Source organism: Etheostoma spectabile, chromosome 4 (assembly GCF_008692095.1).
Source record: "Etheostoma spectabile isolate EspeVRDwgs_2016 chromosome 4, UIUC_Espe_1.0, whole genome shotgun sequence".
NCBI lineage: Eukaryota > Metazoa > Chordata > Actinopteri > Perciformes > Percidae > Etheostoma > Etheostoma spectabile.
In genome coordinates this window covers 16,597,574-16,885,931 of record NC_045736.1, presented here as the reverse complement: position 1 = coordinate 16,885,931, position 288,358 = coordinate 16,597,574, and the positions used below count along the sequence as shown (strand labels likewise).

General features: G+C 38.6%; 8 protein-coding genes and 1 long non-coding RNA gene across 13 annotated transcripts in view; 4 read left to right on the top strand and 5 right to left on the bottom strand.

Moving 5' to 3' along the window:
* Positions 1–5,756, bottom strand: part of srsf3a (serine and arginine rich splicing factor 3a) — a 6,087-nt gene extending 331 nt beyond the window's left edge. Inside the window, exons 1-7 of the mRNA XM_032513802.1 lie at positions 5,495–5,756; positions 4,683–4,736; positions 3,114–3,318; positions 2,890–3,027; positions 787–810; positions 602–682; positions 1–234 (exon numbers count right to left, since the gene is read on the bottom strand). The exon at positions 1–234 is cut by the window's left edge and continues 331 nt beyond it. Coding sequence (XP_032369693.1) covers positions 207–234; positions 602–682; positions 787–810; positions 2,890–3,027; positions 3,114–3,318; positions 4,683–4,686 — 480 coding nt within the window. The 5' untranslated portion in view covers positions 4,687–4,736; positions 5,495–5,756 and the 3' untranslated portion in view covers positions 1–206. The remainder of the gene's footprint in view (positions 235–601; positions 683–786; positions 811–2,889; positions 3,028–3,113; positions 3,319–4,682; positions 4,737–5,494) is intronic.
* A 488-nt stretch (positions 5,757–6,244) lies between these two features.
* LOC116688018 (THAP domain-containing protein 6) lies at positions 6,245–24,674 on the top strand. 2 transcript variants are annotated; one of them, XM_032513791.1, is made up of 8 exons: positions 6,245–6,495; positions 7,338–7,521; positions 7,678–7,785; positions 7,900–8,104; positions 8,989–9,117; positions 9,225–9,299; positions 23,247–23,249; positions 24,659–24,674. In XM_032513791.1, the coding sequence occupies exons 1-5, from the start codon at positions 6,416–6,418 to the stop codon at positions 9,000–9,002; spliced, it is 591 nt and encodes a 196-aa protein (XP_032369682.1). In that variant the 5' UTR covers positions 6,245–6,415; the 3' UTR covers positions 9,003–9,117; positions 9,225–9,299; positions 23,247–23,249; positions 24,659–24,674. The 2 variants fall into 2 exon arrangements, with proteins under 2 accessions (XP_032369682.1, XP_032369681.1); XM_032513790.1 differs by lacking the exons at positions 23,247–23,249; positions 24,659–24,674 and having other exon boundaries at positions 9,225–10,225.
* On the bottom strand, positions 15,084–18,839 carry LOC116688019 (uncharacterized). Its single transcript, XR_004331683.1, has 2 exons — positions 18,393–18,839; positions 15,084–16,007 (listed from the first exon to the last, which is right to left on the bottom strand). It is a non-coding gene; the product is annotated as an uncharacterized LOC116688019 (long non-coding RNA).
* On the top strand, positions 18,870–32,311 carry fkbp5 (FKBP prolyl isomerase 5). 2 transcript variants are annotated; one of them, XM_032513786.1, is made up of 11 exons: positions 18,870–19,161; positions 23,728–23,860; positions 24,010–24,154; positions 25,041–25,183; positions 26,111–26,225; positions 26,347–26,503; positions 28,222–28,312; positions 28,524–28,607; positions 28,697–28,882; positions 29,041–29,280; positions 30,251–32,311. In XM_032513786.1, the coding sequence occupies exons 2-11, from the start codon at positions 23,756–23,758 to the stop codon at positions 30,350–30,352; spliced, it is 1,368 nt and encodes a 455-aa protein (XP_032369677.1). In that variant the 5' UTR covers positions 18,870–19,161; positions 23,728–23,755; the 3' UTR covers positions 30,353–32,311. The 2 variants fall into 2 exon arrangements, with proteins under 2 accessions (XP_032369677.1, XP_032369678.1); XM_032513787.1 differs by lacking the exon at positions 18,870–19,161 and having other exon boundaries at positions 23,741–23,860; positions 23,981–24,154.
* Positions 32,312–44,305: 11,994 nt separating this feature from the next.
* Positions 44,306–66,033, bottom strand: LOC116688014 (sodium- and chloride-dependent GABA transporter 2). Of its 3 annotated transcripts, none has more exons than XM_032513784.1 (15): positions 65,862–66,031; positions 56,639–56,829; positions 55,536–55,670; positions 54,102–54,242; positions 53,302–53,389; positions 53,080–53,212; positions 49,377–49,511; positions 48,864–48,967; positions 48,311–48,435; positions 48,056–48,168; positions 47,268–47,405; positions 47,065–47,167; positions 46,881–46,981; positions 45,833–46,003; positions 44,306–45,570 (listed from the first exon to the last, which is right to left on the bottom strand). In XM_032513784.1, the coding sequence occupies exons 1-15, from the start codon at positions 65,924–65,926 to the stop codon at positions 45,457–45,459; spliced, it is 1,857 nt and encodes a 618-aa protein (XP_032369675.1). In that variant the 5' UTR covers positions 65,927–66,031; the 3' UTR covers positions 44,306–45,456. The 3 variants fall into 3 exon arrangements, 2 of the variants coding, with proteins under 2 accessions (XP_032369675.1, XP_032369676.1); XM_032513785.1 differs by lacking the exon at positions 65,862–66,031 and adding an exon at positions 62,297–62,557; XR_004331682.1 differs by lacking the exons at positions 44,306–45,570; positions 45,833–46,003 and adding an exon at positions 46,639–46,757 and having other exon boundaries at positions 46,799–46,981; positions 65,862–66,033.
* A 5,968-nt stretch (positions 66,034–72,001) lies between these two features.
* Positions 72,002–82,225, top strand: LOC116688013 (sodium- and chloride-dependent GABA transporter 2). Its single transcript, XM_032513783.1, has 15 exons — positions 72,002–72,119; positions 73,350–73,551; positions 73,860–73,994; positions 74,688–74,828; positions 74,937–75,021; positions 75,103–75,235; positions 75,331–75,465; positions 77,016–77,119; positions 77,233–77,357; positions 77,447–77,559; positions 78,166–78,303; positions 78,838–78,940; positions 79,450–79,550; positions 80,263–80,433; positions 80,997–82,225. Exons 1-15 carry the CDS (start codon positions 72,018–72,020, stop codon positions 81,159–81,161), a joined length of 1,953 nt encoding a protein of 650 aa, XP_032369674.1. The 5' UTR covers positions 72,002–72,017; the 3' UTR covers positions 81,162–82,225.
* A 4,792-nt stretch (positions 82,226–87,017) lies between these two features.
* On the bottom strand, positions 87,018–94,702 carry synprb (synaptoporin b). The gene is made up of 5 exons (XM_032513789.1): positions 94,589–94,702; positions 93,929–94,053; positions 91,666–91,864; positions 91,321–91,512; positions 87,018–91,235 (listed from the first exon to the last, which is right to left on the bottom strand). Exons 1-5 carry the CDS (start codon positions 94,610–94,612, stop codon positions 90,879–90,881), a joined length of 897 nt encoding a protein of 298 aa, XP_032369680.1. The 5' UTR covers positions 94,613–94,702; the 3' UTR covers positions 87,018–90,878.
* Positions 94,703–102,753: 8,051 nt separating this feature from the next.
* On the top strand, positions 102,754–161,773 carry cadpsb (Ca2+-dependent activator protein for secretion b). The gene is made up of 30 exons (XM_032513023.1): positions 102,754–103,330; positions 117,127–117,240; positions 119,146–119,478; positions 126,774–126,854; positions 127,159–127,392; positions 129,227–129,349; positions 134,401–134,540; positions 134,884–134,950; positions 135,252–135,360; positions 135,458–135,670; positions 141,528–141,664; positions 141,778–141,965; positions 142,758–142,859; positions 142,968–143,031; positions 143,136–143,259; positions 144,575–144,643; positions 148,162–148,268; positions 149,691–149,720; positions 150,247–150,255; positions 151,514–151,670; positions 151,775–151,916; positions 152,642–152,803; positions 154,036–154,191; positions 154,332–154,479; positions 154,612–154,686; positions 155,343–155,426; positions 155,862–155,894; positions 156,084–156,191; positions 160,307–160,411; positions 160,499–161,773. Exons 1-30 carry the CDS (start codon positions 102,998–103,000, stop codon positions 160,673–160,675), a joined length of 3,924 nt encoding a protein of 1,307 aa, XP_032368914.1. The 5' UTR covers positions 102,754–102,997; the 3' UTR covers positions 160,676–161,773.
* Positions 161,774–164,998: 3,225 nt separating this feature from the next.
* ca16b (carbonic anhydrase XVI b) lies at positions 164,999–276,689 on the bottom strand. Its single transcript, XM_032514637.1, is given in 33 exon segments — positions 164,999–165,440; positions 166,357–166,492; positions 167,450–167,592; positions 168,509–168,655; positions 168,887–169,015; positions 169,211–169,287; positions 169,751–169,844; positions 170,299–170,445; positions 171,418–171,553; positions 173,856–174,028; positions 174,631–174,765; positions 174,870–175,004; positions 175,327–175,409; positions 175,526–175,622; positions 180,641–180,732; positions 181,918–182,009; positions 184,476–184,614; positions 185,508–185,736; positions 185,739–186,251; positions 186,332–186,381; positions 186,501–186,609; positions 189,858–190,042; positions 194,984–195,178; positions 196,290–196,404; positions 196,457–196,474; positions 197,703–197,719; positions 198,995–199,061; positions 201,031–201,126; positions 209,095–209,243; positions 218,759–218,938; positions 254,364–254,399; positions 254,402–254,470; positions 275,923–276,689. Coding segments are annotated over 33 exon segments (4,215 nt in total). The 5' UTR covers positions 276,008–276,689; the 3' UTR covers positions 164,999–165,293.
* Between the last annotated feature and the right edge of the window lie 11,669 nt (positions 276,690–288,358).

The following is a 288,358-nucleotide window of genomic DNA, read 5'->3' as shown; positions in this document are numbered from 1 at the left end:
AAAACTAAAACCAGTATTCCATTTCAAAACATGCAGGGTAAGATAGAATTTGCTCCTTTGTTGTTAATTTAACAGACTGCTATTACACAATATGTAACTTGGCCAACCCTAGAGAAAAGAAAAACTTGACTTTTAAAAAAAAGAAAAAAAAAGTTGTATTTCCCCCAACCAGCATGATCCTGCAGGTGAACCATCGTTTGAGGTCCTCATTTTCTGTCGTTAGACCGGGAACGACTGTAAAATAAACAAACTAGTGAATAAGCGCAAAGTGACTGATAAAATACTCTAGCAATAAGGTACAGTACGATAATCATAATGACACAACTTTGAGGAACACTTGATTCTGATGGTCAATTAAGGCATTCTACAATGTTATTTTTGAATAGCAGAGCCCTGCAATGGCTAACAGACCGTTGTCATAGACAGAGTTCTGATCATAGACCATTTTTTAAACCAATAAAATCTTTTTGCATCAATATTGTGTGTCAATTTATTTATTTATTAAGTGGGAGGGTGATTTAAGACTCTTCTGCATCACCCTGTCCGAGATCACAATGACCCGCTTGCTCTACATTATCCATTACATAATAAGTAAACTTGCCTCCTTGACCGTGAGATGGATCTTGGGCACTTCTTGTCTCTGGAAAGAGAACGTTGTCTGCCTCTGTCTCTTGAAAGAGACCTGGTGAACCAAACCCCAAAAAATAATTAACATAGTAATAATTTTATCAGTAATCATCTACAAAAAAGGCATTGATTAAATGAATTCAGTTGTTAGAACTTTACCTGCTGCGACTGCGGCTCCTCCTCCTATAGTGCATGTGAAGTAAAAAAAAAAAAACATGAAGCAAACAAAAATTAGAAAAGACAATTTAACCTTCCCATCACTAATGACACCTCTGGTATTCTTGATCCCTAGAGACATGGATTACACGTAAAAGTGTGGTTACACGTAGTTCCTTGTCTGTTAATAGAAGGATCATCTGCATCCATGAACTGCATCAAGATCAACTGGTTAAAAGGAAACTTTGTCCAATTAGCACCAATCATGGAGCCAGATTTCAGAATATGCCACAAAATCAAGGCTCGACATTAAGGCTTGCCTGGGACATACAACTAAAATATTTTCCAACATAAAATATGACAAATGTGAAAAACATGTTCTTAGATTGTCTGCCTGCTGTGGGGCCGTTATAAAACTGCCTTTAAAACTCTGTAGGCACACAGCTTGTGCACAATGATCTACACTAATTCCATGATAAAAGTAAATTAGTGTAGTAAAGTGGACCTGAGAAACAGATTGACCATCTTCGTCTTGTGACTGTAGCATCAAAACCATAAGTAACCTACATGTGTTGGCTCTAATGGTGGCTCAAAAAGAAAAATACAAATTATTGAATTAAGAAAGTGGGGCACTCGAGGTGAAATGATATTTTCATGGAAAAGGAGGACAGCAGTAAAACTAGAACAATTTCAATGGATACTACTTAAGATGGCTTAATGTCGAGCCATGAAAATGCAATCTGCAAACATCCGAAAAATGTTAATTTTTGCAAATAAAAATTAAAGACTGACGGCAAAAGTTCCTTGACCACAACTTTTGATCAGTAGATTTTTGCAGCTCTGCACTTCGCTTAATTACATAACTGCTGAGGGAAAACTGTCAAGCATAAAACTACAAAGAGCAGGATAAAAGCAACTTACTATTTTGGGGGATTTGGACAAGATAGAAATGACGCAAGGAAGCCAGACTGATGGTGAGGGAAGTCGAATTGCAGAGAGGATTTGCCACATGATGCAAATGTTGGAGATATGAAGTTGCTTGGTGGCTGGTTGGAAGGGGTAGTTGTAGATTTTCCCTGCCTTTTTTGGGGGGGAAGGATGGGAAGGGATGTAAGCCAAGGGCTGTTCCCGTTGATACAGTAGTTGTGTGAAGAATAGAGTAAAGACGGTGATTGGTTGATAATATGAAGTGGGCCGCTGTCGATTGGATTAAGGTTGGAGGAAGAAGAGGAGGATGCTGGGAACTGCATGCTCAGGAACCAAAAGGTTGGTGGAACCTGACGACTGGCGGTGCGCCTTGGTCATGTGACAACACCAGCCAAGCTGATTGGGGCTCCCTGGTCAGCAGTCACATGATGCTGAAAGAAGACTAGTTGACTGACTCAGATGGTGAGAAGCGTGGTGGTGACTCTGCAACGGGGTTCAGTTTTATTAATAGATGGCAACTGAACTCAGAAAGAAAACAAAATTTACACCTGCAGAAGGTAATTATAGAAAAGTACCTATAAAATGTTTGATGAAGTGCAAACTGTGGCTCTGAAGATGTCCCAGTAAAGCAATATAACTGGTAGAGTTTGGTCTCTCTCCCTTTTTTTATTATAAGAGTTCATGAATAGTCAAGTGCTGACAAAATTAGCAAAGATAAAAAAAATACCTGTGAAACAAAACACTGAAGAAAGTTCCACTTTTTGAAGAGAGTGAAATCAATATACAAAATCCCTAAGCAGCTAGATCCACAGATTTTCTATTGATGAACTCATTTTGTATGTGTGCTACTAATTTTATTTCCCTAACATGATTTACAGCACTAAGAGTGCCAACCATAAAATTTAGGCTATAGTGACGACCAATCAGAAACTTCCTCGTACTTGGTTTTGGCTTAAAGGCTGAATAAGCTGTAATAGGTTTGAAATCTAAAGAGAAATTTTGTCAGTGTGGGAGCTTGCCACACTTGTTAAAAACAACCTTGCCATACTGTTTTGATGGACTAAAATAATTATTACAGTGTATGGGGAATGTAAATATGCTTTGTCATTTGTGCTCATAAAACACTGCAAATGAGACTGTAAAAAAAACGTGAAATTAATCGTCAAGTAAGAAACATACCTGCGTCTGACTGGAGGACTACGCCGCCTAAAATCATCGCGAGGGCGTCTACCACCCCATGACGGAGGATGGCCACGGCTCCTTGAGCGCTTCTCCCCATTGGATAACTCAACACGCACTCGACAGCCGCACATGGTTCTAAACAGAAGTCATCACATGAGTATGAAAGTGCAAAATAACACGTCCTGCAAAAAGAAGAACTACTTAAAATGTGTTTAAGTTACCTTCCATCCAGTTCTTTCACAGCATCAGATGCATCTCTGGGATCTTCAAACTCTACAAAAGCAAAGCCTGGAGGATTCCTGGCAACCCAAACGCTTCTTAAAGGACCATAGTACCCAAAAGCACTTTCCAACTCTGTCTTGTTTCCATTGTTTCCTAGATTCCCAACATAAACCTTGCAGTCAAGGGGAAATTGGTCAGTTTGGCCTGAAAGAGAGACACAAACATGGAGAGCTATGATAAATGTTGCTTACACAGTGTGATAACTTATTCTGCATCACCAGAATAAGACTTACCAGAATAAGAGTGTCCCTCAACATTTTGGGTTAAGAAATTCCAAACCACAATATTCTACATGACCAACATTTACATTATTTACATGGTTTAGTTTGTGGTATAAGTACATGTTTCATATGAATTAGTTTTTTTTTTGCCTAAGTTTGTCTAAGGAATTTCCGGTTGCTCTACGACAACAAATTACAGGATTTTACCATAATTGTAATGAGGTTTCTTGCCATAAATACCCCAAAACAGAAATTTCCTTATTGTTATTTAATCTATTGTAGCTAAAAAATATCCGGTTTATTTTATCATTAAATCAGTTTATCAATTGCATTTCAGGGATACTTTCCATATTATATATAATAAATAAATAGTATAATACTATGCAGTATCACAACAACTTTTGTCACAGAAGATTGTAATTTTAATACCCACCCCTATTTAGGATACTACTATATTTATATTACAAGCTACTAATACTAAAGTACTCCTTAAAGACCACAGTAGTAATGTAGCCAACAGTAATCACTCTGTGAAAATAACAATGCATTAAGGATCTATGACAAGGCACAGCATTTATTGAAGTAGTGTTGTAGTTTCTCCGATCATGGTAATGATGCCCTAGAATCCACTATTGTTTGCATACCCATCTCAAGTGAAAACATTGTTGTAATAAAATGTTATATAAGCACTACTTTCCAGTAAATGCCAACTATTAAGTTAACAAACTGACAGAAGACAAAAACAAAGTTCTATCATTTTAAACTCTCAAACACTTGGAAGATATTAGTTCTGAATTTGTTGCATAATGTGTGTAAAAACTGCAACATTGTACAGTGATTATCATCCCAACTATTTACTTCTCATGTTAATTCAAATGGGTCACTACCTGCTGTGATTATATTAATAAATCAAATATGGTTGAATCTATCAGTAGTGCAGGGTTTCCCAGCGTTTTATTGTATACAGCAAATACCCTCCATTTAATCAATGTGACTTCTGTGTGTAGTTCATTCTCTTGTAACTAAACTGATAATGAAACTGGGTGTGTCAGGATCTAAGTGGCCTTTCACCTCAGCAAAAGAATTGTCTGGGGGAAACACCCTTTAGCGTTTTGAGCTGAGCAAAAATACTCATGAATTCAATTTAAACCAGGCAGCGGTTGATTCATTTTTAATAGGTTTATTGTAAGAACCAAATGCACCGAGGCAAATTCCTTGAAAGTAAAAACTTACTTTGGTAATAAATATAGTTCTGATCCAGTGAATTAACAAATTTTCATAACTTACTCATTTCACCAGATTTGAATATCTTCTTGTTTAAAGTCCTACAATCAGATGAGCCTGAAAGAAACAGAAATTGTTAAAAAGGCACATTCCTGACCTCTGTGTGACAATTGTATTTCACAATGTAATGTCCATATAGAAAAATCTGGTTAAACATAACGTTATAATTATTTTATAATGTGTACGCTTTATTGATCCCCAATGGGTAAATTACAATGAAATACTGACGTTATAGCTACATCCCTATCTTCTGGTTTCTCTAGTAAAGAAAATGATTGTTTTTCATAAATACCGTTAATGGTCTAACATTAAATTAACAACATATTAAACATTAAGAATTTACCAACTGTGTAATGACCACAATAGGTTGGACTCCATTATTGGCCTTAGCTACTAGCTACTTAAATGCTAACGTTGACTGCACATTACCAAGCTAACGCTAGCTAGCAAGCAAAGTTATTTGTTAGCTTCTACGTACAACGACCGGGTATATACCTTCTTTTCGTGCTCTTTGATAGTTAGATATGCATTATTTACATAATCACCCCTACAGAAACTTGATATGTTCGTGTCTAACTAAGCTACCAAATATTTATGTTGTCAGGATTTCCAATCGCCCAAACAGCCATGCACACAGTAACGCAAGGTAGCTCTGTTAGCTAGCTAGAACAGAATGTAGCAACGTTAGCTAGCAAATTTGGCATTAACCACGACGAAACGGTTTAAAAGAAAATCAATTTCTGAGCCCACCAGCATACTACACGACGACAAGTTGAAGAAATCAAGCAGATCAACATATAAGACATGTAGCTCACCTTTTTCTATATGTAGTTTTAAAAATGTAAGCAGCAGACAACACGCCGTCCGTTTAAGCTGCTAACATTAGCTGAATTTATTCAGAACACCCAAACGTAGCTAGATATTTATTTTCTTAGGATGGCGAAGGCATGTCCCGCCCTACTTTGCCTCTGATTGGCTTTCCCTGTAATTTAACCTAACCAATCTCACGCTTAAACATCATTAATTAAAGGTTGAAGCCATAGACCGGAATATATATTTATAAATATACAGTCTATGGTTGAAGCAAAGGTTCTAAACCACCTGTGTTGGAATGAACACAAAATGATTTGATAAAAATGGAGGCGATGAAATTACATGAGAATTGAATAATAAAGTGATACATTATAAAGTGATTTAATAAACGTTTGTTTGAAACAGTGACGGGCTAGAGATTTCACAATACCCAACTGGCAGTTATCGTTGTCACTTCCGCCAAAAATGTCAATCAAAACCCACACCCACTAAACACAGCCAGGAGAAGAGGCTCCAGTTGGGCTGTAGCATATATATGTATATATATATATATATATATATATATATATATATATATATATATATATATATATATATATATCTTCTTCCTTGCTGGAAGCCGGATGCGGTATCTACATACAATCATGAATATATTTGTTTAAATGATGTGGAAATTGCGGTATTACGATTCTAAACCTTAACAATCTCTGACCTAACCAACCTATGCATTTAACCAACGAAGGCAACGAGTCCTAGCCAATCGGGGACAGAGTAGGTCGGGCCATGCCTTTGCCATCCTAGGAAAACCATGAGAAAACTAGCAAATTTGCAACCACGTCGACGCTACATCCGGTTTGTGAGGTCAGTCTCTGTGCTGCCGCCATATTGCAGCGGGGACAGTTCAAATAAAAGAGTAGTAGAAAATGCCAGACTTTTGTGCTGTGGTTGGATGTTCTAATGGAAGAAATGCCAAAACCAAGCAGCAGGGAATAACATTTCACAGGTGAACAGTCATCCTACTATAATTGTACTGTTACGTGTTGAATTTGATCTATCTATTGACCTATCACAATAAGTAATTCTTAGCTAAGTGACTGTCCTGATACGAAGTTAAGCTAACTAATGTCAAGAAAAAAAAGTAGTTACGTTAATATATCAGTCAGACTCAGAAACTTATGTTTATCAATCAGCTGTGTCGCTAACCCAGTTATTAACGTTTTTATTAACGTTATTAAGTTATGTGACGTTAGTCCTAAATTATCTAAATAAAGGGTCTTCAACGTTTTCAGCCAAGGGCCCCTTAACTGAGAGAAAGATAGAGCAAGGACCCCCTACTTTATATATTGTGTAAAATTGAGATGCATAATTAACTGGGCCTACAGTAACGTGTAGGGCGGCCTAAAGCCTTTATACATACAATACATTGTTTTGCATATAATATTATTATAATAAAATAGGCTAATAATTGATGTGGTTTTATAATTCATGTTTTAATATTATTAAACACACATGTGGCACAGTAAATCCTTAGGATAAACTATATCTGTGGATGGCCTTAGTGACTACAGTAGCCTACCTTACCTATAGGCCAGTAAGCCAATCATCCGATGAGTTATATTTGCTAATAATATGTTAGATTCATGTTAAGACTTCTTTAAAAACAAATTTAAACTTAACAACACAACACAAAAAATAACAATCATTTGAAGCCCCCCCCCCTCTGAGGACCCCTCAGGGAGGATCCCTGAGCTAAAGTGTTTGTTTCAACGTTCATGGCACTAGTCCATACGTGATTAATTACACAGAAGATGCAGAATACATAGTTGATTGATGAATTATGGTTAGGTTCCCAAAAGATAAGGTTAAAAGACAGGCATGGACAGTAGCACTGAGGAGAACGGACTTTGAGCCACATTACCGCTCAGTTGTCTGTAGCTGTCATTTCAAGCCTGAAGACTTAGACATGACTGGACAGACAACTCGTTTAAGGGAAGGAGCAATCCCGTCATGTCCTGGCCATCTTAGCAAAGTGAGTACCATCGGCAAATTGATCTATATAAATAATGACAATTCATATAATCTTAATCTTCCAATAACAAGTTTGCCCACTAAACCTAACAATACAAAGAAACAGTTAGAAATTGTACATATTGACTGAAATAGTTTTTTACTTTATCTTTATCAGGTGCCCAGTAGGTCTACACCCAGGTTAAGCAGGACCTCGCAAAAAGCTGCTGCAGAATGTCCTGATGTTCCCGTTCAGCTGTCAGAGGATCTTCAGAGGACAAACCCTGTGAGCGAAACAGTTATTGTTTTAAACATCTTTGAAGAATGCTGGGCTTATATTACAGTGACAATTATAAAATGAGGAGAATAATTTTAAGTTACGATGATAATATTTTTTCAGGATCATCAGTATGCCCTTGACCCGGTTAAAGTAAAAAAAAAGTTAACTGCGGCTCAGGAGAAAGTGGAGGAATTGCAACGGGACTTAAGAAATGCCAAGGATCGGGAAAGAAGGAATAAGAAGACAGTGAAATCACTGCAAGAGGATTTAAAACACAAAAATATGCTTACCAAGGAACTGCAGCAGAAAGTTGACTTCCATTGTGGTTCGTTAAACTGCCCAGTCAAAGATATAAAACACATTCTTCCATTTACCGATTAATCATGTGTAACTAGGTCTAGGAGATAGAGAGAAAATCAAATATCACATTATTCTTGACCAAATACCGCAATGTCGATATTGCGACAATATTGTATGGTTGACTATTGGTGCTTTAAAATTTTTTATTTACACAATGATATTTTTGAAAAATGTTTTTTAGAAATGATTTAATGACTTAGTGGGTAAAGGTAAATAATAGAACAGTCTGGTAAGTTCAGAAAAGTACAACACTTTACTTCAATGCAGCCTTTAAAACCAGGTAAAGACAGCACTTATTACGATATTACAATATATTCAAAATCTAAGACGCTATCTAGTCTCTTATCGCGATATTGATACAACATTGATAGATTGCCCAGCCCTATGTGTAATATTTATAATTTCGCAGGGGTTTAAATAAATGTCTCATCATCACACAATTTTAGATTTCAGTATCATCACAGTTATTCATTTTATTCTGAAATATATATATAAAAAAATGAATCCAATGCAATTGAGCGTCCATCTACATAATTTCATTAAATGCTCTCTAATTAAAGTATCCAACATTTACTTTTTTTAAATGTCATTTTCTGTAACAACACTGTCATACCAAAAATGTAAAAAACACATGCATATTCCTATTATTCATTGTATGATATCATCCATTGCATGCATGCGCATACTACGAAAATAGTTCCCTGCAGGGTTGTAATTTCTTTACCGTAGCTCTGTTCTAGTTCAAAGCATACAAAAATATTCACTTTAACATTATTTAATATCATAAGACTGAGTTGATGGTTTTATACAGAAAGTATTTGCATACTGATATTTTTCTATATTTCAAAGGTATCTGTCTGTGACTGGTTTTATTATCAACATTGACACATAACCCTGATGATAGCAGAGCTGCTGTGTGCACCGTCTGCTTCAGCCAGGACCACTTGGAGTTCCTCTTTTACCTCATCAGGGCCTTAGGTAGGAGCTGGTGTTTTAGTGCACAATACTATTAATAGAGATAGCTCACATTTCAAAATTTGGATTAAAAAAACACCTGACTGACTTATCTTTTGTTTAAATTCTAGGTGGATGGAACAACAACCTGAGTGTGGTTAACTTCCAGAGTGTATTCCACCATCTCATGGTCTGATGCAGCATTTGTAAACACAGGATGGCAAAGTGGGTACGTTCCTGGTCCTTAAATTGCATCCACATTTCTTTCACTTGCTTCCTTTCCTTGCGTCTTAGTCCATCCCTCTACCAAGGAAGCAGGAGATACACAAGGAAATCATGCGAGGAGAGAGGAAACAAGGAAATGTGTTTTTAGAGAAATTAAACATTCTTCTCATCATCATTCTCTGACGTTTAAATTTGTCAGCAGTATGGGTGTAGTTAGTAACGGCGTTAATCTGCACGGCTTCCAGGAAGGCTATTCTTGTGTAGGGTTAGGGTTCATAGCTCCTCCTCGGTCCTCTGTCCTTGCTTCTCAGGGCAGAAGTAAGAGCTTTGAGATGGCCTTCAAGAACATGGACCAGAAAAACTTCCGGTTTAAGCTAGGAGCGAGGAAATACCAAATAAGAGATTTGGGATCCACCCAGTGTCTGTCAACTGTGGCCATGTTTTCTGTAGTAGTGCCATCTGAGGACTCTGACACTGCATTGATCCTCTTCAATTGAGAATGTCACTAGTGTGTGTTGGACCACAGCTACCTGCCCACTAGCTTTGGGTGCCTAACCAAGAATGCTCTGGTTGATATTGCAAGTTATGAAGCAGTTTTCATCTGTTGTATGCTGTAACAGTTTCATTAACACATCTGTTACAGTAACAGCAGCTGTTTGTGATAGCTACCACCTGCTAACCTTGGAAAACAATAAAGGGTCTGACGATTCCACGTATAGTGTTGCATCTGACAGACCGCAAACATTGTTGAGGAAGTTGAGGAAACAGCATGTAGCAAAAATTCACACTCTGCAGTTTCAGAGTGGCAGTTTAAGAACACAACTATGTAAAGTAGTATTGTTGAGCTGTTGGATAGGAATGTCTCTGTCGTGACTTTGTGAGTAAAAGCGTGCATACTAAGGTGAAACGTTTTTTTTTTTTTTAGATTAAGGCTTAAGTTGTATTGCTCACCTCTCTTGTAGAAACAAAAGTTATTTCCCTCGTACTATTATTTTCAGTTGCACCAAACTGTATTGGTTTACCAGAATTTGTAACCGTTAGACTGCAGCACTGCAGAGCCCAGCTGATACACGATACACAGTTTTTGTAAAAAATGTGTGACTTAAAATAGACGTAAATGAGTAACATATGAATACTACACTACAGAAATGTACTTCATCTTTCAACTTTAAAGTGTTCTAAAGTTATATCATGGCAGCAATTTTACAATGCAGTAAAAAAGAAAAGAATATACTTAGAAACTAATTACGTAGGGTAAGATCATCTTAAATAGCAATATTACTGTCACTATCTACGTAAGATAAAATATAGGTATTAAATCATGCATTTATTATTCATCCAAGTATTATGAATACATGTCTGCCATTTGTAACAAACCAAACTGCTGGAAAATCGGTTGAGAATTCAGCAAGTTATGCTTTTAATTATGGTAATCCTCCTGCCTTGTCAGATGTCTATGACACGAGTTCTATGTTTATTGGTGGATTGCAAACAATGATACATTTACATACCGCTATGTACTGTACTGGAGTGGACATACACAGTTATTTAACCAGGTAAAATTCTCATTGAGATTCAAATCTCACTTTCAAAATTTACCTGGCCAGTAGGGTGGTATAAACGCATTTACAACAATAAACACACAGACACATATAACAGCCCAACACTACAAATACATGTAGGGTTTCATTCCTAAAACATCACATTTTAACCAGAAATCCTTTGAGAAAAAGTTTCACAGATTGCTTTTTTTTCAAAACAAGTGTGTTTTCTTTAGTTTATTCTTAAAAATGGGTGCACAACACTGCTTCCTGATAGAGCATCTGGAACAACTCCTCTATCAATCTCTTTAAATGATACTCAGCCTTTTTTACAAATCCTACCGAAGGTCTTTGTAGTCTACTACTGCATGGACTGTAATAATCATTCAGCCAACACCAACTCTTTCGCCCTCAAAGTGAGCCACTTTAACTTTCAAAGCACATTTTCTCCCATCGTCACCATCCACTACACTCTGTGTATAGATAGAGTACTTAATTAAACACATTTTCCATGTTACAGCAGCTAGGTCACATTATCATAGTGTGTGTGTGTGTGTGTGTGTGTGTGTGTGTGTGTGTGTGTGCGTGTGCGTGTGTGTGTGTGTGTGTCATATATACAGTGTAAGTGTATATATATATATATATACTGTATCATTTTAGACATGTATTTTACATAGAGCTGTCATGTAGTATGTTAAGGTTGAAGTGGGACAGGTTAGGTGAAGTTTTACAGCCCATAGGAATGTGTGAGTTTATGCCTAGTTGAAAAAAGAAAAAAGAGGAGAAGGGAGGAAGGTGAGGGGCAGGACGTGAAGTTAACTTTTTTGACCACCTGCCACTTTTTACCAGGTTTTGCTGTGTCTCTATGATCCAATTCTGTCCTATTCATGGTAGCCTACTCGTCATCACGTGCTGTAGTTGGGGGGGGCCCGCCTTGATTATCCAGCATAAAGGCATACTTTCCTATCCTGGGCTTGGACACACATTCATACGGTTTGATAAAGTATTTATTGGACTTCAACTTATCATTGCACCTACAATAATGTAGCTGTCCTCAGTTTAGGTCATCCTGTACATCTCATCTGCAGTTTTACCTGCATCCACCATATGTGATTGTGTGTGTTTATGTGTGCGTGTGTGTGTGTGTGTGCATGTGTCTTTTGCGGGTGGAACTGCCCACTGCTGTGAGCCGAAAGATTGAAACAGCAGCAACTTTCAGCAATTATATAGTGAAAAAACGTTACAGCTTACGTTGATGTTAAAGTGTGATTGATGATTAAATTTGCAATTGACGGGTATCACTATCAACCTACCTGCTAATGTGGCAAGTAGGTTGACGGTGTTACCCGTCAATTGCAAAATTAAAGATTTGGCAGGTGGTCGGGTGTTAATATCAGGCCCTGGTGAACGGTTTCTGTCAACATTTGGAGGATGAACAGACTCCTTGCCATCCTGGGGTGGAGATTTAGCGTCCTCCACATGCTGAGGACACAGAGAGGGACAACCCAGAGAGAACAAAAGGATTTTATTGTGAGACATAGCGCATAACTGGGAAGCACAAGGAGGTGTCAGTTGTGGCCTGCATGTAGGCCTGCATGAGTTTGTAAATACTTAAAATACTGTTCAATAAAAGTGTCAACGTTATTCTATCGTCTCAGGAATGTATTTCAGTCCACTGGTTAAAAGATGATTCAAAGAATACGCTAAAGAGGATAGTTAATTGTTTAAAGCAATTGGAATCATAATTTGAGGTGAGGGCCTGATGTTCCAGAAGAAGATTTATCCTCTTCAATATACACACATAAAATATATTATTTATTATTGTATTAATGCAAGTTTATATATATGTATGTGTGTGTGTGTGTGTTTGTTTGTGTATATGTGTATATATATATATACATACATACATACATACACACACTCACACACACACACACACACACACACACACACACACACCACACACACACACATGTGCCATAGTCTACCTTTTGAATGTTTTCTCTGTCCTCTCATTGATGACTTTCAAATCTTGCTTGTGCTCGGTTGTGAAGATTTTCTTAATTTATCCTGCCTTACTCTATTGTATTTCAATGTGAAATATTGTACTTTCTACTTTATTTGGCAGATAGTTGCAGATTACAGTTTTACACAAAAAACATCACTTCATAAAACACAATGAATTGTTAAAGATGAAACCAGTTAGCTTGTAACCCTTTCCAATAAAAGCAGTGTCTAGTCGGGGTCACTTGGTATGTTTCAGATGTTTATAACATGTTAGCAATTCCACAAAAAAGAGATTCTCCATATAAACTTCTCACATTGTTTCATGGAAATACCAGTTTGAGGCCCAAAGAGGTGAAACTCTCCAATACTTCACAGAAAAGCTAAAATTAGACAAAAGTCTGAAAAATGAATTCAAGTCTATGAAGCAGAACTGTTTTTTCTTCTTCGCTACCACATTAATCATCTCATGACCCCGTAGATTTATCTTGTGACGGCCCCTAGTTTGGTAATCACTGGATTAAAGTATTACTGTAGGACATAAATAAAGTATTTAAAACTAGTTTGACCCTCAGAATAATGTTATTTGTCATATCAGTCACAAATGGGCAGATTATTGGCAAACAGTTATTACTTTAATGCCTTAGATGTGTCTGTCTGATTTTAATTGTAGGACTTTTACCAGTAATGGAGCATTTTTACATTTTGGTATTAGTACTTTTACTCAAGAGGTTTTAATCGCATTACATTACATCAAATGCAGCACTAGTACAGAAGCAGACTGTTAGCTGTTGTGTTGTATTTTGACAGGAAACAAACCTATTCATGTAGTATAGCATGTACTGCCTGCCCTGTAGTGATTGCTGTGCAGGGAACAGAAGTAAACCAACAGGCCAGGACAGTTATTGCTCAACAGAATAAAACTCCATAAACGACCCCTTGTAAGTGTTCAGATGGGTGGTTAGATACTGTATATACACTTCCTGCATCAAGACACATTTTAAAGAAGTAGGGGAAGAGGTGTAAGTCTTTCTACCTCTCTGACCCTAAACCTCTCTCTCCTCTTATTGCAAAATGAAACATAAGACGAGGGAAAATGCTTGTCTAATCTTTCTGTAGCAAGTGGAAATTTGCATACAGCACAGTTGTAGGTGACAGTGAATCGTGGCTTTACTTCTTAATGACCATGTTTTTTTTTACCGTACTAGCTCTAAATAAAGTCTTATTTTGGACCCAGTAATGATGCAGTTGACTTTTTTCTTCACAGTAAATGATCCTCTTTTGTAAACATGTCAAATGTCTTGTTTGTAGTCATTTTTTAAAAGCAATCTCACTTTCTAATATGTTTGGATGGGGCTCTTTGAGCTGTCAAAATAGTTATCAAGCAATTACTCACACTTGTCTCAAGCTTTGTCTTATTAGTCTTGTCTGACATGACGGACATGTTCAGCTTATTAACACCCATTAGTGCGGGTTTGGTAATAGGGCTGTGCCATGAAAGAGGGAGTTGTTTTAATTTTAGCCCTTGTGTTTAGGTGACATTGGCTTTACGTCCACATTGTTTGGGGTCTCAAACACCACTGCTGTATGGGTAAAAATGTAATTCAAAATCCTTTTTATTTCCTTAAATTTTATATATACATATCTGATCTAAATTCAGAAATCCGCATTATGTAGAAAGAAAGTGGGAACAACCCCCCCCCCCCCACAAAACAAACTGTCTACACATTGGATGAAGGTGACAAAATGCGGAAATAACCATAAGGCATTGTTATCACACCAAATAAGGAAATATGTCATGCTTTCTGTGTTATATGGGCTAAACATGAACACATACCCTCAGTTGCCAGTTTATTTAATAGCTCAAACTAATGCAACAACCCTGCAATAAGTCCCACCTAACCTTTGTGAAGGTTATCATATTCAGTTTTTGTTGAAGTTGTTTTAAAAGCTGTTAATTCAACTTTTTGATAATTTTGAAGATGTAGTTTGTGGTTCTGTTGAACTGTATTACATTATACAGATGATAATACTGATTTTGACATATATTACATCTGCAACAGAATGTGTTGTTTTCTTTAGCAGGCTTCTGAAATATGTCATCAGTTAAATATGTTGTTTAGATAAAATTATTATTTATCACTTTAGTGAAGTAGTAAAGTAATATATTGTTTTCTCAGTTGTTAAAGGGGATCTCTTAACAACACAATGGGTCATTTACTTAATAATAATGTTTATTTAGAACCAGAGTATAAACTGACAAAATGACAAAACAAAAGGAGCCAAACATCCGAAAGTCTATTTAACTAGGAAGTCAAATTGAGATTAAAACCCATTTTTCAAGTGATATAGACAAGGTCACATAGCAGCATCCAGCACAACAACAGATCACAGCAGCAAGAAAAAACAAAATACATTACATAATACAGTGCATTAACAAGGTAGCAATATGTGATCAAGTGTTTGCTAGTTAAATGAAGCAGTTACTAGCAGTGACCACTTCTCTTATTCTAAGTTTAAAATCATTAAAAAAAAGATGAGGGTCTGAAGTTTGAGCTTGGCCTGAAGATTGTTCTAGGACTAGAACAGGCATGAGAGTAATCCAGTGTACAGGCTACTAAATAACCAAACTTCCACAATAATGCAGAGGACAAATTAACACAGTTAGATATAAAGGCTACTTATTGTCAATGCTAATGTTTAAAAAAACCTTCACTGCTAACCTTTTGACTTCTCCAAATGAATACTCTAATTTTCTGCCACTTCATGCCTCTACTTTGCTACATCTCAGAGGGAAACAAAACATACAGAGGGATAACTTATCATCTGAATACTTTTTTCACTACTGACAACTTTATCTATTTAGTAAACTCATCATGACTGATTGTCTAAGGAAAGAAAATGAGCACAGAATTTTGAAATTGACAAAACATGGTCCTTTAAAGTTTACGTGTAAATGAACAACAACAACAAAAAAGGTCTGTCCTATTAGTCACGGTACTTTCTTCATCAGCAGCAGAGAGGAATCATTTATTCAGGGTCCATGGCAGACACAGCAGTAAAGAACTCCTGCTTCAGGGGGCAAAAGTTCAGGGATAAAAGGGATCACTCTGGAGATTACTCACATGTACGTAACACGGATGCCTAGAACACAAACAAAGAGCATTATGCTGCCCGGCTTTATTTTAGTCGCGGTGTGCATGTTTGTGTGAGAGCGACTGCTTTTCTAACCGTATCCTCACTACTTGTCTTTTGTCTCACCAAATGAAGAATTAAGCTCCTGATGCAATAGGATTCTCCTTTTAGCTGTTTAAATGAAACATCTTTTTTTTTCATGACTCCACTCAGGACGGTGTTTTTCAATCAGATTAGTACAGCACATTCTGTTCTGTTTCACTTCCTGATGACTGTACAGCCTGTATCCCTGAATGAACTTACCCGTGTGCTTCTGGTTACACCAAAACACTCATTCAGACAGACGCATTCTCGCAACTGCTTGTGAGATTTTAGTACTTAGTGCATGCAGTATTTAGTAAATGTATAAGCCAGTCATCAAGAAGACCTACTGTTTATTCGTTTATTTTAGCAGAACTGTTTTAAACTTTTTAGTTAGTATTGAGCTCTTTTTTTAAAGCAAAAGAGGCCCTCAAGCTCAAAACATGAGTAATAAGTCTATATGAATATGTTTATTATATTTATATGAGACAGCTACAAACTCTTGATATAACCTTAAAGCATCTAATTTCCATGTGTCCTACCGAGTTGCTGCTTTCACCACAATAGAAACAATATGTTCAAGATGTTTCAGAAAGGAAGACATGTCAGGCTGTGTGTCAATATAGAAATCTGTTCATGCATTGCAGTTCAGCTCAGGTCAACTGAGTTAATTTTTTACCTCCACTTACGCATACAAGATGGGAGGAAGTGCCAACAAAGCTACTAGGACGCCGCGATACAGACGAGTGTTTAGGAACACAAGTTTCTCCTGGAGCTGGAGCCTTGATCAGTATTTATGTATTTATTGGCTTCAGGTGGATGGTGGTGCATGGTGAGGGCTGGTTGTGTGGTTAGTTCACAAGGCCGTCATTCTGTTTCTCTACTATTTTCTGTTTTTAATGTAAAAAAAAAAAAAGTTCTAATGCGAGAGTGTGAAACCTTTCTTCCAATGACTCAGAAGATTACTGAGCCGGTTGATAACATCCCTGTAGGTTTGCACAATCAGGTTCCCTTGCATTACGTCACCTTTCTAATTAACGGGATCCTCATGTTCCCTTGGTCAGACAGTCTCCTTACCCCCTCTGACTGCAGGATTCACCCACCAGAAACCTGCAATGACGTTTTAACTATCTGAGCACCTCAGTTCAAGCAATAAAGAAGATATACTCACACCAAGAATCTATGCCACATTTTAAAGCTTCTTTTAATCATTTGAATGCAGCATATTGTTGCTGAACATAAACGGAAAGAGCGGCCACAAAGTATGTATGCTTTATTGCAAACATTCTGGGTATAATAACATAGTATCCTCAGACCGCAGAAGTACAAAGACAAAGCCATACAAATCTTTGATGACTTTTATTGGGAAGTTGCAAACACGTATGACATGTATGTGTTACAAACATGTATATGTGTTGCTTTAGTGAAAACCTGACTTCATCAAAGACATTCTGAAGATGATTTTTCTTTATTTTAAACATCTCATGCTCTTTATTTAAACATAAAAGCAGATGAATAATCATCTCATCCACAGGGAACGTCTTTGACTGTTGTTCATTCACTTTAAATTTGTTTACATTTATTTATGCTACTTGCATTTATATTGTTCTATTATTGCACTGTAGTTGTATCTGTTTTTGTATCTTGCTGTTTGGACCTTACATCCATTTGTTCAAGTTTTTGTTTTTGCACCGCAACCAGGGAAACACATTTTTTTCCTTCATGAACTGTACCGCACTGTATATAAATGGATGACAGTAAGTCTCTCTTATCTGTCTTAACTTGAATTAAAATCTTTGAATGTAATACTGTATATTTCACACTTGTACTGACAGGACTCAGGACAAACAGGATTTCATCAATATGCATCTATACAGTTTTTTTTTTTCTCCCAAACTGTTGAGACAATAACTCCTAAAGATAATTTGCCTGCTGAACTAAATCTGGCTCATTTACAGTTGCTTAGCATTTATTATAATATAATAATAACAATAACAGCAATAACAATAATAATAATTATTATTAATATTATTATTATTATTATATATAATATACAATAATTATTATTATTATTATATATTATAATAATATAGTTTTGAGATAGTAGATCTTGAATATTTCCTTTACATTTTAGATATGCTATACTTTATTGTATTTTTTTCTTTGCAGATTACGGTTTCTTTCAAAACAAGAGCTCATAAAATATGGAGTGTTCCTAACATTACATGTAGTAAAATTAACAAAAATACAGAAAAACCAGACAGGAGGCACAAAAAAAAAACTGCACTTATGCGCATTTGTTGAAATCCCTACCTTCACATAAGTTGTAGAAACGTAACGGCAAATTTACTTAAGCGTCAAAATCCCCGGTAAACAAAAATAAAAAAATCGCGGGGTTTAGAGAAACAGTAATCCGTCTCAGCTCACGGTTTATCGGTCAGTAGGCTATGCTTTTATTTAAGTGCTTACACATCCAGTCTGTGTGGTTAGGGCTCGGCTATTACAGTGTTGATATGTGTTGTAAGCTGAGTGGAGAGGACAGCCTGCTGCGGTACAGACTGTTCTGTTCCCGGCCTGGCTCGGCACGGAACGGGTTACAGGTCAGGGTGTCTATTGGAACACAGTGTTCTCATCAGCAGCGGCACGGCTACAGTAGGCTACAGCCGGAACATTGTGTTACTTTGTGGCTGCTTTCCAAGACCTGCCCCTTAATTTTACACTAAACGCCCTCCCACAACTCCTTCTCTCTCTCTCTCTCTCTCTCTCTCTCTCTCTCTCTCTCTTTCTCTCTCTCTCTTTTATCTCTTGTGTGTCTCTGCCTATCTTCCTCACTAGTGTCATTTTGAAGTCTGTCCATGTGGCTTTATTTCACTGGCACGTTCATCGCCACTAGAGAGGAAAGGGATAAAGGGAAAACAGGACAAAAACAACTCGACATAATAACCACATGGGCAGAACATTTAGTACCCTGGATATGAGATGAGAAGGGCGGGTTTAAACCAGGAGGAATGACCAACTGACCGAAATTTCAGCGGGTCATCGGCCGTTGCGGGAAAGGAACAAAAAAGGAGCGCGAGGAAATGTGAGTCATTTACTCTATTTCATCTATTCTGTTGAGAAAGATTTAATTAATGAATTAATTATTGCACAAGGTTTACCGGCTTTCTAGTGCTTTTTGTTCACGCCTGGCTGAGTTAAATGGACACTTGTTATATAAACATAAACATAAAAACGAGTCTAAAAAAAACGTTAATGACAAAAACAACAAAAAACAACATGTCCCAGTTAAGGTCTGATAATAAGATGTTTTAGCTAACAGTTTTCTCTTTTTTTTTTGGTGGCTGTTGAATTTGTCACACGTGTGGGGGCATTTAAGGTTACAGCTCCGACTGTGCGCTGGAAAATAAAGGCTGATAAGACTGCGCGCGTGTGTGTGTGTGTGTTTGTGTGTGTTTATGTGTGTAGGCTATGTGTCTGTGATTGTGTGTGTGGGGGGGGGGGGTCCCAATGGATGTGGATGAGGACAACAGTTTGCATGCATGATCCCTTAAGGCTTAGGTGTTCTTCATAAAGTACAGGTGGTATTTACTTTTTCTGATAATTGGTAACAGTAACTGTAGTTCATTCTGTGCAGATTGCTGTTCATTGTGGACTGAGTTGTACACTACAGGACATAATGGTAACCTCTGAATAACTTTAAATATAGGCTATGGTATTTTCATAGTCTTTATGTGGATTTAGATTTAGATGAGGTGGTTAGATTGAGCAGAGTTGGCCTGCTAACATAGACACAGGTTTAAACAAAGTCCTATAGATAAATCACACTGCACAAGGGAGGTATTTAATGAATTTGAACAACTTCTTGTCCAAATACACTGACATGTAAAGATTAAAAGTACACACACCACTGTAGCAGCATTTCCAAAAAGCAATGTCCATAAAAGCAGCTTTTCTTGCCATATGTCTTTGTCAGGTTAAACAATAATCTCCAATGCCAGACAATGCTCTGCCTCAGGATGTCATGCCATGAGTCTGTCATGCACAGGGTGTTCTCACATGTTTTCATACTGTATGAATCAGCAGCAGAGTACGGATGTGAGACAGAATGTACAGATACACCGTGTACGTCTGTGGTCTTTGCCTCATTGTGTTCTGTTCCTGCATTCCTCCGCAGGGTATCTGAGTTTAGATATATGTAACCTACATGGCATTTTTTTTTCTGTTTTGTAACTATTTGCGGTGGGTTTACCTGTTCAGTGTTTAATCATTAATTCTTTCATACAGAAAAGCAAAAAGTTAAATAATAAAATTGATGAAATGAATACATTTTAACGATGGTAACTTGTTTTTAACGGTAATTCAATAGTACACTATAACTCCACTTGCTTTATTTAAATTTAAATGTTGTATTAATGTAAATGGTCAATTTGAATAATTAAAATCAGCTTACTTTCATTTAGAAATTGAAGCTGGGTGGTACGTGAGGGGGTCTCAGATTGGTAAACACCATCAGGCTTTGCCAGCGGGGAACTGTGAATAGAAGGAACATTGTGTTCAGACAGCCAGAAACACACACACACACACACACGCACACGCACACGCACAACGTTACATCTAAGATGAAATCCATAAAATTTAAAAGACACAGGACGAGTTGTATGAACAGCAGAGACGGAAAGGTGCTCTGCTTGTGCTAAAGAGTTCAGTAAACGACTCTTGATCTTTGAAAGTGACACACAATTGAAGAAGCAGAATAAATTGAGCAGATATCAGTAAGACTGATGTTTAAGGTTTTACCCTGTGGCTCGAGGAACATGGCTGCACCATGGCTTGAGCTGTTACTGTTGGAAATAGAAAATAAGTTTAAATTGATTTCTTAATCAATATTTAACGCAAGGAGTTTATTGGCAAGTTGATGCATCTCAGGCCAAGCTCTACTTCTTCATTTTCCTACTACAGGCTTTTTAAGAACTTACTCACCATGGCAGAATATCCTAATATTTGTATATGATCATCAACAGCATCTGAAATGTACTGAGTAGAGTAAAGACAAGACAACTGGTGGAAAAATCTAGAAAACTGTTGCAGGGAATAAGAGCTACCTCTTTAACCTTAATAATTGATGATTTACAACACAGCAGAACACTCCTTTAAACACTTGTTTTAACTCTATTACATTTAGAAATAATTCAGGCCCATATTGGCTTTATACCTCTGTACCTGATGAAGAGACAATTTAGGCTTGAGACATTGCACATTTAAATTTAAAATCAGGTGAAAAGCAGCAGTGTTGGAAGTCTTTCAGAATCAGAAACACTTGTAGGTCAGGCGTCCAATGTCCATTTTTATCGTAGTAGATGTTACATTTTCATTTGAAATCGTTATTTCACAACTCTGGCCTAACATTAGTGACATTCCGGCCAGTCCCGGAGCAGCTGTGAGCTGATGCTATTGAGCAAGTGTTAACGTCTCAGCTGTTGCATGTGATAATAACCACCAAATAGTGTTTGACAACATGCATAACGTAGCTAACTAGCATTTTCTTTGTCTTCAAACAATGTCAAGATTATCCTGCCAGGGCAGACTGAAAATGCCTGCAGCCATGTGTATTGAGGCATTGAGTAACTGCATGTAGACGATTGCTCCTGTGATGAGGAAAGCAACGTTTAGCAGCTGTAGCACTATCTATCTATCTATCTATCTATCTATCTATCTATCTATCTATCTATCTATCTATCTATCTATCTATCTATCTATCTGTCTGTCTGTCTGTCTGTCTGTCTGTCTGTCTGTCTGTCTGTCTGTCTGTTAGGAGTGGGTGTCAAACTAAAAAGTATCTTTTTTGTACCGACAGAATGTTTCCATAGCACCGATCATCGAATGTCTGCTCAGATTAGTCATCTTGCTTACTTATTCTTCGACCAGGCAGTGCCTGATTGTAATCAATATTTTGCCAACTTTAAATATTTTAATTTAGAGCGGTTATCAAACATTTTTGGTACCAAAATATTTTCATAGCATCAAGTATTAAATGTCCTGTCAGATTCATAATGTTGTTTACCTATTCTAAAAATGTGGTCTAGAATAGAACAGGTTCAAAGTTTTACATAAAAAACCTCAAGTATCATATTGACACTATTTTGTAATCTTTTAATTTCAGTCAACCCCTCAATCAACCAATCAGTCAATCAATCAATCTGTCTGTCTGTCTGTCTGGCAGGCTGGTTACTGAACCTGAAAAAAGTTGGCATCAAATATCTGGTCTGAGCCATCTATTTATCTCTGTGCAACAGTGTTTACCTTTGTTTTTATTTTGTCAAATGTAATTCTTAATCTTATTTGTTTGATACTATTTCTGTGAGAAACTTTACATATCAATAAGGGGACAGTATATTGTGCAGTATTTGGAATGATAATTGGTTCTATAAAAATCTTTAAAAGGGAGTTAGTTATGTCACTAGTTATGTAGACATGATGGCCATGCTGGGAGAGGTCAAATATGTTACTATAACAGTAACAGCCTAAAAGACCTCAAGGAGATAACATTTGATCTATTTCACATCAACATTACCAGACAGCATTTAGCCTCATATTCTGATACACCTTTTAATTGGAGTCATGATCAAATTCAAGATGTTAACCTGCCTCACGTAAATGGATTGTTTTTATATTGCGCTTTTCTAGTCTTAACGACTACTCAAAGCGCTTTTATATACTACAGGAACATTCACACACATTCACACACTGTGGCTGAGGCTGCCGAGGGGTTCAGTGTCTTGCCCAAGGACACTTCGACATGGGACTGCAGGGTCAGTGATTGAACTTCCGATTGGCAGGCAACCGCTCTACCACTGAGCCACAGCCCCCCCCCACCCATCACAAACAAAGAGAGATTACAAGAGTGTATTTGTGATGGCGCAGCTTTATCAATACAGAGTGTGAGTGTAGTTGAGCCCACACTTTCCCTATGCATACAAGGCTTTCAGAAAAAAGACAAATGTTGAAATACTCATAACAAAAAATGTAGAGTGAAGAAATTGAAATGAGGTTCTGCCGTGCTGCAGGTTTATTTTGCTGTGCATAAAATATGAGGATGTCATTTATAGATTGACAAAGAGAACAAAGGGGCATAAACTAATACTATTGAACATACTTTGGTGAGTGCAGCTCGTGTTACAAAATAAGATGACTGAAGTAAGCAACACGCTGCTGCCTTCGACAATATGTTATGTATTTACTTCATCTGTGGGGGATCAGACAAGGTGCAGTACAGTTAAGGGATATCACAAATGCAGTGCAAAGTAATGTTCCTCATACAGCTGGGATCAATGCCACTGTGGCTTTTGCAATACAACTTTAAATATATCTCCTGTACAGTACATGACTTTAGAACATGTGTCTTTAAATAGCTACAAGTTATATCATGTGGAGGAGAAAGTAATTTCTACTGGACGGATTATTGAGATCTTGTATTGTTATTTCTGTAAAACAGAGACTGTGATTTTCCAGTCCAGCTCCACAAATTAGATTTATTTCATGTGCCATTTTTCTTGTTGAGAGTTTGTCCCAAAGTGAAAACATGAGACATGAAGACATGTTATTTATGGTGCTCAGATTGCTAACACATAGGCTTGTGTGTTCATAACAGTGTTAACGTGTGATGCCCACACGCGGAAATGACCACTGATCAGGATATGACTATCGATGGCCAGCCAGCCACAGCCATGTTTGCTGCAAAGGGCATTGATGTAACACCTAGTAAAGACCAAGGAGTCATCAAGGTATTTATTGTCATTGCTTTAATGTTAACGTTTTATTGTAGGCACAAGAAAGACTCATTGTTCCACCATATGGCATGGTCCTGATTTCTCCTGATCTCTTCTATATTCTCTGTTTAAAAAGTTTCTCAGTTGAACTGTTCTGCCTACAGGTTGTAAACCGCCAGGGGCTCGATGGAGAGCGGCCAATGATTGGAGACAGAGTGGTTGTCCACTACACTGGAAAGTTGGTCACTGGGAAGAAGTTTGACAGCAGTCGAGATCGCAAAGAACCTTTTTTCTTCAATGTGGGCAAAGGTAGGCGACTTTATGCACTACTGTCGTACCTGAGGGGCCCTTTGTGTTGTCTCTTGCAATAATAGTTAGATATTTTAGAAAATACGCTTACTTGCTGAGAGTTAGATGAGATGATTTTAATCATTTAGTTTTAATAGTTTAACTTCAGAAAAACGTTTTTAGTACATCTTCTTCCACTGCCAATATCAACATTCCCAGTTAGAGACATTTTGAAAAGTAAAGCAAAACCAAATGGATAAATCTTCCCCTGAAAACACACTCAAGTCGTGGTCAGAAACACTTAGCGGAGCAGTGTTCATTTTAGAAGCTATTTTACATTTAGTCTTAGTCTTTGAAAGGAAATTTAATTTATTAGTTTTAGTCACACTTAAGTCAATTTTATCCTTCATAGTTTGTCTAGTTTTATTTAACAACGAGTCGAAACGTTTTAGTCCAGCTTTACAGACATGTCAACTAACCACAGACGTGCCTCATTCATGGGCTCACAGCGGTGCAGTGCTGCAGAATGAAACACAGATGTATCAATCGAAGGTGACCAATCATTCCAGCCCACTTTAACCCCTGGTTTAATGAATAAGAATGCAGGTTTGCAGTAATTCCGAATCCTCTCAATGATGCGCGGTTCAGACACACCCACCCAGCTCGTTATGAAAGCCAATCCGCAAAAATATGCAATAATCAACCACTCAAATAGGACCAAGTATAGAGATGGACTCAGCTTGTGCCAATGGGGTCTGAGTGTGTGTCTGTGTTTGATAGAGAAAGACAGAGAGGGGAAGAAAAGGTGGTGAGCAACGAAAATGAAGAGTTTTTATTTTTTTAACCTATATTTTATTCTCAGCGATATCTCTTATAGTTTTTTTTTATTTGCTTCATCCACTCACAGGACAAGTCCTCAAGGCCTGGGATATTGCTGTGTTGTCCATGCAGAGAGGTGAGGTGTGCACGTTCCTGTGTAAGCCAGAGTATGCTTATGGATCTGCTGGAAATCCTAACAAAATTCCTCCTAACTCTTCAGTAGTGTTTGAGGTAGGTACGCCACATTAGTGCTGCCATTTGTGCCGCAATTTACTTCACACTGAGGGACCCTGATAATTTAGGAGTATGTGTCAGTTTCTGCAGATTTCAGTTAAACTGATTTATTGAATTTAGCTGGATACATGCTCAAACATAATTTTTTCCATATCAAATCATAGTTAGATAGCATCACCCACTGAACAAACCAAGTAGGCCTGGCTTGTTGCACGATTCAAATGTTTATCAAAAATTACCATTTTCAGCATATAATGTGTTAAGAGGTTACGGTTAATGTTCCTCGATTTAACCTGAGTTTAAAGTAAACACAAAGAAAGCGGATAGTGAGGGACAAATACGGAGGAACTTCCGGTGGTGCCGGAAATCCAGTAAATGAGCCGTCGTCGATGAAGACTATAGAGAGATATGGGAAGAAAAAGTGAAAGGCAACATAAGTTAAGAGAGTTTTAATTCACTATATAGTACATTTTATTCTCATCAACAACATTGCATGTTGATATTGCAGCAGTCAGTGTTTAATGACGGAGGTGCAGTCTTGTCATTGCAACAAATCAATATTTACAGACATACTGTGTACTGTTAGAGTGGAATAAGATGATTTTTCAAACCTAAAGCTAGGGGGAATATAAAAGAGGTGACTGTATGTTAAGGGGCTTTAGTTAGCTGAGAGGGATGTATTAATCTTAGTTTGTCTTGTTCTTGTAGAGGTGTGTATACATATATGTCTCATTACACAGTCATTATTTCACCTTCTTTTTTTATGATGTGACAACTCCTACTTCTTTTTCGTTATGTATTTGTTTTTCTCCTCCCACATCTCTGTAACACCATACACAGAGTTCTACAGGGCTGAGATTTTGCATTTGCTTCATAGCCATATTTGTGTAGAACAATGATTGAATAAAGTTTACAACAAAACAGATGGAGCTACTAAAGTTTGAAGGAGAGATTCTCACAGACGATTCCGGTATCATAAGAAGAATAAAGGTCAAAGGTGACGGTTATACTAATCCCAATGATGGAGCAAGTGTTGAAGGTAAGGCCACTTTTTTCTTCTTGGATAATTACTGTTATTGTGCCAAATAACATTAAAAATTACATTTAACGGCTACATAAGAGGTTAAATTGTGTCATGATTTGTTTTGTATGACCCACAGTGCACCTAGAGGGAAAGTGTGGTGATCGAATGTTTGACTGCAGGGATGTCAGCTTTAAGGTTGGTGAGGCTGAAGATAAAGGCGTTCCTTTCGGAGTGGACCGAGCCATGGACAAGATGCAAAAAGGAGAGTGCTGTTTACTTTACTTAAAACCAAAGTAAGTTACTGAAAAACCTTAAAAATCTGCTTTTGCTCTCTCAATGCAGTTACAATGAGACAGTCTTTTATGTGGGATTGCTTTTGATAATAATCTCTGCTAGATTTTCATGCTGTGGTCCTCCATTACACTTGTTAAGCCAAAATACAATTATGCCCCCACTTCCCAGAAACCATTTATTTCATTGTACTTGATGTAGGATTTCTGTCAGATGATGATTACATTAATTCAGCTATTTTCAAAATTAAATTCAAAATAAGAAAAATTGCATTAAGACATTTGATGGCCTGTGGAACAAAAGACAACTTGTGTTGTAAACATAAGAGTACACTATTGTCACCTAGAAGGTAGCAGTTAAACTGAGGAGGCAAGGAGGTGCCCCTGGTCACCCACAATGCTGTTTGCCTAAATTTATAAAGGTCCGGTCTTTTAGCAATGCTGTTACTGATTTTAATAATATACAGTATATTTTGTACATTTGTGTGTGAAGTCAGAACATACTCATATATACTAAATATTATTGAACAGTACTGTGTCTGTCTTCTCACATTAATCTCAAATACCAATGAAAGGCTAACATTTGCCTGATATAGTGTGGATATGGTATTGATATTGGTTTAGCAATATTCTGTATTGGTCCGAAACTTACATGTGCAGTACCTTTAATCTCTTATTTGCCAGGGTCAGTTCTAAAAAGCTTAATATCTGTCACTCTTGAAGAGGGAAATGTGTGATTTGGGTCTGAAAGAACATCTCAATAAGAAGTCAGTCATCCATCCTAATATCATATTAGACAGAAATAAAGCATAATTAAGTGAAACTATGAAGTAAATAGAATGCATTGTACTGCCCAATCCACATAATATCATTCCCTTAACCCTACCTACACCAACTTCACCCATTATCTCCTCAAGCAAAGTAAATAAAAAGCACAAGGAAAATTATACAAGAAGAAGATACTGGGAGTTAATATGCTAACAAGTTGTAAACTAACACAGAAACAAATCTGAAATAAAGACAAAAAGAAAGAAAAAGCAGAAAGAAAAACAGAAAATACTTAATACATAATGCTTCCCCAACTTAATTCACACAGATCCACATGAATTACTCTTCATAAGAGTCAGAACTATTCATTTCCACTATGTAACACCTATATCTTTGCTTTCAAGAAACTGTACAATATTATTTAAAATGTATCTTGTTTATTTTGCAATATGTATGACATTTCTTCTAATGCCATACATGACGCCATCTTCCTAATCCACTTACCTATATATGTGTCAGCCTCTCGTTGCTTGCAAAATATACATATTAAGCTCCACACACTGGTTGTAATACTGTCTTCTGTATTAACATAAGTAAGGTAAATAATTCATTCATAATAAAAAGGTTATGAAAGGAACTGTACTGAGACCAACTTCACATCAGCCATTAACACGTACTCTTTTACATTATTGCAGATTGAGCAAGTGTCTGGTATATTACTGTAAATAGTATACATTTTAACCTGTAAGGAAAATTTTCCCCAGTGAGTTGTATTAAATAAATGCAAAGGTGTGCTTTCCCACACCATAGTTTAATTGGCAAGCTGCTTAAGTTGACTGTTAACAATTAATACAATCTTTGTACTCAGTTTGGCTATTTAATATGTAGAGAGTGGGGGTGTCATTTTTGTATCATGACCAGACTTTCATGTTTTATCTTTTCTTTTTTCACAGGTATGGCTTTGGAAACAAAGGTAAACCGGAATACAAAATTGGACCAGACAAAGACATCATATACGAAGTTACCCTAAAAAACTTTCAAAGGGTGAGCTCTGCTTACTACTTTATACTGTAAGTCTAAAGAAATAAACAGTCAGACTCTACATTCAGATTAAAGTTGGTTAATATGGTTGTGTGGTTTTGGTTACATTTTCTTTTGAAGACATACATAGTTATGTAGATAATTTCAGCTGACTGCCTAAACATAAAAACCAATGTTTACTCACTTTCCTTGACGTTAATTGTTTTTACACAAGGCCAAAGAATCATGGGAAATGGACTTGCTTGAAAAGCTAAATTTGGCTGTTGGAGTTAAGCATAAAGGGAATCAATATTTTAAGGTACAGTCCCTATGCTGATCTTTTGTCTTAACATTTTATTTTCTTAATTGTTACCATGTTCATAAAATGGTATTATCTTCCTGTATTAGGCAGGGCTGTACTCCCAGGCAGTCATCCAGTACCAGCGTATCGTTTCCTGGCTAGAGATGGAGTGTGGTTCTGGGCTGGATCAGCATAAAAAGATACAGAATTTTATGTTGACATCACACCTCAACTTAGCGTTGTGTTTCCTGCGTATAAAAGAGTTCTCACAAGTTGTAGAACACTGCAACAAGGTGAGCTGCAAGGCCCTGATGGTATTTATCCATATTTAACATTTTACTTTTAATACATTGTCACTCTGTATCTTAACTAATTACTGTGTGTGTTTGTGTGTGTGTGTGTGTGTGTGTGTGTGTGTGTGTGTGTGTGTGTGTGTGCATGTGTATTTAAGGCAATTGAGCTTGATGATAACAATGAGAAGGCTTTGTATCGTCGAGGGGAAGCCCGTCTCCTTCGTAATGAATTCAGCCTTGCCATGGAAGACTTTCAGCTTGTGCTGCAAGTCAACCCCTCAAATCGAGCGGCCCGTGCTCATATTTCCATCTGCCAGAGCAAGATTAAGGAACATCATGAACAGGACAAGATGATCTACGCCAATATGTTCCAGAAATTTGCAGAACGGGACGCCAAGGTCAGTAAACCCACTGCGCTTGGCTAAATATAGACTAGTGTTTTCTTTTCTAACATAATCTTTAAATTAGAAGAAACCAGTACAACTCTAAAATAAAATAACATACACACACACACACACACACAAAACACACCACACACACACACACACACACACACCACACACACACCACACACACACACACACACACACACACACACACACACACAGTTTTGCAGAGCTTTCCAGAGTTTAATGATCTACTAAAACAGTTCTTGCATTAAAAAAGAACATTTGATTTGTACGTATTTCAGCTCTGGAAATTACATTGTGTGCATCTTACTTCCATAAAATTAGGTAATCTTGTGGGGAATTATTTTTCAACTAATTGTCAGCCATTTTGGGTATCATGGTTAGAATTAATGATACAATGGATAGAGATCCATCCCACCACTACACCAACCAAATGTACTGCAATGTACAACCATTTAAATATAGTTTAATAATATAGCTGATTCTTTTTTCTCAAAGGTTTCAATTACATTTTGATAGTAAAAAGCCCTGCAGTATCCTCGTCCTGTGGATTATTGTGCTTTCTTCACTGTTATGCTGACCTCTAGTGTTCATTAATGAATTTGTTTATTTTCTAACTTATTGATGCTGAGGTTCTTCTCTTTTCAAAAGGAGAAATTATCTCAAGTAAAAAAGTATAACACAAAATGTAAAAAAACGTCTTAATTTTGACAAATCTAAATTTTGTTGGTTTCTACGGTTTTTATTTATGTATTATTTTACTGTACATACATGTACTGTACAAATATAACAGATTTTCACTTTGTTACATAAGGAGGTGCATTCTCACAAAATGCACATTCATAGTGTATGATTAAAGAAATTGCAGAATAAGTGTCATCAGTTTAAAGACTTGCCTTATCAAAAATAGTTTATTTCAGACTGCTGTAGTCATGTGTAATTCATCTCCCCGCAACAGGTTGAGAAGACTAAGAGGAGGCGGGATGAGAGTGCGAGGAGCTGCATGAATGGTGAATTGGGCATCAAGCGGCGGCGAAGGAGTCAGGACTGTCCATCGTAAAAATGACATTTGAAAGGGCAAAAGAGAAAGACATGTCTTCATTTGCTTTCCAAGCCAAGGGAGCAGAGGCATGAACGAAGTCGTATAAAAGCTTCTAATCCAAACCTCTTCATCCCAAAATCCAACGTTACCATTCCTGCATATACTGTAAAGCAGAGTGAAAGCAGAGACGTTTGCAAGCCAAACAGCATTTGCCTTCCCATTCTGACGAATGCTAGGACGTACCTCTCTGTGGAATTAGTCCTGCAGAATTAGTGAGTTAACATTGTTAAATACTTCTGGCCCCCACCTTTTATTTAAAAAATAAATAGTTTATTTTTTGAAAAAGGAATTCCATTGTATTTGTCATTAGGCTACTGTGTAGAGTCCATATGTGCCTCCACAGTGTGTTTCCAATTCCCAAACTGTACGTGCTGGTTTTCAGACCTCTGGCTTGTATTTGGTATTAAGCCTTTTCTTGGGCAGCTGCATGCATGCATCACATGGTGTTCAGGATTCAGACTTGAAAATTTCCTAAATGTGCAATATGTATTCTGGATAAAAGGTGTAACAAGTCCCATTAGCTCAGTGGCATTTGAAACCGTTCTGTTCATTGGTTCACAAAAATAATCATAGCGTAAAAAAGCTTGCATTTATGGAATGTTGGGAAAAACTGAAATATGAAAAAAAGAATTCTCCTGCAAATTTTAATCTGCATTATTGCCTAAATCACTGATAGAAACCTCAAGTTTCCAATGAACAGACACAGAGAGTAGAATCTGAAACAAGCACAAACTTCAGATACTAAGTTATACCAAAACATAAAAGAAATAATAATACTAATAATTTTAACAACAATAATAACTGTAATTCTGGCATTCTGGCTAATTCACTGTATTTTTTTATTGCTAGAAACAACTGAAATAATATTATTTTGTGACCTTAAGCTACTACCTAAAGCCAAATCAGTAAATCTTTTTTTTTACCCTATACTGAACCTAAACTATGTTGTAGAGAGATTATTTCCAAACACACAATTTAAATTTAGCCATTTGTTTTGGATAAAGACAAGGCAGTGTTTTACAATGGATAAGACGTCCGTCATGCACTAAAATAAAATAATTTATTCATGAATACATGCATGATAAGTAATTTGTAGTTTGTTGAAAAGTTGTATTTTATCCATTAAACACATCACACAGTACAAACCATTTTTTATGAGAGGCCAGTCTGGTATTAATAGTAAACAGTGATGATCTACAGGATATGGGAGTGATATCAGATGATAACATCATTTTTATGGACTGATTATATTTTAAGACGGTGGCAGCTGCAAAAACCTTCATGAAATAAACAGTTTGTTATATATATAATTAAAGGTTTACACTCCTCTCCTGAACGTTGGTGGATTTTAGTGATTGATGACTTTCTTCTTATTTTGCTGTATGTTTATCTATCAGCTAATTGCATAAACAAGCATGGCACAATCTCCAACACTCATAAATCCTCATAATTGTGATGAAAACTTCTTACAAAAGGAGGCATTTGATCATAACATCCTCCCCATTTCCACCTTTGTATTTGACAGGGCAGATGCACTAGTATTGGCCCCTTGAGTACAAGTGGAAGAGGGACACCGAAACTGCAATGGAGCTTTAAACAGAACCAGTTTTCTTTTCATGTTTCACAAATTTCATGAACTTTGGTTATGTTATCAACAACATAATTCTGACATCTGTTGTTTTCTTTGCCTCAGTTGTGGAACTAGTGTCTCTTTATTTGACTGCATCTATTTCTTCATTTGTTTAATTTTTAAATGTGTGAATGTTAGTGGATCGTGTACAATGATGCACTTTGGTGGCTGTGTACTCCACAGTGCTGTAGAGAAAGGTCTGGCAATGCCAGACTAGTGACTGTCAAACCAACACTGTTATCTCTTCAGGAAATGTCTGAATAGAGTCATGAGATGTTTTATAAACATTGGTTGGTTCAAAATGAAAACCTTAGCTGTCTTAAATATTTTGTGTAAAAAAACAACAACAGTGTGTTTGTGTGTGTGTGTGTGTGTGTGTTAATATATATATATATATATATATATATATATATATATATATATATATATATATATATATATATATATATATATAATATATTGTATGTTAGCAAGTTTTAAACAGCATATTGCTATATGTGTTCAATTACTGCTGGCTCACTATCAACTGCAAAAACATTCCTGGGCCTCTTAGTGCTACATTCATCATGTTTGATAAGCTGACAATGCAAATGACAAGAATAATTTGGAAATGTTTGACATGAACAAACAGTATAAAATACAGACTGTTGAACTGACAATATGAAATTGTTTTTTATTAGAAACTGTTATACAAAATATATTTAATAGATCTTCAACCTGTAAAGTAAAATGTGATTAATGTTTAAACCGGCATTTATGCAAAAGAAATATTTTCAGACAAAAAACTACGTAAGGTACCTTTGTTTATGTCTTCTTTATATATTTTTATTTTTTTGCACTTTAAAAGCATTAAAAAAATCCGAGAGTTGCATTTAAAGAAATACTTCATTCTTCAAGTCATACTTTTTTACAGTGTAATAAAATCTTTAAAGTTTGCTTTTGATGCAATGGTATTGTAATTAAAATGGTTAAATGAGAAAATTATCATAAAAAAGTAACTGTAGCTGGTTTAACTTCTTGGATTTTGTGTAATACAGTTTTAGCACCATCATTACTAACATCTTTCAATTGCTATTTTAATTTATCTTCTTGTGTATTTGACATATAGACTCAATAGATTGCGATTTCTCTGCTGGCCAGTGGGCAGGCGTCGGACGGTGAGCTGGCGGGAACTGGGGTGTCCTTTCCGTGGACAATAAAATGAATGGACAAAGCGACGCCGTATATTTCTACCGAGAAAATCATGTGATCTAAGCCATATAATAAAAATGTTGTTGTGTTGGTGCATTCAACAACACAACAATTATGAATTATGACTTCTTTAATGGGCTCATAACACTGCACCACCCAGTGGTGGATCAGCAACTGTGTGGCCTTCACAAAACAAACAATTGGAATTATTATCGTTTTCGTAAATAAGGTCCAAAAATGACTGAATAATTTATTTAAAATAACTATAACTTAAGCTTATCAGTACTTAATCAATACCAGATTACAAATACTATTTAAGGAATGTCACATTGTTAAAGAAGATTCAGCCTAAATCATGAAATTAAAGCTACTGTGCGTAGTTTTTGCCGCCCACATGAGGAAGTTTAAGTGATGACAGTAGTAAGATGTTGACACCTTTAATAATTTAATATGATATGAAAAATAATACTGTGATATCATAAATCATAATTCTATAATAATTTAATATGATATGAATAATAATGCTATAATAATATAAATAATAATTCAATAATAATACAATATATATAAATTAAACTATAATAATATAATATAAACAATAATGTGATATAAATAATAATACTGATACTGAGTGTTCAGTTTATGGGCCAAATGTCTTTATAGTGTATTTATTTGTGTTGAAGTGTGTTTACGTGTTGTAGTGTGTTTATGTGTTGTAGTGTGTATTTGTTTTGTAGTGTGTATTTGCGTAGAAGGGTGTGTAGTTGTGTTGTAGAGTGTGTATATGCGTTGTAGTGTGTATTGGTATTGCAGGGTGTGCATTTGTGTTGTGTGTGTATTTGTGTTGTAGAGTGTGTATATGCGTTGTAGTGTGTATTTGTGTTGCAGGGTATGTATTTGTGTTGTAGTGTGTGTAGTTGTGTTGTAGAGTGTGTGTATATGTGTTGTAGTGTGTATTTGTGTTGCAGGGCATGTATTTGTGTTGTAGAGTGTGTGTATTTGTGTTGTAGTGTGTTTTAGCTGTATCAGTCATTTGCCTGGAGCCTAAGGCGTGGTGACGTTGGGTGGTGTGCGTGCATTGATTGCCAATGAATAGCAGCTAACATCAAGCATTAATGTGCATATTTTTGTCAGGAACATATTAAACACCCAAGAAACAAAGTGAAGATGTGTAACCACGGGGATCTGAACCTGGCGTACCAGAAGTGGCACACCTCTGTCTTGTAGTTATGTGAATTCATTGTACCACAACTGTTTCAACCACAGTTGATCTTTCTCAGGTAAAAAGTAGTTAGTCTGTGACTGACCACCACACCATGACAACACCTACCTACATAATGTATACTTACAGAAGTAGGCCTACCAAACTGCATTAAAATAACACAGTCAAACTAGGCAGATACACTTACAGGACATTCCACAAAATATGGTAAATATAAAAACTGTGGTTTGCAACAGTAATTATTAGAGTTTGGGAACACTGAAACCGGTTTGATTGCATACTCCGTCAGAGAATAACTGAAAAAACGTTTATGCCATATTGGGCCTCATTGTACCGTGAATAAACAAAAAATGGGGGTTCTTTAAGTACAAGACCAGATGTATTGCTATTGAGTGATTGTTAAAAGCTAATCAAAGTCATGTAAACTAAATTACTTGATAAATGAATTATCTAAATATACTATTAATGAAGAAGAAAAATAGAAATTAAAAGGCTTAACTTACAACTTGAGGAGTTCTATTTGCATTTAGCCCGAGGGGCCTTTATAAGATCAAGGGCCAAATGGCTAGAAGAGTTTGATAGTAAGATGTTTGTTTTTTTTGCACAAGAGAAAAGAGATGGTCAAAGAAAAGCTTTAACTTCTCTTAATATGAATGGCCCCAAATCTACTGATCTTTTTTAAATTTCAGAATTTGGCACACATTTTTTATAAAAATGTATACCCTTCCAAGTTTAGTCCCAGTAACTGCACCTTGTTTATTGAAGAAGTAAGTAAGTACATCCCGAACATTACTTTGTGAACAACTTTGTGATTCTAATGTAACAGCTGCTGAAATAATGAAAGCTATCCATTCCAGGAAAAAGGAAAGGCTCCTGGTACAGACGGCTTTCTGTAGAATTTGATGGACATTTTTGGGAACATGTTGAGGTTCTGCTGCTTTGTATGTATAAAGATGTGTGGAGCAGAAAGAGATGACCACCACTATGAAACAAGGTATTATTTCACTTATCCCTAAACCGGGTAAGGACACATGGTTTGTTGACAACTTGTGTCCAATTTCACTCTTAACTACTGATAATAAAATAATAGCCTCAGTTTATGCCAATAGCCTTAAAACTGGCCTTGGTGACTTAATCTATGAATCACAGTCTGGCTTTATGGAAAATCATCACATCTTAATCTTTTTCTAGGTTTCTACAAGGCCTTTGATACTATTTGGCATACTTTTCTTTTGAAGACTCTTAAATGATTTGGTTTTGGTGATGCTTTTAATAATGTTATTAAGATGCTTTATAAAGACATAAATAGTTCTGTGATAATTAATCACAATCCAACTAATAGATTTGAGATAAAATGTGGAATTCGACAGGGATGCCGTATTTCCCCCGAAGAGGACAGGACGGCCCTGCTGTCTCTCACCTTCCCCCTCTCTTCCTTTGACTCTAAAGACTTGATCAGGTCAAGTCTGGCATTTAACATATAGAAAGAAGCCTTTTTTCCTCACACCAGTAAGTAACCTTCTGTCTCCAACCCTCAGGTGTCTTAGACTAGGCTAAGTCAAGAGAATGTTGATTAACAGTACTTTTGTTGAATTTCTCATTTATATGATAGAACCCTTTTCTTGATTCACAATTGGACCCTCAGCCTCTCTTTGTCTTCATCAAATCGAGGAACACGTGATAGTAAGATTTTTTCAACATAATCATCAAATGACAAAACAGATTAATAAAAACTTTTTCGACTTCCTCTTAAAAATAAACCTCACAAACTTAAAAAAGGAGGTTCTTTCTGACTGTAAAGCACAAGGTGGTTTAGACTTTTTGGACTTCACAGCCACCGTACACTCATTTAGACTTGGTTGTATGAGGAGATGTATTATATATTCTATATCCTTGTGGTTTTTATTCCTATTCATATATTTAACCGGGTTGGTGGTCTTTCCTCCCTTTTTGACTATGCTCCATCCAAATTACCTATCAAGTTATCTAAATTTCACCAACAGTGTCTTCTGATTTGGAAACTGTTTCCTTCACAACTTTTCGCCTCATAAACCACTTATTTGGAACAATGCAGACATTACAGTTAAAAACAAATCCCTTGATTTCTCTAGATGGTTTGAATGTGGCATCCATAACATTATTTCTTTATTTGATAGTTCTTGCGCTATTTTAACATAACATTTATTTTGTTGCGTCATGGCTTCCAAGCCCCCATTTAGGGAATTTAACACCCTGATTAAAGGTCACCTGTCTTTTGGGTTGAACAGTGTAACACATCATAAGTTAATTTAAAATGGGGTTAGTGTGCTAGATAAGAAATGTGATAATAACCATATTTGTCATATCTTTCAATTTAGAAAAAGAACAACTCCTAGAGGGAAATTCTACTGGGAATCTTTAATTCTTGGTATTAACTGGAAAAGAGCTTAGTTGTTACCTAGTAAATACTGAATTACAAATAGAGTATGTAGGTTCAAATCAAAAATTCTTGATAAAATGTTCCCCGTAAATGTTACAGTAGCCAGAAATGCAAACATAAGCAGTGTTTGTTCCTTCTGTGGTGATACGGATGAAACACTATCACACCTATTTTTGAGTGGGAGAAAACTAAAACATTTCTCAGGGACTTAAATAGTCACCCTTTTGATTCACCTTACTCTCTTAGCATAAAAGATTTACAAAGAACAGAATATACAGTAAATGTTTTGTTTTGCAAACTTTTTTTTGTATAGACAGAAATGGCAGAAGGGAAAACCTTCCTTCCAGGTAATTAAGTTAGAAATTTTTTTTCTCCTTTTTTTTTGCTCCTTAAATCACTTCATTTAATTAAAAACAAGAAAATAAAAAATGATCGGCTTCTGTGTCTCCTCTACATAGTCTGGAAATCCTAAAAGGTTTTCCCCTTTGTGTTTTATGTGATTTAGTCTGATACAGCTAGCCAGCAAGCTAGCTAAAAACGGCATAAAAACTACCAGACATTTCGGCACCTTGAAACGAGAATTTAACAAGAAAAAACGCGTAGTAACATACCGTATGCAACCTAGCTATAAGAATAACTGCAACAAGAAGGAAAAAAAAAAGGTGACTAGTTGAGACTTGTCCCCCGTGGTACTTAAAGTCTGAAAACCACACCCCAGCGCGACACATTAATGCTCGATTTTTGCTGCTTTTCATTGACCATCAATGCACGCACACCACCCAACGTCACCACGCCTTAGGCTCCAGGCAAATGACTGATACAGCTAACACACACTACAACACAAATACACACACTCTACAACACAAATACATACCCTGCAACACAAATAAACACTACAACACATATACACACACTCTACAACACAGCTACACACCCTGCAACACAAATACACACACACTACAACACAAATACACACCCTGCAACACAAATACACACTACAACGCATATACACACTCTACAACACAAATACACACCTTGCAATACCAATACACACTACAAAGCATATACACACTCTACAACACAACTACAAACCTTCCTACGCAAATACACACTACAACACAACACATGTACACAAACACTCTAAAACATAACTACACAGCCTACTACTAGCTGCAAAAGTTGCCAGACGACACAATCTTCTGAACATAGCCACACTGAGAAATACAGAGAGAGTTGTGTGTAGCTGATAGTCTTCAAGGTGTTCCAAGCGATGTCACGCGTGTTTTAGACTAGAACATTTGTTGTCACATACAGCAAACATCTCCACACTTGCTGCCTGTTCCCAGAACACACTGTTAAAAAAACGGTCTCTGTAAGGCAAGGCAGCTTTATTTGTGAAGACACTGTTACAGAAGTCATGTCTACTGAAGATAAAAACATTGACTAGTTTTTCCAAATCCTGCTAAGACATAAGTCTTTTAATCCTTAATACATTCTTAAGGTGGTAATAGACTTACTTTGTAATTGTCTCAATATGGCTGGTCGGAGTCCATGACTACACCAAGATTTCTGGCTTTGTCTGTTGTTTTTAGCATTGTCGTTAGAAGCTGAGCGTTGACTTTCAACTGTTCCTCTTTTGCTCCAAAAACAACCACCTCAGTTTTTCCTTCATTTAATTTAAGAAGTTCTGGCACATCTAGTCATTAATTTGTTCAATGCACTTAGTCAGTTTTTGTATTGAACTATAGTCCCCTTGAGATAAGGTTATGTAAATTTGTGTGTTATCCGCATATCTATGGTAAGTTATTTTGTTGTTCTCCATAATCTGAGCCAGTGGAAGCATGTAGATGTCAAACAGAAGAGGCCTCAGAATGGAGCCTTGGGGAACTCCGCACGTCATATTTGTATGCTCAGATATATAATTACCTATAGACACAAAGTAGTCCCTATTCTTTAAATAGGATTCAAACCAGTTTCAAATGCAGCACTGAGATCAAGTAATACTAACACTGAAATTTTGCCACAATCCGTGTTTAAGTGGATGTAATTAAAGACTTTAACAAAAGCCGTCTCAGTGCTGTGGTGTGGTCAAAAACCAGACTGGAAGGCATCAAAACCATTGTTTAGGGACAAGATAAGGTTCAGTTGTTAAAAAACGCTTTGTCAATAATTTTACTTAAAAATGGATATGGATGTCAGCTTATATTTGCTCATTAATGACATGTCTAGATTTGTTCTTTTTTAATAGCGGCTTGATGACTGCAGTTTTCAGGGCCTGTGGGAAGAGAGAAGAGACGTGTTTACAATATGTAGAAGATCAGAAGCCAAACAATTCAAAACATTTTTGAAAACGCCCGCTGGTTGAATATCGAGGCAACAGGACGAGGTTTTCAGATGTTGTATAATGTCCTCCTGGTTTTTATGGTTGATTGTATGTCATACTGGAAATTGTTTTGCCTGGACACATATCCTGTACTTGATATGGAGGCACTGACTGTTAGTCTAATTTTTAGAATTTTGCCTTTGAAGAAGGAGGCAAAATCACTGCAGGCCTTGGTGGATACAAGTTCAGATGCTGGTGGTACTGGAAGGTTTGTTAACCTATCGCCACCTTTGTTCAGCTTTTTGACATATCCTTAGTTTTTTTTTTTTTTTTTAATTAACACTGTTTCTGCTCTGTTAAGCGACTTTGAGCTTGGGAAAAGCGCTATACAAATTTAATTTATTATTATTATTCTCTTTTTTCAGTTCTAACCAGTATGACATTTCTCCAAAAAGATCTTTTCTTACCAGAGACAACTTTGACCTTAGTGGGAGCAATGGCATCAATAACATTTGTAATTTTCCAGTTGAAATTATCTACAAGCTCAGTGATTTAGACCCCAGAGAGGGCGTGTCAGGAGGAGAAAAGCTGAATGAATGATTCCCTGGTGTTTTCAGTGATATACCATTTTCTGATTACCTTTGTTTGGACACTTTTGTGCATAGAGATAGTGCCGTTAAAGAAAACAAAGGAATGATCAGAGAGAGCAACGTCAGTCACCACAACCTTGGAAATGTTTAGAACCTTGGCGATAATCAAGTCCAGAGTGTGCCCCTTATTGTGTATGGACTCTGTCACATGCTGAGTCAGTCTATAGCTCTCAAAAATACAACACAGTTCTTTGGTCCCTCTGTCCGGGGGGTTGTGAACATGAATGTTTAAAATCACCTGCAATGATTACACAGTCAAAGTTAATACAGATTATAGACAGCTGTTCAGTAAAGTCATCGAAAAAGGTTGCACAGTATTTAGATGGCCTGTGGATATTTAGAAATATAGCTTGAGGGGAGGACCTCAGCTGAAGAGCCACATATTCAAAAGAAGCAATTTTTTCACAAGATATTTGCGTACATTGGAATGAGTCGTTAAACAAAATGGCGACCCCACCTCCTTTCTTATTCACTCTATTCTCACTCATAAAACTGAAGTCAGGGGGAGCTGTCTCAATGAGAATAGCAGCGCTGCTTTTGTGGTCTAACCAGGTTTCAGTAAAAAAACATAAAATCTAGATTGTGCTTAATAATAAAATCATGGATTAAAAATAATTTTCCTGCCAAAGACCTGACGTTTTGTATAGTGTTAGTGTGTTTTCATTTTTTGGGACAAGCCATGGCTGACGAGGAATGGATGCTAAATTTGCTAAGTTTGCAGTTAAGTGCTTATTTGCTGTTCTTTTTCTATTACCTATCACAACATAAATTGAGGAAGAATTTAACACACAGGGCCTGGGCTTTTCTTGGAAAGAGTCATGAGTGCCACTAGGTGTGCAGCCTGGACCAGGCACATATCAATTAATACTTGCTTGATTTCACACTCAAGCATCCTTATCAGTCTGGGGAGAAGGAGTTAGCTGCCATCCTGGTAGAGGTCCCTGGCATTTCAGATTTGGCCAGTGTTGAACAATGGCGGAAGGAAGGGGTGCAAATTTGGTTCCGGTATCAACCAGCTGCTTCATCTGATCAGTGAACTCCAACATGGGGATGGTAGAAAGAGAGGAAAAGGTGAAAGGAGAGAGCGATGGATCCTTAAAGGCTTCGGGGTTGGTAAGGGGATTTGAGGGGTGTTGGACAGATGAAGAAGGGGGTTGAGATTTCTCATCTCTGCTCTGTGGTCTCCCACGGTCAAATCTTTGCTCAGGTGGAGGCTGTGGTGGATCACTGCCGCACTTTGTTATGTCTTCCTCTTGTTTATATTTGTCTTGTCTCGTGTCCTTGGCGGAAGGAGCAGATGGGTAGTGCAGAAAGTAAAGTAGGTTAGAGGTGAACAGCTTTACTTCTTGCTTGTTAAGGAAAAGTCCATCTGCTTTAAAAAGATGTCTGCGGTCCCAGAAAATTTTGAAATTTTCAATGAACTGCAGAGAATGGACGGCACATTCATTTGAAAATCATTTGTTTAGTGCCAACAGTCGGCTGAATCTCTCAGCTCCTCTTCTAACTGGCGGTATAGGGCCACTGATAAATACCTCTGCATTTACAGAGCTGATTGTGTTTAGCAGATTGTTGCTTTAAAATGTCATGTGACCCTATATGCAGTATAATGTTCTTCACAGTTAGGTGTGCTGCCACGATATCACGATAACTTTTTGAACCACCAGCCACAGTGGCAGATAGATTTAAAAATCCACCCTCCACTGTCACTTTTTTGCCTCACAAAGTTGAAAAACAGGAATTGCTGTCTCTCTATGAGCCTACTTGTGGACATTGGGTTAGGGTTAGGGTTAGGCACTAAGGATTCTTTAGCAGTCATCCCCAGAGAAGGGAGGCATATTGCTGCTTATTAGCTTTACCTACAGTCACTGTAGGACAGGCTTGAGCTATTGGTAGGTCACGCAGGAATATTTTGAAATATGGCAATAGCCTATGTCTACAAAAAATGTATAGTCCAGTAATTTATAAGTATCCAAGAGCCGCTGCTCAAAAATATGGAGACAGGAGCAAGCAGCAAAGCGTCTGCACTGCAAGAAGCAGGAAGCAAGAGCCATCCCAGGGTGTACAAACGGTAACAAAAACCAACTGTGCCCACCTGCACCACGAAGCATACACAAACAGCGTTCCAGCCAATAACCGAAAGAAGGATTTGGGGGTGGGGGGTTAGTACGCGGATGCACAGAAGGGAGGGGGTGGGGATTGGAGGAGGGAAGGGCAAGCTAGTGTTGTTTTGTTTGAAAATACTTGGAACGTCAACAAGAAGCAGAGATGAGAAGTAAGAAAGTACAAATACTTTGTTAATGTACTTAAGCAGATTTTTCAGATATTTTTACTTTACTTTACTATTTATTTTGGTGGCGACTTTTTACTTTTACTCCTTACATTTGAACACAAATATCGGTACTTTCTACTCCCTACATTTTTGAAAATTGGCTTGTTACTTTAGTTTTGCACAAATGGTCGTCTATCAGGTGTGATTGTGTGTGCATGTCAGAGAATCAAGGGTGTAAGCCTCTTCTTTCTAAGACACAACAATGTATAAAAGGCTCCATTACTTTGAACCTCATGTTATGGCTTAGTAGCAGACATTTTGTAAAAATAGGCTAACAAATGTGTCATAACCACGCAACTTGCTGTCGCATTGTTGACAAAAAAACGCATTGCCAGGAAAAGCCTCGCAGTCAGTATTGACTTACATCAGCTGTTTAGGTTTAACTACTAACGTTAACTAGTATGTTAGTTAGCAGTAATTAGTCTGTATCTATGTTATCTCCTAACATATACCTTCGTCTCTGCTGATTGGAATGATGGAGATATCTCTTGGCACAACCACCAGAAGACATACAACTTTCAGAAACGTTGCCCACGTCACATCTTAGTCGTCAAACTCAGTTGGAGGCTGCGCAGTAACACCTAGCCGTCACCGGAAAAGTGGAAACGGGATCGGTTGGTCCATTTCTTCAACTGTCTATGCGGAGAATAACGCAGACACGCGTCTCACACCGCGAGTGGGCCCACATGCCACGCAGAGAAAAAATTGAGAGAAAATAAAAAGAGACTAGTTATCCAGAGGATAATCAGTTGAGATTGTGTGTGTGTGTGTGTGTGTGTGTCTGTGTGTGTCCTTGAGAACTCTAAATCGTATAACTTATGTTGTCAGTTCATTTGAGCCTGTTGTTGTAGTCTATAGTTCTTGCAAATTTAAAAGTTAGCTAGTGGTTTGATTTGTTGTTTGTGTTCTTCACTTGTTAGCTAGGTTGCACCGGCTGTTGATTCATAATAGCAATTGTTGAACGCCCTTCTCACGTTTGTATTTTAGGTGCATTATTTACATGCTGAAGTAGTTACACAGCATTAAGATAATGTAATTAATTATGGGTTTATTGTTATTTGCCAGCATATTCCTATGCATTGCGTATGGTCTTTACCATGTTATTTATTTCTTTGCAGAACCACACACACACACACACACATAGCAGAGACACGCCCATGTTTACTGTTGCTTGATTGTAATGAAGCATCAACAGAGAGAAGTTGTCTCCGTTCGTGTTTTAACAGACACAACTGGGGTAAAGTTGGAAACCAGAATCATCTTTAAATATAGTACTAATCTAGTCCTCAATAACAAGTTTCAAATCATTTCACTGGAGTTACCGTTATTATTGTCAATACCAAATTCAATCTAATTGGATGGGAATATACAGTAGCACCACTACGAGACAACTCAACAGATTCCTAATCATCCTTGTCCTTATCTGAGAGAGATGTTTGAGATAGTAGGCATCAAGAATCACTCCTGGCCAATGTGCTGTGTAACTCTAAAAATAGGGGGAACTTCTTAATTAATGTCTGTTTAGTAATTCATATTTTATCCTATTTTCGTTTCCAGAAGCCATATTTGAACACACATATACTGCACATGTAGATTCCTTTAATATATATATATGAATTCTCACAGGATCACAATTTAATTCATTCAGACTCAGTCAGAATATTATTTACCTGGAGTCCCAGTCTCTGTCGCAATGATCATATACAGTACGTATATGTGATGTTTTAGGCCTATGAGCAAACATCCATTTAAAGTGTAGCCAATGGTATAAAGAGCCTTTTTTCCATGTCCACTGAAGTTTCTCAGCTTGCACTCTAACAAATGGTTGTCATTACTTTCATACTTTTACTTAGTAAAGAAGTTAAATCTGTACTTCTACGTTTACCAGAGTATTTTTTAACACAAGTATCTATACTTCTACTTGAGTACTGGAAGGGAGTGCTTTTGCCATCTCTGACAAGAAGTAACATCACCCAACATCGCTTAGAGCACTTTTAATTAGCTTTTCAGCAACCCATTTGGCAACAACTTGAATGTAATGACGCTCATTAATTTAAAAAAGTTACGCACTAAAGTTTTAACATATTGTATACCAGTTACAAGATTAACTGAGTCACAAAAAACATTGTCATGAATAAAACATTAGCTAACTTTTAGCTCAGGATGTATTTACTGTTAACCATAGGTAATATAAAAAGTGACAATACTGTACTCGATGTATGGCTGAATTCACACAATGTGTGTAACAGATATCTTTTGAAACAGACATTTTCATTTAAAAACAGATTGAGTGACGCTTACATGTGAACAATTTCACATCACAGCATTTACATGTTACACAGAGGACTGTTGCCATGGATGAAATTTCCATGATATGACACAAACAAACAATACAAAATGATATGAATATTTACCTGCACCTTCTGTATAAAAACTATATAATTAAATAAGCTTAGAGTTGATAATAATCTAGATAAATTTGTTAAAAATATACTCTTTGTGATTCTGAGTGTTACAGCCATCATTCCAATCCCACCAGCTGGCGTTTTGTTTTATCTAACACCAAACCCAAACTTGTAAATGCTGAATTGATAGTAGCATTACTATGTACAGGTCAGAAACACTTCCGTGTTGAATTCGTGGCACAGGCGGCTAAGTTGCAGCCATTGCTGGACAACCTTTCCCCTTTTATGTCAATGCTTAATTTAGTTATATTGACAATTTGAAATGAAATGTACATGTTATTCACAGTAACTTAAAAGTGACTCATATGTTGAATCTGTATGGCTTATTTGGCAAGTGTTTATCATTTTTAGTCTAAACATAGTTATACAACCTGGTTAAAACAAAAACACTCATATCCTTATTCTTCACATAGGTAACAATTTAAAATATCAGTTTGAATTTGAGCATGGCTGTTCCTAGATGACTGTCAAAATTTAAGGGGCACTTGCTGATAGAGCTGGAACAATTTAATCAATTGATCAACAGATTACTTAATAACCGGTGAAATGTGCGGTTTCACGGTTTATATTATTGTAAATTGAATGTCTTTAGAACATTTGAAGAGATCAACTCATGGCTTAGGGAAACTGTAATATGCATATCTCCATATTCTCTTAAATTTTACAAAACAAATCAAGTAAAAAGCAATAGATCAATTGATAATGAAAGTAATCATTAGTTGCAGCCCAACTCGCTAGCTGTCAGTGCTGAGACAGCTGCATTTGCTAAACAAAGACTATAAAATGTGTCTGACAGCTCAGAAACCGAGGAGAAAGCATGTTTGTTGTTGTGGTCACTCGGACACCATGCTGTCAGGAGATGAGGTCAAGTTGAGCAGTTCAAGTGCCGTTTTCTCTGATTTGTTCAAAGACAGGTCTTCAGCTGGAGTACATAAGATGGAGATCCTCTGACAAAAAGATATAGGTTTTAATCTCACTCACACCACACACACACACACACACACACACACACACACACACACACACACACACCACACCACACACACACACACACACACACACACACACACACACACACACACACACACACACACACCACACACACACACACACACACACCACACACACACACACCACACACACACACACACACACACACACACACACACACACACACACACACACACACACACACACACACACACTTACCTGTTGCAGTGTACCTGGAGTGGTGCTCACTTTGTACATCATAAATAAAGGGACCATGAGTGTAGAGGAGAGAGTGAACCACCAGCCAAGCGCATAACCCCACCATGGATACTCAACTGTGTTATTGAACTTCAGAGGGGTGTATTTGATCAAGGAAAAAACAAACGTACCCTGAAAATAGTTACGGAGAAATAAGTTAGTTTTGGTTGGACAACTTACAAAATGTATACCTAATCATGGCAAGCTACAATAAAAAGATAATTCAACATGTCATTGACGTGACTAACTAGTTAAATGAAACCTACATTAAGTTGATTAATTCAAGTTTTGCCTGTAAATACGTGATCTTCAATTGGGCACTATACCCTACGCTTTAGTAGCAATTTTCCAAGCAGTCAAGCTTTGGCTTTCTCCTCATATTGAATTGGTGTGTGTGTATATATATATATATATATATATATATATATATATATATATATATATATATGTGCATACATTTATTTTGAAAGCAAGAATCTTCCAAGACCAAAAATACAAGAGAAAAACTGCCAGGACATTGTTTATTTGCTTGTTTATTTAAAGTGTAAGTCCTCTTTTACAAGATTTTCCTAGTAAAACAAGTCAGACGGAAACATTAGGAAGTCCACAGGTGTTCTGTCAATATGTGCTCCTTATTGAGATGTGCTACTTAGATGTGCCACATGTGTGGGAGCATTATTTGATATTTGTCTTGAAATACACTACCCCTGAAAATCTTAAAGATATTATAATAGAGGATCAAAATATGCTCCCTGTATTCTTACAGTACACTTATGTCTGTTGGTATTGATAAAAATAAATAAAAATGTCATAATACTGATGGAAATACACAACTGGAGATGAAAACACATAAGGTAGCTATTTTTGACAAGGCGGCACAAATTAAAAACCGGACATGGTGTTTTTAAATTACTTGTTTCTTGCTAATTTTACCTTTAATGCTAATTGGCTAGCTTGCAACAGCTAATTGGCATATAAACTGACTAAGTTAACTTTTACTACAACTCACCATGCATATCACTGGAGTGACATATTTCAAACAATACTTAATCAGGGATAATGGCTTGTATCCAATCATGTCCTCTATGTTATCATAAAAGCGGTCTGCACCTGTAAGAAGATCGAAATGCTGTAGTGAGGGAATTTAACATCACAGTGAATAAATTAAGCACATTTCTCTTGTTCTCACTGACCGTATATCCATCCAACACAACAAGACTGCAGTGTTGCAAAGAGAAGTAGAGTCATCCCACTGCAGGCATAGTAGTCAAATAGCTGGAATATGTACAGTCCACCCTGTATGTGACACATCAGTTAGCTGTTTTGTTATGGTCTTTTAACCTCAGAAAAAAAGGATATTATAAAAGAAGTGGCGTGACATTTTAATAGATCTTACTTCTGTAACCATCACAAGGCCAATGAAGAAGCTAACAACACTGATAGCAAGTAGAAGAAGTTTACGTCTATGGCCAACGTGGAAAAAGGAAGGATTTGTGTCAGCAATCGCTGTTACCATGGCTTCCAGACCTACAAACTGAAACAGAGCTCCGATTACACAACATTGCAGAGATAATGTTATTATAATTTAGTGAGTACTCAGAGAGTGCGTACCTCTGCCAAGGCTGCACAATCCTCTATTCTAGTTATTTTATAATAATTATTAAAATTAGACATTTCTATTATGCATCCGGATCCGGATCTGCATCAAAACACACAAAGTGACAAAAAAAAAAAAAAATCATGGGATACATGAGCAAGATTTTTTCTCATATTATCAAGTGCAGTAGTTTATGATAATGATAAAATGATCTCAATATTATGAAATCCTTTAAAAAAATGCCCTGCATCGGAACTACAAAACTCATTACAATCTGAAGTTGAACACATTGACATGCAAACAGGATCAAAACACGACAATACATAAATTGATCTCTTTTTATCTGTGAAACACCCACAGACCTTGAACCAAGAGCCAAAGATCATAAAGCCAACCTCCCACAAGTTCATAAAGACTGTAATGTAATGTACGCATACAAATTGGAAGAATATCTTTTATCCTCGTGAACAAAAGATCAGCATTTCATAAGGTAATTTCATGATCATTAAATATATGAAAATGTTATTCCAGAGAGAAACAAAACTAAGGTTTCTGATTCTCTCAGTGCTAAAGAGAATTCAGCTTACCTCACTGTCCAGTCCCAGTAGGATGATCATAACGAAAAAGAAAATCGCCCAGACCTGAGGAAAAGGCATCATGGCAACTGCTCGAGGATAGGCAATAAATGCCAAGCCAGGACCTAAATACATAATTTAAAAAAATCTGGTGTTATTTCACTTTTCTGGATTTAAGTGCATTTTGTGCTATTGTAAGTACAATGCTAATTCACTGATTCATTTATTGATTTATTTTCTTATTAATAAAATGTTCTATATTCTCACCCGACTCTGCCACTTTTGATATGTCTGTGTTCTGTTCATATGCCATAAATCCAAGTGCAGAGAAGATGGCAAAGCCAGCTACAAAACTGGTCCCACTGTTCAGAAGGCACAAATATACACAGTCCCTAAAAACAAAAAAGACACAAATACACTTTTTATACTCCATTATTTTGTATTAAATGTACAAAACGTTCACATTCTCTTTCTGTAGTTGTGACTCACATTCTAAACTGACCTAAAAAAGGTTATACTGATGGCACAACTCTTAAATCACTAGAAATTGTTTTGGTGGAAACTATATGACGGTGGGTTTACTTTTGTATAAACTACCCCAAAATGTATTGCCTAAAATGGACATTAAAGATGTTCTGGCAAATAGCTCAAATAGACTTGTAAATCTTCAGTGACTGCTGTGCTTTTCAAATCACTGGGCTTCTGAAGCTGCCACCTGGGCAAGTCACTGTTAAATGTGTTCTTTCTTTTTGTGTTTTGTGTAAATCTACCGTATCAAAACTGAAAAATGCATAAAATTAGATCTACTATATCTACTTACTTGTAACAGTTGTTGTTGTACTTGTTATAACTGCCAAGTGCAGTTAGACACCCAATGCAAATAGCATAGGAATAAAATATTTGTGTGCCAGCGTCCATCCACACCTGCAAGATGTTTAAAAGACAATAAATTACATATGAAAAACATTTACCAAGTTGCAACTCTGCAGTTATCTACTGTACCTGCACATTTGCTAATGTTTTACACTGCTGTTAACCTATTTTGACATCAACAAAGCAATCATCTGCAAATACAGTTACAGTGGAAATTGTGTTGCAATTTCAAACAGTGTAAAGGTAAATGATCCTTCCACCTAAACTCTGACTTCCCCTTCAAAGTGTATTTTAAACTTGTCATATGTATACAAAATATTATGTTTCAAATTTGTTACCACACTTCATTTAAGCTACATTTTGTTTGCTTTGGAAATGTAATGTTATAATATGATGAAACCCAAAAATTCAGGAGAGTGACATATCATTTAAAGAGAGAAGTAGTGAAATGTGCTTATACCTGTGGATCAGTCAGGCGGGATGGATCTGGGTAGAGGTAGAACTTAATCCCATCTAAGGCCCCCGGCAACGTGAGTCCACGAACAAGCAACGCTGCCAGCATCAGGTATGGAAATGTGGCAGTGAAGTAAACTACCTGTGGAAGAGTAAGGGATAATTTGTCAAAAATCTATCTCTCAAAAATTCTACATTACATGTGCTAATTAAGCCGAGTTATTGCGCATGTAACAAAGTAGTTTTTACTCCTAGTGCTCTTAAACCGGGGTACCCTAAATCTGTGACTTGGGTGGAGTGTTACGAAGGTGGTGGTTTGTAGAGTTTAATATAGACCGGGCCTTGCAGAGTACTTGCTGGTCAACGATAGCCATCAAGGGAGGCTATGGGAAACCCAACATCTTGCCGGCCACCTCTACAATATGGCTTAAAGATGAACTGAACTGGAATTTGAGTAATGGTGATATAACAGATGTATTTTATGTCTTCTCATTGGTAGAATTATTAAAATGGGTGGATTTGTTAAAAGGGATAAAATTGTAAGTATAAAGTGTTGTTGTCTTTGTTACCCGGGCGCCGCCATGTTGGAATTCCACAATCTACTACGTCACTGGCACGGTAAGCTACTTTGTGGCTAACTAGCACTAGTAGCGCAGCCACAGCAACAGCATACAAAGAGTCTGAGGCTAGCGGACATGGCTGAGAAAATGGAAACCAAGAAGTTGGCAAGAGGTTCGGGATAGGATGTAGCTTGTCGGTGTAGCAGGTGTGCTAGGCTAACGTCAGTTGATCTGAAAGTATGATTTCCAGTAAAGGACAATGTTGCCGCAGTCATTGTTTAGGTCTCTATAACGTAAATGAATGGTCTCGGAGCCATCCCTGGAACCAGGAGATGATGGAAAGTTGAGATCCACAACGTCTATCACATCTTTGTCTCTGCCACCCCAGGATGCTAGCGTGGCTAGCATGGACACCACTGAGGCAAGCGCAACCACCGCCATTGCTAGTGCCTCTGCCTCTGACTCGCAAGTGGAAGATAGCCCTGTGGATTTATCTTCTGTGGATGAGCCCGCAACTCAACCAGTGCTGAAGTATCCGGTCACAGTTATAGGTGACAAAGCAAGGAGTTTCTCCACAAACTGGAACAGCAGATGCAATTTCCTTAAGTACAGCATTAGGAAGGATACAGTATTCTGTAAGATGTGCAGGCACTTTGGTGAGCGGGGCAGGGGGGAGAAGTTCAGCCAGACTGGATAGCGGGATGGGAAGCACCTCAATCAAGCTTATTTAAAGCACCAAAATAACAAATTGCACAATTTTGCACTGGATAAATTTAACAATTACAGGCTGTCAATGTCTGAGCGTGGCTCTGTCATCCATCAACTCAACAACACAGATGGCAGACAGGGTGAAATTATAGAGAGGAATCGGGAGCACATCCAAGTAATTCTGGACGTTCTCATCACTTGTGCCAAACAGGAAGTACCCCTGCGGGGCAACCGTGAGAATGATGAGGTCAAAAACGCAGGTAATTTCCTGGAATTTTATAGACTTGTCTGCAGGCATGACAAAGCAATTCAAGAGCGACTAGATGCTATCCCTAGCAATGCAAAGATGCTCAGTCATGAAATTCAGAATGACCTGTTGGATGCTGCGTGTACTCTCCTGTTGCAACGGATTAAATGTGAACTGCATGAGGGATCTTTCTATGCTATTTTAGCAGGCGAGTGCAAGGATGCATCTAAAAAGCAGCTGGTGGCTCTTTGCTTACAGTATGTAGACAAGGGGACTGTGCGAGAACGCACTGTTGACCTCGTAGCCACAGACAACATGACTGCTGATGCAATAGCACAGAAAATATTGGAAGTTGTTGCACCTTTTGAACTAGACCCTAGCCTTTGTGTTGGTTTTGGGTTTGATGGTGTATCAGTAATGGCTGGGCATAAGGGGGTGTCCAAGCCATCCTTAAGAGCACTTTTCAAAAACGCTGTCACTTTCACAGATTAAACCTTGTCCTGTCAGCTGTGGCCCGGACATCGCTGGATGCCTGAACCTTTTTTGACACTCTCACCACCTTGCACACCTTCATGTGCGGCAGCGAACGTCATGCCCGTTTCCTTAACGTGCAAAGAGAGATGCGGCCCGATCAGAGGTCATTGGAATTGGAGCAAGAGTGTGACACCAGGTGGGATTCAAGATCTGCAGCAGTGACAAAAGTTTTCATTTTGTATGATGTAATTGTGGAGGTGCTGGCACAATACGCAGAGGATTGGGGGCAGAGTGAGATTGAGGCACAGTTACTCCTTCAGCAGGTCAGAACAAAAAAGTTCATATTCCTCCTTGTACTTTTCAAGCAGCTGTTCAGTAAATCAGACTTCACGTCTTAAAGCCTTCAGTCCATCACCACATCAGTGACAGACAGGGTTGATTTGATCGAAAACCTCGAACAAGAGTTGACAGACATTCGCTCCGGTGAATGTGCGTTCTCAGAGATGTTGGCAACAATAAATAGGATGATGGAGGATCATGATGTCGGGAGCTGGGATGTACCCCCCCCGCTCAAGAAAGCTCCCAGACTGATTTGAGGGATGTATTATCACATCCACGTTGGGGAAATCAACAAGGGTGAGGAGTGACAGTGATCTGCGCAACATTTCCAACGTGCTAATAGACTGCCAGCTTAATGAACTGAACACTAGATTCCACAGTGACACCTATGGCCTCATGGCATCTGCAGCAATCCTTATGTCTCCTAGCCTTTATACAAATGACACCACCTGCTTGGCCACTCTCAATGATGCAGTGAAGTGCTTCAACATAACCATATCAGAGTTGGAGCTTGCAGTGTTTGTGCAACTCATAGAGAGGAAGAAAAAAGGGGGGGGGGGACATCTCAAAAGTCTTGTTGAAGTGATGGACATATGCAATGAGGACGTTTTCCCAAACATCCATGCTTTCTTAAAAGCTCTGATAACACTGCCAATGACATCCATTACAGTTGAACGGGTCTTTTCCAGTGTCAACCGGATTAATACACCAAATAGGAGCACCATGCTTACATCTCGCCTTATGTCTCTGTGTCTGTTGACATTTGAAAGAGAGCTTACAGTAACTGTTGACTTCAATGAAATCATTGACATTTTCAAGAGCAAACCCCGCCAACTACTCCTGTAATTTGTGTCAGTGTGTGTGTGTGACTGCAAGGCGACTTAAAAACACTAGCGATGAATCTGTTATCATAACCAACAAGTTATCAACATTTATTCTTTCAGTTCAGTTAATCTTTAGGTGTTTTTTGTCCCTGATTTTCAGGTTACCATACCAAGCAAATAATCGCAAAAATATGAACAGATTCAATAAAGGACATAATTTTCCTATCTACATGAAAAGTGTTTAACTTCCTAAAGAAGTATAAATGTTACTGTCCCTTCTGACAGACTGCATCACAATTGACATGAAAGTGGCCTCCTCACTCTAGTGTTCTTGCTTTTTTGATTCTTGTGTGCTGGGAAACACTGATAAACAACCATGAACTTAGTGTAAGCACATCCATCATTAAACTAAAGTGATAAAGGAAGCAAAATCTGGCAAAGTGATATGATTGCAGTGTTATTGAAGAGTAGAGAAGAATGTTGTCCTAATGCACTGTCCTTTAAGCATTTGTTTGGTACTTTAACATACAACATTTGAAATGATAGTCTTTGTCCTACCTTCCCAGTGGACTTTACTCCTTTCCAGACACAGAAGTAACAGATGATCCAGGACAACAGAAGACACAGAGCCAGCTCCCATCGTATGCTACCTAACTCATGGATATTTCCTGTGACATTCAAAACTCTTCTCCTACAAATCATATTTATAGTTATAGTTCATAAAAGTCAAGTCACTTACAGAGCTTATTGTCACATTTGTATTTGTTTTTTTATACTCACTCCCAAAACTCTCTCACTGGTGATGTTGCATTTTCAGCTACAGTCCAGTTCAAATCAGCAGGCCTTCGATCAAACTCAACACAGGTCTCTGTTGCAAATACAATGTTTTAAGGCCTTCAAGGACATTTACGCACATTATCAAATTGTTCTTTTGTCAAAGCCTTAATTTTACTTATTTTACTACAGAAATGGAATGGGGTACATTTCCAAATGGCCTTGTATATTAATGACAAAAACAAATGGATTAAAGTGAAAACAATGGAATTGTGCTCAGAGTTTAGCGAAATAACTTATTCTATTTCTATGGCTTGGAGTCGTGTTGTTGATAGGATAAGTTTTCAGAATTGTGCGTTGCATATTTACCACATATATTTGTGTGTATACAATAGAGACATTTTCAGGAAATATCACACCAGACACCCAGTCCATAATGTTGCAAATATATACATATTGCAATACTTTCATAATATGACAATATAAATTGACATTTATTTTAATGAAAATAACACTAAGCCAGGGAGAGCAAACCTGGCACCTCAAGACTTAAAATGTTTCCAGCATCTGGACTTTGCACTCCAGATTCCAAACCAGATGCATAAATTAGGCAAACATCTGATTAATCTGTAAAGCAAACAATAACATGACAACTAATACAACACATCACACATAATCAGGCAGTAACATGATGATTTCTCTAAACTTTCCCTAAACTGATTTTTGAACTGAAGATTCATAATTATCTAGTTATTTGTTTGTTTGCATGCGTTTTTATTTCAGTAAGATCACATAATAGAACATACCTGTGTTCCAGCTGTTTCCGCAACTCGCCCAGGGAAGTTCAGAGTTGAAAGAGCAGAAGAGATACAGGAAAGCCCAGGCCAATATGATTATGTAATAGATGCTGGAGTATAAAACAACCACTTGACTGCCGTAACCCATCCCTGACAAAAACAAACACAGTCTTTAAATCACAAAAATAAATTTGTATGCTTACAAAAAGTAAGCAAAGCTATACTATAGTTTTAGAATTAAGCATGTTAACTGTTTTTGAGCTTTTTGTGCCAAACTATCAACGAGTAGTTTGATTATAATTGGAATGGAAAATCTTAAAACTTGAATGAAAAGGAACATGTTGCAATAATTACATTGATTAAATAAACGTTGACAAGGTTTAGGGTGCTAATTTGCTCTTACTCACATTTAAAAACAATCAATGTCACATAATATATTTTCAATGATGACATTGCCCAAGAACAGGCTGTTATTGCAGAGTAAATACAGTGTAATGAACAATCGTTCTACTATGATTAACCAAATATATGTGTGCTTGACTGCATGCACACATAGTCCAAAGATAGACACACATTTTTGTAACTCATTACACCTCATGTAATAGCTTACAGGAGGCAATATTAAACCAATGTCAAAGAAAAAAAGACTAAATCCCTGTCTTTGTGTTGGGTTTCTTAGAAATTATGGTTTAACACTTGGTGGACAAGTTGTTGTTCTATTACGTCAGAGACAAAGGTTTACATGTAATTGATTCACTTTGACAAGAGTGCAGTTTATGTTAACATCAAGACTTGTCTGGACTCATACAGTATCTTGAAGGTGTGGTTTTTTTCTCTACAAACATCAGTGCCTTTTCTGTTCTACAGGAGTTGAAATCACCTTTTATCAAATATCCCTGCAAGATTTGTGGCACAAGTGTGAGCACACAGAACAACATTTGCAGAAAAGCAGAATATGATAGACAGGTTGTAAGATCCCACCACTGGTAATTACTGACCTTCTTACAATAAAACATAAATCTTTTTTTAAGAAATTGAGCAAAATCCAATCTAGTATTGCTATTCTCATTACATTATTCATAATATCAATTAGCACATTTACAAATGTCGTCTGTATCGTTACATTTTTTGCTGTGTGTGAATGTTTTGTACTACATTTACTGCAGCAACTGTAGAAAATGTAAGTGCATGGATTTTGTAATTTGTGATGTAAAGGATTAGATTTGAGAAATTGCATTAAAAACACAATAGATGCACTTCATATTTATACTTTCCTTCAGGACTTAAAGGCTCACCCATACATTTGACTATGCTGTACACATATACAGGTATATATATATATATATATATATAATATATATATATATATATATATTCACATATGGTTCTTTGTCTATTTGCTTATGATTGCACATACTTTGATAGCAAATTAAACATCTTTACCTTCAAAAAGTGGACAAATTTTCCTCCAGCAGGTAATACTTCCCTGTTTCGTGTACTGGCCAAGAGTCGTCTCCAGGAGAAACAGGGGGATGCCGCAGGTAAAGAGGAAGAGAACATAAGGGATGAAGAAGACCCCTTGGGAAAACAGAGTTACACCACATAGGTAGGTTGAACATCGCAATGTTCGCAAGAATCACATTGAGATGTGTTAAGCATGAGAGTGCTTAAATGTTAGTCAAAGGAATATTTCAAATAAACATTGTGAGCTCCTTTTCCAGCATCAGTTCAACGGTCTGAGAAAGTTCAGCAATTTTAAATTTCCTTTAACTTCTGTGGTGCTGTCTTCAACTTCTCTGTATGCCTGTATTTTTGTATTTGCAGTGTGTTTTATGACATGTGATGTGTTGTGAAATTGTTAAAATTTCTTAACTTGTGTTATGCATATGCTATGAAGCAGACGTTTTCTTAACTTACTGTGCTTTGTCTATTTGCTTGTGGTTTCTTAAGTCAGAGTGGGCTGTGCTCTCTTGGCTACTGTACATCACAGTTGGGTGGGAAGTACAGTGGCCAACTGTGATCTGTTTAACCCTACCACACTGATGTGAATGTATTGGAGCACACTGCACTGCACACAGGAAAATGAAAACAAGATCTTTTCTTGTAATTATGAGATACAAAGGTCATAATTACAAAATATAGCCTCAATTTAGTTTTCTTTGGTGACTGATTTCAGCAAATCAACAAATGGACAGAGAAAGCAGCTTCTTCCAGAGGCCATCACAAGCAGGGGTTTATAATCTGTGTGTGTGTGTTTACTCTTTAGGAGTGGTCTTATAGTTAGGTGGGGAATATTTACATTCCAAATTTAGATTCTGGCTGATAATACAAAGACAAACATTACTGTGATAAAAAAAGATCTTGCTGTCGTAGCTTTCAATCTTAACTCAATATTTGTTTGCTGTTGCCATCATGTGCTTGATTGTGCAACTCAAACACAGTTTGAGTTGTTTTATACACTCTGCACATGTACTTATGAAGAAAGTGGCTGTGTTGTTCCATATGTCTTTGACTATATATGACTATTTGACTATAATGAAACTTACCTCCTCCATTTTTGTAGCACAGGTAGGGAAACCTCCACACATTTCCTAAGCCTATAATTTGTCCTGCAACAGCCAAGAGGAACTCCATTTTGCTCGACCACTCTCCTCTGGCCAAGGTGCTGGGTGCAGGATGGGCTTTGTCCATATCCAGCTTAAACTTCACCTCTTGACCATAAGGCTTGTCCATCGCACTGTAACGAGAGAAGATTTGACACGATGTGTTTAGATAAAAGTTCTATATGATTTCTGACCAAAGTAAATTCTTTTAATTTTTGGCAAATTCTAGGCTTTTAACCCTCATGTTGTCCTTGGGTCAAATTGACCCATTTTCAGTTAATTTTTCAGTTTTTTTGTCACAAAAAACAGGCCATTGAAATTAGCACTGAAAATGTCGACATTAAAAATAACAAAAAACATTAAGAAAAGCACCCACAACATTGAAAAGGTGACAAAAATGTTGGAAAAAGCGATAATAAAAAAAAAAAAAGTAACCAAAATGGGTTTTTTTCATGGTTGACGGGAAGACAACACAAGGGTTAAGCAAAACACTACATATCTGAGAATGTTTCACGAATAAATGACCCAGAATTGTGGAGAATTCAACATGAAAATATGACATTCCAACATTGTAGAAATGACAGACAATACAGACAAACATAATATGTCCACTTTAATCAAGTAGCCTAGCTAATTGGCTCTTGATCTGTTGAAGAAATACACAGAGAAAAAGACTGTTTCTGATTGAAGATTAAAAAAACCATCTGCCTCGGATGTCTTTCAACTTCGGGCGTGCATGCCTTGTTTTTTCATTACATTACATTTCACAGATTGCTATGTGCAGATTTCCCCCACTTTTTTGTGACATTCAAGCAGAGTGACCAAGCTAACACTGACAGTTCAATGCTGTGAATCTTAAACTGTGAACAGCCTAGTCAGAGGAGTGCCTCTTACTGAACATTTTATTTGTAAGCAGCTTTTCCCGATATAAAAACAAATCACGCAAACCTCCAGTTAACAGACAAACGAGGAAAATGTGTAATACAGATTTATAAACTGCCAACAGGTAGTCACACTGTGGTGCTGCCTCAGCTTGGCAAGTTTGCTGGCGGGTTTCGAAGAGTGCCACAGATCGCCTGCCAGCTCTTGGCGACTGCCACAGACTCCTTGATGCTCTGAATATTGATCGACGCCTCTCTGACGACCATCAGGCAGTTGCCACTGAGGTGTCTGAGGATCTCAAGAGTGAAATTAAAATTCTTGTTCAGAATAGTGTCCCACTTCTCTGCCTGAGTCCAAACCAGTCATCCACAACAACTGATGTGTTATGGTAGAGAATGGATACATTTGTTATGTGTGACTAAAGTAGGCTAAAAAAAGAGTTCTGACCAAGAAAAGCTAAAACAAAATGGGAACGTAAACAGAAACGGCCATATGCAGTGAACATTCCACATATTTTATGTAGGCCTATACACATTTAATAAGGGGTACAAGGGTGGTGTCACTACACATTACACCCTTCTGTTTCTTTTCACTAGAAAAATTCCTCCCCTTAGTGTAAGGTTGAAACCTAGCCAAATACAGCATATGGCATAACTGTCATGTTTATCATCTATTCAGTTCATGTCCTATAAATGGTGTCATTGTTGTCCTGGAAGACAACACTCTACTGGAACAGAACAGTTCCACACAAACACAAGAAGAGCATAGTCACTCACAATGGTCCTTATTCAGTTAATCCTACCAGATATAACAAAAATGCAGATGCTAAGTGTCTTACGTCAGTCTATTTTTTTCTGTTTGTTAGAAAATGTATAATTGAATCCTAAATATTTTCCAGCACCACAACAAGAGTTGCATTAGAAAAGAGTTAGTCTAGTCGTTAACTAGATTGACTCCTTTGTGTCTTGTATTCAGCACATCAAGGTGCAGGGTATATGTGCAGCAGGAAGAAGTTGACAAGTTGTTGGACAAATCCCCTCTAACCATCATACCTATTAACTACGAGCTATTGCACACTGGAAAAAGTCCACGGCTGTAGCTGTCTCCAGAAATGTCCCTAGTTATTTAATATATAAATAACAATTTACATTTCAGTAAAGACTGTGAAGCTGAGTTAACTTTAAACGTGTCATGTTGGTTTGGCCAACAAAGGGGGCTGCTTAGTAGTGAATTGATGCCAGACCAGCGTTGTAGCGTGAGCCCCTCTGATTTCCCCATAGACAGTTAAAGAAATGGACCAACAGATCCCATTATTAGAAGCACTTTTCCAGTGAAAGCTGAGCGTTACAGCACAATCTCCGACTGAGCTTGATGACGTAGATGTGACGTGAACAACCTGTCTGAAAGTTGTAAGTCTTCTGGTAGCTGTACCAAGAGAAATGTCAATCGTTCCCAATCTTGTAGAAGAGTGTAGGTATACGTAGTGAGATAACATAGGCACAAGTTAATTATAGCTAACTAAAATGTTAGTTAACATTAGTAATTAAACCTAAACAGCTAATGGAAGTCAAAACTGCCTGCGAGCTTATCCTGTACTGTTCGGTAATTCCTCTGCTGTGCAACAGTAAGTTGCGTGGTTATGATACAATTGTTAGCCTGTTTTTACAAAAACGTCTGCTTCTGAGCCATAACGTGAGATACAAGGTAATGGAGCCTTTTATACATAGTTGTGTTTCTTTAGAAATAAACAATGGACAAACAGAGTCTTTAAATGCTTCAGATGTAAAGTTATTTGCTGTCAAAGTGACGTCAAAATGAATGGCAGTCAGTGAAAGGCTAACGGCAAGTTATGGCTTATTATCATCAAAATGGCTCCATAGGAGCTACGCGTTGCGAAGAGAATCCTCTTGGATTTCCTACTACTGCTAACTTACTTGATCATCAACAAGTGTTACTGAATCCAATGTGTCATAAAAAATGTATTAAACCAGGTAAATTAGGGATTCAATTTCTCCGTCATGATTACAAATTTCAAGCTAGATTTCAAAGAGGTCTAATGCAAGTGAAGATAGATGCAATATTGAAAAACCGGGTTAGGGGGGTTGTTATCCCGGACTTCAAAATCGTGCTGCTAGGTTAGCGTTGTTGGTATAGGCACACACGATTACAATCTACTTGGATGAAATCAATCACATAATGCACAAATATAGCAAGCCTTTCCCATCTGACTGACACCTCTCCCACTCTGGGGCTGTGCACTAGAGCCCTGCTTCATCCAGCTCCAGCTGAATTTTTGACCATTACTGCTTGCATCCGCAGCGTGTGTGTTACACTCCCACCCGCACCCGCAATGTGTATGTCCACTCCCGCTCGCACCTGCAAAACTCTGGGAATTTATGCCCGCCAAATTACTAAAGATGCATTGATTTTGCGTCTTCTCCCGTCCGCATTAATTGCTTTAATTCAAGCTAATGGAATAGGGATTAATAGGAATGTAAGTCTACGTTCAGACTGCAGACCTTAATGTTCAAATCCGATTTTTCCAGGTCAGATTTTTTTTAAATGTTGCTCACATCAGACTCAAGTACGCGGCACGGTCTGAAAGTGACCTGCCCGCATGCGCAAACGAGCAATACGTCACTCGTAGCACCCTGTTTAAATGCTTTTCAAAATAAACCCATAGATATACTAGGAGAACCAAGGGAATTGTTATGTAGTGCTTCTAGCTACTGTCATATGAGCCAGCAGTGCAGGGCGGTTCAACCGGGCCCAGTCCAGTGGGTCTGCTTGCGTTCTTTATCTGCATTCATTAAGCCTAGTTAGATAACTCTGGATTTGGCTATTAGTGCATGTTAAGACTTTTAAAGATTTTTGGCCATTTTCAGCTATGATTTTGATAGGACAGCAGAAGACATGACAGGGGAAAGAATGAAATGCAGCAAAGGGCCGCAGGTCAAAGTCAATCCTGGGCCCGCTGCTTCAGGGAGCAAACCTCTATATATGGGCGCCTGCTCTACCAGCTGAGCTATCCGGGCGCCCATGTTTAAACTTTTAAACATAATGATTTAAGTAAGGACTATTTAAATGTTCAGACTGGGAAGTTAATGTACCTCAAAAACCTTTATTAGCTGATATAGACGTGTCTTTAAACATGTAAAGTGAATGGGAATAGGCTATAGTTGCAATTCCACCGTTAGCTGCTACGTATACCCTTGTTTGCGTCAAAGCCTGGGGCTGTTCCCGGGAATAGCGCAGAATTATTATGATGGTTACTCTAGTCTGGAGTGACCTCAGAGTCGCATGTATTTTTGATCTGACTGTCCAGACTCAAGTTGCATTTAAAATATCCAACCTGTAATAGATTTGAACCCCATAGGAATGTGGCCCAAATCGCAAAAAATAAATAAATCACATTTGAATCACCTTTACAGGTGCAGTGGTGAGCAGGGCAAACGTCCATGGCCAAAAGTCAGTAGGAACTATCTACTGGGAGACATGGAGGTCTGTACAGCATCTCAAGGCAATCCAACAGGTCTTGAGACATTTCAGTCTGGAACAAAGTGGTACACTGCCATTCCTACAGCCACTCCGCTATCCTGGGGGTTTGATCCCTGGCCCTGCAAAGTGTCTTTGGGCAAGACATTGAACCCCAAATTGCTCCCAATGTTGTACCATCAGCGTGAATGTTTATCTGATGAGAAGGTGGAACCTTGTAAGGCAGCATTGGCCACCAGTGTATGAATGTGTGTTAATGGTTCTTGTACTCTGTTGAAGGGCTTTGTGTTTATATAAATACAGTTCATTTCCATGTATTATGTTTTAGCTTTTAAAAAAACAAACCATTGGAAAAATATTTTGTCTGGCTGAGGCTGGAACACTATCTCAAACTAGTTGCCCAGGAATGTAATTCCAGGGAGACAGGGTGACCAAAGGAGAAAAACATTATTTGCAGCAGACTGCCTATCAGCTATCACCTTAACCCACTGACTAAAGATCACAAAACCTTCAGGAGCCTGGTGGAAAGTCACAAGCTGAACATGCATAATCAATACTGATGAGTGTGTAAATACATGAGAAGGGGGCAAAAAATTCACCCAGATACCCAAAAAATATCTCAAATAGCATTTTTTTGCTCTAAATGTGAACAGAGTAGAATGTAAGGAATATAGTGTTTCTGTTCCAGTCCACCACCAACAGGGAAGTGTGGATTCAGTGGTGAATCATTTTCTGTTTGTGTTTTGATTATCTTTTTGGGATGGCCAGATAATCAAAACACATACAAAACAGAAACACCTCCATTCTTTTGTTCTGCAACTTAAAAGCTGTTTTTCTTGTATGATGCTGAAAATGTAAAACACTTTTATACAGCTTGTCTTTTCTACAAACAATCATGTCTAAAGTACATTTTAAAAGAGTTTGTTATTAGGCATTTTGTCTGAAACAATGAGCATAAATCAGCAGCAATGATCACAGAGCCTACGGTGTCACACTAACAAGGGAAATAGCTTCTCTCACTGCAGCATAGTCAGTAACCTTTGGCCTACATACGGCTAGAGAAGCGCAACCACAAAAGCGGTCTCTGAACTACAAGGATACCATTTGTGTCCTTTTCCAGAAAATAAACCATTGTAGTGTTTAGCTACGCTCACAATTTAAAAAAAGGACAAATAATGACGGCAGGAAAAAAAATGCGAATATAAGAGAAAGGGATTAGAGTACCTGTGAGAGGTCGCTCCACGTCTGTAGCCTGTGGTTCTGAGTTATGCTTCCATTTAGCCCTAGTTGGTATTCATCTGGTGCCTTTTTGGGAAAATAAAAGTCTAGATCCCCCAGTCTCTCCAGGGCAAGTGCTTGTCCCAGCTTTGACCACGCGTGAGCCCATGAGAACTGTTTTTGTACGACAATTAGAGAAAAAACGGGCAAGAGGGACAGCGTAAGAGAGAAGGGGGCGGGGGTGTAATGTATTTCTGAATGAGAACTTAAGGCGGAGACTGTTCATAGAGTACACAAAGAGGAGGGGATTTGCACGATTTTCATATAGCGCATGGTTTTGTGGGGGGTAGGGGTTTTCAAAAGAAAAACTTGAATAACTTTTTTTCTTTTCTTTCAGCGACACCAGGGTTTTATTTGAAGTTTTTTTTTCTTTCCCGTGTAAAAGCCAGAAATCAGATGTAGGATGGGACTCTGTGCCGTCATGCCGACGCATTAACCCAGAAAATGACAGATAAAATTGTCAGGAAAAGTTGATAAAGTAATTATTACTTTTTTCAGCGGTGGAAATAACCATCTAAGGGTATTCGTTCAAAGGAAGGTGTTTAATTGGTATGCCGTTTTAGGGTCCCAATGTAATACTGCAATCATCCATTCATTTTAAAAGGGGAAGTGAACTTTTTTGATATGGCCCCTGGCACTTCAAAAAAAAATAACGAGGCTCCCCCTTTAAAACTGTACCCGGGTTTTTTGTACATGTTCTTTCAGCTCTGTGTTTATGCTCCCGGCTCCCTCGTTTACATTGCCTGACTCTTTGTTTTCACTTTTGACACAAACCTCACGTGTGGGCGGGTCTTTCCAGAGTTGCGTCCCGGTGTTATGTGCCTTCTGGTTTTTCCACCTACTGGTTTCCGAGCCTGTCCTTATTCATAAAAAAATGACTGGCCTTCTTTTACATTTTTCCCGCGGTAGAATGTTGTAGTAATGTAGTGCTCATATATTCAGTTCAGTACCGTTTATTTTGAGGTGCAACATGCAAAGGCCAGTAAAATGTTTTAGAATATGTAGCGAATCTGTCGACGTGGGTAGCCGTTGATTGAGGTTTACACGGCATCTGGACAGGCTCGGAAACCAGTAGGTGGATAAACCAGAAGGCACATAACACGGGCATCTCCCATGGCTAATGAGTTGTGTTTTTTAAGTAGGCCAACCTTAAGACTGAATCTGAGCGTCTGCGATCGAAGAGTCAATTTTGCTTAGAAAGGTTCCTAACAGAGTGTAATGACCTGAAAGTAGTTAAAGGGATATTTCACCACTGGAAAGATGAATATATATATTTAAATTTGGTCATTTATGTAGTAGAAATGTTAAATTTGTTTGGAAATTGGTGCCTTCTAGACTGAGAAAAGACAGAAAATGTATTTTTGGTTCCTGTGGATGAGACAACAACTTCCAGAATGCACTTGCTTCACTTACCTAGAGTCCACTCCCAAGCCACGCCTACCGGTTACAGACATAGACAGTGAGCATAGACAGTGAGGCAGTCAAGTCAACTCAAGTGTGTATTGTTGTCATTTCAACCACGTACACTACCAGTCAAAAGTTTGGGGTCACTTACAAATTTCCATACCACTCCATTATAGACAAAATACCAGCTGATCTGAGTGGGTGGCTGATATTTAATGGTTTGCCAATTATTAGCAACCAATCATTCCAAAGGTACATTCTGTTTACTAATCTGACATCATTTAAAAAAAAAAAACTGAGAAAACATTGGAGAACCCTTTTGCAATTATGGGAGCACATAATGTGATCTGAAAACTTCTGCCCTGGTTAAAAAAAAACAACGCATCTGATCTCAGCTGGTATTCTGTCTACAATGGAGTGTAATGGAAATGTCTAAGTGACCTCATTCTTTTGACCGGTAGTGTACACAAAACAACGTTTCACTGTGGCTCAAGTGGTGTTACACATTTAAAATATGTGAAAACGACATCATATAAAAATGACATACAGAACAGGTTACATTTAGTGCACACACATTATAGGCTCCATAAAGTTCAGCTAAAGCATTGGTCGCATTAACGCTTGGAGTCAGGTCGCTCACGTCACATCTACATCGTCAAGCTCAGTTGGAGGCTGCACAGTAACACTCGGCCATCACCGGAAAAGTGCTTCTAATAGACTTGATTGCTCTCTGTTGCAAGTCTACAGCATGACCATAGACTATGGTCTATGGGCATGGCTTTGTCTATGGATTCTCCTTGCACCACGGTTGTCTTTCTCTAAGTCCTTTTGTATTCTCCTTCACATCTTTGCTTGACCTCATGACGTTTACCATCGGAGTTGAGGAAGGTGGATAAAAAGGACATAAGAGGTCAATTATTTGACTTTTTGACCACAGCCCCAGTATATGTCTGTACAGTAAATGCTGTGATTTGAAATGAGTGGTATCGCTGTTAAGCCATCTGAGGATATAATTAATGACCGTCACTTACTTCGTAAGTCAGTAACAGACTTTTGCATTTATAGGGCTGGCCCAACTTCCAGCCAAAAATTCATAGTGCAAGGATTAATAAATGACCCTATTTGCAGTTTGAAGTTTCCTGTCAGCATTTTTATGTGTCTATTATTGCTTCTTAAGGGAACATGCTTTTTCATTTTTTTCTGATGGTGTGTGAGGTGGTGGTGGTGCAGGGTATAGCTTTTCATTTCTGCCTGGAGCAACATTCTTTTTTACTACTGTAGATTGAGAGTCAGCAAAGACAAATGTTACAATCTTACAAATAGCAGCTTTGATTTAAAACAAATGCCAGCGTTGAGGCTATTTAACCAGAGGCCTGTACTGACTGCCCACAGTTGACAGCTGTGGAACTGAAGATTTGGCCCGGTTAAAGAGCCAGCTGAGAACAGAGAAAGATATTCCCTTATAATGTTTTACTTTGCTTTTTTACTAAATAAGTTTTACTGACACAATAGCACAGCTGGTGACCCAAGATGACCCTTGCTCTCCCTCCCGCTGTCAGTCTCTGTCCCACAGGCACCCTGAGGTCCAACATCCCCAGCCTTCCACCTCGACGTTAGGATACAGTCAACACGCGTTGTGTAAAATACCACAAATGAATGCACTATGTTAAGCACACACAAACTCACATGTGTATGATGTTCTCATGAGTGCATTTAGTTAACATAGGTTTTTGTCTTGCATTTATTCATATGTTGATAGTATCTGTTTCTTTCTATAGAATGATTTGTTGATGAACATTTGTTCCTTGTTTTAGCAAAAACTTGGTCATTTACACATCCAGCAGTTGCATAGCTACTTAATCCAGTTGGAGTAGTTTTTTAAGTCCAATACTCTCTTTTAGCTTTGTTTTTGTCTCCACCAACTCCTGGCCTAAACATTTACTCGTTAGGTTAAATCCTCCACTATGTCACCAGCTAGTGTTGTCTGTCTGCTGTTTAACGTAGGTACAGTGAGTTATTTAAAGGCAGAGGAGAGAGGGGATATTGAAGCAAAACAGTAAAATTACTTACCAATAAAAAGGGGAGTCAGATGTATCTGTATACTCACCATTTGGTATGTGAAGCAGATCGATATCCTTGTGGGTGTCCTGACTTTGTTTCTGGGTTTTCCATCTCAAAATACTTGTCTTCAGTTCAGTGCTAATGTCTCTGTATCTTTGATAGAGGAGCTTGCAACAAGTGTGCAGGGCGTATGAAGTACAAGATGTTGGACAAATCATTGTTCTCATTGTTAATGAATTACCTTTGGCAACCTCTGTTGAAGTGGGATGGAACAGGGGTACTCCAGTTTAAAGAAACACAGCTGCCAGCTAATGTAACAACACACGTCTAACTTCTTCATCAAACTGAGTTACACATACTGTTAATCTTTAAATGTAGGCTCATATGGTGTTATTTGTATTCAAACCTTTTAATAACTATTTCTATTAGAAAGTTGTGGGTTTTTACCAATCAATCATACACTTTATACTATTTAGTTTTATTTCTTTACCATGTCAATATTACTGTCAAATACAAATGTTTAATGTATACTGACATGTGCTGTAACAGCACCTACGTTTAAAAAGTCACCCGTTATATTATTCACTCAATATTTATCCCACAATATTTGCACTACTGTATTACTGATGACAAATAACAGAAACAGTCTGACTCATAGACATGATTTTGTTCATTTTGTTTTATATATATTTATCTTCTCTCATCTACTTGGACTAGTGGAGTGCCCGTTGAAAATGTGCCTGTTTGGAACAGGCCGATTGCTTAGCCTGTGGTATTCCTGCTTGTAGAATTCTTCAAAACCAAATTGTACCCCAAAATTACTTACAGAAGGACCCCAAACCACTTAATATGCAACTACACAGTATAGACCACTACTGACTTAGAGTTTAGGCTTCTTCCACATCAGAGGAAGACATTGTGTGGGGGATTCAGAATGTAGGAAAATTTCACAATGACAATGTGGAGTAATCAGACGTAGTCTCATAGGCTCATGGCAGTGTGCTACCCAACAGTTTGCAGGGGTATTTTGGCAATGGTAATGTTATCAGTGTTAGCAGTTAGCAGTAGACTTAATTAACCCAATCCAGGGTGAGTCTGATGAAAACTGATGTCTGCACAGTTCAACTCTGAGATTTTCTCGCATTGCATAGCGTTCTGAAGGAATAATCTCCGAGATGTGCAGGTTACCTTCCCACCAAACACTCCCCCAAACATGGACACACATATACAGTAGATACGTCTTGCTTTACAAGATAGATAGCCTGCATCACGGTCTGTCTGTGCTTGTTGTCTGTAGCTGGCTGTGCTTTGCATGTGTGTGATTGTTCGGGATGAAACATCCTTAAATTCAGGAATTGTTTTTCAAAGTTAAAGGCAGTCCAAAGTAGTGCAACTTTGCACATTTGTGTGGGTCAGAGGCGTCTGTCACATTTTAGCTACCAAAGCTCCGCTGCTCACTGTCTCCAATTAAGTGCGGCAAAAGCCAATGTGTGCTTCTTTTACGTAGACAGTTAAAGAAATGGACCAACAGATCCCGTTGCTTTGGACAAAGACCAGTGAAGGATATTAGAAGCACTTTTCTGTTGATAGCTGAACGTTACTGCGCATCCTCCAATTGAGCTTGATGACATAGATGTAACGTGAGCAACCTGTCTGAAAGTTATGTCTTCTGTGGTTTCCTTTTGTTTTAGCTGGAATTCTATTTCTGTACAAGTAAATTGAGAGCAACAACGAAAACACAAAATTAGACCTCCTTCTGCAATGTTGCAGAAGGAGGTCTAGTGCAAGATTGGCCTCCTGCTGAATAAAGATATTTGTAGTCTGTGCCAGATTCAGCAGCACAGCTCGGTCTGTTCCCTCTACCTCCGCGTCCATGGGCTTTTGGAGATCAACATATAGGTCAGCTAAAGTCTCAATAGTCACACAGGCCACTGCTGAGCAATGGCTATTCACTTTTATGGTAAAAATTAACATTATTAGTCTAGACTGTAGGCACATGTTGGCAAATATGAACTGCGTGAAACCCAAAGATAGATACAAACATAAACATATGTTCAATACCTCCTCAATGAGAACCAGGCACACATTATGGAGTTTGGTCTTCAGAGTTTCTGAGTGGTGCTTTGCCAGAGCTTGAATTGTTTTCAAGCCGATGATTTTTTTTGTCCTATAAGTTTACACGACAAGAATTATGGTAGCGGCTGCTTTATCTTCTTTTTTTGTGCAGGCAATAAAATTCCCCCAAAGATCCATTTCTAAAGAAAATTCCCACACACACACCTCTGCATTGGTTTATTTGAAACAAAATAAACTTTCCTTAACACACTTCCAGTTTAAACTGCCACTGCAACTTTAATTTAAAGTATAATTATCTGCAATTTAATGCCACATAAAGATGTTGCACCAACTGATAGAAGTTACAGCTTACAACATTTACTGGATCCTAACTAAAGTTCAATAAAATAGCTTTTGGCAGTGTATTAATGTCAAATTGACAAGTTGAATATCAAACTTACTAGTTGCAACGTCAGGCCCTGGACTTAAGCTCAAGTCTTCGCTCTCTAGTTTCTTACCAGTCGTCTGAGGAGTGCAGCTTGAAGCAGACAGACAGGCTCTTCACAGGGTTGGTCAATGGTTGCAGCTCAACCATTTGAACATTTGTAGTCTGAAGATTGCAATCTTGACTGGTAAACAACAACATACTCATTGAAAACATTGTATTGCCACCATAATTCTTTACTAATGACTAATGTATAAAGGTGACAGTTTTTACTACAATTACTCAGGCTGTGTCTAGATTAACTTACTTGCTCCACTGACGGTTTTTGCAGGGTGCAGAAATGACCCCGTTTGAGTTCCCCTTTTCTTGGTGTGAAGGAACTGTTGGAGGGGTTGGGGCCAAAGTTGTCACCACGGGGTCCTCTTCATGGGAGCCACTGGAGGTCGAGGTTAAGGGGCAGAGTGGAGCTTGAAGCACTCCAGTTTTTCCACAAAAGCCTGGAATTTAATTTATAACCGATTGGAGCCGACATCCATCAGCTACTTCCTTGTCTGTTGAGATTAATGACAAAATAGATGATAGATTCCCACAAAAGACAGACATCCCTATTCAACAGTGTGTATTTAGAGGAATTGACCTGCTTCACTGAGTTTGGTGGTAAAGACAGACAGACGAGACACTCTTTTTCTGGACAGCAGAACTGTTAGAGGAGGAGGACTTGGTCTGAATGTATCCTCAATCAGACAAATGCCCCTCAGCTCACTGGGCGTGTGAGTATCTACCTGGCTGAGGCTATCTAGAGAACTGCTGGAAGCAGTTGTGCTCCCGTCTGTCTGCTTTACATGCAAGTGCAGGCTTCTGACTGGCAAGAAGCACCTTGTCCTAGAAGGAGTCCTCCTCCTCCTCCTCATCCAAACTATCATGACTCCTCTGGATTCTGTCGATGTTCCCCACGTTCATACGAGGTACATCTAAAAGGGAGATGATTTTCCTTCCGTGGAGAGAAGATTTTGTGCTTCCTCTGGGAAAAGCTGGTCAAGGTGAAAGCAAGGTGACGTCATGAACAGTTAGTTCAATTCAATTCAATTTTATTTATAGTATTAATTCAAAACAAGAGTTATCTCGAGACACTTTACAGATAGAGTAGGTCTAGACCACGCTCCAGAATTTACAAGGACCCAACAGTTCTAGTATTTTCCTCCAGAGCAGTGCAAAAGAAGTATGAAGTATGAAGAGAGATGGTAGAATTGGTTGCTTGCATCAACATCATCGCCATTCCTCTGTCTACTTCCTAAATTGATGGAAGATTTTTGACAATTCTTGACTCTCCATCTCTTCTAAAAAAACACAACTAAATTCTCCACAAGTAGAAACAACTGAATAATTTCAATATGTGTGCGACTGACAGGTGCTGGGTTCTACAGTTGTGCATGAACATGTCCTATGGACTGTCACAGTAAGTGATGTCACATGGAACCAGAACATGGCTGTTTGTGTGTGTGTGTGTGTGTGTGTGTGTGTGTGTGTCATAATTATTATATTTAGATTATGTATACTATATTTTGTTTAAAAACGTGTTTCAAATTGAAGGACAGGAAAAAACCATGATCCAGTCTCACCTGTTCTTCTCTGCATTGTAAATTCCACTTTTTCACAATAATTTCCACTCTTTTCATCGCCTTCATCTGTAAGTTCTTAAGCATCCCTAATCTTGACTTCAGTGGCTGTGTACTGTTGCCAAATTTAAATTACGTGAATTAAAAATTCATTGCCAGAAAATATTTTTTGGGTGAAAGAGAGAAAATGTATGTATATACTGCAGTTAATAAGGCCTTAACCTGAATCTGGTGATGCATTTTTGTAGATTTTAATGGAAGTTTTTTTTTTTTTTTTTACCCCAAATGGTGTAAAAATAAACACAGGCACACACAATTACCTTCTAGTCTTTAATTGCAACAACACAGAGTTAGCATCCTTGACTAAGAAGCCATGGCACACCCGTGGTAATTTCAATTTCTCTATTAAAATAATGACTGACTCACCGGCAACAGTTCCATCAAATAGCCACAAATACATCAGAGCCGATGTGCAATGGGTAGTTTAAATATTACTTTAACAACACATTAACAATTTGGGTTGTAAAAATAAGATAACTTGCTGATACAGAACATATAACCTGAATGATTTAGTTCTGGGTCTTAGACTGTAGTTTAGTCTGATCCATACGTTTTTGATCTGTTTAAAAAATATTGCATAATGCAATGGGTGTAAGAAGGAGTTTAGCTAATAGATTTCAGCTTTGTCCATGTTTAGGGTTGGAATGGCAAAACAGTGTTAACCAGTACATTAGCATCATCATTACAGTAACTTCTTCATGAAATTCAAACACTACTACAAAGCACCCAGCAGCATCACTATAAAATATCTAAAAATCTGAAATAGCCTTTTTTTTTCACTAGACTCCACAAGAGCACCAGATACCAAATAAAAAGGACGTGTTTATTTTCTGGGAGAGCAAAGCGACTGAGAAGGTGGGAAATCTGATCTTCTGCTTAGTGGCTTTTGTTCCCCTTGTTATGCAAAGTGACATGAATGAAGAGAGGGAAAACCTGCCCAAGCCTTTAACTCAGTTGAAAGTGAAGCTTAGAACAGAATTTTCTAAAAAAAAAATGCAGCTTTGTAGCAACTGAGCCAACAAATATCAGAAATATTACTATTGATTTGTTCCATTAAGTGGGACACTTTATGTATGTATTAATGGTATTGTGTGATAAAGTGATAACAGAACAAAATAAGACAAGTACAGGGACACATCAACAGCCAAAAGAGGTTATGTAAGACAGCGACAACCAACAAAACAAAGGGGACAAAAACGCAAACAAGGTACTGGTGGGTACATAAGGTAATACAAGGTACAATAGGCTAAGACGGAGGTGAAGCAAAACAGCCATTGTGATGATCTTCTATGCTCCAAAATCAACTGTGTGAGTTTAAATTGCTCACATATAATGGTTTACTTAAGTAAACTGTTCAGTTTGATTTTAAGCAGCTTGATAAAAAAGCGAGAGAACAACAAGGGGAGACCACCTGCTGTAGCTCCTCTGATGCTGGTGGTACAATTATTATGCTACAATTCTGAATCTGTTATTCTTCCATTTTTCAGTCATATATGACATTGCCTATGATACTTGTAGATACTTTTGGCATCACTCATGTCTGCTAGATCTATACATAGAATTCTGGTAGCTAACTTTTGCAAAATGTCAACTTTCCAAGACCATAAACCTAACACTATATGCAGTGTTTTAGCATCAATTCTGTCTGCAAGATGTATAGGAATCTGTCTGCTAACTTTTATTACTGTGTTAAATCATTGGTGGAAAAGGTAAGATCCTTTACTTACTTTACAAATACCATGTTCAATGTTGAAACAGTCCATGGAACAACAAGAGGGAAACAAATGTGCTGCATGTAAGCTTGTATTTCCAAGATAAAGCCCCCCCCCTACCCTAAGTTGTTATCTGTTCATCTGGAAAACAGGCAACCAAGATTGATGCTAAGCTATGTGTGTGTGTGTGTGTGTGTGTGTGTGTGTGTGTGTGTGTGTGTGTGTGTGTGCCCTGCTCCATTGGTTTTGTAAAGAAAAGACTGGTTAAGTTAGTCTCAGTGGCCACTCCTCACTGAAACCCATTTTACTCAAGAATGGAAGACGAGCGGGTGTTGTATTTCAGAAAACAACTGTCTTCTGAACTGAGGAAACACTTCAACTGCTCAAGGCAAAGTGCACATCTTTCAGGTTTAAATGTATTTGACTAATTTTATATTGTTAGATTTGATTTTACTATATTACATTTTAGCTTATGTTTTGCTGTTATTTATGGTATTAATGGGAATCTTTGAATCAGTTAAATATAAGACTCTAGCGTCTAGCGTAATATAGCGACTCTTACCATGCTTTTGTATATAATCTTACAACTTGGCTAAAAAGCAATCAGACCTGCCACCAGTTACGGCATGGTTGCCTTTACTTCTCTCGTTTGCTTGGCTTTTTGTCTGTTTGTCAGATTGTGTCTCTTCTTGTCTTCTGTAATGTAATGTCATTTTATGTTGTCATGTTTAAACTGTTTTTGGGATAATATTTCAAATGTTAAAATTACATTGTGCATAGCTGTGCAAGTTTCAGATACGATAAAAAATATATATAACACCTTGCAATCATACATGAAATAACAAGTACAGACATGACAAAAAGACAAAACCAAAAAAAAAACACATTCAACAGCAAAATGTACAAAGGAGATACTAAAACACATTTACAGCTGAATTTTTTATTACAAAACATTTGTATCCAATTATGTGAGAGGTCTTAATTGCTTTCTTATTGTTTACTATCTAGAGTCAAAGCCACATTGTAGTTTAAGTTAGAAAATACCAAAGTTAGGTGGGATCTAAAGCACTCTAGCCTTGTATGGGATATTGGGATATTTCCCGACAAGACATATACCTTTGATAGACATTGTTTTGTATTTACTGCCTGTATTTTACATGTTCTACTTTGCACAATGCTTGCCTTAATCTAAGCTCTTTATCCTGTTCAGCTCTATGTGTTTTGCTTTCGCTGTTTCAAATTTTACAAGTTTACATGCGTTTTTTGTGGTTGTTTTAATTACTAATTTAACAAGGGACAACAGTTGAAATTTGACCTTAGCTAACACTGGGATATTTTATCAATGTGCATTGTCCCTGGAAAAACAAAACAAAAACCAAATATAAATAAAAGAGTTTAAAAATCTAAAATCTAAACCTGGTGAGGTAAGAAACACTTGTTAGAAACGTGGTTTTGATATCACAGTTTGTTTTTATAATAGACATAGCCAATCTTACTTACGTTTGTGATATCCTGGCTTTCCCTCTACAGCCACCAGAGAGTACTGAAAAGGATCCCTGTGTACAGTACTTAAAATGGCCTTACAACAGCTACATATCATCTACTGTATGGCACACTGACATGCACTAATTCAGTTTTTACTAAAGGTTGAAATGGACCAAAGACTAAACTCAACGATAAAATTGAATGTGATGGCCCTTGGGACCAGACCAGGACATACTCAACCCAAACTTCAGGAGAGGGAGCAGTGGGGCAATAAGATTGAGTTCATCCTGGCAGTGGCCGGACACATTGTCGGTCTGGGAAACGTCTGGAGGTTTCCATACCTTTGCTACAAAAATGGAGGAGGTACATCTTTGTTGCTGTGGCCAGGTGTCTATCATGTAAAAAATATTGTGTTGTAGCCTGTCTTGGCAGGTATAAAGAATGTGTTTAGTTAATAATTAGCTGGTAAGACAACATTTTGCAAATGCTGCGATTAAAAAAAGACATGCTAAAACTATGTCAGTATTGTTATAAAGTGACTATGATTGTCCTTTGACACACCTGTTTCTTCTCACAGACTATATAGCTTTTTACAAGTCATTATTGAGTGTGCACGAATTTATGCCATTTTATCAATATTTTAACAAGATATTTCTTTTTTTATTTTAAAGGAGTTTTCTTCATTCCTTACATTTTGTTTTTGTTTACCTGTGGCATCCCACTCTTCTTTCTTGAAACATCTTTGGGCCAGTACACCAGTCAGGGTGGAGTAACATGTTGGAGGAAAATCTGCCCTCTTTTTGAAGGTGAGTCTTCATAGTGCCAGTTTTATTCATAAATAAGAACATTTTGTGTCACAGCTAATAAATGTTGTTGCATATAAGCACACTAATGCACTAATACAAGCACTAATGAACAGACCATCAGGGGATCCCTGTGAGATGACATACTGTGATTCAAGGCTCTAACTAGCTACATAAACTTGAATTAGCTGCAGTAGTGTGCAACGCTTAGCAAAAGGCATATCTACCTGCTGGTCTGCAGCGTTTACATTACCTCTTACACTGCGTTTTCAGCCGCTGGTCCTCGTAGCAGGCTGCTGCCATCCAAACAAAGAAACACCGGGGCTGTGTGAGAAAAAAAAAATTAAAGGGTCCAAAAGTTTGTGCTAGGCTAAAGGCTAACCATAGCAGCCTGTTTTTGCAAAAAATGTCTGCGCCCTGGACAATAAACTGAACTACATTTTGTCATAATTTCACTCCTTTACGTACAGCATAAAGATTGACCACAATAAAGTTTCTTATCTAATAGATTAGCCTTAAATTAGCTGCAGCCCTGAGCCTTTGACTCGGTGCATTGCATCTGCACAAAATAGCCAAAAGGAATGCTGAAATGACTGGCCAAAGTCTCCCGTTATGCCTACCCCAGCTTTAATCACAGTACAAACAACAATATTGTTTTTTATGGTATTACAATTTGACATCTTTATCTCTCTACAGGCTTAGGTTATGGAAGCCAAGTGGTTGTTTTGTACACTGGGGTGTATTACATCATTATACTGGCTTGGACGTTTCTCTACCTGTTTTCATCCTTCAGGTCTGAGCTTCCATGGGCGAGTTGTAACAACAGCTGGAACACAGGTACCAAGACTTTATTTTTCAGCAATGACACATAGGCTACACATAGGCTGTGTGATGTGTTTATTTTGTTAATCTGTTTTTAGAACCTTTTTTATTCTTATATGTAAGATGGCTGTTTTGAGCATGGTCACAATCAAACATCCCCACTGCACCTGTATGGAAATGGCACTTCTTCGGTTATAGAATTTTGGGAGTAAGTAACATTAATAAAACGATAATATGATAGCCGCAATGTTTTTGGGTTCTATATGTTCCTCATTAAACATGTTTACAGGAGGAGAATCTTGGGCCTGTCAGGTGGCATTGAGAAAATTGGCAATGTTCGTTGGGACCTGGCCCTTTGTCTTCTTCTTGCCTGGCTGTTGTGTTACTTCTGTGTCTGGAATGGAGTAAAGTCCACAGGAAAGGTAGAGTGCAATCTTAATGTTAATTTGTATTTCTTGTAAACTGTTCTTAAAATAGTTGACCTCAAAAAGTAACACAGAAGTTACTCCTGTCTTAGGTGGTCTACTTCACTGCCACATTTCCGTATGTTATGCTGGTGGTGCTGCTTGTTCGTGGTCTTACATTACCAGGGGCCAAAGATGGAATCATGTTCTACCTCTACCCAGACCCATCCCGCCTCACTGATCCGGAGGTAAGACATTTCCCTAATCCTAAACCAAGGGCTTTGAGTTAGGGTGACCAGACGTCCCCGGTTTCCGGGGACAGTCCCCGATTTTGGCGACCTGTCCCCGGTTGGATCTGTCCCCGGAAATGTCCCCGGTTTTCACTGTGACTGACAGACCCGAAATTGGAATGAAAGAAAGAAAATACTGACAAAACGGAGCCGATAGTCGCACAACCTACACACGCAGGCTCCAGGCAGCCAGAGCCAGCGCTGCTCAGAGATGTTTTAGAAGCCATGTTTTACGATGCTAAAATCACTGATTATTTACATGGAGTCTGGTGGGTTTAGCGAACGCAATTTTGCAGACTTTTATGTTTAAAAAAGGATCTTAAGCTTTAACAGAAAGGTCGACCTCCTTAGAAATCCTTTCCATAATGGTGTCAGACACTTAGAATATTAATCTGAGTCTGTTAGCAGCAAAACGAGCACTTTTATGAACGTAAATACAAGCTGGACAATTATCCCATGAACTTACATTGTAGCTTGTTTCAGCCGACTGGAGCGATCTCGTTTAATACTGCATCATGTCAAAGGAAAATATGTCCTCAATAGTTTTTACAGCTCTAGGTCTAGTGTCCCCGTTTTAAGTTTTACAAAAGTAAAAACATGACGTGTTTTGGAGGTAAATACGCTTCTGAGCTGAAATGTCCCCGGATTTTGTCTGAGAAATCTGGTCACCTTACTTTGAGGGCTTGAATATAGCCAAAGATAAGATCAAGGTTCTGCAGCAACAGGCTAGTAGTTCTGTGAGGCTGTACATTAGCACAGCGTACTTTGAGCTGAACAGCCTGCTAACATGCTAATAGTGTCAATGCTCACATTCTGATGTTTAGCAAATATGTGTTCCATGTTCAGTGTTTTAGTTTTGAATGTTAGCATGCTGCTAGAGATGAGGAGTTGCGAGTGGATTTTCAAAAATATGTTTTATTAAATAAATAATAACATTGATAATTCATACTGTGTATTGATCCCATACATTACTACACACAGGATTGAAATACACACACATGCTCAGAACCTAATCATGCACAAACGGAGAGATGTCAGGGTGAATGGGCTGCCAATGCTAGACCATCACCCTGAGCGGTTGGCAGTACCCAGGAGGTGAACTGGCATCTTTCCAGCTACCAATCCACACTCCATAATTTGTTCAGTACACAGTCTTGAACCTGCAACCCTACGGTTCCAAACCCAACTCCCTACAGACTGAGCTACTGCCACTCCATTAACACAAAAAGTATTTTTTCAAAATATGCAAAACCCAGTTTTTGGCCCATAAAAGATGTCAACTGAACATAACTTGAATCAGGCTATGCCTATTTACCACAAACTGAGCACAAAGGGGAACATGGCCTGAAGGTGGAGAAGACCATTTTTGAAACAAAGGGCTAACACACAGACAAACACAACTACCTAAACTATAATTAAACATTATGCAAATACTCTCAGTATGACAATTTTGCGACTTTGCATATGTATCGTTACAAACTGAACATAAACTCATTCAAATCCCTCAGGTATGGATGGATGCTGGCAGCCAAATTTTCTACTCCTATGGAGTTTGCACAGGTGTTCTGACATCATTAGGAAGTTACAACAAGTACAGCAACAACTGCTACAGGTTTGTATTTCTTTCATCCGCACAAACTGTACTCAATTCACGATGTAGTTGAGTTCTTACTGTAGTTTAGGTCAGAGCCCAGGTTTACAAATGTTTCTATACATCCCCTGCAGAGACTGTGTTTACCTGTGCTTGTTAAACAGTTTAACAAGCTTTGTAGCCGGCTTCGCCATCTTTTCTGTGCTCGGTTTTATGGCAAAGGAGCAAGGTGTGGATATATCAATGGTGGCTGAATCAGGTATGGAAGGTTTTTAAAGCAGAAATCCAGAGTGATACTGTTTGAATGTTTTAAGGAAAAATGACAATTTCTTTCACGTACATTTTCAGGTCCAGGTTTGGTATTCATTGCTTACCCTCGTGCTGTGGCACTGATGCCACTTCCTCAGCTCTGGGCCATTTTCTTCTTCATTATGGTCCTCTTCTTAGGATTAGATAGTGAGGTATGACTACAAGTTTGTTTGGAAAGTAATAACTAGATTCACACACAATTGCATTAAAGTGCTCATATTATGCTTTTTGGCTTTTCCCCTTTCCTTTATTCTGTTACATAGCTTTTTTGGGCACGTTATAGGTTTACAAAGTGAAAAAGTCCAAAGCCCACCCCAAAGGGACTTACAGAAAAGCACAAAACACTGTTCACAAACTGCTCCAAACAGCTCTATTTTAATCCAGCATTTACATCTGTGACAAACCTGCGTCCCTTTGTAACACACGTCCCAATGCTCCCCTAGCTGCCAGCATGGCACATCCTCATATTCTGCTTCTGATTATCTACTAGACCTTACCTAGGTACTGCGCACGTGCGACTCCCAACAAAGATGGAACAGAAGTGTGATGCCTCACTCTGTAGCTAAAACGGAGAGCTCAACACACAGGGTGAAAAGAGGAGCTGCAACAATGTGCAGTACAACAAAAATGTTTTTATTTTTTTATTAAACCATGTAAACGTATTCTGATACAACCTCTAAATATAATTATGATCCTGAAAATGAGCATGTTATGAGAACTTTAATACAACATTTTATTTTTTATTTTTATCACCATAGTTTGTATGTCAAGAGGCATTGGTCACAACTATCTCGGACATGTATCCCGACTTCTTTCAAAGCAATTGTCGCCGTAAACTCCTTCTTCTTGCCATTTCTGTTGGAAGTTTCTTTGCTGGCCTTATGATGGTCATGGAGGTGAGTTGGATGATGATAATTTATTTAAACCTTGTGTTGTCCTCCCGCCCACAATGCAACTTTTTGTTTTTCTCGGTCCAAATTAAAAACAAGTTTTTCTGCCATTTTCCCGATGTTTTTGTTGTTTTTGTTTTTTTTCCATCATTTTTGTCACTCATTTCAATGTTCTTTTATCATTTTTTTCTTTTTTAAATGCTATAAAATTGAATAAAACTGCCAAATTCAAATAAGTTAGTAAACCCATCATTTATTTTACTTGTAAAAAGCGTCATAGGGAACCATCTACGTTATTTTTTGGACATTTTATTTGATAGAAATCCAAATTTCTAATGTAGAAACTTTTAGAAAATGGGTAAAATTTGACCTGAGGACAACCGGATGGGTTAATCAAATAGGCCTCCATTCACAATATATTTTAATCTCTAGATATTATCTGCTGTATATGGTAAATACTTCTACAATAACATATTGGTCACCCACAAGAGTGTGGATGATGCACTTTTACTAAAGGAGTCAGTTTCTTCTCCTTTGCAGGGAGGCCTTTATATCTTCCAGCTCTTTGACTACTACGCCTGCAGTGGGATGACACTCCTGCTCTTTGCTGTTCTTGAATCTGTCTGTATTGGATGGATCTATGGTAAGGACTACTTGCTACCTGATATAATTTGAAGAAGCCACTGCTGGATCCCTCTTTTTAAACTTATTTTGTACAGACAAATCGTTTTTAACCCTCTGAAGTCTAAGGGCATTTTTACAAATATTTTGCAAATTTTTTTAAGGTATTTGCATATAACTGATCCCCATGTGTTTCATTTCAGAATTTTCAGAACAAATTTAGCTTTCCACATTGGCAGACCCACATTTTTTCTAGAGAAATGTTAAAGAGATGATTTGGCGCTAAAGCTGAAATGTTGATTATGGCTTTTTGAAAGTCCTCAAATTGTTATTTTTTTCAAATTGAAAGTTAAACAAATTGTTTTGGTGCTTAAAAATAGTTTACCAAAGTCTTAGGTTATACGTGATTAAAATAGTAAATAAACGTCTGAAGCGAAATTTTGTAATAATGCTTTTTGAGTAGGAGTTTTTTGATGGGAATATTCTTAGATTTGACCAAAATGCTAATGTGCCACTACTTACTGTCTTCAGGTGCAGATCGTCAGTATGATAATATAAAGGACATGATTGGGTATCGACCCTGGGCTTTTATGAAATACTGTTGGCAGTACTTCACACCAGCTATCTGTACTGTAAGTACTGGAGATGAAGGCATGCCTTGTAACATTGATCATGCTTAACAAGCAAGTGTATTTGGCTTTGGGCTGAAAGGTAGTCAGTACCGTCAATGGGACCAGAACAGTACCAGTGATGGGGTACTGTATTCCAACTCAAAGCTATTCAGTGTTTTTTTTTTTTTTAGAATCTTTCATCAATGGCTTGTTTCTCCTGAAAAAAACTATTTATGATTGCAAGATAACTTACATGAGTGATCTTTTTGGCAAAAAAATCTTAATCTGAAGTTGTCACCATCTTTTGGAAAAAGATGAAACCAAAATTCAGAATTCTTTTGAAGGTTTACCTTGGCAAAAAAACAACAACTAAAACCAGCAGTTGAGGGATGTAACTTCAGTTGATTCTCCATTTTTCTTTTTTTTCTCAATTCAAACATTTTGACCCTTCCTGTATTGCTAAAAACAGATGAATCATGTCATGTAGAACTGTAAACATACATGGCCATTGTATGTTTGCTAGAAAGATGAAGATCTGGTGGTAGATGGAGCTGAAACTGAAAGGTTATAATGGCTGTTGTGTACGCTTGTGTGAAGCTGCCTGAACACTAGAGTCTAATGAAAATACACAATAGCCAATTGTGAATTTTCTTTTCTGTGTGTAATACAAATGAATTATCAGATCATTTTGAGTTTCATGGCTTGTCTTCTCTCTCTGCTTGTGTTTTTTTAGTGCACATTTCTCTTCTCCTTGGTCAAATATACTCCGCTGAAATTCAACAACACTTATGAATACCCCTGGTGGGGCTATGCCATTGGAGGATTTTTCACTCTCTCTTCAACACTTATGGTTCCTTTGTGGATGCTGTACGCTGTAAGTGTCACTCCAGGAACACTGAGACAGGTACAGTCACATGTTGTTACTGTTACAAACTAAAGTAGATCAGAAATTAGAAAACTTTGAAGGTTTGAATTAATTTCTGAATACCACAATTTTGGGTCTGTAACATGATAACTGAGTATGTGTATTGGTGTTGTCAATTTAGTTTTACTGAAATAAAAGAATTTCTGACAGTTTTCAGTTTAAATTCTACCATACTATGATTGCTGGTTGGTGCATATTCCAAAGTATGCAGATGTATATTATGTAAAACATTTATGGTTGGAAAAAAGTCTGAAAAAGCACAAACCTTTGGGGTGTTTGCTGACATCTTTTTGTCTGGATTGGACTCTGTTATGCTGTATTTAGGCATGCTGTGTGCTCTGTAGTTATTTGAAGAAAAAAAACAACTGTACATCAACTGTACTGTAGTATTGTTATTGTTATTGATTTTGAGCCTATGACCTGCCCCTCACTTACAGTTGGTAAGGGGCAAACATGATTATAGTTAAGCAGATTTGTTATTTTACCACAGTTAACAGACTGTAGACATTAATGGCAAACTGTTATCTTGTTTCTCTACACAGAGACTGAAAGTTCTGTCCACTCCAGCAAATGACTTACCTACTGCAATGCAAAAAAAGGCATTAAATACAGAAGCATTTCAGACTTTCACAGGATTATACACACTGTGCACGACAGACAGACCCAATGACAAAGGCAAAAGAGCTCAGAGATCATCCATTGTCTAAAATGCAACAATAAAGTACTGGAATAATAAGACTGAGGAGTGCAGGTTCCAAGCAGTTTTACTTGTCAGCCAAACTGCCAAAAATAGCTATTGTGATCTGATTTTTCAGGCTGTGAATGTAAATATACTGTGTATCTGATTTATGTTATAGATGATTTTAAAAATCACACTGGAATAATTTTGGAAGAGTGCTTATTAGTCCCTGTTAACATCACACAAACACATGCTTTTCTGTTCAATTGTTTTTACCTTCAGTTAGGTATTTGATAACTAAGCCTCTTTAAAACTGAAAAAAATTAACCTTGAGTACTTCATAGCAACAGAGTGGTTCTTAGAATACGCATCTTTCCACAGAATTCCTGTTCCTTGCCACCCCAGGCACTCCCTTTTCAAAAGCGTAATTTGCCTAAAACCTATTATTTTTTCATGTACAAAGGGATTTTTGTAAAGTATATTGTACCTTTTAAATAGATTAGATCTACTTTATGAAATTTATTTTTTTACATTACTTGCTTTTTTACTCTGTAACATTATTACTTTACCTTATGAGTAATACAAGAATCACAGATGTATCTAACACCTGTAATACAGGTCATCACCTATTCCAAGGTTTGGCCTCTGGGAGGCGCTGCAGGTCTCTGTTAAAAAACGTCCTCCTTTGAAACCAATGAATTTCCTGCTGCAATAAGGTCTTCAACCTATGCCCCTTATGGACAATGTGTCACTTTAACATTTTATTCCTACCTGTGAATACTGAGAATATTGTAAAATTTGTTTTATGAGTTTAATCCAACTGCAAAATTATACTGAAAACTAGTCTAACCAGCCCACCTTGTGTGGACTTTAAAGTAAGGGGCTGTAAAGTACTGTATGTGTGATTTGCAATTGAAGTAGTCTTGTGGATGTTGACAGTAGGTAATCTTTTTTTCTGCATTTGGGGTGCAAGTATGCACCTTGCATACTTGAAGCTGTACAAATACATACAAATATCCCATCCAGTACTGTGTAGAATCATCAACGGGTCATTTAACATTGTGGTTTGAACTTTTCTTCTTTTTCTAAATAGGGATAAAACCAATAATAGAACCAGTAAAAATAAACGTGACATGCTTTTGCCAAGGATGCACTGGTTGGTAACTTGCATAGACAGTATAAGAAACGGAAAAAGTGACGCTGTTGTTTCCAACAGAGACCAGTGAAGTCTATTAAAAGCACTTTCCCGGTGATGGTTGAGCGTTACTGCATAGCCTCCAACTAACCTTGAAGATGTATAATATGTGACATTAGCAACCTGTCTGAAAGTTGTAAGTCTTCTGGTAGCTGTACCAAGAGAAATGTCAATCATTCGGAATCTTGCAGAGACGGAGAGTGTAGGTATATGTAAGGAGATAACATAGGCACAGGCTAATTATAGCTATCTAAAATGCTAGTTAACATTAGTAATTAAACCTAAACAACTAATGTAACTGCCTGCGGGTTAATCCTGTACTGTTTGGTATCGCTCTACTATTCGACAGTAGGTCGCGTGGTTATGACACAATTGTCATTTTTACAAAAACGCTTGCCATAACGTGAGCTACAAGGTAATGGAGCCTTTCATACATTGTCATGTTTCTTTATAAATAATCAATGGATAAATAGAGTCTTTAAACACTTCAGATGTAAAGTTATTCGCTGTCAAAGTGGCGCCAAACTGAATAGCAGTCAATGGGATGCTAACAGCATCAAAATGGCTCCATAGGAGGTAAGCTTTGTCAAGCCCGGCTTACCCCCTTGGTAACTTGAATGAACTTGGCAGCACCCATATCCCAACATTCATTTCGGCATTCAACAAGGGTCAGGTGTCCGGTACATAGAAAGACCAACTTTTACAATTTTTGCCATCTAATTAATCACTATGTTAATTTCTGAGAAAGTTTTAGATTAGAAATGAGCCGTGTAGCTTTCAAACATATTGTAAGTGAAAATATTTTTTGGTTTTAACTTGTAGTCAATTCATCTCATTACATGAAAACTAGCCAAGAAAAACTCAAATCTCCCATTAAAAATATTTCTATGAAATCAAATCACTAAAATCTACAGTAATATGAAGAGGTCTATGCTAGATGTGTCCAGTGTACAATCAATTTGGAGTCACTGGGTTACCAAAAAAATACCATTACTTCTTATATATTTATATTATTAATATTATAATATTTAATGACTACGTAGAAACAGGCTGTAACCTGACACCACGGTGGAGCCAGGAGAGCAGAGCAGCTCAAAAGTTCAAGAGCCCACTGTTGTTTGTTACCTATGAACATGCACAATAGCTCTTGTATTCTTGAAGTGCAGCTGTCCTGGCTCCAGTGTGGTGGTAGGTTACAGCCTGTTTCTACATAGTCATTACTGAGGACATAACAACTGCAGATCAAACAAAAGTCAACCCTGGAGGGGCAAAGGAGGAACAAGAGTCAAACAGGGCTGAGTACAGTGGGAACTTGGGACAGCGGGGCTCTGGGATCGAAAAGCTGCTGCCTGCTAGGCATGGGGTCCACAACTGCAGACAGCAGTTAAGGTGGAACCCCTCTGGTGGCCAAGCAAGACAGCGAAAACCGGACCCTTCTGGAGAATGAGCAGGTTGGCGAACACGGAATCCCTCAGGCAGCCAAAAAAAAAGGCAGAATCCCTCAGACGGCGAGTGCAAAACCTCTCAGATGGCCGAACAGGTGGGCGAAGGTAGAGCCCCTCAGGCGGCCGAGCAGGAGGGGGAAGGCAATACCCCCCCTCAGGCGGCCAAGCATGAAGGTGGAATCCCTCTGGTGACCAGCAACAAATTGTAAACACGTCTCTTCTTTCAGGTATCTTCCCACAGGCCCTGAAAACTGCAGTCATCAAAGAACAATCTAGACCAGGGGTCTTCAACGTTTTCCAGGCCAAGGACCCCCAAACTGATGGCGAGATGGAGCGGGGACCCCCTAATTATATATATTGTATAAAATTGTGTTATATCAAACTGGTCCTATAGTGCCATGTGTAAATGTACCTTGTTATTGTGCATTCAATACTAAGATACTCAAATAATACACAGGTTCATATATTCATTGTGAATGAAACGCTGCCCAGCTTGAAAGAGCTCCTGTGTGCTGTGAATGTGTGCATTGATGACTGAAAGACATCTTCTGCCTCCATTTATCTGTTTACTACAGTGTGTTGAATTCATGTTAATGTGTATTTAAAGACATTTCAATAAGTGGAAAAAATTGCAGGGGGGGAGGGAATATAAAAAAAAAGTCTAATCAACCAAAACTTTCGCGACCCCCATGCAGTACCTCCGCGGACCCCCTAGGGGTCGCGGAACCCCTGTTGAAGACCCCTGATCTAGACACTTCACTAATGAGCAACTATAGCCAGATATCAAACCTTTCATTTTTATGTAAAATCATTGAAAAAAACGTTTAAATAAAACCCTCAACCTTTTCTTGTCACTAAACAACAGTGTTAATGCCTTCCAGTCGGGTTTTTGAACACAGCACAGCACTAAGATGGCTCTTGTTAATGTCTTTAATGACATCCACTTAAACACAGATGGAGGCAAAATTTCAGTCCTAGTATTACTTGATCTCAGTGCTGCATTCGACACGGTCGACCACAATATATTACTGATATTGTATATTTGTGTAATCGTACAGGTGTTAACACCTTCTAGTGAATCTACATAGTACAGCAACACTAACTGCATTCACACTGAATTGGAAATGGTGAAATCTTACAAAAATACACTGAATTACTAGGCTATAAAGAATTATGCGCTAATGCTGACTTATATACTGAGGTTTGAATCACATTATTTTACTAAAGTTAGTTGTGAAGTAAAGTGAGCCGGTCTAAGACAGAACACTCCAGGGCTGAAAAAGTGTCCCACTCTGGCCCTGGCGCCAAATCACAATATCCCACTCTAATCCCTTATTACAATCTTTTGTGAATCCTCATAAGTGACCATAAGAACACAACCTGACACGCCAGACGGTTTGCCTCACAAAAAATCTTCAGGTAAGGATTTGTGTGTTATAGGCCATGTGAACCTGTTGGAATCAGTGTCTTTGGATATAGCTCTGATTTTACATTTCTTTCAAAGTTGAGTAGGCCTACATGATCATCTGAGTAAGAAATCCTTGAAAATATGACACATTTAGATGAACAGAACTTAATAAACTAGATGTCCAGTGCAATTTCAGTTAATATTACCAGGAGATGAGCCATGAAATGAGCAAGGACGCAGAACAAGTGCAAAAGGGAGGCTGTTCAGTTGGTGACAATTTAGTTGAAAAAATGTCAGTTGTCCAGGTAGAAAGGCATGGTTAACACTGTTAATCATGTCATATTCGCTGTGTGAACCCTGCAAAGACTTCTACATTTCTGGTGCCATACCACCCCTTTGAGTTCAACGTCAATACATTAACCCTGACATCTGCAGAGCATAGGAACCTGCATGTGATTTCATCATTTAAGCATTAAGTATTTTCCCACATAATGTATGCACTAGAGTGAACTATGGTGTATAGTGAAAAACCAAAGCTTATCCCTTTTTAAAAAAATAAATTGTTTTAAACAAGTTGGATCCTCTCTTGGCTCTTGGAGAGCATTCAGATGATGCAGGCAGTTGATGCCACCTCCAGATGTCTACAAAGAAGTGAAACATGTCTTTAAATCATTACAGTGTGCGATGTGATGAGGCACATTTGTAAACGAAAGCCACTGCTGCTTCATGCTCTGCTGGTGGGAAATACAGACATAACCAAGGATAAATGTTACACACCAGTCTATAAAATGTTACAGCTCACAGGGGGATTAATTACATGTAATTACACCCTTCTTCCCTACCCGATAGGCAATCTATCTCATGATGTAGCCCTTTATTTCCTGCCGATAACCTGACCCTAATTGTTATGCTGTTGGCACATACACTGTAATTTTCTTCAAAGAGCCTGCCCTGGACACCTGCATGTGTTTAGCGTCTCTGTTAAAGGGACCGGCTGAGACAAGCATCGGCTCTGTTTTTATTAATTGCTCAGATAAGATAGGAGGAGCTGCATACAGAGGCCTTAATAACAAATGTAGGATTGCACTGGATATATTTCCAGGCTAATGTTTACTGTGAGGAGGCTTGGAGGAAGATACTAACTCTGCTGGGTGAGGCAAGCAACGGAAACTTCCATGATAACCTTGTTGATAAGATAATTTATGAACTCAATTATATTAACATATTAAAAATAATTATATTGTTATTGTCAAAATCCTTATTTTGGTTGTTGGGGACATTTTATGAAGAATGTCAAATTATGGCTGGAGGGAAATAAGTGTTGGGGTTTCATGGTGTTATCCTTGACATTTATTAGATGTGTGCCATTAGATGTTCTCCTTTATGTAATGACAAATAACTGAACTGGCTGACTATTTAGCAACAATATTTAACAATATACTAGTTCTAGTGCCAGGCATTACATTTCAAGCCTTGATGAAAAATGAACAAAAGCAGAGAAGAATATTAGTCTGATTATTGCAGATTGAGAAAATTATACAACTATCAGCTATCATAGCAGGTAATGTTGAGAATATGTTTTTTTTACATTTAATCTTTTTTTTTTTAACTTTTGTAAAGTAAAAAGTAAGTAAAATATGTAAAGCTCCAAATCATATTTCCTTTGTCAAAGGGCTTTATAATCTGTACATGTTCGGACAGTCGACAAGGACCATCAAAAAAAAGAGAGAAAAAGAACATTACTCCTCATGGTGAGTACCTTAATGTGTTAAATTGGTGGAGTGCCCCTTTAAATTGATGATGAATAGAATGTTTATGACAGATCACCACCATGGGTCATAAACACAGTTTTTATTCAGTGAGAAATGTGTGTAGTTGGAACCTGCTGACTTTTTTCCATAAATAATTTACCTAAATAAAGAAATGATTTGTATCCACTACTCAGTCAAATGATTGACATAAGCTCATTAATTCACATTCTGTGACCTCTTTAATTTAATAGCAGTACTTATACTTTACTGATGAGATTCACTAACCCACAAATTAAAACCCAACTCTTTGTCATCAACACAGTTTAAACTCTACAGGCTGTACCAGAGTGGTAAGAGGTTTTAGGAATTGGTTAGAATTGTGTTTACTGTTTTAACTAATTTAAACTTTAGGGACTATCCCTTCAGTCTTTACAGTTGAGATTATCCTGATACACAGTATGAAACCTGCTTTAATGTCTATAAAGGTGTCTCCATAAAAGTCAATACTCTTTAATTATTCCCTTTGTCGGTTTGCCACATTTCTTTTTCAGCTTTCCTCACTTTCATTCTCATCTGCTCCATTCTCTTTTCCATGGAAATAAAGAGGCTGACAGACACCAAATGAGAAAAACCACGACAGCTCCACAGTTGATATGTTAACTTTGACATCAATTACTGAAACCAGAGTGTCACTGAAAAGGCATGTAGAGCAACAATGTTTTTTAAAAAGTAAAACAACAAACTAAATGTAGTGCCTGACATAAACTTATACGCTTAATATATTCATCAGCACATAACACACAAATTCCAGTTACTGCACACTTTTTGAACTCTGTTATGAAGAAGTTATACATTATTTCTTTTGTGAAATTATTAAACGATCAGTATAGTGCAGAGGACTGTGACAATAAAGGTGCACTTCAACATGTTCCACATACAAATTATGCATTATTGTTTGTTTAATGTGTTACATATTCATTTAGAAGATAATTCTTCAGCTTTAACACAAGTATAATAAAAAAATTTAAATAAACAGAACAATTTAAAAATAATGAAATATTCAAAGGTCGCCTTAAACAGTACTCCATCCATTTGAAATCAATATTCCTAAAAACATCAGAAAAAAACAAAAACACTAGAGTGCCTCATTCAATATAATTTTTTTTTGGAATGCATCAGAAATGTCGAAGGAAATAAATGTTGCTATTAAACATTAAGTATTCATAGATATATAACTGATACTAATACTGCACATGTTTTCCATCAAATGTAACATAGGGCAAAATGTATAATTTTCTTTAGACAAAACAAAAAGAAAAAAAGAAAAGGGTTTTCCATATACAGGTGAAAAATAAATAAAACATGTATCTTAACATGCGTGAAATTAGTTCAACGCCATGCAAATCCTACCGTGATGCTTAATTACTGGGCTTTTTTAAAATTTGGAATTAAAAAGAAATACATATTATGAAAAATGTTAAAAACAATCCACAATTGGGTATAATAAGTATAGAATTCCTACAAAGACACATGGAAATATTTCTAAGCTAAAACAAAAAACAACTATTAGCATGTTAAACCATTAATATCTACCATGTAGTTAATGACAGGACTAATTTACACCACCACAGGTCATTTTGCCCGTGTATACCTGTAGACCAAGTACAAACAGTACTTTTCATCACCTTATTGCAAATGCAATCTACATAAGTTAATATTAAGCTGTTTGAGCTAAAGTTTGCAGTCAGATTGTGGGCTCTTTTTCAGGCTGCCTCCGTTGGCACATCCAAGAAGATGAGTACTCCTCAGCTTTATGTAATTTTTTGCGAATATGTGAATATTATGTTTTCCATTGAGTCAGTGTAATTGTTAAATTTGAATACTGGCGTGTAATGATTTTTGTCCTTTTGTCCTTGTTATGATTCATGTCCTCATTAATGGCTCGAACATAATGTCTGCTGGCAAAGCTGTGGTGGAGTATAATTAACCATATAAGGTTCTCCAAAGGGGAGCCATATATTTTCCATCTCATTATTTTAATAATTTTGTTATTTTTATTATTTACAAAGGCCCACAGCAATGCTTGATTATTGCCAAAAGTCAACAAGGTACAACTTGTGTCATCAGGGAATTTCTCAACTCCAAGTCATTATAATAAAACATTATATCCCATTATGAACGCCATATTTGTCAAATAAATCACTGATCAGTACATCAGTGTTTTCATTTCATTTTAAAGCCCCCCTTTACCAAAAAAAGTGTTTTTCTTGTGTTTAGGTCCCCTTACATTTTTTACCCTGACCGTACTGACATACACTGACTTTGGTTCTGTTTGAAGTTTATTACCAGAGAGGTGTTTTCACATTCATCATCTGAAGGGGAAGATGCATGTGCACTTCCCTAAAATCTGAGATTCAAACGTATGCCGGGCCAGCTTGATTAGGTACGCCTCTGATCCTTGAACCAATCACTGTCGAATGAGCAAAAACGAGCAAAAAACCCCACAGCATTATAGAACCAATCACAATGTTTGTTTACAATAACTTCCGGGAAGAGAACCTGTGTCCTGTATGCACAATTTAACGGTGCTGTGCAAACAGTGGCGAGGAACAACTGGATATACTATAATTTCATTAATTTAAAATGCATGTTTGTACTTTTATTTGTTACTTTCACTAACGTTAGGTTGGAGGCCTAATTTACCTGTTGGGCCAAAAACTAAAGAAACCTAAAGACCTAAAATGTAGCAGTCAGTCAACGGGGGTGAAATGTCACTGTATTAAATGATATCATCAAATGATCAGCTAACCTGGACTTGTAGAACAAAGAAACACAGCTACTAAAGACTAGTCAAGCAGGCAACATTATTTATATTTTTCTCATCCTGCATTAACTGTCAGTGTGAATTGAGTTACTACCGGAGTACATCAAGTCTCACATGCCAGTGTTGTTGAACACAATAGAAGAACTAAGATATAGAAGCATAACTTAACTGTTTTATCCAAAGAAATTAAAGTCTAAGCTATAGCTTCAACTGTGCCATATAAGCTGAGTTCTACTCCCCACTATTACGTGGACACTTTATTTATTTATTTATTAACTATCCCACTTAGTAGAAGCCTTAACAAGTGTAGTGGGACACTACATTGTGTTAGTATTACCAAGTAATGCTACATTCAGGTCAATATGCCCTTCTGTTGTTGCTTGATGGGCTTGAGTTTGCCATATTATGCTTTCAGCATATTTTTGAACACACAGTACCTTTGAGATTTTTCTGGAGAAACAGTTTAGACAGTATTTGTGAATTGTTTTTGGATTGCAATAATAATAAACATTTGCATAAAGCAACCATATTTGTCCACTCCTTTCAAAGTACTTTTAGAGTGTGATACATTTGAGATTAATTGCAAGTTAACTAATCAATCAAGCAGTTAATTGCCATTAAATATTGTAATCTATTGACAGCCCTAATAGATAGTTAATACTTTGTTAATGGTTAACATTTGTTTTGTAAACCATCTATACACATTATTTGGATGACCATTGTAAAGTTGCCAATGATGTTGCTCACAATGATTACTGGTAGGAAGCTTCAAGTAACATTCATTCAATGATAAGGTATTGTAATCTTCTCATGCAACTTTATGATAACAATCCAAATAATGTTTATTAATTAAAGGTTTACAGATCAGTTGGTGATCATTAACACATACTTAATATGTAATCAACAATCAACTTAAAAGAACGTAAATGACAGCATTACTTGTAATTAGTAAACATTATTAATTGTAATTTCATTATTTCTTAACAGTAAAATAATTATTCCTTTAGCTTAATTTACCATTTCTTAGTGATGGTTATTATAAAGCAAATCAACTTGTCTACCCGGAAGGGTTTGTTTTGTTGGCGCAACGTCACGGGGATTCGGTCTATACCAGGATTAACATTACATCTTGTTGACAAATATAATTGGCCCTTGAGAAGACACTTTACTGTCCCTGTCATAAGTTACTGGTTTGCCAAGATATGCGTGCGGTAAGCTTAGGCTTACTTGTGACTGGTTGAAGCTACCTTGTCTGTTGACCTGCTGATTAAAACTGTCTTGTCTGGAAGGTTGAGGACCAAAACCTTCCTCCGGCTGTTCAAAGCTGCTCTCACTGTACAGCCGCTGTCGCATTTCACTGCTGCGTTTTGAAGAAGCAGTCCTGGTTGGATATCTTTGACCTGTCTTGTACCAGCCTGTTTCTTTGAAGACAAACCAAATATTTCCAACCCAGAGGATGACGTTTACAAAACCAAAAACCTGGAGAAAGAAGAAGGGACGAGTGTGAATGGCTTGCTTTATTCAGTTTGGGTTTCAGTGCTTTATTTGTCGAGCGAACACTTACTGCAGATGTATTAAGTTGTGACCAGAGAGGCTCCTGGGTGGCCATACATTTATTCTGCTGAGCTCTGCAAGCTGAGATGAGCAAAAGCACCTGTGTTGGGTTTGTGACCGTCTTGATATCAGAAAGAGTTTTGGCCCAACAGCAACTGCTGACCAGCCACATTAAGGAGAAGATGACCGTAACGACAAAATCCTGCTCAGGACAAAAGAGTAGAATGGAAAAATAGTCAGTTTGGTGTGTTTTATCTCATACAAACACAAACGTTATCACACTGTATTGTAACTAGTTCAGGTGTGGACATTAGAGGCTTGGAGGAATGTTTGTTGAAGGTATAAACTCACTGACCACAAGCGGGCCTCTGTTGTTTTTCAAGTACTTGTTCTGGTAAAAGACATAGACGATGGTTGCCAGCAAAGAGTACAGGAATGCAAAAACACCAACAGTCAGGAAAAACTGAGCAGCTGAGGAAAAGTCGCCGTCCAGGAAAAGGATCTCTTCGGTCTTTGTCTCACACAAGGGAGCCTTAAAATGCACTTCTTTTAGTCTACAAGACAGAAACGGAAATGTAAGGTGATGGTATGGTAAGATGGTTCAACCTCAAAAACCATAGATACACAGAAGAGTGTAAAAAAGCAGTGCTGCAACTTGGCCTTTCTCTGTGACAAAAGGAAGCATATTGTAGCATCTGGAATATGAAACAGTTTCCAAACGAGGATTAATTATGACATTCATTGGCAGGGTTTTACAGTCCATATATTACATTTTTTAAATATTTGTTTTTATATTTGTGGGGAGCTTTTTTGGCATTGTGTATTTATTTATTTATTTTTGCAATATTAACTACTTTGTATTGCAACTGCTGCCAACAATCTCCCTCTGAATAAATACATTTATATTTGATTTTACTTTTTTTTTTTCAATAAATGATAAACTCCTTGGACATATGGTGCTTGGAGTCATGTAAATACTTTCTGTATGACCTAAGTGAGTTCAGTTACTGTGTCAAAGTGAAAATATTGACTTAATCATAGGTATGGGGAGGGTTCAGTCATCACGGCTTTGAATGGGGCACAGTTTTTATCTGCTTTAAATAAATGCACAATAAATAATTGACCACAAAAATTAGTGGTTTGGTGCAGTTTTTCCATTTGCATGCTTAGCATCCAAATAATGAAAGCAAGCAAGCTGCATACAGCTGCAAACAAAGTAATTCCTGTTGAAATGTAAAAAAATTATGTGGCAAAGCCCATTCTTTAGCTGAAAGGTAAGCAATGTTTGACTATGCTGCTTTTATCATTGTTATAAAATGAAGGGACATTGCCAGGCATGTGCAGTATTTAGACGCATCTAAATTTCGTTATCAATCACACACACACACACACACACACACACACACACACACACACACACCACACACACACACACACACACACGCACACGCACACAAACACGCACACGCACACAAACACACATTAACACATTTTGTTATCAATCACACACACACACACACACACACACACACACACACACACACACACCACATAGATATTTGCATCCCAGGTACTCAAAATGTATATAGCATAACATTTCGAAAAAACTCTAAAAATTCTAATTCTGTTGGGATCAGTGTTGTTTACTGGTCCATTTATACACAAGAGTGGATACCACTGAACTAACACTTCAACACCAGTGTGAAGTCAGCTGAGCTGTTAATGAGACGACTAATTAACAGTTCAGCTTGGCCATCACAGACACAGACTCTGACGCACAGGGTTTGAAGTAGTCGACCACATTGCTGCACTGCTGCACCATAAGACGAGTGTTCACATCCACAGACACACCACACCATTCCTCATCCAAATGAAATGTATATGGTGGCCAGTTGCTCTCCAAGAAGTCGTTCAGTTAAACAATGTCTTTATTTTTACTGTTATGAAATTCAACTCATTACCATTTCATTTTCGCTTGACTTTTTGTATGGAGCTGATGAGTATAATCCAACTGTAATTTTATTTAACTCATGGGTGATTAGTTTTTGTTTCTTCCAATGTGCACACTGAAACTCAATGATGATCTATTTTAACTCTGTTTAAAGTCCTTTCACTTAAAATAGCACTACGGATGAAAAATAGAGTCATTCTTTACTTGTCCTTCAAACGTCTCAGTGTTTATTTAGCACAAAGTCCCAGGTGACCCTGAGTCCTGTCAGGTTGGCAGGAATCAAAATGAAACAGGGACAAAGAAAGATACCAGTTTCTGTTGCTCACCAGCTTATCAATGGATCACTAAGCAGCTACATCCAGCTGTGATAAAGTGCCAAGGAGCTGTAACATCACAAAAAGCCCACCTTTAGTTAAGAAGGAAGCCTGGTAATGTCTGCTTAGTCTGAAAGCCTCGTTTTGGGTGTCCAGTAAAATCTTCACTCTTTGTCAATTAGTCTGTTAATTCACATTTTAAAATTATACAAATCAAAACTTGTAAAAATTGTCAAAGATTAAATGATTCAACTGAATGTGATATAATCAAAATTTTGATTTTTGTCTTTATAAGTGAATTACCTAAGGAGATCAAAGGACGTATGCAAAGGAAAGCACAAACAACTACTTACCTGAAAGGATAACCAAAATCAATGTCGATGCTGAGGTTACTCTGCCTCCTGTTGGAACAGTCCACTTTAACCTGGAGATGACCATAGTATCCTCCACATGTTGCAAAAGCACAGATGGCAAAAATCTAGGAAAACAAACAAAAATAGAAAAGGATCAGCATCGGTTGATATTTTATAGATTTCATTGATCCAGTATCAGGTCTGGGAGTGCAGCTTACTGCATACTTCACATTAATAAATTACCCTACTGGTCTGATTATTGAGATTTATAATTGGTTTGAAAACAAAACCTGAATAATTTAAAGGTCGGAAGACAACTAACGGAGATGCCTACTGTGCACTGGAGGGTGCCCACAGCAGTACAGTACAGATTCAATTTAAAGATGTAAGTCTCTTGCTCATGGTATCTTTACAGTTGTTATGCAAAATATTCATATTAAGAATGAGAAATTTACTCTGTGTTCACTACTTTGAATAGATTTCTTAGTATGTGAAAACAGCACTGTTTCTAAACCTGACAGATATTTCATCAATCACCCAATCACAACATCAAAATCACACTTGATGTTGTAGTTCATACAAGGTAATGTGCAGTGAAAGAGACAGAAATCACTGTAACCAAAGAAGAAGAAATTGCAAGACTAGAGAAATGAAACTTACCGGAGCAAATATAACCATACACATTTAAAAACCACAGATCTCAAGTCCAGCTCCACACAGTGTCGACAGCTTTTGTCATCAGGGTCGAAACACCACTGATGTACACAGACAAAAAGAGAGTGGACTCTTCCACTGGAGGGGAGGGCTGACAATAGATATCATCCCCAGGGAGGAGTCTGAGATTTTACTGTACCTCTATTTTTGTTCAGAAACACTGGAACAAACTATGAATACCATCATTGAGGGAATGTCTGCAAAATATGTTGTTTACTTGTTATAGTAAGCCCACAAGACATTGTTTTCAAAAGATAGTTTTTCTAAATAAGGCTTCATCAAAATTACAAAACAAAACAAAATATCTGCTGCAGAATTTTGTCTCTGCAGGGAAAAGTATGTACCTCCACATTTGGTGATTTTGAATTATTCAGAGAAACCGAAAGGATTAGGTGTTTTTTTGGGGAAAAAGGGAGAACATTCTCATCATACAAATTATATAGACAATTTAAAAAGACCTTGGGTTATCTGAAAAACACACTGTTAAAAAGATTACAACAGGCATGTTTATATGAACTCATGAAAAAGGGATGTTTTGGAGATCCATAGTTTTTACAGGACAGCAAAGGTTGTAGCACATTACAAGGAAGGTCTTCCTGGACTAAAACTTCAATAGAGGTTTTAAAGAGTTGATCATAAAACATGCACTTTAAAATAAGTGTAACAATGCCAGGGGCACTTGTCATCCTAATCCCAATAATAAGAACGACCAATTAATATATTTGGCAAGAACGATACATGTTGGCACGTTACATTTAAATAAAAAAACACTGATGCAATGTAAAACTTCTAGACTTGCAGGTCTTGAGGCCTGGTTGTTGGTTGGTTGGTTGGTTGGTTTTCTCTCTGAATTCATGTATGATTTGTGGGGGTTTGATAAGGAGGTAATTTATTGAATGTATTGAATATACATTACACCAAGCTATTTCCTCCCCAAACCCATGTTGACAAGGTAACTGAACTATGTAAAGCAGTTTTTCTATGCTCCTGCCCTAAAAAAGCACGACTTTCTTCAACATTGTATTAACCTTTCCCAGCAATTTTAAGTTTTGTTCATGAAAACTTTGGATTTTGTTGCATGAATTAACATTTGAGACAATGGGATGAAACCCTTAAGAAAATTAGAGTAATACTGTAAAAGTCATGATTATCTGGTTGCTCTAATTCACCTGTGCCTCATGCAGTATTTGCATTAGCTGCATCAGAAAGAACAGACAAAACAACAGGCATTTGTAACCAAGGTCTAATCAATAATCAGACTGATGTGTGTTTTAAGTGTTTCTAACTTTTTACAACTTGTGTTGAGATATTATAGTAGGTAATCAAGGACAGGGTTTTGGCGTCAGGCAAAGAAAATCATAAATATAAAATAATAGTGCTGTGGATTATCATATTGTAATCATAGTGGATACATTTTCTTTTCTAACCATCCAGTGGGGAATGGCGCATTTGCATTGTAGTAATAAATAGGATTCTGCTGACCCCTTTTGGTGACAAATCTGTATTACAAATGTATTTTTAAGCAAGGATGAATTTAGGGCCACGCACGTTGCAGAGTAATATTAATGATGCATTGCACTGCAACTTGGATTTTAGATATAGCATACATCAGGCGTTATCTCATACTGGTCTGATTTGTGTACTGGAGAAAGAATTGCTTGTTCAATGAAAACAAATATTCAGATTGACCTTTTTGGGATAGAGGGGCTTTTAAATGCAACAATGTAATTTCAGGGTGAACTAATTTCTTACTTACAAAACAGTAAACCTGTAGGCATCTCATAACCTAAAAGATATAGACAACAGAACAGAACAGACTCACAGAAGAGAATCAAGGACCTGAGAATGGTTTGCTTGATAACATGTCAGCCTGGAGAAGTTGGACAAAGTGCATTGTGAAAACTAGGTATAGCACATACTCAAAGACTTAATGGAGGGAGTAATGCTGGACAAAAGTAGTCATTAAAAACATGATTTGGAATAGAGGAAGTTAAAAAATAAAAAGATAGAAAGTAAAACAATCAATTAAAAGATTAAAAAAGTTTGTTTGTTTGCTTGTTTGTTATTTATTCTGTAAATCCCAGAGCTGCTAAACTGTGTTTCATGGTTGTGAAACAATGAAGATCTATTCTTCTTTTCTGTTCCAGTTACATATAAAAAAGGTAGGAAAAGAAAAAAAAACTAGAGTTTTGCTGTATAATATAACGACATCCGTTATTATTGCTGTGTGTCACAGGCCTCCATTATCCTGAAGGGCATTATGCTCTCCTGACTGTTAGTCACCCATGTGTATGTTATGAGTAAAAGGTCTGCATTAACAAAACTGAGAAACATTATTTATCCATGTGGCTATGACAGTTTGATTTCAAGCTGTTGTAGATTTGAAATTGAAAAGACTACAAGTTGAACAAAAATCTTAATATACTTTATGAATCATTGGGATATGTATAGCACAAAGAGGAAATGGGCCATGAATCTTAAAAGTAACACAACTACAGGGGTAGAAGCCAATTTAGGATTACAAACATAAATAACTATGACTTCAAAGTTTTCAGAAGTTATCTAAGAAGAGAAAGTGACTTTGATTGACTAATTCCCTCAGGCAGGCTTCAGATGTTGATGGCAAAATGACTGATGACATCTTCAGTCCACGCTGAAAAACAGCCAGAATAACTCAGTGCCAGAGATGCTTTGTGGTTCATATGAGGTGAAAGCATTTAAAAGGCAGCAAGATTCCAGACTTTACATAGGATTTAGTAATCAATTCTGAAAAGTCATTGATACCCGACGTTGGAGACTAAAAGCAGAAGCCATAAGGCGTACTTTGAAACTCATTTCAGAAGCTGGAGGCTGACATCAACATTAAACTGCAGTTGAAGAGAGGTTGATGCCGAGAACAGATGACGACGTGAAAACCCTTCGGTTAAATTTGGTCAAAGATAAAAATAGTTACATTTTTGTGGTTCACAGCTAAAAAAACAGAACTGCATTATCTTAATTTGTACATAAAATCAAACCTTGGTTGGTTTATAAATAGCCGTAGAATTGAATGAGGCTGGTGGAGCTACGGAGCTATGGCGATGCATGCATGTTGACTCACATTCAAATATTCTTGTACTGTTGTGAATAAATCACATCTACAAAAAAGGGCAGTGATTCAATCATTGGGCTTTGACTGTTTATTTCTTTAATATCCTGAAAATTCAGTCAGGTTTTTGATTACCATCAAAAAAGTTTTTTTTCTGTGTAGGTGTAAGAATATTACCTTTCTTGACATTTGACACACATACTTTAAGGGCTTGGTGGTCTGATATGCACCCGGGGACGGCATGTTGTTCTGTGCCTGTGCTTGTGCCTCACATGTTAAGGCAATTTTGTAGCCTACAGCTGTTCTATCACGTAACATCATTATCATTTAAAATTGTAATGCAGTAATGATGTATCTGAGTACATTTTACACAAGTACATTTACTTGAGTAACATTACTTTAAACGTAGTAACATTTTAGTAACTTGAGTTGAGCTTAGAGAGGAATGATGCTGTAGCCTTGCTACCTCCTTCTGGTGATGTAATGTGTTCTTTGGTTTTTGTCAATATGATCACATATTCAGACACATCATAATTAAAAAGTAATAATTTGAATAAGTCCTTTAGACTAATCAAAAACCTCTTTAAATAAGAGTAAGTTTATAAGTAAGGTTTATCTAAAAAACACACCTTTGAACACAAGAAAACAGATATGAATTTAACTGCTCTTTGGTTTTTCAACCAACAGAGGGCAGGACTTAGCTACGCTAATTGGGAGGAAAATCTCTGAAGCCATGGTGATGAACTCTTCTTAATTTCTCACTGCATTTGATCTTTCTCTTCTTGCCAAAATCTAGTTGACAGACGTGTCTCCTGTATGTACAATAAACTAAATACATCTCAACTCTTTGACTGCTTTGTGCACTGATTGGAAAAATCCTATTCCACTTGATGAGAAGATTGTACTGGTCCAACAGCAATAGGGTTTTTTCTTCATGTTAGAGTGGTGAGGCTCCATCCTCTCACTGCATTATTAATGAATCTTTTTCAGGCATCATCTCTCCTATCTTCTCTGGAAACTGGGGGAGGAAGAGACAAGAAATAAAGCTGGATGTTGTCATGAGGCCTCCGCCTGAAAATGTGCTTTCCAACGAGTTGACATAGAGATTTGTTGTTGTCCACTTTTGCAGAGAACCACCTTTGTACTGTAGCTTATGTAGAACTTTTAAAGATTCAAACCCACTTCCAATCCTAATTTTGAAAATGGCATTCCAGTGTAGCCTGAAATTATCCATAAAAGTGAGTACATAGAGTTCATTGTATCAACTTTCTGTATTTGAATTTTTTTTTGCCGTAAAATAAAGAAAAGGAAAATATTGTTACATAAAGAAAAAGTGCAAAGCAATGTATTTCTACATAAAAGCATGCCACCTCAAATCCCCTGCAAGGTTAATGTCAGACGAAGCATGGAAATACCACAATTCCATTTCCTATTTTTGGGTTAGGAAAAAAAAAGAAAACACGAGAGTGTTACGTAATAGGATTTGTACAGATTGGTAATTTCTTCAAAACTGGTTTCTCCTCACTGCTAAAGCCAATTACCACTCATCTCTGCTTTAAACTGAGCATTTCACTCCTCTGCAATCCATATATCCAGTCAATTTTACAGAAAACATGTTACAACACACACTTTAAGACAGTATTTGCTGGGTGTGAAGCCCTCTGTGAGACGGCTATACAGCTGAAATACTGACATTGACCCTATTCCATCAATCTCCATAAAAAAACACTCCCAGCATTTAAATATTTCAAAGAGCTCCAAAGCCAGCTCCAGAGAAGCTCTAAGCTTTTGTGTGGATGTGTGTGTCTGTGTGTGTGTAGGTGCGTGCATGTGTGTGTATGTGTGTGTGCACATCAACTCCAACAAATCAGTTTAAACTGTTATGCTGTAGTTTACGGTTTAACCCATGCAGAGCTCACGGCTGGCGACTAAACACTAAGCTTAAGTCTAAAAAGAGATTACAGATCTAAATGATACAAGCTCAAATGCAAAAGATAAATCTGTCACTGCAAAAGTAAATCTATCTTTCTCTCTTTCTCTCGGACACTCTTTAAGAATCTGTACTTAATAAAATAAACGTACTCCGTGCATGTACTGTATAGAATGGCAGAATGAGGGAGCGATGTGTCATAATATCATTCAGTTATTGTGTGAAGTTTTCAGCTGTGCTGTGCTGTCTGGTGTGCTTTAAATATGCTGCTGTCTGCGACAACTCTCCAAAGGCACCCCACATGACAATGTGCAAAAGACACATGCAGGGACACATTAAAGTGCAAACCAGGGACTCCAATGTGATTTTATTCGTTCTGTTGTAGAACGAAAAAAATCACATTGGAGTCACTGTAGAATTGTAGTGTTATTTCCATGGTTTCACGTGTTTCTTTTTCTTTTTTTCTTTTTTTAATAGTTTTTTCATTTCTTAGAGAATGCAGAATTAATAAAAAAACAAAGAAATCAAAAGACTGTTAAGATGATACTTACATGTGATGATAAAGTCAGGCTGGCCTCTATGACTTCAATCAATAATTAAATAGCTAGCTCAGAGTCATGAATCATCTCATCTCTGTTGATTATAGTATATATAGCTGATTATCAAGTATATATATATGTATATATATATATGTATATATATATATATATATATATATATATATATATATATATATACATATACATATATATATATATATATATGTTAAAACTATTCAACAGGGAATTCATACCATAGATACTTTATTTACGTAACAATAGCTACTTGTGTGGGAAAAAGGCTATTTGTAGTGACGAACCCACAGATAATTATCACCTGTGGAGAGTTTTAGTGAGGGTTACCAGCTGTTTCCTGGATGTTGTGGTGAGATGGTTTTCTAGACTAGATGAACGTTAGTTTGAAATGGACAATCTACCACAAAACAAAAGCATAATGTCTCTCCTTAAAACACAAACAAAATTCCAACTGCATGATGAAACACATTTTTGCATTTGCATTTTTCAACACTGGCCTTTCTTTTATACTACCCTGAAGAACATAAACATTTTATGTGTGTAGTTGAAGTGGAAGAGCGGGGCACAGAACATCAGTCCATTATTAATGTTTAAACGGTTTGGAGAGTTCCATTGCTGAGGTTAGTGCTAGACCTCTCTGAGGGAGCTGAAGTGTTTGGAGTAGCAGAAAACTAAGGAGTCTCATCCGCCAGGAACTGGCAGTGGCCTGTGAGGGAACAAAGACAGATCTCATGCTGAGAATCCACAAGGTTAAGCTGTGTGAGTAAAAACTCAAAGAGGACTGTTAAATGCCAAGTCAGGGCAACAGGAGATCCACTAGAAAAAACTGGAGGTGAGGAGTCCTTGAAAGCCTGGTTACCTTAAGGGAATCTGCTGGTCAGATGCGTAACGGACATCTGGAGTAGCAGGCAGTCCAGCTGTCAAAAAGATTCAATTTAATCTCAGAGTTAAAGTAGGCAGGCCTGCTCATCCTCTGTGCATGCTGAGTTCGCAGTACTGTATGAAGGCTGTCATGGGTGTGCTGGTACTGTAAGTACCATGATGGTGGGGGAGGTGAACACAATAAAGGATCAGAGGAGTGACATAAGTAATGAGAAAAGATGAGTTTGGAGGGAAAACCCTAATCTCAATCTAAAATCTGAAATGTTTTCCACCAGAATGGCCGTCATTGGTAAAGGACAACATCCTAAAGGTTTGATCTGACCACTGATATGCGCTGTGTCAAAATCTAGTTTAAAGACATTTATTAAAATGGAAGGCGATTGAGTTAAGATTTCAGAATCCAGTCAGCAGCAGGACCAGACAGTCAGACCAGCTCCACAAGCTCACACTTTAAAGAAAATCTCATCAGCAGAGGGAGACATAATCACAAACAGATCAACTCCAGTATGTAGTTCAGTCTCAATCTTTTACACTGTGTCATTAATATGAGCATTGGGTTTTCAAGGTGATACAGTAAATACGAAATTGTTAGACAACTGTGGTTAGATTTTCTATGATGCATCCCTTTGGTCTACAGGTAATTATAAGAATGTGTTCAGCGGATGTCTGTGGTACTGTCTCTCTTAATTTATCTTGGCCAACAGTGTCAGTTTGTCAGTTTAATTAGGTCAATAGGGCCCCCGGTTAGGGGTCAGGGAGTAGATCTACGGTCACAGACGTCCTATTGGGTCATATTATTTTCTTTCTGTGCTGTGACCACATTATTGCTAAGGGAATAGCAAGTCACACTTTTATATTATTAAGTGTTACAACATTGTCATACAATGTCAATAATAATAATATAATACATACATCGTATTTATAATATACCATAATTCAACAAAGTCACAGGCCTTACTTCAAGATTTTATTATATCAAAGATTAACACTGTATGTTGGACATTTGCATGTGGACATAAACTGAATGGAATTAAGTTGAACACCTGAATAATTGTTTTCATCTTGAATAATACATGTACATTTAGGGAAGTAGATGAAACGCTTGCGTGACTGACTGCAGCGTAATGCAAGACATACCAGCACATGCTGCGACAATACATTTCTCAACCAGAAGCCTACAGACAGAGAGTTAGCTGTCCATGGCTACCCCAGCCTTCAACAGCACACACACGGGGCGGCTCAGGAGCCACATCTTACACCAACTAATCTGCATCCCCTGCCCATCAATTAAATAATGTTCCCCATTTCAGTGACAATATCAGAGAGATCCTGTGGCGGCCATCTTAGGTGTACCACTGCAGAGCGTTAGGATGAGATTAAGGACGAGTCGCTCATCCTTCACTCTGTGTTCGTATTCTGTGTTCAGGACCGCGGCCAGCTCCCCGCGCCTGCGTCCCCGCCTGGCGGAGAGAGGCCATCGCCCGCTTTCACCGAGAGAAAAAAAAGCCGCTTTCCTTCCCCTCATCTGTACACTACACTCCCCCTCCCTCCGCAAGGATCCGTTCTCACCTCCCCCTCTCACATCCGCAGCAGTGACTGGCCAATAAAATACAGAAAATACGTAAGCACCGACGAGTGCTCGGCGCAGGCGGAGAAAGCTCAGTGTGAAGCAGACTCAACCTCTTCCAGCTCCACTCGTACTGCTGACATCCCTCAGCGAGCCAGTACAATCAGGGCCTATCCCTGTCTTGTTTTCGGGCATATTTTCCATGAAATCTAGAAACTGATAAGACAACGACACAGCCATCATCTAGGGGTTGTAAAAAAAACTAATTTAGTAGTTTAGGATATATTTAGGGACGCTTCGCCTTTAGAGCAAGATGTTAGATCCGTCGTCCAGTGAGGAGGAATCTGATGGGATAGTGGAGGAGGAAAGCAAAGAGGCGATGGCACCTCAGGCCGGATCCCGCATCTCACCAAGCAGGACCACCGAGAGCTCGGGTGGACTAGCGCCCAGCAGCAGCCGCAGCAGTGCCCGTCCGACCAGCCCGAGCCCGTCAGCCGCCAGCGAGGAGAAAGAGGATGTGGAGAAGCTGCAGCGGGAGGAGGAAGACCGTAAAAAGAAGCTGCAGTTATATGTTTTTGTGATGCGATGCGTCGCGTACCCATTCAATGCAAAACAGCCCACAGATATGGCAAGGCGACAGCAGAAGGTAAGGGCCCTCGGTGCAAAGGCATAATTAATAACCACATGCTGACGAAATGCCTGCCTTCATATCTCAGATGTTGTCACTGATGACCTACATAAGGTAGAGAACAGAGGGGGTATGGCTACTAGGCCTACCCTACAGCGTACGGTACCAAACAGTCCCAGTAAAACCACTGTTTGTTTTTTGACGCAAAATGTTCAAATCCATGGAGCATGACAGGAGAACATAAAAGCCCTCCGAGCTCCAGATAGTGAAAGGACACATGGTACTGCAGAGCTGCAGACTCAGTGCAGTTCAAAATTCCTCCATACACAAGCTCATAAGTGAGATCAATCTCAGAGCCAATTAATTGAAAGGGCGTTCAAGAGATGGTGGGTGACTATTTAAAACGTCATTGTCCTCGTTGGCCTACAGCTCACCGAAGTCCTGCTTTCATTAAGCTATTTAGCTGCATGTGTCTTTATGTCCTGCCTTTCTGGCAGATACCCATTTCCAACCCGTTTGCGCCATCACTTATCCCTCAATTTGGCCTCCCAAGGTGACTTTTAGGCACAGACCTCTGGAGGAGGGTTGTTTAATAGCGTGTCTCTTCTGCAGATGAACTTGGCTCCTCTCCATGGGTTACAGTTAATTAATTGCATTCGATTTTAATTAATAATTATTGCATCAATTTTGTATACTATTTTCTACAGGAGGTCCAGTTGATGAGATTAATATGAGTCACTGTAAGGGACAAGGCCCACATCCTGGTTTTACATTGCTGATGTGAGGCTCCATGGATGTTGAAGCCAGTTTTGGGTCGTGATGTCCTTACTTTAAAAGTCACTATGCATACAGTAGTCCCTAATGTACTAAAAGGGTGGTTGAATTGATTGTTAGTCAGGACAATGTCCCCCGTGTATTGTCCTGTACTTGTGCATGTGTCTGTCACACCAGAAATAGACCATCTGCTGTTTGTACTCCAAGGCTGTAATGTAAAGGTACAAATGCATTATTAAATGCAAGTGATCAACATGTATTGTGTCTAGGGCTGCCTTTACATGTATATTGTGAAAGTATTAATCATCACATGGCTCAATGAGATTGTACTAGCAGTTCTTTGCAGCCCTCCTCACAAATCAGAAGTTGCATTCAGTGTGGACTTGCTGAAGATTCATTCAGTTCACTTAATCTACGGCTGATTACATATCACTCATGCGAAGAACCTTGTAAACAGTATTATGGAAATTGTGCTTGTATTTTTTGTTTAACCTGCAGATAATTCCTTTTTATTCTAGACACAGTTTAAGCCATATGGTCTGAATTATTTTTTGCTGACTCACACACAAGTGCATGTGGGAGGCATAAGCCACAGTGTTATTGTCCATTTGTTTGTTTGTAGTCCTGCTCAGCGTAGGTTACTGAGTCTAATGCATGCTTAGTAATGCACTTTCATATCTGGCTAAGGCAGCCACGATTTTTTGAGTGAGTGAATCTCTGGACAAACAATCCAATGCCTGCTAACAGACCAGGAAATCAAAGTATGTCTTTCTACCTTCCGTCTTCCTCGAGACTTTGATTTGGTCCAAATCGCTTTTGTTTAAAAACAATAACGGTACACCTTGTGCAGAATGGAATAAAAATAAGTCTTGATTGTCTTTTTTTAAGCACATTTTATTGGTTTGACCTGAATGACACAAAAATAAGATAATTAATTACACACAGCATATTCTGGTAGTGATGTGCATTTACAGCTTCATGGCATTGCACAGTAGTCATTTTACTCTCATTTAATTATATTTATCTTCTGTGTGGTTATACATAATCTATTTTTACACTTTTATTGAAGAAAGACGTTTTCAATAGTGGTCAATATTTTCTCTGTAGATTCCCCTCAGCCTTGAACATGGGCTCCTCAGGAATCTGCAACATTGAATTAAGGAAATACCTCAAAGTGTTGGCTACGCAATCTAATAAGTAGCCTATTATAATTTTTGGCTATTAAATATTAGTCACAGAAATATGATGAAGCAATTTCTGTAATGAAAAGACTTAAAGGCCTCAGCAAAACATGTGGAGCAGCTCCATTATAATCCCTATTAGAAGCTCTGGCACCCAAACAACAGTGATGGACTATCACAGAGAAACAGGCAAGGCTGCAGAGTATGCAAGCTCCACTGCTGCTTCTTGAAATGTATTGCGATAACCTTGTAAAAGGGTAACACAATAGGGCAGTAAGTAACAGGCTTCCTTTTGGGGGCGAGGGAAATATTTTCTTCCTCTGTCTGAACTATGTCTTCACAAGCAACAGTATAGAGGCTTCTCCAGTTCAATGTTGGTTGAGTGTTATGCATATTTGACTGTTGACGTGTGTTTGCATGCAAGGCTAATTGTCCTGTAAACACTTACACTCATGCCGTTCTCCCTAAACATGTTATCATTAAGGTTATTGATGGATATTGTATTGGTGTAAATCATGGAATTATGGCATCATTGTGGATTGTCCTGGACAAAAATATCTTCCTTTATTTATTTTTATTTTATTTTTTATTTAACCTTTATTTAACCAGGAAGTCCCTTGAGATTGAAATCTCTTTTTCGAGGGAGACCTGGCCAAGACGGCACACCAGTTACAATTTAAACAAATACAGCACAGACAAAATCTCACATAGAGGAAAGGACAGGTCACCAAAAGTTTAATGGCAATACACTGCCTTAACTATGTGCACAGAGCATTCAAAAATAAAGAATCAATCACAAGGCAAGGTCATAATGGCAGTACATTAATATGACAATGCATTTGTTAAGTATTGGTTGTTCAGTCTGTTGGTCAGATCATCACTTTGGTCCAAACTGAAATATCTCAAGAGCTATTTGATGGATTGCATAATATTTTCATTCATGGTCCCCCAATGTACTTTGGTGAACCCCCTGTCTTCATCTGGTGCAACCACCAGTTCAAAGTTTTTACCTACCCTGTGAAATAGCTCAACGTACAGTGGATGGATTGGCACAAGACTTTAGTCAGATCACTACTTTGGTTCAGACTGAAGTATATAAAGAATTATTATTGCCATTAACTTTCATTCATGGTTTCCAGATGATTAATTTAACGACTTTGATGATCCTTAGGTGTTTCCTCAAGTGGCCATGTGCCATGACGTTGGCATTTGTTGTTTTGAGTGAAATGTCTTAACCACTGTTGCAGGGATTGCCATTAAATTTGGAAGACCTTCATGTTCTCGTTAGGATGAATTGTAATCACTTTTGTGATCTCTAACTTTTCATCAGTGCTACCTTCAGGTCAAATGTTTAGTTTGTCCAGCAGTTTGGTTTATGGCCAAACACTTGCTGCCATTAGCCAGCTTTACTTTTTGTTTGGGTTTAATTAACAAATGTTTGCATACTAACATGCTACACTAAAATGGCAAAGCTTTGGTTGGTAATAAGTACAGCTGCACAGTAATATGTACAGTTTTCACATGCAAGGAATTTACTTCGATGTTTTGACGCATAGACAACAATCTAAATATTGAATACGAAAAGATAATAAAATATAAAAAAAACTCCAATATTTGTGTTTAGTGCAGTTTAAATCATAAATATTAAAATGCTAAAAACTACTACTACTAAAAACTAAATCTGATGAATCAAATCCATATGCTTTTATCAAATTGTGTATTTCAGAATTGAATAATCTCCTTGGTTCAGGATTTGTTCAATTAGAAAGTGTGAGGCCCATAAAATAATCTCACCCAATGGACTCATCTGCCGGCAGGCTTCCTTATTAGAGTGCCTCTTAGCTCAGCATTTTAATACTATACAGTTTGCTGGTTGATACACTGAGTGAGAGGAGCTGTGAATTGTGCGGCCGGCTCAATGATATGAATGTGAAGTAGACTGAAATGCAAATCAGTGATACTTGGATGGAGTTTGCTACATTTGTGTTTAGTGCTGAGACTGGCAAAGGGTTTTGGGTGTCCCCTTGTGAATTGATTTCACATGGACTGGGATTACTATTGTATTTTTCCATTTAAAACCATTATGATTACCTTTTTAAATGCAACAACTTTTGTACTTAAAGAAAACTTACTGGATTTGGAACATACCACACCCAATTAAGACTTGACATGACAAGAATGAGCAACAGTGTCTTGCTAGGTCAAATGTGGACAAGACTAAAAAACATAAATTATAAATATAAATTTATATGAAGGCTATATAAAAGTAAATGGTCAAGTTATCTTTATTTTGCATCGATGTGGACACAAAAAGATATTTGCATAGACAAACAATATTCAAACATGGACATAGTTGTTTAATCTTGCCTGACCAGATACTGTAACTGTCCATACATTTATTCAGTGGCTGAACATGGTGATATAATACAATATATCACATGAGAACAAGAGGATGGCAACTAGAGGAAGAAGCTGAGGGAGAGAGACTGTAAAATGTCTGCTCACTGTAATTTTACAAATTGTTGTGTATACTATAGACTCTAATGTCATTTCACTTTATTGTGTATGTGTGAGACATGCTAGGCATGGATAAGTTGAAATGGGGGCCGACAACACCAAGTAAGTGGGACTGAGGCCTAGGACCTCTTCAAACTACCAAGATTCAAATTTAAGATAAAAGATTAAAAGACTAAAAGGGTCCTTTATGTCGGGGGTGAACAGTTAAAACCAGTGGTATTTAACACAGTAAGTACAACCAGTTGGAGGAATAACAAAGTTTATTTAAAAGGAGTAAAACAACTAATGGTTTCTCTTTAAAAGAAATTAAAAACAAAAAGCACAACCAACTAAAATCAAGCTAAAATTGGGCAGCAGAATAGGAGTGGGAGGTTAAAATGTCTGTCCACAGGTCTCCGCTGGCAACCACCTTCGTTTCGCCTGGCTCCTCTTCTCGGGAAAATCCTGCAGAGGAGAACTTAGGGCCAGTAAAACGTCCTCCTTTGGATGCTTTTATATAGACTTAGTGGTCCCCTAATAAAATTCAGCCTTGGTGCAGAATTACAGCCACTAAAGCCAGTCCCACGATGAGGGGGGGGGGGGTAATTTGAAAGCCATGATGTCTCTTTTTAATGGGTTGGCCAAAATTCTCTGAGCAGGCAAAGCAGAGAAAGCGGAGGCAACCGATCTGGAATCTTGCCCCTTATGAGGTCATAAGGGGCAAGATTCCAGATCGGCCCATCTGAGCTTTCATTTTCTCAAAGGCAGAGCAGGATACCCAGGGCTTGGTTTACATATATCGCCATTTCTAGCCACTGGTGGACCATAGTCAGGCTGGGGGAGAACTCATATTAATTTTAAAAATCCTGATAAAGTGAAATTGTCATGCCATGGGACCTTTAACCAGAATTAGGCTACATGTCTAATGGCAGAAGTAAAACCAACGTTTAAAAACACACACACAAAAACATTTCAAAATAAAAGCATGCCATAACATAAGGTAAAAATACAGCAAATACTAAATCACAGCAAATCAGTGAAAGCATGCTTAAAAAAATAAAAAATAAAACGTCCACCCCAGTGACATATGTTGTCCTTGAACAAAACAAGAAGACATTTCACACAATTATACATGAACAGTGAACATGTTTATATATAGATAACTAAGGGGAAACTGTGTGAGCTAATTATGTTCATGAAACACAGTCATGTGGATAAAAGAGAGCGGCAGTAAATGAGGAGTTCAAGTATGATATTGAAATCATTTGCATTATTATGTAAGATCTTTACATGGAGTTCTACCTATAAAAAATAATCCTTTTACATTAAAAAGGCTTAGCAGTCAGTGTCAAAGTCAAGCTTTGAGTTAATAATAAAGCATGTCAATCAGCATTTGAAAGCTGCTGCTGAAGAATGTTATTCTCTCCCATTAAGTAGCAGCTTTTTTAATTTTAGCATGTTTAGTATCACCATTGGAGTATAAAGATATTCAACAATTGTATGGATATAAAAGTGGATTTCAAACGGGTGACAGCTGAAAAGCAGCAGGCAACCCCCCCCACCTACAATCTATGCAGCCACGTGTAACAAATCACAGCTTCACAAATTAAACATCTTCTTTGTCTGCATATAACCAAGAAGGGAGGCTAAGACCTTATCTGTTAGAACACTAATGTCTTTTCCCAATGGTTTGACTACTTTGAAGGCAGCAATCCCAGTCACAGTCAAACGGACTCATATTTGCCTGGTGCATTTTAACAATCCACTTGTGTGACCTGATATTTGTACATAGGGAAAACAGGTACTGATAAAAATAGCTGCGGGCATATTAATGTTACACCAGTGTTTGCACATGAATGTACAAGTTTTGATGTTTCAAGGTAGCATCATTAAGGATAATTTCTCATAAGAGGCAAATATGTATTTTTCATGTAATCTTGTCTGCTGTCTAAAGCTTAATATGGTAGGCTAATGTTAAGCATTTACAGTTTGCATTTGCTCAACCTTAATCCTGGTGGTACAACAAAAAAAGATCGATGTTTTTGGAAGGGCACAGCCCTTGGACATTAAGCAGAATTGTCTGGTTGAGGACTGTTAATATAAATGTCTCCATGTTGTATGATTGGTTGGTGACAGATTCATTCGAAGGGCTCCTGTCATACTTTTTGGTGATATGTAATACTACCCAATACTGCACGTTAGGCTACTCAGAACAAAATGAAGCTGATTTGTTGAAAATGCAACTGGAAAAAACAGCCTACATTTCTTCAACAATGTTAATGTATGACCCACTCTTAAAGCAACAAGGACTAACATTACATGTATAATGATTATAACATGATTCTGACTAACCTTATCAAAATTAAAAAGTCTGCATTATTTTCTTTTTCAGTTAATCTGATGATGAGTTTCTGGTCTATAAAATGTGAACAAAAAGAAGAAAAATATACCTTTCAGAGTCCAAAGTGTCTTCAAATGGCATGTGTTGTCAGACCAACTGTCCAAATCCAAAAATATTTTAAAAGACCAGCTAGAATTCAAATTTGAACACGCAGAACCAGTATTTTTTTCTTTGTATTGCAGATTGACAATGACACAATCAACCAATTCTAGTAACTAAATATGCCTGTGCAGTCTTGACATAGTTATTGTAATTCCATTTACATTACTCATTCACATCAAACCAAACAGTTAAACCAAAGCCGATCAAAATGAAATCAGCTGGTGTCTAAACCTGTTTTCTCAAACTTTATAATGATCATATACTTTTTTCTACACTGTAATTTTTCTTTCTCTTACACATTTTTATCCTTATAATTACGAGAGTTTTCTTGTAATTATGAAATTCTATGTCATAATTATGAGGTATGGGAGTTATAATCACTGTACATGAAAACTTCTGGGTCTTTTCTTTGATGAACACAATGTGCGGCTGTACATCATCACACTTTTAGAAATCTCTTTTTTTTATCTTACAAGTGAATGAAGGCATGCAGCTGTTGGTGGTCAAATGTGTTTGTGCCAATGTGTGCAGGTATGTTGAACCATATGAAACATTGTTTAAATGGAAAATTACCAGGGTATGACTGGAAAAAAGACAGAGGAGAGACAGGGAGAGAGAGATTAGTAGTGGTCGTTTTCCACATTAAAGAAAGAAGACAGAGGTACTAGCTATAGCAGGATCATTACTGGAGTCCTCTGTTGAATCTCCCATTCTCTCATTCTCTCCTTCACTGATGACTCTCACTGAGACATAATGAACACAATCAGCAGCCTGGAGCAGCCGTGTCAGGTGGACACTCACTCTCTCAGTTTCTTTTCTGTGTTATTATGGGTGTCACCTGGGTGTTCCGATGCCACCTCTCTAAAACAGAGTCAGTGCACCACCTCAATCTGTTTCAGAAGCCCAAGTTTTTTTTTCTCAAAAGCATTACCATAATCACTATCACGGATGTAAAATGACAGAAGAAGCATTATCATCCATACACCAATGCAGTACACAACATAAAAAATCATATTAGATCCATGTGGATAACAAAAGACAAAGAAGGCAAATTAACTTTTTTACATACTTATACTTACACATTTTTTAGTATACTGTTGAGCCTTCACATGAAATAGAACAGTTAAAAAGCCATTACATTAAGAGCAGTTCCAAATCACGGGGCTGATACACAAAGTATTTTCACTGTTGTTAAAATAGTAAGACAGGGTGTTTGTGCTGCATTCATGTGGTGTCCAAATATTAAGAAAAATGAGTTCCCAGCTGGAAATATTCACACTGCATTAACATTGTAAGATAAGGCATGCATTGGCAGAGGTCTGCATACTCTAAGTTATTTCTAAAATAAGCTTGCATGTTTTGAACTCACATGCCATTACATATTAAGGTTTAATTATACAGGTTATGGTGAGTACTATTGTATGTGAAAAAGTTGTATGAAGCTTTTTGTGGCTCCAGGAGTTGCGTGAGATCTGATGAATTGCCTCAAGGGATGCCATTTGAGTCAGCGTTGGTGGGTTCTGAATACTACAAGTTTGAAAATTAAAATAATTTGTGGGTATGGAAATAGAAAGAAGTTCTCACCAGTCCTCTGTATTCCGATCCTCTTGTATGCTTTAGGCGAACACCTACACTAAAAAAGAAACAATGAAGGTAGCATAGGGAAGTCATCCAGTGGTTTGTGGTCTACCATTTTGAAGCCTTGAGTTTGGCAACGTTGCCGTCATCATCTTAGTTTTTTGAAACTGGATGTGATGATTTTGGGTGAGAGGGTGGAGCTGGGGAGGATGATGTGGCTAAGACACTGTTGTTTATAGTCTGAAATGATGCTGTGCTAAGCCAAACACAAAAGTCTGAAAGTTGCTGAATGGCTGAAGCAAGTCATTGCCCTTAGTTTTGGCAGCTGGTAAATGCGGACCTCTGGGTGCTGGCACCATTCACTTGCATGTATGGCAGTGAACAGAAAATCTGCTATCTGTCAAAACTTTCCTCGCCGGTGACGAATACGCTGTTACTCAGTACTATTACTTAGTACTTTTAGAAGTACGATCATTTCTCTCAGAAATGTACTGATGTAGAAGTATAAAGTACCAAATTGATGCAAATTGCCGCGTTGATTTGATCCTCTCTATATGGAAGTTCACATGTCCATACCATCTATGTTACATCAGGTTATGGTCTTATTTTCTGCTCTGTAACTGAATGAGCATAATGAGGTACCATCTGAGCTATGCGGCTGCTGTCTGCGTTATATTGGATGACTATTACAAAAAGGGGGTTATATAGCCATAATATCAGCAGTGTAAGAGCTCCTGAATAACCCAGGAGTGTAGAAACTAGTTATTCAGAGCCAGAGCCCTGTTTCCCTGTTTGCCATGTGTCAAGCTCCGTCTGCAGAGTATACACCTGGCTGTTGACTAACCTAGTGGAGTGGTATTTACTCACACAATGCTGTGTGTACGCCTACAGAACAAATCTATGTAAGCATGTCTGGTTGGAGCTAATAGTTTGTGCATCTGTCTTTGTATAATTAGAGTTTTGTGATCAGTCAGTACACGATGCTGGTGTTCTATTTGTTGAGGCCAGTTGCTGGTAGATTTTGTGCAGCTGTCATGCAGTGCTTGCACCCAAACTCTTGTTTGCAGTTTACTCAGATGTGGGCCGGTGGTGTTGTCTGTAACATGACTGAAAAATGCTTTGTCTGGTGAGAGGATTCAATAATAACATGTTTGCTGAAAACCAACAGCAGCATTGGTAGGCAGCTTTTTAATGAACAAACAGAGTTATACTCAATGAGAACATTTAGTTTGCATGATATCCTTTCATTATCTCTTTGCACATTTGATCAGATCAAAGTAAAGTCAAGCCTCCTTTTTTTTACATTTCGTTGTTTTCCCAGTCCTTATACTACCACACATCACTTTGGTCCATTTTTTAAAGGAAATAATCTTGTTTAATTTTGGTCCATTTTCTATGAATTCCTTTATTTACAAAACCGCACATCTGCTGTATTTTTTAGCCATTTGATTTTGGTAACCACTTCAATTCATGTGACTTTTAGAAAAAAGCTAAAGTGTAGGTCAGCTGTATGGCGCTAAACTACACTAGCTAAAGTATATATACTGCATTTATTGTACTAATTACTCCATTTCATCACATCTAAGCAAGGACAAATACAATATGTTGTATACCTTGTAAACCAGGTTGTTTAAAAACCTCAAAGACATAAAATGATATATATGAATAAAATCTTAATCAATAAATATAATTATTCTATATTATTGCAGGTGTTATGTAACCTGGTGTAATTCTGCTTTAGTCTCTCTTTCTTTGTAAACACATGGAGGTATACAACAAAAGTATAAATGCACTATACACACAGTGAGAAGAACTTCTCTTCTGAAGCCACTTAATCACCAGTAATTAGCAGCCTGGGTTAGTTTACATTGTATAATTAAAAATCTAACACTTTTGTGATATTTCACAGGCTGACATCAGTGTATTTTAGATCCAACAACCGCAATGTTGTAAATATAGTCCCCTATCTAAGTTTTCAATTTGGACTGCTGAGCTAAATTTTTTAAAATCCTGTCTATTTCCCTGAGTAGTCTTTATCATTTACATATGCCTTGTGTAAGGATTGCCTTATTACATTAAAGGTGGTGATTGGCAGCTGTGAACATTTGAACATCCTTAAAAAGGAGTAATTATTTCCCATTTTCTGATGCCTTAATTATCATTTAGACAGTTGTTGTTTAATAAAAGCTACCCAGTATCTTGTATATAACGGACTAACTGTAGTACCAAAAGGAAAATTAAAAAAGACCTGTACAACCTACACTCCACTCCACACATAATGACAAAGCAATACGTACAAATATCCTTATTTGGTTCACTGAAGAAAGCTTATAGATATGTGCCAGTTGAGGGGGTTTAAAACTATAAACCAGATTTACTGTAGGGGCTCAGTAGGCTTTTAAATGCTTATTTTGAAAATATGTTTATGTTTTACCATCCATTAATCTCCACTATGCACTCTCTATTTAACAATGATGTACTGTATTTGGATTCGTTATATAAACTTTAGGGACATAAAATACAAATTTTACGTCTTAAATGTTTGACAATGACTCAAATATTGCATCAGCCAGAACTATACTACATATTGAGCTATTAACTCAAAGTCTAGTCATAGTCATAGTCTTCTGAACAGTAATTAAGTTACTGTACATCAAGCCAATGCAATGGGCATATCCCCTCTATTGATGAAATGTGAAAGGTGATTAATGTCACTGCCCACTTCACTGCAAGCCAATGTATCACGATGCAACAGTGCAATATTGATAAGAGCCACAGAGAGAGAGTCAATAAGAGCAAAGCAGGAAAAGTATGAATTGGGAGTCTGGCCTTCTCTCTCATTCATCAACTTGCTTGCTAATCAGCACAGTTCTTCAATCAGCAATGAAATAAAGAGTATGCAGAATAGGAAGTCATAAATTATTTCTGCAGTTGAGCTATTTTTTGGTGGAAAAGTGGATACATTTTGCTTGGTTAACTGCTGTGTACTTCAGTGTCAGCTTTTCAAATAAACACACACAGAGTTAGCAGCTTGCTGTGTTGTCACATAAAGTTAGATCGGCCAAGAGAAACTGTCAGCAAAAGCAAAAGTATTATTAGCTTTGACCTTTCATGGTCAATTCTTCAGGTAAAACACAAATGTGTTCTGCCAGTATTTGGATGACTGCCAATGACCTTTCCCCTAGAGTTTATTATAACATCTTTGTGATTCTTCTACAGCTATCTGGGAAAAGGGAATATAAAATTAATACGTAAAGTTAACAGAGGCCACTCCGACAAAGATATTTAGTTTAATACTTCAAATCCTCAAATTTGAGGCTGGGAACGTTTGCTTGGAAATTTCCTGATACGATTGAGCATGAAAATAGTTGTTGTTTCACCTCTAATTATAGCTCCTCATAAAATGCATGCAAGTCATTTATTTCTCCATCACAGCATAGTCTCTAACAGTAATGGGGTTGCTGTTAAGAGAGTTTGTATTTAAGAAAGCTACAGTGACCTCAGATCTAGTGGAAGAAGGTATAGCTTTGCCATAAGAACATTTAGGCAGCTTGGATTAAATCTGTCTTTGTACCTTTTCTCAAAAGCCCAACAGCCCTTCACCAGAAACCCTCTCAGCCCACACCTGAGTATGTTACACAATATTCACACAATGTTCTTGCCTTTTCTTTCCCTGCTGGTAAATAGCTTATCACTCGGCAGCATGTCTGCACTTATTTTCCATGTTTAACTTTCAATTAAAGTTTTTTTAAGTGTATATACTGTACTGATTACTGTGGTCTATTAAAACATAGCATTGGTTGTTTACTCTTTCTCTTTAATCTAACATCTACAGTAACTACTGCAAAACAGACCCAACACCTTATGAAGCACAAGTATTAATCTCTGATGTTGATGTGCTGTTAAGTGCATCTTTTTTGTTTGGACATTAAGTGGTTTATCATCCAGAGATGCACTCTTTCGCAACTATTGTGAATTGGATAAAATAGGTATTTTGATGCTGCAGTCATTTAATTGTCAACCTCTAGTGTGTGTCTATACTTTGTGTTTGTACGTGTCTTTGTAAATCTTTCTTATTAGACCAAACTCAAGCCCTTTGGCTTCGACAGTCGTATGAGACATGATCCTCATTATCAGAACTTACTGACAATAGTGTTGAGATTGCCTAAAAAGGCACATGAGGCCATCTCACTCCTAAACCAAAGTCTGTATATTACTATGTGCAGTTGAATGCATGCAGAGAAACACTTTACCAGCAGTTTCTTGTACTTGTTTGATATACACAACAGCTTTTCTATTTCATTGTGACAGTTATAAATCATTTATTCCTTGTACACTCAAAACATTACGTTAGGGACGTTTAGTTTTTGACATCTGAATCTGACAAGGCTTGTCACCTCTCATGTTTGTGATATTCATGGACAGGATATCAAAGTGCAGCTGAGGCCTGGCGTTTTCCCAGTTGGATGGTATTAGGGTGGCATCTCTTCCATTTGCACATTATGTTGTCCTTTTGGCTTCATTGGACCGTGACCTACAATGTCCACTGGAGCAGTTTGCAGCTGAGTGGGATGCAGTCATGTTGGTGGATTGCTTAGTTCAGGTTAAGGAGGGGCAGTAGCTATGTGGCAGAATTCAGGTACCTTGGGGTTTTATTCATACGTGATGGTAAAAAGGATATTAAGATTGACCACCATTTACTGGCAGCAGTAATGCAGGCATCATATCAGACTACTAAGTAGTAAAAACTATAAAGCAAAGCTCTCAATTTAACAGTCAATCTTAGTTCCCACTCTCACCCACAGTCATGATATGTGTAGTGATTGAAGAATGACATTGTGGATACCACCAGCTCAGATGAGGATCCTGGCTTCAGTCCACGTGAAGCTCAGAGATTTGGGATCACTTTGTTATTGAGCTTCTGCTCCTTTGTATTGACAGGAGCCAGTTAAAGTGGATTGGAAACTTACATGTAGCAGGAATACCTCCTGGGCTGCTACCTCTAGAAGTGCTCAGAACATTATTGTCAAGTGGATGCAAAGGTAGATTTAGGGAACACTACAAGGATTACATGTCCCAACTGGCCCTCGAGTGCTTAGTGTTCCCACAGTTGGGGCTTTAGGAATCTCCTGTGGAAAGAATGTTTGGGCTGCTCTGCTCGCCTGGAATAAGTTATTCAAAAGTGGTTGGATTTTATTGTTGTTCAATGTCTGCTTGTTTTGACACATTTCCTAACCTGGTTTCAATACTTAGGTGTCCTCTCTTTGCCTTTGATTCCACAGATAACCAAGCAGCAACTTCAGCAGACTAAGGACCGTTTCCAGGCCTTCCTCAATGGAGACACACAGATTGTGGCTGATGAAGCATTCATCAATGCTGTGCAGAGCTACAATGAGGTAACAACACAGCATAACCATATAGCAGCACTATCACAGTCAGAACCATTTAGGTATCCAAGTGCAGGGACTTATTGCTTTCAAATGAATCACTAAATGTGAAATACAATATATCATTCATATGTGTGAACATATTTAGATGTTTCAGAAATCTTCAAATGCAGTTGAATATTTATTATCCATTATGTGTAACAATTTTTAGACATGTGATGTACAGTATTTGTTTTTGTATGTGCATGCTGTATCACTTTTTCAACGGATTTCAAATGAGAAATAACCAGCTTTCAGTCTAAAACGTAAAAAAAGCACTTCACAGCCCTCTTGCTATTCCATGTCAAAATGCAGACGGTTGAGTTGCAAAATGGTGGCTAAAGCTTTTCACTGCACAGATTATGAGTCAGAGAGCATGTGGCTGACACAGCCATCTTTCCAAACCTCACTATTCAATCCGCAGATGAAAAAGTCATTATTACCATGCATACAGTACAAAAGGCGTTGCAGATAGTGGAATACGTCAGCCTCAAGGCCAAATCCACGATGGAAAAACAAGCTCAGTTATTATTAAAAACAGAAGTATAACATTGGAACCATCGGGAAACACATATAAGCTGCCATGGAAGTTTATTACCAGCTATTTTGATTTCATATATATATATATATATATATATATATATATATATATATAGTTACATATATAATATATTTACTGTTAATGTGAAAAATACATTTAATAATAAATTTAAAACTGAACCTGAAGGAGAGTCTATGCTTCTTTTGAATGCACTTTGTCATGTTTTTAACCCGTTGGTGGCTGTCAAGACAATTATGTCTTGTTGTAACAATATGTATTACTGTAACAATTAAAAGTTAAAAACTAACAGGAAACACTTATAATGCTGATGGCTCCCTCCCTGTTTTACTATGGTAAGAGACTGATGATTGTGGAATGATTGAAACCTTTTATTTTTTTTTTACTTTTGCATGTGAACATAACAAAAAAGTACAGTTTTTTTCTCTTGGGTAAAGTCCACAGTGTGTAGATCTTTTTCTTCACTTTGTCTAAAAAAAAGAAGTACATTTATGTAAAAATTTCAGATTTACTCATCCGCGTAAAGCGGCATCTTTGTTGAATCTTTATTGAAACAGCGAGGCTCATAACTGTTTTTGCATGGTCACTGCTTAACTTTCTATGGGGCGGCCTCTAGCTCACCCAGTAAGAGCGTGCACCCCATGTAGGCTGAGTCTTGCAACCTGTGGCCCTTTGCTGGGTGTCATCCCACATCCCACTGTCACTCTCAAGTTAAGTGAAAAAAGCCCCAAAACAATCATCTTTAAAAAAACAAACATCTTAACATGCTATAATTTCAACCTTCAGTCTACATAAACCTTTGTAATCCACTGATACATACACCAAATGACAAGGCTAATGGTTCAGCAATGGCTGCTTTTAGCCATACTTGATGCTAAGAACAAAATGTGACTGTCAGAGTGAAAAAGCAGTCAGCTCTGATGGTTACTTTGCTTGATGCTGTGACAATATAGCCCCGCCTGTCTGTGTCCCTGTTAGGCTGTGATTAGCAGGAGACAGCATGCAGCTTTGGCCGCGTTGAGTCACAGCTTTACATACATGCCTCTGATTTTTCAATTCAAATTAACAAGAACAGTTTTATTTTGCTCATGAAGACAGACATTTGGTGTTTGAGACAGAATGTGACAGAAAAGTTCTTCACAACGCTTATGCCATGTATGCTACATGGTATTAGAGATGTGAAAATGTGTAAATACAAGTCTGTTTAGAAGTCTTGAGATATCAAATTAGTACTAATCATTGGAAATAAAGATCTTATTAGGGATCTCTATCTCTCACATAACTGCAATTAGTGACATTGGTCTCTCACAATGTAGGTGTTCCTGAAGAGTGACCGTGTGGCTAAGATGGTCCAGAGCGGCGGCTTCTCGGCCAATGATTTCAGGGAAGTGTTCAAGAGGCACATCGAGAAGCGCGTACGAAGCCTTCCAGAAATCGACGGTCTGAGCAAGGAGACAGTACTCAGCTCTTGGATGGCCAAGTTTGACACCATCTACCGCGGTGACGAGGATCCACGCAAAGCGCAGCAACGCATGACTGCCAGTGCGGCCTCTGAGCTGATCCTCAGCAAGGACCAGCTGTACGAGATGTTCCAGAATATCCTCGGCATCAAAAAGTTTGAGCATCAGCTGCTTTATCAAGCCTGTCAGGTAAGATCTTGAGTCCACAGGATATTTGTCTCAGAAGACTTTTTACACTTTATTGTGAATATTGAATGCTTTTCTATGGTTATTTTGATAACATTGATTTTTTTCTCTCTAAACTTCTGAAAACCACAAAATCCTCTTTGTGACCACCATAGTGATGGTAATGAACAGCAGGCAGTAAAGTGGATGGGTTAAGAGCTGAAGAAGCAATTAATCAATTAATCACTAAGTTGTTCAACAGATAATTAATTTTTAAAATCCGTTAATCATTTATTGTTGTTTGGTCAAAAATAGTTTGATCAAAAATGTGAACAAAAATATTTGTTGGTTCCAACTTCTTTTCTCATTTGAGTATTGAACTGTTAGACAAAAAACAAGACCTTTTAGGGTGTCGCTGTGGGCTTCCAGAACTTGTGATGGGCAACCCTGGTGTCAGGCTAAAGTTACCCCAGACCAACTTTTGAGATGGACCTTCCTGATTTGACAAAAATGTACCAAATGTACCAGATTCTTGTGAAAAACTGGCAAAGAAATCCTCGGCCTACGTGTACCAACACAATATTCTGGTCTGACTAAAAACAGACTTGAATATTATGTGACATTAGGATGATGGACTTAGAATCACCAGATTAGCAAAAAATGTCAAAATAATCCATGAAATGTGATGTTTAATCAGACAAGTGCTAAAAAATAATCACCATTTTATCATTTAGTTTATTGAGTAGTTTTTTGATAATGCTGACTATTTAATTATTCTAGGTGTATGTTTATTTATAAGTATTTGCCACGTAGACACCATGTCATCATTGTGCATCGATTGGACATATTTCAAAAGTAAATATGTCTCCTCAAGCTATATCTCCTGAGACCAGGCCAGCAATACTTTATTGTAGGGGAGATATGTTGAGATTGCAGGTGGATAATAGTGGACACTGGGGGCGCGTGTCAGACATAATTCTCCTTCCCTTGCTGTGTTTACTGCTTTACTACTCTCTATGGGATTGCTGATAGCAGCACTAATGTATTCTTTCTTCAGGAGCTTGATTAAAAGTCTAATCACGTCAGGATTTAAAGGAGGGTTTCGATACATTTACATCTGCTCATCATTTAATGCATAAAAAAACGTACCTCTTCATTTCATTTACATCTAATGGACCTGTCTCTTAGAAGCCAGAAGGTTTTAAAATGCTGAATTTCTTTGAACCAGGAGTCATCCCAGTTTCAACAGTTGCTGATGTACAGCATAAATCTGCGCAGATGGCATGAAGTGCTGTTAAACAAATTAGACTGTTCAGTATTCTTCAAATGACTCTGTTGGCAAAGTTCAATATGGGCTCTTTTCTGCAGAGTGTTCATTTGTTTGATGCTTCTAATGCAGAGGTGCAATACATCGCCATAGCCACCAAATCCACTGTGCATTTTTCTTCCCAAGCCTTTGAAGATGCTTAACCTAGTTTTTCTTAATGTGCTGGCAGCAGAGCTGTTCGTATGCGGTCAGAAATCAGCATGCAGAACATAATACCAAATCCCTGAACAGATCCCACTCTGAACAATACAAAGCTACTGAAGAACATTCACAACATAACACCAACATAAAAGCTGCGGAAACGTGTATGCAGCTTCATACTGTGGTGTAAAACAGATTATTTTTTATAGGTATATAAAAATTAAAAGGTAGGTAAAAATGTCACATAAATTCAAGTCATTGTTCTGGAAAGGAATAGATTTGTTTTCAATTGATCACTCATATACATGTAAACAGATCCTCCCGCTGCTTTTCCTGCTGTTCTTGGAGTCCTCTCCCTCTCTCTCTCTCTCTCTCTCTCTCTCTCTCTCTCTCTCTCTCTCACATTTCATTTGCTGCCATAACGAAATCATCAGACTTTGCTGAGCCTCTTGTCAGTAAGCAACCAGCAGCCATTTTTTGCCCTCTACTAAAGGATAAAGTCCTTACTAAAAAAGAGACAGCAATCCAGTCAGCATGTGCTCAGGGCTGCTGGGATTTGATGAAAGGTTTTCATGGATCGGCTGCGATTCCGAGAACATCATTTTTTTAACAGTTATCACTGAGGATTTACATTTTTTGCAGGTGAATCCAAATAGAAGAAAGGAAGCAGTGATCTATTTTTGTCTCACACTGAAGCAAGAGCAGCCTCTGGAAATGACTAACAGCCTGATTAGACTGTATGGCCGGCGGCTGTGCCAGCCAGACTGATGGCTGCAGTAATTTAGCAGTGGTGACACCAAGCATGATCAAACAACTGTAAGAAAACATGTCTGGTGTCTCCGTTTCAACACAATTTTGTAAACCCAAATTTGTTAACTATATATTAATACAAATTTGTTTCCACTTTGTTGCCTTTACTAATATTTCCTAAATTAAAACAAAAATATTTGTGTTTTTTAACCTGGTTGTAAGATTCAGATTTTATTTTTACTTTAAGTAAAACAGCTGTGGCGGAAATCAGTCATATAGCTGCAGACTGTCTGGAAAGTAAACGCAGAAAATCAGCACATGGAAAGATATTCTGTATCTGAAGTGACCATTTATCTGTGATGTTTTGCATTAATAGCTAGCCTCCTCACAAACTAGTGAATGTTTGAAAATTGAAATTGAAAAATTACAGTAATGATGGATTGTTATTAAAATGAATAGTTGATAGGTGACTAATCCTTCAAGTGTTTCAGCTGTATTATAATGTATAGACTACTGTTTACAGATTCTCATGCTGAGGTGATTTAATTCCTGATATTTATTCGCACCAGGGGACTTTCAATAACTAAATTGATTCCCTTATCTCAAATGGTTGATTAAATTACCAAAGCCTGGGAGTGAAAGTAAGGCATAAGCACATCAGAATGAGACTTTCCACCTACTGAGCTATAAATCATGACCTTTGCCCCCACCTGACAGGCCATACTCAAATCAGCTTTCCCTAGGCTTTGCAGGAGACCCCTCCTATTCCTCTTTAATTTGACTTGTCAGCAACTGTTAGTTGGAAAATGAGGCTTGAGCTCTTCCTGGTTTAGCCTGTAGCTGATAATTGTGTAAAGGAGCCTCTTTACTGCACACAGAATTGGCAAAGGATGAAAGCATGTGCTATGCCTGCCCAGCCACCTCTTAGCTGAAAAAGCAGCGGCACTGAAATGCAGGGTTAAGCTTGACTGCACCCACGTGGTTTGAAATCTGGAGAATGTTTGTAATGAGGAAAAAAATAAAAGTTTGTCCTTGGTAGAGATGTCCTCGCTACTACCCAAAAATCTTTCAAGTGTTATCTGGAAATGAAGCTTGTGTGACTGACTAAAAACAGTAACGTTGTGGGCTGTAAAACCCAAACAATGTCCTGCAGAGCCAGTTGGAGCTGTAGACTGATATTTTCCCTTATCAGTAACCCCTTTCACATTACACTTACTAATCCAAGATAAAATAACTGATTCAGGTCAGCTTTCAACAAGATGAAAATAAACCAAACCTGTGCGCTTACTGAATAAATATTCTCTAAATTGATTAGGATGTTAGAAGTTGAGATGGAGAATTATTTACCATGTCCATTAATTAGCACATTTCCTTATTAGCATGTCTTGCATGTCTCTACACTCACCCAAGAGAAGCTTTTTATTAAAAACATACAAATGCATATCACCCACAGTGAGTCTAAAAATAGACCAGCTGCTTCAACTCCTCCTGGTCCAATTCACCTTTAATCTATCTCTGTCCGCCCGGCCTTTGTTCTCTACAAGAAACCGCTACCGCGCGATTGTTGCTAATGTCCCAGCATCCACCTGGGAATCTATCATCAGCTGTGCTGTTAACTACCCACCTGCTTCTGCTCCATCACCTTTAACCTGCTGTCAGCTTGGCTACCACTGAGGCAGTGCCTTCTTTATTTAGCTGCAGTGCTGCTGTCAGCTTCAGTAACGTAGAGCAAAATTTCCTTTTAGCCAGTGGTATTTTATATGGGATTGCATGTCCACCTACATCGAGCCTGTGGGCCATTGACAGCAGTGACCTTTCAGAAGTTGTAGGCTTGATAAGACTGGGGTGCTGTTGGGCTCAGTGGGTGGTGGCTGTTAGTTCACACAGCCACTGACCTCCATCTCCCACGGCCACAACCATCTTTGCTTTTCACTGTTGTCAAGAGAGAGATGGGGGTAATAGAATAAACTGGCCCCATCCCCCTTTACAGTTCATGGTTCAGAATAAAGCTGTGCAATTAAATAGGTTTTTAAAAGTGATTACGATTTTGGGTCTTAACAATAACAAAAACAGAGATAAAAAATGATTCTTTTGCACAATACATTCCAAAATTAAACTCTTATTTTATCTTGTGTTCTGTTTTACAGTTTTTATTTATTTAATAATTGCAACAACTTTTCCAAAAGTTAAATGAGTAATTGTGTTAAATAATCATGCTTTCAATATTGACCAAATTAATCATGATTATGATTTTTTGCCATAGTCACTCTTTTTTGCAGTGTTGAGAATTTGCCTGGACATACAGATGTAGGTCTGTTGTGTTTTTGGGAAGGGGGAGGCACACAGACAAGACAGTAAAAATGCAGTGTCAGACACTGACATACCAAGCTGCTGGATTTTCAGGCTTGGCAGTGACAGTTCATTTGGGAATGCAAGAGTCAGATGTCGCTGGCACCGCAGCCCAATGGTGCCCAGAGCTCTTGAGTGTTTTGACAGGCTGCACAGAACCATCAGCAACAGGGGGAAAGGAGACGTTCAGGCACAACTCAGGCGGGAATGCAATCAGTATCAGTTATAGTTATGGTTGTAGGTGAGGAATCTGGTTTTCTGCTAACGGACAATGAAAAACAAAAACAAAAGCCTGTGTGTAGGACTTGTTACCACAGGATGATCACCACTGTTTTAAGTGTCACTGTGTGACAGCACTGAGTACTACTCTGCTGCAAGTGCAGACATTCTGCTGCAGCTGGTCTGATTATGTGCTCTACTAAACAGGAACTCTGGGATATGTAGCAGGGTGGCTGTTTAGTGGCCAGCACTGGTAACACACTAGACTTGACGATTCACACTGACTGTCCTCCATTTAAGACGCCATCTGGCTGACATCATTTAATAATCTGCACAGAATCAATAACAGAAATAAGTAATTCAGAAAAAATGAATATCAGCAAAATAGCTAGATTTAAGAAAGAAAATATTTCAACAGCAGAACATGTTTTCTACTGCTTGCATGACCAAGATGCCCATAATTCCTAAGAGTACTGTGTTTGTTTTTACCACTTTATCTGTGTGACTCTTTTTCTTATCCATGTTTTGCGTTACCCCATACTCACTGTAGTGATGCATATCATGAAGAGCATGTAGACACAGCCCTTTTGTGTGTATTATTCATAATGAAAGCATGCTTAGACTGGTACTTTAAATGTATGGGTTGCGTTATGGCAGTGAAACAATATCTATGTTTCCAGTGTCTTGGTAACACTGTTGCCCCGCCTCTACCCTAATGGCTGGACCATGACTTCAGCTCATTCTCTCTTAAAAAGGATTGCTGGAAGGGGCCGAGAATCAATATGGTAAAGCCTGAAAGACAAGGCGTGTAGTGGGTGAATTACTGTGAGGTACAGAGAGGTCAGCTCTGGCACGCGTCCCAGCAGCAGTTTTAGGGCACTGTATCACAAATAGATCATGTGCTTGTTTGGAGAGACCATGCAGCTGTGTAGAGATGATTCTCACACATTATGCTTCATTCACCAAACATTTTGGTTGGTTTGCCTTCATTAGAGCGATATCTTAGGTTGTTTCTAGGTTGCTTACCAGTTGTGGAAGCAGTATTCAGATCCTTTGCTTAAGTGAAAGTACTAATACCACACTGTACACACTGTAAAATTCCTGTTATTTTGCTTGCTTTTGTGACACTCACACTGGTCTGCATTTTCAAAGCTAGAAAGTAATCAAATCTAATCAGAAAAAAATAATATTAATTGTTTAATTTTATAAAGTAGATGGCTTTTGAAAATAAAATTTGAAAGTAAATGCTCAGTTTCCGTTCAAACATGGTCCTTTGATGGGCGAACACATTTTTATTTTAAATATTCACACTCGCCCACTGCAAAAAGGAAAACTGAAATAAGTTCCCCCTGAAAACTGTAGCATTGCATGTTCCCCTCAGTCTTAAAAAAACAGCACCTGTGTGTAAAATTCAAAGATTTTGCAACACCTGGATAAGATAAAGGTAGATTTTATTTTTCACTGAAAACACTGCTGTGTGGAAAGGTTTTTGACTCCCCAGGTACAACTGTACTGCAGATACAATGTTTCATTTAGGCTCCCATCCTCATAAAGGAAATGGTCGTGACTGGTGAGTCTCAACATCAAGAATGAGCTGTCTTGGCTGAGAGAATAACTTAAGAAGTGAGGCACACAGAAGCAAAGAGCAGGAGAGAGACATCAGCACTCTCTTCTATTTCCTTGTGTCAGCTAATATGAATCTCTTATTCATTATTGATGTGAGAGAGCCATGAATGCCTCTGCTTTTCATACTCCAAGGCAAAAACTAGGCTAACAGATGTCAGGCATCTTTGCCTGGAGTTGGTATTGTCCAATGCAGGCAGATTTCAAACCTTTTAAAGAAATTAAATTTCCATTGGTTTTGTCACAATGTGCCAAAACAGTTTGGGATTGGCTCATTGAAGTTAAAGTTTTTCCTCATCACTGTGAATGCATTTCATTGTCTTTATTTTTACTGCCCTTTCTCAGCTTGACTGTTTTAGATAGTTTAATCATTTTCATTCTGCTGATTGAAATCAACAAGAAAAGGAAGAATTCCAAAATCTCAACACTTTCAAACAGACCTCTCCGCAAACAATGGTCCAATTTACAGTCTCTATGGTGTTGGCAGCATGGCTTCTATGACGGATTGATGAGTTTCTTTTTTATCTATTCATGTGTGCTGGCACTCCATGCTGCTATGATTGCAAACTGGAGCTCAAATTAGCCTTTTTATGCATTGCTGTAAACCATTCATCATCATTACCAATCTGAATGAGCACCTTTGGATGGCATGGTCACATTTGTTTCAATCTACATTCTAGACCTACAGTCTAACTTATATCTGTTATTTAAATCCTGCTATACTTACAAACATTGCTCTATAAAGATACTAACAGTCAGAGTCGTACAGTATTAAACAGTTTCTTGGATTTCTTATCTGTCATGGTTAGATAAGTGATGCTGGGAGTTCTAGGTGACCTTTGACCCTGACCTATGGTCATAGCAATGCGTTTCTCTGACCTCATTGACCTGCTTCTGTTTTTATTAATAGTTGGACAACCTGGATGAGCAAGCTGCACAGATCAGAAGAGAACTTGATGGTCGTCTTCAGATGGCGGACCAGATTGCCAGGGTGAGTCAGACTCTGCGGGGGACTCTTGAATATGCTTTGTTATATTGTTAATGTCACTACGATGGTCTAACTTGTGTAAAGATCACAGTGGGAGCTTCCACCCACAGGTAAAAAGAGCATATAATTTCAAAGAATTTACATTTACAAATTTTGCTATAGTTTCATATCCCCTATCTGAAAAAGAGACACCTACACTAATCTTGCTTTTATGTTTTCAGTATTTTGGACATTCCAACATTTACCTCATTGTTAATTGTTATCAAGATTGTGATTTTTTGCTGAGCCCTCTCTGTTTTGTCAATAGGGTGGCAAGTTCCCCAAATTTGTGTCTAAAGAGATGGAGGCCATGTTCATCGAGGAGCTCAAGTCCTCCGTGAATCAGCTGATGGCCAATCTGGAGAGCATGCCCGTGTCCAAGGGAGGGGAGTTCAAACTCCAGAAGATGAAACGGGGACACAATACCTCCATCATTGACATGGGCCAGGAGGACGAGAACACGCTATCCAAGTCGGATGTGGTTCTGTCCTTTACTTTAGAGGTACAGTGCATTAGGAATGAAGCTAAATATAATGAAATGTATGTGATAACTCACAAAGACATTTAACATACAGTATATCTCAGGATTTCTAACCATGGCCAAACTGAGCAAACGTTATTTTATTAAATTATCTAAACTCAATGAAAAACTACATCTGCCTAAACCAGAGATAATAAATCAGAGATGTCGTTGACAACTTGTCTGCTAGTGACTAAGTATAGAAACAGACCTGGTTAGTGTGTTTAACAGACGCAGAACAGACTGACACACACGCCATGTACACACACACACACACACACACACACACACACACACACACACACACACACACACACACACACACAAACCCTTTCACTTACTCCTCAATGGGGTAAGTGACTCATCTTGTTATCAGCTTGTCTGAGATGAGATATCGCCAAAGATCAGGGAGCAATCACCCCTCATTCCTTATGATGCAGTGCTATTTCAGTGAGTAAGTAATAAGTAAGTATATAATGTACAAAACATGTTTTTTTTAATGAACTATAAATTATTATTGATTATTTTTAACATTTAGAATCACCTTTGACTCAATATTTCAACAGTCTTTAGCTAGACTTCCATTTACATAGATGTGTGTTACATGGATGAATGTTTTTAAGTACAGAGACCAACCTAGTGTGCTGGACTGATAAACGATATGTAAACAGCAACAGTCAAACAAAATATATTGGCGCCACAAAGACATTTGTAGATCTGCTAGACGCTATAATTCAAAGTGGATGCATTATCTTGAGCATTTCTGCCTTTGGTTGCTACAATATAATAGGTACCCTTGGCCAGTGGTACTGAATCTCAGTACTTTAGTAAAAATACAAATAACCTTTGACATAATTACTTTAGTAAAAGTAGAAGTACTACAATGACAACCCTACTTAAGTAAACATAAAAAGTACCTGATTTTAAATGTACTTTAAGTGTTAAAAGTAAAAGTACTTGTATAACGATTGGTTCTCCAAATGTCTATATTCTAATAATTAAAAAAAAAAAAACAGTATGGGCTGCGACATTTAGGTTAATGTAATTGTGCTTACCATCTGTGGCTCAGTTTATATTTTGACTTACGATTCTGTTTGTCACTCAGGGTGATCTGCAGAGTTAAATATCATTAGCAAAATCAACTAAGAAGACTGGTCATACATCTTTAAAAGATTAATTTTACTGTATTTAACCATAATTTTAACAGACAGGGCCAGGTTCTAGAATCCTTGGTTAGAAGGATCAGAAGGATTGAGTCTAGGGCCTCGACCCAATCAAGAGCCGCAGGGAGAAAAACTGATGTAACAGATCGTTGTAGAAATGTAGTGGAGTAGAAATTATAGATAATTGCTGCAAAATGTAACAAAGTAAAAGTCGAAAGCATGCACTATTGATTCTACTTCTACTAATTCTACTAAGTAAAGTACAGATACGTGAAAAAAGTAACAGTAACAAAGTATTTGTACTTTATTACACCACTGCCCCTGGCACTGTTATTCCTATATTTAGTGAACCATTAAATACAACACATAGGATTATGCCCATAGGCCGTTTCAGTAATAGAGAGTACTTTAAAGGATGGATGGCTGTAATCTTTATGGGCTGTTCCAGTAGAAAATTTGCTAAATCTACATTTTTGTATTATGAGAGCATTGGCTATAAGCGTAAATAGTGATGGGATAGTATTTCTAAAATATCTTTAAACTCAAAGGGTTTGCCGCCTTCACTTCTGTTGTTGACTTTTTGCTCTATGACCTGTTTCAAAAGATGAATCACTCTCGTCTTCAACCTTCACTGAGGTGTCTGTGCTCCCTAGGTGGTGATCATGGAAGTGCAGGGGCTAAAGTCTCTGGCTCCAAACAGGATTGTCTACTGCACCATGGAGGTGGAAGGAGGCGAGAAACTCCAGACCGACCAAGCAGAAGCATCCAAGCCCACGTAAGGGCCCAAGCATGCATGTGCACACATTCATGCACATTTGTTTTCATAAAACGTATCAAAATCAAGTGCATCAGTTGGCTACTAGTGATTGATTAATCACTGCCGTTTCATTTAGACGAGCCGACAACTGTTTTTTAGTTATTAGATTTAGAACAACAAAACAAAACATAAACAATCACTCAAATGTATCCAAGTCTATGTATGATGGTGATAATATCCATTTATGTTTGTGTTTGGCAGCCATGATTTAACAGTTTTGAATCAAATTAAATTACATTGTTCAGACATCAAAGCTGTTGATTTTACATACAGTATAGGATCTTTAAAACATAAAAAGAACAATAATACTGGGTATTTCCGTCAGCCACACTTTAGCGTCCGGTATCAGTTATGAGGTATTCAGACACATCTGAAAGTGAATGTAAACTAGTTTGCAATCACAGTAAAAAAACAAAACAAAAAAAGGTCACATATGCTGTATCTTAATTTCTTTGTCTGCAGGCAAAGTCTGACCGTGATTGTATCAGAACATATTTGTTATACTGTATATTTTTTACATCACACATACTTATTCATATACTTACGTGTTATTCACATCCAGTAAATCCACTACTACCAATAATTTATAAGCTCATTTTGATTTAGTATATCCAAAAAGAAAATGTAATTTCAATTATCTTACTGAGATTATCTTTCCAATTACTAAACACTGTTCATTTTAAACTTGAACTGTTGAGATTCTGCCCTATTCTGTATTGATCTTTGATGCCTCCTGTGAATTGCTTTAGATGCCCTAAGTGAAATCCACTTACAAGAAAATAGAGCAAACCTATGTTGCCAAACTGCATCTCAGTGGGTTCTTTGCTGTTCTTTGTATTTCCAGTGCTCTGGCTTGTGCTCTCCGATGCGTCATTCACTCTTGAAGGCTCTTTTGCAATTTGAGACACTGCATTTAATAAGAAATGAGACTGTGTTAAGCAAAACTTCAATGTACAAATTTTTTCCATTAAAACGTATGAAATTATTTGGTCCAAAGTTCTTGTAGTTACACCTCTACTTGAAGCTGTGTTCACTGAAATGTGAAGTTTAATGAAAATTTGGTTGGACCTAACATAAACACTTCTATAATTACCTCAATAATTGTTATTTTAAACCACATTCATAACAATGAGCATGTCCTGGTGAAGGCAAGTATATATTATCCCATGTATATATATATATATATATATAAATATATATCTTTCTTTTGCTGTCTAATTAACCAGTATTGTACAGCGCAAGATATAAAGAAAAAAGGTCCTTGAAACATTCATGCAAATATAAGCTATTTTAAGGCCCACAAGTCTTCCTCTGATCTCCCTAATTCAAGAGCCATTTTATGAAGAGAGAATAAGAGAGATGGATGGGCATGAATGAGAGAAGGGATTAGAGGAGAACAAGGCGATGGTTGTGTGTGTGTGTGCGTGTGTATGTGTGTGTGTGTGTGTGTGTGTGTGTGTGTGTGTGTGTACTGTACACACAAAAAAAGCACACAGAAACACACATGAAGTACATATATCAATGTACTACTGCAGGTTTTGCATACAGTTATTGCTTTGTTTGGTAATTGTGTGCTCTGGCTGGCATTCAACTTACTGTTGTGATCTTACACTTTACTTTGATAAATTAAGTAAGAGGTTGATATTCTTATTGTTGCCACAATGATTTTATGTACAATACAATACAAAAACTATAATGTTAGTGTATTGTAAATCTGCAATTTATTTATTTTTCACTTGACCCACTTGAGCACACTTAGTTATGTATATTTTATGAGATGTACAAGCACAGCACTGTCACATCTATTAATAGACCTTAGATTGATCCACAAGGTCACCTTCATGCCTGCACAATGCCTCCATCTGAAATCAACACAGCTCACCACTACTACCTCACCGCCAGTCAGCAGCCTCTCCGCTCTGTGCATGCCGGGGCCGCAGTGTCTTTGTGTACAATTAGTTAAAATTCATTAGGAATGTTAGAAATGGTTACAGAGAAACCAGCTTTCCAAAATTGGAAATTGACACCATGTCCTAGAGAATTTAGGCATTTAAATAATGTTGCTGTATGGCTGTATGTACAAGGCAGCATAACATGTTGGCAGCCCCAGAACGCAGAGAGAAGAAACAAAAGCCCATGCAGTATTTGTTGTGCAAAACTATTACAACAAACTGCATTTTCACTATTTTTTGTTTTGTTTAATCCATTTGGGCTTTTTGTGGATGCGAGGCTGTTAATGAGGTTTAGCCATTGTTGGTGGTTGGCTTGTAGAGGAATTTTTGGAGTCTATCTTAGGACAATATTTACATGCCTAAATGTACATTGAAAGCAGTGTTTTTTTGTTTTGTTTTTTTACTTATAACTTAATTGCAGTGTTGGGTTCAGATGTTGGCTTTTTCCATTTCCTTTATTGTGTTATATATCTTTTGTTGTGCATGTAACAAGTTAACGTTTACGTGAAAAAACTCGAGTCCACCCCAAAGGGAGTTACCATCTCCCACAGAAAACACAAACTGCTTGAAACATGCAACATTTTGCATCACTTTTTAACACACATTGTAATGCTTGCCTAGCTGCTTGGTTCAAACATGTGTGGCTGAGCAAAAACCACTGTTACTGGCTGAAGCTTGTTTGTTTTGGATCACACTAGCTTGCTTGTCAGGGTCCTTCCAACTCAAATTCGGAATGACTAGTAGTCCTTACAGAACCTAGGTACTGTGCATGTACAACTACCAACTAAGATGGAAGAGTAGTGAGATGCCTCACTCGGTAGCTAAAACAGAGCGGTCAACACATAGAGTTAAAAGAGGAGCTGCAGCAATGTGCAGAACAAAAAAATAAGGTGTTTTTTGAAAATTAAACGGTGTAAACCATTTCTGGTACAACCTATACAATATTTAACCTGGAAATGAGAATAATATGAGGTATTTAATAGTATTCTTTCACTTACCTGTGCTTAAAAGACACTCCACAAATAATCTGTCCTGCTTTTGGGACATGCCTGTGCTAAGGTTTTAAATAAATACAATAAACTTGACAGAAGAAGTTAATTTTAGCCAGTCGGTGGCATCTCTTTGCTACTCTCGGTTTCAGACCCACAAAAGAATGTTGGCTAATAAGATGGGTGTTTTGTTATATAAAAATCTTGCCAAGTGCAGCTTAGCGATGTCTGGTATATAAATAGCAGGAATGCATTTAGAACAAGTGACAAAAAGACGGAGGAATAAAGTGTGTGTATGTTATCTTCTGTGGTTTTATCATGACTTAGACATACTGTAGATCTGTGTGACTCTGCAGTACTTCTTCTTTTATAAATTACTTTGGTCCCCCATCTTCTTTCTTCTTTGATAAAACGAACAGACAGATACTGTGGCATGTTTGTGTGTGTGTGTGTGTGTGTGTGTGTGTGTGTGTGTGTGTGTGTGTGTAAACAATCTAATATTATCAAAGCTATAGTGTGCAACTATGGCCATAGCCAAATTAGCAGCACTGAAGCTCAAGTGAAAAAATTACCTCTTCATCAGAGTCATGTTTTTTTAAACCTTCTGTGTCCTCCTTGGCTACAAGCAACTGCGTGGAGGAGGGGTGGGATTGGTGCATGATCAACAAAGGCTTGCATCATGTGGACCCAATGACGGTTTTGTTTTCATTACTTGGAATTACTCAGACAGAAACTACGCACTATAGCTTTAAATTTCCCCTCTGTATACTGCACTCCCTGTGGTCCTTAAACCGTCAACTGCTAGTTTTAAGGTGAAAATGTAAAGGATCTCAAAACAGATTTTGTCTCTTTGATTGCTGTATAATTTGTCTGCATGTTGTTGTTTACTGATTTTTTTCAAAGATTTTAAGTTGGAAAATGTTGAGAAAGAAGTCTTTTTTCTGCACTTTTATTGACAAGTAAAAGTGATTCAATGATTACCTGATGAGTCATGGGATCAATCAGCTCTGGATAACCTGAGCTTTTGTTGTGTCTAGCTGGGACCAGGGTTCACCACCACACCTCGCTGCTGTAAGGTGAAACTGTTACAAAGCACGGGTGTGTGCGCTGGGACAAGACTGGGGGTAACCATTGGGTTTGTTATTTAACCAGCACAACATGCTCTGCATGTTCAACATCGATAACCCTGTAAATCAGGACTGCGTTGTTGCTAGGACACAACAAAAATACATAAACGCAGTGTAACTCTGTACATTTGATTTCACTGGTTCCAGCAGTACAATACTTGAATGGATTCACACATAATCCTTTTAATTGTTTTGCATAATGAAACTGCAAACAAAGGTTCAAAACTTAAACACAGTTTGACCAAAATGTGCAACTCTGGACACAATCCATTTTACTTTTATTTGAGCATTTTTGCAAGTACTGGAATAGGGAACACCACACCAATTTCACTACTTTTACATTCACTTGTATGTTAAAAGGATTGGACTAAATTGTAGCAGTTCTTCTCTCAGAAGATAGAAGTGGAGAGACTAAAACTTTTCCCATTTGCAACACCAGATTTCCAATCTTTAATCTTCTGACTCAAATGTAGAGATAACAGACACATTTTTCAGTTCTCCACCCTGCACTTTCCTGAGCTGTAAATGGGTAAGATTACTGTGATAAATGGTTAAGGATAGTAGTGTTGCTGGTTCGCCTCCCATAACGCCTCAGACGTCCCTGTACTGGCGGTGACCTTGGCTGTGACGAGGCTCTTTGATCTCCCGCTGCAGCAACGTTGGTAGGAAGGCAGGCTTCCGCAAAGCTCTTTAACTTGGCAAAGAGATACAAGGCCTCCTCTTCGGGGAGCCAGAGCAAAGCGCTGTTCTTTTTCTCTAACCTGACTCACTTTATTCTTTCAAAAAATATGAAACGCAATCACGCATAATCACCAACCCTTTCAAACACACTGATTGGTCCTGCTGAATGTTGCACAGGGTGAGATCAATGATTCACCTCTTGGATATAAACGCTGATAATAAGAGTCTTACTTTCTGCTGTCTTTTTTGTTATGAGTGCAGGTTGTCCTCCACCCAACTCCAAACAGTCCCAAGCAGTCAGAGCTCCATAAGATGACCGTGACCAAGGCTTGCCCTGACCAAGATCTGAGGATCAAACTGGCCATACGTATGGACAAACCACAGAACATGAAACACTGCGGGTAAGTAAGCCATGTAGTGACATTCCTGTGTGCCTTTCATTTTCCATGTTTTTCTCATAGAACTCCAACCCTCTCAGCTCCTTGGCCTCATTTCTAGTCACGTACCATGGAAAAATACTGTGAAGTGCACTACACCCCCTGGTGGATGTCAGTGTGTAGTTTAGATTTATTTTTTGTCAGAAGTTGCCAAAAATAAACTCATAATATTGAAGACAACACTAATTAGTTTTCCCCTGTTAAATCATTTATCATATGAAATATAATTAATTGTTTTTGCACACCAATCAGTGTTTGTTTTCGTAATGACATGTACTGGGTTTCTGTGTGGACAATGTTTCGACAGGTATCTGTGGGCTTTTGGAAAGAATGTTTGGAAACGCTGGAAGAAGCGTTTCTTTGTCCTTGTGCAGGTGGGCTATAGTAAAAATGTACAGTGTCATTTCTGTTGATTTTTCAAGCCCATTGGTGAGTTTTCCTTTAAGATTTTGTACCACTGAGTCACAATATTAAGTGCATAAAATTAATATTTGCAAGCACTGCCTGTATTGGTTTTGTTTTTATTACAGTGATATGCAAGAAAAGAGGACAATCATTTTGTCATTATAATAATTATCTGTTAGATTAAATTGAATTACTCAAGGATATTACAGAATTAAATAACTTAGCTCTTCTGTGGTTGGTTGAATTGATCGCTCGTCCTTTGTGTTGTAGGTGAGTCAGTACACGTTTGCCATGTGCAGCTACAGAGAGAAAAAGTCAGAGCCACAAGAGCTTCTCCAGCTGGACGGGTACACTGTGGACTACAGTGACCCCCAGCCAGGTGAGACGGCACATCTGTACATGGTGTAACTGTACCATCACGTACACATACACTGTGAAACACTAATTACTTATTCTTTAACGTCCTATTGTTTCAGGCTTGGATGGTGGCAGGGCTTTCTTCAATGCAGTAAAAGAAGGCGACACTGTAATCTTTGCAAGCGATGATGAGCAGGACCGCATCCTGTGGGTCCAGGCCATGTATCGTGCCACTGGCCAGTCCCACAAACCCGTCCCACCCACTCAAGTTCAGAAACTCAACTCCAAAGGTGGTGCCTCAGCCCAAATGGATGCTCCCATTTCTCAGTTCTGTAAGTAGCCCAAAACACAACACGTCACAATAGCAGAAAGCAATTTTCATCCACAATGCAGTGAAAGCTCTAACCCATAACTGTCTCACGCCATGCGCTCCACACTGCAGTCACAAAATGTGCTGGTAGAACTAACACACAAGCACGCACAACATGCCTTGGTCTCTCACAGATCCCTCCAGCATTGCTAGACTTCCACTCATTGTCACCACTCCCACAGTGTTTAAAGGTGCAATTTCACGCTGTTCCATAAGTCTGTTCACAAGGAACAACCAACCAGAAAAAGACTTATATGGCGTGCAAACTTTGTATGAAAACCAAATAGGTCACTACACATCCGTTTTGAACATTCAAGCCTGCTGGGGTCGAATCCGGACTGACAGTTCCAGGGAGTGATGCTCTTGTTCGAACCGTAGGGCTGTTTTAATATAGTTGTATCTCTAGAGGGCAGCCGTAAAGGCAACTGTGGGTTTCCTTGCCAAGCCAGACAGCATGTCTTAAGTTTTAACCAATCTGTCAATGTACTTGCACCTTTAAGCAGCCCACAGGTCAGGTAGCAAAGTGAAGGTAAGACTGTCTACAGTAGTGTGGCATCTCTACCAACTTCTGTTGTAACCGTTTTTTTGTCCTCCGTCAATAAAGAAGGGAAAAATACATAATTTTGTAAGTTTCACCACAAAGTCTGCCAGCAACATTTCTCTTCACACATTCTGTATACATACTCAAATTGGTTTTGACCTTTGCTGTCAGTCATTTTCTAATTTTAGAGACATTTGCGTATCTTTGTCAATAACAACACTAACGTAGACCTTTCTGAAATTAATGTCACACCTTTTAACAATCCACAATAATAGATCCTGCTATTCAGAAAAAAATCAAGACTTTTCGTGTGCATCTTTTGACTCTTTAAGAATGATTAATTTTCCAACTTGAAATTAACATGATTTTTATTTTTCTGAGATCAATTGTAGAAAACATAATTGGCATTATTTACTAATACTAAAAGAATGGACACATAGGGATATAATAATTAATAATATTAGTATAGTAGTAATGACAATAATAACATTAACAATACTAGTATTAGAGATAATAATATAATCATTTTAAAAGCCCCAAGTTTATTTAACACTCTGTTAATCATATTATTGGAGTAAAACTATAAATACATGAATTGGATGTGTTACTCAGAATCCTGTCACATAAATTCTATGTTGTTTCTCCATTGGTTTCTTTGTCCAGTATGTGATTGTTCTTGTGGTTAGTTGACTCTTCTGATGCCAACTGTTGCCATTCAAAGCCTCCTCACAGTGGCACAGGACTCCTACCCCTCCCTGAAACATTGTGGTACACCACGCGTACATGTTTCACCCCCTGGTGGTCTTGAATGGCACTGGGACCATAACATACACAGCCCTCCTGACTCTGCTGCAGTGGACTGATTGTAAACAAGAGTCTTATGAAGGTTCTGAGCGTTCTGCAAACATTTTAAATTGTTTTTTCTTCCCCAATTAACCAGTTTCATACTACAAATTGGTGTACATCATCCCTGGGCAGAGCTTTCTGCAGGTTTGACATGGCAGCGGTCTTCTTTAGGCTGCGCCGGGATGCCTGTACAAAACAAATTGAAAGGATATCTTAGTTGGTTTAAAGGAGTACTCCAGTGTTACTTCAATAATTTCATAAAGGATGTGTGAAAATATATCAAGTACCTACCTGAAGCTGGCATTAAAACAGATCATTTGATGAGCCTCTACGAGGTCTTTATTATTATCATACAGTATATTGGTTCCCAAATAGACCTATATGTTGATGTTTACATATTTGTATCAGATTATCAAACATTGTCACACGATAGAAAAACAAACAGAAAAGAAACTAGTAAACTATACTCCATTTTAAAATACAAGGCTCCAGATGGGATTTAGATCACAGCAGGACCAGCAAGTTAGCAGAGAAGCAGTAGGTGATTGCAGCGGTAATTCTTACCGGGGTTGCGTGCGTGAAACGTTACCCACATAAAGGGTCCAAATGGGATTAAAATCACTGACAAGTGCAGGTATTGTTAAAATCACCCCCCCTTTCTGAGAGGGCTCAAGGCTTAACAATGCTCCCCAAAGCTGTAAAAGACATTGCTCTGTCTTTACAGGTAGAGTAGTACTTAACATGACGACAAGATCTTTGCTTGAAATTAGTGGAGTGCTCCTTTAAAGCATGATTTAATTTACTGCTAAAATTGTGACATGTTATCTCACTGTTACAAACTCTTTGACCAATAGTGTCACCACTTGATTTATTTCAACCTTTGCAGGACCTTCATAGTCTTTTTTCCTTATGAAATAGACACAGGAATTTTTTGCACATAAAACTGACTGATCTTGGTAGGTATATGTGTTTGCCAATATCACTTTTAAAAGTAAGCCTTCTGTTTGATCTGCGGTAATAAAGAGTGACAGTACTTAACGTGTGGCTCTTGACTCCTTAAGTACTTGTCCATAATCCAAAATACATAAACTGCAGCAGAGTGATGAGGATCGTAAATTTTCTCTTCCTCCCTCTGTCGCTCTTTCTCTCTGTCTCTCTCTGTCTCCTTCTTTCTCTCTCTAATATGCCTCTCAACATCCGTTGTCAAAGATCACATATCCTCACATGTACTCACACACCACCGCCCACCAACTCATGTTGGGATAGGTTGTTGTTTTTGAGTTGTGTTTTCTTCTTCATGCTTTGCCTGTACCCTTCTTAAGTAATGCAGCTGATAGGTCAGGGTCTCTCGTGATTGCTCTCCTCCAGCCTTGTTGCTAGTCTTTATGTTATTCTGGTTTGTCCCTTCTTACCCTGCTGTCTTCTAGCTGGACTCAAGGGTAAGTGCTTCCCTGTAGCCGGCACAGCTCAGATAATCCCCGCCGATTATCTGAAATGCAACGTTCTTTCTCTCTTCTTTCAACCTCTTCTCCTTTTTCACGTCTCGCCTCATGTCTTAGAAATTAGCTGATAACTTTTTTGTTTATGACAACCTCAACTTGAGGATCAAAGCATACGCATCCATTTGTGCCAGTATAGGATGCATGTATTTTATTCGAAAAGCTTATGATTTCACTCAGTTATGGTTAAAGTTGATATTATAGTTGTTACTGCATAATTGCCTTCTCTCTTTATTCATATTGGTGACTGGATCCCTCAGAGTAAAGCAATATGATTATAGAAACATGACCTTAGACCATTAGAAAAGCAAGTGCAAAATTCTTATTTTAGGAGAAAGAGTTAAATATAAATGTAATATTAATACTATCATTTTCAAGAGCTGAAAACAAGCTGCTGATTTTTTTTATTGCTAGATTATACCTAGAAAATAACAGATGTCTGTATAGATTTATTTAAAAATAGAAGTGTAGATAAAGTGTGAATGATGATGGCAGTCTGTGATGCAGTTATCTTTATAAATATATTTCATGCATGGGTGAAATCTGTTTTGACACGTCTTAAGTGTTTGTTATGCTTTACTTCAGAGGGCTCAAATGCTTTTAGTTCTTTTTCTTTAAACTTTTCTTAATGAGAGTTGGCAAATATGTATGCGGAGTATTCTGAATGCCAAAAAAAAGGAGTAGCTAATGCCGCCCCTTCTTACTATAAAATACTCCGGAAACCCCCCCCCCCCCCCCCCCCCTTCCACCAGTAGATGGGCCTGTACTGTAGATAGAAGCTAGACCGCTGTGACACCTCCAGAAAGGAGAGATCTCATTTTGATTTCTTTTGACTGCCCTTTGTTTGCCTGAATAGGAGAACACCTGTGTCATGTGTCCATACTGTTGTACAATTACAGGACTTTTTATTCATTTCCTCCATCTCCCAGAGAATGATACAGTTTTGCCTCTGTCGGCTTCATGCTATTTATCCATGTACTTGCACCAAATTGTATTGCTACCCTATTAGAGTTCTCCGGTAGTGGTATGCCTGTTAGTGTGCTCTGTAGAGATCATGAATACACTGCCACATACTCAAGTATTGTCAACTTGCAAATGCGTAGAGGAAAATAATAATGGAATGCAAAAAAAAAATGCAAATTTGAAAATGGGTCTGCAGATGTGCATGACATTTCAATGAAAAATCACACTGTTCTCCAGCATGTGATTATTTAGATATGTATGCAAAAGTACTCACCTATTCACTTTGGGAATTTTATTCATGGTTGAAGTCATTATTATTGTAAGTAATGTTTCTGTAGTATTGAGTGCATTCTGGACTTAAACTCCATTTCCTAATTTTATCCAACCAAAGGAGATATAGCACACTCACTGTCTGTCATAGCCCAACCCCCAGGCACCTTCTGTTCACTCTTTGGATGTACCTCTCTATCATAACACTGATCCACAACATCACTCTTTTTTAGCTTGATCCTGAGTATCTTCCTCTTGTGGTCATCCCTTTCATCCACTGTCTCATTGTCCCATTAAAAGGTTGTCTTACTCACAAAATCCTCTTTTGTCCTAACACCCCATCATCCCATCATCCAGCACTGGTTTTACCTCTATTGCCATTCATTGTCTTTTCTCAGTGTTTCTAGCCCTCACATGTTAACTGTCCTACTCTTTTACGTATTGACTTACTTTACCTGTCTTGTCGCTCTTCCTTGAACCATCTCTCATTTCCATCGTCCACATTTTTGTCTCACAGGTTTTCCTTCTCAGATTAGAGTTTAATAACGAGCTAATTTCCTGAAGCGTAACCCTCTAAAGGTTCTTTTTTTTTAAGCAAATTTCACTGAATGTTTAACACCTGTATTACACCCTTCCCCATTGCCTCTCACTGACTTGGAGATTGAGAGATTTTCTGCTTTATACGTTGCCCTGGCCCTGCCCAGCCAAGCTCAGGCCTCTGCTTTCCACCCACACTCCCAAATTATCATCACTCATGTCAGTGTCTCATGGACATGACACCTGTCACTCACACCGATGACATGACTGCATTTCTTATCTATTTTATCCCATCCCATCCCCATCATTTTGTCTCTGACAGATGTTATTTATAGAGTACAAGAAAGCGTGGTCAGTTTAGTTAGTAGATGTTATCTTTTATGGTTTAGAAAAGTAAAAAAATAAATAATATTATTCCACCATGTTTTAATCATCCATATGTACTGAGTTTCATCATGGTGTCATTACTTTTTTTTAAAACACACTTTGATGTTACTAATGTTCTTTCTTCATTGAATTTCACAGAGCAGGTTTAGTTTTTTAAAAGTCCTCTTGATGACAAAGGTTCTAAAATGAAAAAAATATAAGGATGACTTCTGATGATCCATAACTGTAGAAAAATCTGCAAATATTGATTACTTTTTAAAAAGTTTTTCTTGAATCAGCACTTTATACTGTATCTCTACAGTGTGTTCAGATGATTTTTTTTGCCATATTTTTGTCTTTTTTATTAGCACACGTCCCAATATTTGTCAGGACCTGAGTGACATTCAACAATGGCGAATGGCAGAATCTATTGAATACATTCAGAAGAATGCATCAAATTCTTAGTAGCACTTTTTGGATCTTTAAACATTTAGTTACCCTGCAAAACAGCAGGGAATGTGACATACAAAGATTCTTGCATGCACATACAATAGCACTCGTGCCTCTGAGCTTAGCTACAGATCAATAGAATCTCCTCGACCAATACATTAAATCTCTTTACGCTGTCTGACACAATGCAAGTTGACAATGTAAGCTGTAAGTGTTTATAATTTGCCCTTAGAAGTTGCAAAAAAAAATCCCTGTTGTTTCTGTGTTGTGACAAAGACTTTGCCTTTTCCTCACTAATGTCTTCTCCCCTGAACCGTATTCTTTTCCTTGTGCCGTTGGCCGGATAGATGCTGACAGAGCTCAGAAACACGGAATGGATGAGTTTATCTCCGCTAACCCCTGTAGCTTTGACCATGCCTCGCTTTTTGAGATGGTGCAGCGACTTACGTTGGATCACAGGCTCAACGACACCTTTTGCTGCTTGGTGAGTGACTTGTGCCCGTTAAAACGCCACCACATAATGCATTTATGGCAGTGAGCTGGTTTTGTTAGTTGATACGCAGTAATGCAATCCCAATCTGTGTTTGCATTGTGCAGGGATGGTTTAGCCCAGGCCAGGTGTTTGTCTTGGATGAGTACTGTGCCAGGAATGGAGTTCGAGGTTGTCACAGACATCTGTGTTACCTGCGTGATCTACTGGAAAGAGCAGAAAGTGGGGTTATTATTGACCCCACTCTTCTTCACTACAGCTTCGCTTTTTGTGCCTCCCATGTCCATGGGAACAGGTGTGCCCTAATCCCTTCTTTGAAAATGTATTTGCTTTGTAAGTGACATTGTTGAACAGGATTTGAAAGAACGTTAAGATCACAATATAAACTGTATTTCTTTAGGCAAACTGATACATAGTAGGCGGGCACACTAAATCTCCATAAACACTGGACAAGAACAGAATAGTGAAAGCAGCCTTGTCAAAGGCATCCTTGGCATTTTTTGTCTTCCATCCATGTAATTTTCTCATATATTTATGTTTGTTTATTTTTATGTAAAATTTGTTCAACTTTTTGTGTCACGTTATGTTGTTAATCAATTGTATATCTCTACACATTTCCTTGTTTTCTACCATTTTTCTTTGTTTTCTTTTCTCTCTGTCCTTTGTTGGCATAGTCTCTTACTGTCATTATTATTCATCCTCCCATGCGTCCTTTAAAGTCAGAGAGGGCAGCAATTACTGGGGGCCGCTGGGCTATGAGGCCCTAATGTCCCCAAAGAGCTCCCAAAGCCCAGATCCTCGCACAGCCTCTAAACAAGCACGCATATTCACGTTTAGAAAGAGAAAGGATTCCAAAATACCACTCTGCCAAGGGCAAAAAAGGTGAGACATTGTCATTTTTTGTATGTGTAACAAAGGGAACTCAAGAAACACATCTCACACAATTTGTCAGTTCCTTGGGAGCTCTAAGCTTTCTGCCCATGTTCTTTTTGCTTTTACTCCTGTCGGAATCAGATGAGAGGTTGCATAACATGAACCTCTGCAGGGTTTCAGCTGGGTTTAAGTATTTGGGTGTGATCCTTTATAGGCCAGACGGGCTGAGCACAGTGAAAGTGGATGAGAAGGAGCGCTTTGAAGACATCAAGGAGCGGTTGCGTGTGATATTGGAAAACCAGATTGTAAATTTCAGGTGATTGCCAACTTGCCAACAGCACATAACCACAAAAGTCACAAAACATTATGCCTATCTGTATTTTATCACTGTTATTACATTTTCTGTCTACATCTTGCCTTTTAGATATTGTTTCCCCTTCGGTCGTCCAGAGGGAGCACTGAAGGCCACTTTATCTTTGCTGGAGAGGGTTTGTAAATATACAGTATATAGCTATATACATATACCCTGTGAAACAGCAACTGTAATGTACTAAAAACAGGTAACATAACTCCTCTTCACTGTGGCCTATAGGTTCTGATGAAGGACATTGTGACCCCAGTTCCACAAGAAGAAGTTAAAGGAGTGATCCGCAAATGTTTGGAGCAGGCCGCTCAGCTCAACTACGAGCGGATTAAAGAATATGCTACAATTGAAGGTAAACAAAAACACACAACAACATTGCTTAATGACTGCCGGAGTGGATGTGTTAATGATATGATAAAAAAACAGTCACTAAAAAATCCTACTGATCATTAATATGTGAGTGTAAACAATGCTGAAATGCTCGGCCTGTGGTTGTGTGCGCACAAAAATAGGAAAAGACACTTTTTTCTTTTAGACAATGGATTTTGAGATGTCATTTTTTTACTCCAGTATGTAATTGTCACTGTTATTAATTTATTTTCACATGGTGAAGTCCCTTATATGGTATATTTGTGTCCATAACCCAAATGATTTGTGGCATCCCAAATTATTTGTGACAGTTTGTTGGTCACTTTCTGTCTCTCAGTCCAATAACTCTCTCCTTTGTTTCAGGCCTGCTTTAGCTCTGTGCTGTTCTGTAGATCAAGTTGGCTTTTGTGTAGAGGTGTGTGAGTAAAAATGCATTCAAATCCAAAGCCCTGAAATCTGTTGATGTGCTGATCTCTAATTGTGCCTTGACCATTCAAGCTATGTAGTATTCAGTCCTCTGACATTTGATGATTCAGCTTAACTGAATGCCCTGACTCCCAGCTCCCAGTCGATTTACACTTCTCATACTGTAGCTCCTATCTCTCTGATTCCTCCAGCTGACTCTGCCCGCCCCCTTTACTCCACTGCTTTGAAATACCAGCAGCTCTCCTTTCACCTCTATCTTATGTTCTTGCTAAAGACCACTATCTTCCTCTCCCTCCCTGCTCCCTGCTCTGCTTTTTTCTCCTCTCCCAGTCTTGGGCTTTGCCACATTTATCACTTTATTTGATGTGATAAGTGGCTTTTAACCAAAGGAATGCTGGGATTGAACATCTACAAACCAGCATCATCCACCTGCATGTGCTTTGAGACCTAACAACATGGCCTTTCTTTATTGGCATGGATTACATATCAAAAATGACATCAACGGCAAGACATTTTATGATGTCTTATTCTTTCTTGCTGTCTTTTTTCTTCCAGTACTCCCCATCAAATGCATTGACATGCATTTTGCATATTTACATAGAAAACTCTGATATTGTTTATGCCTTAAAAGAAATCCCTCAGAGTCCTAAAGATACTAAGGATCCAAACCTTGCTATCTTGCCATGTATGTTAATCTACTTTCCACTGTCCTTGTTAGGGTGCCTGTTTTGAAATAAACCAAACATTTGACTTTGCCTCCTGGCCAACAGAATGTCGTTTTCATCTGGACAGCCCTCTTCCCATCAGCCTCTGACCTCTAGCCTTCCCACCTCTGACCCCAGCCTCTTGCATGCCCCAATCCTTTTTTATAGGAAAAAAGAGGGAAATGTTTGAGCACCCTGTCTTCTGCTTGGCGTCTCAAGTGATGGATTTAACCATCCGTGAGTACCTTCATCATCCTCTCCCCAGTCTCTCTCCTTCTTCTTGTTGCAAGCGCTCTGTCACCTCATCCCCCTTCTGCCTCTTCTCTTCCTTTAGAGATGTTGCTCCTGCCATGCTTGTTTTTATCTGTGCCTTTTGTCTGTGAGAGTGAGTGGGGAGTGCACCAGTCGAGAGATCTGAGCAGTACCACACTGAATCAGTCGGGGTCCTTTTTTAGTACCATCTGTTTGTGATGGACATGAATGAGCAGTCTGGTCTGTAAGCTTCTTTCTTTTGGTTGGATGCCCATTCCTTTGACTTGAATGCATTTTTACATTGCTTACATTGTTATTTCCTCCAGTCATTTGGTCTGATCATGTTTCAGTGGTGTGCTGTGCCAAACAGGTAGGCTTTTCTTTCACCGTGACACCACAGATAGTGAAGGAGCATCTGTCGACACAACTATTGTATGGGGAGGACAGGTCGAGGTGTAGGGTGTATGGATTCAGCACCTCCTATTTGTGTAACAAATTGATTCAAATCAACTCAAGTCACTCAGTGTGTCCTGTCTATGATCCTGGCAGCTGTTTGTGTGTCTTACCTGTTTATAATAGTTTGAGCTTTGTCTGTTTGTTAACAAACATCTTATCACTTTTTTAATTTCCAATTTTTTCACAGGCTTATATTTCCAGTGTTTTTCCCGTTTATTGTATTGTTGGACGTTTGCTGTTGATGAAACCTCACTCCCAGGAGGAATCAACTAGCGATTCTTTGAAAGGTCACTTGGTGTGATACCTTTGAGCTCCCCCCCCCCGCGAACTTAAATACTCTAGAACCGTGCTAATTCTAAACATCTCCTCTTTATCTTTTCTCTCCCCTTTTTCTCGCTGAAGTTGAGAAAGGTCAAAAGGATCAAAAGGATCCAGGTGAACCCATGTTTAGCTTGTGGTTTAGCCACAGTGCACGCATACATGTACATGCACACACACAGAGACCTAACCCTTCCACACACATGTTTTTGTGAATAGATACAGGACATCTGCATGTATGCACATAATTTACCTGTAGCACATCCATGGAGTATATTATACACCATTGTAATAATATACAAATCATTCAAGTTACCAAATGTCTCAGCATGTTTAAGCATCTTTTTTACAGTATAAAGTAAATACTTTGTAGATTGTATTACTCTACATCATTGCAGATTGTGAAATATTGTTTAGTTTGTTCTGGAAGTTTTTTTTGTATTTGCATTTTGTATTTCTGTGCAACTTTTATTCACAGAAAATGTGGCTAAAAAATACATTGAATCAACATTTTTGCATAAAAAATGATGGGTATACGCCTTTTTAAAAAAAAGGGGCACTTTTTGCCAAATTTTTTTTAAATTAAAAAGGGAAAGGAAGGCAAACACATTTAATGTAACCCATCACCTACTGTAACACATTAAAAATATAAAAAATATATAAAACTTCTACAAAAATTTTGCTGGTTCTGATTACCTTTATATTTCATCTTAATTAATACTTAAAGGGCAAACAACTTTTTACTTCTGGAATTTTAAAAAATTTCTTTAACTTTTTTTTTTATTTTTTTCTTGTAATTTGGGGTGAATTGACCCTTCATGTTCCACAGTATAAACCGGGTTCGGTGTTCTGGTTTCGAACTTTGCCATTGATAACGTTTTGGGCTACTATTTTAAACTTCTGATTAAAATGCTTTCCCGTGCGATGAAGCCACGGGGCCATCTTCTTTTTTCCGCCCAAAACCATGATACAAATTTTTCGTCGACCCCGATCCACCGGGGCATCATGACCAAAAATAATTTTACTGTAATAAAATCCATTTTATCCTCCTAAATTTTTAAGGTCCTGAAAAACAATATCTCAAGCCTTTAGATATCTCAGATTTCCCCTTATGACAAACTTTACTTGACGATGTAAAGCGTGTCCTAAAGTGGCAGATTAGGGTTTCTTTAATCTATTTTACAACCAGGACCCCAAAATAGACGCATGTTTCCATTTGGCTTAAGAAGAAATACCTGAGGAATATTTGAGAAAATGCTACTACTTAGTATAAAATTAGTGAAAGCATCAAAAGACCCCCATTTAGAAATGCAGTGTAAAAACCACTACTGTTTTATATATGTGCTTTTGATTTGTGCAGCCATTCAGTTCCATGTTCAATAACATGCATTTCATTCCACATATTCGTACTGTTTGAATAATCTTATTTCATGACGTTTAACTGTTTTATCAGATCATTCTGTCAGGTACATAAGTGTCCATAAGTGAAAGAGAGCCAAAGCAGTTTAGTGCACAAAACTTAAGTTGATGGCAAATCCAACTTCACCACACTGTAAAAATATTCAATACAAAACACACCTGTAATTCATTCTAATGAATTGTTACTTGTTTATTCATTTATCAGATGTATATAAGGAATAACCATTTTAAAACATTGACTAAACCAAACCCATGATGCATTTTGCTGTTTTATGAGCATAGACTGTAAATAACAGTATGAATCTGCGAGCTCATGGTACATTTGCTCTAGCAGATATGTCTGGCCCCCATTCCATTCAAACAGATTTTCAGCTGCCCAGGTCCTAGGTGGACCAGTCACAACCATTTTTCTCACATTATTACTAATACTACTTTACTATTTGAGAAAGTTTGTGACCAAGCAGCCATTTCTTTTCCTGCCTCATAATGGACCAAGCATCGTCCTATCTTGCATGTGTCACTCAGAGCTACATTTGTCCGCTGCTCTAAATGGCTGTAGGTCTATTCAGTTGTGTCTAGAGGCATTTTGGTCCGCACCTAATGGAAATTGACATTCAACTGTGCATTTGGAAATATATCTGGTGATGCCAGGCCAAAAAATCTATGATCTGCTTCAAGAAAGTCACTTTGTTTAGTATTTTATATATCTGCACAGATTTAGATGAAATTGTTGTTACCTTTTTAAATTTCACTCTATAGCAACATAAGTAGTGAGTAAATTTAAGATTTCTAGTCACTCATATAGTAGAGTAGACCAATATTTGGATAGGAATTGAAAATCCTAAAGTTAATTTAATGGAAAACTTTAAAAAGAAGTAATTAATCATTTTTACAGTGTGTGTTCATTGAGTGTTTTTTTTCACCATGCCATGCGACAGCTCCTTATACAGATGGCTTATTCGGTACCGCTTTACAATATGCATGTTTTTGATGCCACATTGCATCTCCATCTCAACGTCACTATTCTATGCCGGGTAGTCCTCCAACTTAAATCTGACATTCCTACAAACACATTAGTTATGTTGCTTTATGTCATGCAGCCCAAAATGCAGATAAAGGAGAACACATTTTTACTTGTTATGAGGGTATAGTAGATAAACATCACAGTGTAAGCACTGTGTTTATACTTTTATTAAGAGGGTCAAAAATATAGACAAGAAAACATTTTTGAATAGTCATTAAAATCCCCCTGGAATCCTTCTCTGTGCTTGACTAACCACTCATCCCTCATCCTCATCCTTTTGTCTCAGAGAACGTAGGCCGCTTAGTCACACCTGCCAAAAAACTGGAGGAAACAATTCGCCTGGCGGAGTTAGTCATAGAGGTCCTCCAGCAGAACCAGGAACACCATGCGGAGGTGAGTGAGAACCCTCTCCTCCTCTCCTCCTCAAAACACATTCCCTCTATACTCTCACTCTTATCTCACTCCGTCCCTCAGCAGGGAGTTAGTCTTATCACCAGCCTTCTATAAATAAAGCTGCTTTCATCTATGGGTGACTAAAAAATTTAATTTAGGAGAGCTCTAATTGGTGTTCAACAGACCATGCCTACATGGAATCAGAGCGCCGTGTTTAAGCAGAGACAGTTAATTAGATATGAAATGATATAATGTCTGCAGTTCTTTCCTCTGTTTTCAGCTCATTCCTCAGTGTTGCAATGTTACACAAGCCATCGAAAGCATTGAAAAATCATAATATTTTATTCATAGTCAAGTATAAACAGAAGGCAGGAAGGTAAACAGAATGCAAAAAGAAGGCAAGGATGTACAACTTCTGCATTCTCTTAATATTGTAAAGTGTTCTTCACAATTAGAAGGAAAAATAGCAAAGGGTAGAAGAAGTACTCAAATATTTTACTTAAGTAAATGATACAACAAAGTAGTAATACGCCATTAAAAATCCTGCAATCAAAATCCTACTTAAAGGGGCTGTTTTTGAAATACTGGATAAAGAAGTGGGTGGGTATTTCCTCCATTTCTGACTGTAACAAAACATTCCCCAATATGTGAAATACAGACTCCAATATGTGAATAACTGATGTCTAACACTGCACACAAGGCACTGACTTGCACTAACATGCGCACATGGCCGGATCGGCTATCAAAACAAAGAACCAGAACAGAGAAGCTTAAAATGTAAAACACACAGAGGGAGTATGACTTCATTCTCTGCTCAGGACGCCATTATTCCACTATATCTTTATGTTGCAAATATTTGTTTGCTGCTATATTAATGTTTAGAATGTCAAATAGATAACCTTTTAGATGAAGTACAGAACTAAGTATCAAAAGTAAAAGGGCTTTTTCCAGAAAAAATAATATTGTACATTTTCACTGCATTATGCAGTTAAAAGCACCTGGGAAGTTTTTAGGGGAAGTTAAATTACATCCAAAACATTCTTTTTGTAAGGTTTTATAAGACAAAAAATGTTTAAAGGACTAGTTTGATCTATAACAATGCATTGTTTTAAAAGCTTATCATATGTTTCAGGTATGCTAAATATTAATCTGAGTACTAACTAGTAACTATATCAGTCAGATAAATGTAATGTAAAAAGTTCAAAATTTCTCTCTGAAATACAGTAACTTCTAATTTGACTTCTAAAGTAGCATTTCCACCACTGAAATTAGTTTATTTATTGCATACTGTTTGCTGCAATAAACACTGAGCTAATAGGAAAGTATGATGAGCATGTTGTGTAGATCTGAAGGTGATCCAGTGTGATCTTAAAATATACAGATAAAGCAGATTTATTGTATCTCTCTGAATATGCTTGACAGGCGGCAGTCACAAGTTCTGGAGATCAATCGGTACAGTATTTTTATTCATTTTTCCTCTTCAGTCCCCATCACGACCCCCTGTATGGCATGTGCGCCACTATGGCAAGAGGCACTTTTTCTAGGCAGAGAATGATCTCATAGATACTGTAGCAATGGGTGGGTTTTTAGGCATAGGAGTGAAAGCAAACATGTTATAAATTGAAAGGCACTGTAGCTTGCACAACATAATTGTGATCATAAAGCATGTCCATCGGGCCATAAAGAGGTTTCCTTTCTCTCCAAGCATGCTGAACCAGCAAATTTCCCAAAGTATGCTCCATGTGAATCTTTTGAAGTTTGATCCACCATTAACATTTGTTTCCCCTCCATCCAACTATTAATTTCACAGTCCGCACTTGTTCAAGCATTACTTCCCCAGCTTCTTCTCTTCCATCCCTATCTGCTGTCTACTTGTAGTTTAAAAACCCCTTTTAAGAGAAATGCCTCAAAAATACATTATTGTTCTGTACATCTTCCTGTGAGCTCACTGTCATAAGATTGGTGACTGTCCAAGCAGGGAAAAGAGGTATGTAGTAAAATTGAATGAAAAACTCCCATAATGCTTTGTGCATGTCCAGTAGATGATGCCACCTCTCCTCCCCCCTCTGCATCAGTACACTCCCTCAAGATTGATCCCTTGACATGGTTGCATTGTTAGCACTGTAGTCTGTCTGGCTGATCATTGGGTCCTCCCTAGAGCTTTCAGAGTCCTGGATGTGTCCCTTAACCTCTATCAAAGGTTGGAGGCCGCTCCGCCTGGCGACCTTTGCGCGTTTTTCCCTCCCTCACCTGTTGGAAACCTTTGCAGTCCTCCCCTTTAATGCCTCCCCCCATCCACAATGAGAGTATTTCTCCTTGAATGTGATGGAGAAGAGCTTTGTTTGCTGCCTGTTTCTCTAATACTAGAACTGTCAAGCATTTTGTTTAATATGGGGGAATGGGCAGGTAAGTAGACAGGTAAGTCAGGTTTTACTGCTATCGTGGTGGTGAAGCCAAATGGGAAAATAACAGAAAAATGGGAAAAGAAATGAAGCATGTGGTACAAGTTGACAACATGTTAACCTGAATGATAAGCAAATAAGCCAAACCAAGACTGCCAGCAAAGCAACTACTGTACTCCTGCTGTCAAAGGACAAGGACAACCTGACTGCTAGAAAACGGTCAGCTGAATCTCAGACTTACAATACAACAACTTCCAATTGGAACGAACACACTTCAACACTAGAGATGCTGTATGCTGTAGTCTTTGGTGTGCCTAGTTGAAGAGGTGCATGAGTCACATTCACATCAGTAGGCTATGGGTTTGATAGTGATGTGAATGCTGGATCCCATCAGAGAGAAAAGCATGCATGGAGCTCAACATTTGCATGATAAACTACTGTTTGATTGTTTTGCTTAGATATACACTTCTTTACTCACAGTGAATCCAACGTTTAAGTCCTAATCAATATATACAATACACTAACGATACAGATTAAACAAACCAGATATGACGTGTAAAATAACGAGCAGTAGAGGTGCTGGAAGGTGGATTATTTTCTAAACTCTGGTTTAAGCCAGGCAAGCGGTTCCCCCCTATTTCCAGTTTTATGCCAAGCTTTTGATATACAGTACATTAACAAACATTGAGCATACACACATTAAGTGGTATTTCCTTTTAAGACCCGTTGAGCTCCACTTGTGTGTATTATTCTCTCCTTCCTTGTCTTTTGTCCTTGCGTCATCTCATCTCTTAACTGGAGCCTATGTTTACTTGTTTGCTTTCCCTCGTGCTGTATCTCTAGGCATTTGCATGGTGGACAGACCTCATGGTGGAACATGCAGAAAACTTCCTGGCCCTCTATGCCATCGACATGGATGCCGCTCTGGAGATCCAGTCCCCTGAGAGCTGGGACAGTTTCCCTCTGTTCCAGCTGCTCAACGACTTCCTCCGGACAGACTGTGAGCTCCTACAGTTATTCTGTAGCCACTTCAGGTGTTTTTATGCTTTAACAAAGACATTAATGTCTTTCTGTCACTGTCCCTTTTTTTCATTTTTTACACAGATCATTTGTGCAATGGAAAGTTCCACAAACACCTTCAGGATCTGTATGCTCCTCTGGTGGTTAGATATGTGGATCTGATGGAGTCCTCCATAGCACAGTCAATTCACAAGGGATTTGAGCGAGAGTCCTGGGAACCTGTAAAGTAAGGAGCCTCTGTCTTTATATCTAGGTTGTAGGATGGTTGGCCATGCAAGGCTTTTATATTCCGATGACTGACTGCGCGGAGGCGGAGGCAGAGGAATCTGGGAGAGCAGCTGTAATGTTCACCCAGGCTTCCTGTAGGTTCACTTTTAAAGATTGAGCCAAGAGTGGGCGGAATAACCTATTTTTCTAATGAAAGAAATGGGTTATTCATTCTGAAAATAGTCTTTGACTAATGTATGTGTCTTAGCAATTTCTATCCAACACATTGCAGTCAGGGCAACACCTAATATCTGTTTTGTTTTGTGAACTAACCTTCATAACGTGTGCTTTGACATGTTGCCAGAAACAAAAGGGCCTCCAATATGTTATGTTGCTGTTATAATTTATTTGTTGTGGCGTTCACACTTTCACATTTTTTATTGCAAAGATTATATTTAAGATTTATCAAGGTTTTGGTCTTTATTTGTGTTTATTCTTTTCAGTATTAAGTTGTTTCTCCCTCTCACTGCATTTAATACAGTATATGTGTGCATCCTGAGCCATCTTTGCTGTGTAGTTCTTTGACTATTACTGTCAGTCTTGTTTATGTGTGCAACTGTACGTTCCAGTCTTCACCTAATCTCAGATTTTACATTCCTTTTATAATGAGTGTTACATGGCTTTCTCCAGCTCCCACACCACTGTTATGGATTCTTTTTTTCTTTTTGTCTGTCTTTTCTGCAGGAGTTTAACAAGTAATCTGCCCAATGTGAATCTACCAAATGTGAACCTCCAAATTCCCAAAGTACCAAATCTGCCAGTGCCAGTAGCAGGACTATCAGTTAACCTTCCACAAATGCCTAGCTTTTCTACCCCGTCATGGATGGCTGCTATATATGACTCTGAGTGTGTATTCAACTAGTTTACTTTAGAAATATTAAGCAAGCAGAGACTGCCTTGGTATGAAGATGCCTTTGCCAAAGATCATTCAAAAATTAAACATTAAAAAAACAAAAAAGAGTACAGCAACATTTCTTCTGTGTGACTCTCACTTATAAATGAAATGTTGAATGAGAGGAATTTCACTATGTTGTGAAATATGATGTCTCTTCTGTAAATACTCAATGATGATGTCCATGTTCATGCCAAGTGCACTCTGAGAGGTGTTAGAGTAGATGGGGTTCTGCTTTCTAAGATGAGAAATGCTCTCCTTTGCATCAACATGCATGCCGTTGAGCTGAGGTGTGGAGATACAGGCCAAAATAATATACATATGTTATTGTAATATATTGCTCCAAGGCTATTTTGAAACATTTGTAAGTCAACATCTCCGTTCTACAAGAAATCTAATTACCCAGTGTTGTTGTCCACAGACATTTGCTTTAGTGATACTTAGTGCACTGTAGATCGTACATGGCCTTAGATTCATCTCTGACCACCTGCTAGTAGTCTGATTGGGAAAGAAGATAATGGTTTTGATTGGAGATGATAGCACGAAGAGGCCGGGCGGCTGGTGTTCAGACATCCTCCTCTCCGTTTTATCACCTCCCGACTCCACATTTTCCTGCAGCACTTTCCCAATGAGCTCTACTCAGGATGCCCTAAAAGGTCTGCATGGTTTGTTTAATAATTCTTCCAGGGACCCCACCAGCCTGGGGACATGGATGTTGAGAGAGGGCCTGTGATGAATTTGGAGATTTCTTGGTGTGGAAACAGAACTGGCCCCTGAATGCCATTTTTACATGCCCTCCCTCACTCCTCCATTCCCTACTCCTTTGTCTTGACACAGTGTGATAAGCTGCTGTATCTGCAGTGACTTTACCTGCATGTGGCCACTTCACATCCCTGCCAATAATCATACTCTACAGCATGGTTATTGAATTGTTCCAGTACATCCCGCTCACTCCTTTTCAGCCATACACTGACTGTCCAAAAACATTTGAATTGAGACAGATATTTGGAAAAAACAGTCAGTATATGGTCGGAGTATAATTTGGCTGTGTTTAGGTGTGGGGAAAAAGCATCCTCCTCTGCACCTGCCACAACACGACCCTAACCTCCTCTCTCCAGCAGGGTGACCTTTGTTTTCTGACCTGTGTGTGTGTGTGTGTGTGTGTGTGTGTTTGGGTCAATGGCAGTAATGGCTCCGGGACGTCGGAGGACCTCTTTTGGAAGCTAGACGCCCTCCAGACTTTCATCAGGGACCTGCACTGGCCTGAGGAGGAGTTTGCCAAACACCTCGAGAGTCGCATCCAGCTCATGTCGAGCAACATGATCGAGAACTGCGTCAAGCGGTGCGTTGTATGTTTGTGCATGAGAAGAAGACAGACTGACAGAAACAGAAATACTTAGGCACCAAATGTTGGGAATTAACTCTTTAATGAATATTTTATATTATATTGCATATACAGCAAATATTTCACTTGCATTGCAGCACAAGGATGGCATTTGAGTCCAAGCTGACAAAGAGCAGCAAGTCCACAGATTTCCGCATTTCTCCACCATTATGCACCATGTTCAACGTGATGGTGGATGCCAAGGACCAATCAGCTAAATTGTGTGCAATGGAGATGGGTCAAGAGGTAAAAACTTTACCTGGGACAGTGACTTAATGTTGATAAATGACAAGTTAGTTAGTATATTTAGTTTTTTATTTGCAATACAAAAAGGATCTATTGTAATTTATGTTTTGTTAAAACTTCTTTTTTTTGCAGAAACAGTACCACACCCAAATAGACGAGTTGATTGAGGAAAGTGTGAAAGACATGATCCAGCTTCTGGTTGCAAAGGTGCGACTATATATCAACTGTGACATGTATTATTTATTTATTTATTTATTATGACTATTTACAAGTTAGGATATTATAGGGATGGTGGTCTCAGTCTGTGTGCGGGTCGGTCCACCATTTTGGTTCTAACTGACTGAAGTATCTCAACAAATATTCAATGGTGTGCCATGAATTTTGTTATGAGAGAGGATGAATCCCAACGATAGTTTTTGGATATTCTGTGAAATATCTCCACATCTTTTGGACTTGGCAGTAACTGTACATACATTCATGGCAGATGATGAATCTTCTTTCTTTGCATGAGAAGGTTGCCATGAAATTTGCCACACACATTTACACGTCCCTCTCACGATGAATTATAATCACTTTGGTGATCTCCACCTTTTCATCCAGTGCCATTAGGTCAGCATTTCAATTTGTCCAATACTTTGGTTAATGACTTAATATCTGCAAAACTACTGACATTCCCATCCGCTTCAGCTGTACGCTGTACTTTTTATCTATTTCGAAACATTATGCCTGCTCAACATCAACTGTATAGCACTGCGATTGTGAGCATGTTAGCATACTGATGTTAGCAGTTCTGCCAGCATGGCTGTAGACTCTTATTTATTGTTAGATTGTTGATGAATCCGGTTCCTTCTCTTGTTTCTCAGTTTGTTGTCATTCTGGAGAGCGTGTTGGCTAAGATTTCCAGATATGATGAAGGCACTCTCTTCTCTTCATTCCTCTCATTCACGGTGAGATGAAGCTTCTTTATATAGTCCTTCAGTGCCCTACTGACCTGAATGGGCTTCAGTACTGGGTTTCAGTAACATTTAGGGCTGGTTATCGAACTATAATACTTTTTGGATATTGACCAAAATGTGTTCGTCGAGTATTTTAGCTGGCATTAAGTGCTTCCTCAGTATTGTACTGTGATGTACTTTTTTGTTTGATTGAGTCTTTATTTTTCAAATATTTAAAATTGTATTTTCAAAAAGGGATTTGTAGAAAAACATTTTTCTGTGAAATTGAGCTATTGTAATAGCATTGCTTTGGAATCAAACTCAGATATCATATCTGCACTAGTATTGAAACATGTAAAAAGATAGCCAGCCCTAATGAAATGAATAGTAATTAAAGTGTTCTTATATAAATTCACAGCCTGTTTGACAATTTTGTTCTGATTTCAGGTGAAAGCTGCCTCTAAATATGTGGATGTACCTGTAAGTGCAATAACTCCCAACCTCCCTGTGTGCTCATGAGATTATGTGCATTTACATTGTACAGTTGAAAAAGCTACTTTGTCTTAATCGTCAAAAGTGTTTCTTTTCAGCTGATTACAGTAAAATGCTAGTGTTTGCTTATTCCTATTAAAAACAGAGCCCCAACCCTGTGCTGTTTTTGTTTTACAGAAACCTGGAATGGACGTGGCCGATGGCTACGTGACCTTTGTGCGCCACTCTCAGGATATCCTTCGTGATAAGGTCAATGAGGAGGTGTATATAGAAAGGTTATTTGATGTAAGTAAGATGCCGTCTCCTCCTCTCAAGAAGGGAGGGGCCTTCCAAAATGTGGCAAAACAACAGGGCAGAGAGGGATAAGTCCCATTTTGAGAGCAGGAAATGTATTTCAGCCTAGCAAAAGAGGCTTTTCTGATCTTCTATCCGTCCTGACTTCTTTCTTTCTTTCTGTCTCTCTTCTCTCTGAATCTTAGCTGCTGCCCTCTGCATTCTGGTGTGCATTGCCACAGTGCTTTTGGGCCTTTGTGTATTAAAAAAGGAAACTTTTATTTGCAAAGAGTCCATAAAAGCATTCTCAAAAAGGATTATTAGGAAGCAGTGCTCTCTGGAAAGAACAGGAATATCCATAGTGATCACATACCAGCACACCAACTTATACATATATATATGCATATATATTTATGTATATTTTTTTTTAGCTCACCACTATGTTTTGAGATACTTTCCACGTAAAGCATGTCAGCCTCCTTAATAAATGACCCTCTTGGGTCTTGGCCTCAGTCCAAAGCGGACCACCCATGCATGTTTCCCTATGATCTGAAATGCTTGGTGAAGGATGCACTGCTGGAAGGGCCAGGGTGACATAATGATGTCAAACTCTGAGGCTGACATGTCGTATACCCTTGGTCTATTAGAACAGTGGTTCCCAACCTGTGGGTCAAGACCCCACTAAGAGGTAACAAGATAAGTATGAAGGGTCAGGAAATCATTTACAGGATATGAAAAGAAGAAGGAAAACATGTCTGCTACATTAACAAACAATTACATTATAAATAATGAATCATTGTGTGAAAATGTCATTTTCCAAGCACAAAAATTGTTCCAGCCTCTCTCCTGGGACTCTAAAATGAAACAGTTTGAGAACAAAACATTACTCTAGAATAATAATTTACAATATATAAAAATATACATCCTGTGTCATGGGGGGCTATAAGTAGGCATGACATGGCTATAAAAGGTTGGGAACCAGTGTGTTAGAGGGTGAAGAGAGCACTGTCTTACAAAAATATAATCCTAATGGGACGCATTGACAGTAATGTGTCCTCCATGTGTGATTCGAACGACACATAATGCTGTGATGTGTGTGCTTCATATCATTCAGAAACTATTTGTTGAGACCTGTGTCTCTAAAGGTGTGTGATGGCTATGTGTGTTTGACAGATTCTCAGTTTTGTGAGGCAGTGACGTGTGAAGTTTTTATGTCAGGGAGATACTTAGAAATCTCCCTTTGGTTTTATATTTTTTGTGTTTGGCTGTAGAAGCCGGTTGTGTCAGATAGATATGATTTTAGTTTTTTTTGTTTTGGAGTGAGGAGTGATGGTGTTTTGAAGTGGGTCTGCGTTTTCCACACTAGCTCCCCTGTCTCCGTCTGTGTTGTCAGTTTTACTAGTGTGGAGTTTTTCCCCTCATGTCCTCTGTGTGGCCCCAAAGTGCAGTGAAAGCACTGTCATGTTAAATTCTTCTGAAGATTTCTCAAGCTGTGAATGTTTTCGTTTTTAGCATCTTAAACTACACTTCAGTTCAAGGATGTCTATGTTTTTTGCTTTCATTTAAATGCATTTCAATCCATCCATTTGCATGCATGTGAAAAACAGTTCTTAGATGTTGCAAAGGCTCTACTTTATCTCTCTTTCTTTCACTAATTAATTTCAATCCTTTTTATCTCCTCTTTTCTGATTAACACCATTCCTGCTGCCTCCTCTATTTAAAAAGTGGCACTTATCTCTAGTGTTGCGTTGCGTTGTTTTATCACATTATGTTGGTTGGCATGATTTTAGAGTCAAATAATCTTCCTGTGTACATCTTCTAGCATGACCCTCCTCTTCAGAGCTCTGCCTCATTTGCACATACAGCAGTCGTCCTTAGCACGTACTCTGCCACCCACCCACCTGCGAGGTCTGCATGCACTGCACGCTCAACTCGACTGTGAAGTGGACAGGCATCTGCATATCCGGCCTCGAGTTCAAACCTTTCAACCATTCACCTAATCTTACTCTTCCAATAAACCTCAACTCAAAACTAAACCTCACCAACCAAACAAATTAAATCCTCCCACTTCTGTCTGGCCGAAGAAATCCTTTTTCTGCGTTCCTGCCTACTCACATTTAAAGTTGACTTATTTTTCTTGAATTTGGAGGTGTGACAACTGTTTCTATAATATATAGGGTGCTGTTCTCTTGTAACTTTAAACTTTAAAGAGTCCGGGAAATATGCCACCCAAAGCAATGTAGAGAAAAAGGTACAAGAAAATAGCACCGCTGCTCCCTGCCTGCTAACCATTTACTCACTCTCATTTTATTTTTATTTTGCTAATGAACTCGTGTCAAAACTATAATTTCAATTCCCCATACAGTAGTAGTTTTCTATCTTCAGTTTAGCAGCTTGGAGTTTCTACTTGAATAAATAAGGCTAATAATTGCCTTTAGTAACTGAAGAGCCATGCAGCTTTTTCAAAATATTGACTCTTGGAACATTTTACTATTTCAAAGGGTAATTACAGTTCGAGACAGATAAATCTGTCAATGCTTTATGACTTCCCTCGGTTTTATTATTTTTTTAAGTAGCAGTAGTATCAGTGCTCTGAGTATTTCCTCTAATTGCTCTTTTTAGCTCTTCAGTGTGCTAGAAATGCAGTTTGTGTAGATGTCACACTTGCTGTGTGCATGTGTGCGTGTGTGTGCGTGTGTGTGTGTGTTGGCAACATCTACTGAAACAAACAGTGAGGACCAATTTCAAGAACATCTTTAATTTAATAGATATCACTTAATTAGATTACATTTGTCATTACAGTCAAATTGTAATTGGACCAATTTCCATATTTACTTCCTAAATATATCAGTGAATAGACATGTCTGTTCGATGAATGTAAAGTCCCTGAAAACCTTTTTTTATCAGTCAGCTTCTTACCATGAGTGATGCAGACCTACATTAAAGAAACGGTTTTACATTTTTGGGAGATATGCTTATTCACTTTGTTGTTAGATGAGAGGATAGATACAACTCTTTTGTCTCTCTGCTCAATATGAAGCTTGAACCGGGGCACGGAGATGCTAAGCTTAGCACAAAAACTGGAAATAGCTATCCTGACTCTGTTTAACGCTAACAAAATCTGCCTACCAGCACCTTTTTAAAGCTCACTAATTAACATGTCATTTGTTAGAGAGCTTAAAAATAATAAATATTCAACATTTAATACTATTTATATGCCACAGTATTTCAGGGCCGGGCAGTTACGTCCTGGAGTTTCTTCCATTGAGTTTGTATGAATTAATAAAGTGTAACTGTATAAAAATGTACGTTAATTAATGAGTTTTAAAGGTGCCGGTAGGTGGATAGAGGACGGAGCCAGGTTTTTCTCCTTTTTCCAGTCTGTATGCTAAGCTAAGCAAAAGACATGAGAGGGGTGTTGATCTCTTAATTTAACTCTCAATAAGAAAGTGAACGAGTGTATTTTCCAAAACAACTGACTATTCCTCTAATTCCAATTTTCTGCCAAACTTAGAACAAAAGAGATTTGTGAGCATGGTTTATGAATGATGCATTCTTAATAAAAATACCTAAGGATGTGTTTTTCCCCAAGTTATAGAGGAATTTATTTTGAAACCAAGTTTTCAGGGGATTTAACAGCACTAGATAAAGACAGAAGGCAAACATAAATTTGAAAAACATGATAAAAAGAAACAGTTAACACAAGATCATTTTACTGTAGCTTGTAATTCTTTTTTAGGTAACATGATTTGTTTATTTTGAATGTGACTTTATTCTCACATTTACGCAGCCTGTTAGCTTGCATTGATTGCTGTCTGATGAAATGCAGGGATGTCTGTCTTACGAAGTCGGACTTGACATGAATCCTCCCTAAGTGGTGTATCTACTTTTCATACGGGCAAAATGAAATGGAGCCTCACATGTAAACAAGCTGCGATCTGGTTTTATTGAAGTGATGCTTGAATACACACACAGGGGTGCTTGAAAGTTAATGTTATTGTCATACACTGCACGAGTTGAGTTGTAGTTCTTTATGTGTGTCGTAAAGGTTACTTTTATGTCATGATGTCTTGAGTATGTGTGTGAGTGTGTGTTTTGCTGGAGAGTGTTGTGTTTATGTGTTTCAGCAATGGTACACTGCCACCATGAACCTGCTGGGGACCTGGCTCACTGAACGCATGGATCAGCAGCTCCACGTCTACCAGCTAAAGATCCTAATCAGGATTACAAAGGTAAGACAAGAAAGACCTGTCAGAGGGATCACACACCCAGAATGTTTTGCACCCACGCTGTGCTTATGCATCTCTGTCCTCCTGTAGAAAAAGTACCGGGACTTTCGCCTGCAGGGTGTCCTCGATTCCACCCTAAACAGTAAGATGTACGACACGGTGCGCAACAGGCTGACCGTGGAGGAGGCCACGGCTTCAGTGAGGGAAGGAGGCATGCAGGGCATCTCCATGAAGGACAGCGACGAGGAGGATGAAGAGGACGACTAGAGCCCGGACACTGACACTCCAACCCGCACCCCGACCCCCTTTCACACTTTTGACTTTAGCCTGGTTACCGATGCATGTACCAACTCAGATAGCCACTCTAGGACCTCTTTGTCAGCTCGAAATGCCTATGAAGGAACTAATAATTATAAAAATAGTACGTATACTGAGGAAATCTAAATAAAAATGTTGAAAAATAACCATGATTGGCAGATTAGCTGTGTCATGATAAAGATAGCACCTATCTTTGATTCATTCATTTCTAAATTCATTTCTGTGTTACTAAGCAATATGGAGAACCATTTGTTTGACAATGTTGAGTGAGATAAATAGGTGTGTCCCTGTCCAATGCAATCCTATATGGCGCTTATTTGTCGTATTCTACATTCATTAATGGTACATTGTCGTGATGATGAGTGTGTGGACCCTTTTCTTTGTCTTGTCTGTTTTTAAGTGAATGCCAACTGCTTCAAACTGAAAATAAACCTCTGTATTTGTTTACGGCTGTTGCAGATACACTGTTGTCTACACACTGTTATTAACATTAACAACAGTAAGTCCAGACCTGCATTTTTATCATGTGTCAATGCTATGTGATCTTATCTCAATTACTAATTAGACACGATTCAACAGGAATCATGAACTTCAACGAGTGGTTATTCTAGAGATGCAATATTCTCATAGCTCCATTTTGATAACTTGGGAGATTCTATTTTTATTTTAACATTAAAAGGCCTTGAAACAGGTTCTATTTTAATTGAGTTGCACTTTTACAGAGAAAAGAGCAAAATAGTTTTTTTTATTAAAAAAAAAAAAAGTTGGTCTGTCCTTGTTCTGTAATTGTGTAGAATGAGATGTCTGGCATTTGTTTGGGTCTCACTGTTGTTTTGTATATATTATATAAATATATATAAATATAAAATGCTGTACATTGCATTCTGAGCCATCGCTGCATGCCTGTGGGTTCCCACCCTCCCCAAACGCTTTCTGTTTTCTGTGTGAATTAGCTGGTGGATTTGTTCTTGCTTTTGCCTTATGAAAGCCAACAGTTGTAATATGCAAGAGCTGTGGCCTCTAAATAAAAATTACTGTACATGTGCATCCGCTGTCATGTTTACTAGCTGCATGTCCACCTGAGACACAGACATAGACATACTGAACTGTACTGGAATTGTTTGGCAGTGGTGGAAATTAACTAAGTAAACTTACTCAAGTAGCCTACTGTAGCTACTTCAGGTCTTAAGGTTCCTTTCGGAATCAATTCAGTCAAAATTGAACACAAAGACATAATACATTAAATGTTTAGAAAGCATAGAAAATGATGTTCCCTATAAGTCCAGAACTTGCCCGAGATTCATGGTTTTCTTCAGTTTTTCTTCAGTATCAAAGAAATGACTGTGTTGCTTATATGCTTTTCATGCCATCAGTTTTTTCAGGGAAAACTCATTGTAGTTGCATGTAATACAAGGATGCTGTGCACCCAAACCCAAACTTTATTTCATGAATAGCAATACAATATAGCTATTAAATACTACTATTACACTACAATATGGTATATGACAGCATCATAGAAGTATAGGGCTATGACTCTATCATATAAACATGTGATATGATGGACAAAACCATTTGATTATTTATTTAAGTTACAAAATAGACTTCACTACCAACCTGGCGGAAATGCACTGAGGCTAACACACTGGATCCCTGGACTGCTGAACAAATGTCAGGAAATATCTGGTTTTAATATCAGCATGGACCTCAGAGGGGCAGGTATGACTGTGGGGACTTTGCTGTGGAGATTAAGATAATTAATTTCCCACAAAAGTACAATCTGTAACAGGGCTACTATACAAACCAAATCTTTGTATGAAAATATAAACTTCTATGATCACAAAGATTACATTATAGTCAAAAGACATTTGTTTTTTGAAGTAAATGTGTGCAGCCACTCAACACGCAAAGAAATAAACAGAAAGGGTGTTGGCATTCATACAAAAGAAAAACAGTTGCTGCAAAGAAAAGTTTTGTTGCAGAGCTAAGTGATCAGGAATTGGACTTTTCTCCAAATGTTGGAGAGTTTTCACTGAATTTAGCAAACTCCCCTTTGTAAGAGAAGTAGGTGTTCACAGAAATAAAGGTATTCATCGAGTATGAGAATCAATCAAGAGCGAGGAATGATCAGGGTTGAAAGGGCTTATAATTAAACGTCACAAAATAGTTCTGAGACAGAATATCAGCCCACATAAAATATACGTTACGGTTTAAAATCTTGTACACCCAGGCTGATACCAAAACATGCTTAACTCTTGTTCAGTTCACACCTCTGACACGATAATCTGCACTGTAAGATTAAACAATTTTGATTTTAAAGTCTAGTTGATTAAATACATCTCAGGACAAAACCACTTACATGTTGCAAACTGGAACCACATCTTTGGTTACAAAAAAAAGGCATCCCCCCCCCCCCCCCCCCCCCCCACCCTAACAAGAAACTACAGTGCCTGTCAAGTATTCACCTCCTTTAGAACTTTTCAAGATTTATTTATTTCAAACTTTGAGTCACAGTAGATGCAATTAGGATTTTTTTTTCACTGATCAAAAGGAAAAGACAATTGAATAAACTGAGTAGATGTAAAATGAAAAAAATGAAGAAAAAAAAAAACAGCTGATTGCACACATTTATCCCTTCACTATAAGTTCTAAATCATCATTGGTGCAGCCACTTTTTGACTGGTTGAAAGAAGTTTACCTGTGTCTAATCATTGTGACAAGTTATTTTAGGTTAAATATACCTGGATTCAACAGATAATCAATTTCCTGGCAAAGATTAAAAATAATCAGGGGAAGGACATAAGGACCTTTCCAAGGCACTGGATAACAACTGAGTGGGTTGAGAGGAGGGCAATGGCACTAGTGAGACCATAAAGAGCTCTCATTAGTGTAAGCCACACACGGCACATCTGCAGAAACACACTGCTCATCATAAGGCCTAGATACTTCTCTGCAACAGGCCCATTCAAGGGCTGTGAATGTAAAGTGTAAAACAAATACAGTAAAATATAAAGAAATTGTGGAGGAAACTCCAGTTCTCTAACTACAAGATTTATTTTTTTATCAAACCAATGACCCCAAATATAAAGCCACAGCTACACAGTAATATCGCTAAAAGAACAATGTTAATGTCCTGGAGTGGCCCGAGTCAGAGTCTGACACCTCAATTCAGTCCAGAACTAGTGGCAGAACTTAACCTTTTGCTGCTCACTCCCAGTCCTCATAAAACAGACACGCATGACATACAATAACAGACATGTCCAGATGTACAAAGCTATCCACATACTCACTGTAAATGTTGCCAGAAGGTCAATAGTTGTGCAATCAATTTTGTGGCTATTCTATTTGTAATGAATTTAGATTGATTTGTAGACTTTTGTTTTCACTTTAACATTAAAGTAGTTCCTTCTATTAATCAGTGACAATGAGAAATCATAATTACATCCACTGTGATTTAATGTTGTAAAATAAAAAAATAAAAGTTTTTATGGGGTGAATACTTTTTGTAGACATATAGTCATGACATGTAGTCACTACAGATGCCCGTTACATGTGTTAACGGTTGAGCCTTGACAGTTGAGTTTAGAGAAGCAAAAAAAAAATGATGAAAAAAATGGAGCTTTGTAGATTATTCATGACAATCACAAAAAATATGAATCTACACTATGACCAGTGGACACAGAGGCAAAAGTAAAAAAAAAACTAAAAAAAAACTATACAGTTGGCTGTGTGTGTGTGTGTGTGTGTGTGGAGTGTGTGAGAGAGAGAGAGAGAGAGAGAGAGAGAGAGAGAGAGAGGAGAGAGAGAGAGAGAGAGAAGAGAGGAGAGAGAGAGGAGAGGAGAGAGAGAGAGAGAGAGAGAGAGTGTGTTTGTGTGTGTGTGAGAGTGTGTGTGTGGGCGTGTGTTGGTGTGAGTGTGTGTGTATTTCAAAACAATATAAATCTCCGTAAAAAGCAATACATGTTCACATTAGATGTAACACACTTTAAAACAATAAGCCATAAGTACATTATACAAGACAGCAGTGAGATATTTGGACAACATATGAACATTTAGCAGGTAAATATTGTCTCTTAACATGGGATAAAGAGCTCCACCCGGGTGGAGCGGAGCGTCAAAACAGTTTGTTTGATCGTGGTGACAAAGTGACATAATGCGTGCTGGGCTACGTCGTGATGTGATGTTGTTGTTTTGAGACTTTCTTGGAAGTGGATCGCTTTAACATATCCTGGTCTTCATTCTTATCTCAATGCAGTCCAAAGATCCGGGTTTGTGTCGTGATGCTAGGATTTAACTATGAATAGTCTTCACTCACTGGATTTAGGCAGTAACACTGATAGTATAGTGCAAACTGGACAGAGCTGCATTTTCCTCACGTCAACTTAAAACAGGTGCAAATGCTCAGCAGGATAACATTTAAGACAAGAAATAAAGGACAAAAACATAAATATCAAAAAACCTTTATCAGTATAAAAAGTAATAAGGTTATTCATGTAATCAATAGTCTGGCAAAAAAAGGCCTCAGAAAACTTCTCGAGTTTTTACAAATTAAGTGCCTGTGACAGCGTCCTCAGACAAGCGACTCCATGCTCTCTGCAGGGTCCGACTCGTCTGCAATCACCACCAACCCATTAGTGTCCGTGTGCATAGGGCTCAGGCCACATTCTCTGTTACTGACCAGGCTGAGCATGGCTTTGTAAAGGTACTGGTACTCCTCCTGTGGACATAAACAACAACAAACTAACATCACAGATCACAGTCTGTAAGGTGCTACAGAACGGCGTCAGATCATGACATTTCTTTAAAAACTGCATGCAATATTTTTGATACAAACATTGAATGAAATGACTGATGTGAAAGCTGTAGTCGCTTGTAGTAATGACCCCAACTCTGCACTCTGGATTTGCCTTATTGTTTTGGTGGTTTTACACCCCAAACAATTATTGCACCACACATGGTTTGACTGTCAAAAAAACTACTACTTGCCTAGCAGTCAATGGAAGAAAAAGAAAGTTACTGCTGAACATAGTGTAGCATTTAACAGCTAAAGCCCCAGATTATGCTGATTTTATAGTCAGGAGTTGGTGAAAACCCAAAACTGAGGGGAATACTATCAACAGCTGACAAAAACGTGACTCCAGATGAAAGCTACCATTTATCTGTGTCTGCTGAATGAAAGGTTGCTAGCTAGTGTTGGTGGTTGCTGTGTATATGCTGTGTTTTTCTGCCCGCTAGTGATAATAAATTGTCCAATGCAGCCCAAAAAGCAGTACTCATTGAATGGGGGCAGCAAAACAAGCTGTATACACACTATTGATACATTATAAACTAATCAAGTTGATATGACAAACGTGCTAACTAACAATTGCCTATTTCAACTTCCAATAGATCCGGAGCAACATTAGCATTCATTGGTGTCTACCTGACAATGCCTTTCAGCTCTGTTTGGTCTCCACCAACTCCTAAAGGACAAATTAGTCTCTTTACCTGTTTAAATGTTCCACTTTGTTCAGCAGCTAGTTGCTGACTGAGTCTGCCTGCCCTTTTTTAATTTTATGTTTCATTGTTCCCAGTTGTTAAACTGCTGACCACAAATCCCTTGTGTTTGTATTTGACAAAAAAAAAGGACTTACTATATCAGTGAAGACTCCCGGCCTCATGATATTGATCATCTTAGCCACCTGATAGATGTCGACGACCCCCTCGTTCTCCAGCTGCTGGGACAGCGTGGTGAGGGCACAGAGCATGCCTGCTGACACGGCTCCATACCTGTGTGGAAATGTTCAAAACCAGCTCTGTGGAAAAACTGCTTGTCTAAACTGTCATGTTCAGGTGGTCTTAAACAATGTTACATCACACATCCTAAATCCCTTGTTCAACTCCATCACACATGGGCTGTTTTCTTGTCTGTAGTTATGTGTTAAGATCCCTTCTTCATTAACCAACTGCAGACTATAAAGTTATTGCCATAATATCCTTGCAACCCAACAAGTAACTGCCAATAAGGTACACTACAGTATATGAAAGGATAGAATGTGTGAGATGACCAACTACTTCTACACAGATTGTTAGCAATTAGCATCCCATCACATTAGCATCTAGTGTAAATAGATGTGGAGAAAGAATGCCCTGTTATTTAGACTGTGTCCAATTTTGATACAGCTTTAAGTAATTTGAGGGATGAAGTGTGATTGATTATAAGGACTTTCAGTGTAGGAGACTATTCAATTAGCTGATGTTTTCAATAACAGCAGCTGAGGTGCTAAAGGCACAGTGGTCTGTGGTAAAGACATCAGCTGGGAACAGTTGTGGACATCGTTATGGTTGCCTGGTTAATTAGAGACTTCAAAGTGGTACTTTTGTTTATCTTGGAAGTTGCCTGCAGATTCTCAGTGCTGACATACACTGGAGGACTCTCAAACTCCCAAGCCATCGCGAGCGAGCACTCCACATTTAGTGGCTTGTTTTCCATCCTATGAATGCAAACACTTACGTTTACAAAGGACAACTCATAGGTACTGTAATTAAACATCTCAGGATTCTATTACCACTTCTGAACCCTTCAAAAATACAGATCCAGGTGCAGTGCTGAAAACAGTAAGCGAGACCGACAGCGTGGGACAAAAATCCTGGACTAGTCTATGACTGGATCTTAGGTACAAGTGAATGTTCCCTTGCGCTGACAGAGGACAACATAGATTTAAACACGTAAAACGTGAAACGTACTCATCATGCACGATTGTGGGCCCATCTCGAGTCATGGCCTCCTCCTTGATGACACTGATGAGCTCAAAGGTGCTGCTGAGAGGAGCATCAGGATTGGGCCATTTAGGGCACTGGAAATGTCTCACCTCCAGAACATAGTCATCCTGTCACACAAAGGAGAGGAGTGTCACACATGACAGAAATAATGCAATGCTCATTTATGTTTGTACACATTGAGTCATGGCAATCAAACACCGCTAATAATCTGCTGCATGTCACAGCTACTGCATGCTAATGCTACTCAGCTCTATACTGCAGTGTGTCCAGATTACACTAGACCAATTGATTCACTTTTTAACTGTATTTAAGTTATTAAAGCCTAAATGTCACAGAAAAAGCACAACCAGGACAAAACAGTGCCAATTATTGGTTCAAAGGCTCAGAGAGAGAAACTGAAATCAAAACTAAATGTAGTAGGACTCAACCTAAGGCAAAAATCTAGAAGTTAGGCCATTTCACAGAGAGACAAATGCACGGTTATACTACTAGCAGTTAGACTGTCTTTACACTGGTTATGTTATAGTTTTTGTATTGATTTTAAAATTATTTTTATAGTTTATAAGGCACTAGATGGCCTCGCACCAGACTACATCTCACAAATGCTTTTAGTTTATGGACCAGGAAAGCTCATCTCACATAATTAAAACCATAATTATTTATAAATATATAAATATTTTATTGTTTTAGACATTTTAAAGTTTTTTTTTATATCTTTACCAACTTAACTATCCATATTTTATCCATATTTTGTTCTGTTTTGTCTGCTGTTTTTCAATCGCTGTACAGCACTTTGAGTGGCATCCTGTTATGTTTAAAAGGTGCTATATAAATAAAGCTCTACCCAGCGCCACCCCTTGTCTAAACCAAACAGGGTATTTCCAGTAAGTAAGAACGCACCTGACACATTCAATCTCCTGTTGTGTGCTACATGTGTGAAAGGGAAAATGTCCTGACCTGATTCTTTGACATATATGAAAACAGCTTGGTATGCTAAATGTGACAAAGCAGAGCTCCTGGTACCTGTGTGGCCTCTAGGATGAAGTCGTGGATGATGATCTGCTCCTCATTGGAGAGGCACAGCCTGTCCTTACTAATAAGTGTGACAGTGAAGGCGATGCAGTTCATGGCCTCCTCCCGACTTGGCCAATAAACAAATTCATCCTCAGCCTGCAGAGAAGCAACAGCAATTCCAACAAGGTATGTTACAGGTATCTTTTACACGTCAATCTCTATCGCTAATTCCTTGTTTTATTGCTTTAGCTGTCATTATGCTTTCCGTCTGCATGCAGGGTTAAGATTGATTTTGCAATAAATTAGACATTGTGGATCTGCTGTAAAGGGCAAATAAAACAAAACATAAAGACTACAAGAAGATAATTGTGTTTTAGGGTAACTTACCAAGCCTTGGTTGTCAGGCAACATGACAATAATTTGAGCGTTATGGTCCCAAATCATCCTCCAGAAGTCTGTGGTGGTGTGGGGTAAAGGATGCTGGGTAACGATGAACTCATTACTTCTGAAGTAACCCTGAGATGACAGAGGTGAACTGTTAGCCTTTCTAAAGCTCAGATCACTCATACTGATGTATGACTGTGAAAGCTGCCAGAATACTGATTTTTCTAAGAAATTGTCATCAATAACTGGCAGACCTGTCAATAATATTCTTGACAAAAACAACAACAAAGTGAGCAAGGATAAAGAAGCCAGACTATCACACTATACCATTACGTAAGATGCATTAATGTAATCTGTTCCTTTCATTCCAGGCAGAGTGGTGAGTCCGACCCTTGCTCGCTCCGCTGAAAAGAGGCAGAGAGATGAAAAACACTTTAAATCACAAACGCAGGCCTCTATAATATCACCCTGGCTCATAATGCACACATTTATTACCACTCGTTGGTGTTGCTATAGCAACAAATACATCACTTTTCCCTGCCAGGGTGCAGGGAATGCATAGAAAGATTAAATATAGGATTATGGAAATAGATTCTAATTTTGGAATACAAATTGTCTCTAATAATTTGCAGACTGTAAAATAGGAAAATGTAGAATACTACAAGTACAGAAAAAGTAGGAAAAGTACACAGAAGTGATTTTATTTGTAGGAAGAGCTTTTAATAGTGTCCAAATGTAATCTTTTCCTTAAAATTTAAAATTATTGTTGCTGTATGACTTCATTCAAGACAGTATCCCCTACAACTTTCTATAGAAACCCACCCTATTGACACCCTCAGGTCCGCTGTATACAGATAAGATACTCACAGGGAACCACTGAGGAATTGCGGTTCTTCTCCTTGTTGCAGTCTTTGTGGGCACTAAAGCACTCCACAAAGCGTGCGTTGCACTGACTCAGCAACTGGTGATACAGAAAGCAAAGACCAGAAGATGAGAAAATCGGATTTTAGTCCTCAAAGTCACTGCACATTTAAATTAAACATGAAAAGTAAGATAAAATGTTGTTTAACACCCAAGATTAACAGCAAGTCTTTCACAATAATAATGAGCATGTGATACTCGGGAGGAAGTGACATTATGTGCAAGCAATTCCTTTCCCTCTCCTGATGTTCGACAGAGCAGCAGCTTGATGAAACATTCATCAGGCTTTGCATAAGGCAGCAGGGGTGACAGACATGACTTTATTACAGCCAACATCAGAGACACTTTCAATCTATTCCTGTCAGGAACTGGAAAGCCACCGTGCATGTTGCTAACAAGCTTCTGATCCAGCCTTGATTTCAGCTGGAGATGCCAATGCAGACGGTGACAGCTCGTCTAAACGGACCAGTCAGAATCCCAGAAGGTTTACTCACCCTGAACTGCTTCTCCAGCAGTGTGCGGCCTGTCGAGTTGGGCGTGAGAATGCTGTTGACATAACTGTGCAGCTGCCAGGCGGGCACCTCTGTCTCTCTGCTCATGATGGCCTCCATTAGAGCGTCGTGGATGAAAACATACTGCTCCTGAGGGGAGACGGAGGTTATTGAGACCAAAAATGTTCAAGATTAGATGATGAAATAGATAATAATATGAACAAACAGACAATTTTATGACTTAAAACAGGCATACAAAAATAAAAATTACTTGAAATCAGGAGCAGGAGAATGACTCAAGATATTTACTGAAGTAAACAGTGTAGAAATACTCTTAAGTTAAAGTCCTGCTTTAAAATGTTAGTCAACTAAAAGCACATCAAGTATTAGCATCAAAATATACTAAAAGTACTCATTATGTACAATCTGCCATTTTAGAATCATATATATTATTGAACACACAACACACACACACACCACACACACACACACACACACACACACACACACACACACACACACACACACACCACACACACACACACACACACACCACACACACACACCACACACACACACCACACACACAATATATTTGAATACATTAATGTGTTCATCACTTAATGTTGAAGCTGCTATAAAGGAATTTAGTGTCTTATAAACTTAATAAAAATAATTTCAATCTATAACGTAATCAATATGATTTACTGGAATTTCAAGAATTTACAATCAATTGTGAAATTAACTTGGAAGGCCATTTGAAACTTAGAGGAGAAAACCTACATAAAAACCAGCAAAACATGACATCCCGGTTACTGTACAGAAAGTTGTCTGTGTATAGATCTGATAGTGATGGTAGGAGGACAAAAATAATTAAATAAATAATATTAGGTAAATAATAAATACATAACTTTGACCTGAGGACAGTCACTATGGACATTTGTCTGTATGGATACTAATTTGTAATGTGTGTTACAGCGTAATTGCAGCAAGTGTGATCTTTCCTGAGTCTAGCGTATCAAACTGAATAGCTTCCTATCCATCTTTAATCATAAATTAGCTTTTTAATGTAAAAGAGGGAATCCAGTTTCACAATACAAGGGAGGAATCAGGGTTTCTTACCTCAGTCTGAACTAGGTAGTTGCGTTGTGTGCGGATATGTTTGAGAAAATCCAGGACACTGACTGTGCTTTTGTCCTTGATCTGTTGTAGCATGCTGTCGATGACAATGTACGTTCCTGTGCGCCCAACCCCTGCGCTGAGGAGCAGAGCACAAAGCAAAATGAGCATAATGCAGTGTGACGTCAGGTTGCATTTCTCCAAAATTTGAATATGTCTAAACTATCCATCGCAGGCTGCTGCGTTTTTTTTTTTACCCCGGGCACCACCCTTCAGCCCCCACTGCCTAAACCCACTTTCCCCATTGAAAAAGAATGTAAAGATCCTGCCAGAGCGCCTAATCGAGTCTAAATGCGGCTTTAGACTACTGATATTTCAGAGCCATGGTCTGGGCTATAGATTCTACCTTGCACAAACCTCAGATAAAGTCAAATAAAGAATCAATGAGCCAGGCAGACTAGAATAACATCTTCAAATAAACAACCATATCTGCCCATGCATTCTCTCTGCTAGTAGGGATATTCAAAGAGGTGCAGTTAGAGAAAATGTATTTAACTTATGATTCAGTGCCATTTATATTTTAGTAGCCTAGTAGGTGTATCAATTTCTGTATATAGTTAAACACTGACATTCAAATCAAATACAGAACGTAAAATTTAATAATATTTGAATAATATTTCTTGTTAGTTTTGTTTTCACATTAAAAAAAGAGGGATTATAAAAACAAGTACTCCAATAATATATAATAATACATTTGTTCTGTTTTCATTTAAAATAAAATAGGGTCTGCATTAAAAATTAAAATACATAACAGAGAACTTGTTGAACTATGTTAAAATAAAGTGCCTAATTTTAGAAATATTAAATAAGTGTCGACCGAGTTCCCCTTTTTAACTTTTCTACTTGTTAACTCTGTTGCACACATTAACAGTCTCAACCAATTTCATAATAAACACTCAACACATCTTAACAATTGAACAACTTTAACACCTCCGTTTCTCTTTCTTTCCGTCTTATATCCCATTCCCACACCTTTTCTTTTTCAGTGAGAGAAGTGAGCTCTGGCTTCTCCTGCCAGGATTTCATTGTCAGTTTTCATTGAACTGGAGGCATTATAAATAATAAATAAATAACATTGGTTGAGACTGTTAAAGGTGCTCTAAGCAATGTCACGCATGTTTTAGTCTAGAACATTTATTGTCACATACAGCAAACCTCTCCTCACTATCCGCGAGCTGCCTGTCCCCAGAACACACTGTAAAAAAACGCAGTCTCTGTAGACAGCCCAGGGTCTACAAACGGCAACAAAAACAAAATATGCCCACCTGCACCATGTAGTATACACCAACAGTGTTCTAGCTTTCCAGCCAATAACCATCAGGAAGGATTTGTGGGTAGGGGTTGGGGGGGTTAGTGCGCGGAAGCACAGAAGGGAGGGGGAAGGGACGGGACGGGATGAGGAGGGAGGGACAAGCTACTCTTTTGTAGTTTTGTTTGAAAATACTTCTAACGTCAACAAGAAGTATCGTCACCCAAGATCGCTTAGAGCACCTTTAAGATGTGACAAGGAGTTAACAAAAAAGAAGCTAAGCTCTCTCAGGTATGTATTTTATTTGTAAATGCAGTCCCAATTTTACTTTGAAAGAGAAAAGAACATGGATTTTTTAATTGAGTACTACTAAGCTACTTCAATATACGTATGTGGCACAGAAACATAACGCAATTTAGACGTTATGATGTCGGGACCTTTGCTTAAGGACATTTTATATAACTTTTCTCTCTTTAGAGCCCCCCATGTGAAATTACTTTTCTTGGACTCACTCATTTTTCCAACTGTCTCTCATCTCGTCTGTGTGTATATTTTACCCACTGACTCGAGTTACAATGCACAGATTTGATAGGCTGAGTAGCATCATGAAATGATTTATAATTAAAGCAATTGTTTTGTGATGTGCCTGGGCTGCTAACCCTGCCATAAAGTAGGGTTGCACAATAAATCGCCTTTTTTAACCGTCATCGCGATTTTAACTTCATCGCAAAAGACACTTTTTGAGTTAGTTGAAAAAGAGTATTAGCATTTAACTGCACTTTAAAATATGAGTATCATCATCCTTCCTTTTTTATTCATGGTGACTTTTGTGTTCATTTCACTGTTCAATTTGCTCAAGATTACAATGATGGAAATTTCCTTTCTTTTTTTAAAATTCAACAAGCAATTTGGAAGTATTTTAACAATATACTGAAAGCAGCAGAACGAAAAACACTATAGTATATGTTTCTTACTATTATTATACATTTTCCTCATATTGTGCAGCCCTACTTTAAAGGGGGTCTACCTATTAGTGACCTCGGGCTAACAAGGTGGTTGGCATCCCCCTCATTTGACCTACTGAGTAACATTAATTTAGCCCTGGAGTTCAGTAACAAAGTAAGTGCCATACCTGCAGTGCACCAGGACAGGGCCCGTGTCTGCAGCCCGAGCTGCTGATGAGCGGTTGATGAAGGTGAGGACAGGGAGGGTGTATTCTGGTACTCCCATGTCAGGCCACTGAGTGTAGTGATACTGGACCACGATGCGCTCGTTTAGCTTCCCTTTTGGGTTCCCCTTCTGACCCTAGAACACGAGAGCAGATATGTGAGCATGGTGAGAATACAATGCACTCTTTTTTTTTACTGTGCATGGAGGACGTTATCATGGGCTGCCTGCATCCGTTGTTTTAGTACTGATTTAGCAACACTTGTGTTTTAACTAGGCTAAGTGGACATTAACACTTTCGATTTTTCACCATTCAAACATATTCTTACACAGATTAGATGTTAATAAATATTTAAAATTGTGTAACTGTAACTGTTGTGAGTTAACTAGACAACTGAAAAACTAACCTGTTAATAGTATGTGACCCACTTAGATTTAAGAGTAAAAACTGATAATATATATATGCTGACCTCATACTTGATCAACATGCTGCTTCGTAATGATGTAAACAGGGATGATTTCTTTTTTTTGCTGCAGCAAAGGACCACAGGTTGGAGTCAATCCAGGGCCTGCTCTATCAAGGAGTAAACCTCTACATATGGGCGCCCGCTCTACCAACTGAGCTATCTGGGAGTCCAACAGGATTGATTTTAATTTACAAAATGTTATACTACTAAGTCTAAACACATACTTCTCCATGTGTGTGTATGCATATATGAATGACGCTGGCTCTCAGTTACCTTTTTAACTTTAGTGTTTCTTATAAGAAAACGCCGCAGTGTGTAGCAAGCATGCACTTTGGTGCTTTTCAGCGTCACCACGATGTTTCCGTACTGCTCGCTGTTCTCTGTCGGCCAGTACTGGTCACATTTTCTCTGAAGGACACAACAGACACAATAAATTATATACCACATTGGAAAAACAGTAAGGGATTTGTTTTGAATTTTTATTTCTGCAAATTAAATTAAAGTGAACTTACCCTCCCTTTCTCCACCAGGTTGGTAATCATTATGATGATTCCTGTGTTCTGCTCCCACACCATTCTCCAAAAGTCTTCAAAAGTCGACTTGAGAGGACCTTGAGCAGCTATATAAGCTCTGGGCCGGTTGTAGCCCTGAAACAGGAGAGTGGTGGAATATATTTACTGGTAAGATGCAATCAATATTGTATAAATTACCCACAACCTCGTATATAGCTGATGTGGTTTACTGACACAGGTAGGTCATAAAATCCACTCCTTTAGCTGAAACAGATATTTATACATTAATCAATATTCTTAATATTTCTGTTGATATTATGATTTTGATCTAAATCAATATTTTAATAAAGATGTTAACAAGTAGCACTGTTCAGGATACAAGACAGAACCATGCAGGTGAATTTCACAAAAATACAAAATAGAAAACCAAACTTGTCAAGCTGTCGGTAAAACTCACATCCACGTAGTTGGCATTGATGTAATCTGAATGTTTGGCATCTTTCCCTGCCAGAGCTCGTAATTTCACCCTGCTGTGGTCATCTAGGGAGAGCATTGATATATTTATGTGGATTATTAAAAGAATGAAAACATGTTATAAAAACATTGTTGGATTGTGCTGCAGTAGACGTCATAATCAGATTTTACAGCTGACTCACAGGCCACAATGTTGATGTATCTGTTTTTGTGCTTGTTGTCGGGATGATTGGAGTGTTCTGCAGTGATTTTCAGGTCTGCTGTGGACCGTTGGACCTCCTGGAGGGAGGAAAAATAGACAGAGATAGAGAGATTTTATGAAACAAGGAGAGAATATCTAATTGAATTACCCTCTCTAACTTAGACTTAGACTTAGACTTAGACTTCTCTTTATTGATCCTTTGGGATGACTCCCGCAGAAATTGAAAGTTCCAGCAGCAGTTTTTAGCAAGAACAAAGAAATAAAAATAGATAAAAAGACAGTATAAAGACAACAAAATCAAACAAATACCAATAAAAATTATAACAACTATAAGAACATTTGTCAAATAAACAAAGAAAAGACCATAAATTATTATTAAAGTGTCAGTGTTTAGTCCAGTGTTAAAAATGATGCAATCATAACGGTTACAGTGTTAGATATTTTTATTTCTTAGCACAGGGGTCTTCAATGTTTTTTAGGCCAAGGACCCCTCAGCTGAAAACAGAACAGGGACCCCTTACTATATATATATATATATATATATATATTATAATATAATATATTATGGCATGCCGTTTAGGAAATAATATATATATATGAAGTTTATCCATCTGAATATATGGAATGAAAGTCTGAATATATGGAATGAACGTCTGAATATATGGAATGAAAGTCTGAATATATGGAATGAACGTCTGAATATATGGAATGGAAGTCTGAATATATGGAATGAAGTCTGAATATATGGAATGGAAGTCTGAATATATTGAATGAAAGTCTGAATATATGGAATGAAGTCTGAATATATGGAATGAACGTCTGAATATATGGAATGAAAGTCTGAATATATGGAATGAAAGTCTGAATATATGGAATAAAGTCTGAATATATGGAATGAAGTCTGAATATATGGAATGAAGTCTGAATATATGGAATGAAAGTTGGAATACATTGACAGAAATGTCACCAAAGGGATACCTTTCTGATTCACTGGATTTACAAAATGGCATCGGCTGAAATAGTCCAATACTTTGTTGAACTGCAGGGTTTTTTGCAACAACTGGTCATACTCCAACGACACAAACAGTTTGGAAATTAGATAGCGTCACCTTGAGGATCATATTTCCATTATTGCGACATTCTTAGTGCTTATAAGCAATCCTGTTCAACAAAACGTTGCCGAAAGAACATTATGCATCATTCTTGAAGGAATTTATGAGTCTCTTTGGGAGATGTCCGGCAGAAGTAACACTTCAACTGGAAGCTAATGGTGTGGGCACTGGATACGGTTACCAGTATTTTGGCCCGTACATGCATTTGCCAGAGTGTTAATAATCTCTTCATTGCTCAAAATAGCTGACACTAGATTCCTAGCCGATTCACTCATAGCGTCCACATTTGTTACATCCTGATTAATCAGCACAACACAGATGGCGCCAGCGCCGTAATGACGTCAGTTTTCATTCCATATATTCAGACTTTCATTCCATATATTCAGACTTTCATTCCATATATCAGACTTCATTCCATATATTCAGACTTTCATTCCATATATTCAGACTTTCATTCAATATATTCAGACTTTCATTCCATATATTCAGACTTTCATTCCATATATTCAGACTTTCATTCCATATATTCAGACTTTCATTCCATATATTCAGACTTTCATTCCATATATTCAGACTTTCATTCCATATATCAGACTTCCATTCCATATATCAGACTCATTCCATATATTCGACTTCATTCCATATATTCAGACTTCCATTCAATATATTCAGACTTCATTCCATATATTCAGATGGATAAACTTCATATATATATATTATTTCCTAAACGGCATGCCATAATATATAATATATATATATATATATTATATATATATATATACACACACATATATAGATATACACACACATATAATATATATAACACATAAGATATATATATAATTAATTATACATATATATATATAGACAAGATATACATATATATATACATAAAACATATATACATAATATACATATAGACATAGTATACAGATATATGTATACATAATAATATAACATATATAATACCATACATATATATACACATACAGACATAATTCAATATACAACATATATATACAATATATATATATATATACATACATATATACATATATACATATATATATATATATATAATCTACATAATATATATATATATATATATATATATATACGTATGAAACTGAGTTGCATATTATACTGGGCTTACAATACAAGTGTAGGGTGGCCTATAGCCTTTATACATACTTTTTATGGTGCATACAAAACTAAGCATTTAAAAATAACAATTGTTGGCATGATTTATATTTATACATCTTGTTTTAATGTTAACGTGGCACAGAGAATCCTTAAGGTTAACTGTATCTGTGGATGGCTAGCTTATAAATTCCTTAGCGTACTTTAGTTAGTTACTAGTACTTTACTAGTACTAGTACTTTAGTTAAAAATATTTATCTTTACTAATGTTGGAATCGTTCAATATTTTCCATTTTTTTTTTTAAACCATCAAACAATTATTTGGAGGCCCCTTGCAGCAACTCCAAGGACCCCGTAGGGGTCACGGAGCCCCTGTTGAAGAGCTCTGTCTTAGCAAGTAAAACCAAAGTCATGATGATTTCAAATGCAAAATCAAAGCCACTCAACCTTTCATTTATCACCAACTGTTTTTGGCTCCGAGATTGAGTCGGTTTCACAATACTATATCACAGCTCTATATCCATGAGAAAAAAAAACCTAGCAAGTTATCGTCTTCGTTCCAGGGGCTTATTCCTGTTTTCCGTCTCTAAAGTCCACACTGAACTGGGCAAAAAGGCGTTTAAATATGCTGCGCCCTCAGCGTAGAACGATTTGCAAAATTGCCTGAACCTTTGTAAGGTCTCATTAGATGTTTTTAAAGAAATTTTAAATGACACATAGCCCGACACATCTGGCTGTAAATGTTTTGATCCCTAAACTAGATGACTTCTGGTAAACATTGTTGAATATCTTAATATATTATGATCCTGTAATTTATTAAGAGTTTTCATTGTGATTTGTTATATATTTTACGTCTGAAACCCTGCTAATTGTGCTGCTGCCTGTCTTGGCTAGGACACTCTTGGAAAAGAGATTCTAAAATCAGTTTATTCCTGGTTAAATAAAAGGTTAAAGGTCCAATGTGTGAGAATTTCTCCGATCTAGCGTTGAGATAATTTATCGCATTCAACTCTCTCACGCCACGCAGTTCAAAGTACGTATTACAGCTACGGTAGGCTTCACGCTTCAAAAAGCCTTTTGCTCTTTTCAATATCCTTTTTCTTTTTCTGGGAGAAGAAGGAGACTCCTGTTCCTGAAATTTGGATTTTGAATACATGTGGTCCTCCATGTTTCCTTCTTTAAACTTGCCGGGGCTGGGAAGCAACAATACCCATTATGACAGCGGAAATGTGAAAGGCGGAGCAGTATATCCTGTAAGTGCCCTACCGGCTAACATATTTCAAGACGGTGCATGAATAATGAGCATCTTCCCCAGTTCATGTAAATGCAAACGTAAATTTTCAAGCAAATAAGAATACTTGGAATTGGTGGTGGTAAATATTCATAAAAAAGGTCAAGTTTGTGAACGGGCAGCCTCGATTTTGATAATGAACAACTAAACCCATTACACACTGGAACTTTAAATAAAATTAAAAAATTGGTCTTTACAGGGAAACCTTTCTTCATTCTTTTAAACAGCATATTAAACTAAGGTTAAAATGCCTAACATAACCAGAGATTCAGTCAAGGACACTCCAGGATAGCAGATGCTTACTGCCACTAATGCTTGAACTCAGGCGTCCAGTAAGACAGCCTCCATCTCTTCTTCTTCACAACACCACAGTGCACCAACCCCCTGAAATAGAACACTCATTTCTAACACAGCTTCATTGTGATGCATTTGAAAGTTATGCACACAAGCTCCACATCAAATGACCCCAATTAGAAGGAATCCTCTAGGGCTACAGCCTTTGCCTCATTTCTTAACCTGGTTACACAGAGAATGTGTTCCCATCCAGTCACCCAGAAGCCAGACCTTCTCTAATTAACCTGCGTCACTCTTGATCTTTCTCCTTCGTCTTTCTCTCAACCATCTGCTCAAAAGTAGCAACCCTGCACACAAACACATGCATAAAGTTTTCTCTAACTGCTGTTCAGACCCAGGCCCACTTGCAGACAACGTGTACTGTAGAGGGGAGATGAACAGTGCTGAATAATTGCTCTATCTTACTTAACACCAGAACAAAAACAAGACAATAGTACTTGGATATTTTCTATGATCTTATTGTGCTTTTACACATCTGTTTGGTTGAGTTCAAACAAAGGCGTACACTTGCCTGTTTTGTTTGATTTGTTAAGGCTGGTGTTAAAGCTGTAATTAGAACTTGGTGCGGACCAATCAACCAGACCAAGACCACCTGAAAAGGGGGGGTCTTGGTTTGCCTCCAAACAGACTGTAGTGAGGTTTGTTTGAGGTGTGAAATCAAAACAGAATACCCACTGGACATTATGATAGTAGAAAGGTCAATTAGATCATTCAAAAGCTAAACTACTAATAAATTCATCTGCTGATGGTGGACTGTCAAGAAAAGCAATCTACCCAATAAAGATTGAGGGAAATGTGCAAAGCAACAACACTATTTATGACAATGCTTATTATTAATTATTTCTTTATGAGCTCTTTGAGACACCAGAGAACATAAATAAATATGTGAGTCGCAGTAAAGTGCTGCATGGCTTGCTATACTGCTGATGATGCAGGATAACAGCTGCCAAAACACCCCAATCAACGAGTTACCTGTCGGTTTACGCTACCTTCTGTTTACTCCTTTCGTTAGTTTATAATAAGTCAATGTGAACATAAAGCAGACCGGAACCAAAAGGCAACAATGTACCCGTTTATCTTCCTGTCTTCCCTATGGACCAACTGAACCTAAACTCTATGTGAAAACACCATTAGTTATACAGCAAAGATTTACAAGTCTTTATAACAAATCATCATTTAAGTGGCGTTGAAATTATACCTCAAACTCCTCAGAAAAACCTTGCAGGTTGTTCTTGTAGAGATCCATGATGTGTTTAATAAACTGCTTAACGGGGATGGCCTCCATGTCATCTGCAGGACAAACACAGAACAGTTAGCAAAGTGCCCATTACTCCATTAATGTGGTGTTCATAGTGCAAATCAGGGTTTGTACCTAGCCACCATGTATTCTGAGAATGTGTGTGCATGGCGTAAGAGTGTTGGAAATAAACACACGGAAACCAACGTGATTTATCATTTAAAATTATAATGCAACCAGGCAGCAAATGTAAAAATGTAATGTTAAAGAAAAGATTACAAAATAACAGTAAATTTTGAATCTTTTAACAGACTGGGTTTAACTAGACTCATAAATATATAGATTCGGTATTTTGAACATTTATGGGAGGGAGCATCTGTCTCATCTGAGTCAAATCAGCCCCGAATCACACATGAGGGATCTTTGATAATGCTGGTCACCATCACACTGGGACAATAGTGCAAGGGACCCAGCTGTCATTGCTGCAGATATTGGCAAATGTCTTTACCAATATATCCTCGCAGCTGGGGCTTTTAGGGCTCTTACTTGCCTCAGTGGTTACAGCTTAGGGGTGAATTCTGGATTGTTAGTATGTTTATTTATTAAAATTTCCTCCCCTGTATAGCTTCAGTAGCTACAAATTGAAATAAAGTAACTGTGCTAATGCAGACATCAAAGTGACAGTAAAACAGTTAATGGTTGGTACATTTTATGGTACTCAACTTCAGTCTTATCACTCTTTTTTTGTCCACGTACCCCCACAATCAACACCATTATTTATACATTACTTTAAGGCTTACTATTTTAACTGTTTATTCTTTGCTTTAAGCTAATTATTTTTACTTTCAGGTACCTTGTAAAACTGTTTATCCATCACATTTAGCTATCTATGTTCATAACATTCATCTTATCTACTGAATATTCTACTTTTAGCATACGGTTTAAGCTTCTTTGCTTACCTGCTAAATCGTTTTTACAAACTTAAACACTGCATTCAGGTATTATAGTTGACAATTTAAAAACATTTTTTTTGAGCTACTGTATTTCATAATCTTTCCACGTACACCAACGCAACTGTAGAATTGTCCCCTGGGGTGAACAAGTATAAAACAAATACCCTTGGTCGGGAATCATTGATCTAGAAAGGTGCAACAAAGTGAATCCTAAGTATACTTTGTCATACAAATCTGAACATTTGAATATCACACAAATATATTATTGACTGAAATACAGATTACCTGGTATAGGTATGATTGGTATATTCTCATTGGCCACCACCCGGGGAGAGCTGCTCTCCTCCACATAGAAGTGAGCTGTCTGGAAAAATCTCCTACAGGGACAGAGAGAGAAGAACAGAGAAATGCCACAGTAAAGTCTATTAGGGAGTCGTTATCGCATTGTTCTCAGATCCGGTCTGTCAACATCAGTATCTAAAATTTAAAATTGAAAATGACACGAGAAGAAATGGCAGAAAACTGCTAATTAAAACCCCAGAGTGACTGGGACACAGCTAATGGCACACAGAGTTGCTGATAGTGAGCAGCTCCTGGAAACAGTCTGAGCTGACTACAGGGAACAGGTTAACAACTCGCAGCGACACACAGCGCAGCGCCAACTTTACCACTTTACTCAAACTGAAGACAACTAATCCAAACACAGATAATGTAAGGGCAACACACACCCCTTTCAAAAGAATCCACCCCATTTTGACAAAAACAAAATCCGCATAAAAGGCCAATTTTCTGAAAAAATTGGGTGTGATTGATGCCAGCAGCTGCTGCTCAAAGCACAGATATTCATATGAAAACTTATCTTTATATTTTGTATTGACAAAGTTTAGCCTAGAGAGTAGATGGAACTTTTGACATTCATCACTTATACATGGGTAATTTCTGTTGTTTGGAAAGACAAACTTGCTGTGCCCCCTCTTGGACAAACAATCCTAATTCTTTTACAAAAGTCAATGTCCAAAGTTCAGACTTTAAAAATCTTATCAAATCAATGCAGAATGCTCATAGACTGAAGGCAGCCAAGCTCTTTAGAAAATATCTAAATTATTTCTGGGGATATTAATGCTTTGTAAAAAGATGAATCACAGGTTTCATATTAAATACATCCTTCCATTGAGCACATCAAAAATGCACATGATGACATGATTAGTAAGATGTTATCTAAATAGAAGAAATACATTTTAAAAGATCTACCTCACTTTTTAGAAAGCTCATGAAAAACAGAGACTGTTATTGAGGGATTTTTTAAGGTCTTGAACACCTTGCACATCCTCTCTAGCCTCCACCCCCTCCTCATACACACACCACACACACTGTATACAAATTAATGCAAACAAAAGATCTATGTTTCATCCCACTGCTAGCATTCCCTAGTTTAATCCTACCTGTACTTGATGCAGAGGAGGGAACAGATGCTTGTCATTCTTTGAGAAAGATAAAGCAAAGCAGACAGAAAAATAAAAAAGGCTGAACTGTATTTAAAACATATAGAAAGAGAGAGAGAGAGACTGAGAGGGGAGGGTGAAAAACTGAAAGGGAAGAGAGCTCCCCGGTCTTGCGTCACAGCCTACCTATCCAATGGCTCTTTGTGGTGTGGCTAACTAACCAGCATAGTCGACACCTCCTCTCTGATTCTGTCCCATGATCCCAGAAAAATAGTTTGCTTTGGGGTAATGGAAACTGAGATTAAATAGGCTTTGTGAATAGATGTCAGTGAAGAGAGGCACACTTTTTTTTCTCAGTTGAACATCTGTGAGCTTTCAACAACCACCTCGAGCCTCAGAGGCTTCCAGATGTGTACTGTAACGCCAGCAATTAATTCCATTGTAGACATTACAAAGACTAACTACAAAAAAACAAGCTAAAAATAAGACTTCAAACTTTTAAAAGATTGTCAATTGATTATGTTTTTAAATACACATTTGAACATATGAAGATATTAAGTAAATGACCAAAACATCTGTGAGCAAGAAACTCACTGGCTGCACTGTCACCAAGAGAGACTATGCAGAGCATGAAGCGTGAATTGGCTGATTTCATCTTTCATCATGGTCTTTTCCCCACGGGAAGCAGGCATTGTCTGTGAACTGTCAAGAGTTGTCACAACAACAGCTGTGATGGCCATGTCTAATCTCAAAGCTTACCCTGCTCTTCTACTGAAATACCACAACTCTCAGTAATCCATCCAGCCATGCTTTCGATCGTCTGTTTTTTGATCACCTCTATGGAGCTAATAACTAGGCTGTTAGTTATAACACACTCTTATATTATCCATTTTATTATATCACAAAATTCCTCAGTAAATGTTGTTGGTCAAACATTTGCTTTTTTAAACATAATTTAAAAAAATGCATCTAAACCAAACTGACTGACAAAAATAAATCTCAGACTGTAAATAAACAAAGTGACACCCAACTAGAAGCAGAACCTCAAACACAGTAAATAGCCCATAGTGCTATTTGTAACTCATTAACCATCGCACATGTGCCAGTGGCCTGGTCTGTGTAATTACTGGGGCTCCAATAGCGTGGCTGGAATTCAGCCCTGCAGATGAAGACACAGCTGGGACCCCTGCTGGCTCTGCAGGGCTTTCAGGTCTCCTGACCCTCACCCAGGTGGGTGATGGGCCTGATGTATAACATGCAGGGAGGAAGGCAGTCTGTTTGAGATTGATGCGCATACATTTATGTGTGTATTAGCATTTGATGTAATGCCATTTAATTGTTCTACCAAACCATTTTAGAACTAAAATGTGACAGGAATGAGGTTAGGTATATTGAACTCACCTCCAGTAGACCATCACAATCAGTAGCATAAGGAGGCATAGCAGAGTGAGAGCTGACACCACCACCAAGGGGACGATCCACACCATCCTGCCCATCCCTGGGTGTGGGGTTCGAGTCACGTTGGACAAGATGGTCCGGTCTGGAATGTAATACATGCACATTAATACATGCCTATAAACAGGGGTATAGCACAAAATTCTAGGCCTTGTTGAATAGCAATTTCTATGGGCCTCTCCCTGCATCCACAGCTATTCATTTTAGAATATTTTTTGCCATGAAGGCCAGGGGTATATTAGCATGCTGTAATGTCTGCCAAACTGTATTTTTTTATGTTACCACTGCTAGTTGCCAAAGTCAGAAATTGTTATTCTAAAGATTCACTGTTATTTACATAACATCAATTTAAGCTTGGTTTGAGCTAAATATTTCTCTTAGTTAAGAATAAACCTAAAAGTAAGTAAAATGTAGAGTGAGCCAGTCATTATTAAGCCTGAAGGGGTCCCATCTGGGATGGTTAATTTGACCGCTAATGGCATTAAAAGAATATAAAACCAAACCTGCTTGTGGGCCAAAAGAGTAGCATGAATACTAACAGCCTGATTACAGCTTTCAATTTATGTTAAAGACACTAACATGATCACTAATATCTAACATTGTAAGAGTAAAAAATCTGGCAAAAGAAATCTTCAAAAATGCTCTCCCTTGAAGCAAACTCTTTCAAAAAATGCTTAAAGGGACTGCTCGAGGCAGATCCCCGATGGCAGACAGTTTATTTCTGCCTCCAGACCTCTATCTTGTTGTGACACGAAAGCCTGGAACTTTATCGTTGACTGAAATGGTAACCAGTGTAGTCACTTTATTAAATCAATTCATTTATTGTGCTAAATTGCTTTCCATAACTGTTGGCAGTGAGTACAGAATTCTGCATCGGTAAGAAGTCTTGCCTTGTACGACAACAAGAAAAATAGCATTTGGGAAGGGACAACAAGCAACATTGTGTCATATCTGTGTGGTAGAAAGAGGTCTGCTCACCAGTGTGGACAGAGAAAGGCCAGAGACTCTTGCCGTCACTGATCTTTGGAGACACTGTGGAGCTCTGAGGAATCTGCATCTCTGCAGTGTCATTACCAGCCTCCTGAGTGGAGACTGCATTTACATCTGTTGGTTTCTGTTTTACGTTGACCAACTGATCGTCACCGGTGCTTGCGGGTACTGTGGTGCCTTTGACCGTAGGTTTCCCTTCTTCTTTCTCTTTGCTGTAGATGCGGGGGTGGGGATTAAAGGCTCTTTGGCCACAGTGCTGTTGGCTTGCTTTTCCTCATTACCAGGAGCAGTCTTGTGTTTTCTCTTCTTCTCATCCTCTCCCTCCTCCTGCTCTCCTCTCTCCTCCTCCTTCTCTTTCTCCTCGTCCTCGCCTTCACGTTCAGCCTGCTTTTCCTCAGATGGGGTGTCTGTCTCGGAGCCCTGTGGCGCTGCCTGCTCGGTGCTAGACTTTGTAGGCGGGACGGATGGACGGGTTGGGTTCTGTGTGGCTTGGGGCACCTGTGTGGGCCAAACAGAGCTGGGCAAAGAAGAAATGACCCCTCCGCCCACGCCCAAGCCTGCTAGCAAGGTGCTTGTCACCACTGATGCCACTGTGGCCTGGCTGCCACTAGAGGAGGGGCCCATTCCAGTTGCCATAGAGACAATGGAGAAGTGGATGCCAGAGGACGTCCAAGTAGAGGAACCAGAGCTGATGGGAGCCATGTCTGCCGAGGACGCTGGAGAAATTGTGGGCTGATGGACACAGACAGAGAAAGGTGGTTATCCAACAGAAGTACGTGAATGTTTCTAACAAAAAGAAATTCTGTTCTCACCATCCCAGTCTTCACAATCCGAGACCCTTGAAATATTCTTGTTGTGTTAGCTGAAAAACAAAAAGACAAAGAAGCTTTTAAAAAACATTTTTGTGTGTCTGACGTGCAAAATAAGTGTTTCTTTAAGAATACATGATGCCTTGATGTCTGGAGGGTTTTGACCAGGTACCTATGAACAGCAGTGTTTGACTGAAATCACTGCGCAGGTCATGCTGACACACTGCCTGCACTCTGAACAGGTACAGGACGTCAGGGGACACATTAGTGATGACGGCTTTCTGCAAAGAAAAGATGCACATACGTATGCACTTAAGACCACTTGTTGTAATTAATGTTTGAATGTGTGGATACAAATATATTTAAAACTGTGGACGCTGTTAATTCGTATTTCCCAAAATTAAAATGTACTACGCTAAGCCACTGTTCTTTTAACATGGCATGACCCACAGGTATAATATAGTTTAAAACCTAATTTCCTGCCTAATTTAATTGTGTTGTGCACTTTCAAGATGGGTTTACTTGTATTAAAATGGCCCTGAGAACGGATGGGTGATTGCCTCTGGTGTTGGAGAGATAGTTTTTCTTGAAAATAATTCAGATAAAAAGGTGTGCAGAGATAGAAGCTGAAAATTGAAATGGAAATGAAGTGGGCAAAATAAAAAAGACTGACAGCAGAGAGAGAAGTGGAGAGAATACTCAGTCAGTAAAGCTACTGATGACTGTATTATTTCAGTGTAACCATATAGAGCACCTCGTGGGCACAATAATCGTTCTTTCAATCATCCATCTGCAATACATGTGGAATAACAACGTGAACTTAAGCTCTTAAACAGAACATTAAGATATTATACGTAAATAATAATAATTAATCCTTTCTTTGAAAAAACATAAATATGCTTATTTTTAAAGACAGCAAGAAGCCAAACAAGTCTCATGGTTTCAAATAGTTGTTTTAAGAAATTACCTAAGCTTCTCAAACAAGTTATATCACAGAATGGGGGATGTTAACAGAGAATGCTCGTGCCTCATGCTAAGACTACAGAATATAGAAAATGAAGACTTGGGCTGTAGAGATAAGACAGCTCTGCCGGAGGACCTCAGGGAGCAGTATTGCTGATGAGGAGCTAAAAGGTCAGTAAATGTAGCTGGAGGATGCCGAGAGCAGCAAGTCAACAGCATGGGGAAACTGAAATTGCAGTGAGATGGTTTCAATGTTTAACATCAGACAGAACTGTTGTGGCAGGTCTTTGACATGCTGCAAGTGAGACGTTAATTTCAGATGGGTGCAGGAGTTAAATAAATTAAATACATGTTAATTTATCTCTAGCTGAGGATAATATTAGTTTCATTTGTGAGGTAGTTCTTTAATGTTTGATTGTGTATTAATTTCAACCTGCTCGTCCATAGTATCAAAGCTTTGCTAAGTAGTTTGTAGGTTAAAGATCCCCTCCAAGCAGGTTTTAAGAGATAAAGAAAAAAAACCATGGGACAATAATTTGTGTCTGATATGGTATTTCCACAAAATATTTAGAAAAAAAGATTTATATAGTACAAATAGTAGAAATAAATAGATAGTAGAAATAGAAATAATAGATATAATAAATAGTAGAAAGAAAATCTTCAAATTACACCTACCCCTTCTCTCTGTCAGAATCTATGAATATGCTTATGTTGTTCATTTAAAAAAGTTTAACTGCTAAACACATGGTGTCTCTTATTTTGGATGATCCCTCACCAGCTTCCCCTCCATGACAATGACAACTATATTTACTGTAATGCATGCTGGGGGTGGTACTGCCACAAGGAAGCAGTTGCCAGGTCTCTGAACCAGTGGGTGACTGTTTTGCCCCTGCACTGTTTATAACTAAAGAGGCAGCCATGCAGACTGTCAAGACAGTTGGGGGTCAGTGGGCTTTGAAGGAGATGCACAGCTGGGTATTGGATTCCTTCAAATGGAAGGATATGTAACCAGCGAGAAGACTATGTCGTGTGGAAAAAGAACAGCCCTGTAGTTCACTGGTGTCAAAAACTTCACTGAGATCTAACGGACTCGTTTGCACAGTTGCCTGTGTTGGTTGCTAAAAGATGACAGTTTATGTTCAAAAAGATAACTCCTCTTACCTTTCTTTATGCAAGTTGCCCAGTTTTGGAGATCTCAGTAGTAGAGATGACTGCCTTGTCTCAAATCAGATGGAACTAGATGGCACTTGGGTTGTGGTATTAAAAGCGCCAAAAATTACATTTGAAAAAACTCAGAAATGGCTTTTTCCAGAAATCATGACCAGGTGACTCAAGATAATCCACAAACCTGGTTGTAAGCAGTTTTATGTAGGAACTATTTTCTTGTACATGTAGGACTTTCCAACTACAGCCGCTAACTGCCTCACTGCACAAAAGGAAGCATACTCATTGATAAGAGACTTGTCCTCCTCAGCTGAGCCTTAAGGGGAAGCTATTAATGTTTACATTTAGTCACGAGCCTATCGTCCACGAGTAGTGGTGATACGTTTAGTGGGTACCACAAGCTGAGTGCCATCTAGTTCCATCACATTTGAGAAAAAAACGAAATCTCTACAACCGATATCTCCAACATTGGGCCATTCATATCAAAGCAATCTAGATTGAAACTGTAAATAGCACTAGAGGTGATTTGATTGATTGATGAGTTGGAGTAAATTTTTCCCCTAAAAGTGCTCATATTATGCTTTTTATTTTTTTCACTTTCCCATATTGTGTTATATATATCTATATATATATTTTTTTGCATGTTATAGGTTTATAAAGGAAAAGCCCAAAGTCCAACCCAAAGGGACTTACCCTCTCCAACAGAAAACATTGTTCACAAAGTGCTCCAAACAACTCTATTGTTGTCCAGCCTTTACTTCCGCAACAAATGTGCGTCCCTCATACCCTGCTTCTGATTAGCTAGTTATCCTTACCTAGGTGCTGCGCATGTGCAACTCCTAACAAAGATGGAACAGAAGTCAGATGCTTCATTCTGTAGCTAATACGTAGAGCTCAACACACAGGGTGAAAAGGGTAGCTGGAGAAAATATGTTGTTTTTTGAAAATTAAACTATGTAAACCTAATCTGGTACATCCTATAAACACAGTTATGAACTTGAAAATGAGCATAATATGAGCACTATTAAATAAAAATAAAACATGATTTGGTTTATATTGCTGTGATCTGATTCACTTTTTGCTATAACTTATCTTTGAGCCTATACTGACCTGCATCACTGATTAAAGTAAGTAGATGGAAGTAGAAGGCTTAAACTGAGATAAGGCCACAGGCGCATTGCCAAAACATTACGTACGTCAGTTAGACTTGTCAGTGTGTGCGACAGTCCTACGTGTCTATTCTGAGACAGGTGAGTGACAGAGGATTGCCTTGGCCCTCATATCAACCAACAGCCAAGCGCAGAGTTCATCAGATGTTTAAACCTCATCTACAAGATAATTCTGAAAAACTGCTTTGGTCTGGTATGAGCAGTTGTTAGTCAGAGTTGATAATAATACACACCATGCTCTGGTCCCCAGTCTTGGTGAAGGTCTTTTCATCAGCAACATCACGTTTCACCCAACTGTAAGAGACCATGTAACTGGTGATGGGTGGGTGGTAGACAGTCAGAGGGCGTTCCCAGCTCACCATCAATGCTGTCTGGTTCAGTGGCTGGATTTTCATGCTTACTGGGGCACTGCTGCACACTGAAAGACCAAAAAGTAGAGGGTAGTAAGATTAAAAAAAGCAGCATGGAAAAATAAGAGATAATGTCACTTTTTCCTCCGTTTGAATGCAGCTGGGTGAAAATGAAAGGCTGTGTTGTGAGGACTGCTTGACCAGATGTCTTTGTGTTTGTTGATGATGTGTGTGGGCAGAATGCAGGTTGCCTTTAAACAAGCCTGTTACTGTATTATTGTTTGCTGCTGACTTGACTCAAAGCCATTTCTACTTGAGTAAAATATATAATAAAAAAAATAAAAATATAATACTATCAAAACTCAATAACAAAAGACACTCCTGGAAGCTTGAATGGGATCAGGTACAACTTCAGCACTCAGTGTCCTCTTAATGCCACAACACTGAATAAGATTCCAGGTAGAATACCAAACAGCTGGGTGCTGTGGTAAACATGTAGTAGAGATAATACTGCCACTTCCTGCCCACACACAATTTACAAGTTCCTGTCTGCGCAATATTAAACAGGCTGCATTAGGAGGATGAAAGGAAATCTCTAAGATAGCCTCAAGGTGGCAGTGTAGGCTGCAACACGGATATTTACACAGGGATCTGTCAGTACGAGTAAGGGAGAATCTAGACATGCTTTTCAACACATCAGGGCAACAGCAATCAGTACCAAAACCAGTATCAGCTGATTATGTGCACACAGGGTTTCTGTCAAATGGAAACTGTCACCGTTTTCTCCATTTACAAAGTGAAGCTATGGTGCAAATTAAGCACCATGATATGTGAAAGGGAGAGAGAGTGAGAGGAAATAAGTCAGGAGGGCACAGGAGGAAAACCCACACACAATAGCAAGAATGTCTTTGGGTGTTGATGAGGTGTGACAGGTGTGAAATACATTATAACCTGTCGGATGTTCATTGTCAACTTCAGCAGCTCATAAGCAGCCTCTTAATAACAGCTGAATACATCATAATGGTTGTACTACCTGCATCATTAGCATCATGTCAGCCATTATCCTTTTCACCAACAACTGGGCTGGGCAATATATCAATATTATACTCATATTGTGATATGAGACTAAATATCGTCTTAGATTTTGTATATTGTAATATGGCATAAATGTGTTTTTTTCCTGGTTTTAAAGGCTGCATTACTACGGAGCCCCGGAGGTAAATAATAATAAATAAATTAACAAAAAAGAAAATGTACTGGGACAAACACTTTTGCAAGATCTTGACTTAGTTTTGCGAGATCTTGACTTAGCTTTGCAAGATCTTGATTTTGTTTTGCGAGATATCAAGTTTTCTTTGCAAGATCTCGCACATCCAACAAACAATAAGGCTAACCTAGCTAAATAAGACTGACACCGTTTACTCCAAGCACCTCACATTACATTAGTATTCTTACATTTAGGCACAGGAAAATTGAAATACGAGAGAGACACAAAGAGAAAACAAGCAGGAGGGAGGGGAAGCGGAAACCAATGGAGAGACACTGGTCCACATTCATTCTGCTACTGACATAATGCCACAAAAGCAATTTCACAACTTAATTTGTATGGGTCTATTTTAGCTGTGCCACATATTAATAGTGATTGCTGATCGGCCTTGTGAGAGTGCTCCAACTTCATCACAAGCATCCCCAATCAATTCTCCCCGCCAGACACCAACAACCCTACTTTAAGGCGCAGCAGCCTTTCTCATTAGTCTCTATAGTTCCTGTACTGTTCTGTTACAGCAAACACTGCAAGATGCACAAATAAAAGAGACAAACAAAAATACTCTAATCAAGCCTTGCATGAGGTCTGAGCATTATATTAGTGTGTTCTTTGAATACATCATAATGTATTCAAAATGTCTCGATTGCAGCAATAAGTTCTGATACCACTTCAGATATGGAATATAAAGTCAAACATTTATTATTTCCGTTTTAACGTCAACATTCTAAATGTGTCCCAGTTTGTTTCCTAGGCCCTGTTTTAGAAAGCAGGTTTAACAGTCACTGAAATGCTATTAAAACATGTTCAGACTATGGCCAGTTAAAAAATAAATAAAAGAAACTCAGTGTAAAACTACATGTTACAGCTGCACAACATTCCTGTTCCCTCAGAAATTTTAACATTTAATCTTAAATATTGTAGGTATTATGTTCCATCAGGGTGACCAATCACATCAAGTGTGCAAATGCAGTGTTATAAACACAAAAAGGACAAGCAGAGGTTTTATTCTACGGTCTGTTATTTCTGTATAGCAGATTGTTGACAATAGTGCTCCGACTGCCAAGCTAATTGCTACGGCTCTGCTCTACGCACTATCCAGGTCTTGCTTCCGTGAAAGACTGGTGCTCATATGGAGCTCATACCACTGATCAGCTGATCACAAAGCCTGCAGAAGACCAGTCCAGGCAGTGTGCAGTGCAGATCACTCAGCAAGACATGAACACGAAGGGAGGGGATCCTGCATCACCCTGAAGGGGTTCAATTCGCAATAACAACCACCTAATGGTTTGTTAACAGAAAACCATCTGAGAAGCCGTCATTGGAAAATTGTTTGGAAAAGGGAGGGCATTTTCAAAAAACACCTGGCAGGTGATTGGACGAACCATCTGTCTATCACATCTTCTATTGTTGTTTTAAACAAACAGGTGCCGCCAACATATACCTAAACCACGCCTGTAGCTGCCAGTAGCTACTAATCGGACACTGATTATTTCAGTAAGCTGGTAGGTCAGACAAAAACGCATTACTTCAAGCCTGACAAAATTAATTTTCATGCTATGTGATCCTGCGTAGTGATATGCCGAGAATCCAGCTGTCATGCTAATTAAAGCACACTCTACATTATCCCTTACATATTTGAACAGTTATTGCTAAATTTTCTGTTGTGAAGAAAAAAAGGATTCACTTAAAACTGTCTCTGACCAACGTTAATGGCGTAAACTATTCTATAAACCCCATTTGTGATATAGTCCAGTGTCTCTCCAACCTAAGTCCAGATCAACAACAGTTTATTTATTGGATAATCCCCTGGCCCTTCTATGATTGGTCACATTCAAGGCAATCTCACCCACAGACCTCCTTAATTTATCTTGATTGACAGTTATCATTCAGGAAGTTGGTGTCCCGGCCCAAAAAGTGTTTTTCTGTCCTTATTAACAATGTAGCGCAAGATAGCACTATAAATAAAGGAATGTATCTCTCACCTGATCTCACCTGTTCTTTTGTTGGGATATGTGCAATCTCCCAAAACTGATTTTTATACGCGCAGGTGACATTCTTTTCTTCTCCCTTTGTTTTGGTGCACGATTACCTTACGGGTTAATTTAATAATAATAAAATTGTTTTTAAAGATTTTACCAAAGTTACTGCAAGTCAAACATTTTGAAAAACTGGTTCTGCAGTTGCTTCACTTCCTGTTAAGTCAACAAGCAGTAGGGCTGCTCGATTGTGGAAAAAAATCATAATCACAATTATTTTTGGTCAATATTGACAGTCAAACAGTAAACAAACCAACAGTTAAAACACCTTGAACTGTGAAAATTTTTTCATTCACAAGACAGACAAGAGTTTACTTGCAAAATGTAATGTGTAATCTTGATTAAAATTTGATTAATTGCACAGCCCTCACAAGCAGAAAAACGGACAGTGCCACTCTGCCGTTGCAACCTACTTCGTGGTCAGAGGGTGTGTTATTCGTTCATCTACAAATGCAGTCAACCTTTCTGTCAACAGGATTCAAGCATTCTGTTACCACCTACACTTTATAGTTATCAGGTGCAGCCCATACTTAATCCCCCTCCTACCATCACAGTGGTAAGTGTTTATGTGGCAACAAGGGCATCTAATGGAACCCGTAACAACTTTAATACTAGCCCGCTGCAATATGTTTTTCTGCAATTTTCTGCTATGGTCTGAAATAAAACTGCTGAGGATCACTGGTGCCACCGCCAAACACAGATGTACTGTATGTACATGGATGTATAAAATAAAAAAAGCTTTGATGTAGTAAACTAATTTGTCTAAGTTAGCTTTAGTGTAGTGAAGCTTCATTTAATGTAGACTAGGTAGCTCAGCTCACTAAACTTTCCAAGTAGCTTGCCTGACATAAGCAATATGCCAACATGACTAAAATCTTTGAAGACTCTGGTATCTGACAGCAATTTACAGCCGAGCCCCGTGGTGCTCTAACGGACATCAAATTTCAGTAGTGTTGGGAGGGTGAACTGCGCACGTTGGTCTTGTTTACTAGAAAGTTCATGTGTTTTTTGAGATGAGATGATATATGACAAAGTATGTCTCAAGGTAAACTAAAACTCTGCCACTAATTTGGAAACACTATAGATTTCAAGCCAATAAAAGAAGCATGCTGAGCTGAAAAAGACAGCTCATCGTGTTAACGCCTAAACAATGCAAGAAAGAATTCATGGCTTAGAGATACATTACCGCAACCAATTGGACTGGAGTTGCTACATTCTCATTATGAGATCTCTCGTTACTTAATCTCACTTTGGAGCAGCTTAGACAAGCGCAACACCTAGTGGTAAAATTCAGGCATATCGGTCCGGTCCAGTGTTTGGCTTAATATCAAACCGGTTTGAACATTTTTACACCAGCCCAAGCCTAGTCATGTGAAAATACTAAAACCATTTAAATATAAATGCTGATAATTTTAGAAGACGTTATTTTTGAAACTTTAATTCAACATTAGTATGGAGGCATCATTAAACACTATTTTAAAATGACCGCCTCAGCATTGGGACCAATGTGGAACCCCAACTGACCATTTGCAAAAACGTTTTCCCACAAAAAGTGTATTTGTCCAATCATAACTCTTAGTACTGTGAGTATTTGAGGCAGCAATTCACAAGTACTAAAAAATACCAGGAGATCCTTGAGTTAGATCAGTGGTGTTATAGTGCAAACGAGAGGGAAAATGTGATACAATGTAGAACACAAAGCTTACCTCTTGATGCCTCAGTGCTGTGAGGGCTTCCCAAGACTTCAGTTAAATCTTTCTGCCATGCATCTTTTACAGCTGATTTATAGACTTTCCTACTGTCCAGTTCCTGCAAGGGCCGGAAGTTGTTCCTCAGGTACTCAACAGACTTGACGTGGTCCTGTTGCTCCGTTGTAAAAATGGAGTAAAAGGCCTCCAGCTAAAAGGAAAGAAGCAGAGAATAGCAACTGAAGCCATGCTAAAGTGCCTTAGTTACTCTTTCTGTGTGTGTGTGTGTGTGTGTGTGTGTGTGTGTGTGTGTGTGTTGTGTGTATGTGTGTGTGCGTGCGTTCTGAATATAATATATATTATGCAGGATTGCCTGTGTAGCCACTTGCCATCAGCTGACTCACAACGAGAGCATAGAGTATTTGCAAGAAACATTCACACCACAGGTACCAGCGGGCACAGACCTTAATCATCCTCCTGAATACCTACCGGACTGAAACTTCTCAACGGGGATAATTTGTGGCCATTGATTGCCATGAATGATCTCCTGCCGCGTGCAGTAATGACTACACATTACAGATACTGTGGAATCAATGTGTCCTATGCATGCTTGGCGAAATGAATTACAGGTTCATAAAAGACTATCTGTGAGCGTCACAAACATTGTGGCGGTGGTCAATATTCGGGCAGCAAAAGTAATTTCTGAACAAAAGATTTGTCCTCTTGCAAGGTAATAGAAATTCCCAAGCCCGTAAATTACAACACAGAACGCTCTGGGGGACTGGGCGGGAAAAACCCAAGAATGAGGATAAAAGAGCAGCCGAGGCTGATGGGACAGCAAAAAGCTGGGGAACATTCTCTAAAAATCCAATGGAAAAAAAACGTTGGAAGTAAACTGCTATAAAGCTCATAGGCAAGTCTGAAATGCTAACTTTGGTTAAAAAAGGTTAAAACCCTTTACTGCAAAAATTTTAAAAAATTGAACATTTCGCCTTAAAAAATTTAATGTGTGACAACAGTTCTGTGTACGCAGCTGTTAGACCCTATAGTCAGTCTCAGAATATGTATAAATTACAAACCTTTTTTCAAATGCTAAAATTTTGTTTTCCCCCACTGTTTTTCGCCACTAAAGTATTTTGGGTTTTTAATACAGATGAGTTGGGGAAGAATTAGGAAAAAGGCGCAGGGGTAGGGGTATGATATGAGGGGAAAAAAAAATGTTGTACGTAGATACGTGAGGCAGAAAGGATACAGTGTAAATGGAGGAGCGAGCTTTTGTTGGGTGGGGGTGTGGGTGGTGTGTGGTGGGGGGGGATTTAACCCCCGTGAGGGGACAGAAACAGGCCTGGAAAAGTGACCCACTCACAATTTAAGCAGGGAGGGGGTAAGGACCCGGGTTTTGTATGGGTTAATAACGCCCCTGATGATGGCAACAAACCCTCAGAATGAAGGCTTGGGTGGCCTTTTCTGGGTAGAGTTTGGCAAAAAAACTTATAGGATAAAAAAACCCTTTGTACCATCCGAAATGCTTGCTAAAACCAACTTTAACGGGGTTTTTTATTACATTCTCCTTGTGGAAATTTTCATTTTCCCGAAATCCACAAGTGAAGTGGGGACAGCAGTAAAAGCCCACCCTTGTTAACTCTGGCCAAATTTTTTGTATCGAGATTCCCTTGGTCCCATAGAAAGGGCAAAGGGTGGGGCAAAAAAAATGGCGGCCTGGCAGCTGATCTGTGGCTGGGTGGCAGCCTGCTTTTCTCCATGTAACAACTGTCGGGGCCCCACGGGGTTAAGACGATCCCAAAGTTTCCGGGCCGTTTAGCCCCAGGTCAAACTAGAAAGGCCGTGTGATAAAAAAAGAAAAAAAAGGCAGGAAGACCCCCTTTGGCCCCCCAAACTGCCTGGGCATGAAGGGGTTTTTTTCCTTGAATTATGAAGTGAAAAACCCAAATAAAGCTGACTTCATGTCAAATCCAATCTCTCACAGTTCATAAACTTATCTAAAAAAGCAGAGGCTTGGGGTGATAGGACTGATGGTACTACTGAGGCACCGGAAGCCTCGCCCCCATGCCTCATCTGTACTCAAAGTCAAATTCAGTATTCACAGCCTTTCTTCTCCCTGTCTTCAGACAGTGTACGTGCCCTATCGCTCATGGGCCGCCGAGATGCTGATGGATGGATGACTGTGGGATAACGAGCTAGCGGAAAACCAACCACCCTAACGGGAGGGAGGGAGGGGATTTAGCAGCCAGCAGGAAAAGAGTCCAAAAACCACCACACCCACACTGAGCTCTCTGTCATCTGGGAGATGAGTGATACTGTTGTGTTAGCAAAAACATCTGTGGAATTGCACAGTAGGGCTGGGTGATACTGGACAAAAAAATCCCTGTATTTTTAGGCTGACTGGCGGTAAAACTCAAAGCCACATGTGAGATGTCACAAGCACTAAACATTCTTCAACATTTGCGTCTCCCTCTGTGTTGCAGGAGGGAGACACAAATGGGAGGGAGAGTGAGGGCGGGTGTTGAACGGAGAGTGTAAAGGAGTAGAGATGCAAAAACTGGCACAGCTTTATGGAAGAAACAGGTTATGTAACGCAACATCAGAGTATATCAATATAAAACAGTCTTGTCTCATCTCACCATATCCCATTTAATAAAATATCAATATAAACTTAAGGTCGATATACCCCTTTTTGGAGGCTGATTGAGTCATAAAATAATCTAGTATAACCAACCAAATTGTTTTGGCATTCTGCCTTTATCAAGATTATATAGCAAAAGAAAAGTGGAGTTTAAATACATCTGTGAAATGGAAAACAGCACACAGGTGAAATGGCCCTCCAGCTGATAAAATAGGCCATTTTCCTTACTGCAATTACTTCAATGGAATTTTGAGTGCAGAAATTCCCCTGAAATAAGCAACCCATTTTCTGAATCTGGGGCCTCTAAGTGAGCTTTTCCCCCTTTATGTGGTTTTCTTTTCCAACTTATTCAGACCCTACAAATGCTCAACACAAAAGTCACAACCTCACCATGGCACAGCATCAAACATCCATCTCCAGACAGTACAAGGAGTGAAATCATAATTACAAATGTCTCAATGAAGATCAGAACTGGTCTTGTGAAACCAGCATTGATAAAGCACAATAACTGTATTTATATATCCTCATCTATTTACATGACCTTGTGTATGATTATGTTCACTTAAAGACAGAATGTCAGCGGCAGGTTGTAAAACAAACCATACATGTCAGCCTTAACAGAACTGCTATGCCCCCGGATTCAGTAAAGTCATGTTCAAACATCTGCTTATGGTCGGCATAAGTTATGCGTGCAGTAAAGGCAACACAGCAGCATTTAAGACAATATGCCATGAAGGCAACATGTTACATTAACAGTTTAAATGTGAATATGAGCATTCGCAGGAGCCACAATTCACATGCTTGTCTGAGTCAAAATAAAACAGTGTTGTCTAATTGAGGCTCATATGTAATTAATAGCTTTTTCTCTTTGAGTGAAGCTCCTCCCAGGTCTCCTACTGTGGAGCTACACTTGCAAGGGAGAGGTGGTATCTTGCAAATGTTGCCTCCTTTTGAAGTTAAACTCTGCTCATATACTGTGTTTAGACACTAATTTGTTGTTTTTTTAAATGAAAACCAATGCTTAAACATCTGAAAGCAAGAGCATCAGTCTTTTTTATGGAGGTCAGGGAAGAGCACAAAGTCTGCACTTTCACAATAATTTACTTCTAGGATTAACGTAAAACATGTCTGAGTGATTTTGTAACAGATACTCGCATTTTGAATATCCCACGTGAACTTAATTCCCACAGTATTGTGTCATGTGGAGATTTTAACAGAAAAACAATCAGTGGAGAATGCATAAACAAAAAGGAACATTGCAGAGAAACAAAGAATAAAAAGTATACATCTTTATATTTACAGGCACATGCACTCACCACATACATAATACAGCATTGTTCTGTGTGAAGCAGAGTTTGTAAGGGGGTTACTTTCCCATTACTTACCATGATGCACAACTCCTTTTAATCCATGGATGATGGGGTCCACAGCTGGATTGTCTTTTTGACCCAGCTGCAGGAAAAGTCCAGAGAAAGCATTACAAAGGGGATTACAAGACTAGAAAAATAATCTAACGTGATGACTGAAAATGATCAATATCAACAAATTATAGGGGGATGGGCACAATGAGGGCAACAAAGCTAAAATACAATATAATGCAGCAGCATCTAACTCCATCTAGTATTATTGTGAAGTCTGTGATGTTCCTTTTTTGGTGAGATTTTCACAGATAAGTTGATTCAGTCATGTCAATTTCGAGATGTTCGTTTCTGGTGTTGTACTACATGACAATAATGTAACATGTATCTTTTATGGCATTTACTACCAAATTATATTTGAATGCTTATTTGAGGAAAATATATTGCATTTTGACCTTTAATATAATTGTATTTATTTTAAGATTGATAAGTTTTTAACAAAACCTAACAGAGTACCCGTGTATCAACACAACACCATAAATAAACACCATACATTTATTTGTTTATTATATTTAGTGAAACACACCTAATCATTGTATGGGCTTTGTATCCTGTAGCTGGTGTTACCGTTAGCTTTGCTGTCTCCAGAGGACAGACACCTGTGTTGATTCTCTCCTTATCTATTAGGCCTACTGTTAATTCTTTGAAATGACTAAAGACTGGCAAATATTGTTCAGCCCCACGTGCTACAATATCCCCAATGTCCTACTTAACAAGACAAGACTGGACAAAACAGTGTTGGGATACAGGGACCAATCTTCCCTTGCTCAACAATAATTCAGGTCAGTCAGGGGAGAATAATTGTGTGGAACTGAATGCTGAATGTGGATAATATGCACACCTTAGAGGACATTAATAGGCCTTTGGGGAGCACAGGAAGAACTATCCTCATTGATTAGAAATGGTAAATCTGAGCCAATGTGTGTGTGCCCGCTTAAAAACTCTCGCAATGTAAACTGTTATTCAGCGGATTGTGTATGGTGGTGCTAATTGCAGTAAGCAATAGGGCTGTCAGGACCCAGCGGAGGCATTTAGGTCCTTGTACTCACACGGTTTATCAGTGTCTGAGAGTAGACCTACATTACAAACACCTGTGTCCCCATTCCAGCCTCCCTCTTCCTGAGAGCTGACCCTTGCTTTTATACTATTAAGCTGAAAGTTAGCCCGCATTGATCGCCTGCCATCAATCGCAAAGACACTGCTAATAGAAATTAAGTGTGTGACATGAGCTGCTGGTGTATGCCTTTTCACGGTTCATAAATCTGATTTTTTTTTTTTTTACTGTTGACAGATATTAGGACCATTCTTGCCCTTTAAGAGTTTATGTGTGCAAAAATGCGGGACAATTTGTGGTATCTCAGTAAGGAATCTGCAATGTGCCACAGAAAACTGAAAAATAATCAGCTGCTAAGTGAAGAGAAACTCTCCTATCACAACACAGGTGCCAAAGACCATTATATATCATTTACTGACCTCAAAAACATGTTTACCCTTTAAATAATTGGATTTATGCATACAATTAGACCTATCCACATAAAATCATAACTGCCTCACCATTTTACAGTGTTTCCATCCTGTTTGAATCTTACTCTTATTTTTCTTAGTACTGTATGATTTCCTATTACCCTCGCATTTCTGTCCACTCTAATTATATTTATTCGCCCATATATTATAACCAATTTCTTACAGTTGGTTGGTTTAAGCATGAGCAAAGTCTGTTTTAACTAGACCAAGAGACTACAGCCATGCTAGCAGCTGTGAGGCTGAGCTTAGACAAAGTTGTGCTTTGAGAATAATGCTAATGTCGGCATGCGAACATGCTCACTATGATAATGCTAACATGCCGGTACAAGCAGATTTAATGTTTACCATCCAACCAATGTGGCAGACAAGACGTGGCATCCCTAGAACCACCCTGGCATGTATAAAAATATCTATGTTCAAGTGCACTGTAAGTACACGGGCATTTGTAGAGTCTCGATTTAGACCTGGTGATACCTTACCTCAAAGAAGACGGCCATGGCAGCAATGATGCGTCTCTCTTTGATGGCAGCACTGAGGCTGTCAAAATCATCTGAATTGTAAAGGTAGATCTGCATCTGGGAGGGGAATCAAGAGCATAAACAGCTTAAGGAGTTGACAAGGAAAACCAACGGTCCTGTCATCAATCACTTGGACAAACTGCTAAGGAGCTGATGAAAAGCTGTTTTGAGGGGCATAAAAGAGGGTCTATTTATCACTCCCATAAATCTCCCATAATCTGTGTCATTCCTTTTTGTGTTCTGACCACTCCTGGGGGATGCTAGAGAAATACAGCATCCCATTCCTCAGGGTGACTGTTCTCACAGAGGCAAGTCACAAGATGAGAGGAACAACTGGGGGAATGTTCTTTTTTCCTGTGGAGAGATCGAAATGAATGGTATGGTTCTAATCATTGCTTCAAATGACCTTAAATCAACCACAACATTGCTTCTGATTGTAGAACAAAGCTTAGAATGTGTGAATATTACGTGGAAACCATCATTCATCGTATTCAATAAAAAAAGAGTAATTTATTCCATTTCAAAAGCAGACATAATATGGTAGTGCTGATCAAAATCAGCAAATTATTCTAAAAGTACCAATTGGAGCTGTCCATCATCTCACTGTCTGGAGCCTCTTTAAAATAAAGTTAATTGGCAATAAAAAAGGTCCTAGATGTTGATTTAATTAAAGGGTATGCTTGCCTTTTTCTTCTTCTTTCAAAGGACAATTAGGGGGGAGGGGGGACCCAGCCACAAATGGCTGTGCAGAAAACAGATGCAAAAAGTTTAAATAAATAAGCGTAAAAAAAAAAGATAAATCCATTAATGCGTACCAAAGGTCTATACTAGGTACAAAATGCCTCAATCCAGATCATTGAAGTTAATCAGTTTCCTTTAAAGTTCCTTTAATTGCAGCTTATAATGGAACTAATTTGTTGTGCAAGAACTCAGCAAGAAAGAGCTCCAGCCATTCATCACCCTTCAGATGTTATTAACTACATTACCCAATTAAGCTGCCCGCCTCAGGCTTCATTTACTCACTGACATTGGCTCATGTGACCTGCTCTTATTATCGGCACACTAAAAAATGTGATATTCAATTGTCAAACACTCACAGCAGCAAATAAAAATAAAGGCTGCCGAAAGTGACTTGAATCACCTGATTGTGCGCTTTGTTTCACTGTGTATGTTTTTGAGCTCTGGCAGAAAAACCCCTTGTTGGAGTAAACCTTATTCACATCCACAGATATTGAGAGTTGTTGATTTCAAGCAGGACCAGCAGTTGGTCTGACCAATCTTTAAGCTCTTGTTATACATTCAGACACACAAATTTTAATCTAATGTATTTTGTGGTGATCAGCGTGTAATGGGAAGCATCTATATGGAAGTTGGGTTTAGGAAAAGAACAATGGGGAAAGGACACGTCATACGCCGGGACACAATCCGCAGTCTAGGGGGGACGTGCAATGACAACGGAGCGGTTGTGTTTAGGAAAAGAACAACGCGGAAATGACACGCCTCAGGTGAGAGACGGCAATGGTCTCTGGGAGATGCGCAACAACAAGCGGACGGTTGTGTTTTGGAAAAGAACAACGGGAAAATGAAATGCCACACACAGGAGACAATCCCCTGTCTCCGGGGTGAAAGTCCTGTGTCGTTTGACCCATCCACCACCGGATTTCCGGCTTTTCATACTACTCGGTACCATAGTAGTCCTGTGATCACGAAAATGCTTCCCATTGAAATATAGTAGATTAAAATTTGTGCACACCACCAAAAAAAAAAAAAACACAAATGTGTCCATGTAAAAAAATCAATAGATTAAATACCGTGACCATTTTGAACTGCCGTGAGACTGGGTTGTTCATACAGTACATGTTTGTTTTTGTCAGTACAAAATGTACCTTACTGTTGTACAGAGAAATATGTGAAGACAAATCTGAAAATGGTAAGTACCATTAACCAACAATAGCTTGGAAGAAACAAGGGTTAACAGGTGGAAACTGGGGGACAAACAAAAGATTATTTGTGCTTTTTAATTCACCTGCAGTCTTTTTTGTAGAGCAGACTGTCCACATCTCCGGAGCCCTTCTTTAGTCTAAATTCAGATTTATAAGCTCACAATATTTTTTTTCAGCACAAAGTGAGTGAAAACACAAACGCTGAAAGCTGCTCTGCATTCCCAAGTTACATTTAAGCACAAACAGGTGAAAAACAAAGTCATGTCTGGCATGATTTCCCAAGACAGCAAGATATTGAGGCAAGACAAGCAAACTACAAGAAATGAGTTTGTGTGTGGAGAGATTTTGGATTTATCACAGCAGCACAAATTTATTCTCCTTTCCTGACTTTATTTTGTACCTGTTGTTAACAGGGAAATGTGTCTGTTTTACCACAGTATGTTTCTCTCTGGCCTCCCAATGCACTGCAACGTAATACATGCAAACAGACAAAACAAGCAGATCAAGAAAATGCATTCTCCAATTCTGATTGCATGATTCAGATATTATTGCAGATAGTTGCAAGCGTCTTTTCAGCCAACCATGTCCTCGCTCACTCTTTTTCCAACGCCATTTGATGGGTTTTTGGATTCAGTAACTCCATGTGTCACAAACTCGTCATTTGCTCGTTCAGGTGTGTTCATCATTTTTCATGTCCATCACATTTATAAATGTAATCAGTATTGTTTTGTACGATATTTAGTATGTGTGTTGAGATATTTGGGTCACCACATCCATCCCTATTAGTGTTGACTACAGATATGCTTTCAGTCCTACTGCAACTTTGTTTTCCTTTCTGGAATGTACCGTACTGAACACCCACCCCACTTCATATCCGCAGTACTACGTACCCTTCTGAGGGGTGATTTGTAATCCATGTATAATTAATCTAACCTTGGTGACACACTAATATATTATGAGAAAAGATCTCCTTATGGTACCCTGAGGCATAAAAAAATCCACTGTTTCATTTTTCATTGTGCTGTTTGAGCGAACAGGTGGTCCATCTATCGATTTCCTCACTTCACTCCCATGAAAAAGGCCGTGGTTAGATTAATGTCAAGCTCAGGAGCCACAGGCCAATCAGCCATGTTGTTTTTTCCATTTTTTTTTTTTTTTTTTACATGACCACGTTACAAAGGCAGAGCAGCTTTCCAATGCAGCTTTTTGAATGTGTCTTTCCGCCCCCTGTACCCATGTGTGAACTATATTTCTATATGTTGCCAAGCTTCTTGGCAGGTTAAATAAACACACTTTTGAGGTTTTCTTCCCCCCCCCCCCCCAGTACAAGAGTAAATGCTTTATGCAGTGTGTTACAAGCAACTTAAGGCTGAATGTGACTCATTTGAAGTGGAGAGATAAATAGACAGCAGATTGGGAAACAGTTTCTGTTTAGCAGAGACAAATAAGCCCTGGAGCTAAACCTCCAAGGGCATGCTGCTCACCTCTCAAAGAACAAAACATATACACAACAAAACAAAAGCCAACCGCTGCTGTAAAAGTCCACTGTCAAACACAAACATTTATGAATGTGGAGTTTTGCTGTGCACATGGTGTCGGATGTAATATAATCTCAAATACATCAAACTCCATCAAGGCATACATATGAAATATGAAAATGCCACATCTTACGGGGTAAAGCAGCTCAATGGCCAAAGGCTAGATCCTGCGTAACCATTTTCCCCTTCAACCATTCATCATTTGATTACCCTCTTTCACCTTCTGATTCGGAGAGTGAAATAATACATCATGTTTGAAACATGCTGGCTGACTTATTAATAAAGAGAATAATTTAGAATAACACCGACCTCCCACATGGTGCTGTTTCTGCATATATGGTGCAGCATGTACATATACTGTGAACAGGAAACATCTTTGCGGATATGTGGATGGACTATTCTTCTTTGTACTTCCTGTAGCAAAGACTACTGCATTTCCCTTGAGGATATGGTTGCCATGAGTGTCCGTCTTTTGTTGGCCCTATTATTTTCTTATGCAGTAATTCCCCATGGTGTCACTTAGGAAAATTTTTTTTTCTTTCAGTTTAAAACGCCTATACCACTAGTGACAAAAACACAGATTCCATGCGTAAGTCCAAATACCCTAAAGCAACCATTTTTTGTCTGATGTTGCCCTTTATCAAGGCCACCAGTCATGTCTTTCTTTTCTTTCCATCTTCCTAAATGTTTTGTTTTTAATTGATTTTAAACTGATCTTTATTTAACCCTTTTAAATTTCTAAAGATACAATTATATGTTTTTATACTGTACAGGACACAGTAATCCTACATTGTCAGTGTTTAGACTTGGCTTCTTTTTCCATTGTTTCGTAAAGTTTGGTCAAAGTTTGCATTCATACTAACATTTTTTTTAAATATTATTTTTATGGGCATTTCTGCTTTTAATGATCGGACAGCTCAGACATGAGAGAGAGGGGAAAGACATGCAGGAAATCATCATCACAGGTTGGACACAAACACTGGACTTCCTGCGTCAAGGAATAAACCTCTATAAATGTGTTCCTGCTCTAACAACTGAGCTTACTGGCCACTTCATACCATAATATAGCCATTGCTTTTAGCTATCTATTTAAACTGTTGCACTCCTTTGTAACCTTGTTTTTATGAACTCTCAGAGGCAACCTATACTGTTCAGGTGTTAAAGCTGACCTTAGTTGGTTGGATGAACAAAAAAAAAATTCTATTCCTGTTTATATTATTTTATATTTACCCCGTATCCACAAATGTGAGGAATTTCTTCTTTTTTTTATAGCTCAGCTCCTTCACAATCTTTTCTCAAAGCCCCATCATTATGTTCCTTATTTTTATCAAGAGAGCATCATCCTTGTAAACTCCAAGCACATTAAACATGGAATCCAGGTCGATGCGAAAATCTTGGTCAACACACAAAGACAAGTTAAGCTTCAAATATACACTACCGTTCAAAAGTTTGGGGTCACATTGAAATGTCCTTATTTTTGAAGGAAAAGCACTGTACTTTTCAATGAAGATAACTTTAAACTAGTCTTAACTTTGAAGAAATACACTCTATACATTGCTAATGTGGTAAATGACTATTCCAGCTGCAAATGTCTGGTTTTTGGTGCAATATCTACATAGTGTATAGAGGCCCATTTCCAGCAACTATCACTCCAGTGTTCTAATGGTACAATGTGTTTGCTCATTGGCTCAGAAGAATAATTGATGATTAGAAAACCCTTGTGCAATCATGTTCACACATCTGAAAACAGTTTAGGTCGTTACAGAAGCTACAAAACTGACCTTCCTTTGAGCAGATTGAGTTTCTGGAGCATCACATTTGTGGGGTCAATTAAACGCTCAAAATGGCCAGAAAAAGAGAACTTTCATCTGAAACTCGACAGTCAGAACAAATGGGGTTGCTTTGGTGCTGGTAAGGTGGGAGATTTGTACAGGGTAAAAGGGATTCTGAATAAGGAAGGCTATCACTCCATTTTGCAACGCCATGCCATACCCAGTGGACAGCGCTTGATTGGAGCCAATTTCAAGCTACAACAGGACAATGACCCTAAACACACCTCCAAATTGTGCAAGAACTATTTAGAGCAGAAGCAGGCAGCTGGTATTCTATCGGTAATGGAGTGGCCAGCGCAGTCACCAGATCTGAACCCCATTGAGCTGTTGTGGGAGCAGCTTGACCGTATGGTACGCAAGAAGTGCCCATCCAACCAATCCAACTTGTGGGAGCTGCTTCTGGAAGCGTGGGGTGCAATTTCTCCAGATTACCTCAACAAATTAACAGCTAGAATGCCAAAGGTCTGCAAGTAATGGCAAGAGGATTCTTTGACGAAAGCAAAGTTTGATGTAAAAAAATCTTATTTCAAATAAAAATCATTATTTCTAACCTTGTCAATGTCTTGACTCTATTTCTATTCATTTCACAACGTATGGTGGTGAATAAGTGTGACTTTTCAGGAAAACACAAAATTGTTTGGGTGACCCCAAACTTTTGTACGGTAGTGTATGTTTCACATCAATAAATAATGTATATGAAGGCCATCGTTTTCTTCATCTTGCTCAGCCTTTTTCCCCACTCATGGCTGCCTTAATTTGTCATGAAAGTGAATTCCATCATCTTATTTAGAAGCACACCATCAAAGGAGCATTGCACACAACAGCTTTATAATGGCTGTATATAATCCGGTGCCCTTTAACACCACATTGAACACAAAGTGATGTGGCTAAAATAAATCTAATTATTCAGTCATTTAGCATCAAAAGCTGTGCCTGCAGAGTGGGCTCCAAAGAACAGGGCCAAGAAACAAACACAGGAGGACTCTTGCTGTGCGTTTGGAGATAGGCACACTAACAACCATTGCATGTTGTTATACAGGGTTATATTTACACTAATTATTAACAATTTTAAAATAGAGAGCATACAAAAAAACATTTGATATAACCCCACAAAATGTAAGCGTATGACACATTTGCAAATTCTTTTAGACCATGAAAATTAATGGCATTGTAAATCATCAAAAACTGAAAGGCACTAATAACTTATTTTCTGCACCACATAAAAAGACAGGGATTTCTGCTTTAATCCAGACGCTAGAATAAATAATACCAACAGGTTTCAGACTTAATACCCTTTATATCTGTGCTAAACAATTGGGTGATCATTTCTTTCCAGCTTTCCTTTATTACTTGCATGCTGTTCTCCCTTCTTTTGTCTTGCTATTTGTCTTTTGGCAAGTGACCTTGTGCAAAAAAAAAATGTTAATCTTATTAAACTTTACTGTAACACTTATTTGTCCCCAACGCATTTTCACTCTGCTTTCAATGATGCAATTTCCTTGACATTCTAATGTTAAGCATTACATTAACGCACATCTCTGTAGTATTTTCTCACTACAAGCACTTATTCTTCTATTTATGCTTCACACTGAACTTTTGTTCATTTCATGGTCAACATTTTGGACATTCCTGCACACACCTGTACAGCTCTTCACTTAAAAACAGATATATTTATAAAAAAATATATATTCTTACATATTTCTTATATTTTTCATGTTTTATATTGTACAACTAAAATTAATTTTTGTTAGAGCCTTTGTGCCTGGTAAATACCCATATACTTCAAACTCCACACCCCCCATTTGCAATTCAACTCTTGATTACATCATCAGGGTTATAGCCTCACGAAGTTCTGCTTAGGGGTAATTTTTTAGTAAACAGACTCATGTGTAAAAGCTATGGAATTCCCCTTTATATGAGTTAAGCTGTTAGAGGAGTCAATCAAGTTTAAGATGTTGTCATGCGACTAGTAGCAATGCAATGATAAGTTAATAAAACAAAATATCTTTTAGCCACATTTTTACAAGGGGTGTTACTTTATTAAGGCGTAACTCTCGCCGAAATGCAACCTAGGGTCTTTTTTGTGAATGTACCCAAGTCAAACCTTCGCGTAAAAGCATAATTAGGACGAAGGCACCACTTTTGAGATTTATCGTATTGTTGTTTGGTCAGATGGCTTTTTGAATGGGAGTACTAGGGCCACTTCTGTGATAGCATCAAAATCAACATTTTCAAAACACTAAGAAGGCTTGACACAACATGCTCTAAGTATCACCAGGGGCTCTACACATTAACGCATTGAGAATATTGTTTGTGTACACAGGAAATGTCATTACTATATGAGGCTCCTTTTTCAACTACAAGGTCAATATTGTTTTTCGCTAACAACTAAACAACAAATTATCCGTGCATTTATGTAGAACTAAGCTTTAGGAGCTTTCCATCTTTACTCTCCACCCTCGACTATTTTTGACTGGCGAGATGGACGGCGACCGCATTATTTGGAAGCCAGATGTTACTTAAAAATAGATTTTGACCACAGTGAGTTTAGTTTTCTTTAACAATCCTCGACCCTTAACCTAGTGGTACTTATTGGAATCCCCTGTTTAACTGAAATGTAGAAGCATTAACATGTTTGCACATTACTGTACCAGGTTCCAATTGTAAGTGTTGACATTTGTCAAAGTGTATTGTAGTGAAAAGATGATTTACCTCCACAGGAAACCTTCTGCCATTTATGCTGTGTTCTGAGCCGGCCGATCCATTACTATGGCCCCAGTGAAACTCCATCTTCTCAGCCTTAAAACGCCCTGGCAGTCCAGCACCTCTTACAAAGTAGTCATCCTTCAGGAGAACAGCAACTGGAGGCAAAATAATAATAATACAAATAATAATTAAAAAAGATGGACTCTACTAAGAATGAACATTAAGTACACTCATGCAAAGGAAGCAAGATTAGTAGTCAAACAACTTATTGTACAGAAGCTCAGAGTGGCAGTGGCTGCTCATCTTTTTATTTAATGCCTGTTATCTCAAGAACAAAACATAATTCTCATTATCAAAATTATCATCTGTTTTTTGTAATGACAACTCAATTATCTCATGTCAAAATAACCCATTCCAATTCAGTGATATTAATAGTTCATGTTTATTCTATAAGCTTCTTATGCTGAGATGATGCACTTTGTTATCTCAAACTATAAAACATCATCTGTTTGCTATGATAAAATGATAATGCAATAACTGCTTCAGACACCGGTTTATTTGTTCATCAGTTTTATTGTTAGTATAAACTGAATGGTAGACTAGCTCTGATTTGTTTTAGTGCATTTGTGAACTGTGCAAACTCCACATTTCCTTTTCAACTTTTCTTGATGAAATTGAATATGGTAAATAACCTGCCTTGAACACAGACTTGGTTTTCTTTTGAAATTATTACACAGAAACAAAAACATAATTGGGGCTAAACAATGAAAGTTCTTTAATCATTTAATTACAGGCTATTTAAAGAGCTTAAAAAAAATCTCAAATGATATTGATTCAGAGGGAAGGAACAGCAGCAAGCGGGACATTTTGCTACCTGGCAACCCACAACCTGACTAGTTTGTTTTTATCGGACGCCCTATGCGGGGCTTCATCATCAATAGATACAAAGTCAGTGGTGGGCACATTCACAATTTTGCAACTGACAGCCTCTTCCAGTGGCCTTGACATCTGTGGGAAGCTGTGGTGAACAGCTTAAGGGAAAATCACTCTTTTAAACTTGTTGCGTAGTTTGCTAGGAAGACATAATGGCATTTGCCTGCTTTTTTTGCAAGGCTGTAATGCCGTTACTTCAGAAAAGGAAGCTTTTTTAATCCCTTTATTCAGAGTGACAGTGGATGGACAGGAAAGGTGGGAGAGAGATGGGGGATGACACGCAGCAAAGGGCCGCAGGTCGGATTCAAACCCGGGCCGCTGCAAAGGCCTCAGCCTACATGGGGTGCATGTGCTTACTGGGTGAGCACCCTGCAGAGTTTATAGCATGCACCGCCGCCTTTGGAAAGCTGAGACCTGACAGTGTCATGGATTGTTCTCAATCATCATCTGGAAAGACCAGGTGATGTCAATCTTAAGGTTTTAAATGCCCAGACTCATCTGACCTTGCCCCAACAATCAGCACCAGGGGTTCTTCTAAGCAGTTGTCTAGAAAACTGAGACTGAAAAAAGTTGCGCTCACAAAGCAGAAGAAGGCTATAAGAAGATAGCAAAGGGTTTTCAGATGCCAATATCCTCTGTTCAGAATGCAACTAAGAAATGGCAGCCATCAGAAACAGTGGAAGTTAAAGCAAGATCTGGAAGACCAAGAAAAATATCAGACAGAACAGCTTGCAGAATTGTGAGAAAAAAATATGGACTTCATGAAATCATCAGAAGAAAACCTTTTCTACGTCCTCACCACAAAAATCAGCATTTGAAGTTTGCAAATGAACATGGAAACAAGTTCTGTGGACCGATGAGGTTAAAATAGACCTTTTTGGCCGCAATTAGCAAAGGTACATTTGGAGAAGAAAGGGCATAGAATTTAATGAAAAGAACCTCTGTCCAAGCATGGGGGTGGATCAATCATGCTTTGGGGTTGTATTGCAGCCAGTGGCAAAGGGAACATTTCACGAGTAGAAGGAAAAATGGATTCAATAACATTTCAGCAAATTTTGGACGCCAACTTGATGCCATCTACAAAAAAGCTGAAGTTAAAGACAGGATGGCTTCTACAAATGAATAATGATCTTAAACACACCTCAAAATCCATGGTAGATTACATCAAGAGGCGTAAACTGAAGGTTTTGCCATGGCCTTCACAATCTCCTGACCTCAACATAATTGAAAATCTATGGATAGACCTTAAAAGAGCAGTGCGTGACAGACAGCCCAGAAATCTCAAAGAACTGGAAGAGTTTTGGAAGGAAGAATGGGCGAAGATACCTCAAACAAGAATTGAAAGACTCTAGGCTGGCTACAAGTAGCTTTTCCAAGCTGTGATGCTTGCCAAAGGGGACAGTACAAGGTATTAACTCTGCAGGGTGCCCAAACTTTTGCAGACGCTATTTTTTTGTTTTCTGTTATTTTGAAAGTGTAAATGATGGAAATAAAATCTAACTTTTTGTGACATATTATACGAATATCTGATCTGTCATTTGATGCCTTTAGGAGATTTTCCATCTTTTTTTGGCTTCTTTATTCACATTATACAATTTTTTACCTGGGGTGCCCAAACTTTCGAGCCCCACTGTAGGTGTTTATTGTAGAATTTGTTATGGTCCCATAAAATAAATGTCCCATAAATGCATTGCAATATATTTTACAGTAACTGGGTTTCATCACGATACACACAAAAATACGACTTTGCTAGAATTTGTGTGCAAAAGTACCCATATGTTGTGAAATTATCAGTGAGTTTGTAGATGAGAGTTCTTTTATGTAAGTGTAAATATAAGTATATAAGTTAAGGCCTTTGTGATCCCACAACAGGCTGTGATGTAAAATAACACTATTTTGCACAACGTTGTGGATTTTATTGTTCATTATGTCTTTATATAGCCTGAGGTCTCTATCATTGTATTTGATTTCTGTCAGCATTTCCTCTGAGTATAGTCACAGTTTAGATTTAAAATTTAAATTGAACCACCATGAAACCTAAAAAATGAGTTTTCTTATTCTGTGGAATGGTCCTTTTTCTCATGAGCCTGCTATTACTATTAGGTTATTGACGTAAAATGTAGTTATGTTCCTAGGAGTTTTAAGAAAACATTACCCAATATTGTCTTACCTATTAAATGCCTGAGAGTTAGAAAGTGAAACAATAAAAAAAACGTTCAACTGCATGAGAAATATTTCTGCAAAATTGAACTTGGCAGATACAAGACAACTAAACTTATTAGATAACAACTAAACTTTTGTTAGATACTGCTGTTTGCTTAAAAAGAGCTGACACTATCAAACAGCATAATCACAGAGGGGATGACATCACAACTTTACATGTTGTTGCCACTTCCAAAAATGGTCCAGTAACTCAAGAATGTCAAATTTTTCTGGAAAGAAATATCATTATTACTAACTTGATCCCTGCGCACTTTTGAAATCTTGCAGCGGCTTCTGAGAGGGTTTTTTAGGGGGTCATAACATTATCTCAATTCATATTGGCCCATGTAATCCTCATCCTGAGGTTAAAAGACAGACATGCTGTTATGAGGTATTAACAACAGGAATGTGGTTTGGCCTTAAAAGTTCAGCCTGTCTGCTTTTCCTGGAAGCCAACATTTGTACATGTACTCAGCGGTGTCAAGAAAGGGGAGTTTAAGTTGTTACTTCTCCAATTTTCCGAGGCATCTAAAACACCATGATGACAAGGCCTATTATTATTTGAGGTTACATGTTAATGTATCTATAAACCTTTACCACATCTACATTTGACATCATTAGCTCGATTAGAGCCACTGCTCTGTCGGCGGCTCTCCCCCACCATTACAGGGAGATTTAGTCAGCCTCTCTGGATAAGGACAGCCCGCTTTTAATCATATCACACAAAGCAAACCAAGAGGATGAGCATGTGTACAAGAGAACACAGACTGTTAGTAAACACAGATGACATGTTAAGTAAGATGTGCAGTGGGAATGGACGGAATCAAGGTAAGTGAAAAAAGATCACCATGTGGTGATTACTACTTGGAAGAGTTGTGGCGACTGTGAGATCCAGTGAAAAGGAAGAGAGAGACAAGGAGATGAAGAGAGGAGAACCTTGTGTGATGAGGGATGAGCTGAGTCCTTGACCTGAGGCAAGAAAGAATCTACCAGCAGTATTAATGTGCCAGTGTTGTTTAAGCTGATTGGTCACAGTTTGAAGGAAAAGGTCTTAGATGGAGGAGATTTCCAAGACTGAAAGCATCGGGTCAAAGTGAAAATTGGTATGCATAGGAAAGAACTACCCATCACATGATCATAATCGTTTTCAAACACATACGTATTTACAAGGATGGTAATTAATCTGTGTTTCTGCTGTTGTTGAAGTAATGTAATCCTGTCTGCTACACAAGGAAAGTCAAAGAAAGGGGATATTGGCTCTAGTCCTGGGAGTTTCATTAGAAATGCGGCCCTGGGTGTGTTTGAACCCTCCAACAGCAGAGCAGGAATTAAAAGCTAAGCCAAAAAGACCTTGAATCACAGCCAGCGAGAGAAAAGGGAGTGTGTGTGAATGTAAATCCTTGATCAATGCAGATGTCTCTGGGGCCTTAAGATTCCCATGAGTTTGGTTGAGGGTTGTTTGAAATTTTACTGAGAAATGTTTTGTTGAGGAAAGCTGCTTGAATGGCAGCCCATCAGCTCGATCTCAAAGCGGGTCAAGTCAAAAGGGAACATTGTGAAATCAATCTCGATGAACTTTTAAGATCAATTCATTGCATTCTTAATTACATCATTGACTTTTAAATAGTATAAAGGATGTTAAAGCCCCTCTGTGCAGGGTTTGAACATTTGGATTTCGACACCCCGAGGTGGCAGCATAAAAAAAGACACTGTGGGAGACAGCCATGTGTGCCATTGTGTACAGCTGTACCGTTTATCAGAGAAAATGTATCTATAAAAGGCAGGAGTCTCTGTCTGTATAAAATGTCTGACCCAAACGCGGAAAGGAAGACATCACATGCAGCAAAAAAGTAAACATGGAGGCCACTGTGTTCTATCATTTGATATACTTTTGTGTGAATTAACTAGGGCTGTCCCCAGAATGTTCACAATGAATGATAATAACATAACTGTAAATAAAACTAAGGAAATGCACAATAAAGGTAGAAAAACAAAAGAATTAAGCACCCGCGGAGCTCAGGGCTTCATGGCTCTCAAGCATGTTGTCCGCAGCAGGCTACCGCTGATTAGTACGCCTATTTGGAAAACATTACCTCCGCTGTGCATTATAAGTGAATTCTTCTGTGTGTTTCTGATCACTGGATATACTTTAAAACCAAAGAGCATCTCACTCTGTGGTTGCAACTAAATTGTGTATCTTGGCCATACTAACTTATAACACAAATAAATAATATTTTCTGCTGCAGTATTACTTCCGTTAACAATAACGAGTCATTATTGCTGTCATTGAACGCCGACAGTGGGGATATAGACGAGCAATAACTTTGACAAAAAATGTAGCTTAAAAAAAACAAAAACTCTTTTGTCTTCATTTTAAATAAAACAAAAAGGTACAGTAATTAGAACAGCACTCCAATTAAACTTGCCACACGGACATTTCAGGCAAGACGCCCTTAATGTTGTTTGCAAACCTGAACTTATTTATGGTATAAAATAATTGTTTGATTTTAATGTAATTTTATGTCTTTCATGGGTTCATCATGGTTGTTTTATGTTGTCTGTGAGCCCTAACCAAAGCAATTTTTTATCACTATGCATGTAAAAAAATGCTTATAAAGCCAGCACGATCACATTGGTATGAGCAACATTTATTGCTCACATGTGTAAAATTGTCATACTTGGTGCATTTCTGACTGAAGGTTTCACGTTTGAGACTAAACATTTAAGACTACAAGCATCCTCTGACTGTACATTAATCTGTTGTGGCAATACATGTAAACAAATGACAGAGAAATCCAGAAAAAGTAGTCCTAGTCTCACAAAAATATGAATGGACAAAGAGACATGTGACAACATGAGAGGAGATACTGCATGGTTAAACATAAGACATAATACAAAACGCTTGAAGCCATGATCATAGTTGACAGCAGTCAGGTAATAGATGAGTGAAGAGTCCTTAATGGGCCTCTGCAGCTCCTGAGGACCCCATTGCAGGAAAACAAAGCACACAATAAGCTTGGATACATTCGGCTACGTTTGACGTCATCTTTAACGTGAAAAAAAAAAAGTGGACTTGACAAACACAACGTATAAAGGCAAACAATACGCCTCTGAAGGCCAAAGATTCACTTAAGAAGAACAACGCATCACATTCAAATCTCTAAAACAGTTTTTTTCAAAAACATGAAGGACAAATATCTGCAAGGAACAATAAATAACACCAAACAAGTAGTAGCAGTCCATTATCACATTCATCCACATTTTAAGTGATGAATCAATCAAATGCAGCCCTAAAAATCAATGTTGAGGACAGTTTTCCCACTGCTTTTGACTTTATTCTCAACTTAGGTTTTAAAGCTTTGGTAGCCATCCATCCTAAAAACACGCTATATTCTCAAGTGCATTTCATCTTGGTAAGGTAATACTTAATTTACCATTCATCAGAAAAGGTAGCCTAATGTTTCAATGAGCAATAAATCTACTTGTCATGTCATGTTATGTCATGGTAATTCCAAAAGGGCAGTAGTAATAGCAAACTATAGTTTAATAAGCAAAACAAAAAAGGTTCCTCATTTAGAGTAAACTCATTTTCACTTTCAAATAATGTGAGGTGAATTTACTAAATATTAAGCTGTTGTCTTCTAAATAGTGTATATATAATAATATTTTGTGGTTAGCCATCTAAAATTCCTTCTGTACTGTCAGCCAGCCATGTTATTTCCATCTTTGTAAATAAGCAGCCCCCAGCATTGCTCGGCTGTCCCAGCAGTCTTGGTTGTCATGGAGGCTAACAACTCTCATTATGATCAAACGCAAAAGATGAAACTAGTCTCAGAGAGAAACCGTGCCAGAAGCAAAGGAGATCAATTAAGGTCATGGTTTTCACACCAATGGTCCACAGATTAGCTGATTGAAAAAGAAAATAATGGCAATGGTTTAAAGTAGCAGTAAATCAAGTAAGCTTCAAAATATTACTGAAAACAAAGCATGCCGGCTGATACAAAGAGTATGGGAAGAAATGAAGGAATCATGAATGACAAATTATTATGTGTGATTGTTAGGTGCTTTACTGAAACATTGGGGCTTGAATTTATAAATCTGTCAAGAGGGTAAGTGATATGGATTATGTCCTATCACATATATATAATATATAAAATATATATATATATATATAATATATATATATATATATATATATATATAGTGTATAAATCACACACACACACACAAACACACACACACACATATATGAGATGGCAAAAGTACTCACTTCCCGTACTCAAGCAGAAGTACAGATACTTGTGTTAAAAAATACTCTGGTAAAAGTAGAAGTTCTGATTTAACTTCTTGGAAATTTACTTAAAGAAAAAAAATAAAAGTGGCCTTGCAAATGACAAAGCTACCTGGACCAGACACATGTTACTAGAGAGCACGCTGAGAAACTTCAGTGGACATGGAAAAAAGGCTCTTTATATGCCATTGCCTACATTTTAAAAGGATGTCTGCCAATATGCCTAAAACATATAGCCTGTTTATTGTGACAGAGACTCCAGGTTAATAAGATTCTGACTGAGTAGCAAGATATGAATTCAATAAGGTGAGGGTGGTAGTAGCTCAGTCCATAGGGAGTCGGGTTGGGAACCGGAGGGTTACTGGTTCAAGTCCCCGTACGGACCTAAGTATGGTGGTGGACTGGTAGCTTGAGAGGTGCCAGTTCACCTCCTGGGCACTGCCAAGGTGCTCTTGAGGAAGGCACCGAACCCCCAACCGCTCGGGGCGCCTTTCCTATGGGCAGCCCCCTCACTCTGACATCTCTCCATTAGTGCATGTGTAGGTCCTGAGCATGTGTGTGTAATTCAGGCCTGTGTGCAATGTGTGTAATAACAACAGAGTGAAAAGTGTAGTTTCCCCTTGAGGGATTAATAAATAAATAGTGATTTTGTGAGAAGTCTGTATATTCCCATCCAATTAGATTAAATTTGGTATTGATGATGCTAAAAATAACGGGAACTTATGAAGAAATTATTTGAAACTTGTTAGTGAGGACTAGATTAGGACTGTATTTAAAGCTGATTCTGGCTTCCAACTAGGCCCCAGTTGTGTCTGTTAAAACACAGACGGAGACAACTTCTCTCTTTTGATGCTTCATTACAATCAAGCAACAGTACAAACATGGGCATGGGTAGCTCTGCTATGGCTGTGTTTTTGTGGTTCTGCAAATAAATAAATAACATTGTAAAGGCTACCTTACACAATGCATAGGAAACATATATGTTAATAAATAATAACAATAAACCCACTATTAATTACATTATCTTAATGTGGCATGCAAATAATGCACCTAAAATACGAACGTGAGAACAAAGACGTTCATCAATCGCCATTATGAATCAACAGCCAGGTGTAACCTAGCTAACAGGTGAAGAACACAAACAACAATCACTAGCTAACTTTAACTTTGCCAGAACTATAGACCAATAAAATGAATTGACAACATATTGTAAGTTATACAATTTACAGTTCTCAAGGACGCACACACACAATCTCAACTGATTATCCTCCAGACAGCTTGTCTCTTTTTCTTTTCTCTCACTTTTTTCTCTGTGTGGTGTGCTCACGGTGACGCCATCCTCCAACATGCACTCACAATCACACCTGATAGACGACCTTTTGTGCAAAACTAAAGTAACCAGCCAATTTTTTAAAATGTAAGGAGTAGAAAGTACCGATATTCATCTTAAAATGTAAGGATTAAAAGTATACAGTCTACCTAGAAATTACATTTAAAAAAGGTGTTGACCACACACAATTTCAGAAAAGTAAGTAACAGTTATAACTAAATCTATATAAATCCATATTGCCATAAGGCTTTCCTGCTGAGTAATTTAACAACACTGCTTGCAATGGTTTAATACAACCAGGTAAAGTAAAATTTATAAAAAGGTATAGCCACCTTAAGTTAAATGATATGGCACAATCTCTGTCAAGTGACACATTTTTATCCAACATCATTACACAGCTTTGTTGATTAATTGATTATGATTGGTCAATTATGGAATTCTACACTATGTGCTGCTATAAATAACAGGCCGTTGCTATGGACGCACTTCTGATCATAGACTCTGGATGATCATTTTGAATTCAATTCACTCATTTGAAATCCATATTTTGTGTCAAATATGGATTTATAATTAGTAGCTGTGTCATAAGAGGGATAATGTATAGCGAGTGGCTCATTGTTGCAAATAAAATCCCTTCATACTGATTTAAGACCCTGTGTCTTTCATCACCCTGTCATGGATTGATTTTAAATAATGACCTGCCTTCTCTAAAGTATCTGTTCTTTTTGTATATCGCCATCATATCGCCCAACTCTACACTTGTCCTGGTATCATCAGAAGTTTTAAGTTTATGACAAAAAACAATAAAGTACAGTACGGAGAAATTTGAATTTTGTGTTTTGGTATCATTATGTCAGTGTGTTTCAATGTAATTTAAGGACAAAACACTTCTAAACTAATTCTGTGATCCTGACCTGTCTTTCCAGTGTTTTTCATGGTGGTCTGGTTGGAGGATTCAGCGTTGAACTTGTCAAGCACAAGCTCCTGGTACTCCTCCGAAATCAAAGCTTGTTCATCTGCAATGTCCACAGGTGATTGGTTGTTTGCAGCACATTCTGGGTATGAGGCTACCCAGCTTCGAGGTCCATGATTTCCTGCAGAAATAGAAGAAACAAGAGCTTACGAAAAATGTAGACTACCACAGAATCCAATTTGTCTACGGATTCTTGCTATAACTAACACCAAATTAGAAATAATGTGACAATATCACTGCTACAGCAGAGGTCAGGTTTCAATATGCCATTAACATAAATTGAGAGAGGACAATGATTCTTCATATTCATTCAGCTGCTGTGCCCTCTAAACTCCTCAAACAGCTGGGAAAACATGTAAACACAATGAAAACTTATCATCTGGCTACAGGCAATTCTAACGTTAATTGTCCATACATGATATAAATATCCAAATGAGGTAGTTTCTACAGTTCTACACACAATGAAACTTGAGCTTAGAATTGTTGCAGAGTTAATGTGGGTCTGTGCCTCAGAAACAAAAATCATGATACCTAAAAGGCTATTCATGGAAAATACTTCACTTTAACAATTAATGTGCAGTTTGCTGCAAACAAACTTCCTGTATAATCCCCATCGACTGTCTGCTCTTTTAATCCTCTATCCCCTACAGTGGCGCTTCTACAAAGGAATAATCCACAACCGACAGGGGTCCCCTTGATCTCTTCTCGGGTACAATGGGCCAATGAAACAACAAAAGATGAGGGATCAGGGGAACAAGGAAGCATGCATGGATTTGAACTTTTCTGGGTTAACACAATATTCATGATCCCATTCCCTACAGATATGGGGCAACTTTGCTACTGTCTCATGAAAAAGATATGAGAACCGCTCTCTACTAAAACACCCTGGATCAAGGGTGGCTTCATGTCTTGTAATGTATAAATACCTTGCAGCGAGAGACACTGTTCTAGAGTCCCTCAAAAAGGCCAAGCCATTCAGGATTATTTTGAAATATCCAAGTTTTTGCCACGTCAGCCATTAACAACCATAAACATGCATCATGAGGAGCGAAGGCACATAAACAGGAATGATTTCACACATCTCTTTAATGAACAGGTCACTAAGTTAGGAAAAGAGTGCACTAAATTATGTTAAGCTGTTTGAAATGTCTCAGATTTGTCCAGTGACCAATTAAATTAAGACCTATTGTCTTTTAAACACCATCTGCAAGATTATGGGCTGGGGAGGTCTGGACATCATATAAATGCTGGAATGGCTGCATTTGCAACTAATTACTACATTAAGGAGCACGATTCAATTTGTTTGTCATGGCTTTAAACTTACCAATCTGTCTGTAGCAGTGCACCTCCCAATATTTAACTAGCCCTGGAGCAGAGACCATTATGAATGCAATAATATTATCATAAGGCGAGAGAAAGCTGTGTGCCAATCATAAACACATAATGGGGATTCATATGAAATGGAGCAAATCTTTATCTTATTCAAATAATAAGTGGCTTTTACGTCAAACAAATTATGTATTTCGTATTTTCCATTTGATTTGTGCTTGCTGAAAAGTTAGCCATAACCTCGCTATCAACATAGACGTTTTCGGAAGCTTAATTAAACTCAATTAGCTCCATGAAACACTTTTGATTAAAGGTTAAAGCTCTATTAAGCAATTTATTTTACATCACTGAAGACACTGACTCCCTGTAATTTAAAAGCCTGGCTACCAAGGCCAGTCTCACTGAGAAGACAATCAATATGTGGGAGCTGAGGAAAAAATCCAGACATCTAGCAAGCTTAAAGGAGAATTCTGGTCGATTTCAACATGAAGCTTAGTTGTTGTTGGAAATTTGGAGTGTTGTCCGTAGCAAGAAAAATGAAAACAATCCGTGCTGCCTACACCGTGTTATCCCCCTGCTAGAGTTAGCACCCAACAGGCTTAAAAAGGCCAAGTTGTAAATGTGTTTTTAGCCTCTAAACATGTCATTGCAAGTGCCTATCCATGTGCACTGATTCCTTTCGAGGAAACATGGCGAATCTGACTGCTCGGCAAAACTTTATAACGGTGACTGCCCTGTTGCCAACGTTGAACTAATGGAGAACTAACTTAAGTGCAAAGGAATGTAATTAAATTGCCTTTTGGCTAAAAGGTGCTATAGAAATAAAGTTGCCTTGCCTTGCCTTATAATCTCAGCCTGTCAGTCAGTAATCAGGACATTGAACCCACTGTTTTGGCTGCTTGTCTCCGAGGAAGTGTAACGTCCGTGCACCGTGACTGCTTTTGCTAATACATTAATATCACATTGCAGCTAATGGTGTCTGCATGAAGCTTTAAAAAACTGTAACCACACTTAAAACCACTTTATCGGCATTGCCATCACCCACTGTAACTTCAACAAAACTACAACGCCAACGTAGTTTGCCCGCACCTCTGCACGCGTGTGTTTGGGGTGCGTGTGTAGCAGCTCCGCTCTCTGTCAATATGCAGAGTAATGGCTGTTTTAAAATTGACGCATCCAAGCGTGCAGGCGCCAATGTGACGTCAAAATGACGTAGATTTCTCGGGTGTGCCAGGATTCTCAGTGTGTATCCAATCTATTTTTTTTCAGCGGTGCGCGACAAAGCAGAAACAGGAAGCCTGAACGAGCTCGAGGGTAACCGGATGCCAGGACTCTGAGTGACTGCAAGTCCCTCTTATAACTTACTGGGTTAAGAAGAGTTCTTTTATGGCGAATGAAAGGCTTGATCCAACAAAGTAGGTCATTGAATCAAATCAAAGCATTGACAGCAATGCTTCTGCCAGTTCTTCCATTGTTTACCTTTTTCTTCTTCTTCTAGTCCGTAGAAATGCCGGTAGCCTTTGCTCATTAGCGGTACCTCTGTTCAGGAGAAGACTGCAACTAGTTTCACAACCACCATGCGCAAGTAAAAACAGTTACATCACTCTCATGACGTCACATTTGCGCACGCCAGCTTGGCTGCGGCTACTGTAAAACACATTTAACACGGCAGATATGTTTTTGATGATGTTGTAAAATGCTGCGGGAAACCCTGAACAGTATATACTAGGTCTCCTTTAAGTGAATTCTAGCAAACTACAAAAACTCACCGGCCACTTTATTAGGTACACCTGTCCAACTGCTCGTTAACACTTAATTTCTAAGCAGCCAATCACATGGCGGCAACTCAGTGCATTTAGGCATGTAGACATGGTCAAGAGAATCTCCTGCAGTTCAAACCGAGCATCAGTATGGGGAAGAAAGGTGATTTGAGTGACTTTGAACGTGGCATGATTGTTGGTGCCAGAAGGGCTGGTCTGAGAATTTCAGAAACTGCTAATCTACTGGGATTTTCACGCACAACCATCTCTAGGGTTTACAGAGAATGGTCCGAAAAAGAAAAAACATCCAGTGAGCGGCAGTTCTGTGGGCGGAAATGCCTTGTTGATGCCAGAGGTCAGAGGAGAATGGCCAGACTGGTTCGAGCTGATAGAAGGGCAACAGTGACTCAAATAACCACCCGTTACAACCAAGGTGGGCAGAAGAGTATCTCTGAACGCACAGTACGTCGAACTTTGAGGCAGATGGGCTACAGCAGCAGAAGACCACATCGGGTGCCACTCCTTTCAGCTAAGAACAGGAAACTGAGACTACAATTTGCACAAGCTCATCGAAATTGGACAATAGAAGATTGGAAAAACGTTGCCTGGTCTGATGAGTCTCGATTTCTGCAGCGACAGTCGGATGGTAGGGTCAGAATTTGGCGTCTACAACATGAAAGCATGGATCCATCCTGCCTTGTATCAACGGTTCAGGCTGGTGGTGGTGGTGTCATGGTGTGGGGAATATTTTCTTGGCACTCTTTGGGCCCCTTGGTACCAATTGAGCATCGTTGCAACGCCACAGCCTACCTGAGTATTGTTGCTGACCATTTCCATCCCTTTATGACCATAATGTACCCAACTTCTGATGGCTACTTTCAGCAGGATAATGCGCCATGTCATAAAGCTGGAATCATCACAGACTGGTTTCTTGAACATGACAATGAGTTCGCTGTACTCAAATGGCCTCCACAGTCAGCAGATCTCAATCCAATAAAGCATCTTTGGGATGTGGTGGAACGGGAGATTCGCATCATGGATGTGCAGCCGACAAATCTGCGGCAACTGTGTGATGCCATCATGTCAATATGGACCAAACTCCCTGAGGAATGCTTCCAGCACCTTGTTGAATCTATGCCACAAAGAATTGAGGCAGTTCTGAAGGCAAAAGGGGGTCCAACCCGTTACTAGCATGGGGTACCTAATAAAGTGGCCGGTGAGTATTGCCTCAACATTTTCAAATTCCAAACAAATTCCCTTGGTCAGGAGAGATATTCCAAGTTGACTCAGACCATGACAGGAAGTTACAAAAGAAAAAGCCCTAATTTAAACTAAGACTAAATATCATAAACAAACTAACATGTCAATCAGTTTATCACATCAGAAAAACATGTACTATATGTTTCACAGGCCACTTTGAATCAAAGTGTAACTAGAGAAAAGTGTCATGTTTTTGCTTATTTTACCATTAAAACACAAATTACATCCCATTTAGTACGAGAGATAAGTCTGCCTTTCAACAACAGAAAGGGAGGAGCGGCGCTAAAATCAGATAAGTGAGGGTTGCACAACAGTCGATTAATCTGTCTCATTGCCATCCATCAGAATGACTACAATCCTAGTGGTTAAGCCTTTCCCACTGTTAGTCTGCCTCTACAGTATATGGCTGAGGTGGACAAATTAAAAATAAGTACATGTTTAAAAATATTCTTTGATTTATCTAACACATTACACGCCACATTTGCAACTACACACAGCATATGGGCTCTCTGGGAGAATGGCTCACACACAGCAGGTTGCACAACACACTAAATTCTAATGGAAATCTTTATAGGTGCTATCAGGTAATTCATGCAGTATGGTGATCGTTTTATATACTTATGATGGACAAAGATGAGCGAGTTACACTGATGTTACAGCTCACCTTCTGGGACTATAACAATATTTAGCAGAATTGGTCTATAATCATTGTTACAAAGGGAAACTAGTGAATCTGAATCACCACAATAGCCCTGTACCAAATCCTACTTGTGTGTGAAGCTTGTAATGTTCTATATTTCTTGAGACTGTGAAAACAGGGTGTATTAATCTTGAGTTTATCTTTTCATGTTCCTAGGGTGAATTGCATTATATAGTTTTTAGTTTTGCTTTTAATTGGGGTTAGAGTTTTTTGATTCTTTGACGTAACTGATGTAACTGGCTTCATGATTAAAATCAGATGTTTATGTTCTACAACAGTCATGGACAATGGTTAGAATTCTGAATGACATTAGTGCCTAAATAAACAGAATAGACACTTTTATCACGTCAGCTGTTTACAGTAAGCAATGACAACTTCTACTTGCAAGAGATTATTGAAATGTGCCTTATTTGTGTTGTCTGGGGTACTTTGCGGATTTAGACAATGCTGCATTTTCAGTGTGTACTGATTGATTACTGTATGTATCAATATTATAGGCATCATATTACCTCAAAGAAACATCTGTAGCAACAGCACAACAAGCATACAGCCATATCTGTTAAACATATCAGTACAAAACATACAGAAATAACCTCACCAAGAAGGATTCTAACAGGTTTAACACTAAAATGTCCATAAGCCTACATTTTCCCCTGCCTTTACAAAATGCACAGTTCTCACAGACTGTGTGCTTTTCTGAGTTTAAGTAATTTTCTACACCATATAAGGCAAACCCTATAATGGCAGCACGTGTTTACAGCATCTAGGCCTCATCAATTTAAGAAAATTCAATAATGTCTCCATTTAGTAATTTATGATTTATGCTAGGAGTAAGATGAGTAATGTTTATAATGTCCATACTGTTGTTAGTCCAACCTTTTTCTGGGCTCACTTCTGTTCTGTGTAATGTGACACCACTCTTGTTTTAAGTAAAACAGGCACATGTTTCTCTCAATCTGGCACTTTCAGCTCCAGGCATCATCCCATTAACCTTGGGATAAACAGCCGTGCCTGTGCTACCATGGCAATGCTGACAGAATGGCAATTGCCTTGTCATTTCCGTTTTGTCCCTCTGAGAGAAAGCATCCATGCTGTATGCCGCCTGGCAGACCTCCCAGAACTGGCACACTAGCACTTGCAAAAATCTACGCTGATCAGTCCATATGTATGAGTGGCACTGACAACACAACATGGCCAGCAGATATAAGGCACAGTATCGACAGCACTGACAGGGGTCACAATAGTTGTTGCAGTTGGAGCAGTGGTAAAAGAGATCAAAGCCTTTATCCCTTTAGCGAATGTAGGATAACATTTTAAACAACATTCCTGCTGTCAGTTTCCGTATGCTGATAACACTCCAGATGGTGGAGACAGAGGCATTGTAGCACTGGGGAGTATCAAAAATCCAGGTTAGACAACTGATGAGCTTAGGGCTTGTACAATGTGGGGGCGGGCCAGAAAAGTCAACTAACGTCTGTAATCAGTCAATTAATAACCAGATAATGACAGATATCTATTTCTTATATCAGCCAGCAACACTTACTGTAGGTTGTCATAACTGATGACCGATGGTGTGAAAACAAAACCCATGTTGTGCAGCAATAAACCATGGTTGTCCTCTGAAAAAAGGTAACCACAAACAAGGACATTTTATCTTTGAATTTGTCTAAAATCACTTTAGTCAAGATGAGAACCCTCTACATCAACAGCACACATGGAAGATTTGGCACTGCAAAAGATCTATTTAAATATATAATAATTTTCTGTATTTGTATTTAATCTCCATTTAGAAAGATTGACACAGAGATATTTCAGTCTGGACCAAAGTAGCGGGCAGACAGCCTAACAGACAGACGGAAATTGTCTTCCTTAGTATAGTTATGCTCATGGCACCGCACGCCTTTGTCCTTTTTTCTCAGATAAACATGACATCCAAATACATATCCGTACACCTATTCACAGCAGTTTAGACACATTTAATATGGATATTGCACATTGCATGAAGCCTTGATTGTATGTGGTGAGCATTCAGAATGAACTCTGAGGTATGGCGATTGCATGGTACTAACATAAGTATACTTCAGTTCTATCTACTATAAACTACAATACCAGAGCTCCTTTGTATAAAACAAACCAACAGACTTTCTCCCACCCTCTAGCATCACTTCGTTCCCCTGCTTCTGTGTCCCACAGATCTCTTTACATGCTTCCTGGCAGCTCTGTGACATAATGGCTGGGTTGTGATGAGGGAAAGGGAGAGAGCTCAGCGCACAGCTGAATTGACTATGCGAAGGAAGCAGACTCTGTCTACTGAACGATGCCGATTGTGAGCATTTAACAATGAAGATTCAACTACAATCCAACTACACCAGGTATAACAAGCAGCACCAGGTATAACAAGCAGCCAGGGATGGATAACTTTTACAAAATTAGTCACTAGATTATAGTTTCATAATTTCTTTGATTCATTAATACCTAGAGTGGGACTCAGTCTAACACTTTTGTTTTCTATGCTATGTGAGATTCTGGATTTCATTTTAAGATACACAGCAACAAGAGATAGCATGCAACTACAATAAAAGTGAAGAAAATCATCCTGGCAAAATTGGGGCAGCCAATTTTGGTGACTGATCGTTCACAAGTCTAAATAAGATCATGCTGCCAAAACTACACCAGAGTGAAAGGTTTGTGAATTATCAATTGCAACAATTAGCCTATATCTCCTGTGTGTGTGATTTTGTATTCATAGGGAAATGTACTTTTAAAAGAACTTTCTTCTTAGATTCTTTGACTGAGCGGACTGCATAAGATGAAAAAATGGTCATTGAACCCTGAAGGTAATAACCTATATTACCCTCAGTGGGCGTTAGTAGACTTCAAAGACAAGTGAGGTAATAAGGGATGAAGAACAGTTAATACTTTTTACCGATGTATTATAACATGTGAAAATAACTGCAGACTGCTTCAGTGCTTTTGAAAGCTTTATCTTAACATTGTCTATAACCCACTTCTCAGAGGAGATCTAAAGGAGCAGATACTCAATATATCAGTGCAGTTTGCAAGAATGACAAAAGGTGTCCGGGGTCACTGTGGGGGACACAGAGGGTGATACGTGAGTGAGTCTTCAGTTACACTTCACCAAATTAAAAGGTGCATTTATTTGACCTAGTCTGTTCTGTTGTGATCAAAAAGGCAAGAAGCAAGCAAGTAGGCACACCAAAAATAATCTCTTTGTGTTCCTTTCTTTATTGTAGAGGCAGTGACAACAATGAGATGGTTAAGAATGACAAATGGAAAAAAAATTCAATATTTGGACAGCTGAGAATAGAATGGATTGGAAAGTTCAGCCCCAACAAGTAGGATAAGCCATGTTTCTTGAAGATTATAATAAAATGTTAATGATAAATAGCTACAGTACAATGTTTCATTTTCATTGAATGTCTAGGAAATTTACTAGGATCATCAATAATCCTATGCTATCTCAAATTGCACTTCCTTTTGCTGATGCTGTGGGTCACTCACTGACCCGTTACATATTTAAGTTCAAATAGCGTTTTATATAAGAGAGAGTTTAACTTTTGGTGATGACTGAAATGATAAGGCAGGAGTTTTGTTAATGGACTCTGTGTTTCCTTTCAGTTTAAATGATCAGTTAGATTACCGGGCCTTGTAATGCTTCCTTGGGTGGTCCAAAGTGGTACTTCACTTAGATATGAATCTGCTTTATTAATCAGGAAGATCTGGATTTATTTATCATCTCATACAAATGCTGCCCCAGCCGCCACTATGCTTTGAGTAAACTCAACAAAAACCTGTAATGTGTTGCTGTCGGCCTGCCATGGAGGTTGATGGCCAAATTAATTTTGTACAGCAACAATCTATTTTATTTATTTATTAATTTAATTTGTTAGGGACCTTGGACAATTTTTAACATGAATGTTGCCATTTGATGTACTGTACCAGAGTTAGCCTTAGGCTAATTTACAACACAAACACACTTTCTGCCACGACATTAGACACAGAGCACTTCGCATTTCACTCAATTTTTCTTAAAAGCTTTGCCCTCTACCAAAGAGTTTGTTTTTCAGAAACTGGTACAAGCTCCCATGACTCAAACCACAAAGGATCAGACAGATCAGAGTGGTCATCTCAATAGAGGCAATAAAGTAAACCTGTGTCAAGAAAAATCTTTTCTACTTCCAGCAGGTTCTTTCAAGCATTTCATGGCAATCTATTGGTCAATTAGCAGGATTGAAGACAAATGTTGTGAAGAGAGAACTGTAGGTTAAATGTCTTGTCTACAGAGAAGCTAATAATCCCAACTATGAATGTGGTAAGGCTGTAACATGGCGTTACGGTGGGAAGAGGCTCAAAGCAAGTTCACATGCAAATGTGTTTGTAGAGAGACAAAATGCCTTGAGTGAGGCAGAAAAAAAGGCTAAAATAGAATGATGTTTTAATGCCATACCTTTTTAAAACTGTACATGTCTACAAGAGGACCAAAATAAAGTAGTCTGTATGCTGCTTTCTTGTAGAGTACCATCATCTTCCTCTGATAGGTGGTATGAACTGACAGGCACCAGCACAACCACCGGAATCTTTTTTTTCTACCTTTAAGTGAGCAGCTTTTGAGTTGCCAGTTTGCAGAGAAAATATACTACGGGTGTGTGTGGGTGTGTGACACAAGTTTAACAATCTAATCTGGAGACGTTGCCTGTCTGTCAAACAAAAAGAAGAGCTAATACCGATTCCATTTGGTTCCTTTAAGGGCCGGGGAATTTAAAGATGTTTCCCAAAGGAGACGATAAAATGGAAGCAAATATGGTAGACATTCTGTACTCAACCCAGTGGATTTGAAATGAAACAATGACTATGAGGGCTATCTCAGTCACAATATGATAGTGTTATAATCACATATAACATCTGATGAAATGTAGAATTGTATTTGAAGGGTATTACAGGACAGGAATCTCTTGATGTGAAATAAACTTAAATGATGGCATATTTGAATACGTCCATATAGTTGCAAATCCTTCTGCATTCAATCAGTCTGAAATCTTTACCCCAGAGACATCTGCAGACACTCCCTGGTGATTCTGTCTAGTCATCTTAACTTCTTCCTCGTTTCAGTGGCTTTCTGCCTTCAGTCTGGTCACCAGCAAGTTAAATGCTCATTTGTACACTAGTCAAGAGCGCTCTACTGTTTTTCCATAAATAAAACTTGTCGTTGGTCTCTTCCATTTAGGACCATTGTTCCATTAGTGTCCTTAAATTTATGGATTATTTCCAAAAAGGGCTATGGCTTCCTGCACTGTTCATCCAACATGGACACCCACAAAATATCCAGCGGAAAAGTCAACACTTAAAGCTGATAGCATCCGTCACATTTTAGACCCAATGCACTGGAGAAAATAACAACAACAACAAAATGACAACCATATCACTGAATAATACTGCCTGGGTACACTGCACATTTTAATCAAATTTCAGTCAGTTCCGATTTAAGGTTACATAATGGTTTCTTTAAGACGTTATCTTACCCGGGACATTTTTCATTGTGCAATTAACAGTGTGACCTCATAACCCTCACTCCACCGGCCATTCAAGATCTGGGCTTCCCTTCCAGCCCATGTCTACAGGAGAGGGTGGAGGAAAAGACAAACAATCCATCTGCACATACAATGTGTCTCAGTCAATGCTTTAAAAGACAAAGGGCCCTTACGGTTAGCCACCAACTTCAAATCCTTAAATATACTGAATGTTTCCAAGTTGATTATTCATCACTGCCCTTTACAAATTAGTAATGGCAAGCAATCTTTGATATCTTAAAACTCATTTATGCAGCAAGCATTGCAAAGACAACAAATATTGAGGAGTTGATTAGGTGCTTATGAGTCCTGTGAGAAACAATGCACTCCAAAGTAAAAGTAGCACCATGGCAAAACTATACACAAATATATAATATATATATATATATATATATATATATATATATATATATATTATATATATTTTTATATATTTTTTTTTTTAATTAAGGTCTAAATTTTTTCACAGTGTCTGAGCCTGTCAGTGGGGCAAACCATACAACCATTGAGAGATTTCAGGTGGTCTTGCCGAGTTCTGAGAAGTAGGCATCTGATAAGAATGGCGCCACAGTCGTCTCAGAGCCTGAGCTCAAGCTTTAATCAGGGGTCATTGTATTCCACACAGCAGCCCCAAACACATAAAAGCAGGTAGAGGAAGTGGTAAATCATACAGGCATTGGAGTCTAATTGGTCACCAGAATGAGTTCCAGCCAAAATATTGTTTTCCCTTGGCGCTATCTGCTTCCATCTCGTGGACTTTCATAGAAACTGTGGCTTCCTGTTCTTGGGTGTTGGCCACTGCTTAAGTACAACATCCCCTAGTCTGTAAAAATAATCTCCAGGACCTTGTGTGAAAAAAAAGGGACAGAAATACATTCTGTCCCCATGAGGAAGAGCTTCTCCCACAATTCAAAAAGTTTCCCCTTCAATATGGCAAGGAGCCAACATGCCTAAAAATGTTTTAGAACCTTCACTTCTGTCGGGATCTCTGAATGGCCACCACACAATAAATTGCATTACCGACGTTGGGACCGTGCTACTGTTACAGAGTAGCACATGTGCAGAAGCTTTAGCAAGACAATGACAAAATGGTCAGTATTCATTGCAACAATTGATCATTGCAAAATGTAACATTTATATGTGATGCCCAAACCCAAATTGACTTCTCAATGTGGCCTATGTGAAAACAGGCGCACACACAGTAAAAATAAGTCACTACCTTCAGGCCCAGTCAGACTCATTCTGAGTTGCACACCTTTTTTCTTGAGTACAATGAGCTTTACACTACTAACTTATGTAGCATGCTGAAAAAAGACAAGATGGGTGCGGTTTGAGCACGATCACTCTCTGCGTGTCCCAGTTGGTTTGTTCTGCCTCACAGCACAGCTGCTGTTCTGTGACAGGAAAGGCAGGTGATTGGAAAAGAGGGGGCAGGTGGGCAGCTCGTCTTGTCAGATCAAACAGCTGTAGACTGCATTATCTTTTCACACACTAAATGTCCACAAAATAATTAGCTTAAGTCTGATATCAACTTTTCAAAGCAAAGAGAAAGGGGTGTGACCTGAGTGAGTCAGGCTTTTAAGTCTCTTCAAGAGTATGTCGTGCTGTAAGTAGTGCAGAAGTATTATGTTATTACATTTGGTCATTTGTTAAATAGTAACAAGATGCAATTTTGAGTGATGACAATATTTAATTTATGAATCAAATAATTCCATTGTGCTTTAGTAATTTGTGATTTAAATTAAGTTTCTGCCTGAAGCAAAAAGTTTAAAAAACATTTTAAACAGAAGGCATCAGGTGACAAACTGATCAGTTAGCCTTTGTTGCATCAGGGTCCTTAGTTGTGGATTACATCTGATCAAATAGGCTAGCATTCTCATTTCAAACACTGAATGTTTCTCATAGAAATTGTGGTGTTTTAAATAGACAGATTTGTTCATTATTTTGGTGCATTTACCGTGTCAAAAGATGACCTCTACACAAACTAGCTCAACATCTCCAACAGCATATGATTTATTTACGTAACCAAATTACCAAACTGTAGTAGTGAAACACTGACCAGTAGTTGCCTTTTGGCCAAATATACTCTGTCTAATTGTTGCATGCCTTCTGAAGAATTACCCTGGAAGGAGCATTTACATTTTTAGCTTTAGGTATATTTAATGTATGTAGTCTTGTGCATTATGTTATGTCTTGTATTATCCTGCTGTCTGCATATATCCTTTTCAGAGTGCATGTGGCGGCGCTTTTACTAGCTGCGGCTCGGAGGCTCTCTAAACTCTCTAAACTGTATTTCGTTGCATTGTACCTGTACATGTGTGATGACAATAAAGTTGAATCTAATCTAATCTAATCTGATTTAAACATCCATTTATGCAATTTAAGTTTGCACAAGCCTTTCTCGAGAACCACTCATCCAAACAACTTCACACTGGATAATGCACTTCTTTGGGTCCTGAGAAATACACCTGCCATTAGTTGCCTATAGCAATGTTACACATATGTTTACATGTTATTTGTAAACCGCTAGCTATTTGGGACCAGGCTATTCCCAGGAAAAAAACGTCATTCCAAAAGTGAAATCACTGATGCTTGAAATGTTTGAGTTTGCTATAAGGTAACATTTTATGTCTGGCTTTCTATATTACTGTACTGACCGACAGAGAGCACGCTGAACCAAACATGCCGTTTGGCACTTTAACAGTTAATAGGGGTCCCCTCTCAATACACTACACAGTGTGTACATTATACAATCATAATAAATGTCCCATAGATCTCAAATTTAAAGGACATACATAATTACATACACACAGACACCTTCCATTTTAGTTAGATACTGTAATATAAATGGCACCCAATATCATGGGTAAATGCAGTAGATGTATGCAACTCAGAACAGTCTCATTGATTTAGCTGCAGATGTAAAATGAATCAAAAATTAGGATGTTTAGGTAAGTATGAACCTTATTTTCAGCGTAAAATTGTGCTTTCAGGCTATGCCTTACTGTATTAACACTTTAATTCCACCAATCATCAAAACAGTAACCCAATTATTATAAAAGGTATCTCATAATAACTGTGAGCTGTACAAACTGGCCAATTCCTAAAGATTTTTTTTTTCAATTATATTTTTTAAAAAAGGACAGCAAAGGGAAGGCAATCGATGAATGGCTATCTAACGAAAATGCCTAAAAAGCCTTAACGTACCAATGTCCTTTGTTAAGGATTTCTACCTTCCCTGTAACTGTTGTTTCAATAAAAGCAGACTTTAACTTGTCTAACAAATCATCTCCTCTACAGAGATTTTTATTTAGTTCCAGCTTCAGTGAGTTTGGTCCCTGAAATTCAAAAGTACTATATTTTGATGTGGAAGCTGTCTTATAAAACACTTTCCTCTAACTTACTTCATCTAGTTGAGGATTACAAACCTTGTGTTTTTCTGGCTAATGATGAAGTTTGTGGAGATGGATTTGCATAACTAAAGTAAATAAAGCTAGTAAATGAAAGCTCTTTCCGTTCTACTTTATAACTGCTTTTCCGCACATTTAAAAGTTGTTTTCCACACAGTATAAAAGGAGCAAATGTTTTCTCCTGGGGTTTTACCCTCTCTGTGTGACAACAATCCAACACTGCATCAGTGCAAGGAAGCCTCTTGCTAACTGTAAATAGGAGGGAGAGGTGAGCAGTCTGCCAAGCAGAACACAGATCTTTACTCTGTAGAGACGCAAAGTAAAACACTGATTAGTGACGCTACATTACTCAGCTTTGTCCAAGGGCAGCTGTTTCATATCAGCTAACTGTCGGAAGCCCTGACGCTAACCTCAGCACTCATAAATGTCCTGCAGCTGGCCATATGATATTTATAAGAATTAGCAATTATATTTAAATCACAGTCAATATTGAAGGAATAATTAATGAGCATTTCAGTAGTTATTAAAATGGAGCTAAAGCACTTAGGCTGAAGTAGCCTAGATACAATAATGTGTGAGGACATCTGCACTAGGGCTGCACAATAAATCAAATTTTAATCACGATTCTGACTTCCCACGATCAAATTTGCGTGATCAAGCGATTTTTTAAATGCGTCATTTCATGGAACGCTCCGGGTTTTTTTGCAAAGCCAATCTACCGCTCCGTAAACCACTGTCTGATCATAAGACAGTCAGAGTTGTTCCCTCCACCACACAGCTTAGTTTCTAGATGTAGACAGTCACAGAGGATAGAGTAACGTGAGGAAAATTCAACAGATACCAGTCGGTTATACGTCGGTCTCAAGGTTTACCAGTTTACTAGTAAACGCAACATTTTGTCCCGTCTTTGTTGTTTTTTAGACAACAGCAGTGACCAATGCTAGTTGGTGCTAGTTAGTGTCTGTTAGCTCACAGGGCCCTAGGGCGCAAGTACTATTTTTCCTCTAGGATGCACCTGTGCACCTACTGTCCTCTCATCCACTGCAATGTTGTTTATATCGATATGGTTTAATTTTGCGTTACATGACCCATTCTGTAAAGCCGTGCCGTTGTTTGGATCTCTACTCTTACTCTCTCTCCTCTTACTCTCCGCGCGGCCCCGCCACACAGTGGTGCCGGTCCACACTTCTGACATTTGTCTACAGTTTTAATTTTTAAAACAGCTGTATATTGTTAAGCATGAGAGGCAAACCTGTATTTGTACCAGTGTTTCCGCTGGTAACTCTGCTATCGCGGCCGCCACGGCAAAAAACACAGAAGAAGTTATTGAATGCAACTAACTTCGGTTTGTAGAGTAATAGCGTGTGAGACGGAGCTGCTGGACCTGCAAGAGATGTGACCCATGGCCAAAATATCATAGTTCATAAAAATGCAGCGCAGTGACGATACAGACATTTCCTATACACGACGTGTGTAACTCCATTGACCCGCCATTCGACCCGTGTTGGACCCATTCCTAATAAGTCAGCCATTTCTCTGTGAGTAGCGTCCTTCGCATTCCCTCACTCTCCCCCTCTCTACCTAGCTCTTTTTATTGGTTATTGTTGAAAACAATTGAAGGAGCTTTCTCAGAGATACATTGAAGAAGAAAAAAAAATCCTACGCTATTTATTTCAGATAGCTAATTTTCATTTACATGTGTTGGAGCTGTATGTCTATATAAACATATAACTTTAACATAAGAAGAATGTAGCATAATATGAATGTGAAAGCAGTTATAAATAGCCTATGTGACAATAAAATTTGTATAGGTTAAAATCAACAATTAATTGTGATAATTAATCGTGATCACAATATTGATCAAAATAATCATTATTATCATTTTGGCCATAATCGTGCAGCCCTAACCTGCACAATATGTTTTTTTATAAGTATTGGTCCTCAGAGGAAACAGAAAATCTGGTTCCTTAAATTGAACAAATCAATGCCCTGCATACTTAGACTGTGCACACCAACACAGCAAATATAACAGAATCAATCTTTAATTTGTCACATCACCCTTTCCATCTCTTCCTACTAAAGGCTTCTTTTTAGTAAGCACCTTATCTTATTCTAAGCCATTACCTCTTTTTGAGCTGTCATACTCTCATATTCCATTTAAGAAGCTTCATCCATTAGTTTAATTATCTCTTCTGTGGCTCAAGAAACTTCAACTAAGCTACAGTATGAACTTTTGCACCTGAATATTAGAGAAGGCATACTGCAACCACTTTCTCAACTTACTAGTGAGAGTAATTAAATCATGTTAGCCCAATTGGGTGTAAGTGGAAATGGTAAACTCTAAATGTTCTCTTTGTGTCACTTTTAACTACACAGTTGGTTGCATTAGAGTGAAATAAATGTTGTGTTCATTAACTATGGTCTACATTGCTAAAAGAATATATATAATAATAATAATAATAATAATAATAACAATAATAATAACCACTTACCCCACTCACTTAAACTATGTTCATGCCAAATGACAAACTAGCAAGTCCACTTAGGCACAGTGGTGCTTTGAGCTAATTGCTAACATCTGCATGCTAATATGCTCACAATGACAATGCTAACATGCTGATGTTAAGCAGGTATAATGTTCACTAAAGCCAACATCTGAGATTAGGTTGATATTAGTTCTAAACAGAAAGTACAGCAGAGGCTGATGGGAATGTAATTAGTTTTGCGTGTGATCATAAATAATGGTGGCGTTATAGGAAAAGTTAAGGGATCACTAAAGTGATTACAATTCATCCTGAGGGAAACATGAATGCCTTTATGAAATTACATGGCAAACTATACAGTAATTGCTGAGATATTTCACCCAAAACCACAAATATGAACCTGCTGGTGGCTTCAGAGGAAAAGTCATTAGGATACTTCCTCTGAGAAACATGAATGTCGGTACGGATGTGCCCATCCATCAAGCAGTAGATGTGGAGCCATTTCACTAGATAAGTAAAAGCTGTAACATGTGGTGGCACTATGGAAAGGTAGAGGATCACCAAAGTCAGTAGGATTCATCCTCTGGGCATCACGGACATCTGTACAAAATTTCATGGCAATCCATCCATGAGATATTTCAGTCTGGACCAAAGTGGTGGAACAGCAGGCAGTCAGTGCCATCCCTATAGCAATGCAGCTAGCAAGGCTTAAAATGTCATACATCCCAACCAACACAGAACCAATTTTGTCACAGTTCTTGCATTAAGCAGCTGGACATCAGATGGGGAGGGCAGAGGAAGCGGCGGTAGATGGCTGTTAGAGGGCCCTCGTCCTTGACTAAAGGGACTACGCAATGGCACGAGGGTGAGTGGACAGTGGGCCACTGCAAAGCAATGAACCAGGACAGGCATAAGGAGACAGTCAGGCTGCTGTCTCCCAGGGGACAGAGGTTGTGAGACACACAGATGACTCACTTACCTGCTTGTTACAGTATGGCATCAGGATGGCCCCACGGCATGAGGTCACACTAAGCAGACCATTAGCCACAGTCAGCAGTTAGAGGTGAAATATCTCAACCCACATGGTGAACCCTGAGTTCTATTTCGTATAGGCTTCGCCCTCTAAGGGCTACGCTATTGGGTTTATCCCTTCGCGCATGCGCAGTTCGTGAAGATTTTCTTTCCCGCCCTAGCGTCCAGCTCGGGCCTCAACTACGTCCGCATTTACTGCATAAATACAGAGCGGACCCGTGTTCGACTCCCACTTTTTCTTCAAGCTCACGCAGTATGAAGACAAGAAGTTCCAGTGGTGCTCGCGTCTGACCCTCCTGCCAGACCGGCTACATTCTGCCGCCGGCCCTTCACCCCCGCTGCGGGACCTGCCTCGGCGCCGTTCTCGCGCCGCCAGGCTCTCACCCGGCACGCCTCCTGCCAGTTTTGCGCACCGCCTGTCATCTAAAGAGCTAACTGACAGGCGGAAGCTCTTCTGGTCTTGCCAGGCTTGCGGGGGCAGGAACGGGAGCAAGGCAGACAGACGGAAACAACCGGCGACACCCTGGATCCGCGGGCGGACGGCGTCTTTCGACGAGCATGAGTCCGCTGGCTCTGTTCTCTCGGACAGCGCCGCCGTTACCGGTCTTTTTTTCCCTCCTTACCCTTAGGAGGAATTGGGCCTGGAGACGGCGATCGACGCTCTCCCACGGAGCTCTCTCCGTCTCCCGAACGGCCAGGGGCACCGCCGAGCGGCCTTCCCCTTTGCCTCAGACGGCCCCAGCCTCCACCGCCAAGCTCCCTCGCTGATCTGCCGGGGAGGCAGAGGCCGGCGGCAGAGCGGAGAGGCGTAGCACTCCCGATGGAGCTGCCAGCCCCCGCTCGCGGCCTTTTTTGAGCGGGGATGTTCAGCTCCGGAGCCGCCCCCTTCACGGGCCCCACTCTGGCTGCGCTTCACAGAGCTTCGGCCGGGTGGTTTTTCTCCCAGCCTGGGAAACTGAAGGCTCCCGTCTCTCGCTACGCCCCGTTTACTCGGGCTCAAGGCGACACGGCTGCGGGGTTTCCCAGGGGCTGGCAGCACAAACAACGTAGCCCACCGCCATCCTCACCCGGATTACGGTGCCCACGGTGGCGCTGTCCAGGGTCATGGCTTGGCAGACTGGCCCAGTGAAACACCTGGTTCCACATGCCTCAGCTGACCGCGGCAGTTAGACGCTAGTTGTCTGTACGGCCCCTTAGCTTCAGAAGGGCTTTTTCGGCACGGTCACCCTCCGCAGCAACAGCCGGCACCACTCGCCGGCGGGCCGCACGAGTCGGAGACCCATGAGAGCGGCCCCACCTTGGTCCAATCCGCCTCCCGAGCCACCCAGCAAGCAGCAACGACGGTGGCTATGACGGGATGCGGGATCGTCTGTCTTCGGCTGAGAGTTGGAAACACAACGGCATGTTAGAGGGCCACTACCTCCCATCTTAACAGTCGTTTTTTTCCCCTCAACCAAACAGCCCTTGTTTGCTCTGAACAACGCGCTGATATGACAGTCGTTCCCCACACAAGCACACAGGTAACCGCTGCCGCATGCGGAGCGCCACAGCTCCCTCGTTATGCCGGCAGCGGGAATCGCGCCCACCCATTGTGGATGACGCCGCTCAATCACCCCCCTCCCCACGGCGATGCCGGCGGGACAGGACACGTTAAGAGAAAAGAAAGAAAAAGGAGAAGGCCGAACAGCCCCTGTTTGCTCTGAACAAGACGCTGTTATGACAGTCGCTCCCCACACAAGCACACACCAAGCCGTCGCCGCGAGCGGGGCGCCTTTGCGTCCCCGCTGCGCAGACAGCGGGAATGAGCGTCCACCCACGGTGGACGACAACGCTTGTCCACCCACCTCCCCACGGCGATGCCGGCGGGGCGGGGGTCGGGTTAACCCAGTGACCGCTCCCGCCCCACACGGCGGCGACCGGCCACTGCCCTTTCGAAAGCCCTACCATGGGCTGGGCGAGGCGATCACTCGTCTCGCCCAGCGGCGGGATGGTCTCTGCGCTCCCTGCCTGCCATGTCGGTGAACAACACTCAGACATGTGCTCGCCCGCTGTCAGAGTGCAGCGCGGCATGGATTGGCTTGACTCACATGGACTCGTGGATGTCAAGCTGATAACACGGGGTTACACACTCCAGTTCGCCTCCCCCCCCCCACCCCCTTTCGCGGGTGTGTTGGAGACGACGGTTTCATCCCCGGCAGAGTCAGGCGCAATGACGTCAGAGCTAGAAGGGTTGCTGGCGAGCGGAGCTATTTCCCGCGTCACTCCAGGGGAGGAAAACGAGGGTTTTTACTCTCTCTATTTTCTCACCCCAAAGAAGCCAGGAGGACTGCGTCCCATGCTCGACCTGTCAAAATTCAACCGGTATGTCATGGAGCGCCCCTTCCACATGCTCACCATCAGGCACGTGTTGGAATGTGTGCGCCACGACAAATGGTTTACACCCGTGGATCTGAAAGACGCTTACTTTCACATCCAAATCATTCCCAGGCACAGGAAATTCCTGCGCTTCTCCTTCCAAGGGGCCCGTTTCCAGTTCAACCGGCTGCCGTTCGGATACTCACTAGCCCCCCGCACCTTTTCCAAGTGCATGGAAACGGCGCTCCAGCCTCTACGGGAGAGGGGCATCAGAGTCCTCTTTTACTTGGACGATCTGCTCATTCTAGCCCCTCTCGGAGCGGCGGCGCTGCACACTATGGAGGTTCTGCAGCACCTACAAACGCTGGGTTTTGCCATAAATTGGAAGAAGAGCGCCCTCGTCCCCCACAATCGATAGTTTATCTGGGCGTAGACATGAGCTCGATCAGCATGGAGCCAGGCTGTCAGCACCGAGGCAGGAAGCCCTGACTTCTCTGTTGTCCCGCTTCAGGCCGCGCGCGACAGTGTCAGCGCTGTCAGTTATGCGGCTCTTGGGCATGATGTCCGCGGCACACACGGTGGTCCCCCTGGGTCTCCTCCACATGAGGAAAGTCCAGAGGGTGTTTCACCGCCAGCGCTCGATCCCATTCGCCACAAATGGCGAATGCTGTCCATCCCTCATTCCCTCCAATCAGACCTGGCATACTGGGGGAGTCCCCAAACCCTGTCTTCCGGGGTTCCCCTGGCCAGAGTGACGTCATATGTGACGGGTACACAGACGCGTCCCTCACTGGCTGGGGGGGAATGTGCGAGTCACAGGTGGTGGGAGGGGCCTGGCCTCCTCCCCTCTCCCTCACATAAACTGCCTGGAGCTGTCCACGGTGTTGAAGGTGTTGAAACACTTTACACCAGTGGTGACGGGGAGGCATGTTGTAGTAAGGACGGACAACATCACGGCGGCGGCATTCATAAACCGCCAGGGCGGCATAACGCTCAGCCCGGCTGTTAGAAATAGCCAGACGCCTCCTGCTGTGGGCGCACAGCCACCTGCTGTCTCTCAAGCATATATATCCCCGGGATTTTGAACCGGGCAGCCGACTTGATGTCGAGGGGGGGCCCTCCCACAACGAGTGGAGATTGAATCCCACTACGTTCAAACGTTATGGAGCAGGTTCGGGGAAGCGGAGTGGATCTGTTCGCTTCACGAGAGAACACACAGTGCACACTGTGGTTCTCCTTGACCGCGCGGACAACCCTCCCCTCGGCGTAGACGCCTTCTCCCACAAACCCTGGCCCAAAACCCTCCTACATGCTTTTCCCCCGGTCCCCCTGATCCCTCGCCTCCTGGAGCGCGTCCAGGAGGAGGATCTGTTAATTGTTCTGTGGCACCGGAGCGCACGAGCGCGTCCTGGTTCCCAACCCTTGTTCAGCTGCTGGTGGCTCTCCCCTGGCAGATTCCGTGGCGGAGAGACGCACTATCGCAGCTGAACGGTGCGATCTGTCATCCCCCAGTGATAAATCAGAGGCTGTGGGGCTGGTTGCTGAGCGTGAACGCTTACAGAGATTAGGCTTGCCCCCCGCCGTGGTACGCACTATCCAGGGCTCCAGAGCCCCCTCTACCATAGCAGGCTACGCAGGGCGCTGGTCTGCCTTCCAGCGCTGGTGCACAGAGGGGACGCAGACCCCACATCGTGTCCCCTACCTCTCGTGCTGACGTACCTACAAACTTGTGGATAATGATTTGGCTCCATCTACAGTCAAAGCATACGCAGCAGCCATCTCATCCTGTCACGAAGGTTTCGGTGAGAGACAGTTTTTGCGCATCCCCTGGTGAAGCGTTTTCCTGAAGGGGGTTAGGCGTCAAAAACCGGCTGTTCGCCCCCCCGCCCCCCAATGGGACCTAGCTCTGGTGCTCCGGCTCTGGGAAGCCCCCTTTGAGCCCTTGACACAGGCTTCGCTCAGAATGCTGTCGCTTAAGACAGCACTTCTCCTTGCCCTAACGTCGGCCAAAAGAGTGAGTGATTTATGTGCACTGTCAGTTTTCTCCGTCCTGCCTCTCCATTAGAGGGACGGGAGCGCAGCCACCTTACAGCCAAATCCCTCCTTCACACCGAAGACTTTAACTAGTTCTTTTCGGTCAAGGGTGTTTTCCCTCGAGGGTTTTTTCCCCCCACCTCACGCTAACGGTGCGGAGGAGGCTTCCCCCGGTTGTGTCCGGTGTGCGCTCTGTCACATACATTTTACGCACGGCAAATATCAGGAAAACTCAGCAGCTGTTTGTGCATTATAGAGAACACTCCCAAGGATCAGCCCTCTCAAACAGCGTCTGTCTCACTGGCTGTGCGAGGCTATTACCCAGGCTTATAGCTCGGAAGGGAAAGAGCCCCCCCAAGACATTCGGGGTCACTCTACGAGGGCTCTGTCGGCGTCTGCGGCTCTATTTAAAGGCATGGCAGTAGCCGACATTTGCGCGGCAGCCTCCTGGCTTCCCCGTGCCCCTTCATCCGCTTTTATCTGCGAGATATGTCTGAATCTTCCATGTCTCATGCGGTTTTGTCCACAGTCAGTGACGCGTAATGCCGCGCTGAATTGCAAAAAAAAAAAAAAAAAAAAAAGCGGATGCCTTGATTGTTGCCATCTCCTTCACACCTAGTGCTGAATGACCCTGCTCTGCTGTCTCACCTCTCCTATAACCTGGGGTATTTCTTGTGAGACACAGTTTTTATCTCATACATTGTCATAATCATGTTGCAACGCACGAGGTAATCATGTCTCTCCGTTGCATGCGCGACAGATCAATCACGCTTAACCCCCATTAATCATTGTACTACTGCATCATATTGCGGGCCACATGAACCTTTCCGGCCACGCCATTGGCAGGGCAGGCTTTGTCAGAAGATGACTCTGACTACCTCTGTACATTGTTGCTGGGGCAATGTGGTGGTATGTTCGGCTTGTGGACCTTGTGCCGCAGGTGGCCATTGACTACATCAGCTTCGCCCCTAACCCAATACGTAGCCCTTAGAGGGCGAAGCCTATACGAAATAGAACGTTAGTTACTTTGGTAACTCCAGATTCTATTAGTATAGGCCGTAGCCCTCTAAGTCCCGGGCCACCTGCTCCTAGAACATTAGTTTAAGAAAAAAGCTGATGTTTTTGGGAGTCAACAACGGGTCCGCTCTGTATTTATGCAGTAAATGCGGACGTAGTTGAGGCCCGAGCTGGACGCTAGGGCGGGAAAGAAAATCTTCACGACTGCGCATGCGCGAAGGGATAAACCCAATAGCGTAGCCCTTAGAGGGCTACGCCTATACTAATAGAATCTGGAGTTACCAAAGTAACTAACGATCTGGTATTTTATTTTGTCTGTTTGTACATGCCATTTTGCGAGAGCTGGGATTTTACAGGTTTGGTCCTACAGTATCAAATACTGTGAAAACAAGCAAATGTCTCAATAATCCTTCCTAAATTGCCATGATATAAAATCACCTCTCAAAGTGTGACATGGTGGTTACAGACACTGCTATATATATTATGTCTTATTTACAACATGTGTGGAGGACAAATATCTCTAATATCAGTTGCAATTTTCAATATCAGATACAGATTGTGAATGACACTAGGGACACAATCAGATTTTCATCTGTCATAACAAAGTGGGGATCAGCTCTGCAAATCGCATGTACACAAGCTGTCTGGGACTGATACAGAGATCCATGCACAGCCCTAACATTGTAATAATCTTTCAAAAGCTCATGAGCAATTCTACTTCTTATTAGTTGAAACAGAAATACACAAATGAGTACAAACACAGGCATGCACACCATGACAGATAGTCAATGACAGATATAATAAATCAAAACAGTTAAATGTTACTATATGTTCCTAGAAGTGGCCTCCTAGGAGTAGTTGGTAGTAGTTTGAAATATTTCACTCAATGACAAGTTTAGATGGATATTAAGGCTGCACAGTTTATCACAATTTTATCAAAATCACAATTTGGACCAGTGCAATATCCAAATCACGCTATATTTGTCAAAGGCAAATTATGTGTCAAACCATTCTAAATTAGGTATTGTGGTGATGCAGAGACATCCCAGCCTACAAACCCTATTCTACAGTCTAAATCATTTTTAGATTTTTAATGATCCTCACAAAAATCACACTATAATAATTTCAATTTGGTAAATTTTAATATTTTTACAATCAAAATGAGAATAATGATACAAAAAGTATATTTCCAACCATTATTGTGAATCATATCACAATATCAGTCAAAATAATAGCAATTTGATATTTTAAAACGTCCCCAAAATGTTACATATTTTTATATTTACCAGTTTAGGCCAACATCCTAATCCTACATTGAGCCATTGTTTTATAATTATTTCCATTTCCTCAACATACACATAAAAGTTGCCCCTTAAATTTTTTTCTAATTTTCTACGCCGTATGAAAGGCAAAGCAAAGCCCCACCTAACAGAGTCAGAAGTCCAAACCTCCCAAGTTGGCCATTACTTTAATAATCAACAGCACCTTGGGCAGATAACACAGTAGAACAGTGTTTACAGCCAAAGTTTGGATGATGGTGATTGTTTAGGATAGGCCACAAATTCTCCACATTTAATAGGTGCTTTCCTCTTTGTTGCATGAACTCTCTGCAGAGGTCACAGCTAAACACAAAAAAATGTCTAAGTCAATCCTGCCATTAGTGTGAGATATGGCGGTAACAGACTAAAACACACAGCCAGAGGCCATCTTAACATAACCTTCTTGGTGGAGGTAAGCATCAACTTCAGACAAATTATCTTCCCATTTTGCACCTGTGCTCTTAGACCTCAACTAAAAAGACATGTATTTATTAAATTGGATGTAGACGCCTTTATCTCCACAGCTAAACCTGCTGCTTATTCACATGGTTTCACGGTCATCCTTTGCTTGTATTTTTACAGCTTGAGAGTGTGTGCATCTTTGAATACATGTATCAGTCAGAAGACACAGAGAGGCAAGAAAGTGGAAGAAATGAAAACTGAGTGCAGCAGAGAGAGAATATGTGCAGTTTTAGTTTTTAGCCTTGGGTAGCCCAAAACCACTAATAAGGCCACAAATCACAAGATAGCACATGACCACATCCCAAGATGAGTGTTGTGTTGAGCTAAGCACAGCAAGCAGCCATTTTAAATCCAGCCTTAATCCACTCAGTGTCTCACCCTCCTCACTACCCCCATTGCATCCACATGCAAACACCCTGCTCAGAATTGAGATGCAGCGAGCATTAGTAAAGATAGATGGAGGAAAATTAAGAATAGAAGGGAAAGGAGAGGTGAATGTTGGGGAAGATCGGTTATATTAATTTCCTAATTAAAGCTTCTGAGGTTAGGTGTCCTCTACGTATGGACATAAAAACAAAAAAGTAAAAAATTTGATTTTCAATTCCCCTCCACTGATGCCCTTTGTTGTACCTTTACTAGGCATTCCACAAACAGACACATGCACCACGAAATCAAAGCCCAGCTTACTGTACAGTAAGTGGCACCAAAATGTAAATATGGGCTTGTTATTACCACAGCAGCTATTGGATGTCATGCTGTAGCAGTACAAAGTTTTATTTTACCCTCTGGCTTCAAAGTTTCCCTCTGCTGCTTAAGGCTAAAAACATGTTCTTTTTTTCTTTTCTTTTTTTAAAAGGAAGAAAAAGTGGATTGGCTCCATTTATATATTTCAGAAAACTGAAAACGTTATTAAAACTTAATCAGCACACTCAATGTTTTCAAAGATGAGGATACATTTGCTTAATTCAATCAAAAAGTTCCATTTATAAATCCTAATTACTGCTGCTGAATGAAAAGTGTCATGTTCAGATTTAAAAACAGAACATACATTAACAGAAACCCAGTAAAGGTGTTTGGATTCTAAATTGTGTGAAAGCCTAAACCTTTCTTGCAATATACAAAAGAGCAGCTTCTACCCCATTCATTTCTTGATACATCTACATTATTTATTACCCCTTGCAGGTATGCAAGCTCCCACTTAAATGAGTCATGAAACTCTACAAGACAAAGAATGACAGGCCTGAGTGATCTTTCTCCTGCCAATGAGAATTTGAAAATAAATTAAAATAAATATCTTTGAGTTTGCAGAAAGATAATAGGGAAGGCTGTTTTGGATTTTATAGTGTCAATGTATGGGCTATATTTAACTTACCTCATGCTTTAAGCTATCCAAAAACAAGAGATTGATGAACCACATTATAGAACCAATATTTACCAATTACAAAAAAAGAAATCCATATATTGTCTTTTCTTTCTTCCTCAAACCATGTCGCCCATCACACAGGTACCAATAGCCCACAAAACAACAACACAAAAATAAGGCTTGTACTACTCTGAGCTATTGCCCTCTCTAAGCTCAGCTCACCCCCTCAGCAGCCATTACTCTTCTGTGCTGCAGCTGTTCTGCAAGCTAAGCAGGGACAACAATGGCTACATGTTTACACAGCACAAGTGTCCTTATAATTTAGAATCCAGACAGCAATCGATAGTTAGCGGTGTAATTCAGTAAACTAGAGATAGTAGCACAGGATAAATGATTTTACAAACCTGGAAACATCAGTGGTCTAGAAGTGATGCAGTACTAAATCTCATGAACTGCTTATTTACAGTAACTACTCAGTATCGTGCAGGTTTAAGTGCAGTTTTAGCCTAACATACCTCTCAGCATTCAACATATTGTCATTCAAACACCGTTTTATAATTCAAGCAAAGCATTGCACATCTTCAAACATTGTGCCATTATGCCACCATTACAGCCTTGCCCCTTGCAGTTAACTCCTCCCCTCTGGGGGTGTGTGTGTGTGGGGGGTATGTACTCATTTGAAAGTAAGTCATCATGATTATGAGTTTCAAAAATTGCTGAGCTGCTAGCTAGCTCATTCCAGCTCATCAGCATAACCACATTAGAGGAAACCTGTGGGCTGGCAATCTCACACTTCCTCAATATTGCAATCCCAGCAGGCCAAGCATGTCTACATCCATTATGTTGGACCTCAGCCACCAACTAGGCCTAATATGCTTCCACGAGGCACACCAACGCCAAGTGACACCTGAAATTAAATTAATTAGGTTTACACAACAAACCTGTCGGCCAAATACATAAATCTGCCCCAAACAGTGAAACCAGAAGATGTGGTTGTATTTATCATAGTTGCTGTGCATTGGGCCTTTGCTTAATTGTGCTATCCTGGTGGCACAGGCCCAGGACACTTTTCTCTTGACATCCCAAAGTGCCAATACAAAAACAATCAACTCCAACAAAACCTCACTGATACAGTATTAGCTCAGGACATGGAGGGAAGCACCAACTTATTTCCTTTCTTAATTTATTTCCATTTAGAAATAGGAAAGAGATTGGCAGAAGCAGTGGGAAGTAAGATGATTTGGAGCTCAATTCTGCTAAATTGGTTGCTGCCAGCGTGATACATCATGGAGAATTAAGATGCCTCTCCCCTAGCACAGAACTTCGGCAGCCATATTGGCACATCTGTCAAGGGGCCGACCCCTGACAGAGACAAATGGACCAATTCTGGCACACGAAGGCTGATCCAAACTGCTAGCAATAACTAAGATGAATAATGAGTCAGCTTGGGCCCAGGCAAAATTCATGTTTAATAATTAGTGTTCCTGCACCTCTCATTTTCCCAGAAAATGAGTGCATGTACAACTACAGTTGATACAACACATCAGCAAGACTGAAGGAATATAGATGATGTTGTGTTAAGCTTCTATCATTACAGAGAATGGCTGTCATAAATGCAGGGGTGTAAGACAGATGAATCTCTCTCTGTTTTCCCAGAAGGAGGAAATGAATCAAGTCCAGAAAGCACTGTGGTAACGGGAGGCGGTAGAGGAATGTTTCAGGATGAGAACAACAAAGTTCAGGTGCAAAAAAATAGCTTGATAGCCCTCCCTACAAAATTTTAAAAATTGAGTCCCTGCAGTACATTTAACATTGACTACCAAAATGTGGTACACATATGTAGCTTGTCAAGACGTACAAAAAAAGCTCATTTGAGTCATACCCTAAACCCAACAGGAAGTCCGCCATTTTGAATTGAACATTCAAAATAAGTGTGATTTTGGCCATTTCCACATGTTGTACTTTAACAAACTCCTCATAGAGATTTCATCTAATTGACTACAAATTTGGTCTGTGCTATTGTAAAGACCTTAAAGATGAAAAGTTGTTAAAAGAAAAAGCTTTTTGTCAAAAGGGCATGGCCGTGGCAGGGCGTCTATTTTTTGCGTTTTGCCATCGAAACAGGAAGTGGGTGTAACTTGGCCAGTGTAGACTGACCAATTGGGTTGAAACTTTTCAAGATTCAAGAGCCCAACACTGAGGACATCTACATGCCGACAGGAAGTAGGACTAAAAGTCAAGGTGCTATAATTTAACAATCTTCTCCTAGAGATTTCATCCAATCAACCTCAAATTTGTTTTTTGCCATCTCAAGACTATTCACAATGAAAAGTTATGAAAAGTTTGAGTTTTCGTCCAACTGTGTGGGCGTGGTGGTCATTTTGAGTATTTATTGATGAACAAAGAAGTTGTTGTAATCTGAGTGTACGTTGTCCAATTAGGCCAACATTTCTCAAGATTGACAAGGGGGTGGGCCTGAGGACACCTAAAAGCAAAAATTGACTTGGTCAAAGCGCCCCCTGCTGGCAACAGGAAATCAGCCTTATATGACAAACCTCATCCAATTTACATGAAACTTATGCGTGGTCCACATGCAAAACTGAATTGCCCCCCCCCCCCTTTAACCAAGCCCATGTACTCTTGCCACACCCCCTTTCATAACTTGTGAACCGTTTAAGGCAGAGTCTTGTGTGAGGTGTCATTGAACTCAGCAAAGAGTTCCTTTTTAATTGGTTCATCATTAAAATGATCATGTGTGAGGAGGATCTATACCAAACAAAGTTTTTTTCTAAAGTCTGTAGAATACGATTTGTAGGCCCAGGCATCTGTGCAGCACCACAATATTTATTCAGAATGCTATTTTTACACATATTTTACTTTTAATATTGCACCCCTTGCAATTTGGATATTGCAGTAGTCCATATTGCGATTTCAAAAAAATGCATAACACTTAAAGCCACTTTGGAAAATCACAGGGCACTTTGTCCTGATGGGAACGTCATTGGACTCCATGATAATTGCAAATTAAATTTAACTGTGATTTTCAGCTGCCATTCTAAGTGTTTAATTCTGGCAAAAATCTGATTTAACAATTGCTTTGCAGTGTTCATTTGGACACAACACAAATTGTGTATTGTGATTCATGATACAAAACAAATCCCACAATAGCTTTAATATATATATGATTTGATTGTCTCAAAACAATCAGGAGCAACACATAATTTACAATAAAACAAATGTCATCAATAAGATCGTGGCAACATCTCTGGAGCTCTTGTAAAAATCACCTCTAGCTTTCCCTTCTGAAAAACTCACAGGAAACCTGCGTTAGGGCTAGTATTTTTATCTTCATCCCCTATGTCCCCATATCTCCCTCTATAATATGCCTGTACAATTCTCTACCCGCCATGCATACCCACTGCATGGCCTCATAGTCAGGGAGCTTTGCTTTAAAGTCAAGTGTTTCACATACATGAAGGTCTACAGGGAGCAATCCTCCTCTCGATTCATTACCTCTAGGAGGCAGAGATCCTTCTGTCGGGCACCATGACAACATGGTATTGCTCTTTTCCTTCAGTCTTAGTAGGGGCATGTTAAAGCAGCAAGAGACAAAGTGCACTGCCTTCACAAGCACCCAGCCAATTTAAGGTTGTCTGAATCACCAGGTTTAGCACATTAAACCCACCTAACCAATCTGAGAGGCATAGTCACAATTTGAAATCGACCCAAAAACTCTGAAATCCTGTGGTGAATTTTTTTCCAAACAGCTGTGTAAAGAATTTTAGTAATGAGATCAATTGTTCAACTGCAGATTAATGTTTGATTGACATGTTTATCTCAAAAGCTGGGAATACCTTATCAGTGCAATTTTAGCTAGGTATTTTTTCCCTTTTTGAAGACAATATGTTGATAGATTTGAAGCTACTAATGTGGGTGCAGAAGCAGAAATGAGTGTGATGAGAATATGTGAATTCAAAGCCAAAACAGACAGCCCTGGCAATCAAGAATAGTGAGTTACCTATTGTTGTTTTGTATCCTCTAAAGTACTAATGAAGTTGGATCAACATAGCAATTGATTGAAAATTACACTTTATTCACTTCATTATGTGAGACATGAGTGGAAAGATTGCTAATGATCACAGGCAACCTCAGTGAAGTGGGGAAATGTAATCCACACGTATCAGACAATTGCAGGCTCTTGCAGTGGCTACAACAGCTTGTCAGGATGGCTTCCATCCAAACATTCATGACTGCTGCGATAGGAGAGCTATCAATACAAAGCCCAGAGCTTGGAGTAATACATGTCCAGAGGTGTAGTGCTTATAGTTATATTATTCATGTGTGGAGGTAGACTACCATATCATCTAAATGATTTGGGCTAGAGTGGACATGTGCTCTTTAATGCATTTTTTATTCCCCCAACTACCAGACAGTTAGCGTTTTTTTCCACCAATATCAGAAATTCTAGCAATGAGCACAGGAAGAACATACATCTTTCATTAGGGATAATTGCTTTATTACATTACATTACATGTCATTTAGCTGATAATTTTATTCATAGCAATTTCCAATTAAGTGCTTTCAACCTTGAAGGTACAAACTTTGGACAACAAGAAGTAAGTGCAAGTTCATTAGCTTCAAATAAGCCAAACTACAAAGAGCCATGTGAAAGTGCAGATCCCATGTCAGTACTGGAATGACACAGAGTATATTATGGGACTTGAAGCTCATCATGCAGAGAAAATAAAAAAAATCAGTGTAGATTATCTTCAGGGGGAATATCTATATATTTCTTCTATATCTTGTGCTTTTTTTCTTCTTTTTTTTAATTCTACACACTGTTAAGAGGGGATCAGACATAAGGCTTCTGCAAATGCACATTAAGGTACTCCAACTGTCGTGCTGTAATTAAACTAGAAAAACACATCAACAAGAGTGCAATCAAAAGCAAAGTACTGTCTATATATGCCCAACATATAAATAGACCGATAAAGGATGGCAACGGTACTAACAAAGAAGATATGAAAACCTGCAGAGATATAAAAAGGGGGAAAATGATGCATAGCCCTGTTCCAGTGGGTCTTACAGTGAGCATGATATCATCCCTCTTGTGAAAAAGGCCCACGCGCACACACACGCACACACAATTTCAGGGTGTAGGTTTTGAGACTACTTCCAATGAGGTTCGTAACCAAAGCACATAGGAAGGTGACATGTCACGAAATGATAAGAGCTGCACTGTGTGCCTCATTCCTCAATGCATTGTACTAACATGTAAAATGCAAGGGCTTAGCCATCTTTCTCATCATAAAAACTATGGAAAATATTTTCATTCTAAAGACAACAATATCATTACGCAACATAAAAAACTCAAACTCAAATTATGCCATGTATCACCAACCATTTACGGCCTTATATTAACTTGCCAATAATGTTTATTATTATACTTTCTAAATTGTTACTCCATTGCATTTGCTACTGCTCCAGTTCTATGAGACTCATATTGGTCTACATTATTCAAACAGATCTCTCCAAAAGAAGTTTGAGCAGTAGGATACACAGTGAAGGGTGTGGAAAGTCTGTGTGAAACAATGGGAGATATGCTCCCCTATATGGTCTTGTAGTCTATGTGAGTCTTTACTCATAGAAGTTAAAGTCTGTCTTGCACAAGTACCTTCTAGTTTCAGGCTAACCCTACTGTGTGCATTTCTTTTACGCTTACTTGCACAGAGCAAATGCCCTTAATAACCATTTAGCTGCTAAGGCACGCATGGTCTGTCCCCTATTCACAGCCTCAGCCACTAATTACCTTTCCGAAGCAATGGACATTTCTGTGTTCCCTCAATGCTTCCCTTTTTCTCAGTACAATCAGCCAGCTGCCGTCACTGGTAACTCTGCACCAGCCTGAAATGAATGTCCAAAATAACCCCATGTCAGCCAGTTCCCTAACCCAATTTTCATTTTTTGTTCACAATCCCTATATTACAATCTGAAAACTTATGGCTAAAGATCCTATCTTTTCCCAATTACCAGCCTGCCTCTTTTCAGCAGTCATGCAACTCTGCGTACAAACACTAAGCTGAATATTACCCCAAAACAGTTACAAAATATTAGTAAGTATTAAAACCGTGTGCAGCTCCAACTGTTACAAATATGCATCGCACTCTGTTAAATAAAAGACATACTGAACGTCCCCAGAATTTAACTGAGCCAAAAAATGTGCCAAATCCGAATCAAGCCAGGTGTCTCAATAAGAAAATAAACCAGATCCCTTTGTGAATAAGATTGAACATGGTCATTTGAATAAGCAATCACTAACTTAAATCAAAGATCTGTACATAATGACAGTTAGTGCAAAGATTATACACTTGATGAAGAAAAGAAAATGTAAACATAAACCTTTCTCTGTTCTTTGCACTCTTTTTATATTTGCATTTTCTTGCCTAAAACCATGGGAGCAGCAGTGCCAAGACAAATTATTCCATCAGTATAATAATTTTCAGAGCTGTAATTCATTCCAAGAGCACAGGGAGTAAGTTAGTTATTTGCTAGGGGGTGTTTTTGGACCTTGGAACTTGTAAATATAATTTTACTGACTGCTCCTCCCTTCCTGAGCTCTTCCAGTGAGGTGCCCCCGATCAAAGCACATAACCCCTATTTCCCACCGGAGCTGCTCAATGGCCAACAGAAGGCTGTGTTTGCACTGTGAACGTGTGCAGCTGAATGTGAAGTGGTTCTCTTAAAGAACATTGATGTGTGCTTATTCAAACTGTTTCCTGCCAAAATATGCATTTCCTGGTCATACACCTACCTAACATGTTAAAAAAAAACATCATATTATTAAACATGAAGTGATTTATGACACAAAAGGAGTGTTTTTCCCATTGACTTCCTTTTTGTCTGAGCAACCAATATATTTATTTATAAGTGAGCGGGTACAAACGAGTTTGTACCCGCTCGAGTGCAAAACACTGCATGTTGGTAGCCTTTAGGGTGTGGAGTGGGAACTTATTGCATTTGATTTGCTTTATAAACTCTATAAACAAAAAGCCTTTTAAAATAAAAGCTACTGACATAATGTAATGACAAAAAGATAGTTATACCTGTTTTGTTAACTTTCTAAAGCTTATATCCCAGCTGCTGCCTCTTACAGACTTACGAAGACTTAAGAATTTACACATCAATTTGCAGTTTTCGCTTGAAAAACATACCCCATCTTCACCGGCCAAATGTACATATGAAAACACATTATACTCTGAAAATATTTACGGGCATAAAAGTGCACAAAGAAACACCATTAGAGCGCACATCTGACTGGTCATTCGAGTAAGCCCTGACTGCAGTATACAGATCGAGGAGTGGCTCAACATGGGTGGAGCTAAACTAGGCCTGCACGATATAAGAAAAATCTTACATTGCGATATCTTTTTCCCCTGCAAGTATTTTAGTAAGTTTAAAAAGATGACATAAATAGCTCAATTAGAAAATGATAAATCATACTTGACTACTGCGGTGATTTTGTAGGGGAGTGCATCTACATAGGAGAAAAAAATGAAAAAAGATGTTTTCTAATGTGAACTATTCTTTGTTAAACTTTAATGCTTAACAAACACCAAATCAAGTAAGCGCTGTGACTAACATTACTCTTCTGAAGTGATTTTGGAGAGCGAAATTAGGTAGAAACACGCTGGTTGACTAGCATGACACCATTATATTCATTTAATAATCAATCCAGGCTAACGTGAATGACAGTGACTGCATGCTTCCTCTAAATTCCAGGTTGTGGTCGATTAGCGGGGCCAGCTCGTTAGTTTGATAACTTAATCAGATCTGCATGTCAAACGCACTAGCAACAAACTCTGTGTATCTGAGAACAATTAAATCAGTTGAAATGACGTTAGATCAGACACAGACTTCTGCAGTAGATCGATACATTTCCAGCGTCGCTGCTCCGAACCGTAACGTTTGTTGACAGACGGACCCCTTGGATCTTTAGGCTAACTATATCAGCTTTAGCCTGGCTGGTAGCAGCTTTCTGCTTGTTTCTTTAGGCTAACTATTTTAGCTTTAGCCTGGCTGGTAACAGACGTTGTAATTATGTTGGATTAATCAGATGATTTAGTTTGTATTTGCAGTGAACATAAAACACTGACTACTGTAGCTTCATTGACTACCCATCAAAACTATGCGCATCACTGTGTCAGCGGCAGCTTGTGGGGGCGGGGCTTTTTTCTCGCAAGTCACGTTTGCTTTCCCCGTTCTTCTTTTCCCAAACCCGTTCTTCTTTTGTAATTCAAATTATATATATTTATATATATAAAAACTATATTATAATGAGAATGTGCTGCCTGATCTCTGCCATTCTGTACGAATCTGCGCATTGCAGTCAGGTGCAATTGGTTCACTCTGGGATGGAATGCATATTGTCAATAGAGGCAGGAATATAAGCTAAAGTGCGTAGTTTCTCTTTGCCCCCATGAGGAATTAAAAGTAATGACAACAATTCTGTTGGTGCATCCACATGCTACAAGCCTTCTGTGATGGCGCCCCACGCCCCATCCCTCCTCCACACAGTTGCTTGTGACCAAGGACACGGAGGCTTAAAAATAACTCTTTGGAAGAGGTAATTTTCTTCAGTTGGATTTCTGTACAGGAAAGTTGCCCGACGGCACCAATTTCTAAACATACTGAGAAATAAAGAGATAGTTATGTGGATCTGATAGTCTTATTTAGCTTTGTATCAATGGCAATGGCTTGAATGTGACGGATGTTCGTTAATGTAAAAGAGTTACGCACTAAAGCCTTGAAACAACTAATCTAGCTAGGCTTTCACAATCAGGCCCGCTGTATTTCTAATACTCTTTAATGCAAATGGAGGTTTGCTTAAAACAGCTGCCAACTGCACAACTAAATATGACATACTAGAGGCCATTATTGGCCTTTATGCTTCGTGGTTGACTTTCGTATTGGTAGCGATCACTTGATAAAGAAGGGTTCACGACAAATTGCGAGGTTGCATGCACATGAAATGATTGGCATGCATTTCAATCCACACAAATTGCATGCCTGATTCAAACCCAATAATAAAACAAATACATTTTGATCGACTCATTTGTGGTTAATCACAGTGGGCTACAACATTATCTGAATCTCAACTCACTTTACCGTACGCCAGTGTTTTCTTCTCTCCAGTGCATAGGTTTAATTAGAGTTATTAGGTGGAATGAAAACATACATTACAGGTATTTTACTATATAAATACCAATTAAGCCCTTTTGGCTACAGCAGTGAGCAGGAAATAGGGGGTTCTTGCAAAATGGTAGACAAAAATAGGAAAATGATGGGCAAGATGCAGTCGAGGTGAACTCTCGAGTCAAATAAATGCATTTCCCGTCCTACTGAGATCTATGATCAGCGCACAAATGAGATCTCACCTGAATAGGACCAGTAGGGGTCACCAGCTGCCCTCTCTCCCTTATTACGCCGGTTCTCTCATGACGCCCGTCTCCGGCATGATGAGGAGGTTGGCCACCCAATGCAACTGTGGGAGGCAGACACAGAGGTGTGAAAATCCACAGGGGAAGAAAAGCTTCATTTACAACCTGAACAAATACTGATGTATGCATTTAACAATCTATTACCAATGGCTGAGAAAATGTACACGGCTAATGTCAAAAGTTGGTAACAAAGTAAGAGATTTATAAATAAAATAAAATTAGAACCCCTGTCTCCCAAGTACTTCTGTTCACATTTTGAAGGGTACATTGCATTTACATTTTGTATCGCATTGCCAAACAAAGTATGCTGTTTACTAAAATGTGAGAGTATGAAGGCTGGTGTGATGGCTTAATCATAATGGCATTGAAAATATAAATATGTTGTTATAGAACTAAATCCAGGTGTTTTCAGAGTAAAAGATCAAGATCAATGGGTTGTAAATACAACACTACAACAAATTTAAAAAATACAACAGGCTATATGCTCAAAATTGCAGATTACAGCTACCTGCATAATTAAATTTAATAGACATATTCAGCCAAAGTGCCTCAAATCTCCTCCCAAATTGCAGCTGCTGCAGCTACTCAGCAGGGGATTCTAACCCACTGTGCTGACAGCAACTGAAACATACAGTACTTTAACAAGGATAAATTCCACCTATCTTGGTCTGGCTAATATGACACATTTTAGTTTCTTGGACTTCCTAGTCTCCCAAATTGAACTAGTAAAAAAAAAAAAAAGGAGAAGTAGCTACTGTGGTGACAATGTGGGCCAATTAAAAAAAAAAGCCTTGCTTTTAGTCCAGTTGTTATCAATTGACACAATGCCTTAATGGTAGTAATGATCATCACCATCGGGGATTTCCAAAAAGAAAATAGAGGAGCTTCTCATTCAGCCTCTGTAATGCTTCTTGCTCTCTTATAGCTACAATCAAAAGTATTTTAAAGCAGCAGCTGGCCTGGGGAAGAAAAATGAAATAGAGTGGGTGGTCAATAGGCTTATTTAAGCATGGCTATAATAATGCTTACAATGACAACAGCTTCCATGCTTAGCTGTGTGGAAACTTCATTCAGTAAAATGCAGGCAGTCTATGTTAACAGGAGTGTAGACATTCAGTAACATGTTTTCTAGGCACAAATATCTCTTCAGCTTCTCTCGGAAAATTGCCCCGAAAGAAGACAAACATTGTCAACGGGATTACAGTGATTGCTAGAGGCACAAATTGTACATACAGACTCCCTAGTTCCCGAATTTCAATCATCAAACTCATTGGAGAAAATGTCTTGTACAACGGATGTGGCATGTGCCAGTAGAGAAGAAAATGTTTAGCTGAAGCCATTGTCAATCAAGCACCAGAAAACCTGAGTTTTTTGTGTCGCTTCAAGCAGCCAAAACCTACTGTGGCATTCAAAACCCAGATATTTATTGGCTAATATTGGTTGCCGGTTGCTAGAAGGATGCAAACAATTAGGTAGGCAGATTGTGTTAATGGAAATGGCAGGAAAAACAAAAAAACAAAAAAATCCATGTTGTACCAGTTTTTTTGAAAGCGGTTACAAATTGTACTCTGTACGGTGTTCACCGATTTAAAACTTTTCACACGGTTAGTTTTGGAAACAGTAGTACAACAGTGATCGTAATCTTGCATTGAGAATACACTAAAACTATCTGAACAGTCATGGCATGCATGTCTCAGCATCCGTTCATTCTAGCACTAGCAAAAGAGCTATACAAACAAGAACCACAATTTTAGCACCATAATACAAATACTTTGAAACATAATATTATCTACCAAAACAGATACAGATTATGATAACTTTAAGCTTTTCCCAACAATATTAACAGTTTAAAATCTCCATTAACATACACAGTGACAGGACTTCCCTTCAGTTATTGTATTAGAACATGCCATGATGTCTTTTTTTTTTTTTTTTGTTGTTGGTTGTAATTGTTACTGTATGGTACATGCACTTTTTTTCAAATCTAGATAATGTATTGGTAACATACATTTTAAATACTATCTTCTGAGTGTCTGGACCTCCATTCTCAAGCTTCAGATAGCTTATCAGGGTGTCCCATTTCACATATCTCCAACACAGTATGTCTTATTATTTTACTTTTGTATCTCAGACTCCTGAAACGAAACAACCTTCAGTGGTCACACACCACACACACACACACACACACACACACACACACACACACACACACACACACACACACACACACACACACACCACACACACACACACACACACACACACACACACACACACCACACACACACACAACACACACACACACACACACACACACACCTCTTACTAATAGTTTCATCATTACTGGGGATTAATTAAACGAAGCAGTACATCAAGCAAAGTCTTTGCCTGCACTTAAAGTCAGCACATTACTGTCTACAAAAATGGTCCCCACTATGGTGTGAGCCACTTACAGGGTTTATCAAATCCAATTCAATGTGTGATGAAAAGGTCACAGAGGCTAAAGGGTTGAAGTTATAAATGTCTGCTTTGCTATCATCAGACATATCAATTCACAATGTGGAAAATAGGAGTTAGCATAAAGTGTGAAACAGAGATGGAGGGTGTCTCTGTGGCAGAGACTTGGAGCATACTTGAAGGCAGGTTGTGAAACAGGAGGGCTGCACCGCCTTTGATCAGAGAGCACAGGAGACAGCACCATGTCAACAGTTTACTCTCATGCATGTCAGCCGTCCCCTGTGGGCAAAGGATTAAAGCCACAGCATCTCCGATAGAGCAGAGCAGACAACACAGTCGAAGCTGGGCCTGAAGGAGACGGAGGAGAGCTGCACAGCACTCAAACAACATTCAGAAATCTTAACTCCAGAAAACACAAGCGAATGACAATTATGTTGGGTTAACCGGTAGTTTAAATGAGATGCTCTATTAGGAGAGTTGGGGCTCAAAGGTAAATTTACATTTTGGCATTGTGAAACTTTGCCTGATTTTTACATCCGAGTATGTTCTCAGGGAGCATGGAGAAAATAAAAGCCTTCAAAACACCAAGAGAACAACACCTTGTACAATGTCTAGGCATAGAAATTATTTTCCTTTTTTCATTGCCCTGAGGGCGGTTAAATCATCTACACCACCATTAAGACCTGCTCTTTGTTCCATAATATCACACTCAACAACAAGCCAGGACCTCCTGGGAGCCCTTGAAAAACAGCAGCCTAACAACAACCACAGGAGTGTTTAACTTTCATTAGTCATCAGGGTCCAACGTTCAATCTTCAATATCAATCTTATCAGCAATGTTAGCATCAGGTATGTGAAGGACAGCCGTGCTGGAATATTCATGTCACCGGGAGAATTATTTGGGGGTGGATAAGCCGTCAAATGCATTCTGAGTTACAATGTCCATGTAATGTACACAAACACTATTGTTTAGATGTTTTAAGCAACAAATTGTTTTAAGCCTCATACTGTATAGCTAAAAGCTCACAATAGCACAATAAGGGGGTGGCCTCTGGCTCACCCAGTAAGAGCGTTTGCCCCATGTTGGCTGAGTCCTGCAGCGGCTCGGGAATCCGACCTGCGGCCCTTTGCTGCGTGTCATCCACCATCTATCTCTCCCCCTTTCCTGTCTATCCACTATAATAAAAAGGAAAAGCCCCCAAAAAATAATCTTTCAATAGCACAATAGGATTTTAGATTTTTTTTTCTACCGAGTGAGTAATCACCTTATCTTTACAGTGAATGGTAATCGTTTGCATTAGTCAATTCCAGACTCATTGACTACTTGAAGGGGCCAGAATTCATGACATAAACAGAAACATATTCAGATTGCTGTCCTAATCGTGTGGTATACCACTTTTTAAGAAAATGCGTGTGCGCATAACAACGCAAAACAATTATTTCCACCAAAATAGTGTTATTGCTAAGCTTGTTATTAACACACAGAAACAGAGTCAAATGTGCGTTATGTGAAAAAGACAACTCTAACCATACAGTGAAAGTGCATCATATGGTAATAAGTGATGAATGGCCCATATAAGCTTAAAATAGAAAATGGAACATTAGCATTTCTACAATATTCTATATTTTGTTATCAACCCATGAAAAGCCCAAAACCAACAATGAATTGTTCTATCGCTCAATACTTTCACACTTTCTCTACTGAAGAAAAACTTTTTTGTTTTTATTAAACAAGTCATAAAAATACAGTATACTTTCATTTTAAAAACAATTTCTTAAAACAGCTAGGCAATATAGTTTTTAGCAAACATTACTCAACCGGATTTGTTGGGGACTATTTTCAGCTGCATTTGTGTGAGTAATTTCTGAAGCAGGATGGTGTGTGTGGGATTGCCTCAAAATAAACTACAGCGCCCATGTTAATGGTAATGAATGAACATGTCACAAAGGAACAATACTGTGGAGAAAATTTGATGTGTCCTCATGCATTTTTTGGATATAGCACAGATGAATAAGCTGTTTCAGGCTTTGGCAACTCCAATTTCTGTTTTGGTGTTGGTATTTGTTGACTAAGAAAGCTACAGAACTAGAATAAGAACAGGCTTAACCTTTAAGAGCAATAAGATAATCATAGTATTCTGCCGTTTGTATACACACTTTAATAACTTAATCTTAAACTGGGAATGACAAGTTGCAGAGTGATAGCTGAAATCCCTTTGAACACTGGTGCTACTTAACCTTTATGATCAAGGAAAAGTCAACTGATCTCACTTGCAGTCTTTTAGAGATGTATAATGTGTTCTGGCTGACACTATTTCACTAATCAACCAGGTGCTCAAAAACTATGTGAAAATACTCAGCAACACTAACTTACATTGCCAATACATTTCCGACATGTCAGTTAGCATTTGTCATCTTTCACATTCTCCTGGCCTGCTTTACATTCATACAGCTACAGACACTGTAGATATTGAGGACGAGGGAAGCACAGTTCATTCACGTCACCCATCCCCATTTTCTCAGTTTGTCCTTTAATTAGAGGGAGAGAGAAGGCATATCATTAAATTTCCTAATTAGACAAACTACAGTCTTAACAACTTTTACATTATTCTGTCTGAATTCATACGAAATAGACGTGAGCTGTGTTTTTCAAAGGCATCATGAGTGTATCATCATGGGTGTATGAGGGGCAGACTCTTGATGCAAAATTTCTATGTATATGAGGAACAAATGGTGCATACTGAGGGAGACAGCTGCTATCTGCACAATCTCATCTGCAATGCATAGTGTCTGTCAAACGTGAGAACATCAGCTTGGCTTTCTGTTTTGTTGAATTACTAACATGTATTTATGACAAACTCATTTAAATTTCAAATGTGCTCATTTTAATTCAAATGCCAAACACCTGACTCAATCCACGGCATTTGGAGGTTTACATGGTTACCAGTACAAGTCACAGCGGTAAAACAAGGTTGTGGGTCGAGCATAGAAAGGGGGGGTAAGTGGAGCTTGATCTCGAGAGTGCATGTGTTTCTCATTCCTCGGGAAGTGGGCGATGAGGCTACATATCCCCGGAAGTTTTTGAGTCACACCAAGGACCTCGGGAACATGAGAACTGCCAAGATCAGCCAAAGACACCAACCAGAGAGAGCTGAGCCTTAGGGCTAAAACAAAGCTCAGAAATACAGTACTAAAACAACAACTTCAATCCCAATGCAGATATTTAGGCCTACACAGCTAAAAGCAAACAAGCAGTTTCAGCAAAGAGGACATCAGCGCCCTTGGGCCAATGAAATGCAGCCATATTTAGCGAAAATACACCCATTAGTCTGGTTAGTTTAATTCTTCCTTTAGTTTCTGATGAATGAAAAATAAAACTGAAAAATCCAAAAACTCATTTTAATTTTGTCCTCAACGCCTTGTCTTTATCTACGTTTTTAAATTCTTTTGCGCGTATGAGCCAGTCTGTGTGCATGTCAAGGTCTGTCTGGCTTTTCAGTTATTGTGTTAGTTGACAGGAAGTGCTACTACACATGCAAGTGAGATGAGCAGACTTTTTTTGACAATTTCATGCATGGTGCTAAAAACCCTAAAGTACTTCATAGAGAGATATAGAAATAAGTAGAAATAGTAATGTGACAACAACTTTAAACCAACTTTTAGTTCCAAACACACACACTAGGTATTGTGTGCATATTGTGGACCACCTCCAAAACAGAAAAACCTTTTTGTTTGTGTTCCATTTGGGAACTTGAACAACAAAGCAAGCTGAACAGGAGGAAGGTCAAATAAGGCATTCTGAACTTTTTCATTAAGCCACACTTTGCTCTGCAGTCGTTTCTCTAAAACGTATATGAAGAAATGATTCTAAGGGCATCTCATTATAATCAAATCAAAAATGGGCGGCTGTGGCTCAGTGGCAGAGCGGTCACTTGCCAATTGGAAGGTTGGTGGTTTGATACCTGTCCCTGCAGTCCCATGTCAAAGTATCCTTGGGCAAGACACTGAGTTGCTGCACATCAATGTGTAAATGTGTGTGAGTGTTTATCTGATGAGCAGGTGGCACCTTGTACGGCAGCCTCGGCCACAGTTTATGAATGTGTGTGAATGGTTGCTGTACTTTGTAAAACAGTCCATTTACAAAATTCAATTGTTTCACCAACTTTCAGGTCAGATGCTCACATTTCCTGCGGTGCCCTCCCTCGTAAGAAAAGTAAATTGATTTATTTGAGGCGACATGGCCTGATCAGTGCAATGTGTGTTTTTTTTAACCTTTTACAGGGAATAAGTGAGAAAACAGTGCATCAAACGACTTTTATAGAGCATATGGGCGAAAAGGTCTAGATGAAAGTCTCTAGTGTATTCAGCCTTCCTTTAAAACAACGAAGCACATCCTGGCATTTATTCTATATTCATAGCTGGTAAAGAACAATTGTTCTATTGTTTGACCAAAATGGACTCATATATGCATTAAAACTGCATAACTTCCTGTGGAGAAGTCAACATTTAACATAGCATACACACAGGCTGAACACACTAAATGGCTGCAACTCAGTAATGGTGAAAATATATAGTAAATATGAATGGTGTCAATCTGCTGTTGAGTGTGCTTCCAGGGACGCGCTGATGCAGTAAAGTAAATGCATTAAATAGCTGCCATAGTCACTGATTGAGTGCATCAAGGACTCTGATGAAAAACATTAACAAGATTAAACAAATTCAGGGCTAGTGACCTATTTATTAGACTAGCTATGGCTTGTTCCCTTTCCAGACTATAATAAACAATCCTCAAACGTGTCTCAACACACAGTGGCCGGATTGAACATAACAGCTCTGACAATGTCAAGAAAATTTACTGTCTAAAGTGAGGTTTTCAATTTTCAATATGTGGCAATTGGATCGCTTACGTGCCAAGAGCTTATGAGGTCATTCCTGAGGACACGGTATGCAGCCCTGCATGAATTGTTTAGTTATTGATTCCGAAATAAATTCAGCTGCCTTTGGTAGATACATTACACTCACGCATTACTGGTGTTCATGAATGGTGATAGTTGATTACTGGCAATGTAAATGAGTCCATCTAACTCAACAGGTAGAGCGTGACACTGTTCCTGCCGAGACGGTGATTTGAACTTGGGACGTCTGGGCTGAAAATGCATGTTGTTGTAGCAAGAGTAAAAGGGATTTCAGTTGTAAAATACTATTATAATGAAGTTGCAAATTCAGAAAAATATGTGGAATAAAATACCTGTGGGAATGTGCTTTTGTAGAAAACATCTGCTTAGTGCTGATGAAAAATACCTAACCTGTAGCTCACTGGCCAAATGACTCAATGCTAGCCATAAATAATACCACTGCACTAGGATTTTGCATGCATCACTTCCAAAGAGGCTCTTCATGTTTGCCAGAGGCCATGCAGGCAGTCAGACCTCCTCCCTTCCTTCCTTTTTAAATGCTTTTAGATGTTGGATTCTAATCAATACTTAAATGCTGGATTTAGAAACGATAAATAAAACCATGAAGAGGAATGCACTTGATACTGTACCTCTTTAGCAGCCTCTCTACTATGTAATATTTGCTGTTGGCAATTTAATATTTCTTTCTCAAGAATTTTACAAGGACCAGTATAAAAAAATACAATTTCCTCGAGATGCAAATATTGTAGTCTAAATAAAAATCTGCTGGACCAACATACATTTCAAAAGTACAAAAAAAACACTTGCACTAACCAAATTCCAGTAGCTACAGCTGCTAACAGGGTCTGTCTCGGCAAAATACAACCGCTACAGTACCATGGAAATTAGCAATATCCCTCATGTTTTCCTCGGGTCAAATTGACCCGTTTTCCTATATCAATGTTCTTCTTCACTGCCCAATTGTAATTACCCAAAATAACATGCTTGATTCCACACAATGCTCTTTGATTTTGACGGGTAATTTTGGGGTGTCTTATTCAATTTTTAAGCTTTTAAAAAAAAATGTAAGTGGTTTTGAAATAGTATTGAGTAAAAGTTGACATATTCCAGTCTGTGATTATCCATCAACATCCATTCCTGACATTTTAGTCTAAAAAACAGGTATAATTTCTAATAAATGAGGTTTATTGACCATAAATTCCAAAAATAACTAACACTAAAGTTAATAAGTTAGTTGTGAAAGTGTTGAAAATGGAAAAAAAGTGAAAAAGTATTGGGGGGAAAAAAGGACAAAAACATAAGAAAAAGTTAAAAACATTGATAAAATGCGTTAACTAAATTGTTGATTTTCAATTTTGACCGGAAGACAACACAAGGGTTAAGGGGCACTGAATATCAGGAACTTACTGTTAATCAGACGATTATTATGTTAGTATTCCAAGGTTCCTGATGTATGCATTACCCACTGTTATGTTTAAATAAAATTATACTGTCTAAACACACCATTCTAAAGTGCAATTGTGAGCTCAAGAAAATAGAATGTTCTTTTTCCACCAAGATTTTGTCAGCCTCCTGTAATACCCTCATCCCCACTGTTTTAATTGGCAACTAAACTAAATGTTGTTGCCAACTGTTGAAACCGATAAATTTAGATATAAACATTTTCTAAAACTAGGCCTATTTAAAAAATAATATTTCCCAATGAAAGTAAATTTAGTCAAGTTTGAGGGTATCAGATTCAGTTTCCTCAAAAATGAAAAAAAAATCACACCTGTGCTCTAAAAGATTTAAAAGTGTCATTTATTTCCCTCTCAACAACTTTAATACAGGAGGTACATAGCTGTGGTCCTAAAAATAAGAACATGCTCCTGCTGATTATCGAAGAAATCCATTGGCATGTCATAATAAGACGGCCGCTAATTAGCCAAAAGGGATTACAAGACTATTACACTACACATTATGCCAACATATAACTCATAACAAATGAGGACATCTGCTTAGACCATGGCTCTGCTGCATTCACACACTTGTTTGGCCTTGCTTTCATACATGGCTGCCTGCTGGTTGTCTGTTAAGATATGAAAGTGTATCTCATTCTGGTCAAATTAATAGTATCCTCCATCGATAGACAACCATTGAATTTTACATCAAACTTGTTGAAGCCCCCTTGGCACCGATTTCATCACCTACACATAATTCAAACTTGCAGCAAAACAAATCCAAGGCTAATAAACATTGCATCTAATGCACACAAGAACAGCAGACAAGAACAGCAGATTCAACTTGCTTAGACTCAATATAATAATTCTAATCCAGCAGCAACACCACAGTTTAGTGGTGAAGCTGACATGCGAGTGCATTTAGCTGCAGTTTGTATGACCCAAAGGAAAAATACTCCCAAACTCTCTTGAGTGACGTAAATACAGTTTTTGTACAAGAAAATGTAACTTAAGTACTGATGGTGGTGGGGATTTTGAAGTACTGATGGTGGTGGGGATTTTGAAAAAAATGTTTAACAGTAAGGGAATATTGTTGTGTTTTAGCTTTATATTATCACAGTCAACTATGGTGGTTGCTGCTAGCTTGTCCCGCTCTCAGCTCAAACCAGGCTCTCTTCTCCGTTGTATACATTCACAAACCTCCAGTAACTGTCAAGATTAGAACTAAAACAAATGACAAAATGTATTTGCATCTATTTTGTTAAACAATTATTTAAGTCATTTATCAAGCAAAATGCCAAATCCATGTTTTAAAATGTCCCCTAAGAAACCTATGGGTGATGTCACAAATGCCATGGCAATGTTCTTTCTACAGTCTGTGATTCTAACGCTACAGGCACATTTTCATTTTAGCATTAATTCAGATCTAGTCATATACAGTTGCCTTTGAGATCCCAGAGCTGTCTTCATTATCGTGGGTATTACAAACAGATTAGCAACAGGAGTTGTTTTTGAGATTTCCCATGCCCCCCCAAATATGGAGTTGCTGATATTTAGTCAATACCTTGCTTCATTCTACTTCATTTATTGATTTGACTCAAAGTACATTGTCTCATTTCCTTGAAAACACATATGCTTTACCATCAGCAGCAACCGTAGGAATACATATTGCTAGAGGTGTGACGACTTTCCCTGTTGAAATAAGTCGGGAAGCGGACAGGGAAGGTTTACTTTTAATGATATTAAACAAAGAGAAATGTTCTCTGTTCGTTTGGTCATAAATCAATACTAGAGTAGCCTACTACTTCCTTGTTTAGTGCTGCAATTAATAAAGCGCAGAGGAGAAAGAGCATCTGTCTTCACAAAAATCATCTGTCGAGTGTTTGATGGTAAATTATTGTGCTTTAGAACATAACCAATGTAAAACAATAGTAAAATGAGCTTTATATATGTTGTAACCTTGGTACTCTGAGTGAAGAGACTAAATCTTTAAGTGCTCGTTTATCATTTTGTGACTTTAGATTGAATAAAGGACTATTTTTCCAGTGTTATTTCTTCACCAAAGTTTTCTGTGAAATAGTGTTAAAATCTTGTCTCAATCTCGTGAACCAAATCTTGTGTCTCGTGAGCTGGGTGTTTCTTCCTACCTCTATATATTGGAAATGCTTGCATCTCATGCACCTAAACTGGCTACAGTCATGAGCAAGTGCCCTTTTTTATCCAGTACTGTAGTTCATGTGGGCCTGCTTCACCTGACTAATTGATCATAATACAGTAATGATGAGGCTATGACACTGAAATGACAGATACTGGAATTAGTCTTTATATTCTGACCTTTAAAACAGGATAACATTTACTGTATATGAGTCTCCTACAATCACGCATTGAGGGCCTACAACTATCAATTAATCTGTTAATTAGATTCTTGCTTTGCCTATAATATCGTAAAAGGTGGGAAATGTTTGTTACAATTACCCACAGTTCAAGATAACTGCTTCAAACGTCATTTTGTCTAACAAACAAAACCCAATGTTACTCAGTTTGTGTATAACAACAATCCTTAAGCTTGAGAAGTTGGTACTGCTACTTCAATGGCAAAATTGATTATCCAATAATCAAAATAGTCAGCCTGTTCTCATGAACCATTTGTTCAAAAAGCTACTAAAAGTTAAGCACTCTTAATTGTAAGCATTCCACAAAACAACCGGCAGCTGGCGGTGCTTTTACCTGGCTCAAAGTTACTTATTTTTGGGTAACTGAACCACCAACTACCGCTGATATAACGGAGGTCTGTAGCCGGCCTCGCAAAGCTCTTGTAGCGGCTTAACAACTAGCAACTGCCGCTTGCTGTCATATAGCTTGTAGCCAGCTGGTGTCACGTGATCACCCGGCGTCACTTTACCAGTCGGTGGTCTCCTAATTTTGTAGGATATCATTTGCTTCTGTGAATAGGTTTTCGTACAATATCATACGGACCCGTTCGTGAGAATGCGTTGAACCAGTTGATACATTTTCTGTCAATCTACTTATTGATTAATTTGACTGATTTGTGCAGCTTTGCACAAATCAGTTCATATCTAGGCTGCTGTTATCGTTATGGAAACAATGGGTCACTGCAAAATAATGAGTCCTGCCAGTGCTATGCTGAATGTCCTTAATACTGTTCTCTGAATCGGCTTTACAAATTCAAGAATACTTTCATCCATCCATTGACAAGACAATTGTAATATTCATAGGCTTTAATACAAGATTAACCTATATTGTTATTTCAAGGAAAACCGCTTCCATTTTAGACAGCACTCAGAAATTTCACTTGTGACAAAAAGCCTATTCAAAAGCACTTAATTCGAAAAATTACAGTGACGCAGATGATTGTCTTGAGAACCGAGAGGCTGTGGAGGCAGAGTGGTTGCTAGCTCCCACCTTCCTTACGCTGGCTGCTAAGGGATGGAACAGATGATCTCTGGAATCCCTGAGTGATTAGTGGTTACCTGGGAATAGGTCTGCTCTGCAGTGGTAAACACTTGTGTTGTGAGGTTTGAATTAGCAGTGACAATAACATACAGCAGCTGTCACACCTTCAGCTCACACCATTTTGACAGATAAAAGCAGACACATGCAGGAATTTGTACAACAGAGCTGCTAAAATTACCCGCGGGTCAACTGGAAGGTGTTTTAATTTTGTTTTGTTTACATTCTGCCGACCGTGTTGTCTTTTCACCGTCTTATAAACATCTTTTTTGAGAAAGCGTTAAACAATGTCTTTCTGAAATATGAAAATGTCAAAGGAAAAGGCCATGGTATTCACATCCCTAGTTAATTAGGGTTCCACTACCAGGAGGGTATGAATGTTTGTGTTGAAGAACAGAACCATCTGCATTCCCCAAAGGGGAGCATGTCAACAGGATCGATAGGGTAGTCTCTAAACTACTGTTCTGCCTCCAAAACTATCCAACTCAGCACATCTTCTCCCTTGGAAGCCTCTGAAATTAACCAACACCACATTTTCACACTAGCTGCCTCTGTCATTTTTACAATACCACATTTTCTTCTCCCAAAACTCATTTGGTGGAACAAGTTAAACATCAAAAAGATTTTCAGATACAATATTTTAAGCACACGGTAAAGAAATGCATTGCCGTCTTTTTAGTAACATGGTTAGATACCAATGACCCCCCTCAATTGTTGTTTTAGAGCTTTTTCTCAAAATAGAGAAAGCTCCCAGGGATACAGTCAAAGTGTGTGAGAGAAACAAACAGAACATCCATCTCATTTGGAACCCAAAAGAAAGAGCCTGGGGACTGATCTCTCAGGGTGTTTACTTAGCAAAAGAGAGAAAAAAAAAGCTTAATGGTGTTTTTCCACTACATGGTATCTACTCGACTCGCCTCGACTTTTTTGGTTTTCCATTATGAAAAAAATCCCCTGGTACCTGTTAACAGGTAGTTTTTGTAGTACTACTTCAGTTGAGGTTCCAAGCAAGCTGAGGCAATACCAAAAGGTGACGTGAAAACCTGCAGACTACTGATTGGTCAGAAGGAATTGTCATTAATCAATCCGTCATCAGTGCTAGTGACAGACGGGGGGGGGTGTAAAAATATTTTACACACATTTACAAAATGTCAATATGTTTAAAAGCAGCAGCTCACTGAAAAAGAAACAACACAGCTCAAGCTTCCAGTTGCATAAACCAAAACCCTTGGGTGTTTCTTTACAAAATGAAACAGCCAATGCCAAAGATCTAAGGACTGTCGTGTTTGCATCAAGTTGCTGTTCCATTCAAACAAAGAACTTGTCTGTCCCTACTGTGATAACTACTATACACAGTGACAACCATAGAGTTTCAAGAGCTGGATAAAGATGACACGTCATATACTGTAGTGACTGCATTTTGAACTAAAAGTTACATAAATGCATAGTAACAAGAAGTATACGCAGGTATATTTGAGACATTTCCTACAGCAGCTCAAAAATATCAAGAACATAATTAATGCAAAATTCAATTCATCTGATGCAACTTGACTCTCATTAAACAAGCTTATTTTCCATTCTGAGAGCACCTTGAGCCTGATAAAACATGCACAGCCTAATCCTATATCTTCAGTGATTGTCGCAGTAATTCAAGAAGAAAAAATGAGCTTCGCGGATGAAATACTTATGCCTACTTATGAATTTGCTTTTCCTTGCCTCTGAAAAAGACAATCTTGAATGTAGCCCACCACGGGGAAAAAAGAAGCACAAAACAAACATGCTCATTTGACCCACAATAGCAATGCAGGAAAAAGGGGGAAAGGGAGCCTGGAGGTCCCATTGTGTCCACTCGCTACAGAGCAGTGTTGACTGACAGTCTAGCTGTAAGTAAAAGCTGACACAGTATCACATCGCGGCAAGATTGTTGAAGGGGAAAGAGGACGTGGTGACTGAAGGACAAAGGACATTTATTGATATGACCAAGTCCTTGAGTGCAGCAGTATACGTCCTTCAGTGACAGTGCCTTATTGCCTGGACATTAATCACTATTGTCATGAAGCACAGGATATAAGTGTACACTGGTTTCCCCAAAAGCATTTATCCTCCCGCGTTTAAACCAGCCTGGTCAAATCCGGTTTCTCTGTGTGCGTGTGCGTGTGGTGTGTGTGTGTGTGTGTGTGTGTGCACGCCTGCGTTTGGTTTAGGTTGCATGTTGCTAAAACAGATGAAATAATTTGGAGTGAAGTGGCTGTGAGTCATTTTAAATGATTAAAATGCTACTGTGACCAGCTTGGAGTATCTTGGCTGGAAGACCGGGTGAACTCAACTGTACACACCAAGTAATGAAGTGATGACTGATTGCCTTGATTAACATAAGTTACACAAATAAACAGTTTAATCACAATTAATGTCAAATTACTATAATTGCCCTTTAAATAAAACATTATTGTCATAATGTTGGGCTCAAATCAACTGAAATATTCCACTTTAGTATTAATGTCAGCATCTCCAGATAGGCCAGTACTGTCCGCTGGTCACATCTGGTTCAGTAGCGGCTCCTGGACACGGTACGCTAAGTATTGATTCTCTTCTAGTTAATTATAATAATATACAACTAAATAGCAAGGAGAAACGGGGTGTAGGTGGAAGACTAGGGTGTAGACTTTACTTTTTTGTCCACCGGTCAAATGGCTAGTGAATGAACTCAATAGATTATTGGTTTTATGGCTGGTGAGTGATGCAAGTCTACCAGCAAATTCCATATTTTACCAATACTTGGATGGTGGATGGTGACAATTTTGTACCCAGTGGAAAGGTATTTGTATACTTCTGCATGCATGCATTCTACATCTACCCTACTTGGTTCAGTTTGTGGTCTTCTGTCCAGCAGATATTTCAGAAGGTACCCTATTAAGTTTCTAACCGCTAGCATTGTAGCGTAATTAATCCAATTTTTATATTTATGTCTCCAAAGTGGGATTTAAAGTTTCTGAAATTCTGTTTGGCAAATGTTTTATGAGGAAGAGAAGAAAATCCAGTGAAAGTGTCTGTTAGACCTCAAGGATACACACAATGCCATTTGATAAATAACCGACAAGCATAACTTTTATCTTTCTTGTTTCCAACTTCCAAAAGGCTGAACTTTAAATATTTGCTAATGACATTTATTATGAACACATGCAGTATGTCTATTAATTTAATTTATCAGTGCTTAAGATGACTCTTTGGTGTGGGAGCTTACAGCAAAAGGTACATCCATGGGAGTAAGTATCCTTTTTTAAAAAGCCCAATCCATGACAAACAAATCGCCTCACAGACAAAGATCAGACATGAAATAGGTTTCAAAAAGTTATTGAATTAATCATGAATTCTGAAAGTAATGCAAGGTTGCAAATGTTTACTTGCACTTTACATTGCTACACCAAGGAAATAACCATTTTTTAAAACATGTCTCATCAGTGAGGAAATTCTGCAACATTAACACCGAACCCAAGAGCAATAATTCACACTCTACTATAAATTAACAGAATAACTAAATTATTCTGCAAGCGTTTGTGAAAGTCAGTGCAGTTTTTCTGTCTGCCTTCTCTGCCCTAAAAAGGGTTTTCATTTACTTTTAGATTACTTTAAATGCGATTAATTTAATTTAATTATCCTTTTTTTTTTTTAAATGTGTTGTCACAAATTTGTTGAAAATAATAAACAGGTAGCTTGTTAACACTTTGAAGAAATCATGTTGGAGCAGGATTCCAGCAGCACTGTAGCCCCTAACTTAAAATTAGACTTAGATATTAGATACATGGGTTCTACTTGAATGAACCGCCCAGGTAGATTGAGATCCGTCTAGGTAGATAAAACCCGAATTACATTTTTGTTTTTTCTTCAATCAATGATGTATTTTTTACAGCGCACACAGACCAGCGGCCAGCTGAACTGCGAGAACGCGAGGAGGAGTGTGGTTTCCGGAGGGTCAATCGCAAAACTCTGCTATTTCCGACAAAAGAGAGAGAGACAGTTTATGTTATGTTAGCAAGCAAACTTTAGCACAACTGCCCAAAAAGTACTGCTTGCTGGTGAAGTGCTAACATAAAACATTACTGAAATAGACACTTTACAAACAGATAACACCGTCATTGTAACCAAAATATGTCAGTTTATTTGCAAAGCTTATGTCAGTTGACCAATTAAGTTGACCAATCCCAGTCCTTGCGATATGCGTCGCAAAGTTAACAGTTTTTGGAGGTGCACGTTGAGCTATGGCAGTGGGTTCTGAGAGGGGTTCGCCTTGACACAGATGGGTCTGAGGAGGTACGCCAACGATTTAACACAGAACCATGAACCAGAACAGTCTTTAGTAGTAGCATGCTGTTGGTGGTCTTGCCGTGGGATTAACTGTACTGATTAACCGTAGAGCCGCGACCACACTGCTGTGAAAGCTCTGGTTGTCTCCATGGCAATCTGCCCCACTCCATATATCTTTATAATGGAGCTAACTGCTAATCAGAGCTAATCGTTGCTAACCAAGCCTTCAGTTCCCATTCTGTATTTATAGACTCAACCCCGAATAAAAAGAGAGATTTTATTTAGTTGGCTGTAAACGTTTTAAACTACAATTCAGAGTTGTTTGACTGACAGAAATCTGTTTAGATGAGATATTTTTAGGATCCCCAAAACAAGGTTCAAAACAGTAAAAAAAACAAAAACAAACGATCTAACAAACAAAATGAGAATTAACGAATTAAAGATAGCCTTAGTCTTATATGATTTAAAGAGTGTTGAGATTTATAATAACATGTAACTTTCTGTGTAGATCATAGTATAGTATTAAAGGTTAAGTTGCTAATACATATAACATTTGGTCTACAGGTAATCAGGTATTTTATCTGCTGAACCATGGCATTTGACAAACCAACCACATTTAATTGACAAGGCGCCTCATGGCTACACTTCATCTGTATAATGTTTTAGTCTGATTTGTAATTATATCTGTTAATGTTACATAGCCCAGTCATTGTTTTCAATTAACAGTTCATAACCCTCGTTTGACTAGTTTATTCCTGAACCCTCCAGTGAAGCAGTCACGCACCGCGCCGTCACATCCTTCACCACCCACCACCACAAGTAAATTCTCAACCTGTGGAAAACACTGCAAAAGGATGAGTGTCACTAGCAAAAAGGGTCAACAGTGATTAATCTGCACAAGTGAAAAGTGATTGCAGTTGCAGTGTTTCCCCATCAGACCATTTAGTGGTTGCCACAGGAAGCAGGTGGAGAGACAACAGATAATCGTGTGCTAAGCCCGTCCACGATCAAGCACAAGCAAATATGTTACTGATGCTATTTTAAAACAAAGAGAATGTTACATTTGAGATGTTTTGTCAGTACTGTACATATTGAACCAATTATCCAGAGAAGATAGAGGACAACCTTGATGATAATGAACCCGAGCCAAAACATCAGCAATGTCCAGACAGCTGGCATCCTGCTGGCACAGCAGTTCATCAGGACCTCATTAATAACATTAATATTATGTTTGATCACCAAACTATTGGCAGTGGACAGTCACAGTGTCTGAAAAGGATCTCCCTACAATACAGTACACACAAGTGAAAATGGCCATTATGTCCGTCAAAAAGCAGTAATTCTTTTTATTCAAATTCATAAAACCCTGTTCATTAAGGTCCTATTGTCTTTACTTCAAATTATTCCCCAGCTGCATCACAAGGCTTTATGCCTTTATCCGTTTTTGAATAGCCATATTCACATAACATGCAATAATTTCCTCATTACTTAAATGATGCAATCAGGAGGAGTCTATAGGCCTAATTAATGACAAGCTATGCTTCTCACAACGACTGGGAGCTGCAGCTCCAACCACACAAAACATACAAACATCATTACAGTTCTCATCAAACCACAACACATTTATTTATCTCCATATTATTGTAGGCAGTGACATTTTGGAGAAAAACACCCAAGGACATTTGTGTTAGTGAGAAAAGAGATGCAAGACTGCTTTTCTAAATGAGCTGATCATTTTCTATTATTTTAGTTTATTGCCTCTACAGTCTACATATACACTTAATACAAAATCCTTTAAGATCTCATGAAAATTGGGTCAATTTCATCAACAGCTTTGTTTTAAAATGTGGTATGTATTAACTTAAAAAGATGGAAATAATCCCCCTTCCTTTCAAATCATTCTCATGTTAACTAGCACTGGTTTGGTATTACTATCTACGATGGAAACTCTAAATGTATATGTCACCCGGCCATAGACGGTAGATGAATATGGTTAGGGGACAGTGAATAAATAGCCAAATTGGATTTATCCTTCACCACCTGGGAGTCGGTCTGTCCGTCAGTCTGTAACGTCTGTCTGCTGTGTGTCAGAGGTCTGGTGATACATGTCATATGGGAAAACTCAGATGTGTTAGGGGCCCGGAGGACTACTTGTCAATAAAGCTGCAAACTAAGGATGTGGAAGCAGGGAACTAGGGGATCTTGGGGTAGAGGGGGTGGGCGGGATGGTGGGGTGGATGGGGGGGGGGGTGACTCAGAGAGGAACCATTCTCCTGTGTTACATCACTGCTACTTCAATATAGGGGATGATTTGTGCCACTGACTAAAAACATCCAACATACTTTGGGATGCACACCAACTAGAACAATGTTAAAATGATTTTGGATGTAACTAATTATGGAATGTAAATGCAACTACTGTTTAGTATATTCTTCAAATGCTTCTAATGGTAGAGAATAGAACCAGATTAGTAAACTAATGGGCATTTATTATCGGCCAATATGGGCTTATCACAGATACGATACTAGTAGCCTATATCTATTAGTGTGTTCATTGGCTGACAATAAATTAAAGTGCAGAAATGCCAAAAATGATTGTAGTTATTGTACAAAGTTTGTCAACCAGAAAGCACTAACACAAATTTTTCAAGTGTCAAACGTCTCGCTGAGTAGATATCTTTTTCACAAACTCTAATATCGGGCTGTATATCAAAACAATTATTAATTGGAGCAATTGGAAAAATCTCAATTGTGACTTTTTATTTTAAGACTAGGAATTGGTATTCCACTCAAAAATAGATGAAGATATATTAGACTATACTTAACAGAGGTGATCATTTAGTCTGAATAAACTTGCGATAATGCTAGAAAGTAACCTGACGCGCTGGATGGTGGAGGCACTACTGCAGCCTAAACACACTACCCCCATTCAAAAATAATGGAGAGACCTGCGTTTTTGCCTCAGCGTCTGATGTGAAGCCTGCGTTCACATCACCTAAAGGGTATCCAACAATTTTCCGCAGGGTGGTGCGGCGGTGTGGGAGTGTCACTGAAATGGCTCATTGATGTGACGCCCGGTTGTGTTCCCCCAATGTAGCACACCTAGAATTTATATTTCACAATTGATGTTTTTTGTCAGACTGTTTATAGATGTCGACATTTCGGAACGAAGGCAGCCTTATTTCACAGAGAAAGAGAGAGAAAAAAGGAACAAGGGACTATGCCTTGTTGTTGCAGGAAACAGTCAGCTGTTACACAAAATTCTGGGTAGTTCAGTGCTTGTGTTTTGATGTTTAAAAACTTTCTTGTGGATGCGATATAGGCAGAGCTGTTTCCTATTTACTGTACGGGACTCTCACGCCGCCTCAAAACAGACTGCCAAGTTTGAGCGTTGCAGCCTAAACGCACTACCCCAATTCAAAATGTATACAAAACCCTGCGTTTTTGCCGCACATGCAATGTGAATGAAGCGTTAGCCTATCACAGCCAGGGATTGCTCTGTATTTTTCAGTAGACCAGAGTTGTGCCTGGTGGATGTGGCGACATTCCCACACTGGAGCACAGGAAGTATGCAGACACAGCTTATTTGTTATACATGCAGACCTCCTTTGGGCAACATACGTTCTGCTATTTGTCACTTTTTGCCCTTTTAAAACAGTATTGGTGTGTCCCAGTGTGTGCTTAACCCTCAACCCAACCTTAGCCCTTACTTTAACCAGTCATCTGTGTGAGGCTCACCATGGCCCTCCATTAATGTTAATCTAAATCAGGCTTTCAAACCCACAGAGAGCAGCGCTTTGGGAAACACTGTTAAAAAAGGTAAAACAGATATGTGTTGCACCATATTCTATTACCTGATGGAACATGATTTTACCTATATTTCCAAAAGTTTTTAACATGGGCACAGACTGTATTGTTACAGCTGTTATCAAAAGGTGGTGATGGTAACACCTATAGAAATATGAACAAAAAAAACACAGAAAGCATCACACATTTGGATAGCTGTGATTAACCAGTTTGTCACAGCTGTCTATACAACACTAATAAGCTACTTATTAATATTCAACCAACCCATCCATCCATCTTTTATCGTTAAATCTCTGTCGGCACAGAATCTGATGGGTCACAAATTTGGATGCAACATGGTCATCTAAATATTTGTGCTGCGGTGGCATTAACCGCCCCTCATACAGAACATCCATCCACGAGCGCTAACTATCGCCCTTATCCTCGTTTCTACCTACGCACATAACAGCGAGCAGACGTAGATTAGCTATACCTTCATATCAACCACAACTACAGTAAACCTAGGATAAAACTTAGGGACATCTTTTAAACATCACAACAAAAGTACAGGTTTAACAGATAACGTAAATTCTGCTAATCCCACATGAAATAAAGTTAACTCAATGAATAACGTTACCACAAACCATCTGCGTGCCAACGGGATTGTTATTAGCTACATTTCCTGAGATTGATTAATTCCAGTGACACCATGTTGTATGAACATTCGGTGATGTAGCTCATTCTGTCAGTATAAATCTTTGGATGTGGCTAACGTAAAGCGTCAGGCTTAAACAGTAGTTGTTTAGCAGAAGTAAATGTTTAGTGTAACGTTAAAGCAGGGGGACGTTTGCGCAATCATAGTCCAGCTGCCTAATCAATAACATGCACACAAATCACGGAGGCTAAACGTCCCAGCGTTCAAATACCCGTTGGACGTTTAATTCAGCTCGGCCCTGTAACATTAAGTTAACCTTGGTCGAACCCAGGCAAAACGCTGCCTCTGAAAATCTATTTATTCGACAACCAAAAGTAGCGTTTACCCTTCATAATTACAGCCAAATTCAACACTGTGGTCGGACTAGTTAGGCTACACAAATGAAAGCTAACCCGTGTTGCAAGTACTCACCAGGATGACAGTCTTTGTGTTTGGGCAAGGTTAAAAACATTAAGGATAAAATCCACCAATAACTCGGTTCACGTATTGTCCGCATGTTAGACTATTCATCGAGAGCAACAAGAAGGCAACGGGTGAGAAAGTTTTTGAGTCTTTTCTCTTCTTTAAAAAAAAAAAAATCACATACACACGACCGAAGCAGACACGAAGTTCGCACAGCAGCCACGAAGGCAGAGCATTAAAGTAATGGTTAGCGGTTCGGCTGCAGAGAGCCGCCGTTTCTTTTAAAAAGCCAAATTTATTCGCCTCCAGCCCGAGCATAGGCTGTTTTTAGCTTCGAGGAATAAAACGATACGCACACCGTGGCAGTGCAAAAGCATTTCAAAATGAGTTGGACTCCACCGTGCCTGTAGCGGGCTTCCAGATAGCAACATTCCCGTAGTGGAGAGGGATTAATCGGCGACAAATCGCTGTCTTTAACTACAAGGGGGAAAAAAGTAGTCGAATAATATTGATTACACGTGGTCAATATTAAGTGGTTTTCCGCGGCATTAGCGTGACGAAGGCTAAATGCGAAGAAAAGTGGTGCTGGAAATGTCCCATTCTTCCATCCAGGAAGTGGACTAGCGGTCAGGCATGCATGGATATGTGGCTGCTGGTCCCATCCTACAGGACAGACTGCGTGTGAGAGGGAGCCAGCGCGGGGCGGGAGCAGTGGAGGGAGGGGCGGCGGTTCTTGGATTTACTGAATGCAAAATGAGTCGGAACGGACAGAGTCTGGTTTCTGTCTTTGGTGCTATGATAAGGAAGACACGAGAAATCAGTGGCTCGTGTCAGATTGTCAAGTCACCAAAGTCCAGACTGGATTGTGCTGCCTCTTTTTTTTAAATGCTGCATCAAACATGTTGCATCACATGAACAAAACTCACAAGACCATTTCAGAATCTACAGAGGATTTAAGCCTTGTTCAAAATAATCTCCATGCTATATGCACAAATTCCAACCCCTATCCAGTCATCTCCCTCTTTTGTTGCTTCTTCCCAGGCCCCATTATTAAAACGACCCTCCTGTGGCCACACAGCCACATCCCTTTGCCTCCTGCTGGCAGTACTGGGAATGGAATACTTTAGCAGTTATCATCACCTGTAATATCATCATGTATGAGTGTGTGCTGATTGGAGAATTATGCAACCATCGGTGACACTCCCTTAGGTAAATGTGTAGTCAGTGGTGTTCTTGCCGAACTATCCAGCAGGACATTTAATTTGAGGAATCTGATTAAATTTCTCATTTAATTACCCGGTTCTCTGCAGGGCCATTGAAGACAGTCACAAGGGCCCTCTGCTTTTAATGTGGGCCATCTGCTTCCTCTTCAAAATGCCTACCTTTTCAAAGCCTTATGGGCATCCTCGCTCGATCCTCCAGGCTGGACTGTATTCTGACTGATCAAGTGCTATTAGCCTGAACAGTGGTTTCTGAATTATTTTCCTTTTTTTTTGTCTTGGTCTGTCAGACTGTTCAGGGAACTTACCCTTATGTGTAGAGGGTAAAAAATACATATCAACAAACCAAAATGTAACAAATAATGCAAATTTGGATTTGTTGCTTTTCTTTGTCTGATATAATAGAATAGCTTTGGGTTTTGGACTGCAAACACAAAAAAAGCAATTTCAAGATGTCAACTTATTGATTTAGCAAATTACATTTCATGTAGTGGAATAATACAGTCTACAGGTGGAATATGCATTGTGGAAAAAAGCCTACAAACAGCAATCAGTGTACACCTAAGTAATAGACATTCCAAAATTAAAAAAAGCCATTCACTTGTTTTCATAATTAAAGCAATAAGCCAAGGCTAATGCAGGACACGGCCCACGTTTACAGCTTCATAAAAAAAGATGTAAGTGTAAAAAAAACGTGTTTTAATAAATTGAATTCAAATAACAATAAAACAAAAGAGATGTGTGAGATGTTTTCCATGGCAAATCTTAAATTGAGAATATTAAAAACAAAATGCAGTTAAGGAGGTCTTCATCAGATGAGTGTTTGTCTTTGACTAATTTTGCTGCTGCAGCTCAGCCGCTGTTGAAACTCAATTTTCTCCTGAACATTAACACTCAACCTCCCTGCATGCACTGAGCTGTGGGTTTCTTAAATATAATAAAGGAGCAGCACAATTAATAATACAGCAGTAAGTTGCATTCATGGCATCCAACCTGGAAGTCTGATGAGTGCACTCAGGTGACACTACATTAATTTGGTCAAAATTATGTTTTTTCCTGCAGAGCCACTGCTTTTTTGTCTCTCTCTCTGAAAGTTACCAAACACAAAAGCAATCACAGCCAACATGGTGTAAAATGAGTCACGCCCGTTATATTTCTTCTGTCATGAGGAGCTTAATGCCAAGACCTTGAAAAACCAAAGAAGCCTAATGCCCTCTGTTCTCCGCAGTGTTTCTTTGCAGTTAAATAAGGCAGTTGTAAAGTGTGCCGTGCCATTTGACATTCCAATTTTTTATCACCCTTTGGGAGTTGAGACCCTAAAGGCCTCTTAACACTTCCTCTAACAGTTAAATTGTGCTTCAGATTAGAAGAAAAAAAGCTGCGGTATACTCGATTTATGCAAGTCCAGCCTTGACACCAACATTGTCCCCATGGGCATCTCCTTTCCCTGTGGCCTTAAGTGGTTTGAGAACCACACTTGTATTCTTTTTTTCCAAACACATTGCACATGTTGACAGTTGGTACATAATGTACGACTCTGCATCAATTATGTAATGCAATTCAGGCTATGACATATATAATTTATTTGATTCTCAATCTCTTACATTATTTAATCAAAAGCTATTTTTACCATTATAACCCTCCCATATAGTTTTATCTCTTGTTGGTCCGTCCTTTAGTTCTCCGCATCAATGTGTCCTGTTTCTGCACTGAATCTTCTCTGCGTTATGTTTTAGGACAGTGTCGCAAGTGTCACTCAGCCAGGTGCAGAACAAACTTAAAAAAGGGTAGCACTCTAAAACTACAAAGATGGGTTCAAAAGTAAGCCTCTAGCAAGTCAATACCAGTTTTTGGTTTTCTTTTCTGTTTAAAAAATATGCTTTAAAACTAAAATGTCAAAGAAGAGGGATGAACTGCATTTACAAAATGTGATCTTCTTTTCCATTGTATTGAAAAACTTGTCTTGACTAATGGTGAACAATTGTCGACTTTACTCTATGAAAAAGGTTATGTTATAGTTGCATTCGAACTACATCAATCTAATATGGCAACATTTGAGTTTTGATTTCAAAGATTAAAGGCATGTTGCATCTTTTAGCCGATTTACTGAAATATTTGGAATGGCTGCCTCTTTGGTGATTACTGGTTCCATTTAATTTCTTCATAATATATTCTTCATAATAATAATAATAATAATAATAATAATAATAACGTATACTTTATAAATCCCGCAAGGGGAAATTACAATTTTACACTGTGTTGTTATTACACACATTACACAACGGCCTGAATTACACACACATGCTTAGTACCTATACATGCACTAAATGGAGAGATGTCAAAGTGAGGGGGCTGCCATATGACAGACAATTTGATTCACCACAAAGAACATTAAGTCTAAGTATATACAGTATTTATTTTAAACTTATGTTATTGTTGTGTTGCAATGTATGGATTGATTTGTAAAGTCTGCCTGCTTGCGTGATGCATTCATGTGCTGGGGAAACTGAACGGCCAAACAGGACTGCATTCATGACCTATGCTAATGGGCAGGTGTGAAGACAATCAATAAGAAAATGAGTGGACGTTGCAAAATAAAATGTGAATTTTGTCTCAGACTGCTCAGTCTCGGATATTGAATGTGCTCATAATTCCTCTCAGAGATTCAGGTCTTGAACTTAACTTTTGCAATTGTGCATCCAAACAAAGCTTCCCCTGACAACAGAAGGGTGTTGATAACAATAATACTCAAACCAATACAATTCCCTAAGAACAGATGGGAACCTCTGCAGTTCCTATGAAACAGTATATCTTATAGCTGCTATCCCCGGTATTGATTATTGATAATATTCTATCTGTCTTCTGTCTCCCTCAGTGTGAAGACTTGCGCTGACAGTCAGTGTTAAACTAAATAACACGAAAGTTTGCACTTATTGTACTGTAAGTGTTAATTAAAACACTCTGTTTCTGTACTCTCAAATGCAGAGAGGATTTGACATCATGTAATATGTTAGTGTGGTTGACCTAATTTTGGTCGATAAAAATGATGTTACGTAATCCGGAGATAACGGGAGAAACATGGAAAGTCTTAGATTTGGGTGGTCAGTATTGGATATAAGGAGATGTGAGCAAAAAAAAAAAGACATTTATGACTTTATTGATTTGAGGTGGTAGTTGTTACTATTTGAAACCAGTAGAGGGTGTCTGCAAAATTACTGTTGCCATTAATCACTGCAGTTGTTCAAACTACCTTGGACCGTCAGTGACGCTCCTAAAGAATATAATTTGTCACAGAAGGGCAACAAATGTTAGGATTTGGATGGATGAGTTAATAGCCTAGAAATTCAGAATATAGTCAGTGTCAACGTATTTTAGATGGTACATTGAAGCCACAATATTTTACTTGATGTCAGTCTATAGAGGCCTTGCATAGTGCGTGTTTGTCTAGTTGTTTTCACCGGTAGCCAATGGTAACCACTTTCCAAATAGGATGTCCTCTCTCTCTCTCTCTCTCTATCTATCTATATATATATATATACAGTAACAGGTTAAACACAAGATAAACATGATATTACTTTTTCATTGTGACAATAATATCGAAGTGTGAGACACCAAATTACTTTTGTTTGTGTGTGTTCTCAAGACATAGCAACCATTGTTCTTCACATGGCAACTGCTGTCTTCTTCCAAGTCTAGTAAAACATCATGTTTAATTTTCTTTTACAGATAATTTGTACCAGGATCAGCAAAGCTCAGGGATCCATTTCACTTCTAACAAATTTTGCTAATTTGCAAGTCACAGAGGATTGTTGAAAGTTATCACCAATTATCAAATGATGCAAAGCTGCTGGAGAACAATGAGAGAGAAAAACTGAATATTTCTTGAACTGCTCAAGGATTTTGCATACATGCATACATTATGTCTTAATCTTCAGTTGAATTCAAATGCTAACTAGAATGGGTACAAAATGGTTATACAGGATATTGAGGTACATAAAAAAAATAATACAGTTATGGTTAGGGGTGCACCATTCAGAAAATGTCACGATTCGATTTCGATAGCGATTTTAAGGTTCAAGATTTGATTCAAACTTGATTTTCAATTAAAAAATGACGTAGTTACTTTTCCCATGTGATAGTATACTCCATTAAAAATCAAAGAAAAAAAGTAATGAATAAATCTTTGGAATTTTATGAATTGAATCGCGATACGAATGTGAATCGTTTTTTTGCACACCCCTAGTTATGGTTTACAACTACAAATGTTTATGATGTAATTTCTAAATGATAGATCTGGCTGCTGCATCTTGGTCATCCACCACAATCATCTCAAGTTTGTCTCATCGTTAAACCTTTCAGTTGCTTTGATCTCCACTGGTTCTAAAAATAGTTCACAAGTTGGCTCCTTGTTAAATTAGAAGATGCTTGATTAAGGATTGCTCTGATTTAACAGAGCAATGACAATCCTTAAGTTTCCCTATATGTCCAAAGTCACTAAAATCCAAATACATCTAACTTTCCTCAATAATTCACAAGTTGCTGCATTTATTTTCCTTGTGGCACTGTCGGCTGTATTTTTAGGCAAAGAGCGACTGCTTAAGTTGGCAGATGTTTGGACACCTGGCCACACAGCGCTGCACAAAATAAGCTGTCCGAGTAATGCGTCCTGATAAAGGAAATCAGCTTTTTAGCGTCACGGCAGAGAGCCACGTACTACATCCAAACCATGATTTGAGCATGATACCCCACATTAGTGTTTCAGCTCAAGGATCTGTTTAAGTCTTTTGTAAATAGTTAACAACTGTGCACGTTAAGTGTGAAGCTTCACAGAGCTTTCTTATTTAACTTCAGTTCATCTGCAGCCTCCCACAAACATCAGGCTCACAGTCTTCTTGCCACAACTAATCATGTAAATGAGTCTCCACTCACTTACTCGCATAATTACCAATATAAAACACCAAATACAAGCTTGACACTGTATTCCAAATAGTCAATTTATTCCAAGACTTAATAAACTTGCTGAGGTGGCGAGTGTTGGCCTCATGCAGATTTGTATTATAATAAACAAGGACACACTTTTAACCTTTTAAGTAGGCAACGCAGTAATGTATATTCTATGCTTGAACGGAATAACATTCTCAAAGCAGGTGCTTTTACTTTTAGTTCTGGTAATTCCAAAGGACACAAGAGGTCTGGGAAGATGCCCTGATGTACATCTGTTCCTCAGGAAACTGTTGTTCAGTTTGATGTCAGAATACGCATTACTTATACCACTAAAAGGGGATGTATGCTTCTACGCAGAGCTTTCGCCGTAGCCTACGTAAGTGGCCTGAAGTTTATACTTGGGCGTTGGTGTCTGCTTCAATCTCTTTGAAATTTCAAAAAATAAGCCAATATGTACAGTATATATAATGAAGACCCTTTTTTTTTTAAATATCTTTTTTCTACTTTCAGTAAAAATTTGTATTTTCCCAAACACCATCTCTGTTTTTTTTCACAAAGACACAGCAACAAAATTAGAGACATCTCCTCCAGGAGAGATGGCAGAATTTGAAGCCAATTACACAGTAACAGATGAAAGTGCTGCAACATCAATAATATCTATAAAAGTATGTATACACAGCTGATAATGAGATGTAATTTATGCGAAATTTGAAGGGATGAATATTTTACTACACTGCTTTTTTTAAGTAGCCAAAGTCTTAATGCAGCATTAGGGAGTGTGCAAAGCAATTGCAGCCAAATAGTGCTTCTGGGTAGGTGCCTGGAGTTCCATTTGAGCATTGCAATTATCAAAATTGAAGTTATGCAGACGAACAAAAGGATTGCTTTTGGGAAATGTGCTACTGCCCTTTATTCTTGTCATGCACAGTTAAAAAAGAAGAAATTTAACAGAATCCATTTGGTAGAAACTACAACTCTGTATCTGAACAGGCTTGATTTGTCTCTTATGTGTTCATGGGTTTATTGACCCTATCCAGTTAAAAGAAAAGAAAAACAGGTTCTAGGCAGTAGCCATGCTTGGCAGTGCTTAGCACTGCAAACAACCCAGGGGCAAGGTCAAACTGCTTACAGCACTTTATTAGTCTGAATTAGGTTTCGTTACTCTCATAATGGATCAATCTATCTTGTGTTTTAAATGAAACTGTTACATGACTGAATACTAAATTGCTTGCATACTGTCTGTATCCATTTTCAGTTAAACGTAACATTCAACCCAACAGTAAGACATGCATTCCATATGGGATGTCACAGACTATGCAAAAGTCTAACACATTTTTTTTAAACAAAGAAACAATAAGTTCAGTAAGCATGACTCAGTACCTCCTAATAATTACAGACTACATGCTATCTATTCTACTTGCTTATGTCACTTAACCAGATACATTCTGTTAAAATCAATGATCTCAAGCGATTCACACATTTTAAGGAATGTGTTGCTGTTATTGTTGTTATGTGCATATTTTTGCATGTGCATATTTTTTATTTACGCCTAGTGTCCTGTACATACCATGCTGTTTGCGCTGAGTGACGGTGTATACAACTTACACATGTATCAGATTGACATGAAATGAAAGAACAGAGACAAATCAGAGCTCAGTTGAGTTGAAGCCCACCACGTTTACTGTCTCTTTGTCCTGTGAATAAGGATTTATTTTTTACGTGACAATTCAGCCTGGACCTGTGTTTATATAAATGTTCTTGTTTTTCATCTTTTTTTTCTGAACTTAAAACGGTGAAAAAATCTTTATGTTCTACCAGAGCAATATGCCACCTGGATTCAAGGCATCCTGCAGGCATTTTACTGTACATATAGTAGGTGAAGGATAACATGATAATGACATGCAGTCATGTGAGATTACAGAATATTGTGGTATTTCTATGTATAGGAGTTGTGATATCACATGGAGATGGAGGGAAAAAAAACGATTTCACCATCAACGCACTCTCACAAACCTTCTTAATATGTCTGGAAAGGTTACATACTGTTGTATTTCTGTGATGGTCTGGTTGTGATAATGAAATCTAATTTAAATCTTTATGTGTTTATGCCCTTTTATGCAATGCATCATTTACCTTTGAAAGATTTTGCAGTGGACACGTACGGGCTGTTCTCATGAGAGCGGCGTTTGTGTCCCAGAAGAAGTTAAGGGGAAACACAAGACTAGTTGTTTTGGTGCCTATACACATATGTCGTCACCACGTGATGGTCATCTTTTGTCGGCTAAAATCAACAGCAATGGCCCCTGAAAGAACCATGACCTTGCGATGCTCTGTAGCCGACTCACAGTCATGTTTTGTAAACTAAACTCAACTGCAACGGCCTCTGAAACGACTGGTACCTCACGGTGACCGGTACCAAGCTCACAGCAATCTTTTCTTGGCCAAATTTGACCGGGCGTCTTGTGACCACGGGGGCAAGTTTTCGTATGATGTCATACAAACCCTTTCATGAGAATGCTTTGACACGTAACTCTGTGCAAGAATGGTCAACTGATATTTATTGTATTGGAAATAGGTTTGATATGTGTTAAATATATAAACCAACAATAAATGTAAGCATAAAGCTTCTTTTACCGTGAGCTGTTATCCTTTCAGTGCTATGCATATAGCAAGTATCCAGAAACCATAATTTGTTTGTTTTGCAATGAGAGCTTTGCACACAAGCTCCATTCTGCCTCCCCACCTTAATCATTACCGGATTGATGCCTCCTGAAGATCATTTTCTGAGCTACTTGTCTGTGTAGTGGCTCACATCCATCCAACACATGCTTTTATTTAGGTCCCAGAGAAAAAGATGGATCCAAATCCTAGGGCAGACAAATAAGAACGTTCACTATCTGGATGCCAGGATTCTGCCTTGAATCAGATTAAACTACATTATCGAATGCACACAGCAGACTGAAAATAAATCAAGCTTTCTTGTGTAGAGGAGATAGATACATGTCCCAGGGGGGAGCCAGCTGAAAACATGCACAAGAATCTAAAATTAAAGGACGTACATGAAACGTGCTGCAGTTTTCAATAGCAATAAATGACGCATGCTTTTCTAAATGATGTTGTCCAGCCCAGGTGTCTTGCATTTGTAAACTCAGCTCTCAGGAAAATTACTATAATATATTTGTGATAAGGAAGACATACAAACCCATTTCATCTAGGAAGAAAATAGTGGCTTACTCTGATTAAATACACTCCTGCATGCAGAGCATGGGTTCAATATAAATGTGTGAGGGCAGGCCTGACAGTTGAAAAAACAATACACTCCTGACACTCCCCAAGCCTTTGTTTTATCGACCAACCTTCCACCGCAGTCATTGTGGAGTCTATAATAAAAATGCATCAGACGCATCTCCCTGTTCTCAGCAGAACGTCACTCAGGGGACGGCATGTAGACCTTTATGAGAGCTAATGACCCATGGCTTTTAGAGTCCCACAACCATCAGCATAATTAGGTTCAATGTCTGAACCTTTTGTTTATGTGCCCTTGAAAGCAAAAATGGCAAGTGATATTGACACATGAACTGAGGGATCTGATTCGGATGGCAGGGGGTGTATATTTTCAGGTGATGTTGCCAACAAAAGTCCATCCACCAAGTAGGAAGGATTTTAGATCTTGTTTCTATTATAACTCAACCTTGAGCAATACTTGTATTAAGCATTCATAAGGAGTGATAGTTACTAAATAGTTTATAATAAACAATAATGTAATAATAATAATAATTTTACTAAGTTATCTATGTGTATTTGTCAACAATTGTAACTTCCCCTATAAGGCATCCATTACTGTTTGCATTATACAAATCAGTCACACAGGGGTTTTACACTGTTTATAGTATGTTAAAAACTCAGGAACATTTGTTGAGCTTAAAGATCCATCTTGACCTTGAAAATAGCAGTTTGACACCAAAATCAAAAATGAAAACCCACTTACTAAATCCCTTTCCGAGCTTTTAACCACATCATTAGATGGTTTGTCAAGTTTCATGGCGAAACTAGTTAATTAATACATCTAATACATTAATAACAATGTGAACATATATTTGTATCATTACAAATGTGTTATATTTATACACTGATTATGGCTGTTTCAGATGAGGAGTTATTAGTAGGATTTTATAGTATAGTTATACATATCGACAGATCCATTATTTAGCACTTAATATGTCCTCACAGTATGTCTGCTTACAAAATTGGGTTGAATTCCATTACCCATGGGTTGTAGATCACACAGTACTGCATATGGCTTGTTACAGTAATAAATAAAGATAATTCCACATTAAAGAATAAATAATCAATTCTATTTTTTTTTATTAATGCAACTAACATTACAAAAAAAACAATTGAGAGGTGTTAAAACATGCAGACATTTAAGACAAGTGCAGTACAATGATTTGCATTGTTCTGGGAGGTTGAATTCTGGACATAATCAAATCAATATGCATACTTTTTTGTTTTTTCAATTAAGTCATTGCCACTGTAGTCACACAATGGCTGTTGATGTACAAGCTGTTATCCTGCCAAGACTCTGCATGAAGGTATTTCTTCCCTTTGTGATCTTGAAGTTTATAGTCATTATATTGAACTATGGATGTGATCTCCTGTGACTGGTTCTACCTCTCCCTAACAAGATGCATAAAACAACAATTAGCACCTTGTACTAATGTGGGAGTTGCAAAGTGGAAATGCAACAATAGTGTAATGAGTGTTGTCTCATTTGTTTCTCTAAATGCTCCTTTTCATTTGACAGTTTGCTCTAAAAGGGTTGTTTAAAGGGAAGCAGTTGGATATTATATTATTTGTTTTCCAATCTAGTGCTGAGATTTAAAATAAATTCACATCATTTTTGTTCAGTTAAGTGAAAACCTCTGACACAAGTTAAGTTGACTTGTTTTCAGTTCAGTTTAAATAGTTTTATTCTTTTTAGTCAAGTTAATATAGACCCTACATCATGTCAGATGTCATAGTAGATGAAGGCTACATGCTAAGTCATAGCAAATAAAACACTGTTTTTGGATGTAAATGTAAGCATACTTAGACAAAGTCTTTTTTGACATCCTGTAGTTTGACCCTATGTTCAATTAAATTCCAGCTGATGGACAGCAGCTTCTTTGTTTGGAAAATGTGTTCAACTTTGTGCATATGAGATACAATCTCAAGCATTTTTTTCTCAAACAAGCCATGAAATTCATCGAAAACAGCACAACAGTATGGCAGATATGGAATGAAAAGCATTCATTGTTCACAACAATGGAAATAGATTGCTGATTGTATGTAAAGTACATTCTGTTATATCTAGTTTTGAATTGAAGGGATACATGTTATTACCACAGTAGAGCTACAGTAGAGTTTTCCCCATTCAGCACTGTCAAATTAGCTTAGTGAGACGGTTTGTTCTGACATTATATCAAATGTTTGCAGTGAATTCAAAGCTGGACTCAGACACTGACAGAAAATAATTGTAATGGAGTAACAACTGAAAGGAACTTACTGTACTGAGAACAGTAATGAGAATAACGCTAAGATGGGTTTGTTTCTGTAACTGAAACTATAACTTCACATTTTCAACGTTTTAGTAGCCTTACATTTCATTTTTCATTTTACATTCTGCAAAGAATCCTCATGGCAATTACACTTACATCCAGGCATTATGATATGCATTGTGAAGCAACACTGGCATCCCTTTCAGTGCTTATCCTGCTATGGGGGTTGAAATAATTAGAGCTGAAAACAATAACTGCTGCATTTGCTGGAAGCAGGATGGAAAGGAGGAGGTTTTGGTTTCCTTTTTAAATACAGCTAAATGATGGCTGATTACTGCATAAATGTGGCTATTGTGGCTCCATTGGCCTAACTTTGCACTCGCCAATTCCTTTGTAGAAATTTGGGAAAATGACGACTCGCGCAGGCAACCTATCAGACAAAATAACTAACAGACCGGATCAACTGAAAGGTAAAGAAAACCATTTTATTTCTCTGTAGGGTCCTTTCCATATTGTGGTCAGACATAAATATCGCAGCCTGTCGGTGGCAAAAACAAGCACTTTTAGTGGTCTTACATTGATGGTGCGCAATTGCCCTCAAAGATTACTGTGCAACCTGATTCACAGCTGGAGGCTGGCTGCACATTCTCGCTCAATACTGGACCAATTTATAAAAAGGGCAACTAACCATATTACAGTCTCTTGTTTTGTTGACCCATCCATCTACACTGACCTCCTCTCTGT

Coding starts and splice junctions, on each gene's coding strand:
- fkbp5 (XM_032513786.1), top strand. CDS start 23,756: ATGACCACTGATCAGGATATGACTATCGATGGCCAGCCAGCCACAGCC. Junction 24,155..25,040: donor TTTCTTCAATGTGGGCAAAG/GTAGGCGACTTT, acceptor ATCCACTCACAG/GACAAGTCCTCAAGGCCTGG. Junction 28,608..28,696: donor AAGGGAATCAATATTTTAAG/GTACAGTCCCTA, acceptor TTCCTGTATTAG/GCAGGGCTGTACTCCCAGGC.
- synprb (XM_032513789.1), bottom strand. CDS start 94,612: ATGTGTATGGTTATATTTGCTCCG. Junction 91,865..93,928: donor GATTTTGGTTATCCTTTCAG/GTAAGTAGTTGT, acceptor TCTGTCTTGTAG/ACTAAAAGAAGTGCATTTTA. Junction 91,513..91,665: donor ACAACAGAGGCCCGCTTGTG/GTCAGTGAGTTT, acceptor TGTCCTGAGCAG/GATTTTGTCGTTACGGTCAT.
- LOC116688014 (XM_032513784.1), bottom strand. CDS start 65,926: ATGGAAAACCCAGAAACAAAGTCAGGACACCCACAAGGATATCGATCT. Junction 49,512..53,079: donor GAGTAAAGTCCACTGGGAAG/GTAGGACAAAGA, acceptor ACTCTTCCACAG/GTAGTTTACTTCACTGCCAC. Junction 48,968..49,376: donor CCCGCCTGACTGATCCACAG/GTATAAGCACAT, acceptor AACATCTTGCAG/GTGTGGATGGACGCTGGCAC.
- LOC116688018 (XM_032513791.1), top strand. CDS start 6,416: ATGCCAGACTTTTGTGCTGTGGTTGGATGTTCTAATGGAAGAAATGCC. Junction 6,496..7,337: donor CAGGGAATAACATTTCACAG/GTGAACAGTCAT, acceptor AATTATGGTTAG/GTTCCCAAAAGATAAGGTTA. Junction 7,522..7,677: donor GTCCTGGCCATCTTAGCAAA/GTGAGTACCATC, acceptor TATCTTTATCAG/GTGCCCAGTAGGTCTACACC.
- LOC116688013 (XM_032513783.1), top strand. CDS start 72,018: ATGGAAGACGAGCGGGTGTTGTATTTCAGAAAACAACTGTCTTCTGAA. Junction 72,120..73,349: donor CACATCTTTCAGGTTTAAAT/GTATTTGACTAA, acceptor TTTTTACTAAAG/GTTGAAATGGACCAAAGACT. Junction 79,551..80,262: donor TCACACCAGCTATCTGTACT/GTAAGTACTGGA, acceptor GTGTTTTTTTAG/TGCACATTTCTCTTCTCCTT.
- cadpsb (XM_032513023.1), top strand. CDS start 102,998: ATGTTAGATCCGTCGTCCAGTGAGGAGGAATCTGATGGGATAGTGGAG. Junction 134,951..135,251: donor GTTTCTTTGTCCTTGTGCAG/GTGGGCTATAGT, acceptor TTTGTGTTGTAG/GTGAGTCAGTACACGTTTGC. Junction 154,687..155,342: donor TCCAGCTTCTGGTTGCAAAG/GTGCGACTATAT, acceptor CTTGTTTCTCAG/TTTGTTGTCATTCTGGAGAG.